The sequence below is a fragment of the Pseudonaja textilis genome, chromosome 1 (assembly GCF_049901715.1).
Source record: "Pseudonaja textilis isolate UNSWEBS1 chromosome 1, rPseTex1.2, whole genome shotgun sequence".
Lineage (NCBI taxonomy): Eukaryota > Metazoa > Chordata > Lepidosauria > Squamata > Elapidae > Pseudonaja > Pseudonaja textilis.
Window position 1 is genome coordinate 160,326,876 of NC_141990.1, and position 287,553 is coordinate 160,614,428.

General features: G+C 40.6%; 3 protein-coding genes across 6 annotated transcripts; 1 reads left to right on the forward strand and 2 right to left on the reverse strand.

The window, feature by feature from the left end:
- Positions 1-106,129: 106,129 nt before the first annotated feature.
- On the reverse strand, positions 106,130-123,812 carry ACKR3 (atypical chemokine receptor 3). 2 transcript variants are annotated; one of them, XM_026707744.2, is made up of 3 exons: positions 123,669-123,743; positions 123,053-123,171; positions 106,130-108,409 (listed from the first exon to the last, which is right to left on the reverse strand). In XM_026707744.2, exon 3 carries the CDS (start codon positions 108,381-108,383, stop codon positions 107,289-107,291), a length of 1,095 nt encoding a protein of 364 aa, XP_026563529.1. In that variant the 5' UTR covers positions 108,384-108,409; positions 123,053-123,171; positions 123,669-123,743; the 3' UTR covers positions 106,130-107,288. The 2 variants fall into 2 exon arrangements, with proteins under 2 accessions (XP_026563529.1, XP_026563528.1); XM_026707743.2 differs by lacking the exon at positions 123,053-123,171 and having other exon boundaries at positions 123,669-123,812.
- An 87-nt stretch (positions 123,813-123,899) lies between these two features.
- Positions 123,900-243,173, forward strand: DRC11 (dynein regulatory complex subunit 11). 3 transcript variants are annotated; one of them, XM_087919560.1, is made up of 19 exons: positions 123,900-124,222; positions 165,872-166,199; positions 169,153-169,272; positions 173,774-173,965; positions 178,402-178,473; positions 185,365-185,570; positions 191,682-191,766; positions 192,534-192,678; positions 195,394-195,465; positions 196,935-197,041; positions 199,675-199,767; positions 200,247-200,317; positions 201,627-201,709; positions 206,160-206,267; positions 209,338-209,537; positions 229,257-229,343; positions 230,821-230,998; positions 239,276-239,514; positions 242,432-243,173. In XM_087919560.1, the coding sequence occupies exons 2-19, from the start codon at positions 166,101-166,103 to the stop codon at positions 242,567-242,569; spliced, it is 2,295 nt and encodes a 764-aa protein (XP_087775686.1). In that variant the 5' UTR covers positions 123,900-124,222; positions 165,872-166,100; the 3' UTR covers positions 242,570-243,173. The 3 variants fall into 3 exon arrangements, with proteins under 3 accessions (XP_087775686.1, XP_087775685.1, XP_087775687.1); XM_087919559.1 differs by lacking the exon at positions 123,900-124,222 and adding an exon at positions 159,268-160,005; XM_087919561.1 differs by lacking the exons at positions 123,900-124,222; positions 230,821-230,998; positions 242,432-243,173 and adding an exon at positions 159,268-160,005 and having other exon boundaries at positions 239,276-239,490.
- LOC113441045 (nucleolar protein 56-like) lies at positions 221,081-224,483 on the reverse strand. The gene is given in 3 exon segments (XM_087923684.1): positions 221,081-221,140; positions 221,143-222,712; positions 224,478-224,483. Coding segments are annotated over 3 exon segments (1,635 nt in total). The 3' UTR covers position 221,081.
- Positions 243,174-287,553: the final 44,380 nt, after the last annotated feature.

Sequence of the window (287,553 nt, forward strand, 5' to 3'; positions counted from 1 at the left end):
TTCTAACTCCTATATTTCTGGATTGATTTTCTTTAGTATTATTGACCAATGGTCATGGTTCCATTGAAATTAATTTAATTTTTGTATTTGTTGAATTGTCCCATGGTGAGTTGTAGCCAACTTGTTTTGCAGCGAGTTGGACACAGCAAATTGGCCACAGAGAGTTGGCCATGGAGAGTTGGGCACAGTGAGTTATTCCATTCCATCTCTAAGAACATTAAATCTGAATTCATTTCATGCATTTATTTCCAGAAAGAATAATAAAAGAGAGCAGCCAGATTTCAGAGAGGTTAATGCTGTACTTTTGGGGTCATTCATAGTAAAAACAAACCTGGGTCTTCATAGATGATGTTACCACCTAAGATAGCAGAATTCCTACTGGCATCAATGGATAGGTGTCCATGAGGGTGAAGGTTTTCTCTTAAAATAACTTTCAGATATAATATCACCGGTCTACTAGAAGCAAATTTAAGGAAGGAGTTTTGAAAAATACTATGATTTTCCAGAGTTGCAAAATCTATAAGTACAACTCATAAAAGCTCATAAAAGTTGCAATTATCAGTTAATTTATTAAGCTGATTATACTGCTGATTATCAAAACCTTTCTTTGGTCTGAAGACTTACCCAGGGCTTCATCAGATGGGGTATTATTCTGCAGGTCTTACTTGAATTGTTCAATTTTAACTGTTTTGACTGAAAGTATCAGAAGAATAAAGTAATAATAATTATGAAAGTCCATAATTTTGGAATAATTTTGTAACTATATGTGGGAGGCAGTTGTCCATTAAGAGCTAGAAAAAAATACGCTGCGGTGTTAATGAGAGAAAAATTTACTTCACTTATACTCAATAATGTTTTATTCATTTTTCAAAGAATTAAATGGCATTAAAAAATGCAAGAATGATGACACAAGGATAAAAAGGCACACTGCAGATAAATTAATCTTTGCTAAGAGTTATTTTAGCAAAAAGTTATCATTTCATTTTGATTAAATATAGTCTGTCCTCTAAAGTCTTTGTCTAATACTAACATTAATTTCTGTGTGGTCTTATTCCCTAAAACGCTAAGTGTGAATGTAAAAAAACATTTCCTTTTAGATATTGCTGTATTTTGGTGAGAGAGCTTATAATAAGTAATCCAAAACTGTTGTTTCAGCTGTTTCTGCAATAAACAAAAGTTCTCCAAGTCATTTCTCTCTTGATAAAGTGACAGCAACCCCAACATTGGTATGGCTGTCTGAGGCCAAACTGATTAGATCAGGGGTCTCCAACCTTGGCAACTTTAAGCTTGGAGGATTTTAACTCCCGGAATTCCCCAGACAGCTTTGCTTCCAAGTTGCCAAGGTTGGAGATCCCTGGATTAGATCACAACTCAGCTATGGAGCACAACAGGTCAGGGAGATAACCTGGAATGCACAATACCCCATATTTCTTCCTGAGCATTTCTATTAAAAAATCAGAGTTAGATTGCAGGTGCTGAAAAAGTCCTCAGACTAAGAGTTAAGGAGCATCTCCTATTACTATAAATACTGTGTTTCATGTCTTATTATGCAGGGAGGGTTCTTTCTTAATGCACTTGCATGATTTATGCCTGTAATAAAGACTTCTTTTGATTGTAGGATTCTAAAGCTATAGAGCAAGGAATCCTAATGACCTGAGAGGTTTTCCATGCCAGACAACACACTGAGCTAGTCTGCTGTATCTACTATAAAGCAATTATCAAGATTGAGCTGCTTTGCTTCTTTCAAACCTAATGCTTTTCAACTTGCCAATGGGGTGGGTGGGAAATGGAATGTGGAGAATGTATGCAGAGATCATGAGAGCATAGAGCCAGTAAGGTCATCACTGCAGGTGCTTGAGAAAGAGGTGGACCATGCTCAAAAGACTATCTCATAATTGGACATGTGATCAACCAGAGGTGAGGAGAAGGAGAAAGTATTGCTTCACAGTGCAAACATTTGCGCGGGAAACCAGAGCTGATTTTGTTTCTTCAGTACCAACCTGGTGTATCCAATAAAGTTTTATTTTGGGTAATTCAATTCTCCCAAGAGTGTTTCCTTGTTTTGGGTTCTCTAATTGGACAGTTGACATTAAACCAGCTCTTATAACTCAACTCAGTCTATTCAGATAACCCTGAGAGAGCTGTGACCTAGCAATGCCCAGAATGAAGCAAAAAATTGGTTCCATAGTGAAGCCTGGATCCCTCCTTCCTCAGGAGACATGAGCGATCACTCAAGCAGATGTCAGGGTGCAGCCGATGGTAACCCAAGCCAAACTGAGAGCAGAGAAGACAGAGCATGAGGAAGGGATCATGGCCAGATCCATTTACCCTGATCTGAATGCATGATGACCAAGCGGAGTGGGGAAAGCAGCGGACTTGGAGTTCCCCTTGGTTCCGTCCGAAGTTGCCATGACTCAAGGGAGCAAATGGAAGGCCCAGAGGGCTGCAGACCAGGACGAACCAGAGGAATGGAAGTTCTTAACAGCGTGCTGTAGGCCATCTGTGGAGCAACTGTGTGAGAGATTTGTCAGAATGGAGATGCAGGGAGCAGCACTGGTGAATCCGTTTTGCTTTAGGAAAGAACTACTGGCTGCCCATTTCCAAGGGTTCTTCCTGAACTTGCCTTAGCTCTTAGTTTAGTGAATCCAGAGTTTGTGAGGCCAAATTGAGGTTAGCCAATGTGCAATCCAGCTTCTTTGAAATTGCACACAATGAGCCCTGCGACTCCTACTTATGAGACCCCCCTTGCAACATACTCAGCCTTACTGGGCAACTGGGCATCATCATTTGTAAGTCACAATCAGGACTTGGGGTTTGGAGATCTCTTTTCTGCTACCTCTTCCATGAGGGAATTGCCTTAGGCAGCATGCCCCGTCCCTCACGGAATCGATAGGGAGATATGATTGCTTGGGCCTTAGTGCCACAGAGCAAGCACAGCCTAGGAAAAGCTTTGTGTGGAGGCAGGTGAAGGGGATATCCTCTGTCTGATTCCAAGTGGTGTGTGTGTGTGTGTGTGTATGTGTTGTGTGTCTGTGTGCAGCTACTTATACAAGACAGACAATACAAACATCTTCTTCCTAGCATATTCCCACAGATGCAGGATCTGCTTTTCATATCATTGAATGCCACTTTGCATGGTCAGATGCATCTCCAGAGCACAGGCCTGTGGTTTGCATATCTTTGTTGATGGTGTCTTGCCATTTCTGTTTTGGATGCCCAGGAGGTCACTGGCCATTGACTTCTAGTTAGTAGCCATGGTGGTAGGTGCTGCTCTATGCACATGTCCATACCAGCAGAGTTGGCCTTCTCTCATCTCCTCTATAATTGGTGCCACACCAAAATGTTCTCAAATGTGTCATTTGTGATGTGGTCAAGAAGAGAGATGTCCAATAGCCAGTGAAGCATTTGCATTTCCATGGCATGGAGATAGCTTTATGTCCCTGTGGTTGCTGCCCAGCATCCATTGCCATACAGTGCAACAGGGAGGATGGTTGTCTTGTAAATCTTAGATTTAAGACAAGTTGGCATTCATTTGTCACATAACACACCGGTGAGTTCTCACCAATGCATCCAGGCTACATTCATCCTTGCTTGCACCTCACCATTGATGTTGCCATTGCCTTGGATATGGGATCCCAGATATTGAAAAATGTCCACCTTCTTTTCTCCATTGATTTGAAGCATTGTGGGGTGGTAACAGTCTCTAAATACTCAGTTTTCTTGATGTTGAGGCAGAGTCCGAAATGGTTGAGGCAATCATTTCATGTTTGAACTTGCTACTATAGTTTACCTCTGGTGGTGGAAGCAAGCATAACTTCATCCGCATAGAGCAAGGGTATCAAACTTCTGGCCCATGGGCCAGATGCATCATGGGCTGGCCCTGCCTCCCCCTGCTTTAGCAAAGGGAGGGGGAAGTCCCAATACATCACATGATGCCGCCGTGATGACATGAATTTGACACTCCTGGCATAGAGCATAGTCTAGGGTACATTCTGCTGCAGGTCATGCGTGATGGTGTCCATTAACAATATAAACAGAACTGGTGACAGTGCAGAGCCCTGGTGCACCCCAACCATCACTGGCAATCTGTTGGAGGGGCCAGCTAGGCATTGCACTTTGCTGCTGGTGTTCTTTTATAGCATTTTGACCCAGTCAATGAGTAGTTCAGGTACTCCATGATTCCAGAGGGCATACTAGGTCAGTTGGTTTGGAACACGATCAAATGCCTTCTCCAGGTCTAGGAATGCCATGTGTAGTGGTTGTCTCTTCTCATGGTGTTTCTCTATAAGCTGATGGGCTGCAAGGATGGCATCAGTTGTTCTACATCCTTTAACAAAGCCGCATTGGTTGATGGTGAGACAATACAAATATCCTGGACAAATTTCCCTCCCACTAGACAGAAGGCCAAGACAGAAGACTCTTTAATATCTTCATAAATGGTTTAGATGATGGAATAGAATAGGGCTGTCACACCTGCGGCCTATGGGCCAGATGTGTCACATGCTGGCCGTGCCCCTGCCCAGTTTAGCAGAAGAGGGGGAAGTCCTCATACATCATCTGACGCTGACGTGAGTTTGACACCCCTGGAGGAATAGAAGGAAAACTCATCAAATTTGGAGATGACACCAAACTAGCCGGAATAGCCAACACCACAAAAGATGGGCTCAGGAACCACATGGATCTTGATAGACTTGAACACTGGGCAAAATGAAACAAAATGAAATTCAGTGTAGAAAAAAGAAAATAAAACAGTTTTACACTTAGGAAAGCAAAACCAAATGTATAGGTATATAGGTGAAACATGGCTCAACAGCAGTAACTGTGAGAAGGCTCTTGGAATCACTGAAGTATGAGCAAGCAATATGCTGCAGCTGCCAAAAAAGCCAATGCGGTCCTGGGCTGCATTAACAGAGGGACAGAATCTAAATTTCTGAAGAGAAGTTTCCTGAGAGTTAGTACAATCAACCAGTGGAACAGCCTTCAGAAGTTATGGGTGTTCCACAGGGGTGGGATTCAAATTTTTTAACAACTGGTTCTGTGGGTGTGGCTTAGTTGGTGGTCGTGGCTTGGTGGTCATGTTATTGGCTGGGTGTGGCCAACTCAATATCACTCACATCGAAGCACGCATCTCCTTGCCTGGCCTCTCATGACTGTGGGGATGATGCAACAGTCGTAAGTGTGAAAAATGGTCATAAGTCATTTTTTTCAGTGCCATTGTAACTTTGAATGGTCACTCCACACAAGCAAAGTACCAGCAAACGAGGGGAAAAAAACTCCAGAGACTTTTCTGAGACAGGAAGTCTAGTCCTGCCAATAATGTAATAAGGGTTAACGGAGAGGCAGTTTCTGTAAGCAACACCAGAATGTTTCCTTCCTGCCTTCCTTACAGGATTAGGCCAGTAATTTCTTCTAACAACCAGTTCTCTGAACTGTTTAGAATGTTAACAACCAGTTCTAGCAAATAGGTGTGAACTGGTAGAATCCCACCCCTGGTGTTCCAACACTGGAGGCTTTTAAGAACGGAGAACCATTTGTCTAAAATGGTTTAGGGTCTCTTGCTTGAGCAGGTGGTTGGATTAGACCTCCAAAGTTCCTTCCAACTCTTCTGTACTCTATTCTGAGGCATAAGGAAGCTCTCAGGTAGCGCAGAGTGCTGCATTGGGGCACATCATGTTGCTTCTTTGCTTTGACAGAAGATTTTGGTGAGTCTAGGGGAGGTGAAATGAGCCCTCTCCGCAAGTCTTCTCAAAGTTTTGCAAAGCAGAGCCAAGTAAAAAACAATCTCATTTCACACTCTTAGAAGCAGGGTAACCGTGCTATTTCAGAAAGCAGCTTAAAGGTTGCTTAACATTTGCTAAGTGAAGAACTTGAATTCCAACCATTTGGAGCACTATAATTGGGCTGGGTTTGCTGTAGCTTTTAGGATTGTTTTTTTTTCCCCACTCATGTCCCTGCTGCTATTGATTTAATCTTTAACTGAATGATGTGAAGACAGAACAAGTCTGCTCAGAGCAGCCTGCCTAATGATTTAACATTTACTTTTAAAAAAGTATTTGCCCAGGGGAAGCTAGAGTTTGCAAGACTAAATGTGGAATATGTACAATAATTGTGTTATGATTTATTTTTCTGGCAGGTAATATCAAGAATCGGGTCTAATCATGCAGTGCTTTTACACCCAGTTGTTGGTAATAGGGCTATAAGACTATCTATCTCAAGTCCTAAACTTTTTTGAGATTGTCCGTTCCAAGTGAAATTGGTCTATTGAGTGAGTTTAGGAGGAAATCTTGACTTCAAATTCTGACCCCCTTGGAAGCATCACTACCCAGGAGCCTGGCAATTAGGCCTTCTTTGTAGAGTCTCTTCTGGTACATCAAACCATAGAGATAGTGAAGAGGCAGACCTTTTAGAACATAGATTAATAGGGTTGGAAGGAACTTTGGAGGTTGTCTAGTCCATCGGTCCCCAATTGTTGCGGCTTGGAAGGGGAGAGGGGAACTGGGCCGTGCAAGCAGTTGGCTGTCACATATGTGCACATGCAGCACTTGCTCAAGTAGTGCACCAGCATGAATAGTGGGCTGGCATGCACATGTGCGAATGCCCTCCAGCCCACTGCTTGCACAAGTTGAGCTGTGCATGCATGCTTCAGCCAGCCACTCAGATGGCCCAATTCCAAATAAGCTATGTCCCAGTAGTGGACTGTGACCAGAGATGGTATTCAGCAGGTTCTGACCAGTTCTGGAAAACCAATAGTGGAAATTTTGAGTAGTTCAGAGAACCGGCAACTACCACCTCTGACTGGAGATTTTACAGTATCCTTTCCCTGCCATGTCCACCAAGCCATGCCCACAGAATTGGTAGTAAAAAAATTTGAATCCCACCATTGACTGTAACCCAAGGGTAGGGGCCCCTGGTCTAGTCCAACCCTCTTCTTAAGCAGGGGACTGTGTACTATTCAAGACAGATGATTGTCCCAGTCTCTTCTTTAAAATCTCCAGTGATGGAGCACCACAACTTATGGAGGCAAGCCTTTCCAGTGATTAATTGTTCTCACTGACAGGAAATTTCTCCTTAATTCCAGGCTGGATCTCTCTTTAATGAACTTTTACACATTATTTCTTGTCCTATTTTCAATGCCTTGGACAATAGGTTGATCCATTCTATAATGAGGGTTGACCAGGTGAGATGTGATTTTTGTATGTTCCTCGTCACCTGATGATTGTTCAGGCTATTATATCTAACTAGATACTACTAAAACTCTTATGCCTGTTTGTATCCTTCAGTTGTGCAAAACAGTGTATCATGGGCAACTGTCAGACATGCCTCCATCTGATCCCTTAGGGAAGTAAAACTCTCAACTCCATTTGATTGAAGTGAAAAAGCACTTTTACTAAGAGATGCTGATTGCAATAAAAGCAAGTTGAATCTAAAATCCCCATGTGCCAATACAGAACTAAACCATTGATTTCCCCTGTGGTCCATCTGTGTGTAACCAATCTGGCATCACCAAGATGTTTTGGGAAGTGCTGAAGTGTTTTGGTTGGTGAAATTCCACTCTCAGGGCAAACGGCCTTAAAGATGCCAGCAGAGCAGCGCCAAACGGATTCCAGAATGCTCTGATTTTCCTCAACTGTCAATTCCCCCCTCCCAATTTCTCATAATAGAAGTATACACCTTTATTGCCCATTTGTCCCCTCCTCCCATGCCTGATTGATGGCAGAACACTGACAAGGCATCAAACCAAAGCTGGTGGATCTGACAAGCAACCTTTTTTTTATCAACATACCTTAAATAGGTAAACTTACGGAATGCATCCAAAATCCAGGCCGCATAACTCACATGAGATTGAAATTTGGCAAATTGTGGCCACTTTAGTGATGCCACACAGTCACCATGCAAGAGTTAGCCATGGTCACAGAATCATAATCAGCTCCCTGACAGCTTTTCTACAAGCGAAGATTCACACACTCCTGTGCACCCTTCCTAACTCACATCACAATCCCCACACACCACCCCTGAGCCATAGGGCACATCCATACAATCCTAGCACATCCATGCACCTTTCCAACCCATGCCACACTCCCTCGTTCCCACCCTGCCTGCATAACACTTCCCATGAATCCCTGAACTGCTCCCCCTCCCCAGCCCATGTGTCATGGCATTTCAGAGGAGGAGGAGGAGGAATAACTGGATCATTCAGTGGAGATGGCACTAGATGGATTTAACAGATAAAGATAATAGATAACAGATTAAGAGAGTTGGGAGTCATTTATGAAGATATTGAAGAGTCCTGGGCCTAAGACGGAACCTTGTGGCACCCCACTACTTACTTCCCTCGATGTAGACGTAGACCCATTAAGGACTACTCATTGAATATGGTTTTTCAACCAGTTACGAATCCATCTGATGGTGATGCTATCTATCCCACTTTTTTCTAGCTTGCCAAGAAGTAGCTTGTGGTCTACTTTGTCGAATGCCTTGCTGAAGTCTAAGTACTGTATATTATGCCCATAGTGTTTCACTGGTCTACTAATTTAGTTACTATGTTGAAAAATGAAATAAGATTGGTTTGGCATGATTTGTTTTTAACAAACCTATGCTAGCTATTACTTTACTCATTTCTAGATGTTGGCAGATCTGTTTTTTTTAATTATCTTTTCCAATAATTTCCTGGGTATTGATGTTAGACTGATTGGACTGTAGTTTCCTGGGTCTGTTTTATTAAAGGATTTATTAAATCATATTAAAGGATTATGGTTTAAATTGCAGTACTTATTAAAGTGAGATTTCTTGTGGGAATATGGGGGGGGGGTTGAGGATTTTTTTTTCATTCTATAATGAATTAAAAATCATATATCATGTCATATATCTTCCAAATTGTGAAAATGCTTTAAAGAAAGACAGAGCTAGTACTACATTAGATCACTAAGAATATTTATCCAGAAATAAATTGGTTGAGTGTATACAGCTGTGGGGTGTTATATCATCCACACACCCATGTAAACATACATGCAGAAACATCTTGCAATGATTTTGTGCAAGCCACCCATTTTGCCAGGGCCTGAATGGGAGCAATGGAATACCCAATGGATTACCCCGTGTCTTTTTTTTTTCCTATGCAATATGATTTATACAAATTGATTGGTTTGCATTATGATCAACTTACTCATCCTTGAATTATTTCATTCTCTGGGGCCAAAGAATGTGGGAAATGAGCAAAAATGTACAAATGCAATCAACACGTTTTAGATAAACATTTTCTATATTTATATAGCTATTTACCATATTTAAAACTCTTTGGGTACAAACACCGAGGATGTAAGAGGTGGATGCATAAGGTGTTATGCTATGTGGGAGCCCATTTTTATTTGATGTTCTATAATTCCTTTTTCTTTAATATGAAAATAATTTAAATGGTGCAGACACATCCAAGTCATCTGAAGAATCAGACTGGAAACAATCCAAGATCATTGCCACCTCTTAACAGACAAATAATTAAATACACGTTTAATTTTTTCCCCTAACTTTTTCCTATATATCCAGAATCTGTTGGTAGTGCTACATTTTTCATTTGTGAGAACCAGCCAGACAAGATCCTAAGCAGTGCCATGGTTTTTGTCTTTGGCTGAGAAGGTTTCAGTTCTTTAGGAAATGGAAGGGATTTCAGGGTCTATTTCAGTAAAAATTTTAAAAAATTACTACCAGTTCTATGGACATGGCTTGGTGGGTGTGGCAGGGAAAGGTTAGTGCAAAATCCCATTCCCTCCCCACCCCCCCAACCTGCTTTCCAGCTCCGTTCTCCTGTGCAGGGCAACAAAAGAAGACCCAGACGATCAGCTGGGACTCGGGATGCAGAGAATAGATGGGGGCAGGGCCAGTCAGAGGTGGTATTTGCCAGTTCTCCAAACTATTCAAAATGTCTGCTACCGGTTATCCAGAACTGCTCAGAACCTGCTGAATACCACCTCTGGTCTACTTCTAGCAAGCTGCCTTTGAATCTTCTAGAAGTGAATGGGAAGGTTTAGAAAGGACCTACTTGCCTTGATCCTGGAAGGCTAAAATATTGAAAGGAGGCAGGGGGAAGGCTGTGGGTGCAGTTCTAGGAAGCTTCCTAACTAGATGAATCTCAAAGCTATCTTTGACCTGCTCACCTTTAGTTGAAAGCACAGATGGGATTAAGTTAAAAGCCTTAACTTTTAAAGTGTGCTTTACTGTTTTTTTCTAATTAACTCATTTTGTAAATTGCCTCCAGGGAAAAGTGCCACAAAAGCTCAAAATCAATAGACAGTAATCAAATCAGTGCACAGGGAGGAAAGTTGATGACTTTTTACGCCTGAGGAACATGGAAAGGACAATTTGATATATCACAGTCCAAAGCTCCGCCTCAGGGAAGACAGATTCACTACTTTCTTGAATCTGGGTTTCAAAGGCGACTTGTGCTGATTAATAGAAGAGAGTGGGAGGGAGCAGGGAGTGCCCTGTAAAATTTAAATCAAGGAACTGCTGAGTGATGAGCATAGAGTACACCATGCAAGCTGTAATCCACAATGAATAAAGAGAGGTGTCTCTGGCAGGACATGAATGGCACAGGAAAAAGTCTGAGGGAAGAACACATGTGCGAAATTGGATCCACCATGTCCAAAATAATGGGAATTGGCTGGGTCTTGGAGCCCTGTCTCATATAGGATTTCCTTTCCTGACCAACATGACCAACATTGCCTTCCACACAGGTTCTTCCAATTTTTCTGCAACCTTATGAAAATGTGACATCCAGAAATTGTCTCAGTGCTTTCAGACATGTCCAATCTTGGGCAGAATTATGTAGAAGGTATTCCTTCCTGCTGTGAATTGGAAAAGATTATTGGATTAAGCCAGACTACAGTTAAATGAACTGCGTGGTAACTTGGACCTTGAAGATCTCCTAGTTTAAACCCCCTGCCCAAGGCAGGAGTCCTTATATCATTCCAGACAAAGGGCTAGCCAATCTTTTCTTGAAAACCTCCAGCAAAGGAGCTGCTGTGGCACAGTGGATAGAATTCAATACTGCAGGCTAATTCTGCTGATAGCCAGGAGGTTGATTCTGACTGGCTCAAGGTTGACTCAGCTTTTCATCCTTCTGAGGTTGGTAAAATGAGGACCCAGGTTGTTGGAGGAATATGTAGATTCTGTAAACACCTTAGAGAGGGCTGTAAAGCACTATGAAGTTGTATATAAGTCTGCTAGTGCTGTTCACAATTTCTAGAGGTAAGCCATTCCCATTGATTAATTTTTTCTGTCAGGAAGTTTATCCTCAGTTCCAGCTTCCATCCGTTGCTTCTTGTCCTGACCTCAGATGCTTTGGAGAACAAATTGACCCCACTCTACCCTGTGACAGTCCTTCAAATATTGAAAGACAGCTAACATATCACCCCTAAGTCTTCTCTTCTTTAGACTAGACATACATAATTCTGTGGGGTTAACAACTGATTAACAACCTGGCGGTTTTCCAGTGTGTCTTTTCACTTACGTGCACATAGGACAAGTAGCCACATACCTTTCTGCGTCTTTATGCTTGGCCACCAAAATTGGTGTCTAACAAGATGCAGGATTTTGACAATGCCAAAGTGCCCTGCAGGTTTGGAGTTGTGGCTCCATTGTAAGATTAGAGGCCTTTGACTTGTGAGCACATAGAGTTTGGTTATGACCAGGGATGGGATTCAAAAATTCCAGCAACCAGTTCTCTGCCTGGTTGCTGGGTAGGTGTTGTTGAGGTAATTCCCTGTTAGGAGAATGAGTGCATACAGGGAGACGTATAGAGAGTAGTGTTGGAATAATACACACAGAGCACACAGATACACTGTACAGTAAATGTAGGTTTTTACTTCCAGAAAGGTTTAAGCAAAGTCCAAAATAAGCAATCCAAAGTCATTCACAAGTAAATCAGTCAGTTTTCAATCCAGGGATAATCCAAATATCAAAGTCCAGTGTCAAAAAAACAGTTCAGCAACAGACTTACATTAAATCCAGTAATATCAGTCAATTAGAAGAAATGGAAGAACGGCAATACTTTCCAACAGAAGGAAACAGAGATACACTCTCTTCTGAGATTAAGACTAAGACCAACCAGGTTTCTGGCTCCATCTTATGGCCATTTGAGAAACCACACCTAATTACAGTTTTGCATTTTCTTAAAGATACAGTTTTAAAATGTTTATCCTGGTTTATATATTTCTAACCCAAATAGCTGTTAGGTGACTCATATTCCTAACAGGTGTGGCCTACCAGAACTTCTGGGAGGCTCATTTTTCACCCTTCCCAGAATCTGTAGGCTTCCCTCTAGCCTCTGGGTGGGTGAAAAAGGCCTCCCCCGGGCTCTGTAGGTCCGGAAAACTCCTCCTTATTTCTAGGTTGAATCTCTCCTTGATCAGTTTCCATTTATTATTCCTTGTTTGGCCTACAGGTGCTTTGGAAAACAGGTTCAGCCCTCCTCTCTGTGACAGCCCCTCAAATATTGGAACACTGCTATCACATCTCCCCTGGTTCTTCTTTTCATTAGACTAGCCTTGCCCACTTCCTGTAACTAGCCTCCAGTATCTTCATCATCTTTGTCGCTCTTCTCTGCACTCTTATTAGAGTCTCAATATGTTTTTTAATAATGTGGTGTCCAAAACTGGATACAATATTCTAGGTGTGGTCTTACTAAGGCTTTATAGAGTGGTATTAGTATTTCACATGATCTTGATTGAATCCCTCTATTAATGCAACTTAGGATTGCATTGGCTTTTTTGGCTGCTGCTGTACATGGTTTGGCTCATATTTAATTGGTTGTCCACTAAAATTCCAAGATCCCTTTGACAGTTATTGCTATTAAGCCTGGTATCACCCCGTCTATATGCGTACTTTTGGTTTTCCTTGCTTAAGTGTAAGACTTTACTTTTCTCTACATTGAATTTCTATTTGTTAGCTAGAGCCCAGTGCTCAAGTCTGTCAAGATCCATCTGCCCGCCCATCCCACCCTCTCCCTCCCAGGAGTCTCCACGCGACCCGTTTTGGGTGAACACTGCCCGCTAGAGCCGGAAACGACTAGCACGTATGTGCAAGAGGAACCTTTACCTTTACCTTAAATGCAGGGTCTGCACAGAGGCTCTGGGAGGGTGAAAAATGGGCCAAACTGGAAGTTCTGAAGTCCGGAAACGGGTCTACTTTATCAAATGCCTTACTGAAGTCTAAGTGTACAGATCATCCTCAGCTTACAACAACCATTGAACCCAAAATGTCTGTTGCTAAGTGAAATATTTGTTAAGTGAGTTTTGCTCCATTTTGACACCTTTTGTGCCACAATTGTTAAGTGAATCAATGTGCTTGTTTTCCCAAGTATTGATGTCAAGCTGATTGGTCTGTAGTTTCCTGGACGCATTTTTCTCTTTTTGTAGATTAGAACGTATCAGATCTTTTCTAGTCCTCTTGCAGTTTCCCTCTGCTCCAGGAGCACTGAAAGATTCTGTTCAGTGGCTCCAAGTTCACACCTGCCAGCTCTTTTAGAACCCTGGGATGTAATCCATCTGGCTTCAGCCATTTGAACTCATCCAAGATAGATAGGTGCTCTCGTACCAATTTTTTGCCTGGTTTGACTTGCATTCCTGCTCTGTCTGCCATGGTGCTTGTATTGATAAGTTGTGCTTTTTCTTTCTTTTTGTATAAGGACAAGTGCAAAGAAAGAATTAAGCAGTTCTGCTTTTCCCTGCTGCCTGTCACCTTCTTGCCATCTTCTCCCATTGATGGGCCTAACATCCTTAACTTTCTTCTTGCTCCTTATATTTTGAAAGAAACTTTTTTTTTTGCTACTTTTGGAATTTTTGGGCAGTTCTAGTTCATTCTGAGCTACATTCCAAGCAACAGAACCACAACTTTTAGATCTCTACAGGTATTCCAATTGTATTTGGTGTACTACAACAACAGTAAGGGGAGATGGGTGGCATAGAAATTTAACAAACAAATATTTTATGTGCGCACCATAGAAAACATGTATTGAAGGATGTACTTTGTGATTGTATAAGAAGACAGCCCTGAGGCTTAATGCTGATAAATCAATAGAGAGACTCCATTCTGTTGAGTATTAGTAATTAATGATCTTAAAATTAATAAACTTTGTAAAGTTAAAAAAAAATATATGTACACTGCTCAAAAAAATAGAGGGAACACAAAAATAAGACACCCTAGATCTGAATGAATGAAATATTCTTATTAAATACTTTGTTCATTACATAGTTGAATGTGCTAACAACAAAATCACACAAAAATTATCAATGGAAATCAAATTTAGCAACCCATGGAGGTCTGGATTTGGAGTTACACTCAAAATTAAAGTGGAAAAAAACACTACCGGCTGATCCAACTTCGATGTAATGTCCTTAAAACAAGTCAAAATGAGGCTCAGTAGTGTGTGTGGCCTCCACGTGCCTGTATGACCTCCCTACAATGCCTGGGCGTGCTCCTGGTGAGGTGGCGGATGGTCTCCTGAGGGATCTCCTCCCACACCTGGACTAAAGCATCCCCCAACTCTTGGACAGTCTGTGGTGCAACGTGGCATTGGTGGATGGAGCAAGACATGATGTGCTCAATTGGATTCAGGTCTGGGGAACGGGTGGCCCAGTCCATAGCATCAATGCCTTCGTCTTCCAAGTTGTGCTCAGTTGGATTCAGGTCTGGGGAACGGGTGGCCCAGTCCATAGCATCAATGCCTTCGTCTTGCAGGAACTGCTGACACACTCCAGCCACATGAGGTCTAGCATTGTCTTGCATTAGGAGGAACCCAGGGCCAACCGCACCAGCATATGGTCTCACAAAGGGTCTGAGGATCTCATCTCAGTACCTAATGGCAGTCAGGCTACCTCTGGTGAGCACATGGAGGGCTGTGTGGCCCCCTAAAGAAATGCCACCCCACACCATTACTGACCCACTGCCAAACCAGTCACACTGGAGGATGTTGCAGGCAGCAGAACATTCTCCACGGCATCTCCAGACCCTGTCACGTCTGTCACATGTGCTCAGGGTGAACCTGCTTTCATCTGTGAATAGCACAAGGCGCCAGTGGCAAATTTGCCAATCTTGGTGTTCTCTGGCAAATGCCAAACGTCCTGCACGGTGTTGGGCTGTAAGCATAACCACCACCTGTGGATGTTGGGCTCTCATATCACCCTCATGGAGTCTGTTTCTGACTGTTTGAGCAGCCACATGCACATTTGTGGCCCGCTGGAGGTTATTTTGCAGGGCTCTGGCTCCTCCTGTCCCTCCTTGCACAAAGGCGGAGGTAGCGGTCCTGATGCTGGGTTGTTGCCCTCCTACGGCCTCCTCCACATCTCCTGATGTACTGGCCTGTCTCCTGGTAGCACCTCCATGCTCTGGCCACTACGGTGACAGACACAGCAAACCTTCTTGCCACAGCTCACATTAATATGCCATCCTGGATGAGCTGCACCACCTGAGCCACTTGTGTGGGTTGTAGACTCCATCTCATGCTACCACTAGCACTACCATCATTCAAAAGTGACCAAACCATCAGCCAGAAAGCATAGGAACTGAGTTTATGGTCACCACCTGCAGAACCACTCCTTTATTGGGGATGTCTTGCTAACTGCCTATGCTTTCCACCTGTTGTCTATTCCATTTGCACAACAGCATGTGAAATTGATTGTCAATCAGTATTGCTACCTAAGTGGACCGTTTGATATCACAGAAGTGTGATTGACTTGGAGTTACATTGTGTTGTTTAAGTGTCCCCTTTATTTTTTTGAGCAGTGTACATATAAGAAATTGCAAAAATAGAAGATTTCTATAAAATGGTATGCGATAGGTTAAATTACAGGTTATTTTCATGATTAGCAGCTACAAATCTATAAGATATACCCAAAAGTGTTCAGAAAGCAAAAATTTCTTGTTTGTTGTTTAGTACTGTATCAATAGACAGACAACAGCAGACAGACAGACAGATCATAGGTAAGAATTTTGGCGATACTCTGAAATTTATTTAATGCATTTATTTGTTTAAGATAATAGCCTCTAATGCAGGGGTATCAAACTTGAGTTCATTGAGGGCCGCATCAGGCTTATGGTTGATCTAGGGGTGGGTATGGCTGGGGTGGACATGGCCAGCTCGATATCACTTGTGGCCAGGGGTGATCTGGGTGGGGGCTGGGGGGATCCATTGTCTCCAGCAGAGGAAGGCAAGACCAGAGTGCGCAGCAAACCCTTGTTCACCAGAGAAACCTTGCCATCCCTCTCAGGCCATGCGGAGGATTTCATCATCTTTTCGGGGTCTATCGTTATCCCCTCATGCATGCAGACCTCCTGAGCTCAGTTTTCACTGACAGAGGCACTGCAGGCTGGCCCTTTCCAGGATGGCCCTGTGAGTCAGATATAAGTACCATATGGGCCAAATCCGGCCTGCAGGCCTTGGCACAATATAGCTCAGAATTCACAATTCAGTTATATGGAATAAATTGCAGCAGACAGCACTATCTATATTGACTCAAGCTGCTTAAGGAAAGATGGGATATAAAATAAATAAAAGAAAGAAAGAAACTATAGTGTTTTGGCTGTAAGTATTATCTGACGTCTGCTGTTGTGAATTAGCATTTACCTTTTTAATCTTGTTTTCTACACCTAGGTTGACTGAATAGAGAAATAAAGATGCATTTTTAAAATCAGTTAAATGAAAAATCTTAATCTTAGAAGGATTCTTTACTTATGAAGACACTTATGTTTTGTGTTAAGCAAATCCAGTCAGTTTTGCCCCATTATATATAAATGCTGAATCATGTATCTTCAAATTTGTTTCACTGAGAATGGCATAGTTTCCAACATTTGAAAAAACGTTCCTTCTGAAACCTCACACACACACACACACATTTTTATTAAATATTTAGTGGTTTGTTTTAAAGTAGTATATATTGACAATTAATATATTGTGTTGTGGTTTTGTTCTATAGTCTTCCCCAAGAAGAGACTGGACTGCCACCTGTCAGAAATGGGGTAGGGTCTCCTTTGTGCAGAGGGTTGGACTAGATCAGTGGTCGCCAATCGGTGGGCCATGGCAAGAAAAATTTGGTGATTCACAGAGAAATGTCATGCCCAGAGCACCCCCCAAAGCAATTAATCCAGGCTGCGTGGAAACACAAGGCTGCGCTGCACAAATGACCCGCAGGAACCCTCCCCGCCCACGCACTCCTTACCTGGCAAACTTGCCTACTAAGTTGCTATTTTCCTTTTTTTTTCCTGACCATCAGCTATTCAGCTGTGCTGGGAGATTTAGATTAGCTAGAAAGCAGGAAATCGTTGGATTTCTTGCTTTCTAGTTAATCTTTAGATAGAACCTCCCTTTTCTGTATCTTGTACAGGTGGATTCATAAACTGTACAGATGCAGAGAGATAACAAGATGTCCATAACAAAGAACATTTATTGGTTCATCAGGTATCCTCATAACTCATGTTTGTGACAAAGTTCTTCTTTAATGACCAATCCTTTGTATATCAACCTTGCAGGTAAAAGATGGTTATCTCCTAACCCATCTCATAGCGAAAGAAGGAAGCTACTATAAGTTCATGAGTCCAGGCAAGAATGAGGAAACCTCCCCTAACCCCTCGAGGGTCAATTTAGTGACCAATCAGGATTGCAGATGTGGCCACATGACATGAACTACATTTCCCAGGATACCTTTAACTACATTTACCATGATGCATTCCCTTAAGGGGACAGCTCATAATTCCTAAGTAACTATCCAATTCCCATAGACTGGCTGGGACAGCAGACTCCCCGCCTGGAATTGTAAATTCCACTATTAAGAGAAAGGGAAAAAAAATAACTATAAACTAAGATAAGCAGTAAACAGTAATACTATGAATAGCATATAACTATATAACTGAGAAAAACAGTAAACATTAATAAAACATCAAACAAAGCAAAGCATGCAAAGCTTGAGGTCCAGTCTTCAAGTTCGGCCTCCTGGTGCAAGTCTGCTGGTCAACTCCGATGGCCTTTTAGGGTGTACAGGTACTTTTGTTGGCAAAGGTGAAAGTCTGGTGGTTGCTTCTGGTGGCCTTTTAGGGTTGACAGGTACTCTTGGTAGCAAAGGTGAAAGTGTGGAGGTCGCATCTGGCAGCCTTTTAGGGTTGACAGGTATTCTAGGTACCAATCGTGAAAGTCTGGATGTCGCTTCTGATGGCCTTCTAGGGTTGGAACGGTACTCTTGCTTCCACGGTGTCTAAGGCCATCGGGAAGCTGTTGGAAAGGGTGTTATGGAGGCATATGCCCGTGTAGAGCATCTTAGTGGACGTCTGGTGGTTGTTGGCAGTTGTTTAGGGTGTCCTAGCGAAAGTGTGCTGATTAGCGGCGGCCTTTTAGGCTGGAACGTCATTCTTGTTTTCGATGGTGCTAAAGGGTGTCGGAAGGCAGTTGAAATGGATGGTGCTAAGGCATGTGTCTGGGTTGAAGCCTGCATCTGGGCGTCACTGACAATTCCTACTATCCCCCATCCAAGTGAAGATTTGATGGACACTGGGCTGTCTACAGGACCGCCGACTGACTTGGAGAAGAGAAAGGCGCGTGGGGCATTATTTCCCAGCAAGAGTAGGATATTAGCCTCTGGATCTAGAGCAGGGAAGTGATGAGCAAGGTGCTGTAGGTGAGGCATGCTACTTATGACCTCAGGTGTTGTGATCTGACTGCGGTCATTTGCTATCCCATCGCATTCAAATACGGGCAGTAGTGGGAATTGGGTACTTCCATCTAATTACTCTATGCAAAGTCCAGTAGCTCTCCTCCCCGCCATGCTTCTTGGTCTGTGGCATGTTGATACAGTGAAGGGAAGTTTGGCCTGTTGCACCTCAAAGAGGTCAAAGAATGTGGGTCTGGCCAGGGTTCAAGTGCTTTGAGTGTCTATCCACACGTACATTTTCCTGGCATCTTCAGGGCGTCCTTCAGGGTACACTTTGGCTAAACAGATGGGAAGACATGAACGAGGGCATGGTGAGTCAGTGCACAGTGCTTTGTAGTTGACACTCATCCTCAGTTTTGGTTGTGGTTTGTCAGTCTGCCGAGGAGCCCTCCATGCTTCTGTGTTATGTTATGGCTCCTTGTCCAAAGGAGGGTTACATGGTGGCTTGGCATCTGGATGCAGTGCGGTCGGGTGCTGGTCACTTTTGCAGATGTGACATTGCACTTTGGTTGTGCAGTATTTGGGTGAATGTTTGGATTTGCAACACTTGTAGCAGTATTGGTACTCTCTTCACAATTCTTTTCGTTGGGTCAGTGATTTCGCTGCAAACTCAGTGCAGCTGTTCAGCGAGTGACGAGTGTTGTGCATAGGACAGAACTGTATTCTTCTTGTGTTCAGAGATCTAAGTTGGGTTGTATCTGAGGAGTTCTCTCCTCAACTGTGCGTGGATGAGGAGTCGATCTCGGTGTCATGGACAACCATGAAGGGTCTTTCCCTGGTAAATGTGCATAGGGCCAGCCATGAAGGGTTTTTCCCTGGTGGTGTGCATAGGGCCTGAGGGCGATATATGGTTGCTGTTGTATCTTCTGTTATTAGGAGGACTAACAGCTCTGAGTCCACAGGTTCAGTGTGTGTTGCACACTGTCGCCTGGTGGGAGACGAATTCTTCAAGAAGTGTGAAGGGTACAAAGCAGTGGTGACCCTTGGCCATGAAGGGGTCAGTCAACTGGAGCCACTTTTCAATTAGCACCTGCAGAAGTTTTTGAACAATTTTGTTCTGTGTGTTGATGTGATCGAGACAGGCGAGTCCTGGTAAATTGGGATCCCATTGTGCCGTTCTCAGCTGGACAAGTATGTTAGCAAGGTCTATGATTTGGTGAGGCTTGTCGATAGGAATTTTAGGAAAACTGTTGAGGCTATCCAGGAGTGTTGCTTCTACATCCTCGGAAGCGCCATGCAGTTCGTCAAGCCTTTTCCATGATAACCGTAGGGCAGCGGCTGGGTTGTTTAAGTGGGATGTCAAAAGTGCCCTCGGTATGTCAGCAGACTGTGGCCCTAGCCATGCTATCAAGTGTCCGATTATTTCATCAGGGTTCAGGCGTGCTGCCTGAATGGGGCGCAGGAAAAGTTTCTTCCATACTAGATATTCAGCACCTGGCTTGTCAGAGAATCTGAGGACTCTGTTGGCATGCAGATAGGTAAACTGTATACTTCGTGAGGGAAAGTAAATTGCTTTTGTTCACATAGCTTACTTGCTGAAGCTGTGATTTATAGCCCCAATAAAACTGGCCAGAAGAGGTTTTACAGCCTGAATTGTAAATGGCAGGAGGCCTCATGGAAAAAGCTGGCTAAGATAGAGGAAAACACGTCTTTTGTCTTTACTGCAGGGCACAAACTAGTTTGATAAATTAGTTTTCATAGAGTTAGCTCAGGGAGAGATGAAATAAAGGAAGCTGCTTGTCTGTCCCTTGAAAGATGGGAAGTTTGCTTTCTCTCTTGTTATTTAAAATGAGTCTTTGAAATAGCAGGAAGAGAAGTTGAGCAGAGAAGAGCGGGGGTGGCATGTGGGGAACTCCAGCCCCTCCCACCATGTAAACAGCATGTAAAGAGTTCTGATGCTCACAAAGAGAGACTATGGGAATGCAGATTTAGATTAACATGCATATTCACTCCTGGCTTCAATATTATGTTGCTTTATCACAAATCCAAAATTAACAAATTTATTCTGATGGGTTAGGATTCATCTTTTACTTTTCTGTATCTTGTACAGAGGTGGATTCATAAACTGTACAGATGCAGAGAGATAACTCAACAAGACATCCATAACAATGAACATTTATTGGTTCATCAGGTATCCTCATAACTCATGTTTGTGATGAAGTTCTTCTTTAATGACCAATCCTTTGTATATCAGCCTTGCAGGTAAAAGATGGTTATCTCCTAACCCATCTTGTAGTGAAAGAAGGAAGCTACTATTAGTTCATGAGTCCAGGCAAGAATGAGGGAACCTCCCCTAACCCCTCGAGGGTCAATTTAGTGACCAATCAGGATTGCAGATGTGGCCACATGACATGAACTACATTTCCCAGGATACCTTTAACTACATTTACCATGATGCATTCCCTTAAGGGGACAGCTCATAATTCCTAAGTAACTATCCAATTCCCATAGACTGGCTGGGACAGCACACTCCCTTAGGACTGAAGGTTCTATTATTCAGTTGCAGATTCAGATAGCTGATGGCAGAAACACAGATCTCTAAGTGAATATGTGATTCTGTGAGCAACTCAATCTGCCTGCCTGCTTTGCCTGATTTTGGGTAAAAGTTGCTCTTTTTTATAAAAAAAATGCAATATTTACATACATGGTGTGTTGTGAGTTAATTTTGTGAGCTTGCTTGCTAGCAAATTTTATGAGTTTGCTTGCAAGCAAATTATATGTGACAGACTCAGGTAGTCAATGGCAGAAAGATAGATCTTTGAATCTGTGATTCTGTGAGCAACTCAATCTGCCTGCCTGCTTTGCCTGATTTTGGGTAAAAGTTGCTCTTTTTTTATAAAAAATTCAATATTTACATAAATATTTATAATATTTACATACAACCCATGCCCACCCAGTCACATGACCACCAAGTCACATGACCACCCAGTCACATGACCACCCACAAATTAGGCCACGCCCAAGAACCAGTTGTTAAGAAATTTGAATCCCACCCCTGTCTCTGTGTGTTTGTGTGGGGGGGTATGGGGGGGAGGGAGAGAGAGAGAGAGATTAGATCACTCTCTCTCTCCCACCAACATCAGCAAGCCACCGTCAGTCAAAATTCATATTAGTGGTCCCCGGGATTTAAAATTATGAGTTTGGTGGTCCCTGAGGTCCAAAAGATTGGCGACCCCTGGACTAGATGACCTACAAGGTCCCTTCCAATTCTGTTAATCATGTACTTTCCCTATCCTGGCATATTTGGAAGAACTGTTAAAATTTACACTAAATGAACTACTTACCATGTATTGAACATTAGCTTGAAAGACTAATCCTTTTCCTTATAACGCTGAATATTACTCTTTGAAAGCCTAATATTTGAGACATACTTGGGTGTATCAACCTCCCCCACACAAAAAAGTGTGTATGTGTGTGTGTGTGTGTGTGTGTGTGTGTGTGTGTAAAATCTCCTCTGCACTGATCCAATTAAGACTGCTGTGACAACAGGGAATGAAATTAGTTTTCTTATCATAAATACTTTCTGAAATTTGAGAAAGTTGTAGTTCACGCTATGAGTCCAGGACCAGGTCATCCCATTTTACCTTTCCAGAAAAAACTTATGAAAGATTATAATTTAATCAGGGTAGAAAAGATAAGGTGAAAGGGAGTCAGCTTCAGTGAATATGCCACATGAATGAACCGAGTTTACGTTTATCCTCTTTGATACAGAAATACAGTTGCATTTCTTCATAAATAAAACCTCTTGTTGGACATTATTTAATATTGGCTAGACAGCAGACCCAGGCCCTTTTTCCAGTCACATAACCCCTTGCCTATTTCTCCATCTTAAGAGGACATTTTCTAAGATTTGGTAGAAACTGTCAAGTCTGAACATTAGTAGCTCAGGGAGGGCCAGCCTCTGATCTTTATTGCAATCCATTGGTCCTTCATTCTTCTGGGTTAGTTTGTGTATTGCTATTGTATTCTCTTCAGAAGGGACCCTTCCTCCATGGAAATGATTAGATTGTTTTATTCACAAGTTACATATTATAAAGTAGACAGTTAAAGTGGCAAATACTATTTAGTGTTTGGAAAAAGAAGAGATTTTTGTTGGGACAAAAGAGCAAAACGGAGGGCATCTTGTCAATCATGTTAAGGTATAATAAGTGTTTTGCAGCAGATCCTAAGTAATCAGAAAAACATTAACGATGTCATGAACAACAGAATGATGCACTGAGTGGGAGGAGAAAGACATTGCTAGCAGCCTCTCTTTATCTCTCTGGGAATGAAAGCAAAAACAGTTTATATGAAGGTTGTTTGACTTTCAGTATTCATTCTACAAACATTTAATGTAATATATTCTCAGCATGGACTACCCTCCACTACCATCTGTGCTACTGAATCTAGCAAAATTGAATCCTTCAGATTCACTTTCTTTCTGCTTCTAGAAAGCAGAGTTAGGCACGATGGGTTTTTCTTCTGCTGTGAGAAAGCAAAATGGTTCAGAGTGAAGATAGATATGTTTTAAATATATGGTGGAAGATATTTTAGGATCACACCTTCAGTACTTCCTTAGCAGTTCTCTTCAGCAAATTTTCCTCCAATTTAAAATCTGCCTTAATCTTGGACTTACAAATGAAACATCTTTCAGACTGTTCTGCTACAAACAGGATTTCTCCTCTTTATGAATTGAAGCTTCCGACACTGCCAATTTTATCCGGATTTTAATGCAATGTGTTGTTAAACAGATTCATGCATTACAGAAATCCAAAAATAGATTATAATTAATCAATCAGTATAATTGATTAAATAATATTTAAGATGAATAGTGGGCAGGGAAATCAAATAATAATCTGCTGATAATTTATGGGGAATTCAACCCAAAGACTGTTTGAAGCTAATGTGCAAAGTAATCAAATATGTAGTTATGAATAATCTATTCATTTCAATGACAGAAGAATAAGAATGAAGTGGGAAAGCAAGGAAATTTGAAAAGTGATTTGCTTCAATGGAACATACACAACTTCTACTGTAATTGAACAAAGTAATACAAGTTTGCCATAGCTTTAAGATAAAGAAACATCAGTTTTAATAATATGAAAGGAAGATGTTCATGCTAGGAGGAAGATGTTAGTACTGATAGAGCAAAAATATTTTAATAAGCTGACATTTCATTTTAGTAATAATGATTAGGTATATTTTAAACTAAAGGACCTATAAAAAGGGGGTGGAAAGGCTGCCTCAGTACAACCACCCATCCAAAGTAATTTGCCAACTTTGGGTGAATAAACATATTTTGAATCTCCACTGATTATCTGGTAATTTCTGATAATTTGGGGGGGAGGGTTGAGAATGAATGGAGAAAAGGAGAGTGTTTCATGTTTCTGACAATGGAAATAGCTTTAGATAAAATTAGGCTATAGCCAAAATGTATATTTCGTCAAAAAGGATGTAGGTATTTCTGCTTAAGTTGAAATAGGTTTTAATAGTGCCTCAATTCCTAATTAATAGCATTTCAACATTTGCAACATTTCAGTAGCTTGTTGTAAGGTAGCATAAGAAGGAAGGTTTTTAAGAGAAGCCAAGGAATGATCCCAAAGACATCAAATAGCCCTCTGTTAAAATTTACTTCCTTATTTTCAATCCTTCAATCCCATTCCACATAAATGGGAGAGAATGGTGGGCAGGTTTTTGTTTCTGTTGGCTAGCAGGAGGACAGGGACTCAAAGAGAGAGAAATCTATCAGTCCCTTATCTTAAACAGCCCTGCACATTATAAATATTTAGGAATTGTTTTAAATATAAGTCAAAAATCTCAAATATTCAAAGACACTGCTCAACAAAAAAATCGCCTGTGAGTTTTCTTTTGGAAGGAAAAATCTCTACAATTTTATTCTGCAGAAAAACTATGACTGTTAGATGTGGGACAAAAAGTGAGAAGAGCTAAGCTCTGACAGAAAGAATTTCTTCTCTGTGCCCAAGTGTTTCCATTCTGTGAGGACTTTAGCCTTCACAGAAAGACCAATTTTTCACGCCCAATTTCAAGCACTGATTGAAGGTTACACCATATGAGAGATAATCCAAAGTATCATTTGTTACCACCGGAATTTTAGGTTAGATACCAGTAACAGATTCATTTTCCTGTTCCTTCAGGATAATTAAATCTCCCCAGGGTAAAAGAGGAGTGCTTAATCTGCTTTATCTATCAGTGACTCCAATGGCAACCAGTTTCACTGAGACTTCTGTGAAGGAGTTCTCAAAGGGAAAGGATGGTAGTGCATGTTCATGGCTAAAGAGTTTCTGCTCTTCCTCTGCAACTTCGGAAGAAACGCTTCTAATAGCATTTTAGAAGTCTACAGCTGCTATCTTACCAGGACGTTCCTAGTAGTCAGGAGAACTAACATTTATCTCAAAGAAACCTTCAATTCTGTTAAATCTAATGCATTGCCTTTCTCAAGACTTATATACCTTGCAATGTATAATGTTGATCCTGTGCCCATTTATATTTACTCTTAAATAATGAATCTCCTTTAATTAAAAAGTGTAGTACCTCCTTAATTATATTATGCTATTGGTTAATTAAAACCTGGTTAATCTAATTGTAGAATGGCAAACTAGAAGAAATAGGAGCAAAACTTGTTTTCTCAAATTAACAGTTATACAGGTAGTCCAGAGGTGGTATTCAGCAGGTTCTGACCAGTTCTGGAGAACTGGTAGCGGAAATTTTGAGTAGTTCAGAGAACTGGCAAATACCACCTCTGACTGGCCCTGCAAAACGTAGTCACCAAACCAGTAGTAACACCGGTTGAATCCCACCCCTGGTTACATGTAAGAAATAGAGATTACTTCTATAGAGACTGAAGAAATATTCCCACTATTTTTTAAAAGGTTCCGGATACAAACACAGTGATATAAGGGTTTTCTAGTAATAAAAAGAAAACAAACAGTCACTTTTTCTATATCTAGAAATATTTTTGACATTTCTAATAGTTCGACCACAATGAGCAATGGTCTCATTTCAAGGTGATTAGTTTCAGGACATCTAGTTTCATCTAGAATTCAGTTTCTTCGAAAGCCTTTAAGTCTATGATACATTATCCTTTTGTGTTCTTCACAGAAACGCCCAAGCAGGTTCTTTAGGTATAGAGGAGAAATTTCCCATTAAAACCTGGGTCCCTTTTCAGTCAGAAGCATTAGGCTGAAAGAAATCCCAATTAACCCTTCCATCGTATTAGTGGGTATGTAGACATTGGTCACAAGCTACAATTTTATCGGGAATATTCAATGTAGGTTTGATGACTTTTAAACTATAAAAACTATTTTAATAATCCTCTGAAGACACAGTAAACCAGCCATTTAAGCTAGCATAATCTGCACTACCTGTAAAGCCTGAAATGTGAACTTCTCTATCAGAAGCAAGCCTGAAGAAATCTAATTCAGACTCATATTGGATAATATTCATCTGCTATGGCCTCTAGAAGCTCATAAAATGCAGATGATAATTTCTCAGGATTGTATCTTTCTCATCTCTTGGCTGTAACAGAACACTTGAGTGCGAAGAGAGTATATTTCTTTTAGAATAAGCAATTGCAGGTATACTAAGATACTATTCCAAAAGCCCACTGAATTCCTAACATGCTAATCACAAAAAATATATTCCGAAGAACATACAGTACTGTTCACATATGGATTTGGTTCATTTAATTATCCAGTAATAACTGCTGCCTTTCTGAACACAAAGATCAATGTTTGTTGGTTTGAATATTGACTTGCAGTTTGACAAATATGAGTACTATTGACAGCCAGTAGTAGCTGTACAAGGAACTCAAAGCCCAGTGCCAATTAGGTCATGCGATTTCTCACCCTTTCTACCTGCCCAGCAACCTGCTTCCTTCCAGCAGAAGCAGAAAGGCTATGTCAATTGGGAATTGGGGGAGATGAAATCTAGCACTTCTTAGTAGTGGTGAGAAGTTTTTTTAAAAAAGGACTATGATGGCATCTGCTTTCATATTGGTCCAGTACTATGTTTAATAGTCAGTTGCAGTTGGGAGATACTTTTGTCTGCACTTTCATAGCAGAGGCCAAGCAAAATTCTTAGGAGGCTACTCTTGTGCAGTCTGTCCAATTCATCATGTGTTTCAAGATAGAAACTCCAAAAATTTCAGAGATTACCTTATCTTTTTTCAAAATGAGTAGTCTGTAAAATGTATCCCAGTGGTGTATCTTTTACATCAGCATATTCATCCTTTCTGGGCAGCTCCATTGTCAGAAAATAAGCATTTGCAGAAAGCAGCAGCTTGTCAGACCTCTGAACTTTCACATTCATAGCCCAACATTTTTTTCTTATTTTTGGTTATGGAACTAGTTCCTAGTATTTAAAATTGGTGCCTTAGTTGTAGTAGTTTCTTCTGTGTATCTTTCTGAGAAGCTAGCTACAAAGCCATGTTTTGTCTATTTCAGTAATATTTTTCTTATAGTCTTTTAACTAAGCAGGAATCCTTTGTTTGCTGACTTGAAAAGTTTTAAATTTTTGAGTAAATCTACATGAACAAACCGATAAAAGCACAGTTCTATTCATCATCATCAGAGTGTATCTTCATAAAACTGCAGACCATCGATCTTGCAATCTTCTGTGAATGTGAAATGTCTTTAAATACACTTTAAATACAAATTACATGTTCTGTTTATTGAAGTATAAGCACCATATTGCATGGAAACTTGTTGTTTAGCATAAGATAGTATCTGCATTGAGCAACCTTTTCGGACCACAGGCTGGGCTTCATTATTTTTCTTTCTTTTTTTCTTTTGCCTCCCCAAATTGTAGGGGGTTTTATTAACAAATAGACTAAAATATGTTTGCACATTTACAATATCTTCTTTGAGAGGCAGAATTTAAAGTGAAAAATGGATCTGCTTAGTGTCACAGAAATTTAATTTACTTTACCTAATTTGAATCATTTAGGAACACCCCCTCCTCCCTCCAAAAAACTACAGAAAATCAGATATTTCTGTTCTAGGGAACCACTAAATGGAAATGGGGGGGGGGGGCTATGTTTATGCCATGGGCTGCAGGTTGTCTATATGTGCACTTTCTTTTTAGCAGTAACAGAGATTGAGAAACAGTTATTTTTCTGTGTATAGATTTCAGACACAAAGAGAGTTTAACCCCCTCAAAGCTCTATCTCTGATAAGAACTTTTGCCAAATACACAAAAGGAGCTTTCTTCTATCCAAACTCTTGAAGATGCTTGTTCTCATCAGTTAACTTGGTGAGAATGAGGAGAGAGAAGGCACAGAAGCACTGCATACAGTGGCGTTCTAAGACAGAGCGATCCTGTTGAATAGATTTGTGTCAGTTGTGCAATTGCAGCATCATATAGTTGGATGGAGTGGTGAGAATGAGTGAGAAAAATCCATTGTTTAATCACTGCTTCTCATCTCTGAAGGAAGCAGAAGCTTTATCTACTTACCTATTTTTTCCTTCACATAACATAAAAATATAAATATACAAAGTATACAAATTCAAAGTTTAAAGCTTTCATTATACGAGTGAGAAAACATCAATTCTAAATTCTCCTTCTCACTTAAAAAAGATGAAAGGGGCAGGCTCCCCTGATTCCCTGTGGTTTTGCTTACAGGGGGTTTTGTCAGTGAATTGTGAATCAATGATTATTGAATAATCATGAATCAGTGATTATTACAATGGAGACTAACAATTCAAACATCATTTCTTAACAAGAGATAAGGAAAAGGGTGGGATGATATCAAGGGTGTCATGACTGCATCTCGGTTCTCCAAGGTGGAAACCATAAAGGGAATCCCCTGGCATCAATAGAGCATACTCCCAAGGAACATGTATAGGGCTAGCTACAAAGACAATACAGATAGACCTTGACTTACAACTGTTTGTTTAGCAATCGTTCCAAGTTATGACGGTGACCACACCCATGTTCATATGATTCCAATGTAGTGCTGGGCAACCAGCTCATGTTTACAACTGATTGTAGCATCCTGCAACCTTGTGACCATGAATTTCAATCTTTTTTGTCAGTCTCCAAAAGAATGGGTTCACATAACCATGATGTTTTGCTTAATGACCATTGTAAAAATAGTCATAAAATCAGATCTGACTCAACTTATGACCGTAACAACTTATGCTGAAAATTTCTGACCCAACGGTGGTTGTAAATTGAGGACTATTTGTATGTATGTTAGTGTATATGGCTGCAATTACCAGGGAAGTATATGAGCCAAGATGCTTGTTATCTCTTGACAGCACACTTCTAGCAGAAATAAAACCATAATAGCATCCTGTTTATTCATTGCTTCATTAGCACATGTTTAAGTTTGCATTCTTTCTTATATACAAACCTATATAAACTTTCCATTTTCCCTGCTATCTAATAATAATGAGTTTCCTTCCTTGCAAGGGGCTTCAACCATTTCTCTTTTCAGAAACTGATTTTATTAAGGCTGCCAAGTAGTACTTCTTCAAACCTTTGAAAACTGAAAGCTGCAACAATTGTTTATAGAAAAATAATCCTTTCATTCAAACATCAATCAATCGCTTTGGTTTTCCTTTTTGTAATGGTGTTATCCTACAATCAAATTGCTATCAGTTTGACAGGAATTATAAACATTCCTCATATTTTCACTACAAGTATCCTATGTGCCCAGAAAACAATCTGGTTATATATCACCATGTGAAGTGAAATTGTTGTGATATATTCAGAAAGGAATTTTAGTTGGTAAGCCTTATGTAAAGAATTAAGGTCAAGGAGTTTTTTTTTTTTCATAGCTGTTACTCTAAAAAAAATACGCTTTTCTTACATGAGCAAAACATTCCAAGTTCTTACAGTCACACTCCTCTTAGGTCATTCACAGGACAACCTTTTCCCTATGGAATCAGAATCTAAGGAATCTTGGCCATGGCATGAACTTACCAACAGCCTTAAGAAAGTCACGTCCTCTCAGTTCCAGGGCCTCTTTGGAATATTTCTCCCGTGTCTTAGGAGGAAAGAATTATCAACCTTTTTTTGGTGGTGCCAACACTTAATAGTGTATAATGTAAACCACAACTCCAGCAGTACCTGCACACTAGCATGTTGTTGACTGCGACTCCTCCTGCTTCATCATCAGCATTTCTAGATTATGAGGGTAAATTTTTCCTTGCTTCCTGCATGAGAGTAACCATTGCTTTCTTTTTTTCTTGCTCCTACACCATCTCTTTACAGTTTTTCCCAAACAATGGTACGAAAAATGCCTTAATACAAAGCTGAGACTGACCAAATTATTTATGACATTTGACAATAAAGTCTGCAGTATCAAGTTACTCCTGTCTGTAACTTTGGGCAAGATATATGAAATATATCCACTGTGTAAAAGAAAACCATATTTTTTTTGTTTTCCTCCAAACAATGCCTTCCTGATTCTCCAAAAAGGCAAACAAATTAGCAAATGGAAAGTAACACAGAGTCAAGTTACATGTGTAATTAAGTGCAAAACCTTGCATCTTCTGAAATGTTTGGGTGTATTCCCTTAGTCACTTGACACCATTATTTGAGAGATAAAATTGTAGTGGGAACAGTGGTTACTTGGAAGCCCATACATAGTGGAATGGGGTATTAATAGAGGTCAGAAGAAAGTGGCACTCAGCCACTAATAGGAGAGAATGTGTGATGATTTGATAATGATAATAAGGTGATCATACCTCCCTTGTTTTTTGTTTTGAAAAAAAAAACACCCCTGCCTACTTGATTTTTTCCCCAGGAAGGCAAATAGTATGCATTGAACTCTGGCTCCAACCTATCTGGGCTCAAGCAAGCTGTTGCCTATTCTCCATCTTCCCTCCTGGAAGCTCTGATTTATAGAGTGCAATAGTACCCAAACTGATCGGGCTTTTCCATATCACAGCTTTTCTTCCCTGACACACAATCAAATGCACAGAAGATATATGGAAAAATATGAATATATTTGGTGGGTTTTTGCATGCCAACAATTAATTTTCTTTGTCTTCTGTTTGGAGTGCAGGTTAGAGGATTTTTTTTTTCCCCTCCAGGATCGGAGGCAGCTCAAGGACAGGATCCTTTTTGAGGCCAGGTTCTTCCTTTGATCAGCAGAACCAACTAGGTAGTCCTGCCTATCAAAGGTGCTGAGGGTGGAAGGAATGAAAACAAGTGTCGGGAAAACCTGTGCCATTGGGATGGATTCTCAGTCTAAGCCTAAGGAATTTCTCTATCTTCTGACGAAGAAGGTTCTAGCTTGTGAAATTAGGCTGAGGCCACTCAACTGTTTACACAATGCCGATATCCAGCCCTAACTTAACAGCCTAAACAAGCACAACTGACCATTTATTTCCCCCATCCTTCCCCCTCTCTCCCAGCCATCATTGAAAGGAAATGAGTATAAATAAATCATACTCCACCACTTGGTGTGCTCTCCATCAAAGGATTTGCTGCCTTGCTTCAGCATGGGATACATCATTAACCAGTTCTCACCTTCATAAAAGGTGGTACATTTTTAATCATTGCCTGGCTTAATGTCAATATAATGTGTCCTATGTACAATCCCAGGTTCCCCTCTTTATCTTTTTCCCTCCCCCCCCCTTTTTTTTTTTTTTTGATACAAGTTATATTTTGGCTGGAACAAAAAAAGTATTGCTTCACTGAAAGGATTCAGAGAAACCTGCAGGAGAATATTTGTTAAAGAAGAAACTGCCTGTTGGAGATTAGAGTCTAATGAAATTTGTCTTTGTTGCATTTGGTCCGTTTCTTTTTAACTATTTGTACAAAGTCGGGCTTATTAAAATTCACGGTGAGCCCAATATAAAAGCTCTATCTTAGGGTCTGTAGGCCTGCTTATTAATGCAGAATGTTTGATTCAAAATTGACCAGGGCAGGACAGTTTTAGAAGACTTCCCTTTTTGTTTGGGGTAAAAGAAAAAGAAAACATGCTGATCATAGTCTTTTTCAATTGTTTAAGCAGCAACTGAAGCTAGTATATATAGTGACTCAGCAGAGGCTGGGCTAGAAGAGACTCTGACTGGGAAGGAATACCACAAGCAAGAAGTCACCAGCATTGCCGTGCAGTGATCCGTCTGAGGCTGCTTCAAGGCAATGGAAGCCCAGTGTCCATGGTTAAGACGGTCCAGCATCTGGGACCTGTCAGTGTTCTCAAAGTTCAACTCTGTAGGGGATACTCAAGAAAGTATTTTATCTTGGACACCTTTTCTGTGCTTACTGTATATGAGTGATGTTCAGAGCAGCAGGAACTGCAGAACCCAATTCTGATTTGGAAAAGTAACCAGTCCAGTTCTGAAACTGTTATATGTCAGGACAAAGAGAAGTACGTACAAAGCCTAGAAATTGAGTACCTTACGGAAAGAGATCTCATCCTTTATCCAAGATAATTGTACTCTCAAATTTATATCACCCCAATAGCTTGCACTGCTACTTTAACACTGAAACTAAAATTGTTGCTGCTACTTTTGGTTCTGTAATTTCATGAAGATAAATTGATGACTGAGTTGCAGTTGAAAAAGTAAACAATAGATCTAAGATTACCAAGGGGTGGCAGTTTATAAAACACAAATCAACCATCTTGCAAAAAACTCTTTAGTGCATAACTTCAAATTCTAAATGGGCTAAAGTGAACATGCTTCATCATTAATAGCAGGCATCTAGCAGATTACAATAATCCATTCTCCTGCTTGTATGTAACAAAATAGCCTTAGATAGTTTTTGGCATAATTTATACCCACCTATGACGAATCTGCTGTATTCTAGAACTGCTGCTGCATATCAGATCTGAACTTTCAGTTATTGGCTCATGACTCAGTTACAAACTGTAGCAAAAGCTGAAGGGATCAACTCTTCCCTGGTCTATTTAGTATGTTTTTAGTATTTATTTGATTTGTCAATTGCTTACAGGATACAGGTATAAGAATAAATATAGTTTTGAATACATGAGATACTTATAACAAAAATAAAAAAACAATAGGACAGGGACAGAAGGCACCATTGGTGTGCTTATGCACGCCCCCTACAGGCCTCTTAGGAAGGGGGTGAAGTCAATAGTAGACAGTCTAAGGTTAAAGTTTTTGGGGTTTGGGGAAGAAACCACAGAGTCAGGTAGAGTATTCCAAACATTGACCACTCTGTTGCTGAAGTCATATTTTCTGCAGTCAAGTTTGGTGGGGTTAACCTTGAGTTTGTATCTATTGTGTGATCTTGTATTGTTATGATTGAAGCTGAAGTATTCATTTGCAGGTAGGACATTGCAATGTATGATTTTATATACTATATTTAGATCAGACCGGCGTAGTTCTAGATTTTCTAGGTCTAGAGTTTCAAGTCTGGTGGCATAAGGTATTCTGCAATGAGTAGAGGAGCGGAGAACTCTTCTTGTGAAATATTTCTGGACTTTTTCAATTGTGTTAATATCAGATACATGATATGGGTTCCAGACTGATGAGCTGTATTCAAGTATAGGTCTAGCAAATGTTTTGTATGCTCTAGTTAGTAGTGTGATATTACCAGAGAAGAAGCTACATAGGATTAGATTAACAACTCTTAATGCCTTTTTGGCTATGTAGTTACAGTGGGCTCTAGCACTTAAATCATTTGAGATGAGTATTCCAAGGTCCTTGACAAAGTTTGGATCCTCAACAAGGTCTTGACTATTTAGCTTGTATTTTATTTTCTGATTTTTTTCTCCCAATATATAAGACAGAGCATTTATTTGTTGAGATTTGAAGATGCCATTTGATTGACCGTTCTGATTGTCTAATTGGAGCAGATCAGATAGTTCCATTGGGTTCCAAATTACAATAGACTTCATCAGAGCAATGTGGAATGTGGAACTAAAGAAGCTTCTTGGATGAGAAGTGATACGTTTTCAAGGAACGCCCCCCCCCACACACACACACACAAAGTCCAGTTGCCTATTGAAAAGCACCTTTGAGACAACCATGACCTGGATTATTGAGATTCTCCATCGACAATATGGAAGTAACAATTCTTCTCTGAAGCAGATTTTTATCTGTGGAGTTAAAAATAGAAATGATATATTTTAACTACAGAAGATATAGATTTCAATAATACACATTCTTATTATTCCAGTAGATGGTGCTCTCTGTATTAGCTATGGAGATTAGATACAAGCAAAAGGGAATTTATGACTGTATGGAAATAACAAGATTTGAGGAAGGTGCATGTCAGGAGGACACACTACCAGAGCATAGTTTCTTTGGTTCTATTAAGAGTCTCAGGTTAATTATTGCATGGCCTAATTTACTCATGATCCAAAAATGGTTTTGTCCATTGTTACTGAATTATATATTTAGAAAGTTGCATTTTCAAAATGTCAAAATTTTGATTTATTGATTTTGTTTAGTGTGGATCAAAGTAATATTATTAAATTTTTGATTGTCTTAATAAAATTTTGGTAATAGTAAAAATTAATTTTCTTGTTTGCCTTTTTTGTATTGGGGGGTGAGTAATCTGTTACTGCAATGCTATAACAGTGCACCAGCAGTAACTTCACACTTAGTTCAGTTATTCCAAAGCAGGGGGAAGTAATAGTGTATGAAAATAAATAAGTTAACATCATGAGCAGATTCAGTAAAATGATAAACCACTCATTCAGTATTTTTTTTTCCACACATTCTTTTCTGAACATTTGACCTTAAGAAAATATGTGCAAAAAATAAAATAAAAGGCTTTTCCTAAAGACTTTAACTTTAGAAAACTCGGCACAGAAGATATCTTTATTTACAGTGTTTTCAGAAAGTATTCAGACCCTCTTTAATTTTGTCAATTTTGTTACGCTGTAGCCTGATTCTACAGTTGTTGAAATTCATTTTCCCCCTCATTAATCTACATTCAATACCCCATAAAGACAAAGTGAAAACAGAATTTGAAGAATGTTATTAGATCTGTTTCTTTTGAATAGTTTGTATCATTCCATCAGTACATTCCAGTCATGAGTGTCATCCCAGAAAGTTTCAGTTATTCAGTTAACTATATAGAATAACAGAGTTGGAAGGGACCTTGGAGCTCTTCTAGTCCAACCTTAAAAACATAAAAAATTGTTAGAACATTCATAACTTCTGGAAGCAAGTTGTTCCGCTGATTAATTATTCTCACTGTCAGGAAATTTCTTCTTAGTTCTAGGTTGCTTCTCTCCTTGATTAGTTTCCACCCATTGCATCTTGTCCTGTCCTCAGGTGCTTTGGAGAATAGCTTGACTCCCTCTTTTTTGTGGCAATCCTTCAGATACCAACCCACTGCTATCATGTCACCCCATTCCTTCTTTTCATTAAACTAGACATACCCAATTCCAGCAACTGTTCTTTGTTTTAGCCTCCAGTCTCCTAATCATCTTTGCTGCTCTTCTTTGCACTCTTCCTAGAGTCTCAACATCTATTTACATCATGGCGATTAAATTGGATGTAATATTCCAAGTGTGGTCTTACCAAGGCATTATAGAGTGGTATTAACACTTCACGTGAACTTGTTTCTTTACTCGCTACCTCCTTATATGTTTGGTTATCTAGTTGTCTTTGCTTGGAATTAAGTTCTAAAAGTTGTGAAGTTTGGACCCCCTCCCCCCTCAATTTTAGTTTAAAGCCCTTATGATAAGATGAGCTAGTTGTTTTTGAATATACTCTTTCCAGTACTTGTGAGATGGAATCCTCACAAGAACTGCACAACTCACAACTTACAAGATTGGCTAAGTTTCAAATTAAAAGACTTATTTAAAAGGTGTGGGAAATGAGCCCCTGCGCATCTTGACAACTTTGGATGAATAAATATATTTTGACTCATCCTTCTAACAGCATAAAACAAAGTAGAAAGGAATGTTGATGTTGTCATACAATGTGATACTGCTCTATAGTAATGCAGAGATCCCCAATCCCCAGACCATGGACCGACACCGGACTGTGGCCCATCACGCAAGCAAGTGAAGCCCTATCCGTGCACGTGTGGGATCCAGGTAGCACATGAAACCACATTCTCTCAGTCCACAGAAGAACTGCCCTCCACAGAACCAGTCCCTGGTACCCAAAAGGTTTGGGGGCACTATTGTAATGTACAAAATTTATCTACAAACAACGTATATTGAACTACTAGTTTACTACAAGTAGTCCTCACGTAATGACTGGTTGTTTTACAAGTGTTCAGAGTTTCGATGTTTGATGCCATGTATCATGTGCTTTATGGCCCATAAAGAACACCTATGTAAATGATAATGTTACCCTTCCCCCATTACTGCATGTTGGGCATGTAAGCTTTACAACCTGTTGCAGCATTATGTGGTTACATGACAGTGATTTCTGATGCCTTTTGCTATCTTTCTAGCAAAAAAATGTTCATTCAGGTGAATGGTTTCACTTAGGAATTGCTGCAAAAAAAGCTGGGAGATTACTTTTGGTAACATAGATGCCTTGACTTACAACTGTAATGATTTATGGCCATAATTTCAGGCTCAACTCAGTCATTAGCCGAGGATTACCTTTATTCCCTTAAGAGGAGTAATTTTGGGTACAAAATCAGAACTAGATTGATCTGCTTGAAAATGCATAAATTGTAGCTTTTGTAGAAGACTTCATTCTGAAATGAATTCCAGATTATGAGTTTCTGGATGGTAGAAGCCAATCCTTCTGGAGTCACACATTCTTATAATGGTAGGATTTGCTTTCTTTCCTTTTTTTTGTAGCACTTAACATTCTTCTCAGCTGCAAACATGACATAACAGAAATGGAAATAATTGCTTTGAGAAGCATACTGAACACATAAATGTTTATAAACTTATAAACATATATCCGGCTGGTGACTTCCAAAGCAGTTGTGCATAGATAGAAAGGATCTTGATGGAGCTCTTGATAATTTATGGGAATAATGCTATACTGCTCACATATCAAATGATAATAACCAAACTCATGCAAAGAATATACCAGCCAACCAATAAAACACACCGAACAAAAATACATATTTCAGGGTAAAATATAAGGAAAATAACTTCACATCTTTTAGTATTTCTGAAGGCCCCAGATAGATCCCATCTCTGGTTGTATTTCTTTTCTTGCCCAAATTACTTTTTCTTTTGGTCAACTGCTCCATTCAAACAAACAGCAAAGAAACCAATCCCTCGCCAAATGCAAATCCAACTAGCCTGCCCAAAAGGTGACCCTGGGTCCCACAAAGAAGCCTGCCAAGCTGCCACCATGAATTCGCAAGATGGCCCTGGAAGGAATAGAGATCATACAGTTCACCCCATTCCTCCAGGATGGCAAGAGAACTCTGACTGATCAGCGGAGGATCCTGGACAGAGTGATACTAACTCTGATGATGACTCCCTGGTAAGTGGCCAGTCACTCTGGTGACAGTCCCCATAGAACTGGTAGTCCAATCCTCAGGATGATAAGCCAATCCACCGGCCCTTCTGGACTCAGAGTGCACTCTGCCCTGGTTGAAAAGCTAAGAATGGGGCTTAGACCACTCAAGGTGCTGGTGGAATTTTGCCAGCTATATGGCTCTGTAGCAGGGGGATCCCAGCAACATTCATCACAGAGTTGATAGAAATGCAGATGGGAGTGAACACAGAGACTCTGCGTTTTATTGTAGCACTGGGCATGGAAAGACCCCTGGTGCTAGGATTAACATGGCTATAGAAATGGAACACCTATGTGAACTGGAGGAGGGAGGTGGGGATGCAACTTAGGAAAGAAAGAAAGCCGACCCTCAAATTCTCCAGGAGTACAAGAACTTGTGGGATGCGTTTAGTGAAAAGGGCTCAGATGAGCTCCCACGCCACTGGCCAACTGACTGCTCCATAGAAATCCTACCCAGAGCTAAAGTGTCTAAGCTCAAGCTATATTCAATGATTCCTAGGGAACTGGAAACTTTAAAATAGGAGGTTGTGTTTATCTAGCCACTAAATACCAGTACTTGCAGTCCAAACAACCCTCCAAAATGCTGGGACCCAAATATGTTGGTCCCTTCCCTATTACTAACCCAGTGACTATTGAACGGAAACTATCAAAATCCCTTCGAAAGATTCATCCAATCTTTCATTGCAGCTTCCTTAAACCTGAAATCTCCCCATTACAGCTACCACCACCACCACCACCACACCACCTGAAACTCTCATGATTAAGGTTTAACAGCATTTTGAAGTCAAAGACATATTAAACTCATGTAGACACCGAGGAAAATTTCAGTACTTGGTTGCATGGAAACCTTCCCCTCCTCCAAAACCGAATGGGTGGACACCAAGCATATTAAAGTGGCCAAAGTCACAAAACATTTCTACAATCAATATCCTGATGCTCATTTCCTATGTGTATATTTCCCCGTTTCCCCACCCTCTTCTTTTTTCTCTCCTCTGTAGACTAATGTCCCTATTAAGAAAATGCTGTGTTGTGGTGAATGGGGAGTCTTGGGGAGGGGAGGCACTTGAAGGTCTAGTACAGGACCAGGCCCACCTGCCCTTGCCCTCTCAAGGCCTCCCCCACCCAAGACAAGACACCGTGTGCAATGCTTTCCCCACCCCTTGGGTCCCCACAAGCCTTTTCCCACTCCTTCCAGTCCCCCCAGGCCTTAGGCCTGATTCCCACCCTACTAAGCCAAACCCACTTCTCCTCACTTACCTTTTGAAGACCTCCAAGACCTTCCAGAGCACTGGAATGGATTAGTTCTTTGTGAGGCTGCACAGTGCATTTCTAGAAATGGATGCCATTTTGTCCTACCTATAAAATGGCAGCCACGTTCAGGTCGCTGCTGTGTGGTCAGTGTTAGATTGGGTACAAAGGAGACGCGAGACCAGTGTACTTCAAGCTCTTTATTTTATGTTAAGAATTGTACAAGATCTTGGAGCCGCGGCAGTCCTTTATATAGGGATTGCTCGCGGCTTGCTGGCCAATGACAGGTCCTTGAATCTCCCGCGATCGGCTCAGCCGATCGCGGTTGATTCGTAGCGGACCAATCACTGCCGCTCAGTGGACCAATCACAATACAGTTTGTGTGGACCAATCAGAAGTTAGTATTTGAAGTATGTTAATACAGAACAGTCAGAGATAAACTGCTTCATTTTGCTGCCTTAACAGTGTCTCCACAGCATTATTGAAACTTTCTGCTGAGTTCAAAACATTCTGCATCACTGTGCAGACCTCATTAAGGCAACACAATAAAACAGTTTTTCTAGCAGCTGCCATTTTGTGCTGCCCACAAGTGAGCAGCAAAAAATGGCGGCCATGTAAGGGTTGCTGTTGCATATCCAGCAGACAATCTGCTTTGTTTTGCTACGTTAACAAAGTCTGCATTGCACTACAAAAGCTTTCTGCAGCATTCAGAAGCTTCTGCAGCAATGTGCAGACCTTGTTAAGGCAGCAAAATGGAGAGATTTGTCTGACTGTCACCATTTTATCCTTGTCCACCAACAGGTAGGACAAAATGACAGTCACCACCATGCAGCCTCAAGGCACATGACCTGCTCTTCTTCCCCAACAGGAGGTTCAGAGAGCTTCACAAGGTTAAGTGTGATGGTGGTGGGCATATGAGGAGCAGACCCAAACACGGTGCAGTCACTTCAGGGTGGGATGGGGTGAGGGAGGCGGGGGCGCTGCAGCATTCCTGCGGTCAATCATAAGGGCAAATGACCATGGGAGCTGAAGCCATTGTAACTTTGAGACAGGGCCATATGTAATTTTGGGGTGTCTGTTGAACTTAGTTAAGTGACCTATTGTATCTCGAGTACTCCCTGTAATCTTTTTTTTTTCAAAAAAGGACAAAGGACTAAAATAGAAAAAAAATGTAAAGTAAATTAAAATACTTTGAAATGTGATGCTACCTTATTCCTAAACTTTTGCATGGCATTTTGAATTGAATTTTCATTATATAGTTTGGACATTCTAATGAAATTCTAATGAGCCATAGAGAAAAATGTCTGAAACAATATTTTGCCTTGTGTTAAAAACTACATTTCTTTAGAAGAGGGAGATTATTACAAAATGGAATGAATTGTCCAAATGAAATATTTCACATCTGAAATAAGCAACATTCACATGGTTTGATCAGTTGATGAAAGAGGTGAATCTGTCACTGCCATGCAGCGATGCAAACCTTTCACAGGCATTTGGGTTGGAATTTGATTATATCTCTCAAATGATGTTCGATTAATTTCACACCCTTTTTTCTATTACTTCAAATTGATGACTGATCCTTTCTGATAAAGTACAAGCCCATTATTAAGTAATGGGTTAACAACAATTTGCTAATGGATAGAGATAAGTCTGCAAAAATGGAATGATTTTCTTTCTGTAACAGATTAACTGAGTTATTTGAAAGATGGATCCTCAAATGGATTACTGCAATACGATAACTGTATGCATATAGCAATATTATGCCAGAAGAACAAGAAAACCTCCATCTTTCACTAAATAAAATAAGTAAGCTATAAATAATGCACACAGCCAAATTCAGTGCTCCCAATAAATAAAGCAAATTAATAGAAAATATATATACATTGCATAAGGGTGATCGCTTGATATTGCTAGATTGAGTTCACTTTTGTTTTTCCTACTCATGTTTGTATTTGTGAAGGATTCTGCAGTTTTGAAAGAAAGAAAAGATTTATAAAAATATTAAAAAGATGTCATGCACCCAACCCATCCTAAAAAAATAATTTTTAACATTGTACAGATACTGACTAAGTCTCTCCTCCGGGATCTGTCAGAACAAGCAATTTTACTTTTTAAGAAAAAATCCTTTGATGATCAAACTTTATATTTAGCAGAATTTGTTTTTCACAAACTCTGCAGTGATTCTTTACACAATTGTTTGTTTCTCAGCTCATATCCCCCAACCAACAGGAAAGTAGATTCTTAGAAAAGGTTTCCTAGCAAGAAAAAACAATTATGCCAATTGCAGGTGGTATCGCTTTTACCTATATTCAAGAAAAAGTTTAATAGATTTAATTTGCACCCCTGCACTGAGGAAGCAGGGATTCAGCAGTAGCTGGGAAGAGGACATGAAAATAAGAAACATGTTAATTACAGTATTGTGCTTGAAATCTTACCCCTTTGTGCATGTCTGCAATGTCCACACATATAGAAAAGTGGTGGGGCTTGTATAGTAATGCTATGACTGCCATCTGACCTGTTTCAACCCTCACCTGCAAATGCCATTGACTGGACTCAACACTCTGAATAGCCCCTTCACACTCTAGGATTCAACATTTTTTCCACTTGTGGGAAGAAAGCAAGGAGAAGAAAGAGGCATCACATACTTTTAGTTGGTAGGTAAAAAAAGCAGCTTGATGAACATGCCACTTGCACACAGACAAACTTATTTACTATACAGGTAGTCCTTGACATGATCATTTGTTTCACAATAATTCACATTTACAACAGCTACAGGACAGGAGCATTACTGCTTATAAAGCACTCCCCTACCATTGTAAATGGTCACACAAGCACTGTCCCAGTGATTGCATAACCATATGTTGTGTGCTTGGCAACCATCATCTGTAGAAGCCTTATAAACAGTATAAGTTTTGGGCCACCATACCATATTTGCGCACTGTAGTTGTTTAGTTTATTCAGCTTCTTGGAATAATAAAGGTCTAATACAGGTTTGGAATTATTACCCTAATGGCCAGCTTTATTTCAAACAGAAAATAGGATTGCCAGGGTTAATTGTTTTGTGTGCACCTGGCCACACTCACCAATCCTCTGCATTGACTTGGCCATGCTCACCCAGCCACACACATCCAGTGACACTCAAATGGCCATGCCCATCAAGTCACACTCATCTGACTGATATGAGTTACCCCCTTCCACTGCACACATGCCTGAAATTCACCTGAAAATATTGATATTTCCATAAACAGAATATTTAGGGGCAGTAAAGTAAACCCAGCTCTCAATAACGTACATGAACACCTACATTCAATTTTCTTGATATAGTACCAAAATAGTTTGCCACTGGTTTTTTTGAGAATGCTTAAAAAAACTTTATAGTCAGTCTGTCAGTCAGTCAGTCAAAGTTCTGTCAAAGACCAAACAAAGACAATTAACAAAATGTTTTAAAATAAAAAGAGGGCCAAAATAGAAAACACAAGCTAAAAGAATAATACAGACTTATTATTCAGTGTAAACTTGAATTATCATTAACAGTTTAAAACAGGGGTGCCAAAGTCACATCGTCACGGTGGCATCATGTGACCTATCAGGACTTTTTTTCCCCTTTGTTAAACTGTGCTTGGGTGTGGCCAACATGTAATGCATCTGGTCCACGGGCCAGGAGTTTGACAGCCCTGGTGTAAACTGTGTCTCTAGAACTAAGAAACAGAGTGTTATCTAAAACTAAGACATAGAGCTAAAAATTTTACAGTCTAGCAAATAACTCTGAACTTCTTAGATAGCTCCCTAGTTCAAGCATTTTTAGATTAGCCAAGAATTATTCTGAGTTACTACCTCACCTCTTAATTTACTTAATTGTTGAAACAGTGTGCTGTTACTGAATGAATAAACTATGTATTTTTTTTAGTGCTGTTTTATTGATGTGGTTTTCTTCCCTTGTTTTTAATTGTACTGAAAGACCTCAGAAGGGCAAGAAATTAACCATTCTTTTAGAGCCTAAGAAGTGGAGTCTGAAAGTGCAGTTATCACAGGTAATTCAATAAGTAGTAAATTTATGGTCTGATTCAAGGTTTGAAGATACAAAAATATTTAAGTTACTGTTTGTTACAAATCCTATTACTAGCAGGAGATTACCAAGACTATTTCAGCAGTGAAAAACTGAATATTAATTCCAAATAGCCATTGTAGCTAATGATAGTTGAAACACTTTGTTGCTACAGCACCCTATTTCTATGATTTTTTTGACATCTGGTAAGAATTTCTACACTTGTCTTCACAGGGACTACATGATTTGTAGTACACTTCTATACTAGCAACTTCGATCTCATATTTTATATCCTTAAATGGACTCTTTCAATATGGCTACATTCTCAAAATAATGGAGTTCCATGTTTATGTAAACGTTCCTTACCTATAGTATGCACACATTCACTCTCTCTTTCTCTCACACACAAAATCCAGACTACCATGTATTTTTGTATAGTCCACATGCTAAGAAAAGACTGGCAGGTGGCAGAGTTTCAAGTCAAATTCCCAGGGCAAGGATGTGGCTAATGGTCAAAAGCAGGTTTCCCGGATGATAGCAGCCTTGCTGGAGGGGCGGCCCCATTCAATGGCTGTCATATTCCTTGGGTTGCAGACCTGCCAGTTAGCCTGGTATGTTGCAGGAAACATTTGCCAACCCTCTGCCAGACAAACGTGGGTATCATTTGAGAGCTCTAAAAGATATTAGAGTAAAATTCTAGAGTGACAAGAAAATGTAAGAGTTGCAGGAGAGATAAACTATTACTTTTGTAAGAGTTAACACTGGTAGGAATTTATTATCATCTGTAATATGTTTTATCCTATGTGGAAAGATGGGGAATCATATCAGAATTTGCAGAGAGAGAACAAGATAGTCTGAAACAGCATGACATGCTTTGGCAGCACATTAGCCTGCAGGCAGTTTCCTAATCACAGTAACCATTTGCATAATGTAGCTGCACTTAATCCAGTACTGAGTAATTGTAACCATAGATCATGGAACTCATTCCACTGGCACAGCTTGAGAAGAAATAAAGAAATCATTTTAGGTTTGCAAATTGAAACTTCCCGTATTGATATTGAATGTAATGGTGGTGAAAAATATGTTTATGAACATCCAAATGTACTGGAGATAGATACAGTGGGAGCATAATTTCACCACAGTATATTATAGGAAGATGGAAAATACCTTTTTGCAACTGGGAACGTTTTTAATGTTGCTGCTTTAGATAATTCTGTGAAATAAGATCTACACCCTGGTTCCTGTGGCTGAATCAATAACAAATATAAAAAGACATTTATTCATTCAGATTAATCTAGTTCTGAAGTTAATTTAATTTCCTTTATTAAATAATTGCATTGATCATATACAATAGGCACACTTGGCAAAGTAAATCAGAGAAGAAAATAACTGCTGCTTTAAAACATCAAGCCCCCTCCACTAAATGAATCTTTGAGCAGATTATCATGTATTTCCCTTTCTGTTAGCAAATAAAGGAAAACACTCTGTCCTCCTATTCACAGAGGTCAACTATGTATACAAATGTGTACCTTTGTATAGGATGACCCACATTCTTGCCGGGGGAGGAGGGAGGCAGTGCGCTGGATACAGCTTTAGAATGTTGCCAGCCAGGCTCCAGACTGAACAGATTGTGCCGTATTTCTTTTATCCAGTCTGAACCAATGTTGTTTTGCCAAGAGCTATTTGGTAGGGAGCCTTCATTCCTCAGCTATCTTTTGGGAGGTGGATCACAGCGCTGAGTGGGGATGGCAACTCCAAGAGGTCATTGTTCCCCATAGAGTCATCAGCATATAAGACGGTGGTGTAAAATTTACAAACTAATTAGATTTGGCTGGGATATCATTGCACTGAAAGATGATGAGTGCAAATAACCTAAAATGGTTAAAATAATGAGTTTCTAAATAATCAGTAATTTTGATATTGAACTTCATGGGAAAAAAAGAGGCAGTTTCCAGGACAAACTCTTCAAATGGTTTTATTTTGGAACAAAATCTCAGGTGATCCATGGGTCTTTGGAGACTAGTTATTTCTGGTGTAATATTAGAGTTACGCCATATTCCTTATGCACAATATTGTGCAAAATGAAAAATGAACTTACAAACAATGGCAAATTGAGGGAAGGAAAATCGCAGTGCATACTCCATATATCCATATATAGATGAACTTTCTTATTAACTTAACATTTTATAGATAGAAGACTAAAAGGACTTCAAATTTCAATTACATGGCTTGGATTTTTTTAAAATTACATTCACCTTTCAAAATTCTAGAATACCTTTTTTTTTTTTTTGCTATACCAGTAAAAATACCATTTTTTTTACCAGATGTACCCTGATGTGCTTAGTTACTCATTTTTACTTAGAAAATCAAGTTGCACCACCATCATGTTCAGATTAAAGCACCAAAGCAGCCTGAAGCATTTCAGTGGGAAAGGGTCCTTGACACATTGCACATGGTTGCTTCACTCTGGCACGCTGTAGAGAGCACCATTGGGGGTTTTGGTCTGGCTTCCAAAGGCCACTTCAACTGAAGGTCTTCTCTGAAGTTCTGCATAGCCCTAATCTTTATACTTTCTTCCCCCCCCAAAAAAAAAAAATTTTTAATCCCACCTTTATTATTTTTATAAATAACTCAAAATGGTGAATATAATACTAACACTCCTTCCTTCTCCTATTTTCTGCACAGCAATGGAGTGGTGTGAGGTGAATTGAGCTGAGAGAGAAGACTGGCCTAAAGCTACCCAATTAGGTTGCATGCCTAAAGTGGGACTAGAATTCACACTCTCCTGGTTTTCACCCTGGCATCTTAAGTATAACACATACAATCATAAAAGGAACAAATACAGCAGATACTAAAGAGCAGAAATATATTACCAGTGGAACATGGCTTTTTTTGCCTTTTGGCTAATATTAGTTTTGACTCATAAAGTTAGAATTTAAAGTGGCAAAAATATTCAGAATGTAAAACTGTAAGCAGCATCACAAACCCCTGTAAAATACCTATGTTTTAAATTAAAAGAACTGGTACTTCACCCAATTATACAAATGGGCCACCTTAGTTTTTCTGGATTGAAATGCAGACAGCAATTATATTCAGGACAGATGTTCAAGAATATCAATTATCTTGAACCAACAGAGAGAAGAAATAGAGAAAAGACAGCCAAGGCAATTGCTGTTGGTGTTGGCACTTAAGGCTACATATCAGCATGGAAGGAAGTCTTCTCAGAATTAAGCCGGTCCATCTTTCCACAGAAGCAACATTGACATGATCTGAATATCATTAGGACTACATTATAGCCTTAGAGAGACTACTGCTCCTTCTGGGAGATAAATCTCAGCTGACTAGCGTATCTGGGACCCCGGGAATGCTGGCATAATAGCTGCTATCTCCAGACTCCAGTAGTGCAGTTTATCTTTAAAGGAAGTTTCCGTTTATGCATTGGTTTCCTGTGTAAAAAGAGCAGAAATCATTTCTATCATAGAAAATGTGTCTAATATTTGTATAGCAATCGATTCTTTCTTACATTTTATGAATGTAATCTTTCCAGAGAATTGGATAGGGATCTGGCAGTGATCCTAAGAGGTACCTTTCCTTTCCCCTGGATCATTGAAATTCTACACTATGCCCAGGCACCCTTACATTGTTACAATGGGTCTTTTGTTAGCTTTACCCATAACAACTAAAGTAATTTACTCTGTGTGTGTGTGTGTGTGTGTGTGTGTGTGTGTGTGTGTTTGCATGCGCATGCACATATGTAAGTATCTGTGCAGAAGCTATTTTCCGTTGCAGACATGTCTGGCTTTGATCAATAATCCACAGATCACTTTTTCAAAGTTGGGCATTTGACATTTGACATTTTTAAACTTTCGTTTAAAGCTCATCCACAGAATTTCTCAGTTATGAAAAACAAAAATATATCAAACAAAAATAGTTTTTTTTAACATAAAGGCAATTTAAACAATTGCTTTCACGTATTGCTTTCTAAATCTTTGAAGTATCATCTTCTACAATTCTGTTAGCTACAAAGTTTGGATTAAGAGTTAGAGTTAGGGTTAGGAAAGCTCAATTACTGTTACTGCTACAGAAAACCCTATGGATATACAGTTACAGCTATGATCCTCCTGCCAGTAGTTTTCAAAAACTGTGAAGCGCACAGGGTGCACAGTGGTGGGATTCAAAATATTTTACTACTGGTTCTGTGGGCATGGCTTGTTGAGTGTGGCTTCTTGGGCATGGCAGGGGAAGGTTACTGCAAAATCCCATTCCCTCCCCACCTCACTAACCTGCTTTCCAGCTCTGTTCTCCTGTGCAGGGCAACAAAAGAAGACCCAGCCAATCAGCTGGGACTCAGGAGGTGGAGAATAGATGGGGGAGGGGCCAGTCAGAGGTGGTATTTGCCAGTTCTCCGAACTACTCAAAATTTCTGCTACCAGTTCTCCAGAACTGGTCAGAACCTGCTGAATACCACCTCTGAGGATGCATAAAGACTCATCATTCCCCAGTTAAGAACCAGGAGGTCATTCCTCACAGAGATATCCCCATTTAGATTTCCTCTAACTGCAGTCAATGAGATGAAATACGGATGGAAAACCCTCTTTCATTATGCAGCCTGAGAGGACAAGCAGAGGCCAGGATGGATCTCTTCATGCTCTTTCTTACATGTTTGGGTGCTCCTTACCTAAACTGTTTTTTAAAATCAACTTCATTCCAATTGTCAAACAATAATAATGAGAAATATTGCTAAGATTTAAGTTCTATTTTCATTCATCATTCTTTAAAAATGGATGCCAATAAGCTATGAGGCCAATTGATGCAAATCCTTTGCAATAATTTCTCCTAAGTACAGTATCTAAATCATCTGAACAAATGTAAAGTACAATAAATTCATCAAGCTATTTTCAGTTTTAAACAGATATCATTTCCTCACATCAATTCATTTATTCAAGGGCTTACTAGATCTGGATTCCTCAGAAAAATAAGAAAATCATCAGCAAAAGACTCATCACATGATTTTTTTTTTCTATATTTAAGATCTTAAATGATCTTAAACAAAATAAATGAGAATGAGCATCCCTATTTGGTATTATTTATTTATTAGATTTATGTGCCACCAATCTCATCTAGAAAAGACTCTGGGAATCTTACAAACTTGAAAATTGGTGGGCATTAAAATGATAAAACAATATCAACAAGGCGTGAAATGACTAGGGCTTAAAGGACTGAGCTCAGGGGCTCCCAATCTAAGAAAGGTATCCCTACTTGTTTGGAAATATTTCACTGTCCACTGATCCACTGATTTGTAGGTTTTTGTTAATTTATTACAATTATGCTAAATACAGGAATAAGTGAGAAAACATTTCTCAGACTGGAATTTAGGATACACTTTCCTAGAATTGTTTATTAAAGAGGTGCCTCTGTTGGAAAGGGTTACTGTTAGAATAAAGGGCCTTTTCTCTTTCTTCCCTTCCTCCCATCCATAAAGAAACCTGTGGAATGGGGGGATAGTAACTAGTGTAACTAAAGTAACTGATGGCAATTATAAATCCAACATTCATTTACTTCATGCCAACATTCTCTCCAATGCAATGTGAAATTAAGGTTCTCTAATCAAAACCAGACTTGTGTGTGTGCACACACACATGTACATATGTAAGTGTGTGTGCAATAGCATTTTTTAAAATGGTGAAATTGGTTGAGATTAGAGAAGAAATATAGAATATTATATGAGAAAGTTAAAATAGGTGGCATTATAGGTAGTCATCAACATACTGTACAACCATTCATTTAGCAACCATTCAAAGTTATAACAGCACTGAAAAAAGTGACTTATGTCCACTCCTCAAACTTAGGATTCTCACAGCATCCTCACAGTCACATGATCAAAAATCAGGTGCTGGCAACTAGCATGTATTTTTGATAGTGGTGACATTCTAGAGTCATGTGATCATCATTTGTGACCTTCCCAGCCAACTTCCCACAAGCAAAGTCAATGGGGAAGCTGGATTTGCTTAATGATCAACTGTAGCAATTCATTTAACAAACATGGCAACAAAAGATGATAAAATCAGGTGCAACTCATTCAAAAACGATCTTGCTTAGCAATGGAAATTCTGATCTGCGTTGTGGGGGTAAGTTGAAAACTACCTTAATACAGATAAAATATCTGCCAAAAAGATACAAGTTTACTTAATAAATAAACAAGAAAAAATCAATCTCAAAGAGAAATGAAGGCAGAGCACGATCTCTATTGTATGGGCAATAATATATGTTCAGCTCTGGGAAAGTGAGCCTGAAATGGAACAGATTTGAACAGGGTGAAAGTAAAGCTCAGGGGACCATTTTTCCAAAATGAGTATTTCATTAGGCTTCATTTGTGTTTTACATTTTCTACCCAACAGAGATCTTATTATCAGTAACTTCCCCATATAATTACTTTGTTTTAGTGTTACCCATCAAGATAATTTAGATGACCAGGCCAAATATGAAGAGGATTCTTGTAAATTTAATGGATGTCAAAAAGGTTTTTTATTTAACAAGTATTACTAGAAAGGCAAAGTAAAAATAAATTCTGCTGGATGGGGCTGAATTTCCTTCTTTCTCAAAAGTGAGGGTGATTGTGTTTTGCATCACAACAAAGCTGCTACTGCTATCCTAATCTTTACACATTTGAATATTCCTCTAGTTTATACTGACAGTCTTATGAATGCAACGTGATATTAAGGTTATCCAGTCAAAGTTGGCATCAGCCCAAATTCACTCGTATTTTGTTTACAAGTACCCTATTATTTGATGGCCTCATTTTTCACTAGTAGGGCTCCACTTCTGTTTCATTGTGCAGCAGCACATGATATTAGGACACATTTTATTTTTCTAATCATCTGGTATTCTAACTTTTCTTTCCCTCAGATTTCTCTGTGAACATGCAATTAGCATAATGGAGTAAATACTGGGCTGGACTTATCTCTGAATGGGCATTCTTGGGAGAGGAGATATTTAAAGGACAGAAATGTCATCACATGTAAACTCGCAAATCTCAGATCTGGTTGCTTGTCTTTGTAGCAGAGTTATACGACATATACTATGAATCCAGTTGGGATGTCTGCCTGATGACAGAAAAGGATAAGCATTGGAGAAGGTCAGTGCTGAGAAGATCTCTAAGCCTCTGAGTCCCACTGAAGCCCCTCTTTCTCTTCTGCAACTGCTTTTTCCTCAGTTGCCCTGCCAGGTGTGGGAATAAGGGAACTGTGCCAGTTGACCTCTCTGTAGAACTGCCGCTTGGGTTAAAAATTAAGAGAGTTGGGAAAATTATCAAGAGAAAGATTTGCCAAAGTTCGGGGTGGGAGAGCAAAAGCATTGCAGTGCAGAGTTTCCTTGAGAACCTGGCAAGTCTCTAGCCTTCCGGTGTGCTCCTAGGCCATTTCGGAAGCAGAAACCCATTTGCTTCGGGGTGAAATTCAAAAATTTTCCCTACCGGCTCCCCTGGGCATGGCTGTGGGCGTGGCTTGGTATATTAGTAATAGCAACCGGGGAGATTGGGGTGGTTTTTTACCGATTCAAATCGTCCCTACTACCTCTCCCGAGGTGGGCTGAGGTGGTTGAATTTCACCCAATTTTCTTATTGGGTTATTATATTTCTGAAATAGCCTGACTCTGTTACAGCATATTTTTTTAAAAAATGTTTATGTCATCTAATTGGGGAAGGGGGCTTTTAAAAGTGATCTTCTAACAAGTATTCAAATAAGCTTCTAGGGTTTTTTGCATTTCATTGAATTTGATGTCAGCAAAATGGAGTCAATCTCTTGAAGTTAATTTGAATAATGCCATGAAGCAGATGTGTTCTGTGGAGCGCGGACAACTTTTAATTTCAATTCCAAAGGCACTGGTGCTGCAACAGATCAGATCTTATTAATTACAGAGTAAGAGCTGACATGGCAGAATAAGGCATAACACAATCATACATCATGAGAGCCATAGTAAAGATTTGTTTCATGAGAAGAAGGGCAAGAGTGCCATGATCATATTGGATCCAATTTGATAGAGAAAGCAAGCCATATTAAGTATTTTTGAGAAACACAAGTGAACATTGTAGCACAGAAAACTACACTAAAACTACGATCTGTGCTAAAAAAATCCAGATGACAACCAGTTGGAAAGAGAATTTTCTTTGTCTTATTCACCTACTATCTAGTGCAGGGGTCTCCAACCTTTTGGATATCAGGAACTACCAAATTCATAATTTTAAATCCTGCAGATCACTAATATGAATCCAGAATGCCACTCACTGATGTGCCTGGACTCCCACTGACGGGATGGGGTCCTTCAGGCACTTAGCTTGCCAACCTTAAATACTCAAAGAGTCATTTGGACCCATTTCCCACCGAAAACAAAACACCAGGATCTCTCATCTCTCTCTCTCTCATCTCTTTCTCTGACATTCCCCTGTAAGTGTCTGAATCCAAGGAAGAAGCCGGACAGCTGACGGAATGGGAGTATGGCTCTGTGGACTGTGGAGGAGGCTGGGGAAGGGCAAAGTCTGGCTGGGCAGAGCAGGAGAGAGATAGACAAGGGTGAGGGAATTCAGAGGAAGAACCAGGCCCACCCCCTCTTCATCCTAGGGCACACAGGGAGGAATGGAGAAGAGAGCAACATGGGTTGAGTGGCTTACAGAGGAGGAAAGGGCCCTGATTCCCTTCATTAGCCACAGCTGGGAAGACAGTTGGTAAGAAAGGCAGGTTGTGTGCGGCAGGCTGCTGGGAGCAAATGTGACTTTATCCTGTGTTGTCATGGCTTATCTGTGTTTCTGGCGTCTCCCCAAACATGTGAGTTTTGCTGTGCCTTCAAGTCTGAAATTCTTGCTCCCGCCCTGCCAAACTAATGACTTCCGTTTGTCTTGTTTGGACTTTAAGTTACAGTTTGTGTTGTTCATGTTTTGGACTTAATTTTCTGCAGTCAAAGGCTGTTCCTGGGAGAGTTCTTCTCCAGTCAGAAGGTAACCTGGACATTGGGGGCAAAGTTGGAGATAATCAAGGGATTCTTATTGCTTATCTGACTGTGTTGTCTTTGTGCCATGCCTTGGATCATCACACTCTCTCTTTCCCTCCCTTCCTCCCTCTCTTTCTCCCTCTTTCTTTTTCTCTCTCTCTGTCTCTCTTTCTCTCTTCCTCTCTTCTCTTTGTCCCCGGGGGGGGGGAACCTCTGAACTGGTGCTGGGTAGTGGGAATCTGATGTCCAGAGGCCAATGAGCCATGTGTTGAAGACCAGATGGCTGGCAGGGAGCTGGGGCAACAGGGGTGATATTTGCAGTGATGGACTGATGTGCATGGGAGATTGCAGCATTGGAATCTTCCCAGGTGTTCTCTGGCCTGTATGTGGGGGTGGGGGTGGGGGAAAGGAACCTCTGAACTGGTATTGCCTCCTGCTTCCACACATTGAGGAGGCCGAGCAGCTGCCAGTGATGCCCTCAGGTGAAGAGGTTATAAGGGGGAGGCTCTACCCCTCCCCACAGGAACTGCAAAGCGCTCACCATCCCTCTGACAGCCACCAAGCCTCCTCCTTCCTGCTGGGCATGTGAGTGCTTCTGGCAAGGAGGAAGATAAGCACAGTAGGAGTCTTGGTGGCTGCCAGAGGGGCGGTGAGCGCTTTGCAGTTCCTGAGGGGAGGGGTAGAGCCTCCCCCTTACAACATCTTCACCTGAGGGCATCACTGGCAGCCACTCGATGTACTGAGGCAGGAGGCAACACCAGTTCAGAGGTTCCTTCCCCCCCCCCCCACAGGCTAGACAACACCCAGGAAGGGCTCTGATGCCGTGATCTCCTGCGCGCTCCCCTCGCTCCCCTCCCCACGCACATCAGTCCATCCACCACCGGTTTCACCCCTGGTGCAGACACAGGTACGCTGCAGACCACCAACATTTTCTCATGGACCACCAGTGGTCCACGGGCCACTGGTTGGTGACCTCTGTTCTGGAGGAAAGTTTGGGAATAAATATTTGCTAAAGTGCACTTTAGGACCTAAACATTATTGTATGATGGTATCTTCCTTTGGTTATTTCATTAATATTTTTATTTTGTTTGGGTACTTTGTTACTAAATGCCAAGAACCCTGCTTTAATTCACTGATGTAGAAATAAAATTCCCACCAGTATAGAAAGTTGAGATTGAGAACTCTTCATCAGCTACATCAAAAACAAGAGTTTTAGGCATCAGATGAAGGGATCCTATTCAAGACATCACTGTTTCTCACTTCTACCAGGGGTGGGATTCTATCAGTTCTGTACACTTCTGTAGAACCAGTTGGTAAGCTTAAAATATACTTCAAAAATGTTTTCTAAATTAAAGTTCCTATCACCATCATTCAATAATACAGCAACAATGGAGAGGACCTATACAATACCAAACAAAACGTAGGATGTTTACTGCTTTCAGTTCTCCATATAAGCTACTTCTGCTTTGCTAACTGTTGGAAAGCCTTTCATGTACTCACTTTAATCAAGTCATGTATTCCAAGAACTGATCCAAGTCAGAAGAGTTAAGACATTTAAGGCAAGCAAGTTATAGAAAAGGAATATCATGTTCCATCTAGCTGTTATTTCTCCATGTTAGTTGATCTGGAGCAAATTCTACAATGGAATAACAATCAAAGCAAATCAGACTGAATCCACATCTCTAGTAATGTAGATGAGGTCTAACATTGTTTATTATGTTCCCTGTATGGTTGAGTTATATTTATGAAAAGTAATCTTACATCTTTTATTACTAATTGTGTAACTACAACAAATTTTGAAGTTCAAAGTGGAATTGTTAAAGGATATATAAGTTAAAAAAAAAGCAGAGTATGAATTAACCCTAGAGGCAAAATAATGGGTGTGTTTTTACAGTGATTGGGTTCACAAAAATAGAACCTAAAGCCAAGCATTTACAAGAATGAGTATCATTCATACAAAAATATTTAAAGAAAAAAACAAAGAATTCATGGTTTTAATTAAAATTGATCTTCCCCATTTTCTTTATTCCTTCTACATTAAAAACTTTTCTCTTCAACTATTAAAAAGTAAGTGTCAAAGATATAGCTATCACTTTTATATGCATAGACCTTTAGATTGGAATGGTTGAACAAATGTGTACAAACAGAAATTATCATAAACATCTGGCAAACAGCTAATCCTCCAGTTTTTGTTACATAATATGGAAAGATTCTAAATTCCTGTCAGCACAGAAATTCTTGAGAAGAATTGAGTTGAACAATTTGCATTTGTAGAATACTGAGCACACCGGGAATGATATACCTTGTTTCTGTCCAATGATTTCCCTTCAGCTCAGTATTTGTTTACATATAGTTGAATCATGGCAAGCAAGAGTGTCTGAAGGTTTAATCACACCCATATGAAGAGCAGGTTTTGGTTCTGGCTAGTCTAAACAAAATAATTAGGAGTGACATGATAGCAGCATTCCAGTATTTGAAGGGCTGCCGCAAAGAAGAGGGGGTCAAATTATTCTCTAAAGCACCAGAGGGCAGGACAAGAAATAATGGTTGGAAACCAATCAAAAAGAGAATCAACCTGGAATTAAAAAGAAACTTCCTAACAATGAGGACAATTAACCAGTGGAACAGCTTGCCTTCAGAATTCATGGGCTCTCTATCATTGAATGTTTTTAAGAGGAGTCACTTGTCTGAAATGGTATATGTTCTTCTGCTTGAGTAGAGGCTGGACTAGAAGACCTCCAAGGTCCCTTCCAGCTCTATTCTATTCCATTCCATTCTATTCAGTGTTGGCTTTAACATAAATTATTGTGAGGTGGAAAAAGATCCAAGAATACTGCTGGTATATGACTGCATCATGCAGAGCAAACTTGTTCCAGTGTATGGTTCATACAGCATTGATGCTTCAAAGTTCAATGCAATGCTGCCTTTCTGCTTCTAAAAATAAGAGCTAGAAAGTTTAGAGCCCCAAGCTATGAAAAGAGAGATTTCCATTGTTGTTATTGGGCCCCTCATTTGAAGAGCATCACCTCTGCAGCAAGAAACACCTCACGAAAGCAGAGTGTCAAGCTGAATTGGCACCTAAGTTCTGGAGGCTTAAAACATACTCTGTTTTTGAACACTGAATTTTAGTTTCCTCATTTGAGTGAGTTATTGTAAAATGTATTAAAATACTTTTTTCCATTGGATGTAGCCCTAATTTATTCATTCTAAATGTAATTATCCATTTAACAAAGCTCGAAAGAATCTTGTGGTGTCTTCTTAAGTGACATAAACTAGGCCTTGCTAGTTTATGTGCCCCTTCATTTTTTTTTCCTCTTCATTTTCTTATCCCAATTTTCTCTGTATATTTTTACTTCTTTTCCTGTTAAAATAAAACAGTTTTTAATTTCTATTATTGAAAGAGACATCACCTTCCTCATAACTAAATACCCATCAATTATCTATCTGAAAGAAAACTGTATCACCATAAAATGTCCTGTCCAGGACAGAAGAAGGGACAGTCTGAACCTTTGGTTCCAAGCCAAAAAATCCAATTACCTTTGGACAGGAAAGTCAAAACAAGAAAGCGGAGAAGGCAAAGCTATTGGTACATGGGCTGCATCTTGCCAGAAAAGACAAGGTTAGGAATGCTTTGAATCCACTGTATGGGGACCAGATAGCATTTTTTGTTCTGTTTCTTTATCTGATGAGTGGTTCCAATAAAGAAATATGCTTATTCGCCCCCCAAAAAAAAATACCTTTCTCCCAAGGACTCTGCAAATACTATGATTGTCTAGGGCTGGAAAGTACAACATGGTTAGTTACCAATTTATACTCTTTGCTTCTCTGCCCTACGCTCCACCACTGCCACCACTGTGGCTTCTGTTTGTTTAGTGGGGGTAGCCTTGGCTATAGCAGGTGGCTTTATTGTTTGTTTGTCCACAGTGATCCATGAGGGAAAGAAAGGCAGAGGAAAGGCCATGTAGGGCTGGCCACGTTTGGTGGCAGGAGGCAGTGCAATGGGGCTGTTTGGTTCACTGTCAGAGCCACCAACCGACTGACTGATCCGACCAAAGCTGAGCCCAATGTAGGGGAGACTGCAGGGTTAGTTTGGCCAGGCAAATTATTCTCCCCGCCCCCCATGCTATCAAAGTGGATCCTGGGCGCTGCACTGCAATATAGAAACAGGAAATGGACCAGCCAGCATGAGGAAATGAGAAGCAGGGAGAAGAGAGGGAAAGCACCCTCCTCCTTACCTCATACCAGCCACTCCGTTGCCCATTTCGCCATTGCAACGCCATGCCACAGAGCTTTCCTCACCCACCACCACTGCCCAGATGCCCTTGCTTCCCCCAAACAAGAGGAGCAGCAGGGAGGAGAGAGGGCCGCTCCGTTGCTCATTTTGCCATTGAAGCACCGCACCAACCACCATCACCCAGGACCTCACTTCCTCCGATCATTTCTTTGCCTACCTGATTTCCAGCTCTGTCGCGTTTCTCACCATTGTGTTCAGGGAAACAAATGTTTGTGGGACTAAAAAACAAGTTTACTCAATCAATTCCAACTTCGCAAGATCTTTTTCTTTCATGAGAAGTTGGAATTGATTGAGTGAACTTTTATTTTAGTCCCACAAACTTTTGTTTCCCTGCAAATGATGGTGAGAAACGCAACAGAGAAACGTAACAGAGCTGGACTGGGGTGATGGTGCATCAGTGGTGGGATTCAAATTTTTTTTACTACCGGTTCTGTGGGGGTGGTTTGGTAGGTGTGGCAGGGGAAGGATACTGTAAAATCTTCAGTCAGAGGTGGCATTTGCCGGTTCTCTGAACTACTCAAAATTTCCTCTACCGGTTCTCCAGAACTGGTCAGAACCTGCTGAATGTCACCTCTGCGGTGCATGTGCCCACAGAGAGGGATTCTATGTGCCACCTCTGGCACATGAGCCATAGGTTCGCCACCATGGCCCTATACCATTTCAGACAAATGGCTGTCCAATTTCTTCTTAAAATCCTCCAGTGATGGACCACCCACAACTTTTAGAGACAAGCCATTTCACTGATTGGTTGTTCTAACTGTCAGTAAATTTCTTATTAATTAATTCACATTATTTGACCCTTAATTATACAGAAAATTTAGCTCAATAGTTTAGCTATTATACACAAGGCTGCTCTTCTGGTTAATTTTTTAACTAAAAAAACATATAGGAATTATATTTTAGAAATATATTAAAGCTGGCTTTTTATTCAGTTTTAAGGCTGAGAAAGGAAAGATCTATTACTTCTTATAGCTGAGAGTCATGATGTTAACAGGAGAAAACTTTAGAAAACTGATCAGAGGCTCAGTCCAAAAGCTGAATTTGCAGGATGAGTTCAGCCATCTTCTAAAATTCAGTAAGGCACTTCTTCCGTCTGTAAAAAAAGCTCTGTTTAGGCCTCTATTACAGGACCCAACAATAATTAATTCATGCCTTAACCTGTAAGCCAGAAGGAAGCTTAACAAGCCCTAAGAGCATGATTTCTATGTATCCATATCACTTCTAAGCTACAAATAGACCTTTTAGCCCATAATTTTTATTTTGAATGCGTAGTTTTCCTTGCAAGTGAATATTCGTGGATCGGTTTGAATTGAAATTCTTTTCCCTTATCATCATGAAATAAAATTAATCTGCTATGTATTTCAACGTAGAATTACAGAGTTGAAAGGGGCCATTTTGGCTGTTAAGCTCAACCTACTGTATTCTTCAAACCCATAGCAAAGGCTTTTTAGCCTCCATCTGAAGGGGGAACCCATTACTGTGCTGGGTAATTGGTGCCACAGTCAAAGTGCACTTGCTGCCAATATTTTTTTCTAACATTCAATCAGGACTTGCCTTCTTGTAACTTGCCACCTAAATCAGTGGTTGCCAACCAGTGGGCCGGGGACCACTGGTGGTCCGTGAGAAAATTTTGGTTGTCTGTAGAGAAATGTCACCCCCAAAGCAATTAATGTGGAGTGTGAAGGATGTGTGTCTGTGTTTATTTTCATGGTCATGATGTGCATTGAAGATGGTGTTTGATTTCGTTGTACAAGATGCAATGACAATAAAGTAAACTAACTAACTAATCCAGGCTGTGTGGGAACACAAGGCTGCACCGCCCACATGCATTGCTTGCATTGCGAACAACACGAGGTAATGGGGGGAGGGGGGAAAGGGCGGAGGGGGAGGAATTTGCTCCACTAGCCCTATGCGCCTCACCTGACCACCGGGCTGCTTCTTTCTGTTTCTTTCTTCTTCTACTTTTGGCTGCACACAAGGAAAGCAGCAAAAGTTTTTCTTTCTTTCCACCAAACTCCACCAGAAATGAGTCTTTGGGACCCTGCAAAGCATCCTGCTCCAAGAGGCTGCGTCGGCAAAGACTCATTTCTGGCAGAGTTTGGGGAGCTGCTTCTGCTGCTTTCCTTGCATGAAGCCAAAAGTCTCTCTCTCCCCCCCCCACCGCCGAGAATGGAGCTGGAGACGGTATCCTGTGATCCCAAATAAAGAATGATTGATTGGTAGGAAAATGGGATGGGGAATTTTCCTGCAGACTTTTTTGGGGGATTTTCCCAGGGTCTCTGGTCCACGGGATTTAAAATTATGAGTTTGGTGATCCCTGAGGTCCAAAAGGTTGGTGACCCCTGACCTAAATTATATGTCCTGCTTTCAGGGATGATGCAAAGCCAATCTTGGCTTTCTTGTCAAATATAATTTCAAGTACTTATATAATGGTATCATAATTCCCTCTTTTTTAAGGCTCAACATTCCCAATCCTTTGCTACTCTTTTCTGAATCTCTTCTAAGTTTCAGCAGTCCTTCTTAAAATATGATGTCCATTACTGAGCAGAATACTTGAGATAGAACTTTAAAAATGTACTAGGTCTGCCTAAATTGTATTTTCTTTTTAAGCAGTCTTGTTAATTTAATGACAGATATTCAGTTTGTAATCAATGGTTCTTCCAAGTTCTATCATTGATATACCATTGTATATGTGATTTCTGTTTCCTAATTTGTCCCTATTAAATTTTACTGTATTATTTTCAGCTTGTTTCTCTAACTTATCAAGATAATTTTGCATTTTATTTCTAACTTCTAGAATATTAATCAAACAGTACTGTGTCATCTGAAAATTTCACAAGCATTCTCCCAATCTCTTCATCCAACTCATTAGTAAAAATGCTGAAGAATATAAAGCTCAGGACTGTGGCAATTCATATAACTCTACTTTTCAGTTTGATGGGAAATTGTTGATGAACATGGAATTATTTCTGAGCCAGTTATTTATCCACTTGGTTGTCATCCAATCCAGCTTTTACTTTAACTGCTAATCAGAATATCATATGGTACTTTATCAGATGATTTTGTGGAAATTAAGACATTGTACACACAGTATTCCCACCTCTTAACAAATCAAAGAATAAGATCCAAGTAATTTGGTAATCACTGCATTGTTTTCTTGATGCTCACCAATCAGTCACTTTGTTCCTGTCATTTCTTTAGCCATTTTTTAATTAAGCAAAAATCAAGAAGGGAGCAAGTATGGGGACAGTATCAATCACATGCTTATTCTAAAATTTGGTGGTTTAGTTCAAGACATATTTCAACATCCTAAATAACATTTTTCAAGCTCTTCTTTTATTTGTTCATAGGTAATCAGAGAGTGATTTTAAAAGTTATAGTATCTATAAGAATATAAGTAGTAGAAATCCCATACTATAAATATGGAATAGATACAAACCAAGGCTATGTATGTCTGAAAATATTTTTGTTGACCTCAGCTCTAGAAGCATTTTACAGAAAAAGAAAGTGGGTGAAGAAAAATGATTAACATATAAAGATTTGCTAGTTCATGAAAATGGGAAACTGAAAAAGAAATCAAGAGACAACTGATACAGAAGGATTTAGTTTTCAATGGTTGCCATATGCACAAATAAGAGAAAGAATAAATATAGATTTAAAAAGTACCAGCAATAGAACACGATAAAATGCAATTTGAAAATGAATGACATATAGTCCTAATGGTAATGGAGCTTGCCAATTATGGTTGCAAGGAATGCTGTTAAGTGAGACATCCTTGCTTATGACTCTCACTCCCTGGTCTCCCTGATGCCACCATTAAATGATGGCCCTTAAGTGAGCACAAATTACCTCATAAGAGGGAGAGGCTCTGGAAAGTCTGCCACCCAGCTGCATCCATTAAGGTGGCAGACAAGCAGCAAAAAGTTTACAAAATCAAAAACAGCCAATCATGGGGGAGGACCCAGCAAGATTAGGGCCCAGCACCATGTTTCAATGCCAGACAGACCTCCAAACAAGCCTCCTAGCTTGGCTGATGAAGCCATGTTTGTGGGTTGGGCCTCTGTCCTGTTCAGCTGGCCATCAGGAGACTGCAAACTTCTAGGCTTTGGAGAAATCAACCGTCTACCTCAAGGTGTCAAACTCATGTCACAGCAGCATCACGTGACATATCAGGACTTTTTTCCCCTTCGCTAAACCAGGCAGTAGGTGCAGCCAGTGCATGACTCATCTAGCCCGTGGGCCAGGAGTTTGATAGCCCAGGTCTACATGCAAAGGCAGAAGCTTCAGGAGGAGCTTTTAAAAAATTTCCCTTGCTTAACACCCTCCCTCCCCAAGAAACCCACAGAAAAAAACTGGAGGGGGGGGATATATTTTCCATCTTTCTCTCCCCCATCACCCAATCAGGTGCTAACTAAACTCTCTACTTCTGTCTTCAGAACTTTGAGTTGAATATTTTTTTCAGTTCCTCAATGCAAAAAGAGAATGTTGTTAAAAGGCGTGAAATTCACATTGTCTTACAATTTAAAAGATTTTTTTAAAATAATGATATATTGTATCATTAGTATTTGACATCAGAAAAATTGACTAAGATATATAGTTATATATAATTGTAATCACTGTTGGAAATGTGAAAAATAGAAAGGGACATTTTATTATGGATGGTGAAAAAATGAAAATAGAATATAGAATAGAAGATGAACAGACCTATGGAACAGCTGTCTTGCCCTACATAAGAGGTACTACAGACAAAATCAGTAAGATACTACACAGGTATCACATCAAGACTGCCTTCAAAACAGAAAGAAAAATAGCAGCCATCCTAAGAAACCCCAAAGATAAAATTGACCTGGAAAACCAAGGCATATATGAAGTCCTCTGCACATCATGCCCTGCCACATACATTGGACAGACCAATAGAAGAATAAGTACCCATCTGGATGAACACAAAAATGCAGTAAAAAAGCTGGGACACACTTCCTCACTAGTCCAACACATGAAAGCTACATGTCATAGCATTAACTTCAATGGCACCAAAACCCTAGCCACTATAGAAAACCCCATCTACAGAATTATCAGAGAAGCCATAAAGATTGAAAAAAGACCTGAAAGCATGAATAGAAGAGATGACTCCACCAGATTGTCAATTATCTGGAAGCTTGCACTCACAAACAAAAAAATCTCCATACCACAAGCCAAGCAAACACCTGGGCACAAACAGACCTCCAGCTCAAACACACCACAACCAGCCACCCAGATGAAACCTAGCTTCCTAATAAACAATCGCTGTCCATTTACTCAGAGCCAAGCTGCACTAAAAGCCTCCAATACAGGAAACACTATGTTGCCAGCCAATCAAGACAAAAAAATGCTACAAAACAGACAGAAGATATTAGAAACACCAATCAAGCAGAACACAGCAAACTCCAAGACCAATAAACACAGACCAAGACTCCCAACCAATCAGGATGAAGAAAAAACTATTGTAACACAGCAGGAGTCTAGCACCAAATTTAAAACAAAAATGGCTGTGAAAGCCTGACACACAGACAAACCCAGTACACAAGTCTGATGATGGCAGATGAGATTCTGCCAAAACGTCATTACAACTTTAAAAGCACAAATATAATGATGTGGGAAAATACCCAAACAAAGCTGAATACCATACATACATACATACATACATACATACATACATACATGTGTGTGTGTGTGTGTGTGTGGTATTCAGCTTTGTTCGAGTATTTTCCCACGTCATTATAGTTGTGCTTTTAAAGTTGTAGCAACATTTCGGCAGAATCTCATCTGCCATAATCAGGCTTTAATAGATCTGAGATAGATCTAATAGATCTAAAAGCACAACTATAATGACGTGGGAAAATACCCGAACAAAGCTGAATACCATACATACAACATACATACATACATACGTGTGTGTGTGTGTGTGTGTGTGTGTGTGTGTGTATGTGTGTGGTATTCAGCTTTGTTCGAGTATTTTCCCACGTCATTATAGTTGTGCTTTTAAAGTTGTAGCAACATTTCGGCAGAATCTCATCTGCCATAATCAGGCTTTAATAGATCTGAGATAGATCTAATAGATCTAAAAGCACAACTATAATGACGTGGGAAAATACCCGAACAAAGCTGAATGCCATATATACATATATGTATATGTATATGTATATGTATATGTATATTTATATGTATATAGATAGATAGAGAGAGAGAGAGAGAGAGAGAGAGAGAGAGAGAGAGAGAGAGAGAGAGAGATTTAAAACGTTCAGATAAAACTGGAATGTTTCTTACTAGAACATATGGACAATCAACTAGACATGGACAATTAGTGCTATTATATGCACAAAGATGGAAGACACCAGATTGTGAAGACAGTTGTGTTTGCAGAAAATTGATTTGTTTGATTAAGGATGAGAGTAGAGTAGAGTAGAGTAGAGTAGAGTAGAGTAGAGTAGAACAGAACAGAATAGAATAGAATAGAATAGAATAGAAATATCTTGGAGGTCTTCTAGTTCAGCCCTCTGCCCAAGCAGGAGAACCTTTTATACCATTTTAGATAAGTGACTTCTAGACCATGGGTGTCAAACTCATGTTGTCACGGTGGTGTCACGTGACATATTGGGACCTTTTCCCCCTTTTCTAAACCGGGCGTGGATGTGGCCAGTGTGTGATGCATCCAGCCCGCGGGCTGGGAGTTTGACAGCCCTGGTCTAGCCTCTTCTTAAAAATAGCCAGTGATGGATCCCATGATTTCTGAAGGCAAGTTGTTCCACTGGTTAATTGTCTGTTAGGAAGTTTCTCCTTAATTCCAGGTTGCTTCTTTCTTTGATTAATTTCCAACCATTATTTCTTATCGTGCCCTCTGATGCTTTGGAGAATAATTTGCCCCCCTCTTCTTTGTGGCAGCCCCTCAAATACTGAAATGCTGCTATCATGTCACCCCTAATTCTACTTTTCTTTAGCCTAACCAGACCCAAATCCTGTACTAATAGATCTCAGAAATTCTTCCTATTCTCTTCTCTTCTACCCTGTAATTCTTGTATTAGAAATACAAAATGGAGGAGCCATGGAAGATAAAACTCCAGCATGTACAGATTAGGTTTTATTATCCAAGCCATACATTCTTTTTTCTACCAAGATTGGAACAATTAGCATTAATATTGCTATACTTAATCTCAGTGGTATTCTTAGGTGGCCTAACACTATCTTGTAACCTAGATGTTTTCATCCACTATTAATGTTGAAGTTTTTGAGAGGGGGGGGAGGGAGAGAAGGAGGGGGGAGAGATCAAACTATTTTCTTACTATAAAGGTAAAGATTCCCCTCGCACATACATGCTAGTCGTTTCTGGCTCTAGGGGGCGGTGCTCATCTCTGTTACAAACTGAAGAGTCAGTGTTGTCCGAAGACGTCTCCGTGGTCATGTGGCCGGCATGACTAAATGCCGAAGGCACACGGAACGCTGTTACCTTCTCACCAAAGTGGTCCCTATTTTTCTATTTGACTTTTACATGCTTTTGAACTGCTAGGTTGGCAGAAACTGAGGCAAGTAATGGGAGCTTACTCCATTACACGGTGCTAGGGATTCCAACCACCAAACTGCCTACCTTTCTGATCAACAAGTTCAGCATCTTAGCCCCTGAGCCACCGCATCCCATTTCTTACCATAGAGGAAAGTAAAAAATTATGATCCAAGATTTGTCTGTATAAGGGCTTCATAAGGGCTCAAATTGATGTGCAAATTTTCTCACTGTACATAAAGAATCTCACATTATTCTTTCCAAACCATTTACTTTGTATTTCTGGGGGAAAGGGCATTCTTCACTAGTTAAAATCAATAGCGATCACTAGACTAAATTCACTGAGATTTTATGTACTTGCCTTATTTCTGAAAGATTAATCATGGATCCAATTTAAAAAATGATCACTCAGGTGCTTTCTGTCAGCTGTCAAAAGAACCCCAGGCTCTCATAATGCCAGACATTCTTACAATGAGCAATGAAATGATTTTGAAGCGTGAATGAAGGTATATAACCAAATGCTGGAAAGATTAGAAATGCATGTGAGGAAAACACCAAATCTCCATACCAATGGTGCATGAACAGAATAGTAAGAGAAGAAAAATTACCAGAAGGAAGATAAATCATCATGTATTGCTGGATTTTAAAAACTAGAAATTAACCTGCCACAAGTATGCTTCAGCCTCTGACTTTTGTGCAAAATGAGGTCCAAGGTCCCTTCCAGCTTCTATTCTATTCTATTCTATTCTATTCTATTCTATTCTATTCTATTCTATTCTATTCTATTCTGTGTTATCTTTAACATAAATCATTGTGAGATGGAAAAAGATCTAAGAATACTGCTGGTATGTGGCTGCATTAGGCAGAGCAAGACCTGTTCCAGTGTATGGTTCATACAGCTTCATTGATGCTTCAAAGTTCAAATCAGTCACCTGTGTGAAATGGTACAGGTTCTCCTGTTTCAGTAGGGGCTGGACTAGAAGACCTCCAAGGTCCTTTCCAGCTCTATTCTATTCAAAGCAATCAGTACTTTGTGCAGATCTTTCAGTTCAGACATTGTATGATTTCTGTATATTATATAAGTCTGCAGCAAAGCGGCTATGTTTGTGCCAAATGCAAGTTCATGACACCTCAGTGGGAGGCCCGTGTATTATAAATTGTTGTAGATGAGATAGATGATAGATGAGAATTCAACAAATCCCTTTTAACTGAAAACAGTATTAGGGAGAGTGCAATCCTGTGTAAAATCCACTGCACCATAATTCCTGATTGAATCTGACTCAAATTTTCTACTTTCCAACAGCATCTCTATATGGTTGTCCTTTATTCAGAGGTGGTATTCAGCAGGTTCTGACCAGTTCTGGAGAACCGGTAGAAGAAATTTTGAGTAGTTTGGAGAACCAGCAAATACCACCTCTGACTGGAGATTTTACAGTATCCTTCCCCTGCCAGGCCACCAAGCCACACCCACAGAACCGGTAATAAAAAAATTTGAATCTTACCACTGCCTTTATCCCATCTGATATTAAACTTAGGATAGGTTCAAGGATATCAAATGTTTCCTTGGAGTTGGATGGTAAAAATCATAGCTCTAAGTATCATCACCATACTAACATGGGCTCAGGTTAATTAGAATGAGAAAGCCTCAATTTTCAAATCTTTATTTTGATTGGAAGGAAACACTGATAGAAAGAGATAGTAAAACAGATTCCTTGCTACAGAAAATGGAGCTGAACCTTATTGTAGGCCGTATAGAATATTTACCCAGAATTTAATGGACAAGATTACATAAACATCAAAATTGGAATCTTTTATTGCTACTGATTCCCACTGGTATTAGTCAAACATTTCAAAAAGACGGTCAAAGTCTAACCATCTGACACTCATATCCCTCCCCAACCATTGGGGATCAGTAAAGACTCTGTGACAACCAAAGCAGTTACTCATGTAGAAAATTAATACTAGGACAGCGATGAATCAATTTTCATTTTTTGTGTGTGATTTAGTGAGTGGATGAAAGGACATCAAGAAAGAGGAACAGCATACAGTCATTTGCTGTCTCCAGATTTAGCGGCCTGGATATTCTACAGAACATAAGAAATGGGAACCCACAAGGTCATAATTTTGAAGCAACATTTGGCTTCCAAATAGATTTGTATACTTTTGTTGCCAGGTTTATGACTGGTTTTTTGTTTTTTGGTTAAGAGCCACTTTGCTGTTTCCAACTTTTCCAGCAGTGTGTCATATTACTTTGTCATGCCATTTTTTAAATTGCTTACCAATATTTTTCAGTTTTTGTCATTGAGCTTGCATTTTGAAGTTCAAATGATGGTCAAATGCATTCTCAAAGCATACCAGTGGATCTCTTATAGCAAATGAAACATACTGTTTAAAGCAATATATTTAAAAAATAGATGTCAAGGTTCTGACTAACGAACCCAAGCAAATCAGAACTCTGAAACTTGAATCCACCTCAAAGAGCTTCTTTATTGAATACATCATATTGGCACTGGTTAAAGCAGGGGTGTCCAACCTTGGCAACTTTAAGACTTGTGGACTTCAACTCCCAGAGTTGAAGCTGGCTGAGGAATTCTGGGAGTTGAAGTCCACAAGTCTTAAAGTTGCCAAGGTTGGACACCCCTGGGTTAAAGGAACACCAACTCTAAATAATCCCTGTGGTTTCAGTGTAATGAAAGTAGGAAATAACTCCATCCCCAAGTGTCACCGATCATACTGGCCAATAAGGTCAATTGCCCGGCTCTCCAGGTACTCCTTCCCTGACCTTGTCCACTACCAGTGGAAATTACCTTGGTTCCCAAAAGAAAGCTCTCTGTTGTGCTTAGTAAGGTATTCCAACCCCCTTCCTGCTCTGTATGGTAACTTAGGAACAGTAGAATGCCTTCTGCCAGGTCCGGTTTGAAGTTGACAGTCAGCTATTCCCCCTAGTGAGTGAGAAGTATCTGGAAAATACCAAGGACAGATAGATTAATTTTCTATATCCACTTCTCCAATCACCTGATTGCCCTTTTGGCTTTTGATGATTTTTGTCATGGAATTTTCTGATCAACCTATCTGGTCTTAGGTCCTGACTCTTCACCCAAGTGGCTTCAGAGAGGGGGTAACCCTGACTTCCGGTTCGGGCTTCTTTGGCAATGGACCAAAATCCATGATTGTGCGCTGTTTTGATCCGTGCTCGCCACTGGAGCGCCCCGAGCCACCCGGATTTGGGGCTGAAGCCACCCCATAGAGGTGGTGAAGAAGGGGGAGCCATCAGCAGGGTTGAGGAGAGCCACATCTCTGCTCCTTGGCTGGCCATTACTCCCTTGCCCAAAGGTGGTTGCAGCGGTGGTCAGAAATGGCCACCTGAAAGAAGAACCCGACTGGACAAGATTGTGCAGGAAGAAGTTTAAAGGAGAAAGTTCGACTGACCGGGTTGAATGGAGAACATCTATTTAAGGTATCTGGAACCTGAATTTTAAAGACTAATACTATTCCTAAAAAAGATCTTAATAGGTGAAAGAGAAAGGGAAAGGAAACGGAATTGGCTTTTTTCCTCTCGTATTGATAGTTTTAATTGACTTGGAACATTAAGAAGAAGAGATTTGGAATTTTAACAAGGCTTGCAAAAGATACATTGTAGCTAAAACTTTGTAACAAAATAACAAAGCCCCTGGAAAGAGAAAGTGAGAAAAGAAGCAAGAAACAGTTTTGGATTATTGGATGATTCCTGGAATTTTGGATGGTGGATCCTAATGAAACAAAATAAAATCAATTGGGGGTTGTTTAAAAAAATTTTAAATGGCATCACTCCTTGAAGAGTTAAAAGTGAGACTTAAAGAACAAAAAGAAGAAGCACAAGATGGAAGAGGATATTTTGGCTTCGTATTTCAATTTTTAGAAATGGAGATCTTGAACTAAGAAAAACAACAAGAAACGCGGGCAGAACAAGAAGGGCGGGATAAAGAAGAAGCCATCTTTAATGACCAAACAACTTTCAGTGGGGTAAAAAAGGGAAAGGGGGAAAAGGAGTTAAAAACTTAAGCATTGAAGCAACAATCAAAAAAAGATGAATTTGAAAAGCAATCATAATATCAGGAAGAAGCAGAAGGGAGGATCACAGAAGGGAGAATCAGATAGAAGGAATAAAAAGGGAAGGGAGAAGAAGAAAGGGAAGAGGGAAAGGAAAAGAAGCTACAAAGGACAGAAACAAGATATAGAGGTACAGGAAACGCATACAAGAATTAAAGGTATAAACCTATTTAAAAGACACAGAGACAATGGTTAAAATTTAACTTAAGGAGAGGATTCTGCAAAGATGCATGGGATAGCATTGTTATATTAGAAATAGAAAAGGTTTAGAAAATATGTTTAGATGATTAAAGTGATAGAAAAAATTTGTATTGATATGTAATGGAATATTTGTTTGTAAAGAGAATAAGGCTCTCAATGATTTAAAAAGAAAGTTTTAAAAAATCTGAAGAGGAACATGGAAGATTTTTATCAGTTGACAAGATGAATTTGAATAAGAATAATAATTTTATTGACTACTGTTAATAACTATTGTTTTGTTTTTTATTTAAAGACAGTAATAAGTAAAATATGAAATATAGATGATTAAAGTGAAAGACAACTGATATTACTTGGTAATGTTTGTTAAAAGAAATAGAAATGTAAAAGATTGTTATTAATATTATGGCAGAGCTGTACTTGAATAGAATAATTATTCCATTTACTATTGTTATACATATATACACAGATATATATATATATACATATGTACTTTTTTCTTTTAAGAATTTAGTGTGTATTTTTAAGGGAATGTACCAAGCAGAATTCGATTGAAAATAGGTATGTGTTATAAAATAGAGGTTTAAAAATGAATGTTATAACTGTAAAGGTGTAACTTAAATTTTTAAATAAGATTTGAAAAAAGATACAGTCTAGTAATTACAGGGGAAAATTTGTTTTATGAGAAAAGATAATATGAAATTGTAAACAGAACAGATGCAAGTATAAAAACATTGATTAGAAATATTTTAAAAATTAGAAAAAGATATGTAATTGAATTAAGAAAGGAATGAAATAATTTAAAATAAGGCTATAGGAAGTAAAGAAAGGGAAAACCTATTGAAAAAATTGTGAAAATAGTTATAAGATATGGATTAGAATGTCTAAGATAAATATGTATTGAGTTTATGTCTGTATGGAGAAGTGATAACCCAGGACCACGCTGTTCTCAAAAAAAGATATTTTATTTGTATGTTTTGTGAAAACTTAAATAAAACTTTTATTTAAAAAAGAGGGGGGTAGCCCTTCCACTGTACTAAATACTGTAGCCTCCCCTTATACAGTCTAGAGTCCGAATCTGTTTCATTTCATGATGGGTTTCTTATTGCACTACGATAGGATCCAGGGCTACCTGAGCTACTGGTCTTAGTCCTGATCCTATTGTCAGTTTCTATAAACTGCTGTGAAAGACCGGATGTACTATTTAGTTTCAGCTCTACTGTGACCGAGTTAATGATCTTTCTGATGGGGAATAGCAATCGTAGTAGCACTCAGACTTATATACCGCTTCACAGTGCTTTACAGCCCTCTCTAAACAGTTTACAGAGTCAACATATTGACCCCAACAATTTGGGTCCTCCTTTTACCCACCTCAGAAGGATGGAAGTCTGAGTCAACCTTGAGCCTAGTGAGATTCAAACTGCCAAATTGCAGGCAGCCGGCAGGCAGCAGAAGTAGCCTGCGTTCTAACCACTGTGCTGTCCCATTGATACTCAGATAAAAAGCTGAACTAAGCCCCTGGGATGAGCTGATTAGCTTTACAAATCCCTTCAGAATTTGGCCGTAAACTGAACCCACTGATCAGATATGATTTTCTTTGGGACTCTGTGCAGTCGGTAAATATGCTTCAGGAACAGCTTTGCCAGTTTGTGGGTTGATGGGAGGTTGGAATAGGCTATGAAGTGAGCCTGCTTGGAAGTAAGATCAATCACTGTCCAAATTATGGTGTTTCCCTCGCTATCTGAGAGTTCCATTAGAAAGTCCATTGCTATTTCCTCCCACAATTGTAATGGCTTGGCTACTTGTTGTAAATAGTCCAGGTGGCTTTCCAGTCCCTTTTTTCATTGCAGCACATAACACACAGCTCTTTGCAATGTCTTTTCTCATTCCTGGACACCAAAATTGCCTTTATACCTGATGCCATAACTTTAGAAATCCAAAGTGGCTGGCTTGTTTGATATCATGGCTTCTTTCAGAACCTGGACCCAGAGGGCACTGGGGACATATAGTTTGGGACCTTTCCATGCTAACCTGTCATGGAAGCTTAGGAGTTGTTCATTGTCCCTGAACCAGGGCTCAGTTTGCAACTTGTTTCTGAGCTTCTGGGTTAGCTCCCTCGCCAGCTTGCCCAATCATCTTTGAGCCTACCGCATCATAGCGACTGGCATTGCCTTCTGAGAGAGGAGATTGATAGCATTAATCACTTCTTCACAACTGCTTTTGTACTGGGGCATTTGGGATAAGGCATCCGCTAGGAAGTTCTTCCCCCAGGGAATGTATTTTAGTGTGAAGTCAAATCAGTTAAAGTACTGCACCCACCAGGGTGTCACAGTTCCAAACCAAGCCAGTAAAAGAAGAGGCCACACTGTGAGCAGAATGGGTCTCTTTACTGGAGTCTCAGCTTGGCACGTGGTGAACAATAAAAGTAAAAGGGTTTCTAGCCAGCATTACTGGCTTCTGCTAACCAGCTGGCTATATGGACTCAGCATGATTCATCCTCCTGTTCTTGGTTGCTCCCATCTGATTCCAGTAAGTACTCTTGCTGCAGCCTGATTGCTCCTTGGCTGGCTCCAGCAAGTACTTTTTTGGCCCGGCTCCAGCAAGCACTCTTCGAACCCGGTTGCTCTCTGGCTGGCTCCAACAAGTACGCTTCAGGCCTGGATGGCTTCTGAACCAACCACAGCTGGCTTGTCTTCCTGGATCCTCTTCCAGCATGAGTCCCATCACCTGACACCCATCTATGGCCCCATGCATCTTCCTCCCCCTGTGCATGTGTAGCAACTCCGAAACGATGTGTTATGGCCACTTTGAATGGCGCACTGTCTCGAACGTTGACGCCGGACTTGTTTGGGTGAGAGTTTCCAAGGGGTCCTGAGGTCCTCCAGATTCTTGTGATCAGTCCATACTTTAAACACCACTTGGCTTCCTTCTAGGAAGTGCCGCCAGGTTAATAGTGCCCACTGGACAGTGAAAGCCTCCTTCTCTCACAAAACCCCAAAGAACCCTCCCCCAAGACTGCGCCACACTTGAGATAAGGTGGAATGGCTGGAGGAGCAGGAGCTTGATGAGGAACCAGTCCAAGCCAGATGGTCACTAGGTATAGGATGACAGGAGGACTCTGAAGAGCATCCACCAGGGGTGACTTTTACCAGAAAGCATTAAGGATCCCTCAGAGCAGAGGGGCAAGAAGGAGATCATGGCAAGATTCCTCCCACCAAGCCTGACCATGAGCATCTCATGTTCAGCCATGCATTGTATCTGCTGCAAGAGGCAATCAAAAATCAGAGAGCCAGAGAAATGCTTTCCCAGATGTCTGCCTAACAACCTCATGGAGAGACCAGGCAGTCAGTGGGTGGAGCTGCCACCTCCACAACTGTGGCAGCAGTCTCCATTGCTCCACAGGGTGTGGCTCTGGTTGCAGTCTTAGACTGTTCATCGACTATAGGGGGTTGAAGAGCGGTGGGATTTCAATTACAACTGGTTCTCCAGCTGGGTAGGCACAGCTGGTTGGTCATGTGACTGGGTGGGTGATGTCACTCATCACACTCAGCCCCACCTCCCAGACACTTGCCTCAAAGGCTGAGGTAGGATGCAGCCAGTTGGGGCTAATCCCACCACTGGCTCCCCCCCCACCTGTTTTTCAGCCTGTTTTTTGGATGTTCTTTTTGGCCATTTTCAATCATTTTTCAAGCTATTTTCAAGCCATTTTCAGGTGGTTTTAAAGACCAAAAAAGGCCCCAAAATGACCTGAAAACAGCCAAACATGGCCTGAAAATCAGCCGAAAACAGCCACAAAATGGCCAAAAGTGCCCCACAAAATGGCCAAAAAAGCCCCACAAAATGCCTAAAAAATAGGTCATGTTTTGGGTGGTTTTCAGGAAGTTTTTTGGGCTGTTTTCAGGCCATTTCCTGGACCATTTCTCGGGCTGTTTTTCAGGTCATTTACAAGCTATTTTTCAGGCTATTTTCAGGCTGGTTTGGGGGCTGTTTTCAGGCTGGTTTTCAGCTTGTTTTTCAGCTGTTTCAGCTTGTTTCAGACTGCTTTTCGGGCCATTTTCAGGCCATTTTTTCTGGATGTCTTTGGCCCTTTGGGGAGCCTTTTTGGCTCAAAAATGGCTCAGAAAACAGGTTGAAAAACAAGCAGGGTGGGGCCAGCCAGTGTTGGGATTTGCCAGTTCTCCAAACTCTGCAGAATCTACTGGTTGTACTACTGGTTCGGCCGAATCAGTGTGAACCAGCAGCAGCCTTCCTCTGGGGTTGAACTGCATATATGTGGAAAACAGGTATCCTTTCACCCTGGTGAAGGACATGCTAGCCTATTTGGGGAAGGGAAAAATCTTCATAAAGATGGACTTGAGGGACGCATATTACCAAGTGAGGACGAAGGAGGGGGATGAGTGGAAAACAGTGTTTAATTGCCCCCTAGGCTGCTATCAGTTCCAATGCCATTCAGGCTGGCATTGGATTCAGGGTGGGCTAGCATCATATATTCAGGATGGACTAGCATTGGTAGGAACCAAGCTGTATGTGCCTGCCAGTTACAGACTGAAAATTTTGCAAGGGTGCTATGTCACCAAACAGGCAGGACACTTTGGATTTGTAAAGACACTACACCTAATAAAAAGGCAATTCTGGTGGCCTTCCCTCAAGATGGACATTGAAAGCTATGTATCCAGCTGCCCTATCTGTGTTTCACCTAAATGCAGGCAAGGGAAGACACCTCTCCAAAAGGTAGCCAAGCCTTCAGCATCCTGGACAGAAATATCTATGGACTTTAGTGTAGAACTTCCTGAAAACTCAGGGAACACAATCATTTGAGTCATGATGGATCTGTTCTCCAAGCAGGTCCATTTTATTCCTTGCCAAAAAAAAAAAAAATCCCTACAGCTAAACAGCTGGCGAAACTGTTCCTGCACCACATTTATCAGTTACATGGTGCCCCATAGTGAATAATTTCAGATATGGTGGTTCAATTTACTCCAAAAATTTGGAGGGCCTTTTTGGACCTATTTGGTACCAAACAAAGACTGGTTTAATCGCACCATCCTCAAACTAATGGGGGCTCAGAGAGAATGAACTCAGTCCTAGAACAGTACCTGCAATGTCTTATCAATTATCAGCAACATAATTGGACTGATCTGTTGCCATTTGCTGAACTGGCTTACAACTAAGCAGTGTACAGTAACACTGGTTTCACTCCATTCCAAGTAGCTACTGACCAACTATTTAATCCTATGCCTGAATTGCCAGTAAAGGATCCAGTAGTCCCTTCATTAAAAGAATGGATCTCACAGTTGCAAAACACTTGGCCAATTGTTTGTAAGGCCCTGGATGATACTAGGGCTGCTTACAAAATCCAAGCCAACAAGAAAAGAATTTAACCTAAGAAGTTTAAAATTGGGGGTCATGTTTATCTGTCCACACAGTTCCTCCAAACCCTCTAAAAATTGGGCCCTAAATTTGTACTTCCCTTCTCTATCAAACACATTATCAATCCAGTTACCCTGGAACTGGAGTTGCCCAAATTGCTGAGAGACCACCCAGTCTTCCACTGCAACTTATTAAAACCCAAGTCTATCTCGCCTATACAGCCAACCCCTCCTCCTGTCCCCGAACCTTTCATGATTGATGGTGAACAGCATTTTGAGATTAAGCAAATTCTGGACTCATGGGTCCATAGAGGGAAGGTTTAATACCTGGTGGCATGGAAGAATTTTCTGGGTTCTCAAAATGAGTGGGTTGATGAACCACATCAGAGTCCCTACATTGCTCAAATGCTCCCACATCTAATATCTTAACAAACCAAAATGATTGTATTTTTCTTGTTTTCTTGTCTTTTCCTTTTGCAGATGTGGATCTCCTTCTAGGGGGGAAGCATGTCAGGTCCCTGCCAGAATGCTGCCATTCTGGACAGGAGTGGGGAGGCATCAGACATAGTTTACACGCTTTTGCTTCTGCTGTAACTGCTTGGGAGCTTGAGGGATGAGAGGTTCACACCATTTCCATTGACTCCTCCTGACCAGTTCGCACCGGCTATTCTAGCCCTCAGTGCCCCAGAAATGGCATCTTTCTACTGTGCTACCTTGGCAAAGTCAAAACATCGTTGCAGCAAATGATTGGCTACCGATTGATATGGGGTATTGGGGGGTGGGATTGAAGGGAAAAATTAGCTTTATGCTTCATCCCTGGTTTTCAGACTCCACCTGATTTCTGCAATCACTGTCTCTTAGTAAACGTTCCTTTTGAAATATGACTGGTTTCAAGAGTTTTGCTTTCTTGGGAGTTGAGGCAGAGCCTTACTTGATTTATGACTGGTTGCTTAACAACTGAAGTTACAGTGCACCTCCACTCAACTTATGACCCAGTTCCAGCTATCCAATCACATGGCTGCTTTTCAGTGCTTGGCAACCAACCACATTTATAGTCATTTGTAGTATCCACCAATCACTTGACTATGTTTTATAATGTTTTGGCCTGAAACCAGCACTTACTTCTAGTTTTTGGCAAAACCAGCCCATAGTAAACCATTACTTTGGTTAATGATTATGACATTCACTTAATGAACATTGCAAAAAAGGACATAAAATCAGGTTGGTCATATGGGTGACCCACTTTACAACCCTCATGACTTGTGACCAGAATGGGCAGACTCCATTACAGTCATAAATCAAGAACTATCTGTACTATTTGCTAGTTAGCTATTATAAAATTGCCACTTGGGTGTATTAGTATACTCATGCAACTAAGTTGCGTGAGTATACTAATACACCCAAGTGGCAATTTGGGAACACTACAGTTCTTTTTCTAATGGGAAGCACTATAGTTCTTTTAACAGAGATCTACATATTTCTTTTTTCCCTTTAAGTCTGTAACCATAAGCCCACTTAACTGAGAAATGTGGCTTACTGAGGTTGGTAGGGCTTTCATCCAAGGGAAGAGACCTGCATTCTGCTGAAAGCCTTCTTTATATCATCAATCCAAGTACACTATCATTGATAGCAACCAAAAAAGCAAAATATAAATATAGAAAAATAAGATAATTCAGTTAGCATCCAACTAGTTTATGTTCAGGGCGCCAGAGGAAAGCAGAATATTGCATAGAAACACTTTCTAAGGCTGATTTCATCATGTCTTCCTTTCCAACTGATCTGACAGGCAAAAAATAGCCTGAGACAAAAAAGACTGCACAGCTTTCTTCTTGGGCCCTTTCTTTTTTTACAAAGGATCCTGTGAAGCTGAAGAGGCTGAAATGACTATCAATCAGCTCAATTCTCATCCCAAAGGAAACGGTGAAAAGATAGTTTTGCAGCATTCCCTCCATTTCAGGACAGGCAAGGACCCCCATCTTGTGAATTTCCTCCCTTCTCCTTTAAAGGTCCACAATTGCCTTTGCCTCCCCATCAGAGAGGCAGCTTGGCCCTCTCTAGGCAGTCATTTTCTCAAGAGGAAAGCAAACATAGCAGAGAATCACAGAGTGGGGTTGGAGGGGCAGTTTTCAGCTCCCCTCTTGGCTTCTTTCTCTTCCTTTCTTCATCTTATACCCTCCCCAGGAAGGACCCTGATGTGGTGGAATGAAGCTGCTGCTGTGATAAAATGGGTCCTTTTGAATATTTCAAAATGTCCAGCACCCACCCTATTCTGGGAAACTGTACATTTTGAGATTCTTTTAAATTGACCCATTAATTTTTCAGTGACTTGGAGTAGCAAAGCATTTAAGCAGATATCAAGGCTTTCTTTCTTTCTTGTCACAACTGTTGCCACGCTGAGTGTCTTACCAACAAACAAGATTTATTATACCTTCAGGTTATTTGGGACAGTTTTCTTATACTTTATTACCATTGTATCATGTTTCAAAGACCTGGATGCCATTCTGCTGATAGTTGACTTTTTTAAAATGAGTCTAGAGGATCATAGTATAAAGTAACTGAGACCACTTATGTCAAATTTCAAAAATTCCAACAGTTTTTGTGGAACCGCAGATTACCAGTCATCTCAGTTTGGAAAGAAGTCCACAGTTTACAATTCATTTCTGAAAATCTCCTTTTCATCCAAGGGGGAGAATTCTGGAAGAGCAGGAATAGGAAAGAAGATTTTTAAAGACAGAGTCCTCTGTAACTCCAGCTGAAAAAGAAATGAAAATTCTTTCTCTTCCCTTTCCAGTGAAAGGGAGAGACTGAGAATAATTATAAAGGAGAAGAACGTATCAACTCTAGTTGAGGCAACAATGTGGAAATGAGAGAAGGAGCATACCTTCCAGATTTTTATAAGCAAAGCTGGGCATGGAGAGAGGAGGTGAAGGTAAAGGAGGTGTTGGAAAGGTTGAACCTGGTGTGATAGTAAGCTATGGGACAGATAACAGGAAATTTCAAGTCTAGAAAATGAGTTACAACAGAGCTGTTACCCCCATAAGACAGGAGGAAGATACATCTTGCAGTTAATATATATAAAGGACAGGATTCCTGAGTGGTGTTAGATGGGGAAATTCTTGTATGTATGGTTTCTGAAATATATCTATGTAACGTTCTTAAGAATGCTTTGGAAATAAGGAAAAAGTCTACATTTTCTATCTGATTCAAAGCCTTGATATTGTAGAAACCTAGCACCCACCACTCTCCTAGAAGAATGAAATATTCTAGGAAATATTAAAAAGGCAGAATATTATATTTCCCTGGATGAGAAAAGGAGAAACATGTTTTTAAAGACAAAGCAGCTCCCTGCCCTCCCCCTTCAACTCCAGGGTGATGGGATGAAGACACGGCCCCCAGGACATGATAGGATTAGCTCTCTACCTATCTCACCATGTGGCACCTGGAAAGATTACATCACCCAGCAAGATTCAACCAAACCTGGGACTCAAAACAACCTACAACGTTACCTCTGCATGGCCCCATGGGAGTCTGATAGCCAATCCGAATACATTTCTTTCACATGAACAGGAAGCAAGTTCAAAGCCCAAGAGAGGATATAAATATTATCTCACTCTCCACTCCATGTAGTCGGCTACCTAGGACCAAACCATGTGGTCCTGTCCACCATTAAACCATGCTTCAAGCAGTCTCCATGTTTCCAGTGTCTTTCTTCCAGCTTGGGATTGAACCTAGATCGACATTTCCTCCATCAGTATATAAAGCACTTGAAGTTATATTTCAAGATTTCAAAATATTGAATGATTCTATTAATTTCAGATTTATCAGTCAAATATCTAAATAGCTTAATACCTATATTGTGCTTGATTGAATTGCTAAAAGCTTCAAGTAATAAAGACAGAAAAAAGAATAGAGGAAATTATATTAATCCTGACATGTGTTTTTGAAGATCAAGAACTATATATTTTTAAATATTCCTTTTCTAGTCATAGCTTGAAGAGCCCTCACAAGTTTGTGTTATGCACCAGCTGAACTGTTTTCTGGATCATAAGGCCCTGCACTCAGTCATCCATGATCTGGTCAGCTCCTGTTTGGATTATTGCAATGCACTCAACATAGGCTACTCTTGAAGAGTATTTTAAAGCTACAGTTGTTCCAAAATGCAGCAGTGCAGACAGTTCTGGAGCCCCCTGGGGTTGCCTCTTTGAACCAAGGCAGCAACTGCAAGGCCGTTCATGCCAGCAAAGAGGCAGTGGTTGCATGCTACTCACACCAGCAAAGAGTCAACAGCTGCTGCTTCAGTTCTGGCCAGCAAAGAGGAAGTGGCTGCAGAACGTTCACACTAGCAAAGAGGCAGGGGCTGTAGGCCACTCACACCAGCAAAGAGGCAGGGGCAGCGGGGGCAGGACAGTGTCTCGGGTTGGAGTCATTTCCAGCTGCAACAACAAAGACCGGAAGTAACTGACCAGCATTTCCTCCTGCAAAAATCCTTTTAAAGATTTGTTGGGCAGCAAGACCCATCAAGAGACGAGGCATTGGAGAATCACTGTTGCTATTGCTGCACAAAGGTAAGACTAAGTCTCTGGCCATTGCCACTTTGGCCTGCCTGAGCCACCCCACTTTGCTGTGAGTTACATCAAGTTGGCCACGCTTACTCAGTCACATGATACTCCCTGGTCATGCCCATCCAGTTGTTAAATTAGTTGAATCCCACCACTGGCTAAAAGGATTATGGAGAATTCTTTTTCTTGACAAAAGCTACACTTGTCTAGCAAAGCAAGCTATGAATGCTTTGATTTTATTTGCAAGTTAAAGTTCTCAATACTTATGGGTGAACAAGGACTGAGGTAGCTATGAATTTGAAAGATTTCTTGTAAAAACAAATAAAAAAATAATTGTAATTACCACTTGATGAGTTGCGGGTCCCAGTACCAGGATGAATCAGCTGACGACCTGCACCCAGGCAGACTGTCTGGGTGGGCTCCTCTTGATGGCAAAGATGACAGCGACACAAAGGTTTCTTTTGGTGAGAGGAAGCCCAGAGCAAACTTTGCCCCTCTCTTTATTGTGCAGCAAGCAGGGGGTGGGTTTAGGTTACATGAGGTTAGACAGGAACAGGAAACACTGCCATATATGGTTAATCCTTATGCTATAGCTGACTCAGGATTTTATACAGGAACAGGAATCATTGCCATATATGGCTAATCCTTAGTGACTCAGGTTTTACACGTAGCTGTTCCTATAGTGTCACCCTATATATGTATTGTATGTGTATTGGGTTGTCTGTGTACATGACTTCCTACTGATGTGTCATATCGCAACATCTCCTCTGTTTTTATCTTGTTTTTAGGGCTATTTACTCACTATCCTCACTGTTATGTCCAGTCTAGGTCCTCCGACTCATCCTGTCATAGGTTCATGAGAATTCGTGGTTCCCCTTTGGCAGCATCTTTGGTGAACTCGTTATCAGAGTTATCGGAATCCGAGGAGAATTGCAAGGGGGCCTTTTTCTCTATTAGCGCATTAATTTGTTTTTGTTTTGAGTATAAATCCAAATCAATTTGGCCAAATTTTCTTTTAAGGATTTCTAAGAATTTACCTATCACACATGGTCCAATGGTACATGCCAACAAGAGAAGGATAAGTGGACCAGCTATAGCAGATAACAATGTTGTTAACCATGGGGAAAGGTTAAATAGTCCTTGATACCAAGTATGTTGTGAAGCTCGTTCCCTTTCTCTTTCTTTTAATCTGGTGTCTAGTTCTTTCATGGAATCTAGGACAACTCCTGAGCTATCAGCATAGAAACAACACTCTTCTTTAAGAGCAGCACATAGTCCCCTTTGTTTCAAAAACAAGAGGTCTAGGCCTCTGCGGTTTTGTAAGACCACCTCAGATAAAGAGGTAAGAGAAGTTTGCAAGGCAAGAATGGATTTTTCGACCCTTCTAAGATCTTCATCTATGGTGGCACTTAACTGGCGAAGATGCTGATCAGAAGTAACAAGGCCAGCTATACCTGTGGCCGTCCCAGAAGCCCCCAATCCCAGCAGTACAGTTAGCATCAAAGCAGTTACTACTTCTCTTTTTGCCCTAAGGTTATATTGTCTAGGTTCTAGTAAAGAAACAAAATCTTCTGAGTTATATACATCAATTTTGGGAAACAATTGTACCTGAATACAGAATGATTTTTTTGCTAATAATACATCTCCGTGGACACATGCGGTTAAACCTGTTGAGCAAGCCCAAACAGAGTTATTTCCAGGAATAAAAATTTGGCCTTGGAGGCGTTTTGTGATATTGCCACCAGATGTGGTGAATACCTGGTTGTAACCTCCAATTGAAAGGCCGGTTCTTTCTTTGGGTAGATAAAGTTCACATTTGTGTCTGTGGGTGGCATTAAGGCAGTATTGTGAATAATTAGTAGGTATGTGGCCAAGACAGCAACCTTGGCCAGTGATGGCCGTGATAGTGAGAGAGCTATTCCTCCATCGGCAATTGTTATCAGAAGTGGAGTTGGAAATAGGTTGGGAGGAGCCGATGGCTTCATAAAAAGGGGGGTTTGAAGACAAGCAAAGCCAACAGTGCTGAGAAATGGAGGAATCTTGAGAGTGATTCAACAATGCGTAAGCAGAAGCAACGAGGGATATCAGTGGGTTCTGGGCATTTGTTAGGGGTTTCAAAAATTCAGATTGGATTTGGTTAGCATTGGGTCCTACAGATAGGGATGGGGAAACATGAACATGGCGTTGTATATAGAAGACATTCCCATAATGATATCCAGGCCAGTAGGCGTAAATCGACCTCCCCACTTTGCCCCAGTGTCCCAAATGTTACTTCGTTTTCCTTCGGTCGTAAAGGAGACAGTCACTGGATTACATCTGGACCATTTTTGTTACCTGCCGTGCATTGTATATCCTGGGTGGTTCTGGTAAGTGTGATGAGATCATTCTTCAAGGGAGGTGTCCAGGAAATGTAACCAGTTGAGACACAGGACCAGGATTTGCAATAGTAATCAGAAATTCCCCGCAGGTGTAGATATGGTCTGCATCAGTAATATGTCCCGGGCAGACATACAGGTAATGTCTTTTAACAATACTATGGCTTGGGAAAGGGGCATCAGTGGGATGAGAGTAGGCAGCCTTACCTAGAATCATTTCGGCAAAGTCAAAATGTAGTTTAGGAAATAGGAGAAAATCATGGTGTAGTTAGTTGTGGAGCTGAGTATTTGTCCATAAGCGTCCTTGATTGTCCATGTGATGTTGTAGGGGCGATGAGCGTTGTCATGAGATGATGAAAGTATGACTTCAGGAAGGAAGCAGCAGCAAAGAAGCAAGAGGATCTTCATCCTGGTCAGTGGGAGGCGCCTTTTGGAGAGGAAGTGGAGAGCGAGGGGTCACGGTGGTAGGGACGAACACACCTGGCAGGGATCCAGAGTACTCGTTCAGGGAGTTGGACAGCGGCGTAGCCTCGCCCCCAGGCGATCAGCTCAGCAGGTCCCTTCCACGCAGGATCAGGCAACTGTCTGTAATAAACAAGCGGTCTCGAGGTGGGAGCAGGTGGTTTAGTGAAATGTCGAGATGCAGCAGACAGGGGAGGGGTGCCAGTGAGATTAAGGAAGTTAAGCGTATACAGACAAACATTCAAAATATTTTGTAATGCTGGGAGGCTAGGGGGGCCCTTAAGGCCATTTGACCCCATGTATCGTTGCAATGCCAATTTTAAGGTTTGATGGGCCCTTTCAACAATAGCTTGCCCCTGGCTATTGTAGGCAATCCCAAACTTGTGGATAATGGACCAGTGATAGCAGAACTCAGAGAATTGAGAGCTGATATAGGCTGGTCCATTATCTGTTTTTAGAATTTTTGGCGATCCCAGCACTACGAAGGTCCGAATACAATGATTAATAACATGCTTTGACATTTCTCCCCTTTGAGGGGTGGCCATAATAAACCCTGAATAGGTGTCAACAGACACATGAAGGTATTTCCAGGGTGCAAAAGGCTGAAATTGTGTGACATCCATTTGCCATGTCTCACAAGCCTCTATGCCCCTGGGATTAATCCCTTGAGGAAAAGTTTTTGCTTGCAAACTGCAAGTGGGACATTGTTGGATGATTGCCTTTGCTTCTTCCAGAGAAATGCCAAATTGTTTTACCAGAGCCTTTTTGTTTTGATGAAAATAACTATGACTTTCCCCTGCAGTTAGAGGGGAAGGTTGGGGTGACTTAACAGTGATAGGAAGTAATTTACAAGCAGCATCAGCTACCTGGTTTCCTTCTGAAAGGAAACCCGGAAGCTGCTGGTGACTGCGTATGTGGGCCACGAATAGGGGGTGCGCTCTGGATTGAATGAGTGTTTGCAGTTGAAGTAACAGTGTCATTAATGATGGTTGTAGAGAAGGAGACAGATATGCCTCAAAAATATGCAAAACCAATTGAGAGACATATAAACTATCCGTTATGATATTAATTGGTTGTTCAGGAAATGTTTTCAAAGCCAAGTTAAAAGCAGCCAATTCAGCTTGTTGTGCTGAAGATTGGGGCTTTGTCAATTGCTTGTGCCAGTTGTCTTGATCATACCAGACACAGGCACCATGAGTTTTAGAGCCATCAGTGAAGATTGTGATGGCTTGAGTTAGTGGAAAAGCAACTACTGGAGAGGAAAAGGTAATAGGTACCGTTTTTATTAGCTGCAAACGGGGGTCAGAAGGGAGATGGCAAGAGATGGGACCAATCCAATTCTCCAGGGCGTCCTGTAAGACATCAGATGTCTGAAAAAGGGGTCCCATTGAGACAGTTTGAAAGGAACATGTATTGCCTGGAGATCATGGCCGAGTAGGGCCTTAGCTCGGTGACGCCCTTAGTACAGAGCAAGGCAAGCTGAAGGGCCCGAGAGGTAATAGTTGCCCTAGGAGTATGAGGAAGGTGAAGCCATTCAATGATGCACAGCTTCTTTGTTTTGGGGGCTGTTTGGAAGAGGATAGCTGTGAGAAGAGATGGTGTGGGCAAGATAGCCAAAGATAGCAGACAGTTGGGGATGATGCGATCCACCCACACTTGCTTTAAGGTATTGTTGACTTGGGCTAGTGCCTCCAAGTGCTGTCTTGTAAGATGGACCACATCTGAAGGATGTTTCAAGCCCGTGAGGGCATGGAATAGAGGGGAAAGGGTTGCAGTAGTGACAGAAAGATAAGGCCGTGCCCAATTGAGCGTGCCAAGATATTGTTGAAGTTGTACAAGGGTTGGAGAGGAAGCGAGAGTCAGAGAAGGTAAGGCAGGAGTGGCAGCAGAAGACAGGAGTTTGTGACCAAGATATTGAAAGGGATAGTGAGATTGTATTTTTCAGGGGCTATGTGGAGGCCTGCTGTGGTCAAGAGTTTTGTGAGAATGGGAAGGGTTTTTGCAACTGTGCCTTTAGGGCCTTCAGCTGCGACCAAGATGTCATCCATGTAATGGTATACAAGAAAGGAGGGATATAGGTTGCGATATGGTTGGAGAGCCATGTCAACATAGTGCTGACACATAGTGGGAGAGTTTAGCATCCCTTGAGGAAGGACTTTCCACTGATACCTTTTGGTGGGTCTGGAGTTATTCAGTTCTGGGACAGTGAAAGCAAATAGAAGCCTATCTTGGGGTTGAAGAGGGATGGAAAAGAAGCAATCCTTAAGGTCAATAACTAAAAGGTCAAAATGCTGTGGGATAAGGTTTGGATTGGGAAGTCCACATTGCAAAGCACCCATTGGTTGAATGATAAAGTTTACGGCCCTTAAATCTTGAAGGAGACGGTATTTCCCAGATTTCTTTTTTATAACAAAAACTGGAGTATTGTAGGGGCTGGTAGAAGGTTCAATATGACCAGCACTTAATTGTTCAGAGACAAGAGCAGTCAGAGCAAGCAGCTTCTCTTGGGGAGTGGCCACTGATCTACCCATACAGGAATGGATGATTTAAGGGTAAGAGGAGAGAAAACAGACATGATGACAATCAAGGAATGTGAAAGGTAGCTCCAAGCTGTTCTAAAAGATCCCGACCCCACAGATTGTAAGCAAGGGGAAGGATATAAGGTTTGATGAGAGCAGAAGCAGAAGCATTAGGGGTAATGGCCGTAAGCCAATTAGAGCTGACCTGAGCGCTTTGAACTCCACCAACACCTTGGACAGAAGGTGATTGTTCAAGGGGCCATTCTGGGGGCCATTCAGTGGTTGAAATAACCGAGGCGTCTGCTCCAGTGTCCACCAGTCCTGTAAAAGGACGACCATTAAGAGACACTGTTAGCAGAGGTTTTGAAGCTTCTATAGAGCAGTCAATAGCCATGAGGGAGGGGAAGAGGAGGTGGGGATGGAGGAGGGGAGAATAATAAGAGTGGCTACGATAGTGTTAGCAGGCAATGAGAAAGGTCTATCACCTACTGCTGTAAGAGAGAGGCAATTAAGAGCGGATGAGTCATAAAGAAAGGGGGCGGCGATCACCCCTTCCATGATCAAAGAGGAGTTTGGGATGAGCAAGATGGGTGTGTGAGGTGAGAGTGGGCGGGAAGTGTAACTGTGAGAGGGAGGGTAAAGACAGATCCAGGATCCTCATAGATGATAGCAGTTGAAAGCAGAAGAGGGAAAGCTGTCTGGGACGAAGTAGGTGCAACCTTGGAGGCGGGCTAGCTGCTGGCCCCGAAATTAGTTTCCGAGGGGGCATTTGGAGAAGGATGTGGATTAGAGCGACATTGGCTAGCCCAATGGAAACCTTTACGACAGCGAGGGCAAACTGTTTTTGGCTTAATAGAGGAAGGAGGAGGTCTCCTTCCTTGAGTGCACTGCCACCTCCTGGCGAACGGCACTGAGACTTAAAATGACCAGGTTTGCCACAGTTGAAACAATTCCCTGCATGGGGGTGGTCATGGCAAACGAGGAGGTAATGGCTGAGGCAAGGGCAGTGGCTTTATGCGCCTCAGTTCCCACGTTCTGGCATGCTTTAATATAGTCAGCAAGGGTCTGATGTGGAATGGACTGAAGAGGTTTCAGGATTTGTTGGCAATCATCATTAGCATTAGTCACTGCAAGCTTTGAGAGAAGCTCAGCTTGCGCATGGGGGTTTTCTATCTGCCGGTTAAGTGCATCTGATAGACGGTCAATGAAAGAGGTATAAGGTTCAGAAGGACCCTGAAGAATTTTATGAAAAGACAAAGAGGGTTGAGATGGGTCAGGAACCCTACGAAGGCATTAAGAGCAGCATTACGCATGATAGGATAGCCCTCAGTAGCCATTTGAATCTCATCTTGTGGGGTGATCACAGCTCCTTGGCACAAAAGGTGATCCAAGGTGACACCCTGGGGAAGCCCTGCTGCAGCAGCCATGGAGACGGCCAAGCGGTAATCGTTGTGCCACGCTGCAAGCTGGGAGGACGTCAGGAGCATTGAAGCCATTGTTTGCCATTCAGAAAAGAGAATATTATGGTTGTTAGAGATATTCTCCAGCATGGCACGCACATAGGGTGACTTTAGACCGTAGTTGGTGGTGGCAGATTTAAGATCTTTCATAAGATTCCATTCCATGGGGGCATACTGAGCAACTGGATTGCCTCCTGCCACTGGGGCTTGAAGGATCATGGGGAAGCAAGAAAGATCTTCTGCATTAATCTTCCCATTAGCTAAAGCTTCCTGAAAGGTGTTACGAAGCAAGGGGGGAGGGGTATTAGAGGGGAAGGAGTCAGGTTTTGTAAGGGAAGATTTTGAGGCTGAAAGGCTGTAGGGAGGGGAGGGGGAAGAGGGGGAAGAGGAATGCGAGGAATGTAAGGCTTTTGTTGAAGGGAGGAGGGAGGGGGAGGGGGGGCGTTTGGAGACAAAGAGTAGATGGGTGGACTTTCTGCTGGAAGAGGAGAGGGGGATTAAGGGGAGAGGAATGAGAGGAATGTAAGGTTTTGTTGAAGGGGAGGAGGGAGGGGGGAGCAGGGGGGTGTTTGAAGACAAAGAGGAGATGGGTGAAGTTTCTGCTGGAAGAGGAGAGGGGATTAAGCAAAGAAGCTGCTGAAAGAGCAGGGGGGATTAGACAAAGAAGCTGCCGAAAGAGCAGGGGGATTAGGCAAAGAAGCTGCCGAAAGAGCAGGGGGGATTAGGCAAAGGAGAAGGAGGGAGGGAATCTTGTTGATTCGGTTGAATCAGAAGAAGGATAAAAATATCAATCGCAGCCATGAGCGCTCTCCAGGTACAGAGAATATGTGGCGCTGCCCGAGGAGGTTGATGGATCCATTTCCCAATTTTCTCCCATGTGGAGCGTTAAGAGTGCCATCCTCGGAGTAAGCTGGGCAATGTTTTTGAAGATAGAGGAGGAAAGATATTATAGCTTTCCTTGAAAGAGGAAAGACTGTCATGCCATTAGTTCTTTGCAGAGCATTGGCCTTCCTGACTAAAAAATGAAGTTCATCCACATGCTTGGACAGAACTTTGGAAAGTGGGGAGCCCATACTTACGAATGCGCTTTACTGTTGCCCGGTGGCGTAGTACAGGAGTCAGGCGACGCCTCCCTAGAAAAGGAGCACGTTGTGAAGGGACGTGAAAGCGATCACGTCGGGGTCACCAGTTGATGAGTTGCTGGTCCCACTGCAGGGATGAGGAGTCAGCTGGTAGCCCACGCCCGGACCGACTGCCCGGACGGGCTTCTCTCGCAGAGGCAATGAAGACAAGGACACAAAGGCATGTTCTTGGGAGAGGAAGCCCAGAGCAAACTTTGCCCCTCTCTTTTATTGTGCAGCAAGCAGGGGGGTGGGTTTAGGTTACATGAGGTTAGACAGGAACAGGAAACACTGCCATATATGGTTAATCCTTATGCTATAGCTGACTCAGGATTTTATACAGGAACAGGAATCATTGCCATATATGGCTAATCCTTAGTGACTCAGGTTTTACACGTAGCTGTTCCTATAGTGTCACCCTATATATATATTGTATGTGTATTGGGTTGTCTGTGTACATGACTTCCTACTGATGTGTCATATCGCAACAACCACTCTATAGAACTCAGTCATAAACTTGGTATGGCTTGCAGGATTCTGAGAGAAAGTTTAAAGAAACAGGTTCCTGACAAACCTAGCAAATAGCTTTGTCTCCCCAAAAGAACTAGATGGTCAGCTGTATTGGATTTTATTCTTATTAACAGAGATGAAATGACAGAAAGGGTAACTTGGCCCTGGCTAAGATTTCAATGGAACAGTCTGTGGGGCGATGAGGTGGGAGTGCGTCCAAGGCCTTTTTGTTAAAAACGTCCTGTAAGTCCCAATATTCTAGGTATCTGGGGATCACCTTTCAGACGGTCCTGCATCACAGCTCTCACCTCCGTTCTTGGCTCTGCTCTCAGTGGCTTAGAGTCAGGGATATTAAGTCTCTCTTTGATTTCTCCAGGAAAAATCCTATTTTTCTGTTCCATAAGTTATCACATAAAGATAAATGTTTCCCCAGTCCAGTCGTATCCAATGATAAGGGGTGTGCTCACCTCCGTTTTTAGCTGAGGGAGCCAGTGTTGTCTAAAGACAATTCTGTGAGCATGTGGCGAGCATGACTATAGGCCGAAACACAGAGAATGTTGTTACCTTCCCAGCAAAGTGATACCTATATTTCTACTCACATTTGCATACTTTCGAACTGCTAGGTAGGGAGGAGTTAGGGCAAGTAACAGGAGCTCATCTGTTGTGCAATATTTGGGGCTCGAACCATGGCTGTCCACCTTCCAGCATCTTTCCAGCATCTTTAACCTATTGAACCAGCACACACCCAAGCTACCACATATTCTGGAGCAATTAAAATTACTTCCATTCCATACAAATGGGAAATAAAATTGCTAGAATCCTTCCCCATTGTTAGCATGTATGTGATCACTCCGTCCTTTCGCTCACGCGTTCGCTAATCAAATGTGCAGCTCATTAAGTGCACCTGAGGTATCCTGGGGTGGGGAAGACCATGGATGGCCTAGCAATAGAATAGGCCACCTGCTTCAGACTACCCAATGTGTCCCGTGACCACTGAGATACCTCATTCTCCCTCCCCTGGGTCCCCACAATCCCCCCCAACCTGCCATTCCAGGTCACTTACCTTACGAAGTGCTGTCTCCCCTCCAGCCTCTGTTTCTTTGCCTGCTCCCTCCTTTCTCATCAGCAAAGCGCTTGATGAATGCTTCAGTGACAAAAAAAACAAGGCTTGGAGGGCCGCATACACGCTTCCAGGCTTCCTTTCTTGCCACCAAACCGCTTGAAGATTGTGTCCTCAAGCTTTGGCAGCCCTTTGCAAAAAGCCTTTGCCAGTAGGAACAGAGCTTTGGAGGGGCGCACCGGCTTGTCCCAAGCTCCGCTGGTGCTGACAAAAATATTGCAAAGGGCTACCGAAGCCTACAGGAATGCAATTTCCCTGCTGGCTTCAGCAAGGAAATGGCAAACAGAGGGAAGGCCTGAAGGGCTGCAGCCTTCCCTCCATTTGCAAATGTCTAGGCCTCAATTCACAGAGAAAAGAGGCCTAAAGTGCGAGATCAGGCGAGATTAGTAGCATTAGATCTCATACCACTGATCTCGCATGATCTCACAGTATGTTAGGCCTCTGTTCTCTGCAAAGGCATCAAAAGCCTGAAGCAATGAAGCAGGCAAAGAAACCATGACAGAGAGATGTTCACAAGGTAAGTCTCCATAGGCTCAGTGCCTGTGAAGACACAGCTGGGCTTGCGGGGGGGGGGGGGGAGGCAGAGCAAATGTTGCAAAGTCTCATAAGGGCGAACTAACTGCTGTGGTGCTGCAACATTCGTGATTTCGGGACTTGTTCATAAACACTAGGGGACATTTATCATGTAACTTAAAACATTCACTAAGGCAATGTTCGTAACTTGGGGATTACCCATAATTTGTAAAAAGGAAAAGAGAGAAATCTATATGACAGCTTATGAGAAAAAGCTTTCTAATTGCTAAACTGCCTTTCTTCCTTATTTAAAATTCCATGGAAGTTGTGAAGGACAGCATGTTGACATTTTCCCAATGACACTTTCTTTGTTCTGTCTATGCATTCTTGATTACTCTTTTGTTTGATAGATTTTAAACCATGCCTAGAGATTGGCATTATGAACAGGTTTTGAGGGTCAGAATCAGGGGTCAAGATGAAATAAGAGTTCCCACAAAAGGAAAAAACAAATGGTTCATATTCTCTATGAAATTCAGAGTTGCAAAAGAAAAGACCATCTTTGTACTGGTTTAGAATAAGTTGACATAGAACCAGGAAAAAACCCCTCTGTATTATTAATACCTAATAATTAAGTATTGTTTGAAAATGTTATAATTTGTTCCTCAACCTTGGCAAATTTAAGACATTGAAATGTACTTGAATATTAGTAGCTAGGATTAGCACTTTGAATTGTCAAGTCAAGTCAAGTCAAAACGTATTGACAATTTCTCCTAGAATGGTGATGAAAAGTTTGCAACCAAATTGCCAAAACAACAGCCTAAATTTAGGACATTCAACTTCAGCTCCCAGAATTCCGCAGCAATCTTGTGGAGAGTTGAAGTCCACATATCTTAATGTTGTTAAGGTTGAGAAACACTGTCCTAAAAGCTTCCTCGGGAAATCATCAGGGCAGAATGGCAGGGAATGTAACCACAGGAGCAAAGAGTTGCTTTTTCTTCTCTGCTCAAATATCAAATGCTGCTGGACTGCCTGAGTATAGATTGTGTTGTCGACCATGAAACTGGCATAGGTGTAGCCACGTCTTAATGTAGCCATTTCTTATTCTTATTCTTTGCTTTTTCTAGGCATTTCTATTTTGGGGTTTAATACTGCTTCAGGCTCGCCACAATCTGGTAGTAGGAAGATAAGGGTGGGGAATGTTGTAGTCTAAATAACATTCTTTTCCGTGGGAACTGAGGATGTGACTGCAGGTGGTTGTAGGTTGTGTCTCAAGTCACCAGATCAGATGGACTGAGATTGGAAAATGTGACTTTGGAGGGCAGTTTTGAACATTTGCTTTTTACAGGGTGTAAATCCGGGGCATGGTCAGAGCCGGATTTACATCAAGACCTTGCCAATTTGATATATTCCTAATAAAATAATTTTTGGAGATTATGCCTGCATTGGACTTCTTGTTACTGGGGATGTATTACTTGGAAGCTTGACGTATGTGTTTATATGGCTTTGTGTACTTCTATGTTCTAATGTAATGAGCATTTGATCTAATGATAGGATGTACAGCTTCCAAATGTATACACAATAAATGCAGCTGAATAATTGAATTCAGTCAAGAAGAAATCCCCAGAACTTTCTGACAGAGTTTGATGCTGAAGGCTTCCAGGGAAGTTTGTGATTCTGATGCCATGGTTTTTTAAAAAACCTGTTTGCTACATAAACATGCAGTCTGATTAAACATGCAGTCTGATCCCTTAACCTGCCAGCATCACCACCATTTTTCCCAAATCAACCAATATGATTACATATTCATTAATGGAATACATTAGCCTTCATCTTTCAGTGAGTTACAGTTCTGTACATAGACACATGAAATATAAGCAAGAATCACAGGTTTTTGATACTTTACATTTCAAATGAAAGCATGTATCAGAAGTCACCTATCAGCACTACAGTTATGGAGAGGCAAGAGATCATGCTGTTTCTCATGTTCTATTTTTATAGCCACTTTGATTCCATTAGAGTTCCATGAATCTTTTTTTGAGGATGTTATCTAGTTTGGACAATGAAACATCTGCAAGAAAACAAGCAAGTTTAGAGAACACCAAGAACCCTGTATTTCAACCTTGAGCTACAAATATTCTCCTTCATTGAAACTTTTTTCCCAGGTTAAAAAAAAATGGTGTTAGACCAGGTCAAAGGAGAAAATGGGGAAAATACTGCAACCTTGTACTACAGCTTTAAAGGTTTTCCCACAGCTTTTCCCACAATAATAATTACAATGCCAGTGTGTTTGGGGGGGTGGGGGGAACAGGATGCAGCTGGGGTAATGACAGCAGGAAACTTAAAGAGAAACCCATAAGCTTGGAAAACATGCACTACTGCATGAGTTTGCAGTGCAATCTCCTTTTTTAAATCTAAGTTTGACTGATGAACTTCACATGCTTTCAGAGTTCAGAAATGCAGAACAAGCAGCTGACTTTTGCAAAATGGGACTTGATTGCTTTACTCATGCCTAGGGGTGGGGCTCCAGCCAGGGAATCTCCCCGTTGAGACAAAAGGCCAATGGAATGCCTAAGAGGAGGAGCAGCCACTCCTTTTAAACATAATGTTGCCTCCCAATGATTGGCTCGGCATTTCTTTTTCCTCCAGGGAACCTGTCGGAGAGGGTGGAGTTCCTTTAGTTTTTTTTTTCCCAGCATCTTTTTCAAGTAAGAAAATACTTGTTGGATGTTTTAACATAAAAGCTCTTACTCACAGGAAAAAGACCGTGTAGAGATGAAATAATATTTACTGTCCAAATGGAAACTACTTCAAACTGTTTGGAAAGATTTAGGTGTAAACAGGAAAGAAGGAAACAGTTACCAAACATTTTCCCATAATGCGACTTTCTGCATTAGACAATCTACTTATTGAGTGCAATTTTCTCCCATTCATACAAATGTCAGCATTCATACTAATAAGACAAGGTCTGAATTATTTCTGGGTCCCAATTATTTATCTATCCTTGCTCCACATAGGAGTAGATACTGAAGGGAAAACAAATCTGGAGATGAGCTTGCAACGGGTGACTATCTTTAGCAGATAGTATCCTGAAGAGCTGTCTTATAGCAGCTGAATTCATTTAGCATAGCCCACCTTGAGAAGTAGAGGCCCTGCAAGCGGTTTCCTTTGACCTTCTGGGGGCAAAGCATGGAGCCTCCTCAAGGAGCTGGCCAACTTTACAGCAACTCCTTTTTATCCCTATAGCTCAAGTTCACTTTCAATTGTGCCTTACTACCTTGAGATTTTTTTTTCCTTTTCACTCACTTGACTCTGAAATTGTTAAATGTTGTGTATTTTCTATCACCCAAATGCACTGTGAATGAAAAGTTCTCTCTTCTGCAACAAAGAATAAGATTAATCTTTATAACCAATTTTCAAATGGAAAAAAACATATAAATCCTAATGTTTCAACCAACCAAATTATTGAAGCAAAGATGCTGGACTCTCAATGCAGTTATTAGTGAATCTTAAGGGCAATGATAGTCCATGATCCTGAAAGTTTGCAGAATTATGGCTTTCAAATGACTACCTTCCCAACTTTACAGTTTTGCAGCTGAAAAAGAAATCTGTTTCACTAGACCCAAAGTCCAAAATGTCAGGCAATAGATAATAGAGTAACTCTCTCCTTTCTATTTTTTTTTTTAAAGAAAAAAATCTGAACAAGATAACAGCATTTACGGGCTCCAATGGCTAGCACAAAACTTCTGTGTCTTTCTCTGAGGTGAGCTTCCAATGGCTTCCAATGGGGCCTGCTTTGCATACTAGGGTGAAATAAGATTTCTCTCTCTTTGTCTGAAAATACTGAACATAAGCCCCACTTTCTATATTTTATATAATATCTTTTTCTATGAAAGCAAATTTGGCATCACACTGACAATCTTGTTCCAAAAATGCTGAGGGAAATTATATCTATATTTACATATCCAAGGGATTTTGATTCTTTGCACAAGTTTCCAGGTCCCTGTGGCAGAAAGGGCATTTGACCCAAGGGGACATGAATTCATGATCCAATAACCTATGAGAAGTTGATTTGGGTAAGGAAGGAGGAACATTTCATTTAGTTTATATTTTTAAGCAAGTGCTGAATTTGCAGAAGGGAAGAAGCTAGCCTAGCACCTCTCTCCATCTGCTGGCCAGGAAGACTCACAAGTATATCTATAGATTAAAAAGGAACAAACTGCTTAATAATCACTTTCAATTAAGTTAATTTCCTAGATGGGCATGTGTTGCAATATCATGACACATCAGTAGGAAGTCACGTACACAGAAAACCCAATACACATACAATACTCATATAGGGCAACACTGTGGAACAGCAACGTGTAAAACATGAATTGGCTATAGCATAAGGTGTAGCCATATATGGCAATATTCCCTATTCCTGTCTAACTTCCTCATGTGTAACATAACCCCCCCGCTTGCTGCACAATAAAAGAGAGATGCGTAGTACTATCTGTGCTTCCTCTCACCAAAAGAAACCTTTGTGTCGCTGTCATCTTTGCCACTAAGAGGAGCCCGCCCGGACAGTCTGCCTGGGTGCAGGTCGTCAGCTGACTGATTCATCCCGGTACTGGGACCCGCAACACATCAGGCATGAACTCTTCTCTATCAATTAAGGAAAGCAAAAAAGAACAGGAGAAAAGAGATGTCATCAATGCACATTTGTTTGAGTATCAGAATACGAATTGGCAAGGCTTGTTTTGAACAATAAACCTGTTATGTCAGTAGCTCTGTTAAAATATGAAAGAAAGGTTTCAATATATCACACCAATTTTACTTCTTTTCAGCCCTTCATGGTCAACTATTTGATCTTCATCTTTTCAGTGCTGCCATTGGTACAGTAACCACTGAAAAAAGCACAACATGTGCTGGCCCATTGGAGAAGCGGAGCGGCAGCTACAGAGTTCTCTCACCAAAAAAGGAGCGGCTGGAGGAGTCTTCTTGCACTGAAAAGGGGGCAGCTGGAAGCAACTCAGTCTCTAGCCCCCTCTTTCGGTGCAAGAAGCCTCCCCCAACCGGGTGGCTGTTCTCCTCCTTATCTGCTTGTTTGTTCTGTATGGCCGAGGAGGAGGAGAGCAGCCACCCAGTTGGGGGAGGCTTCTTGCGCCAAAAGAGGCATCTGGAGAATGAAAAAGACTCTCCTCCAGCCACCCCTTTTTTGGTGAGAGAACCCTGTAGCTGCCACTCTGCTTCTCCAATGGGCCGACACATGTTGTGCTTTCTTTGGTGGGGCTGGACTCCAGCCGCACTGAATAAAGCATGCAGCAGCTGTAGGCATCTCACAACAAGGTGGGTGAGAATCCCCGGGACATCCGCCCACCCACCTGCTAGCTGGCCAGGCTGGAAGAGGCACATCTGCCGGGAGAAGGAAGAAAGCGTGCTCCAGGAGGGTGGGCAGGCAGGCAGATGCCCTGGGGCTGCACACACAAGTGTGCATGTGCAGCAGCTGCGGGACATCTGCCCGAGCTGCGCCGCTGCTGCCACATGGTGTGGAAAGCTAGGAGAGCAACTGGTCAAGGGCGTGGCCAGCCAGGGGTCACCACTGGTTCAGCGACCCACACCAAATCACAGCTACCAGTTCATCCAAACCTGTGCAAACTGGTTGAATACCACCTCCAGGCAGTAGGCTACCACAATGTTCTGTCTTAGGCCCAGTACTCTTCAATGATTTTATAAATGACTTAGATGAGGGAACAGAAGGGGAACTCACCAATTTTGCAGATGACAAGTTCAGGGGTAGGCTTCAAAAAATTAGCAACCAGTTCTCTGCTCAGTTACTGGCTGGGTGTGGTCATAGTGGGCGTGGCCTAGTCAGCCTCCTGCACCATGGCAGGGGGGCCATTTTCACCCTCCCTGGGCTTTCTTTGAGCCTCCAGGAGGGCAAAAATGGCCTTCCCAGGCTCCAGAGGCTCTCTGGAGGCCAGAAATGGACCTGTTTCTGCCCATCCAGAGCCTTTGGGAGGCCCGTTTTTCACCCTCCCCTGAGCCTCCATGCAGGCCCTGCACTTACCTGGGATCCAAAACAGGCCGCGTGGAGACTCCTGGGAGGAGCTGGGTGGGGTAGGCAGGGCCAGCCAGTTGGTGCAACTACTGGTTTGGTGAACCAGATGTAAAATTAATATCTGGTTTGCCCGAACCAGTTCGAATCCCATACCTGACTAAGCTGGCAGGTATAGCCAACACCCTGGAAGACAAGCTCAGGGTCCAAAAAGATCTTGACAGACTTGAACAATGGGCCCTATCCAGAGACATGATATTTAATATGGAGAAAAGCAAGGTTCTACACCTGGGCAGGAAAAACCAAAGGTACAAGTACAGATTAGGTGAAACCTGGTTCAAAAACAGTAACTGTGAGAGGGACCTTGGAATCCTAGTGGACGATCACTGAAACATGAGTCAGCAATGTGTGGCAGCAACCAAAAAAAGCTAATAAAATCCTTGGTTATATAAACAGAAGCATAGAATCAAAATCACCTGAAGTAGTAGTAAGGCCACACCTGGAATACTGCATCCAAAACTGTGTCACCACATTACAAAAAAAGATGTTGAGACTTTGGAAAAAGTTCAGAAAAGAGCAACTAAGATGATCAAAGGTCTGGAAACTAAACCATATGAAGAGCGGGTGCAGGTTTTGGGTCTGGCTAGTCTAGAGAAAAGAAGAATCAGGGGTAACATGATAGCAGTATTCCAGTATTTGAGAGGCTGCCACAAAGAAGAGGGGGATCTTATTTTCCAAAAGATCAGAGGGCAGGACAAGAAACAATGGTTGGAAACTAATCAAGGAGTGAAGCAACCTGGAATTAAGGAGAAACTTACAAACAGTGAGGACAATTAATCAGTGGAACAGCTTGCCTTCAAACGTTGTGGGTGCATCATCACTGAAGATTTTGGACAGTCACTTGTCTGAAATGCTATAGCATCTCCTGCTTGAGCAGGAGCTAGATTGGAAGATCTCTAAGGTCCCTTCCAGCTCTATTCTAATAATTTTAATCACTGTACTTTTAATCCATTGTTTTAAATACCATTCCCCTGCTGTCTTATCGGAAGCCTCAATGCTGGAAAGAGCTGTAAAAGAATTGATAACATGGGAAAAAGGCAGAGATATCCTTCACAACCCAAGGCAGTTCCAAGCCCACAAAACAGCTGAGAATCAACAAGTTAACTAATGAGCAGACAGCCAACTCCTGTAAAGTTTCTCTCTCAGTCTTAACAATGTCATGCTACTAAAATATAATTTAATTGTTCTTCTTTGTTCAAAAACATACAGAATAATAACGATGTGTAAAAGAAAAGCCATTACTTATCATGTTGTACTTTAAACTACAGATAGAAGGTTGAATGGAAAAAATATGCAGCTCAAGGAGCAAATTCTCAGCTTTTCTGAGACTTCATAGGTCTGTGATAGACTGATTCTATAATTTTTAGCAAAATATACCAATCTTTACATTCAAGAAAATCTCTTAATCAGGGCAAGTTCAAACATTTACCAGCTGATGATTTCAACATCAAACAAAGAGAAATATCTATTAAATGTACCTGGACAATTATATAAAAATTAAATAATATGAACACAACATTTGAGGATTGGTCATCAAGTGATAACTTGAGAACGATGCCCATAGAGTTTCTGAATTAGTTGCATTAAATATTAAACCACAGAATCATAGCAAAGTAGCAAACTATTGCATTTAGACCAGCGGTGTCAAACTCGCATGGTCACAGCAGTGTCACATGACATATCATGACTTTTTTCCCCCTTTGCTAAACGGGGGGCATGGTCAGCAGGTGATGCATCCGACCCACAGGGTGCGAGTTTGACAGCCCTAATTTAGACTGATTACCCGAAAAACCACCAAAAGTTGCTCCTGGATATGAAGTAGTAGATAATTGTATTAAATAATAACCATCCACAAGACTAAGTTTTAGTTTGCTTCAACTATAAATATGAATGGATAATTATATGGGATTTGGCTATGCAGTCACAATGAAGGACATTGTTTTTTATAGGGCTATTATTCCCAACAAGGAAACACAAGCAGTTGGCATACATGCAGCAAATGGAAATAAACATAATTCTCATCTTTCCACTTTCCAGGTATTCTATAAGCATGTGAAAACAGGAATAGCAATAAAAGCAGCCAATCATCACCCACAAAACAGAGGGGAATGAATCATGTGTGGTCAATATCTGAAGACAGACAGCTGAAGAAGGAGTGCAGTGAAAAAGAACAAGGTTACAGAGAGCTAAATGCTTTTTGTATGATGTTAGGTCTTTGATGACCCCACTTCACCATTAAAATTTTATGTTCATGTGATAAAATAAGCTGGCTGAAAAAACAGAAACCTTTGTCAAAAGGACCACAGCACCCCATAATTAAGTGGGGCAAATGCTAAGAACAATGTTTTGTCATAATCTTGAAATAATAAGCAAGCATATATGTACTTAGAAAAGGACATTTGGCAAGAGACCCAGTTTGGTATAGTAGTGAAGGCATCAGACTAGAAATTCGGAGACTCTGAGTTCTAGTTCTGCCTTGGGCACAAAACCAGCTAGGTGGCCCTGGCACCTAAGTGGCACTTTTCTTAGCTAGGAAGGAGGCAATGGCAAAGCTTTTCTGAAAAGCCTTGCTAAGAAAAATGCAGGGATTTATCTAGGAAGTCTTTGAGGATAAGATATGATTAAATGAACACTGGGGAATTACCTGAGGACTGGAAAACAGCTGATGTGGTTCCCATCTTCAAGAGAGGGGAAAATCAGACCCAGGAAGCTATAAACAATCAGCCTAATATCAATACCTGGGAAGATACTGGAAGAAATAATAAAAAACAGATTGATTGATTGATTGAATGATTGAATGATTGATTGATAGAAAAATCGGCAAGGAAGGCCTATGTTAAATCCAAAGGCCCATTAAATCCAAGTTTATTATATTTGACCAATTTGCCTCAATTTCATAATGACATTACTATAGAATTGTGTAAGTTATTATTTGTTGTTAATTATTATGAATGATGTAAGTTGGGACAATATAGTTTGCATGACTCATCTAAGCCACAGGTCTCAAACTCACCATGTCATGTTGCCATCACGTGATGTATCATGATTTCCTTTGCGGAGCTGGGGTGTGGCCTGCAGGTGACACATCCAGCCCACAAGCAGCCAGTTTGACATTCCTAAAATAAAAATATGATACCCATGCGTTTCATTAACATGTCTTCTATCTAATATACTAACACTTCATGTGATCTTAGTACTATCCCTGTGTTGATGCAGCCCATTGGCTTTTTTGGCAGTTTCAATGCAGTACTGGCTCATATTGAATTGCATTTTATTGGAAAAGGTCCAGTATTCAAGTCTGTCAAGATCTTCTGTATTGGAACCTAACTTTTAAATTATTTGCTATTCCACCCAGGTTGGTGTCATCTGGAAATTTGATGAGTTCCCTTCTATTCTTTCTACAAATTGTTTATGAATATGTGGAAGAATACTGGGCCTAAGACAGAACTTTAGGGTACCCACTACATGCCAAAATCCCAGGAGCTGTATCAGCAAATAAATTCTAACTGATGAAATGGGGAATATATTTTTGTTAATGAATGAATAAAGTAAAACTGTACCTGCCCACAGTTCTATTGAAAAGGCAGGTGCATTTTCTATGAGCTAACAGCTCCTTATATAAACTGTTATGTCTGTGACATGTCCAGTTTGGTGAAAATGGTGCCAGGTTCGAATGTGTGTAACAGGTGCTGGATGACTGGGACTGGATATGCGCTAACCTGTAGATAACGGTTGATTGACGTCTTGTAGTCAGCACAAATTCTTAGATTACCGTCTTTTTTTAGCGGGGTGACTATTGGGGTCTCCCACTTAGCGAAATCTGTGGGTTCTATCACCCCTTGTTTTAGTAGTTTGTCTAGTTCCGCGTCCAATTTGGGGCGGATGGCGAAAGGTACTCTACGTGGTTTTAAGCGAACGGGGACTGCCTGTGGGTCTACTGAGAAGGAGATGGGAGTGCCCTTATAGCAGCCTAACTCGCTACTAAAAACGTCAGAGAAGTCTGTAAATAAGGAGTCAACATCAGAAGTTGAGACAGCATGGACTCCTTTTATACTAAGGCCGAGAGAGGGGAACCAATCCAACCCCAAAAGACTAGGGAGGGCACCATTAACAACCACTAAAGGCAAATGGCCTTTAAAGGTTTGGAATTTCACGAGAAACTTGCCTTTCCCGAGGACGGGGATGTTCTTTCCTTGGTAGTCTCTCAAGGTGAGATGGCACTTTTGAAGCTGGTTCTTTGTCAGTCTGGGCTGGATCTTCTTAAGCGTGTCCCAAGATATGATTGAGAGCGCTGACCCCGTGTCTACCTCCATGCGGCAGGGATTACCTTCTAGTAAGACAGAAAGTGTAATTTTATTGGGGGTGTAAAGTGTGTGGTTGGCTTGGTAACAAGTATGGCATTTTTCTACTTGCCTTCGGGGAACAGGAGAGGAAAGAGATCTTTGTGGAGAGGTGCGCGCTGCCTGGCAGACTCTTGCGAGGTGACCTTTCTTGTGGCAGTTGTGGCAGGTGGCGTTTCTGAACCTGCAAGATGCCCGGGAATGGGAACCTCCACAGGTCAGGCATAAAAGAGTTTGTTTTGGGCCACTGTTGTTTCTTGGCCTCGCTCCTACCTGCGGCTGTCTCGTTGGTTTGAGGCGATGCACATCAGTGTATTCTGCAGTCACCGGCAGCTTGAGTTCGTTTACATCAAAAATGGCATGCACAGGAGCTGGGTCCTCGACTGGGGCTGGCAAGGGGCAGCGGCTGAGGGCATCAGCGTGGTTTAGATTTTTACCGGGATGATAGACCAGTTTGTACGAGTAAGCCGCCAGGAATAAGGTCCATCTGGTCATTCTAGGCGACAATATCTGCGGGGCTTGCTTTTCCCCTGATAATAATCCTAAAAGCGGCTTGTGATCAGTAATAAGTTCGAATTGGTGTCCGAATAGAAATTGTGGAATTTTTGACTGCTGCTACTGCAGCCAAGGCCTCCTTATCAACCTGGCTGTAATTACGCTCAGTCGCTGAAAGGGTTCTTGAAAAGAAGGCAATTGGTGCCTCGGAGCCATTGGGGAGCCTGTGACTTAAGACAGCTCCTATCCCAAAAGGGGATGCGTCTGCGGCTAGGACCAAAGGAAGGCGTTGGTCAAATTGTATTAAGACAGCCTCAGAGGTGAGTAGAGATTTGACTGCCACAAATGCTTGGTTTTCTTTGGGTCCCCAGTGCCATGGTGTGTTTCTGTCTAAGAGTCTGTGCAATGGCTCAGCAACTGACGCCTTGTGTGGGAGAAATGAAGCGTAGAAGTTCAATAACCCCAGGAAGGCTTGTAACTCGGTTTTGTTGGTAGGCGTGGGCGCCTCGTGGATGGCCTTGACTTTCGATTCCACCGGGTGGATGCCTGAGGCGTCTAGCCTGTAGCCTAGAAAGTCCACCTGTCTAGTGGCGATGGTACACTTCTCCCGCTTTTAGTTTGAGGCCATGCTGCCTGAACTTCTCTAATACTGCCCTGACTCTCTGGATGAGTTGGGGTCTGTCCCTGGCTGTGACTAAGATGTCATCGAAATATGGCACTACGCCGGGGAGACCTTGGAGGATTCGCTCCATCAGTGATTGGAAAATACCTTTTTGTAACTCACGGACTCCCTGACACACTGGTATCCGATAATGGCCCCCAGTTCACCTCGAACGAATTTAGTAGGTATGTCACAAATCTCGGCATCAGACACGTCCTCACGGCCCCTTTTCACCCCGCCAGCAACGGGTTGGCTGAACGGGCAGTCAGATCAGCCAAGGAGGCGTTAGCCAGATTCGGCCCAGTGGATTGGCATTCTAAACTGTCTCAATTCCTCCTAAGCCAGCATACCACACCGTGCACAGTTACGAACAAATCCCCGGCTGAGCTGCTGATGGGGAGACGCCTGAGGACTGCCTTAGACAGGCTGCACCCCCACTACTGCCCAGACACCCCTTTGGGGTCTGACAGTCTGGCCAGGAATTTCGCAGTTCAGGACCTAGTGTTTGCTAGGAACTACGCGGGGGACCCACTGTGGGTGGCCGGAAAAGTCGTGGCTGTCCCGGGTCCGAGATCTTATCGGGTCCAACTCGAAGACGGTCATATGTGGCGAAGACACCTGGACCAGCTGCGGAGACGACGGAGCAGCCTGACCGGCCCAGACCCGTCTCCACCAGAAGAGCCGCGGGCGCCACTCCAAGGTCCAGCTAGGGGTTCCCAGAGTGACCAACCTTCACCAACGGAGCAGAGAGAGCAGGCAGTAGACCGGGACTGCCAGCCGGGAGCACCACCGTTTAACCCCAGTGAAGGCAGAGACTTTTCACTGACTCCAGTTCCTGCACCGAGCCCTGGTCGCCACACTACGTACCCTGATCTGGAGTCCGCGAACTCGTCTTCGCCAAATGAATCTCCTGAGTTACGTCGCTCGGGTCGCCAACACAGACCACCGGCGTATCTCAAAGATTATGTGTGTTCTCATCTGGGGGGGAAGGGGTGTTATGTCTTGGGAACCGGTTGGGGCTCCAACCGGGTCCACTCGTTAAGCAAGTTCAACAGCCGTTCCTATTGGCTGGCGTCGTTTGACAGCCGACTATAAAAAGCCGGCTGTCAAGCCAAGCCAGCCGTTGTTCGCAAGCTAGTCTACCCGTTTGGCTGGCAGACGCGACAACCACTGTTCCATCAATAAACGTGTTAATTGCATGCCCTGGTCTAAGCCTCTCCTTCCCTTTGAAATACAACATAAACTGTGCGATATTTAGATGCTGTAGAATTCTTCTGCAATAAAACACGAGGAAAAGTATTTTAATAATATTTCTTCATAAGTTTTCGGTTATACTGTTGTTGACTGATAAGAGTTGTTTTTATTTGATTTTCATGTAATCTAAAATGAACAATTATAACCTTCATTACAGTGGTGGGATTCATTTTTTTTTTACTCCTGGTTTTGTGGGCGTGGCTTGGCGGGCATGGCTTGGCAGAAGGATAATGCAAGATTTCCAGTCAGAGGTGGTATTTGACAGTTCTCTGAACTACTCAAAATTTCTGCTACCAGTTCTCCAGAACTGATCAGAACTTGCTGAATACCACCTCTGCTTCATTATAACCACCTTTTATTCTGTTTATTATTCTGTTTATCAAATAATTTCTGTTTAGATATTCAGCTATATCTAATTAGTGTATACAACATTTACAGGGACTGCTTTAATTAGTAAAGAAAATCTGCAGCTAGTGCTAACATTTACAGTATAATCATTTCCCAGAATGGTTATTTAAATGCCACTGCAGTCTAACTATGCAGAAGATTATAGCCCAATATAAGTAACATTATTCCCAACAATATGAGCCATCCAACAATAGAATTAACTTCTTAGAAGAATCATGGATTTAAATAGAGTCTACAAAGCTATCTGTCAGCGTCCATTTAAATGGATTCTTACACTGAACGTCCTACATACAGTAATCACACTCAACCTATGACTTTGTTAGCTTTTTTAAGTTCATTTCAGTGAGGTAGAACCTCTTCTTTAAAATATATAGTTCAAAATACTATTACATTTTGATTCCTGGAAATCCATGTCTGTCAATGTAATAGTTGAATGACTTTCCAGGATGGAGAATTTATCTCTGGAATAAGGAAGGGATAAAAGGTTGTAATGCACAGAGATGTTGGGACTGTGAGGGAGAGCTGGATATTTTTCTCTGATCTTTCCAAATATTCTGGGCAGTCAAGTGTGATAACCTTCAATTTTCTCAAACAAGAACAGAAGAAGGCCAGTATTCTTCAATATCTTCATTTATGAGGGGATCAGGGGATATAAGGAGAACTCATCAAATTTGCAGATGACACTAATCAGGGAGGTATAGCCAACACTTTAGAAGATAGATCTGAGGTACAGACTTGAACACTGGGCCCTGTCCAACAGAGTGCAATTCAGTGGTGAGATGGGAATGAGAAGGAGGCAGGGAAGGAAGAAGGGAGGGAGGGAGGGAGGGAGGGAGGAAGGAAGGAAGGAGATTGGAACAAGTGGGAGGGTCTGAGCTGAGGGAAGTCCTGCCTCAGCACTTGACCATCGGCAGCCCTGCTGCCCTTTCTCCATCCCCTTGCTCCCTTCTCCTGGGCTCTCGGTGGTCTCCCATTTGATTGCTGAGGATGCTTTACTTACAAATCTGGGTCTTCTCAAATGGAGAGGGCCCCACTCTGACCCATGCACTTTGCCTTCACACACCCACTATGAGCAACCTGGCTAAGGAGAGTGAGCACAGCAGTACCAGCCTCGAGGAGGAGGTAAGTGCAGATGGGCTCCCCTTTGAGAAGTGGGACTGCACTGCACTGCAGGGTCCAGGTGCCCTGGGAGCTTGAGAGTTGCCCTCTGCTGCCCAGGGCTCCGGCAGATTGTGCCACCACCCAGGAGGCCACGTGGCTTGAGAGAGATGGCAAGGCCCTCCTAGTGGATTAGGCTTGACTTTGTCTCACCTTCCTCTGCTGGAGACTGCCAGATCCCCACTTCCAGCCTTGCCTGGCCCCTTGCAGGAGGTGGAGGAGGCTGCTGCTGCGTGTGGAAGCGCAGGTCTTTGGAGAGGAGGGGGCAGCACAGGAGCTGCATGAGGGAAGGCAAGGCAGCATCTTTACCACACTCGATTGAAAATGGGGATTCCCTTTCAAGAACAGCCAGACTCCCTCGTGCAGGACCTGGGAATGCTGCTCCCCTGCCACCTCTTCTTGCTCTCCAGAGATTTGCCAAGGCAGAAGTTGGACTTGGAGGAAAGTGCTTCCAGCATAGTTTCTCTTCCGCACTTCCACACATAGCAGTGTCATCCTCCATCTCCTACTTTTCTGGGAGGGTGCAGGGAAATGCCAACAACAGGGAAACGTCAATGATGTCTGGGATTGGGAGAAGAATGTCTCCTTTGGCATGCTGTGCGCGCACGCGCATGTGCACACACACACACCATTCCAACCTTGGTGACGTTTATCCATATCTGAGCTTACAGTCAATCATACCTGGGCTAGGGGAGAAGAGCCTTTCCTTCCTCTGTGGATAAAAGTCCCCAAACTTGGAATGCGGTGCATGTGTGTGTGAGAAGGTGAGAAGCTTTGGGGGCACTGAATTGTCCCCATGTTGAATTAGCCAGTGCGACTTGTTGCATCCTGACCCAGCTGTCCTGTATCAGCTGCGCCCACTGAGTGACATTGAGCCAGCCACGCCTACCCAGCCATGCCCACCTAGTCGTGCTGACCCAGCTACTGGTCCTTTTGAGGGCGGACATAATGCTGAAGTGGCCCTCGCTGAAACTGAGTTTGACACACCCCTGCTCGCCATGAAATGTATGGGTTTCCTGTGGTCACTTACATCATGCTAGGACTCAATGCTAACAGTTCAAAGCAGGAATTTCACAAATGCATTTGAACTTCTGGGATATACTAGAATATGTGAAACACTGCAGATTGTGAACATCTCAAGTCATATTTGAGGAAATTCCAGAAGTAATTATTACTAAAAGGCACTACTATACTGCGCATTAGCTCATTTACATGAAAACTACATTAAAGTAAAAGCTACTGCAGCTCAAAAAAGTACAAATTAAATGATGCAGGTTTCAATGCATATACAGAATGAGTATTTGCAGCAAGTACAGTGATATTTTTTTTATTAAAGTAATCTCCTGTCATGGTTTGTGGAGCAGATATGACTTCATGGTTTAGTAGTGCAGAAAGAGGTCATAATGACCCTGCTTATATATAAAATGCATATATTTTGTGATTGTAAACTGGGGGGGGTCACTTTCTTGTTGTCAACTAAGGAGCCTTATCTTTTTTCACCACATTATTAGATTTTTATTTTATTATTTTTATTTTTATTAACTCATGATCGTGTATACACTTAATATTCAACTCTAGGAGGCACTGGAAGGCCAACTAAAGAATAATAATAAGTAATTGACTGAAGTGCAGTGCAACTGTTTGTATAGATTTTGCTGCTTTAAGGGCCTTTACTTCTGCCTTCAGAGAAGGCAGCTACATGTGTGAAAGAAGTCACTGCACTCTCTCCCAGAAAAGAACCCAGTATCTTGGCAATGGCTGTGATGAAATAGCTTTCCTAAAGTCAGACGCACAATCACGACCCTTCAAGGAGTGAAGTGAGAGAAGTAGAACTTCTCAGTCCAAGTTTCTTCCCTGGCAGGGCATGGACAGGTGGCAGGTAAACAAGGCGGCTTGTAAAAATCTCCTCTGAACAAACCTAATTTCTTGGTTACTTTGTTTATTACATTTACTTTAAATAATTGCTGTACGGTCTGTGGTTCCCTTTCTTAGACAAATGTTTGAGTATTGTTACTGAGAGGGCAAATAACTGATTTTTCTAGGAAGGCATTCTAGGGCTTACTGGATACCACTGCATGCTTAGCAATAAAATTAAAAAGGAACAGGCCAAATGTAATGCAATTGCAGTATCAGCCTGTAGCATGAAAAGCAAGAATCAGTTATCTGAGCTTCAATAAGACAGCTCCTTACAGTATACTATTTGGGATATAAAGTTAGGGTCTTTAACTGATATTTTTGTCTACTACCATGCTAACTAGAAGTGCTTGGGCATTTTCCAGAGGCAAATGGGAAAATGTCCATTCCACTAGGGTGCAAAGTCCTTTCCTTTTGTATGTGCACCATTTGTACTTTTTATAAAATCTCTAGATTCTGCAGATGCTATTACGCCGGTGAAGGGAGTTGTACTTTTAATGCATCAGAATACTCTCTTCTGGAAATCTGTGTTATGGGATATGTAATACTAAATCCTAATGACTGAAAACTTCACTTAACCAAACAGAACATTATGAAATCCCAAAGGAATGACATTTTTTAATCAGTTGCAGCAAAAACTGTATATTTAGTGGCAGATCAAGAAACAAAAAGAAAGTTGTAACTTTCAAAATGCACTGCAATCATGGAAAGAGAACAGGGCTGCCTGTGGCTGATTTGTTATGATACTCTGCCAACAAAGTAAATTGCTTTTTCCTGCTGTGGAGTAAAACAAGTCCCATGAAAGGAAACCTCAGCAGGACTTTCCTCTCTGTCAATCATAACTAGGAGGGATCACTTGGAGTAGGTTACTCAGCACTTGACGTCTGTCCTTTGTGCCCACAGAAGTAGCCCCAACTCCAGCAAGTGGAATCCATGGTTTGGGCCACTGGTCAGTCTTCAATGGTAGAGTATGGTTGAAAGGGAGAGAACAGGATTAGCTCCCTAAAAGGGGAGAGAGCTTGTGCAAACTGAAGGGTCAGTCAAGGAGCTGAGGCTTAGCAGAACTAGTCCAAAGAAGATTCAGGAGCAAGATATGATCAGCTGTGTTTATTCCCCTCAAGGCTTCCTATTCCACAAGCACACAAAATGTACAAAAGATCATACCTAGAGAAAAGTTCTCATTTTCTCTGACGATTGCTACTTCTTTTCCAAGTACTGTATTTTTTGGAGTATCAGATGCACTTTTTTCACCCCCAAAAGTGGGTGGAAATGTCTGTGCATCTTATACAGCGAATGTTGCCAAAGCCCCACCCATCCACCGGCCCCCACCCTTTGGCCTCTGCCTCCCAGCAATTTGTCTCCTGGCAGCAAACAGCAAATAGCCTGTTTCAGCTTCAGCACAGCCTGATTAGCACAAGCAGCTGATTGTTGGTTGGAATGGCCTCCTGACAATCAGCTGTTTTGGGCTGCAAGTATTGCCATTGCCTATTGCCACCTCCATGTGCCCATTTTCTGCCTGTTCTGATCCCCGCCACCTGGAAAGGCCAAAAATTGGGGCACACAGAGGCCAAAAGCGAGACATGGGGAGGCTGAAAACGGGGTGCGGAGGCTGAAAATGAGGCGCATGGAGACAGCAATAGGCAATGGCAATCCCTGCAGCCTGAAACAGCTGATCGAGAGGCTGATCCAACTGACGATCAGCTGCTTGTGCTAATCAGGCTGTGATGAAGCTGAAACAGGCTGTTTGCTGTTTGCTACAAGGAAGCAAGTTGCTGGAAGGCAGAGGCAGTTTTGTTTTTTTTCCCCAAAAGCTAGGTGCATCTTATGCTTCAGAGCATCTTATACTTTGAAAAATATGATAGTTTTTAATGTAAACAGATATACCAGTGGTGGGATTCAAATTTTTTACCTACCGGTTCTGTGGGCGTGGCTTGGTGGGTGTGGCAGGGGAAGGATAATGCAAAATCTCCAGTCAGAGGTAGGATTTGCCGGTTCCCCGAACTACTCAAACTTTCCGCTACCAGTTCTCCAGAACTGGTCAGAACTTGCTGAATACCACCTGATATACCGTAACACTCCTGACTTGTCCAAAAAGACCCAAAGTTTCCAAAACTTCTTAATTCCTCGGTGAAATCTAGATTCTGATTTCAAGGCATTCTTCAGTCACCACTCTCATATTTTGCTGTAAGTCTATGTGTAATTCAATATTATTTGCTGTTCACTTTTAAACATTTATGTAAAAAATCTTTTTAAAATATATATGCCATCTTCCAAACCCAGGTTATCCCAGAGTAGCTTACAACAGAATGACAACAAAAAGGTATCTTACTTAAGGAGACAAAACTTTCTTAACATGTTGTTTATTGGATATTTTTAGGATCAGAAAAAGAATACAAATGGACTACAGAGACCAATTATATTCAGAAGCATATACATGTGTGCACACTCACACACATGAACAATAAGTCTATATGATTGTGACAAGAAAATTGCTGATAAAAACTACTTTGAAGGCATCCTGTTCATCAATATTTTGAATCCATTCATAACTAGTTGATGCAGGTGCGTCACAAGCAGGACACTGTAAGCCAGCAGTCTTCAACCTTTCTGGCTTGGCAGACTGGTGGCGGCCACGAGGGGTAAGAGGGGATGGTATTGTATGCACACATGCACCACTTTCACAAAGGCAGCTTTGCACATGCATGCCCAATACTTCCATGGTCCCATTCCCCAATGGACTGCAGTCCAGCACTGGGCTGAGGAACTAGGGGTTGGGGACCCCTGCTATAAGCAAACCATTTTTTGGGGGGGGGGTGATTTGGCTCTGAATCTAGAATTCAGAACTCTATACTATTTTGGCTAAGTAGGAATCTGTTCTGATTGCTCCTGGAAGACTTCCAGGGAATATCAGGTTATAATCCCTTTAGAAAAGGAACTGAAGAAGAGAACCAATGCAAACCCTTCTGTAGTGTTGTCTATGAAACTACAGTGGAGTCACCAGGAATACTTTTTTTGATTCAAAAAAAATTAAAATTAAATATCAGGTACATCTGGGGGCCCCAATAGCATACTGTATTGCTTGCATCTTATCGTCCAAGATAGTATTTGAAAAATAATTTACAAATAGGAAGATGAGGCACTGAAAGAAACAAATAGACAAAGATCATGAAACCTATTAACATACAATAATGAATATTTTAAAACAAATTACAACTATGTTGTTACAAAAGTTGAAAACTTCAACATAAAATGCATATAATTTTCATTTGTTATGCAATCTATTCTTACAATAGAAAAGAAGATCCAATATTAAAACTACAGTATTTTATACTCTCACAATTTAACCAAATACATGGTTGAATATATTTATCTTTCCAATACAACTGCAAAATATCTGTTTTTTAATATATATATATATTAAAATGAATATCATGTAGTCAAGGTTCAGTAAACTAAGGAAGGAGTAATCTGCTTCCCCAGCAAAGTCTTTTGAAAAGCAATGATCATTTAGCATTTTGCTCCAAAGCAGAGTACTCTGTTTCTGAAACCTTGGAAGTATCAATCAGTTTTGTAAGGCCAGTTTTAGCTGAGTATTTAAAAATAAATGCCTTCATGAGTTCATACTTATAGTTTTGATTGATAAAGCTATAGAGGATGGGATTGATGCAACAATGAACCAGAGAGAAGCACTGAGTAACGTGAAGGGCTGCATAAAGGAAGTTCTCCATTTGGCAACTAAAGGGTATAAAATGGAAGGCCAACAAGAAGTCAAGCAGGACAACTATGTGGTAGGGCAGCCAACAGACAAGAAATACAAGGACATAGGAAAAAATAATTTTCACATTACGCTTCCTCTCTTGATCATTAGAGGCCAATACAGCTGTGGCTAAAAGACAATTGGAAATAGCAATGACAGGAAAAGGAATGACAAAACCTAAAATAACAGAGGTTAGCTCTATGCCAGCTAGCCACTCCTTTGCAGTCTCTTCTGGATAGGCAGGGCGACAATAGGTTTCATTGTTGGAGGAAACCGTCTTAAGGTAATAGGTATCAGGAAGGGCTGCAAAGAAGGCAAAGAGCCATACCAAAATGCAAGTGCAATAGCGGAGTCTCTTCTTTTTAACACTGCTGGCGGGTTTGAAGAAAGCAACTGAGAGGTACCGGTCCACACTCATACATGTCAGGAAGAAGATGCTGCCATATAGATTGATGGAGAACACCAGGTGAGCTATCTTGCATGAGATTTCCCCCATGTTCCACTGGCTGTGTTGAACAAAGGAGACTACCCAGATGGGAAGAGTGATGATCACACAAAGGTCAGCCACCGCAAGGTTGAAGATGTATAAGTGGGTTTCATAGCCGGTAAGTTTTGTTTGAAAATTCATCCAGACAACCACAAAATTGGCCACTAAGCCAATCATAAAAATAAAGATATACAAAAAGGAGAGGGTATAAAGCAGAGCAGTTTTGTTAAGCACATTTGGGCACAACAAGGTGTCCACGGTGATACACTCTCCATTGTTGCAGGTTACATTGGTTTCATTGAGATTCTCCACATCCACAAGACTGAATATTGGAGGCATGTCAATAGTATTCATTGCAGACGATTTTTGATGAAACGAGTCTGTAAAAAAAGAACAAAACAGACAACATGAGTAATTTAGTTGAAGAATAGACATTATTTGAAGTTGCCTTTATATCAAATAACTTATGACTTCCACAAATGTACTGCAGGTTTTAGGTAATGAAATATGTAGTTTCTTAGAAAATAATAAATATATAAAGAGGTATTCTTTCCTTATTATACCTACAAAATGATTGTAGGATAGATTTGAGATGATAATATGAACTGTCATAAAACAATTCAAGTTAAATATGATTATTTTGTAAAACATGAATGAATAAAAGTATAGTCAAATGATTAACAATGATATTAATGTATTTAATACTTGATTGAAAATATGAGAATATATACAATGTAATTGTAATTGAAGACTATGAAATGGAAGCACAAAACAATTTGTAAACCAACTGGCACACTGTATGTACCATGTTTCTCATATAATAAGGCCGGGTCTTATTTTTTTTGAGCCCCCCAAAAATGGCTAGGCCGTCTTTTCGGGGATGACTTAATTCCCCCCCCCTTGCATCTTTGGGTGGGCAGGCGGCGATGGCTTGGATGTTGACCTCGACGTTGGTGGGGCACTTCGTATCGGGGTCAACGCAGGCAGCACCATATCCAGGTATGCAACAAAAGTACTTCCTAATGACAACTCCCCCCATTTCGCATGTTTTAATATAGGCCTTAATTTGGGGGGGGGTGCTTAATTTCATTTCATGCCCATAAAACATGCTGGGACTTCCTATTGGGGGAGGCCGTATTGTTGGAGAAACAGGGCATATATATGGAAGATGGCTTGATGTTTTTATGTTTTGTTTGTCTATGTTCATTTTAAAAACCAATAAAAATTTTAAAAAAGTATTGCAGGTTTTGGCAAGGCAGAATTTTATACATGCCATTGTGTAAGTAATTTTAATTTCAAAAAACTGCGGATATAGAACAAGGAAGACCCAAAACTGTAAGCTGTATGAAAAAGAAACAACGCTAAGAGTCCTATTCTTATCAGGAAAAGTAAAGTTAAGAGACATTCTCATTCCTTGGACAAGAAGCGCTCTTTTAAACTGGACAGGGCAATCACTACTGATTTATGGTGCTAGCAGCTTTTTCTATTTTACTGGGGTAAAAATGAAGATTATGTGGGGAGGGCGGGGTGTTTCAGAACGAAATAGTACAACCATCCCTGAGTCAAGCTGAAATCCTAGTGATTATATGGACACACCCTTGTTGGCAAACAATACAGTAATTTGCAATTGTCTTCTGGAAAGTTTTTTTTTTTTTTTCAAATTTTCAGCCTCATCTAATAACCCTTGGACTTCCTTATTTGGAATTTTCATTTCTGAATTCTGAGCAAGCATAAACTTCTCTTTTGTTGTGCTTCTTCTGGTATCACTCTTACGTATACCTGATTTCACTCCAAAACCTCTTGTAAGCATTTACCCACAGGTTTTAGTATTCAAACTATTGAAATATAGGAGTCTTCTTTTTTTTTCTTTTTCTTTTTGAATTAGTTAGGTGATAGCGGGGCTTTCCTGAATAATCTAATTAAAAGCCAAAAAAAGAAAACCAACCTTAAACGTGCAGAGAATTACAACCACAGGGGAAAAAGTGAATGGAGGAAAAGACTGGACTTGGAGAGAAATCTTGGAAATCAAACATTTATTTGGAGCAGACCACCTGAGCAGTGGCATCCACAGCAGCAGCTGACAACAATGTGACAGACCAGCTAAGTGGAGCAGAGTGCCCACATCAATGGGCCTTATCCAACAACATGAAATTTAATGTGGAGGAAAGCAAGGTTTTATATTACTTATGACATTTATAATTAAGGTTTTACATTATTTATGATATATTTATGGAATTAGAATAGAATGAGTGGAAGGGAACTTGGAGGTCTTCTAGTCCAACCTCCTGCTAAAACAAGAGACCCTATACCATTTCAGATAAGCGACTGTCCAGCCTCTTCTTAAAAACCTCTAATGATGAAGCACCCACAACTTCTGAAGGCAAGCTGGTTAATTGTTCTCACTGTTAGGAAGTTTCTCCTTAATTCCCAGTCGCTTTTCTCCTTGATTAGTTTCCATCCATTGTTTCGTGTCCTGCCCTCTGGTGCTTTGGAAAATAAGTTGACTGCTTCCTCTTTGTGGCAAGAGGAAGTATCACAAATACTGGAATAATACTATCATGTTCCACCTAGTCCTTCTTTTATCTAGACCAGCCAAATCCAAATCCTGCAACCGTTCTTCTTATGTTTTAGGCTCCAAGCCTTTAATCATCTTAGATGCTCTTTTATACCAAGGAAGTATAAAAGAGCCACATTCCACAGAATGAGCTGTTCTGAGCTGCGTAAATCTAAAACACCACTAACTTGGCAGTCTTAACCGTTTTCCATACAGTAGCTTCTTGCTGCCATCACCCAAATTTTACAGCCCAGATTGGGTAGTCTTAATTGAGATTGCCAATCTCTTTGTTTTTAAAATGTATCTTACCTGGATATTGTTGCTGTAAATATATAGGAATAGAAAAATCTGAAACAGAGTCAGCCAGAAGGAGAAATCTCTAAAAGTTTTCAGAAGTAGTATTAACTGTTTTAATGAGGAATCTTTCTATGCATATCTGCAACAGGTTGTTCTATTCTCTTAAAAAGATCCCTGAGCAAAGCTCTTCAGCAAGCTGTTTCTGCAAGTCAGCTCTTATTGTGGCCTCCTATGCAGAAGATGACAACATTTCCAAAGTTGTGCAAAGGGATATACAGTTGGACTGTGGTTCACAGCCAGACCAGAGCTTCCTGCTTTATACCACAAGCTAAAATTACTTTCCATCTTTAGCTGATATTATTTCTCATTTCTCCTATTAAACTTCCATCCGGTAGCCAGAAAATTTCAAGACGTGTGTTATATTTGCAGAGGTGTTTTTACTGTCAGGTGTTGAATCATCAAATTGATGATTACATCAGGAAAGTTTAACGTTTATTTGAGAAAGAATCAGGAAACGTGCGATAGAGACAAGAAAATATCTGGTATGCATTCAGCATTACAGCTCCCTGGACAGGGATTTCTGGGAAGATATTTGAGCTGCAGAAATTCAGATGTCCACTAGGTGGTGTCAAAGAGTTGCAGAAAACTATTTCCTGCTGTCTGGTGGGTGTCCAGAGATATATAGTCCTCAATTTACAACCACAATTGAACCCCAAAATTTATGTTGTTAAGTGAGACATTTGTTAAGTGAGTTTTGCCCCATTTTATGAGCTTTCTTGCCACAGTTGTTAAGTGAATCACCACAGCTGATAAGTTAGTAACATGGTTGTTATGTGAATCTGGCTTCCCCATTGATTTTGCTTGTCAAAAGGTTGCAAAAAGTGATCACGCAACTTTGGGACACAGCAATGGCCTAAGTATGAGTCAGTTGCCAAGCATCTGAATTTTAATCACATAATCATAGAGGTGCTACGAAGGTCGTGTGAAAATGGTCATGTCACATTTTTCAGTGCCATTGTAACTTTGAATGGTCACTAAATGAACTGTTGTTAAGTCAAGGACTACCTGCCTTTGCAGCCCAAGTTTCCTATCCCCACCCTCAATAAAAGATAAAGAACTCCTGAAATTAAGCTGGCAATGGAGGTCAATGTTCTTGTCTATGTGGCACTTTTTATTTCCCTATTTGCACTACAATCTGGGATTTTCACTGTTCTCCAAAAGAACAGACCTCATTTTTATATCTTTAAATTACAAACGATTCTTGTTACAGGCAGCTTAGGTTTGACAATCTTATAGACCAAAACCAGGCAATTTAGTATCCAGATATTTATAGCACATTGTCCCTTTATCCACTCTCAACAATCCTTGCCAGCATGAATTTCAAATAATCTAAAGAGCCTTCCTTTGCATATAGAAAACACCTTTATTGTATACACTGGAATACTAGCAACTATTTTTTTTTCTCTTTAAATACATACCGTCAATGATGTTTAAACACAATGCCCAGATGTTTGCATCTCCAATGTGGCAAGCCCTGAGTAAACACACATTTCTAGCCCCAAAATTAACAATTTCTCAATTCCTACATAAATATTGATCTGTTATCATGGAAATTCAGCTTTGATTATTAACTATGTTTCTAACAAAAATCTAGAAAACGGAAGAAAATTACCTTCACTAATTTCACCAGTTGCAACATTCAATTTTTGGTATCAAAGCATTACAATTATGTGAATGCAAATCAGTATTATATATTGATAAACCTGAAGGCCTAATGGTGATTTTAAATATCCTATATTCTATAAAGACAGTGTCCTCGTCCAATGAGAAGTAGCATTGTGAGTCAGATTGCAAGAAGCAGCTAGAGGTCACTTTTTCTGCAATTAGTTGATGACTCTACATTCTGAATGTAAGAATGAGCCTGTGACTCAGGTCTTCTGCTCAGATGCCCAGGAGGAACTGAACCAGAAGATGAAAAACTGGCAGAGAGGGTACAAGTGGAAGAAGCATAAAAGGAGAGGGCGTTCCTTTTCAGAGGTGTCAATCTATGGTTACTGCAGTGTTGGGTTTGTACTGATACCACCAGATTCTAAAATAGCTTCCTCTTGTCACTTGATGAAAAAGGAAATTGTAACCATTTTAAAAGTCTTAGGTGAGAAGTGGCTAGGACAGGGGTCTACGAACCCTAAACACTCAAAAAGCTATTTGGATCCGTTTCCCACAGAAAACAAAACACCGGGAGCCACAAAACCTGGGTGGGCATGGCCAACTCGATGTTACTCATTCCCACCCAGTCACATGACCCCCAGCCACCCTTACCCAGGTTTTGAGGCTCCCTGTGTTTTCTTTTCTATGGGAAACAGGTTTGTGTGAGTGTGTAAGTGTGTGTCTCCCTCTCTCTTTCTACCTCGCTCTTTCTCCCTCTATTTCCCTCTCCCTCCCCATCTCTCATCTCTCTTCATCTCTCTCTCTTCCCCCCTCATCTTTCTCCCTCCCTATTTCTCCCTCTCTCTCCCTCCCCATCTCTTTCTCTCATCTTTCTCTCTCCCTCCCATCTCTCTTTCTCTCATCTCTCTCATCTTTCTCTCTCTGTGTCTGTTTTTCTTTCTTTCTCCCTCTTTTTCTTTCTCTCTCTCTCTTTCCTTTCCCCTTCCCTCACTCCCCACCCCCACCCTCAGGGAATAACTCTTAAGGAAATCTGGCCACATTCTCTCTGTCTCTGGAAAGATACAAAAATAAACCTTGCATTGCAAAAGGAGTGATTGTCAGGCTGTTACATCACAGTGCCACGAGGTTGCTGCCTTAGATTGCCACACGCACTTCAGAGCAGCATTATCCCAAGCAGCTGCACACTCACACAGGCACGCATGCACATCCTGCAACTTGGTCCAAAGTGGCCAGAAAATATAGTCCCTGGGTGCCCCCAAAGCCGCTTGGCAGGCAAATTACGGGATGAGACAACCCCCATCACCAAGGCAGCGTCCGCTGAATCTTTGCAAAACTGGGCAAAGGTGGAGAGAGGGGAGCAGACAGAGCCGAATCTCTCTCTCTCTCTCTGTCTCTCTCTTGCTGCCCGACTGCAGCAGGAAACGGCAGGCGGTTTCTTCCGACCTTGGTTGGTGCTGGACGCACAACTTGCTCTCCACCCTGAGAGGGTTGCCAGGGGCGACTGGGGCAGGGAATTGGCTCCAGTAGGGGGAGGGGACCCAGTCCTCCCCCACTGTGAAATGCACTTTCACTGTGCTGTGAAACGCTCTGCGAGAGCAGTGGCAGGCCATGGAGGTGGTATTGGGTCTTCTCCAGCCGCGCACGCAGAAAGGAAAGCCAGCTGGGCTTCTCCTCCTAGAAGCCCCCCTACCCTTCCCACTGCTTCCTGCTACCTTCCTCCTACCCCCACTCAATCCCACTTTGGGACAGAGGAGCATGCAGTGGAAACACATGTTGGGGCAACAACAGAGCATGCCATCTGACCCTCCGGCACTTGGCCTGCAACTCTCCATGTTCCTCCAAGCCCGGCTTGCTGAGGAGGGAAGGAGCAGCCCTGATGCCTCCATTACCCCCGCAACAGCCATCGCTACCTGACTTCCTCAAAGGCGCGGCACATTTCAAAGGTTGCAGTTCGTGTTGGAGATGCTGAATAGAAGTACAGCTATGAAACCCAGGCCAGCCCTCTCCATAGTCTGACTCGCCAATGGGGCACTTCTGCCCGGCCAGCCTCCCTCTTCCTGCTGGACTTTTGTGCTTGGTGCTCAGCCAGGGGAGGGGACTGCTTCCCCATGCTGCCCCCTTCTTTCTCTCAGCCCCACCGATGAGGGAGGAGGAAGGCCAGGCTTTGGGGATGGCCCCCACCCCACAAGATCCACCCCTGCCATTCTCTCCCAGCCCTCTTTGCTGGTGGCAACAGCAAATATACAACAAAAGCAGAATGCTGTTGCCACGCAAAGGCAAATACAGGGGCTCTTAGCTCCCACACTAAGGGTCTGCCTATCACCACTGCCATGACAGGGCAACAGCTCTTTCATCCCTGTGCCACAATAGGGCCAGAGGGATGAAAGAGCCACATGTGGCTCCAGAACCGCCGGTTGCTGACACTCGGGCTAGGAGATTCCAGATTCTAGAAAGAGTTCTGAATGACTGTGTTATGTTTTTGTAATATACACCCTGCTACAAATGTGTGTGTTGTGGGTAGGTGAATGGGAGTGGTGGTGTCTAAGCAATATTTAAACCAAGTAAGACTATTTTGACCCAAAAAGGGAAAAGTATAAACAAGTTGATGGATATTTAGTTGGAGGTGGTTAGTTAGGAGGAATAAACTCCAAACAAAACCAGCCATTTTCTTTTGCTCCCTATTATAATTCATAGAGTAACAGAATCAACCTTCTTATCTTCAAGTTAATTGAATCCTGTGAAATATCTATCCTCCTCTCTGACATCCTGCTCAAAAAACATGGAAATAATTATCCTTGTCTTAGTTCAAACTGGAGCACCATGATGCTCTTGGATGCTGATCAGCCTTCCAACAAGTTGAGAAAGTGCCAATATTCTAAATGACAAGGGCTTAATTGGTGTTTTTGCAGTACCAATATTTAAAGCAGTACTTTGGCAATGAAGGAAGTCTTAAGCTAAATGTAAAGTGATGGCTTTAATTGTTAACTGTCTTATGTAGTCAGGAAGGAACTCCTTATCAGGGAACTGTCCTACTAGGAATGTTACCTGGTAAAAAGGTTGCCAGACCAAGACTTCTTAGTGGCAGTAGCTTTTTCTAACTAAAGGAGACATATTCAGCCAGTTTCCTTTCTTCTACCAAGAAGTCTATCAAAACAACTCCTCTATAAAGCTTTGGACTGCTGAGTTGATTGCTGATTGAATCAATCTGTGAACTAGGATTAATTGCACATTTTATTTATTGGACATAAATACATGTTTATTTGTTCAATTTTTCTATAGCTGCCCATCTGAACCTAATTTACCCTATTTCAACTTTACTATAATGTGTCTTTAAACTGATTAGTCAATGAATATATTTTAAAATATACTTCCACCCAATTCAAATTTGAATATAAAAAGGTTGCATCTTGTAATTTTTAAAACCAGCACCCAACTGTAGCTCATCTGTTTTGTAAGATGAGTAGAGCTGCACCCAGTGCCCAAGGTCTTCAAATAAATATGTAAATAAAGTGTGGGGACTTCAAATATGCTTTTTGGTATTATTGGTTCTATCTGAGGAGCAAAGATAGAAATAGGAGAAGACTGTGTTTGGACCAAACCCTGCCACAATCTAATAGAAACTGTACATTTGCGCAGCTGTAGCAACTGGAACACTGTCGCCTTATTTCCTGAGGTTCAATTATCCTCAGATGGAAGTGTGCTCAGGAGAAAACCAAGGACAGGAACAATTAGAAAATAAGTGACCTGTGAGGAGAAGGCTCCAGAGTCTTGTCCCTCGTGCTTTTTTTTTTTTTTTTGCCCTTAAATTTGGAGAAAGGGTTGCTTGCTTTCATATGAATTTGGCCCTGAAACAATTCACTTGGTTTTCTGCCCTCTAGCCTTTTTTTGGTTATACTACAGGCTCAGGACCCTGGACAGAAGCAATAGTGCATATCAACAAGAATAACCGTACAAAAAAAAACCTCTCTCTCTCCCTCTCCCTCTCTCCCTCCATGCCCCCCCCATTCTGGCACAGCCTGTCCATCATTAGATTCAACTCAGGAGTCAACATCCTCTTTACTAAAATTAAATCTAGGATTACTCTAGTGGTAGTAGTCAAATTGAGGAGGCCTGAAACTCAAGACAATACAATTTAAAACAGCTAATATCTTTTGATTTGGACATTTAAATTGTATATCTATGTCTGATGGACAGAACAATATCATTATGCTTTCTATAAAAACTAATGTTGACACTAGAAAATCATATCTATTTAATATCAATTTGCATGACATCTTCTTTACTAAAATTAAATCTAGGATTACTCTAGTGGTAGTAGTTATGTCAAATTGAGGAGGCCTGAAACTCAAGACAGTACAATTTAAAACAGCTAATTTCTTTTGATTTGGACATTTAAATTGTATATCTATGTCTGGTGGACAGACATAGAATTCTAATAATTCTGGAGGCTTGGCAAAAAACAAACATATAATTTACAATCACAGAATCAGGGAGGCTATAATATTTCATAGCTATAATCCTAACCCTAACCCTTACTAAAAGAAACAATTTCTTTGCCACCAATCCCACCCTCTCAAATTTGTAATCCTATTAAAGTGAAAAAAGTCTGAAAAAAAAGAATGGTATTTATTTTTACTCTCTTCTTTTTCTGAGGAACTCTGAATGGCATAAAAACTGAGTAAATATATTGTTGGCTCAAAAATCATATCCAAAGAATGCTCATCAATAATTCCTCATGACACTAAAAGAAGGCATTGATCAGGCAACCACACTCTGGAGCCTCTCCTTATCAAATAATTTTATTAATTACTTAGGTTAGGAGAATGTTTATCTATCTTACACATAACAGAAAATTCCACAGACAGTCCATACCCTAGAAAAAAAGAAATAAAATTCAACATAATCTTGATAGGGTGGAGCAATAGGTTGAGAACAACAAAATGAACTTTAACAAAGATGGATGTAGGTTGTTCATTTAAGAAATAAATAAAACATACATGTAGTAAATAGGAGATATCTAGCTTTACTATAGCAATTGTTTAAAAAAAAGATAGGCCAATTAAAGATTATCAAATGATTAGAAATTAAGTTCCAGAAAGGAAGATTGAAGGAGCTGGGCATATTTAGCCTTGAAAAGATTATGGTAAAGATTATAGACATGTTATAATTTATAAAAGATTATAGGCATATTATAAACATAATAAAGAACAGGCCAAGGTCTGTTCTGTGTCATCCCAAAGGGCAAGACACTGAAGAATATATTTCAGCACATTCCAGTTGAATATTAGGAAAAACATGAATTCCTGCATTGAACCGGTGGTGGGTTTAGTTGACCTAAATTGACCCTTCCAATTCTGTTATTCTACTTGATTGTAAACAGCTTTAACATCTGGGGAAATGAAAGGCATAGGAGGGAAAAGTCAGTCAATTTTACTACACTAGACTAAAAATATTCTACATAGATGTTAATATTTTTGGTTATCTTAAAAATTACATCCCAAGATTTGATTTCCTCCTGTTCTTTGCTTTTAGTATTTGTAAGTTTTCTTTTTTCCCTTTGATATTCTATTTACTTTAAATTAAATTTAAACATATTTAAAATGGAATCTAAATGCATATTTGTTTGATTTATCATTTTTCCTTTGATTTGCACAAACTGATTTAGTGCAGCTGGAAGCACTAGGTTGTCACAAGTGAAATAAAAACCTTTAAAAAACCCATCCAATTTAGTCAAGCACTTTAACACTTAACTTGGTTTAATGTTGTGGACTCAACAAATCATTACACTTGAAGTGTTCTTTAAAAGCATTCCTATTAATGTAAGAGAACTGTAGAATGAATATTAACGAATGTGTTCAGAAAAGACCTCAGGCTGATCAATGGTGCCACCAGGAGCAACTCAGTGAAATCAATAATTAAATGAATATCTATGTTCTAGTAAACTACATGCCTCTCTTCTCATCACTGGAACAGAAGAGAAACCTTTGAAAGATGGGAATATAAACTGGTTTGGGCTCATCTCAAAAATAGCAAAAAAGCCTAGTTCAGATCCAGCTAAACAGAATCCAATGCAATTGTTAACTCCTGGGGGACTGGGTGGTTCACATTACCATTACATCTTCCTGTGTTGCGTAGCCTGCTTTAATTCTAGACATACTTGAACATTTAAATCTACAAATCAGGCTTGCATGTCAGCAAAAAATGTCCACAGCTAGAAAAATGATATTCTGATTGTCAGGGGGATTAGCTATCAACATGTAAGATCAGGGACAGCCATTACTGAAGTAGAATTCTAGTCTGGTTATTGTCCGGGATTATTCAAGTAATCAGAGCTGGGTATTTGGCTGGGAAATGAATGATCTGTTTCACTTTTCTGTGTCCAAATTCTCCCAAGAAAGTTGGAAGAAAATGGCAGAAAGAAGTGCTGGTGTATGAAGTGCTGGTGTATGGCTGCCTTTAAAGGAACAAAAGAGCTCAATAGCTGAAAGATCAGGTTGCGGAATTATCCTGTCAGGATGTTTAAGTTACATACCTATTTTTTCCATCTTCCTTGATTCCCTTCTCTTCTTTACACATCAGCCCTTGCTGGCTTATAATGTTATTTTCTACCTCACCTGCTTCTTTCCCTCTTCTTTTTCTATAGATAAGAGATTATACTATACTGATTTTGGCAGCAGTTTGCTCTCCAAACTTGTTTTAATTTATCACATTTTTCAGAGTATAAGACGCTCCAAAATATAAGACACCTAGCTGTTGGGGAGGAAAACAAGGGAAACAAATCTGCCTCTGCCTCCCGGCAATTTGCCTCCTTGCAGCAAACAGCAAGTTTCAGTTTCAGTTTCAGCACAGCCTGAGTAGCACAAGCAGCTGATTGTCGGTTGGATTGACCACACCAGCTGTTTCAGGCTGCAAGGATTGCCATAGCCTATTGCCACCTCCATGCCCCCCATTTTTGGCCTCTGCATCCGGTTTTCAGCCTCCACATGCCCCATTTGCTGCCTGTTCCAGGCGGCGAGGATCAGAATGGGTGGAAAATGGGGTGCACAGAGGCCGAAAACGGGGTGTGCAGAGGCCAAAAATGGGATGCGCGGGGGCAGCAATAGGCGATGGCAATCCCTGCAGCCTGAAACAGCTGATGGAAGCTGATCCAACCGAAAATCAGCTGCTTGTGCTAATCAGGCTATGCTGAAACCAAAACTGAAACAGGCTGTTTGCTGTAAGGAGGCAAATTGCTGGGAGGCAGAGGCCAAAGGGTGGGGGCCGGCAGGTGGATGGGGCTTTCGCTGTATAAGAGGCACAGACATTTCCACCTACTTTTGGGGGTGGAAAAAGTGTGTCTTATACTCCAAAAAATACGGTCTTTTCTGAACATTTTGTTACCAGACCAGGTAACATAATCAGCAGGATTTTGACCTATTTTCCTTAGTTTATAAATGTTTTGTATGCCAGTGCGGTCAGTTGGTCATTTGATTGGTTGTTCATTTGGAGCTATGTTTAAATTCTGAGCAGCTGACTGGTTCTCTTGTTGATTGATTGCTTGAATGGTCTGATTTCTTATAAATTCATTTGTTGGATCTAGATCAATGTGCATGTTAATTACTCCATTGGTAGAATACCAGGTTTCAATAAATTCACATGTGTGGCAGGTGTTAGCACGACCAGTGATTTTTGTTCCTTCCCAATTGAACTGGTGTGTTTATTATCAATATGGTTTGAGAACAGGGATTTTGGTCATGCCATTTAACTGCTACTTGATGTTCGTGAACCCTTGTTTTTAATTGCCTTCCTGTTTGTCCCACATAGAATTGGTTACAGTCGTTGCAATTGATTTTGTATTTTGTTGCTGTTGTCTTCCTTCTGTATTTTGTCTTTGACGTTAGATAGTTCTTTTCCGAGTGCAAATGGGGATTGTGAGCTATCATTACTTCTGGGGTTGCAGTATTCTGGCAGCCATTATACTACTGAGCCTAGAGGCTACTGCTCTCACCTAATTGTATACAGTAGTTAAATAACTCACTTTGTCCATCTTAACATGTTATTAAATAAAGGGTAGTGGGTGGCCTGATCTGATAATACCTGGCTAACAAATTTAAAATACTTCTGGAATATTCTTTTTAGATTACAAAACTTTATCCTGCCAACTTCAAATCTAAAGATTATGGATAATCATTTCCAATGTTAACCAAAATGCTGCATTTCAGAAAGGAATACACCATTTTTCTGCCTTCTTTACTAAATGCACAGATATATCTAGCTCAATTGACTGCACACACATATGGGACATTCTTCGTATGGGACATTCTTGACAAATGCCTCACAAAATATTTGGTGATGCAATAACAGTAATTAGATAGTCCAGTACTTGGCACATAAAATGAGCCTCAAATTGGTATTGGGACAGCTCCTAACTCAAAATGCAATTGGGCTAGCTTTTATAGGAATACAGAAGCTTTCAAATTGCTCAAAGTCCTTAACTGGTGGAAGGAGAAAAATATAAAGAGAACGCAGAACAAAAGAGGTGATGTAAATGATATAAGTTCTGTAAAGATAGACATTAAGTATCACTGGTTTTAAATATGCAAAATTAGGCACACTTTGTTCAATCCATGCCATATATGAATTTTAACTATTTAATTTTGACTGGATTTCAGTAATATTTTTAATATTTGAAACTTTGGAGTATATCATACGCAGAGCGGATCTGTTCAATCCACTATCACAAAATCATTTTTTTTTAAAGTAAGAACATAGTTTTGAAATATCTTGGTTTATCTGCTCTTTTTGTACCTTTGAATTAAAAGCAATCATATTTTAGCAGAGAAGCAGCACTGGATTTATTGTATGATAATTGTGGAGAAATCAAAAGTAATAATAGCATCATTTACTTGTGTGCCCAGAGTTTGCACTAATGAATCATCTTGGAAAAAAGTCTCACAAAGGAGATTACAAAATATAATCCAGCACACCCTGCATCATATTAAATCTCTTTGAGAATTCTACCATGCTGCAAACAAACACAATTTAGCTAAACAGCAAGCTAGAGAACTTCTCAGTATCTTCTAAATAAACAAGCATGCACAAAGCCAAAGTATCTATGAACCTCTGAAGTTAATTCCTTCAACACTTTTTGCTCTCAGAGTAATCAAACTAACTGCATCCAGATTTTGGTTCTGCTAATGAAAATAGGAATGACAAGAAAGCTGGGTCCCAAATGATACCATTAAGACAATATTATAAAATATTTATAGGCAGTGTTGCTGGCTATTAATAAATGGCATTAGATGTTTTAAAATAGTGGTGCTCCTCCATTCTTTATATGATGTCATTAACTATAATTAATATCCTGTTGGTTTAAAACTATATATTCACTTATAGAAAAAAAAACTATTATAAAAATCATGTGACATATTTTGCATGCATGCATTTCATTTATATAGCTTAGTAATAATTGTAGCTCAGAAGGCTGACAGAATCATTTGCACTATGTATGAATTAACTCCCTTTCTTTTTCCGCAGAAAAAAGGCTGTTCCAGAGATCAGTAACTCAGAATATCTGCTGACCGCAAGTTCAACAGAGAGGAACATTGCTCTGGATTTCTTGCACAAATCACTTGTTCTATAAACTCAGCGGCTGCATCCGTACTATTAAAGAAACTCAACATTCCCTTAACTAACCCTGTAATTTTGTAGAATAAAGTATTTTGGGGAATATCCCCAAATAGTTTCAAAATACCATAAATGCTTTAATGAGCTCCTCTATTCCCTTTAAAAACTATCATTATTCTGCTTTTAACAACTAACAGAATAACTTTACAACCCTCTATTGCTCCAGGTTGCATGGGAAATGTTTATTGCTCTTTCTACTGGTGATTGAACGCTTTGTCAGGAGGGGTGCCTGTCCCAAACAGATGACAGAGTAACTGGATCTTTTTTAGTAGATATTGGGGGTTTTCTTAAGCAATATTAAAAGGCATAGGCAGCTCACCACTTTGCAAATGTCTCCAATCTGATTTAAATGCATGTTTGGTTTGACAACAACTCCACCATTTTCAATAGTACCGTACTTCTCTTGGCAGTACTGCCTGGGATTTCAGGATTGGTGGGGCTGATTTCCTACAATTTGACTAAACTACTGGTCACTGACTTAACTGCTATTAAGAAAGCTCCTGGAAGTGGCCAAACTTGCACAGAGAACCCAAAGGTATTTGCTATAGCTACCCTCTCCATCAGATTTCCTTTATTTAAACATTCAGTGACGTTTCAAGAAAGTTTGGTCAAACGTTTCAGTATATTTAACGTGCACCCCCATTCCTCAATGTGTGGGCTTAGCAATGAAGTTGGGAAGCCTGGCCAAATGCAATTCTACTTAAATAAACCCTATTTTAACAAGAGTTATAGGAGCATTCTCATTTAGCAGTGCACCCCGCTGAAATCGTAACTCCAAAAGCACGCCTGCCTTCCACTGCACTATAAAGTCTGAATTAACGCAACTGCTGTAACTTACATGGGATCAGGCTTGCAGAACTGCGATCGGTCTGAGTAAGGAATAGCTGGTTTAAGATACTTAAAGTCAGCAGAAAGAGCTTGAAAAGCAATAAATGTACCCGTAAGTTGTTCGTAAATCTAAATGAAGAGCATTGCAAAAAAAAATGTAATAGTAAATAAAGTAAGATCTCTTGGAAAGAACGATTCAGACAAGTCTGGCCATATTTGAGCAAGGCATGGCATTCGCCCCGGGACAAATGAAGGCGCCGCTTCTACTGTCAGGGGAACCATACGGAAGAAAGGGGGCTCAGGAGCTAAAGTGGGGGGATTTCTCTCTCCCGACAGAGGTGACCAAGACTGGACTTGGAAATGGGCAGCGTCCAAAATTGACAAAGATCACGAAAGTGGATCCGCCGAAAAGTGGACCGCTCCTCCCCAGATACAAAAACAGCTAGGAAAGCTGGCCTCCTGGGAGGCTTTTGTTCGCTCGCTCCCTCGCTCGCCCGCCCAAAGCCTTAAGCCTCTGCTGCTCCCCGCCGCCGAGACGACTGGCGCAGCTTCGCCCCACTTCGCCGACCCGGCCCTTTGGCTGAGCCAGCACGCTCAGCCCCTGCAGGGCCGAGCAATTGTCTTACCGCGAGGTCGCCTTTTCCCTTCCTGTCGAGCGCAGGGAGCTGCTTCTCCTCCCGCGGGCGGCTTGGCAAGCGACTGCCTCCTTTGACCCGCTTCCTCCCCAATTATATAGGACTCGCTTCGAAGAGGCGCCTGTAGATGGCAGCTCGACTAATCGGCTCCTGCTGTTGCTGCTTGCTGCTGCTGCTGCCGCCCAGGAGCTTGCACCGAACAGCGCCGAAGCGGCGAATTGCGTTTTTCCCGATATCTACGTGCGGGGCACGACCGTCTACATCCTGTCCCCTGAGTGGGAAAATCCCAGATAAAACTCTCCCAAAGCTTCGAAGGATCCCGGATCACCACCCCGCAGGGCTCTTCGCTGGGCCAACGAATGAGCCCAACCGTACCTCCATGCGGCGGCCTGCCCGCTCTAAAGCGCGCGGCTTCAGAGCCCCACCATGGCCCGTGGCGTTGCGCCTCTAGGCCCGGGTGCCACTCGCTAGGGACTCTCGAGGATTCCATCCTGGGTCGATTGGCCTCGCAGAGGCAGCCATCACTGGAACCTACAAAAAAGTAGGTGAGGACCAAGTTTGCAGCCCCAGTTACTGTGCTCTTTCCCGCCACAGAATTGAGCCTGGTGACTGATGACATGCTGACTGTTTTCATACGGATCATTTAAGAAAAGCTATTGTGTATTTCTTCGGCTTATTCCCACCCCCCTTCCATCAAAGGCTTTTCTGGGCTGGAATCTTAAAGCACTTGACTTCCATGATAAATAGCCAGGAAACAATTTACCGCTTCTTCCACACAATCTTTCCATGAGTGGGTCTTGGAGGACCTGGTTTCCTCTCCTGACCTCCCCGAGACCTCCATTTTTCTACTTGCTCTTCACACCTATCTGGCTGGTGCATCCACCTAGGGACTAGTAATGAGCAGAAAGAACACTTTCGGCTGATTCAAAAAAGGAAGGAAAGGCTAACAAAAAATCCCTGCAGGATACATGTTTTAGAAAGATACTAAGAGCATGGACTGAGAGCAGACAGAGGGAATTCTATATATTGGTTGTCATACCAATTACCTCTCCTTTTCACCCAAACTCTTTAATCATTCTGTGCTTCACATGATACCTTGCCTTGCAAATAATTAACTACTTCATTCTTAATCTTGCACATCCTCCCTCAGTTTGGTTATCCAACTTTCTAGCCCTCTCTACCCATTCCCCCACTCCTTTTTCAAAGCATGCATTTTGTATTCCAATTTTGTTTTATTAACAGACAAAAAGTTTAGTTAGCCCTTCTCCAGTAGTTTTTCCCTGCTACAAATCACTAACTAGAGTTTTACTGTGTCAAATTATAAATAATACAGTTGGAATCTGTTGGATGGTTATATACTGTCAAATTAGTGTCAACTTTTAGCACTACAGATAGTCCTCAACCTACAACAGATTTACAGATTAACAGCGTTGGAAGGAACCTTGTAGGTCATCTAGTCCAACCCCTCACTGAAGTAGGAATCCAGTCTGTTCTTGAAAGTTTGCAGTAATGAAATCCCTACAACTTCCCAAGGCAAGCAGTTCCATTGGTTGATTGCTGTCACTGTCAGAAAAGTTTTCCTTATTTCCAGGTTGAATCTCTCCTTTTTCAGTTTCCATCCATTATTCCTTGTCTGGCCTTTGGGTACTTTGGAAAATAGCGTGACCCCTTCCTCTCTGTGGCAGCCCCTCAAATATCAGAATACTGTTATCATGTCACTCCTGGTCCTTCTCTTCACTAGACTACCCTGCAACCATTCATCAGTATGCTTTAGCCTCCAGTCCCCTCCAGGCAACCAAGCAATAATCTCCCACTCCCTCTCCTTCATCTTCTTCTCATCCTCATCCTTCTTCTCCTCCTCCTCCTCTGCACTCTTTCTAGAGTCTCAACATCTTTTTTATAGTGTGGTGACCAAAACTGGATGCACTATTCTAGGTGTGATCTTATTTAGTCTTTATAGAGTGGTATTAGTACCTTACTTGATCTTGATTGTATCCATCTGTTCATGCAATTTAGGATTCCATTGGCTTTTTTGGCTGCCACCACACTCCATTAGCTCATATTTAATTGGTTGTCCACTAAGACTTGAAGATCCCTCTTATAGTTACTGCTGTTAAGCCTCCTTTCACCCAGTTTGTATGTGTATTTTTGGTTTTTCCTGCCTAAGTGTAAGACTTAGTTTTTCTCTACATTGAATTTTATTTTGTTAGGGCCCGGTGTTCAAGTGTGTCAAGATCTATCTGGATCTTGAGCTGGGGTGTCAAACTCAAGGGCCACAGGCCATATGTGCCTGTGGGTGCTTAGATCTGGCCACGGGGCCGCCCTGGAAACAGTGAAAACTGACACACACACACCGGCTCCGCTTTCACTGGCAAAGGGTTGCAGGAGACCATCCGGGCTGAAAATGGGGCCAACACGCCACCCCCTGCCTGCATTTTTGTTGACAGAGGGCTAGCAAAAACTTATTTTTTCACAAGCATTTATTAAATATTTCACTTTTCTTATTTTTATAAATAATTCAAGGTTTAACATGTTTGTGTTTAGCACATTGGCAAATTCTGTTTATGTTCAGGAGGGAGCTGAAAACACTACTCCAGTTTCCAAAAGTGCAGTCCTGTTAATCTGATCTTGTAGCAATGTTTTTAAAGGCAGAATGCAGAATAAACAGAGTTGGAAGAGATCTTGAAGGTCTTCTAGTGCAAACCCTCTGCTCAAACAGAAGATGCTATACCAGTGATGGTTTTTGGCACCGACTGCCCAAAGTGTGTGCATGCACACACACCCAAAGTGCAATACACATGCATCCCTGTGCATGCACCCTGCCCCCCGTGCATGCATGGCAGAGACCTGAAAACCAGCTGGCCGGTGGGAGGCGCATGCACACATGCACCACACAGCTGAGCTGAGGAAACAGCTCACGTGCTCACAGAGAGGCCTCTGTGTGCCACCTCTGGCACATGTGCCATAGGTTTGCCATCATGGCCCTATACCATTCTGAAAAAATGGCTGTCCAATATCTTCTTTTAAAATTCTGGTGATGGAGCGCCCACAATTTCTGCAGGCAAGCTGTTCCATTGATTAGTTGTTCTCACTGTCAGGAAATCTCTCCTTAATTCTTGGTCGGATTTCTCTTTGTTAAGCTTCCATCTGTTACTTCTTGTCATAGAACATATTCAACTTCTATGGAATGTATCAATTCATTTAAAAATCCATAATTATTCAGGCCTTAGTTTCCAGAAAATGATGAAATTCTGATTTCCTGACAGTGAGAATAAGTCAGTGGAATGTATTGCCATCCAGAGTTGTGGGTGCTCCATCGCTGGAAGTCTTCAAGAAAAGCCATTTGTCTGCAATGAATTAGGTCTCCTGCCTTGGGCAGGGGATTAGATTAAATTTCCAATGTCTCCTCCAGTCCTATGATTCTAAGTAATGGATGAAAGGTTGATCCACCACAATAAAAGGGCAAACTTCTAACAGTGCAATATTTTTCAGAAGTGGTGGCAGAAACCAGAACAAAGAGGAAACTACTGTAAAACAAAATAAATTAAGTTAACATGATGCTTTTGATATGTTTTCTTTCTATCACATTCAAAATTTGTTTTGGGAAAAACTTGTAGGTTACACTCCAAGCTTTGTTATCCTACCAATTATATATCCCTGTTCTAGTAAATTAAGGCTCATGTTTGTGTAACACTAATATAGAATCAGTGCTAAGTGTAGCAAGCAACAATGGTGCTTAGCTTCCAGGTCTTTGGGTGGGACACAACAGAGGAATTGGAAGTTAGCAGAGTAGTCCTTGGATGCAACACCACCAGGAGATCCAGGACTGAAAAGCTAAGCCGATTAATCCTTGAATGGAACACCACCAGATCCAAGACCTGGAAGCTAAATAGATTAGTCCTTGGATGGGACCCCAGCAGGAGATTCAGGACTTGAAAGATAAGCAAATTAGTCTTCGGATGAGATTCCCCCTCCCCCAACAAGAAAGAACTTTTTAGAGGAGATGGGCAAGTTTAAAATTGAAGAACAAATCCAGTGGTTAAGGGGGAGGGGAGGAAAGGGTGTAGAGATCCCCTTCCCCTTAGAGAAGAATATTCTGTTTTTGTATACATCTGGGCAAGAAATAAGGGACAACAACACAGACACACACACACAGCCTCTTCCCCCTCTATCCTAATGAGAAAGGACCAGAGATAAACTTTGCAGAGGAGGATGTTCTCCCTTGCCTTTGGCATTTGGTGAGTTGTCTGCATGGCAAGTTGTCCCATGTGGCAAGTCGGCCAAGGCGAGTAATCCCAGGGCAAAGTGGGGGAGAGGCGACCAGGGAAGAGGGGGAGTGTGGGGGAAGGCAGCGGGGTAGACATGGTGAGGCAGCTGCGGTCAGTTGTCCTAGACTAGCCTACCACTAGGATCGTCACTGGAAAGAAAAATCCCATTCATTCCAGTTGCAGCTTTCTCCAAAGTAGATAGAAGATTTAACCTGGAAAAGGTCCCTCTGAGCATTCAGCCAGTAGTCATGATGCACAAAGGAAGATGCTACATCCGGAACCTTTTAGGGTTTCTCCAGTATTAAAAGGAAGAGAGCTTTGATGTGGGTTGAGTGACAATTTGCAAGCAAACCCTTACACTCCATAGATGTGAGAGAATATTTAGAATATTTCTGTTCCACAAATAGTAAAGCACATACTTTGCAGGTAAAAGCTATGAATTCTATACCTTGTAAAAGGCTCAAATTGAATTCTGAAAAGGAAACTAGATGATACTAGTGTTGCTACTACAAATAATTGGTTCTGAAGAAGAGATGATTTTTTTGAAAATAAGCTACAATTTATCCTCACATTTTAATTATCTTTGGGCAGGAGCCAAATCCTAATGATAATTCAGTCCCTTCTTTTAATTATCTTGATATTGCTGTAAGGCAAAGACAAGCAATCTTCGGCACCTCTTTCTGAAAGGACAAAAGAAAAAGAACAGGCAAATCATTTTTTAGAATTTCTTAATGTCTTCAACATAATTAGAAATCTTTCCTATGTAACTAATTATCATAGATGACCCTACTTTTTATACCTTCTCCCCATCACAGCCTTTGCCCTCTAAATAAAAGTGTGACCTATGGATGTCATTGCTACTTTCATAATCTGCTGTCACTGACATAATTTATCTGAAAAAGCAATGGACTATGACAGAACACCATAAAGGAGGATCCTGAGTGAGCATGAAATTCTGTCATCAGCAGTTACCGCACTTAGCTAAGACAATCTTTAGAGTAACCTATTTATAGTATAATTGTTTTATAAGATTTCATTGCCATTCAAAATTATTTAGGAAAGGGACCCCAACAGTCAACAGTTATATAGAGTCAGAAAATATCAGGATCAGAAAGGCCCAGCTAAATCCAATCATTTTAGATTATTGGGTCTTAAACTTCAGTTGTAGATTTTCTCAGAATTATAGCCATTCAAAAATAATCTAGAAGACCATTGTAATGCCTGGATATGGCTGGTAGTGAATGGAATAACAGTTCCTCACTGCAAGCAACTTTGCAAAATACACTGATGATACCCAATGATATATTTCAATTCCAGGTCCAGTTCTAGCCATCATATTTAAGAAAGACATTGGCAATCTGAAACATATCTAAAGGACAGTAACCACATTTATAAAGGTCTGGAAGGAAAAACTTATGAGGAATATTTGAAGGCTTTGAATATGATTAGTTTGAACACGACGGCTTTGCTGTGACACAATAGTTCTCTTCAAGCGACTGAAGGGCTGTCTTGTCGAAGACGAAGCAGAATTATTCAGAGTTGCTCCAGAAGACAAAGTAGTAAAATTCAGTTGGAGATGGGGGAATAACATCCCTAGCAATAGGAGTTGTTTAACAATGGAATAGATTTGCTTTTGCAGGGATAATTTTCCTTTGCTGCAAATGTTAAACAGAGGCTAATGGCCATCTCTTGGAGAATTCCTACATTGAACAGGGCATTCAACTCGTCGATCTCAAACATATCTTATATTCTGTGATTGAAAAAGGCTGATGTAATGGTTAACAGAAGTGACTAATGTCCCCTTATGGAAATAATGTGTACATAAAAAGGTAGTAATAAGGCCTCTAACTGAGGAAACTCCAGAAGATATGCACAATTGTAAATCAATCCCAACTGTTCCTTTTCTGGGATGGTGACCATGGAACATGGTGCTTCATAGCTCCAGCACATTTATATAATACTGATTTTCTGAATGCATTTCAACAAGGCTTTCAGACAGACTCTTATCCTCATTTTGTGGATCTAGAAAGAGACTAAAGCCAAAAAAAAACCCACACTTTTTAGTTAGTTAAAAATGACAATAATGTATGGCTTCCTGGTTCCTAGATGCTACGGGGGCATCTTTTTTTCAGATAGGATATAATTTTGACCTTATTTCATTATATTTTTGAAGCATATAGTAATAGACTTTGTCCAATCTTTTCAGTGCAAATAACTTGCAAGATAGACTATTTCTTACTATCTGCAAATATTTATAACAAGGAATTACATTCTGTGTGGGGAAGGTAATGTGAGGTATTGCTAGTTCATTGCATTATGAATACTGCATTACATTAGGTTACAAGGAATATAGTTGGTTCAGAATTCGGACAGAGAATTGAGGTGATCATTTGAGAAGAAATCCATGTAAATGTAGTGAGTGCCCCATTGATTACTGCTGGAAACATGATGAAATCAAATGTTAATGTTAGTTAAGGGTATCACAAATAAAAATTCAAAGAGAGGTTTTAAATCAGGAATGTACTTCAGTGATTTGCATTTAAGGTATAAGTCCAAACATAGATCAACAGCCCCTTGTTTTACTATGTCCAAAGAAAATGTGAAACATGTTTGTAGACATTCATTTTGACACAGAGCTTATAAAGTATGAATGCCTGAAAAGATTTAAACAAGTTATTCTGTGATCAGAAGAAATACTTGGGCATAGTGGACTGACTTATATTAGGCAAACTTCTAGTGAATCATCCAATAATGAAAAGAATTCTGTATCCCAAAGGCAGGACCTGATATTTTGTTCAGTGATTTTAGGCAGACAAATTAAATACTGATTTACTGGTGTTTCACAAATCACTGAAGGTCACACTCCACTTTGTTAATTAAAGTACTTAATATTCATATGCATATCAATCAAGAGCAAAACCTCAAAGGCCAGAATGTCATTATAATGTAGAACCGCCATTGGAAAACTAGGACTGAGGTATATTATTACCCATGTTCCTTCTAGAAAATCTTCATGGGTTTGTATCATTGGAGTTTCATTCTTACTCCCAAATTCAGAGAGCTAAAAAGCCCAGCTCAACCTTACTGCTGTCCATTTAGGGCCAGTGTACAACCCTCCCAGCTTCTTAGGCCAGAGTGTATGTGCAAAGTTTCACATACATGGAGGCTTAAACAAAGGGAGAGAAGGCAGCAGCAGTAATGCCCTTACTAGCTCCCCTCACCCTGCTTTTACAAGTCCACATGTCCTGAAGAGAAATCTCTCTAAACCAAAGCAGTTTTGGAAGGCTTGGTGAAACATCCTGGAGCTTGGAGTCCAAACAGCTGCCATGAAATCATTTACTTAACTTTATTTCTCTGATAGAATGTGAGCAACATATGATTAATGTATTAATCAAAATTATACACTGTCCATCTCACTGTATATAAGTGACTCTGGTTATGTTAACTATACAATGAAAACCAAAGGAAAAGAACCAGCTAAAGAGCAGAAGAAAATAAGGAAACTCCAGAGCCATTCCCTGAAATTAATAGTAATAGCACTTAGACTAATATACCACTTTACAGTGCTTTACAGTCACAACACTGGAAGAAATAATATTGGAGTCTAATCACTAACTTAGTGATGCATCTAAAATATCTAAACAGAATTAACGGAGAGGGAGGGAGGGAGAGAGTGCAGGGCAGAGGAGGCTGTATTCATTAGATTCGAACTAGTATTTTCAGCTATCTATTAATGTCACCATTAATCTTTTGGGAAACTACTAGCCAGGCAAGGAGATCAGTGCAATAAAATAATCAACTTCAACTCTTCATATTTGGACCTGATTGCTTGCACCTGACAAAGTCTGAAATATTCAAATCAACAAAGATATTACCCTATGAATGATTACCCCAAATATTTAACAGTATTGAAGTTAAAAATAAAACTACATTTTACCTTTATACTATACTGTTGTATATTTAATGTACAACAAAAGTTGTTGGAAATTTGGATTGTTGGATTGGATTTGGAAATTGGATTTGAAACTTTTAGTGATGATTGCAGCAGGCCTTATGCCATCAAGACACACTAGGAATTAACACAAAAAATTAAAAATGCTAAACAGAATTACTTTGAAGATGCAAATAAACCAGGCAGATGACTAGCTTATAAACTGAGAAAGGAAAGAGAAGCAAGAAGAATTAGTCAACTGATAAATAAAGAAGGACAGGTTTGCTATGGAAATGAGGAGAAGAAAAAAAATTATACAAGACTAGTACGGAAAACTAGTTTCAAGAGAATATTCAAGAAGAAAAAGTTAAACAATATCTTCAGAAAGTGAACCTACCTCAGATACCCAAAAACATTGAGACAATGTTAGAAGGAAGTATAACAATGATAGAATTAACAGAAGCCTTAAAAAAACAAAATACTGGGAAAGTACCAGGTTCAGATGGTTTGCCAGTGGAATTTTACAAGACTTTTCAGGAAGTAATGAATGAAGTTATGTTAAAAAAAATAATACCAAAAACATGGTCAGAAGCATACATTACACTTATACCAAAGGAAGGTACAGACCTATAGCAAGTTAAAAATTATAGACCTATATCTTTATTGAACTCAGACTATAAAATCTTTGCTTCAATTTTGGCAGAAAGACTAAAATGATACTTAAATAGTTTTATTCATACTGATCAAAATGGATTTCTGCCAAAGAGACAAATCAAAGACAATGAGAGAATCATTTTGGATACTCTGGAATATTATGAAGCACACCTTGAGAAGCAAATGGCCTTGATGTTTCTAGATGCTCAAAAAGTCTTTGACAATGTGAGTTGGCGATTTATTTTACTGTAATTGATACAAATGGGCTTTGGTAAGAAATTTATCCAAGCCATTGAAACAATATACCATGAACAAACTTCAAAGGTGATCGTGAATGGAGAATTAACAGAATCCATAGATATAAGAAAAGGGACAAGGCAAGGCTGTCCATTGTCACCTCTGCTGTATATGTTAACATTGGAAGTCTTGAATAGGAATATCAGAGAAAAAAAAGAAATAAAAGGAATGAAAATTAAAAAGGAGGAGTATAAATTGCAAGCTTTTGCAGATGATCTGGTATTTATATTAGAAGACCCATTGGAAACAGCACCCAAATTAATAGAAAAAAATAGAAGAATATGGAAAAGTATCAGGTTTGAGAATAAACAAAGACAAAACAAAGATATTAACAAAGAATATGTTAGCAAGACGAAAGAATGAGTTGGAAGAAATTTTAAAAATACACGTCACGAACAAGGTTAAATATTTAGGGATTCATATTACACCAAGATGTAGTACGTTGAAGGAAGATAACTATGTTAAACTCAAACAGCAGATTGCGACAGATTTAATGAAATGGGAAAAATTGCAACTATCATTGATTGGGAGAATATCCACAATTAAGATGAATATATTGCCTAGAGTTTTATATTTATTCCAGACAGTTCCTATTCGATTAGGGAAAGAGTTTTTTGAAGATTTAAATAGAATTGTGTTGAAATATATTTGGCAGGGTGAAAAAGCAAGAATAAAATTAAAACTGTTACAAGATGCAAGAATAAGAGGAGGGTTTGCCTTGCCCAATTGGGAGCTATATTACCAGGAGACAAGTTTGATGTGGTTTGATGTGGAATGGATAACACTAAGGAACAGTAGATTATTGACTTTAGAAGGCCATGACTTGCTGCTGAGATGGCATGCCTTTCTCTGGTATGAGGAAGCTAAAACACAGGGATATTTTAAAAGACATTATATTCATGAGGCATTGTTTTTGAACTGGGAGAAGATAAAAAGACAATATTACTTAAAAATTCCAACATGGATATCAACTATTGAAGCTTTTTCTTATCCAATAATATATAAAAAGGAACAAACAGTTAGATATGGGGAGATATTGAATGAAAAGGGTGAACTTAAATCTATGCAGGTCTTGGAAGAACAAGGTGTAAAAATGAATTGGTTTTCATATTTGCAAATACAAACTAGGTTTGATTAAGACTCTAAGGCAGAAGGTATTTATGACAAGTTGACTGATTTAGATATAATTTTGATGGGTACTGATGAAAAGTTAATTAAAAAACTTTATGGACATCTATTAGAATTTAAATTGGAGGAGGAACAAGTCAAAGAAATTATGATTGCTTGGGGCAAAAATTTTGGATATGGGATTGATTTAGAAAAATGGAAAAAAATGTGGTCTCAAAATTATAAAATGACAATGTCAACATAAAGAAAATTTGTATAAGATGTTTTACAGGTGGCACTTACCCCTGACGAGACTTGCAAGAATGTTCAAGAATAAATTGGATAAATGCTGGAAATGTCATCAGATACCTGGTTCATATTACCATATGTGGTGGACATGTTCGGACGCAAAGAAATATTGGACTAAAATCCACAGATGGTTGGAAAAAATGATAAAACAACATACAGACTTTAAACCAGAGATCTTTTTATTGGGAGTCATACCGGATATATACAATAAATTGAAATATTTGATTGTAAACGTTTTAACAGCGGCTAGAATTGTATTTGCGAAGATCTGGAAAAATGACAAAATACCTATGCAGGATGAAGTTATCAAAAAATTATGGACTACGCTGAAATGAGTAAACTGACTTTTGAAATTAAGAGGACAAGAAAACAAGCAATTTTATATGATATAGGATTTGTTTTATCAATGGTTGAATAAAAAGGCATGGTAATGTAATAGACTAGATAATTTTGTGACAGAAATTTAATAGACTGATATAAAACATAATATATATATATATATATTCACTGGTTGAAAGTATAACACAAATTTTAAGATAAAACTTGGAACAACTCGTATAAAACGATGGAATAAATAGTTTAATCATGGATGGTTAATAACTAATAAATATATAAGCATATGTTAGTTCGACAGTGTGAAGACTGATATAAGTAAGTGAGTAAATGACTACAAAAGGATAGCACAAAAGATATGTAACCAACTGATACACTGTATGTATGTAAAATGGAAGATGGTTTTATGTTTTTATGTTTTGTACGTGTATGTTTGTTTGTTTTTTAAAAAAAAATTAAAGACACAATAACAATTTTGGTTTGGTTCCTGTCCTCTATACCATATTAGGAAGTATTATGTGTAATAAGAAATGAATCCAAAAACAAATTAAATATGAGAGAAGGTAACATACAACTTTGATACATAATACATTCTATTAGAGAAAGAATAATTCTATTTATAATTACTCAAAGAGAAAAGCTAATAATAATATCAGAAACAACATATTTTCAAATCTATTTTTTTTTACTAAATTGCTTGAATATCATTGTGTCTTTGACAAAATAAGAAACAAATTCAAATGTTGATAAACAATATGTATTGATAATCACCTCAGCAGTTTTATATAGTAATTGTTTGGCCCATTTATATGAAGAATCTTGCTATATGGTTAGATTTAAATACTGAGAAGAAGAAGTGATATATATCCCTAATATTTAGCAGAAATCCAGGGTCATGCTAACAATATGAATTTCAGTCCCAAATAAGGCAACAGCAGGAGATATCTATTAGTATGACTCAGTTACTTCTTTTTTTAAATAAAAGTTTTATTTAAGTTTTCACAAAACATACAAATAAAATATCTTATTTTGAGAACAGCGTGGCCCCGGGTTATCACTTCTCCATACAGACATAAACTCAATACATATGTCTCACCTGTACAAACAAAGTAATAAGTCCAAATTTCCAACTGAAACACAAATAAGCAGGCAAGTCCGGTAATTACAGGGTTAAATTCCTTAAGCCGATAACATTCTTGGCAGTCTCACGCAAGCTGTCTGCCAAGTCCGATAAGGAAGCAGGAACATAAATCACAAGCTGTCGCCACACACAGGATAATTCTGAAGCTTCTCTCACTAAATAACACGTCCTGAACAAGAACCCAGAGCTAACACACCCACTTTTATTTCCTGTGGGGCGTGTCAGTCCCTCATCTCATTCTCTGATTTGTCCTTTCTTTCTGCGTTGCATCTCATGCTTTTGCCTGCGTCTTTGCCTCGCATCAAACCAACATTCCTCAGTCAGAGGCTCTGATACGCCCTCCTGGTTATCTGCCGACACCTGAGGCACAACCAGGGAGGAAGGTCTTGCCAAAGAGGAAAGTCCTGGGGAGGAAGGCAATTCCAAATTCTCTAACAAAGCAGGCTCAAACCTCAGAGCCAAATCCTCCTCTTTCTCATTGTCCAAGTCTGTGTCCTCTAACAGAGCAGGCTCAAACCTCCAAGTCACAACACATATTTATCTTAGACATTCTAATCCATATCTTATAACTATTTTTGCAATTTTTTCAATAGCTTTTCCCTTTCTTTACTTCCTATAGCCGTATTTTAAATTATCTCATTCCTTAATTCAATTACATATCTTTTTCTAATTTTTAAAATCTTTCTAATCAATGTTTTTATACTTTCATCTGTCCTGTTTACAATATTATATTATCTTTTCACATAAAACAAATTTTCCCCTGTAATTACTGGAGTGTAACACCTTTGTATCTTTTTTCAAATCTAAAAATTTAAGTTACACCTTTACAGTTATAATATTCATTTTTAAACCTCTATTTTATAACACATACCTATTTTCAATCGAATTCTGCTTGGTACATTCCCTTAAAATACACACTAAATTCTTAAAAGAAAAAAGTACATATGTATATATATATCTGTGTATATGTATAACAATAGTAAATGGAATAATTATTCTATTCAAGTACAGCTCTGCCATTAATATTAATAACAATCTTTTACATTTCTATTTCTTTTAACAAACATTACCAAGTAATATCAGTTGTCTTTCACTTTAATCATCTATATTTCATATTTTACTTATTACTGTCTTTAAATAAAAAACCAAACAATAGTTATTAACAGTAGTCAATAAAGTTATTATTCTTATTCAAGTTCATCTTGTCAGCTGATAAAAATCTTCCATGTTTCTTTTCAGTTTTTTTAAAACTTCCTTTTTAAATCATTGAGAGCCTTATTCTCTTTACAAACAAATATTCCACTACACATCAATAGAAATGTTTTCTATCACTTTAATCATCTAACATATTTTCTAACCCTTTTCTATTTCTAATATAAATGCTGTCCCATGTACCCTTGCAGAATCTTCTCCTTAAGTTAAATTTTAACCATTGTCTCTGTGTCTTTTAAATCTTTTATACCTTTAATTCTTGTACGTTTTTCCTGTACCTCTACATCTTGTTTCTGTCTTTTGTAGCTTCTTTTCCTTTCCCTCTCCCCTCTCTTCTTCTTCCTCCCCTTTTTATTCCCTTTTCTATCTGATTCTCCCTTCTGTGATCCTCCCTTCTGCTTCTTCCTGATATTATGATTACTTTTCAAATTACTCTTTTTTTTGGTTGTTGCTTCAGTGCTTAAGTTTTTAACTCCCTTTCCCCCCTTTCCCTTTTTTACCCGGCTTAAAATTGCTTGGTCATTAAAGATGGCTTCTTCATTGTCCCGCCCTTCTTGTTCTGCCAGCGTTTCTTGTTTTTCATAGTTCAAGATCTCCATTTCTAAAAATTGAAATACGAAGCCAAAAGATCCTCTTTCATCTTGTACTTCTTCTTTTTGTTCTTTAAGTCTCACTTTTAACTCTTCAAGGAGTGATGCCATTTTAAAAAATTTTAAACAACCCCCAATTGATTTTATTTTATTTCATTAGGATCCTCCATCCAAAGTTCCAGGAATCATCCAATTGTTCAAAACTGTTTCTTGCTTCTTTTCTCACTTTCTCTTTCCAGGGGCTTTGTTATCTAATAACAAAGTTTCAGCTACAATGTACCTTTTGCAAGCCTTGTTAAAATTCCATTATCAATTTTTTTTTAAGTTCCAGGTGGCCTCCTCCATTTTCCAGATTCTACCCTCTTATTTTCCTTTTTCCCTCTGCTGCTTTCTTTCTTTTTTTAAAGAAAAATTTTAAATTATCCAAGAATCTTTATCCCTTTGACACTTTATTTTCAGCTAGAAATAGCCTATTAATGTCAAAGTGGATTAGTATCAATTTCTTATTCGAATCTCTTCTTCTTAATGTTCCAAGTCAGTTAAAACTGTCGATGTTAGAGGAAAAAAAGCCAATTCTGTTTCCTATCCTTTTCTCTTTCGCAGCTTAAAATCTTTTTTAGGAATAGTATTTGTTAAGTTCAGAAGGTCGGGCTCATAAAGACGAGAGACTCAGGTTCAGTAACAACAGCTCTTTATTTTTCGGCTAGAACAAGCTCAAAAGAATAGCAGCCACGGTGGCTCTTTTATAGAGGTCGCCGGGGCTTGGCGGCCAATGACATTGCTTCAAGTCTCCCGCGCTTGGTTTTGACCAATCGTGGCAGACTCTTAGCGAACCAATCATAGCTGCCCCGGCTGTCCAATCAGGTAGCGGTTGAAACGGACCAATGGGAATGCATGGTTTCAAGTCTGCTAATATGGAACACCCCTCCCCTCTTGGTATTGTCCAAGGGGCGGGGTGACATAGTCGCATAGGTAGGCGGGTCTCAGCACCTGCCTACTTGACTTGCGCGCTTCATTTAGTCTCTGGTCGTCGGCTGGTTCGGACGGGCTCCGCGTCGCTCTCAAACCACCCGATGGAACCGCCTGGAAGGGTGAGCCAGGCCTATAGCTGCGACTCCCACCTGGTTCACCCGGGCTAGTCGAGTCGTTTGCTCCGCTGCTTCCGCCTGGATTTTCTGGGCTGGTCGAGCTTGTCCGGCTACTCCTTTCAGGTGAAGCACCCGTCTGCAACAGCTCTGTGTATTCAGTGAGTATGGTTGGTTTATTGTTTGACTTCTGCCTGGGGGGTGTTCTGCTTGTGTTGAATTTTTTTCTTTTTCCATGTTTGAGGTTCCCCCCCTCTAATTTCTTTGTTAAAGTCTGTGCTGGCTAGCCTTGACCGTAGCTGGTTGATGTGGCGCTTCCAGCTTCACCCATCGATTGTTTCTAGGCGGTATGACTGGGGGCCGGTTATTTGGGTGATTCGTGCGGGTACCCAGAGAGGGTCCCCGGTTAAACTTTTCGCGAAGACGGTGTCGCCGATGTTGAATGCACGATGTTGGCTAGTGGAGCCGGGGGGGTTCTCCGGATTATAAGTGAGATGCAATCGGCTAGTGGCAAGCGGAGTCTTCTGCCCATAAGTAGTTCTACTGGGCATTTGTTAGTGGTTGTGTTAGGTGTGATATGTTGTATCAGCAGCATTTTATTGATTTTTTCCTGGATATTGCCGTCTTCAATTTTTTATATGGTTTTTTCTGTAAATTGAACCATTCGTTCCGCCCGCCCATTCGCCACCGGGTGAGCAGGCGACGTTAATGCATATCTGATGCCTCGGGCTGCCAGGTATTGTTCAAATGCCAGTGCCGTGAACTGTGGCCTATTGTCGGTCACTATCACATCTGGCAAACCGTGTGTGGCAAAAAATTTGTTAAGTTTAGCAACGGCGGCCTCTGTGGTTGTTTTTTTCATAGTGCAAACTTTCAGCCAATTTGAATAGGCATCTACGATTATCAGAAATGTGTGTCCATGAGTGGGGCCGGCGAAATCAAGGTGGATTCACGACCAGGGGCCTCTGGGTGTTTCCCATTCCAGGGGTGGTGCTGTGGGGGGGGGTGGATCACGTTTGTTGGCAACTGTTGCATGCGGCTACCCATGTTTCGATCTGCCTGTCCATCCCTGGCCACCAAGCATAACTTCTTGCCAGCGCTTTCATCCGGACAATGCCCGGGTGCTCTTCATGCAGCATGTCCAGTACTGTGGTTTGTAATGTTTCTGGTATCACCACCCGATCTCCCCAAAGTATGCACCCTTTTTGAGCAAAGAGTTCAGTTTGCCGGTTTCTGAAGGCTTTAAAACGTTCGTCTTTGTCATTTTCCGGCCAACCCCGTTCTACCCAGCTCAAGACTCGCTCCAGCTGTCTGTCTTTTTTTGTTTTGCGGGCAATGTCTGACGTGGTGAGGAGTGGGCTGGGTAGGGTTTCTATTTGGAGGACTTGAGTGGTGGGTGCTGGGTCGTCTTGCACGTCCGGAAGGGGTGAACGGCTTAAGGCATCGGCGTGCAAAATGTCCTTGCCGGGGCGGTGTGTGAGCTGGTAATTATAGGCGGCCAAGAACTCAGACCACCTTGTCATGCGAGGTGACAGGATGTTTGGGGTGGCCTTGTTGTCCGCCAATATGCCTAGCAGAGGTTTATGATTAGTAATGATTGAAAAGGTCCTACCGTAGACGTATTCGTGGAACCTTTTCACTCCGGAAATGATCGCTAAGGCTTCCTTGTCCAGCTGGCTGTAGTTTCTTTCTGGCTTGGACAGGGTTCTTGAAAAGAAGGCAATGGGTGCCTCTTTTCCATCTGGTAAGGTATGACTGAGGATTGCCCCCACTCCAAAAGGTGATGCATCGCATGTAATTGTTAGTGGTAGAGTTTCACTATACTGGATGAGGACTGCGTCGGAAGTTAAGAGATTTTTTATCTGTTGAAAGGTGTTTTCCTCCCATTTTCCCCAAGTCCAGGAGGCGGTTTTGTCCAACAGTTTATGCAAAGGTTCCGCCACGGTCGCCTTTTGGGGTAGGAAAACATTATAAAAGTTAATGAGTCCTAAAAAAGCCTGAAGCTCCACTTTGTTTTTCAGTCTGGGGGCTTCCTTAATGGCTTTGAGTTTTTTCTTGGTGGGGTGAATTCCGTGTTTGTCTAGGAGGTACCCCAAAAACTCGACCCGCTCGGGGCATAGTTGGCATTTCTCTTTTTTAACTTTCAGGCCAGAGTCTTTAAATTTTTGGAGTACTGCCCTTAGGCATTTTTCTAGTTGTTTTTTATTAGCCTCTGCCACTAATACATCATCAAAGTACGGCACTACTCCCTTTATGCCTTGCAGCATCCTTTCCATGAGGCTTTGGAAAACCCCAGGCGCTATGCTGACACCGAATTGCAGGCGGTTGCATTTAAATGCCCCCCAGTGTGTTACGATCGTTTGTGCCTCGGCGGTTTCTGCACCGACTGGCAGCTGCTGATAGGCTTGTGCCAGGTCGAGCTTTGCAAATACCCGGCCTCCCCCCAGTGAGTGTAGGAGGTGCTGGACTACTGGCACGGGATAGGCACTTTGCTGCAAGGCATGGTTGAGGGGGGCCTTATAGTCCCCACAGATTCTTATGGAGCCATCTGGTTTGATTGGGGTGACTATAGGTGTTTCCCAACGGGCATGGTCAATAAGCTCCAATACCCCTTGGGCGATGAGCTTATTTAGTTGCTCGTCTATTTTAGGCTTGAGTGCAAATGGCACTCGCTGCGGTTTGAGGCGGATAGGGGCGATATCTGGGTTAAGATTGAAGGAGATTGGGGACCCCTTGTACTTGCCTAAGGTGTTGTCAAAGACCACTTGAAAGTTCCGGGCAAGTGCCGCTTCCCAATCTTCTTCGTTTGTGTGGTGGATACCAGCCATTTCTATCCCTAGCAGTTCGAACCACTGTAGTCCGAGCAAGCTGGGGCAGTCTTTGTCCATGATGGTGAGTGGCAGTATGTTGGTGCGGCCTTTGAATGTGATTTTGAAGTGCCCGATGCCGGTTACGGGGATGCGGTTTCCCTGGTAGTCTCTGAGAATCAGTTTTTGGTCGCTTAGTTCGTGTGCTTGATGGTGGGCTAGGAGACCATGGAGAGGAAGGATCCAGAATCCACCTCCATGGAGCATGGTTGGTTTTCGATGTTTACTGTTACGCGTACTTTTCGGGCGTCTATAGTTGAAGAGTGGCCAATGACAACTGTTTGATGGGTCTCTTCTTTCCACGGCGCCTCATTGAATCGTTTGGTCCGGCCGTCTTGGCTCCATCGACTGTCAGTCTGGCGATCCCAATGCTTTGGGGGGGTGCCGTCTCGTCGTCTAGGGCTGCTGCCTCGGCGCTGGGGGCTGTGGTTGCGTTTATTTTGGCATACTTTTGCGATGTGCCCCCACTTCTCGCAATGCCGACAAATGGCATCAAGAAAATGGCATTCAGAACGGGGGTGATCGCCTCCGCATCCGGCGCATTGGAATCCCGACTTACGACCCCACCGGTCTCATCGATCACGTTCCGACTGAAGCCAGTGGATCTCTTCCTCCTCGTAGTCACTGTCAGAGGGGGATTCTATGTTGCCGTGGTGGGTGGAGGTGGTGTGTTTCTCCGGTGTTGAAGCCGTCTCGCTGACAGGATGGCGGTAGGTTCCATTTGATCGCCGCATTCGAGCCACTGATTTGCGGGTGGCTTCTGCTGCTATTGCTTCAGCTATGGTGTCAGCGAGGGAGATACTGCCCTTTGCCATCAACTTGATTTGTAGTGTGGGGTCTTTTAGGCCGAGGACGACCCGGTCTCGCATGGCCTCTTCTAGGTCAGTGAATCCGCACAACCCTCCAAAGTCCCTTAGATCGGCCACAAATTTGCTGATGCTTTCACCCTTGCGCTGGTCTCTTTGGTAAAAGTCGTGCCAGCAAATGAGGGTGGGCACGGCCGGAGTGTAGTGGTTTCAGAGGATGGGTGCGAGGTCGTCCCAATCCATTGTTTTTACATCTGCAGGTTTCGCCAAACCCATGGCCATTTTAAACACGGCGGGCCCGCAGTGTGATAGGAATACATCCTGTTTCCGGTTGCCATTGGCGTCTTTCAGGTTGCTGCATTCCAAAAACATCTGAAACCGGTCGATGTAGGACTCCCAGTCCTCAGTGGCTGGATTAAAGGGAGCGGGTGGCATGGCGTTGCTGGCCATCTTGATGGTTGCTTCGCGCCATTTGCCACGTGCTGGATTGTCTCGTTGTCTTCTCTATCCCATCCTCGTCACCAGTGTTAAGTTCGGAAGATCGGGCTCATAAAGACGAGAGACTCCGGTTCAGTAGCAACAGCTCTTTATTTTTTGGCTAGAACAAGCTCAAAAGAATAGCAGCCACGGCAGCTCTTTTATAGAGCTCGCCGGGGCTTGGCGGCCAATGACATTGCTTCAAGTCTCCCGCGCTTGGTTTCGACCAATCGCAGCAGACTCTTAGTGAACCAATCATAACTGCCCTGGCTGTCCAATCAGGTAGCGGTTGAAACGGACCAATGGAAATGCATGGTTTCAAGTCTGCTAATATGGAACAGTATTAGTCTTTAAAATTCAGGTTCCAGGTACCTTAAATAGATGTTCTCCGTTCAACCCAGTCAGTCAAACTTTCTCCTTTAAACTTCCTCCTGCACAATCTTGTCCGGTCGGGTTCTTCTTTGAGGTGGCCATTTCTGACCACTGCTGCAACCGCCTTTGGGAAAGAGAGTAATGGCCAGATGAGGAGGAGAGATGCGGCTATCCTCAACCCTGCTGATGGCTCCCCCTTCTTCACCACCTCTATGGGGTGGCTTCAGCCCCAAATCCGGGCGGCTCGGGGTGCTCCAGTGGCGAGCATGGATCAAAACCGTGGACAATTGCGATTTCGGTCCGTCGCCGAAAAAGCCCAAACTGGAAGTCATGACTCAGTTACTTCTTGAATTGCATCTATCCAATTAGTGCAATTGGAACTAATATTGATTGAATGTTCTCTAAGAATTCCAGTATAAAACTAACTTTTTCTATTTTATTAATTCAATTTTAAGACAGAAATAAATTTTGTAATTTGAAATAAATTTTCTATTGACTTTCAAAACTAGGGCATTCAAACTTTTCATTCTGTAGGTTAAATAGTTAATATCAATTTAATCAAAATATTTTAAATTTTAAAAGTTTGAAAAATTGTTTTATCAGAATTGAATTTGTCCAAGGTGCAGATTTTGATTTCCTTTTTATTGAAGCACTCCAAGAAAAAGGGGTCCTGGCTAAAGTGCTAAGAACAAAGGATTAAGAAAGCTTTACACATTCTTGGGTGGCAAAAAAATGTATATAAAACTGGGTCTTATTTTTGGGAAAACACTGTATTCCTGCAAGCAAAAGCCTCAATCCATCCTGTAGTAGTACCAAAACATAATAAAACTTGCTTTCTAGATAATTCAGTGAAGTCTACCGTATTTCCCAAATGGCCACCGGTTAGTTGCCTTTAAGTTTGACTCCTGGGGTGGGCACATGGCAACTTCTGGATTATTTCTGGCACAGATCAGCTTGGGAAGCAGTGGAAAAGTGACCCTTGCTTACTGCATGGCATGTCACAAAGTCTACAAGGGTTTTTGCCCCCCAATGTGTACTAGTATGTATTTGTGATAAAAGAATCCTTAGGGGTATATTTGGTAGAATAAGTTTGCTCTCTCTACCCTCCTCCATCCATCATCCCCTTCCCTGCCTCCAATTGACTTGGCTCATGCCCAGTCCTTGGTGTATAAAAGGGCAAGGAATGAGGAATGAGGAAGGTATTAATTCTGAATGTCGTAGAGTGGCTTCCTTAGCAGCTCTATCTGCAGCCCAATTCCCTTTTGTGTAAAGGGGTGTCTTTGAATGCTTCTTGAAATATATGACTGCTATTTGTTTTAGTTGCCAAACTGCCTCCAATAGTTTTAAAATTTGTGGGCCATATTTAACAGTTGAGCCTTTTGCATTTAATAGCCCTCTTCCCTTCCATAAGGCTCCATGGGCATGGAAGACTCCAAAGGCTTATTTGCTACTTGTTTGATACCCCTACTTCACTACGAAACTATGTGGTCAGGCTTAGTTTGGGGGGAAGAAAATAAGGGGGAAAAATTCTGACTCTGTCTACCAGCATCCATTGGTATTCATCTCACTAGCGTCCTGTCAGTGTATGAGAGAATTGTTGTTTGGAAAGTGAAACAGTATTTGCTGTGTGAGCAAGGAGACAGCAAGGGTGTGGCTTAGCTTAACTTGTTCTGTACTAAAGCTGCTTGGTGCTGTGAAACTGAAACTGAAACTGAAACTCCTCTCTGCTTGTGTTTTCCATTTGGAACAGATGGGAAGGGGGAGTAGAACTCCTTAGCATCAGAGCTTGTTAATAATAATATAGGAAATACTAATGCTGTGATGGACATTTAGAAAAATCCTTTCTTAGTGAGCACCAAGAAGCCAAGAGGAACATACATGCCAAATTTCAAGTTTGTAGGCTGTATAATTCTATTATATTCATAATTAGAAACACAACTTGCCAACCTTTACGCACTTTTTGCAGGTCCCAGGTCACCCAGGTAGCTTTGTATCTAAATCGGGGCTAGAATTCAAAGTCTCCCTGTAAGGTGCCTTAGCCACTGCACTAAACTAGTTCTTTATCTATATGGATTATATTGGATCCAATAAATTGCACTGCTCATATAAAAAATACACAAACAGTGAATACAGGTAAGTGGTATATGGTTGCTTCTGTATGGATCAATATCTGACATGCCTTTTGTTAAAATATTTTTATGAAATGCTTTTTCATTAAAATAATTCATATTTATTGATAAATAGATAACATCCTGACAGTGGTATAGAAACACACAGTTGCTATTCTATTCTGAATTGCAAATTGCAAGTAAAGGTTAGTGTATTGGGAGACCAAACAATGTTCAATATTTAGACTAGTTACCATGATATCATTCTGAAGCAGCTGATTTGAGGAAATAACATCCTGATAATTATTATAGAGTTATATACTATTGTTTTGTTTCTCTAGAATTAGAAATTTATAACGCAACTCCAACCCCAGGCTTTAATTTCATTAGAAATCCAGTATTAAAATATGTATTGTAATCATTTTTTCTCAAACCTGGCCACCATTGGCATCAAAGCCATTGTTCTTTATAATTTTACTGGAGGAAATCTTTCCTGCTGTTTCCCCTCTTCCCAGTCCCAATAAAATGTAAGAAACAGGACAGGTGCTAGTTTCTCAATGGTTTTAGCAAATTAACCATAAGGATTGGCCTCTAGTCTAGATTCTTGGTCTGTATTGTGATAATAACATATGGAAATTATGTCCATTTTAAAGGCAGCAGGTGTTAGAACAATGAATGGCCTACCTCCTTTGTATCTGGACCAGAAAAGCTCTTTCAGTGTTTACAAGAAACAGGAACATAACAAACATCCTGACAGTGGTATAGAAACACACAGTTGCTATTCTTTTTTTTCCGTTTTTCTCACACGGAAAGTTTTATTTATATTGTATAAATAAAAGTAGACTTGTTTGGAAGAAGGAGGAAACTATATTCATTTCCATATGGAAGTAAAAGCAATTTAGAGAGAAGGCATTCTCTTGTCGGATTAATTTGTTTTTCCCTGCTTGGTTCACTCTGGATAATTCACCCTTTGACTATTCAATGGCACACTTTGGTGCAATTCAATCAAGCCAGTGGAAAGAAACCACATTTGAACCTAATATTACATTAATTCCCCCTCCCAAAATAAAAAAATACTGCATGCAACACATAAATTAAAAAAATATTCAGCACAAGCAAAGTGTAAAAGATAAAACCAAAGAACTGTTTACATACCATACCATACATGACATTGGAAAGGAAAAGATTGGGAGAGATAAACTGGATAGGAGCTTCTTGCAGCCTTCCACACTGCTGGAGGTTTAGAAAAGGAAACAAGCATTGCAAAAAAAAAAAACAGCTTTCGTTAGCTTGCAGTCTACCATCAGCAGAAGGTCTCTGTTGAGGGAGTGGGTCTGCAAGAGTGAGACACCTCCCCTGCTTCCCCCCCCCTCACCCCGCAAACAAATTTCTGTGATGGTAGGGTGCAAAGTGCAAACTAACAAAAACTCTTTCTCTGGTTTTTTTTTTTGCAATGCTTGTTTCTTTTTCTCAGCCCCCAGCCCCGTGGAAGGCTGCAAGAGGCTCCCATCTCAGATGATCTCTTCTGATCTTTTCTTCCCCAATGTCACAGCGCTCGGCTGCAAGGGGAGAGGCCTTACATGCATACTTGTCTCACACACACACACACACACACACACACACACACACACACACACACACACACGGATCAGAGAGGTGAGCTGAGAGTCATGCAGAAATCCATAAGACACAGAGGCAACAAGAGGGGAGGGGAGACAAAATGGGAAGCCTCTGCCCATTTTAAAAAAAAAACCCTGTGGAGCTTCCTTTTTTGTCCACCCTTCCCTCCATTGCCACCATGCCTGACGCTTCTGCCCTTCTTCCCCCACAATACCAGAAGCCGCATGCCACTGACATTCACCTTCTATGTTCCCCCCCAGAGCCCATGCACCACTCCTATCATCCATTGTGTGCTGGCAGGCAGAAGCTTCGTGGGTCCCATGCCCTCTCCTTCCCATCTCCTTCCACCACATTCAGGTAGAAACAAGGAAAGGGGGAGAGATTGGCAGTGGGGCTTTCCCATGTGGGGGTGGGGCGGTCCCAGTGAAAAGCTGGAGAGTGTGGCATGGAGGTAAGGGCGTGGTTCCTGATCTGCAACCTGGTGGTGGTCATCTGAGCCACATCACTGCCAGACTTAGATCTACGGCACTGCCTCAGCCCCGCCCCCTGGGCTTGCACACAAGAGGCACCGAGCATGCGAGGACTGACCTCCAGGGTGAAGGGAAATGCTGAGCATGCAGTCCCCAGGGACGTCAAGCTCTGCGTCCTGTGCACATGCTGAGGGGGCAGGGCTGAGACGAGCCACGGATCTAAGGCTAGTTGCAGTCCAGCCTGGATGGCCACCACTGAGTGGCAGATCAGCGCCCGGTCAGCCTGGGCACCGCAGGCCTGTCCTTTGATGTTTCCAGCACAGACCCTTCGGCCGGATCTAACCACCTTGTGGGCCACATCCGGCCCACAGGCCTTGAGTTTGACACCCCTGCATTACAGGATAAGGTTAATATCTCATGGGATAAGTAATGGGATTATCTAAGGAATCAATATTTGAAAACATACTAAAGAACAGCTAATAGTGTATTTTCAGAATGTGAAGAATTTCTCATTTATGTTACATAAACGCTGTCAGCTGGATCTCCTGCGTGTGGTTTAAGGCTTGCTTGCCCTTGGCTGCCATGGAAACAGGGAGGAGGGGTTTGGCATCTGGGGTGGGAAAGTGAGCTGGTGTGAAATGTTCCTGTGAGAATTGGAAGGGAGGTTTGCCACCCATCAAGTGGGTGGAATTATTTGGACTTTTTCAAGGCCAACTGTCCTGGGCCTTCAGAGACATACAACATCTGCTGAAGAGTTTTCCCATTATAACAGCATATATTGGACACTGATTGGTCTTCCTGGAGTGGACTCTGGGGGAAGGATTTGGGGTGACTTTCTTTTTTTTTCTTTTTCAAAGTTTTTTACTTATTTTGACAACGAACATTGGCAAATACAAACATAAAACATCAAAGAAAACCATTTTTCCATTATACAGTGTGTCAGTTGGTACATATCTTTTGTGCACAATATCAACAGTCTTTCCCTTCTAAATTTAAATTAAAGTTCATATTATATGGATCAACTATGCACATTCTATTATATTATTGTTAACTCCTTATTAGACTATAATTATAAACTGACATCATCCTTTACAAGCAAATCTCAACTTTACAAAACCCAGTTCATAATATCATTCATTTCATTGTAATCAGTTATAACATATCATTATATTGTCTTATCTTTACTATTATGTTGTATTTATATTATAATATATTTTATTTCCCTATTTTCTTATCTAGTCATTGATAAATCCCAAATTTTATAATATTCTTTATCTTCTTGCTCTCTAATTACTAATGTCAATTACTAATTTCTGCACATTCCATTATTTCTTAATCACCTCAATTTTTTCATTATTCCAATTTTTGGCAAATACAATTCTAGCTGCTGTTAAAACATTTATAATCAAATCTGTGAATTCTCTATTGTATCCTTCAGGTAGGATACCCAATAAAAAAATCTCTAGTTTCAAATCTATATGCTGTTTTGTCATTTTTTCCAACCATGTATGAATTTTAGTCCAGTATCTCTTGGATTCCACACACATGTGATAGTATGATCCAGGTATCTGATGACACTTCCAACATTTCTCCGATTTGTTCTTGAACATCCTTGCTATTCTTGCCAGGGTTAGATGCCACCTGTAAAACATCTTATACAAATTCTCTTTATATGCTGTTGACACTGTTATTTTATAGTTTTGAGACCATAATTTCTGCCATCTTTCTAAATCTATCCCATATCCAAAAATTTCCTCCCAAGCAATCGTTTCTTTTACTTGTTCTAATTTTACTCCAAGTAAATATCCATATAATTTTTTAATCACCTTCTCATCAGTACCTGTCAAAATTCCATCTAATTCAGTAAGTTCCTTATAAAATCTTTCTGTCTTACAATCTTTATCATATCTAGAATGTATTTGCACATATGAATACCAATTCATCTCTTTTTCTTATTTCTCTAGTTCTTGCTTAGATTTGAGTTCACTTTCTTCATTTAATATTTCACCATATCTTACTGTATGTTCCATTTTATAAACAATTGGATATGCAAATGCCTCTAAAGTTGACAACCAGACTGGTATTTTGATGTAATGTTGTTTCCTTATTTTCTCCCACATTAATAATAAAGCATCACAAATATAGTGTCTCCTAAAATAACTGTGTGTTTTACTTTCCTTATACCATAAAAAAGCGTGCCATCCCAATAATAGGTCATGGCCTTCTAATGTTAACAAGCATTCCTTAAAACTATCCATTTCACCCTCATCAGTGTTGCTGCCTGGTAATATAATTCCCAATTGGATAAACCAAAACCTCCGTTTATTCTGGCATCTTGTAACAATTTTAATTTGATTCTTGCCTTCTTTCCCTGCCATATATACTTCAGTAATATTTTATTTAAATCCTCAAAATATTCTTTCCCTAGTTTAATTGGAATTTTCTGAAACAAATATAAAATTTTTGGTAATGTATTCATCTTAATTGTAGATATTCTCCCTATTAGAGATTATTGTAAATTTTCCTGTTTTTTCCCACATCTTGCTGTTAATTGTATTCCTAAATATTTAACTTTTATTTGTGATTTGGATATTCAATCTCTCTATTAATTCTTTCCTTTGTTTTTCCACCATATTCTTAACCAAAATCTTAGTTTTGTCTTTATTTATTTTCAAACCTGACACCTGTCCATATTCTTGGGATGACTTTCCATGTGTAACTTTCACATGGATTTTCCCCAGACCTTGCCTTGCTTTTGCTGCTATCAGTTCATTCTTAGTAAAAGTACCTCTTCTCTAAATCTATGGAGTTGGGGATTTTCTTTCGTAGGATTTGAATGGAGGCAGACCTGACATTAGGCAAGATTTGCTTTATTGGCCAAGTCTACCAAGGGGGTTAAGTGCTCTATGTCAACCCACAGGAGTAACCGGGAGCAGTCCAGAGCCACAGGAGCAACCCCACACAGAGCCATACCACTCTCAAGATAAGGCAGAATGGGTGGAGGAACTGGAGCTTGATGAGGAGCCAGTTTGAGCCACATGGTTACTGGGCATAGGACGACTGGAGAGCCCTGAGGAGCATGTACTGGGGATGACTCTTACTGACCCTGACCACAAGGACCTCATGCTGAGCCATGCATTGTACCTGGCACAAAGGTGATCAAAAACTGGAGAGTCAGAGAAATGCTTGCTCATATGTCTACCTAGGAATCCAAGAGATGCCAGCAAGGCAGCGGGAAGGTAGGCCACCTTCATAGCAGCAGCAGCAACAACTGCCTCCATTGCCCCACAGGAGGTAATGCTGGCTGCAATCACACGGCCACCAGCAGCTGTGACTCCAGCACTCATGGCTGGGGGAGCTGTTCCCTGAAGACGAAGGGCTCCCAAAGTACCACTGCTGGGAGTGAAGTTTGGGGGAATCTAAAATTGCTGGAATTCTGTTTAATTCAAGTCTGGAATTATATGCAGGAGAATGGGGGAAATTGGGATCATAAACTGCCAAAGTGAGATGTGTAACCATGGCCCTGGAAGGAGCTGCAATAAAGTGGATGGTTTCTCTTCACAACAACAATGCCCCCAACTGTGAAACTACAACCAGTTTATGGCAGCCCTTCACCAGCAGTTTGAGGAACCTCTAGCAGAGCACAAAGCCAGATATAGAATGAAGATCATCTCACAGGGCTGGCAGTCAGTGGTAGAATACACCCAGAAGTTCCGTGGAGTGGCATGTTGGCTGGCCACATGGCCTTAGGAGATCCTGAATGAATGTTTCAAAGATGGGGTCAATGATGAAGTCTCTTGGGTGACCCCTGGGACCTCCAGTGCTGGTATGGGCTGATAATATGGAAATAGATCTGGCCAGAGATTGACACTGAGGCAGCCGCAGTTGGAGCAAGTTCTCACCCCCTGCTCACAAAGAATCCCTGTGAGTGAGCAAGGGAGGGCCAGTGTCTAAGCAGTGGTCCATAGCATGTTTCAAGTGTGGAAAAGAAGTGCATCAAGCAGCTGACTGCCGCTCCACCAAACCTAACCCCAAACCTGCAGCCACAGGGTAGGAATGTTGAGAAGCCACCACTGAGGGTCCATGAGACTACCCTGAAAGGGGTGAAAGTCATTGAGTTGCCCCACCTGGCAAGGAGGGTCTGGGAGCTCTTGACGCTACTGGAGGAGAATTAATCTGACTCCAATGATGACCTCTTGGTAAGTTGACATATGATCCCCATGACCATCCCAGAGTTGGTGGTGCCTTTGTTAGGCACCCAGGGGAGGATGTTGGCCCTATTGGACCCAGGTTACATGAAGTGTGTGGTTAGCCCAGAGGTCATAGAGAAACTGGGACTAAGGAGATTGAGGTACCCATAGCCTTCTGCCAATTGAATGGGTTGGTGGTGGGGCAGGGACTCACTTCATAACGGAACCCGTGGAAATGAGGATGGGGAGCCACAAAGATCTCCTGAGTTTTATAGTAGTACCCGGTATGCCTGGGGGGAGGGGGTGCCCTGGGAACATTGAAGGACTGGCTTGCGATGCCTCTGCCAGTGAAAACAGCTTAAGAGGGTCACATGCAGGTTCACCCGAGCTGTTTTCACTGGCAGAGGGCTGCAGGAGGCCATCGCAGCCAAAAACGAAACTCAGTAGCCCGTTTTCTCTGGCAGAGTGCTCGGGCTGCCAGAGGCGTCCCCAACACGAGTGATGTCGAGCTGGCCATGCCCACCCTGGCCACACCCACCTTGGTTCCCGAGGTCAAACACAACCCTGATGCGGCCTTCAATGAATCATCACACCCCTGTACTACAGTAGTAGAATTTATAGCAATCCAGCTAAGCCAATAAAGTGAACCACTGGTGGACTCAAATCTCTACCCCAGAAGTCCTCTAGGTCTTTCTTCCCTGCCTTGATATACACCTTGATAGTTCTCAGTGCCACTCTAACTTTTTGGGAATACTTCACTTGCTGCCTCCAACTGAACCTGCTGAGTGTGAGAGATTTGTACGACCTGTGTACAAATTCTGGCAATGTAAAAGGGGAAAGACCAGCAGCACCACCTCCTGGCTCTTAGTGTTGAAATTGTGTGGCTAAAGAAATCAGTTCTTTCCACACTCCTATTTAAAGAGATAAAGCAATAAATATATAAAACAAAATGGTATTTTATTTAACAATAAAAGAAAGAGTACATAAGACTTGTGGGGGCGGGGTAAGTAGGCAATGAAAAGAATCAATGGCATAAGGCATAGAGATAAGAAATATAGAGAATCATGGGGCTGGAAGGGACCTTGCAGGTCCTTATCATCTTAGTTGTTCGTCTCTGCACTCTTCCCACTCCTTGCTTCCTGTTCTACCCTCTGTAATTTCGGAGTCCAGGGAAGACAACTAAGATGATAATGAGTCTATAGAGTAAATTGTATGAGAAACGGAAAAGGGAACTAGACATGACTAGCCTAACAAAGTGTGATGGCTCCCTCAGACGCAGGCTTGGATGAGGATAAGGAACCAACTTTGGAGCTATCTGAGGGGGGGGCAAGGTCTCAGCATCTTTATTCCTTTTTTCCTTTAACTTTAAATATTTTATTTGATTATAGAATAAAATACAAAATACAAAAGCAAATAGGAAGACACAATAAGGGGAAGAAGGAGAAAGAGATAAGAGGGAGGATGGAGAAAAGAAAAAAAGCATTGATTTCTGACTCCGTCTCTGTTGCAGTAAAATAAAGCACTAACATTGAAGCTCAACTTTTTTTCCATAATAATATAAACTAGCCATTTGTATAAAAACTAATCAATCTAATCAGTAAAACCCAAAATCAAAGTTTCATTTTTTCCCATCTCAAGTACAAAATCCAGGAGTGATCTCCAAGTAGCAACAAAAGTACTTATATTCTTTTCTTTTATCAAAACAGTCAATTTAGCCATTTCTGCCAACTCATCAGCTTTTGTTGCCATCGTCCATGGTGGGAATCAAAATGTCCTTCCATTTTTGTGCATACAGTAGTCTTGTTGCTGTCAATATATATAAGATCAAAGTTGCAATTTTTCTCCAAGATTTTTTTCATTAAACCCAAAAGAAAAGTTTCTGCTTTCATCTTCATTTTAGGAATTTTCTGTATTAAAATATGAATCTTCCTCCAAAATTTCTTTGCTTTATCACACATCCACCATAAATGACAAAAAAATCCCTTCTTTATTTTTACACATCCAACACTCATTTGAAATACCTTTATACATTCTAGAATCTAGATGATGTATCGCTGGTATTTAACATTGGATAAGTTATTCTAGTTAAATTATCCAGTGTTAAATACCAGCAATACATCATCTTATAGAAATTTTCTTTTAAATTATACTTTAGTGTGAATTTTAAACCTTTTGTCCACATATTTTCCAAGCATCACATTATATCCAAAGTTTCTTGCCCACTGAATCTTACAATGTTTCACATGCTCCCTTTCCAAATTCAATTTGAGTAACATTTTATAAATCTTAGCAATAATATGTTCATCACTACCACAAGATTTCTAACATGATGACCAGAACTGGATGCAGTATTCCATGTGTGGCCTCACTAGTGCAGTATTAAGTGGTACTATCACTTCTTGTGATCTTGATACTTTTCCTCTGTTGATGGGCCTAGGATTGCATTGGCTTTTTTTGGCAGCTGCAACACTGCTGACTCATATTTAAACAGTGGACTACTAGGACACCTAGATTTTTCTCACAATTACTACTGTTGAGTCAGGTAATTTTTCTTTCCTAGTTGCAGGACCTTTTCTCACCATTAAACTGCATCTTGTGGGCTAGGATCCAATGCTCAAAAATGTCAAGATCCTTCTGAATCTTCAGTCCAAAGTGTTAGCAAATTCCCATCAGCTTAGTGGAGAGCTTTGAAGAGCACTTCTATCTCCTTATACAGATGATTTATGAAGATGCTCTGAGTGTAGTTCATCAGTTGTGAATCCATCTTGTGGTGATGCTTTCTAACCCTCATTTTTCCATCTCATCTAGACATAGGCTATGGTGTATTTTGTCAAATTACTTACTGAGGTCTAAGTATACTATATCCACACATTTCCTTGATGCATTAAGTTAGTTACTTTATCAAAGAAGGCAAGATCTGTCTAATTTTGGGGCAACATCTGTTTAATTTATACATATTTTAATCTAGTAGTTTATATTTTAAAGGTTATCATATAGTCAGTGATGGGCTGCAAATTTTTTAACAGCCAGTTCTCTGGCTTAGTAGGCGTGGCCAGTTGGTCATGTGACTGGGTGGGTGATGTCATTCATCACACCCAGCCCCGCTTCCCAGGCACTCACCTCAAAGGCAGAGGTAGGATCCCACCACTGGCTGGCCCTGCCTGTTTTTCGGCCTGTTTTTTGGCCATTTTCAGGGGGAAATTTTTGGGTCATTTTCAAACCGTTTTGGGGGCATTTTTCAGGTCCCCAAATGCCCTTAAAACATCCTGAAAATGGCCCGAAAAACTGCCTGAAAACAGCCTCAAAATGGCCCAAAATGCCCCCCAAATTGGCCATTTGGGGGGCTGTTTTCAGGCCGCTTTGGTCCCCAAAACAGCCCCCCCAAAACAGCCCCAAAACAGGCCAAAAATGAGCAGGGGCGGGGGCAACCAGTGGTGGGATTTGCTGGTTCACTGAACTGCACAGAATCTTAACTACTGGTTTGCCTAAATCAGGGCAAACTGGCATCAACCCACCTCTGCATATAGTTTGCCTTATTTTGATTGCTTCTGACACAAATGAACAAACAAAGAAAGCAATAAGATTTGTCTGGCATGATCTCTTTTTAACAAACTTATACTGGCTTCTGGTAATCACTTTGTTCATTTTGAGATGCTTACAAATTTACTGCTTCATTATCTTTTCCAGGATATTGCTATTGCCCATCAAATGGCTTGTGTGATCTGCTGTCGTTGGGGCGGGGATGGTGGGAGTTGGGGGGGTGATTTTTTTTCCAGATTTTGTTCTATTATACTTTATTCATTTATTTGATTCTTTTTGTTAGTTTTTATTGGGGTTCTTTTTGTTTTTTGTTTTGTTTTTTGTTTGTTTTTTAAATATTAAATATGGTTTTGCATTCTGTAAGCCTTCTCAAGTCACCACGGGCAAATAGGCGGAAATATAAATTCAATAAATAAAATAAATTAATAATAATAAATATTCCTGGCTAATGATGTCAAACTGCTTGATTTGTAGTTTCCTGGATCAATTTCCCCCCTTTTTGTAGACTGAAACTACCTCAGCTCTTTTCCAGGCCTCTGGCAGTTCCCCTCTACTCCAGGTCTTTTGCTCAGTTTGTTAGAGAGTTCTTTATCCAGCCATGCTGGGTTCATCTAGGGTCTCCTGTTTTTGTTTCTCTGTAGTAATGTGTTTGATTGGATGTTTATGATTTAATTTTCCAATGTTTCCCAAGCAACTTGAACTGTTTTTCCCTCTAGCATTTCCATCCATGGAACTTTTCGTAATCTCTCTCTTAGTTTGTTGAAGTCAGCTCTCTTAAAGTCTAAAACTTGGTTCAATTACCCGTGCCTGCATTATCTTTGTTCAATTATCTGTGCTTGCATTATGTTGAATACTAGTATGACATCGTCATTCTCCCGCAGGATTCCCACAACTTCTAACCCTTCTATCATTGAATCCCTATTGATAAGAATTAAGTCCAGTATAGTTGACTTTCTGGTTTCCTCCTCTAACTTTTTGGTTACAAAGTTGTCAGCTAGGCATGTCAGAAACCTGTTTCCCACTTGGTGCAGAGTTTGTTTCCCAGTTCAGGTCAGGGTAGTTTTAATGTCCCACATTATTATTGTGGTGTGTTTCCTGCACATCTTAGTTAACTGATTAACAAAGAGTCATCAATTTCCTCTACTTGGTTGGATAACCTGTAGTATACATCTATAGAAATGTCCTTTAATTTTCACCCAAATGCATTTGAGAAGGATTTCACTTGTGGTACTGTGTATTTCTATAGGAGTTTAATGATTTCATATGTACAATGCAACTCCCACTCTTTTTAGGTCTGGAGTTTTTTTTTAAAAAAAAACAATTTAAATCCTTCTAGTATTATTTCCAATCATGGGTTCCATCCTACCGAGTGGGAACGCTGGAAACTGGAAGAACAGCTCCCTGGAGCGCATCCATGCGCTGGCACCTGGTTTTCACGCGTGCATGTACGTTAGAAACTGAAAGACCAGGTGGCTGGCATGCATGCATGCACTGGGAAGCTAAATTTTGTTTCCGTTGCTCCCCCCCACGCGCATCAGGGAGCGGCTCTTCCTGTTTCCGGCATGCATGTTCCCATTTCGGTACTCTCTGCCAAAAAGGTTAGCCACTACTGGTATAGGCATTTGAGCTCTTTATGGCTGACCTTATGTTTGCTTCCTATTTCTTCTGTTTCATACCAAAGTTTCCCTTCCATCTCCCCACTCCCTTCTTTATTTTCTGGTTATCAGGGAGTTTATGTTTGGGGTTTACATTTCCTAAAGATTTGTCACCTTCCCCTTCCAGTTTTAGTTTAAAACCCTTTGGATAAGCTGAGCCAATTGTTTTCTAAACACATTCTTTAATATCTTGTGAGGAATAGTCCATCCCCCTACCATGTAGATAATATAAACCATGATCTGCGAATCCAAAGTTTTCTCAATGACACTGCCCTTTGAGTCAGGTGTTTTCTTCTAGAATCCTATGCTCCACCATTGGATGTTGACCTTCCATCAGAAGTACAGATAAGAATATTATATGTACTCCTAATTTTTTGGCTTTCTTGCCTAGATGCTCATAGTCCCTCAATACTGTTTTCAGGCTTTTTGTTGTGTCATTCATCATAATATGAAAGAGAAAAAAGGGATAATAATCAGTGGGTTTGATATTTGCACCTGGGAAAAAACATATCTCCCTTGATAGATTATCTGGTCTACAAATGGATGAATCTGTTCCTTTAAGAAATGTGTAACCTATCACCAACACTTTTTTTTCCTTTGGGGAAGCCTTAGCTAATTTCCATCTTGCTACTGGAACACTTGATGAAGTCTCTGCTTCAAATGTCTGCATATTTTCCTCCAGGAGGAAGATGTGACATCGATTGTTCAGCTCCAGTGAGGTGGGACTGGTCTGAACTGGATTAGACAGCAGTTTTCTTGATTTTTTTTTACCTTTGAGCAACAAGGTGCCATTGGTTTATCTTTGTGGGTTCATTGTTCCAGGTAGCTATTTGTTCTTTTTTGTGTTCAGTTTGGATACAAAAGTCTGCTTTTACTAAAAGTGAGTTTCAGTTAGATAACAGATAATCAGAGTTGGAAGGGACCTTATAGGTCAGTGGTGGCTAACCTTTTTGGGCTCCTGTGCCAAAAATTGTGTGCCCGCTGGCATGCTCGCTCTCGCATGCCAGCACCCAGAAGGCAATGCGCCCCATGTCCCCTACGCATGTGCGCACAATCCCCCCCCAACCGCCCAACTCCCCGCCGCCTCCTTACCTGCACTGAGCCTCACAGCTGATTTTTGGCCAGTTTGAGGCCTTTTTCGGCCTCCCAAAGGCTTGAGGAAGGCTTCTGCAGTCGTCTACAAGCTTTGTAGGCTGAAATCTAGCTTCGTTTTGTCACCTCCCCTGGTCCTTCTCTTCACCAGACTAGCCAAGCCCAGTTCCTGCAACTGTTCTTCATGTGCCTTAGTCTCCAGTCCCCTAATCATCCTGGTTGCTCTTCTTTTTCTAGAGTCTCAACATATTTTTTATAGTGTAGTGATCAAAACTGGATGCAGTATTCTAGGTGTGCTCTTATTAAGTCTTTATAGAGTGGTATTAGTACCTCACTTGATCTTGATTATATCCCTCTGTTAATACAGTTTAGGATTGCATTGGCTTTTTTGGCTGCTGCTGCACACTGCTGGCTCATATTTAGCTGGTGGTCCACTAAGACTCCAAGATCCCTCTTACAGTTACTGCTATTAAGCCTGGTTTCACCCAGTCTATATGTGTACTTTTTGTTTTTCTTGCCTAAGTGTAGGACTTTACTTTTCCCTACATTGAATTTAATTTTGTTAGATAGGGCCCAGTGTTCAAGTCTGGATATTGAGCCTATCTTCTTGGGTGTTAGCTATTCCTGCCAGCTTAGTATAATCTGCAAATTTGGTAAGTTCCCCTTCTATTCCCTCATATAAGTCATTTATGAAAATATTGAAGAGTACTGGGCCTAAGACGGAACCTTGTGGTACCCTACTGCTTGCTTCCCTCCATGTAGACTTAAAGACTACTTGTTAAGTACGGTTTGTCAGCCAGTTATGAATCCATCTGGTGGTGATGCTATCTATCCCACTTTTTTCTAGCTTACCAAGAAGTAGGTTGTGGTCTACTTTGCTGAATGCCTTGCTGAAGTCTAAGTACTGTATATTATGTCCATAGTATTTCGCTGGTCTACTAATTTAGTCACTACGTTGAAGAATGAAATAAGATTGGTTTGGCATAATCTGTTTTTAACAAACCCATGCTGACTGCTAGTTATTACTTTACTCATTTCTAAATGTTGGCAGATCTGGTTTTTTGTTAGGTTTTTCAGTATCTTTCCAGGTATTGATGTTAAGTTGATTGGTCTGTAGTTTCCTGGGTCTGTTTATTTTTTTTCCTTCCTTTTTTGAAGATGGGAACTACATCTGCTCTTTTCCAATCCTCTGGTAGTATCCCAGTACTCCAGGATTTTTTAAAGATGTGATACAATGGTTCTGAGATGACATCTACCAGCTCCTTTAGAACTCTTGGATGTAGTCCTTCAGGTTGGTGATTTTTATACGTTCCAGCTGCCAAGATGGTCCCTAATTTAGCCAGTTATCTAGACGACTGAAAAGTGAAGAGAATATACCTGAGAGGATAATATTGTTAGTGCTGCCAATTAAAATATATTGCTCAACATATTCTCTTCATATAGGAAAAAAAAACCGGGAAGCAGTAGCATAGTGTAAGTTGCAAACAAGGGCTGAGAAGCCACCTGCCTTGGCTTTTATTGGGGATTTATCTTTCGGTGATTTTTTTTCCTTTGATTTCGTTCTGATTTTTTTAAAAGTTTTGGAGGTAAATTTTAAGTACGGCAAAGGGAGTGACTATATAAATGTTAGGACCCCAATCAAATTCCACGAGGAAAGGCAATTTGCACAACGAAGATCCCATACAGAACCTTGCGGTCTTTCGCCGCGAGCACAGCAAAAGGTAATACTTTGTGAGGAAGGCAACAATCTCCCTTCCCCGGAGCTGGCGCTTCTATAGCAACCGCCCGGGCAGAAGAAAAAGGAGGGGAGCCGAAGCGTGGCTTTGGTGTCGGAAGCTAGTTGCTAAGGAGGCCGCGCGGGGAGAGGTCCGCTGTGCAACTGCAGGACAAGCAGCCTTCAGACGTGAAAGTGGGGGGTGATTCACGTGGTCCCGAGGCGGAGGCAAGAGTAGAAAGCTCGCCTCGCGGGACACGCGCCGCCGTCGTTAGGGGCTTCTGCTGCTGGGGCCTTGGATGCCCACTGCTGCAGCCCGAAGGCTCATTTCCTGGTCTCTTAACCCGGGAGCATTTTCCTCCTAGTTTAACGACGGATAGCTAGACAACTCTTCCTGACTCCTTTTCCAACAGGCTTTTTTAAAAGAAAACTGAAACAGGAACAAGAAAGCGAAACTCAAGGGAAGGTGACAAAAGACAATGTCGCATAAGTAAGTAAAAAAGAAAAAAGTACAATTTTGCAAAAAGCAATGACGAACATATAAATACAAAATAAAACAGTAAACTTTTAAAAAAATATATAGTGCCGCTATCAGGGGTGTCAACTTTGGTCAGTTCTGGTCCCTGTTAGAGCTTCTATGAAGTTAACGTTGAAGGGTGATGAATGGGAAGAAAACGATCGCGGAAAATAGGAGTAGGTTTGGCTTCACTTAGTATCTAGATTTAAATACCTTTAATATTATGTCGCTTGCCTATTTATGTCACTCTTATAACTGCAGTTTAATAAGGAATTTGTTCCTGGCGAGGGTTTATTTCAAACAAACATGGTGGAATGAACTCTCATTTTCCACGTTTTTATCCCATTTCGCCTCTGCCTAGCTGACCTCTTCTCACATTCACATTAATTCCTTAGATTGAAAAACGGGTGTTTCAGACCCATTCTCTATCCTTGTTTTGAAAAACAAAATACAGTTTTATAAATTTAAAATATTACAGCTGCATTATAGGCTAGTTCTATTTTGTTTGTTTTTTTAATGGTGAAATATGGTAATCATTTTGGGACAGTCTTTAATAATAGAAAGCCGATACTTTCCTCTTCAAGAGATAATGGCTGCAAGTTTATGAAATCTGACTAGGCTCCTAGCCAGTATGGTTTATAACTCATATTTTATTGGGAACATATGAAAGATTTTAAGAGAACTTTACCCTCTATTTTAATGAGGGATATATCATGATCCCTTATGATCATAGTTCATAAGGATCACAGTTCTCTGCGGTATTTTTTCCACAGGAACAAAACTGCAATATACAATGTGATTGCAATCTGCATGTATTGCGAATACTAGTAAGACATACATGTATTTTTTGTATGAATGACTTTTTTTATAAATTCTACAGTTTTACATGATTTGTAAGAAAAAAAGATTCCCATGCTCCAGAAAACAATCTCTGGATTTTAGTTCAGTATTGTCCAACTTTCATTTATGCACACTAGTTCCATGCAGGATAGCCCCATAAAATGTAAGAAATTTCTGTTGGACCTTTGATGACCAGGGCTAATAAATTGGCCCTTAATGATTTAAGGTATTAGGAAGTATAGAAATAATCTCACTTTCGTATGGTTTGGTCGCAGATCAAATTGAAATTGCCTAGCCTGACTTGCAACAACAAGTGTTGTTGGCTGGGGAAAAAAACACAGTATAAGGTAGGATACTGTGTGAGGGGCTCCAAATAATACACAAATTCAACTGAACTCATTTATTACTGAAGCAATAAAGGAGTATGCATTGAAGTATTTTTATTCAGGGAGTGTTCTCACTGCTTAATTCAATAATCTTTTATACAATAGTCAAACGAAGGGAAGGAATTAGTCAAAACTTTATAAATACATATGACATCTATCCCATAATATATAAGCGGGTGTGCAATTATAATAAATTATAATAGCATTGGAAGTGTGTTTTTAGGGACTTTTCACCACAACATAACAATAGTTCTAACTGCTCAACCAGTTTTGTCTGGTATTACCTTTAAAACCTCTGATTTCTGTACTTCCTAATTAGTTTCACAACCTTTTTTCTGGGGGAGGCCAGAAATTATAATTGGAGCTTTCTATAAGGAGATCTGCTTTTGCCCCTGAGCCACAATCTTTCATTTTGGAAATATTGTTGACCATCCTCTAGACAGCAGTAAAGCAAGGGTGTCAAATTTCATTGAGGACTACATCAGGGTTGTGTTGGATCTCATGGGGCTGGGTGTGTGGGTGCGGCTGGCTGGGTTTGGCTGGGGCGGGCATGGCCGGGATGTGGCCAGCTCAGTGTCACTTGTCAAGACACCGTTTTTAGCCATGACGGCCTCCTGCAGCCCTCTGCCAACGAAAATGGAGTTCCCCGAGCTCCATTTTCACTGGCAGACACCATGGGCTGGTCCTTCACTATTTCCAGGGTGGTCCTATGGGCGAGATCTAAACAGCCTGTCGACCGGATCTGGCCCATGGGCCTTGAGTTTTACACTCCTGCAGTACAGGGTGGAAAATACCTTCTTAACAGTAAGAATGAACAAAATGGATATATATGGCCAAATTTTAATTGGATCAAACTCTTTTTAACCCACTAATAGAATACTGCTAATTTTCACAAATGGTTTGGAAGTTACATTTGTTCCTGGAATTGCAGATCTTTTGCATAAGTACATGTTTAATTTTGCTATTTATGAAACAGATTTAATTTTTACTGGTTCTTCCTAAGAGTGAATTTGATTTAATCAGTGATCAAGAAAACTAAACCATGCTTTATTACCAGTCAGAGAAGCATTGTGTAATTATCATGTTCAGTAAAATTGCTTTCTTTTTTATGTAACCTGAATACACGTTCTTCAGTATTTACACAGAATGCAAGAGTTGGAAGTGGATGCAAGAAATACTATATATTATTATATATCAATCTCTGTTTAAACAGTTGAAGTGAACAGTTCTTACAATTTTTTTCTCCTAAGGTCCAATCAAAATCTGCTTCCTTGTAATTTCTTTGTTTCTTGTCCTGCCTTTTGGAAAAACTTTGAACAATCTTGCCCCATCTTTTGCATGACAGCCTTCCAGATATGTGAAGACAGTTAGCACTCTTTTATCAGCATATCAGTGTCACCAATCATTCTTTGTAATCTCTTTAGAGGTCTCCTGGTTGGTTTTCCCTAGATTTGATTTTCCCAAATCTAACAGTTTGATAGTACATTTTCTAAAATGTGCCCAGATATTTTAGATGTAGTCTGACCATCACAGAATAAACAGGAAGATATCTTCTCTTGAACTTGACATTGTATTCTGTTGATACAGTCTAGAGTTACTGCTTTGTATCACCAGCCGTTTTTAAAAATTTTAAATGTAATTAACATTTATATAGTAGCCCATCTTATTCCAAATTCTGGACAGCCCCAAATCATGAACAAAAACAATGTCAGTAATAAAATAACATAAAAACCATATTAAACCATTATAACTAATTTTGATTCATGTTTAGTTATAACCAACCCAGATACTTTTTAGATTGTCATAACTTGAATATGGTAATTGGGAACCTTACAGATGCTTTGTCAAAAGCTTTGCTGAAGTCAAAATATACTATGTTAACCACATTCAAATAAATTAATCACTATCAAAAAGAAAAAAAGAAATGTCCTTTGGCATGACAGAGATATTCTTGATAAAGCCATGATAACTCCTGCCAAACAATACATTCTTTTCTAAATGCTCACAGGTTGAATACTCAACAATTTATTCCAAATACTGTGTGTAGTTGACATAAATTATGTAATAAGACTATTTTCAACCAATATTTCATTTAGCTGACCTGATAGGGTGGTAGAATCTATTAGATCAGTCTGCCTTAGGTGACTAATTAGGCAACTCTGGGTTTTCACAGAGGGGAGGGGTATGCGCTTGGAATCTTTCTCAAGGATCTCATGGGTAGTTACACCTGGTAACCATGCACCTTGTGAAGCATTGGAGTCACAAGGGCATAGAATGGCATGCCCATCACTGTCCTTTTACTACATTCAACATCAACAATACTTCTGAGTGGTATTCAAAGGCAACTTTATGTAGAGCACATTGCACCACTTCATTCATGAGATGACTAGGCATAAGTGATTCTAAAAGACATGGATGCAAATAGTGCACTGGATTAACCTGTGCAATAGCTTTCTTAGCCATAGGTTCTACATGCTCTTTGAGCAGGAGCTGTGAATCTAAGATTACCACCAGGTTGTGCACCACTTAAATGAGAAAGTACAATTCCATCTAATACTGAAGATACACAGTCTCCAGAATATTCCTCCCCCTCAAAATGTCTCAGCTATTTATTTTCGACAGGATGGAGCCTGTCTGTTCCTCCCTGTTGAGGTAATTCCCCGTTAGGAGAATGAGCGCATACAGGGAGACGTATTTGAGAGAAGTGTTTGAATAATACACACACAGTACACAGATACACTGCACAGTAAATGTAGGTTTTTACTTCCAGAAAGGTTTAAGCAAAGTCCAAAATCAGCAATCCAAAAGTCATTCACAGTTAAATCAGTCAGTTTTCAATCCAGGGATAATTCAAATATCAAAGTCCAGTGTCAAAAAAGAGTTCAGTATCAGACTTACAATAAATCCAGTAATATCAGTCAATTAGAAGAAATGGAGCAACGGCAATACTTTCCAACAGAAGGAAACAGAGATAGAGTCATACTCTCTTCTGAGATTAAGACTCAAACAATCCAGGTTTCTGGCTCCATCTTATGGCCGTTTGAAAAACCACACCCAATTGCAATTTTTGCAATCTCTTAAAGACATAGTACTAAAATGTTTATCTTGGTTTATATATTTCTAACCCAAATACCTGTTAGGTGACTTATATTCCTAACACTCCCCCTTCACAACCACAAAGCTTCTAAACACTTAAGATAAGATTTCAACAATATTACTTGGTTGGCCTAAGGCCGTGATGATGAACCTAGAGGTGGGACGCAGAGCCCTCTCTGGACATGTGAGCCATCACTCAGCTCAGCTCTGCCACGCATACACATGCGCCTCTTGCTGGTCAGCTGATCTTTGGTTCTCTGTCCCACATGCATGGGGGCAGGGTGCACGCATGGGGGTTGTATGCACGGTGGGGCAAGTGCACTGGGTGTTGTGCGTGCATGCGGGGCAGGGTGCATGAGGGTGGGGCACACACATGGGGGTCATGTGCGTTTGCAAGGGGTCACGCACACATGCAAGGGGGATGGGGTGCATGCACAGGGCATGCGTGCATTGCATTTTGGGGTGTGCATGTGCCTGCTTTGGGCACTTGGTGCCGAAAATGTTACCCATCACTGGCCTAAGGTCAAGATACATACTTGTTATCAATAAGGAGGTGGCAATACAGGTAGTCCTCAACTTATTAAGACAATTAGCCCCAAATTTCTGCTGCTAAGTGAGACAAGTAAATTTTGCCCAATTTTATGACCTTTCTTGCCACAGTTGTTAAGTGAACCATGGCAGCTGTTAGGTTGGTAAGACAATTGTTAAATGAATCTGACTTCTCTTATTGACTTTGCTCATGAGAAAGTCGCAAAAAGGGGTCACATGACCCGGGACATGGCAACTGTCATAAATATGAATTAGTTACCAAGCATCTGAATTTTAATCGCATGAGCGTGGGAATTCTGCAACTGTTGTAAGTGAAAAATAATCATAAGTCACCTTTTTTCAGTGTGGTTTTAACTTCAGCAGTCACTAAACCAGTGGTTGTAAATCGAGGGCTACCTGATCCCAAACCGATCAATATTCCTACACAACAGTTTCTGTAGATATTAAACAAAAGGGGGAAGAAGATCAGCCCCCTCAGACATCCCACAAATAATGGGTTGTAGATGTTATCTCTCCTATCAACATTGATTGGAATTTATAGGATTGCTGCCAATTCCTATAACCAATCCAGACAAATACCATGTTTTGATAGCTGTTGAGAGTTAAAGATTCACTAAAATCAGTATACCATCCCCATCCTGGCTCTGCCAGATGTCTTTGACAAGCAGAAACATACTTCAACAAACGCAATAATCCATACAGTTCTTAATCTTGAAAGAAATTAAAATGGGTTCGGATAATCCTCCAGGATCCCCTTGAGTTGTTGACCACCTTCTTAATTCTTAAAAAAAAAAAAGAATTTTGGAGGCTGTACCATAATTTTATATAATCTGACAAGTGCATTTAATTGAATTCAACTGAATTAAAATGGGATTTACTTCAAGCTGAGGTCTGTAAGATTTTGTTGTCAATTGTGTATTATTTAATGTTTCCTTTAAGAACTAACACATTTTATCTGTTCCTATTAGCACTTACAATAAAATATGGGCAGAAGCCCAAGAATCTCTCAACTGCTTGTTGCAAAAGGAAATTGAAGAGAAGTCCCAAAAGCCACTGAAAGACCACCTGTTAGTTTTTCAGCTGCTTGCTACTTTCTACATCAAATATGTGCAGATATTTCACAACTTAGAATCAGCTTATGACCAAATTGTTCACCCACAAAAACGTTTAATTATTCGTCAAGTGCTGGATGGTGTAATGGGCCGTATCTTGGAATTGAAGAATGAAATGGTAGAATTGGAATTCTCAGAATATCATTACTTTGATGACATTTTACAGGATCTTAAATTATCCCCTGTAAGTATATTTCAGAAATATGTATTTTCTTGTGTGCATCCAATCTCAAGATAGTGTAGGGTTTTGTTTTACTTTTATATACTTAGGTGTATTTAAAAATCAGAGTTTTCTATAAATGTTCAATTTCACTTGAGAAGATAATACAGAAAAACACCAGAATCTCACAATCCTATAGTTGTTGGCGCTCCCAATTCTTGCATTGCAAAATATATGTGATATTCACCTCAGAAATAGAGACCTAGATCAATGTTTCTGCTATGATAAATGATAATTTCCAGAAGTTTTTTTTAGAAATTCAGATTATAGTATTCCTCTAAATATATGTACTTTGGTATATATTGTAGAATATATACTCTAGTATATAGAGTAAATATTCTAGTATATATTCTAGTATATAAACAGACATATTACCATATAGAAAAATAATTATCAGAGCAGGTATATGCTCTTTCCATCTTTTATATCACTTATCTTTACAATATAACAATTGTTGGCCTGTTTTGGTACAGCTGTTTTAAGCTACTTTCATTTTGAAGTAATTTGGAACATGTTTGTTTAGCCATTCAGAATCTAAATATGATTGTATCCTTGTTTGGGCAGAAGGATCACTAAAAAAGATTTGGGGAAATCAGAATGAAATAAAACTTTCATAGCTAGATAGCTGTGCAAGCATTACATATTATTTAAGAGCTAGACCCTCAGAATAGTTCTAACATCTCCCCAGTCAGCATCTTAGAGATGAAAATTGGATTTAGATTGTGGCTTCCTGCATGAGTCAGCCCAGAGATACTGGGTCAAATCCATGATATGCCTAGAGCTCATGAACTTTTGAATTCTCTCTTGCCGTGCAGTCAAGACGGGCATTCTTTTGTTCACACAACATAGTCACAGCTGTCATCAGTTCTCCACTCTTAGACCCTTAAATCCTACCAGGGCTTCTCACATCCCTTCCTTGTCATTGCAGTTCAGCTTTGACACTGCCTTCAATTTTTAACCACTCTTTTTTGTTTTCCACTTGCTTAATCATTATCTCAGCCTTTCTTTCCTAATTTTTCAGTATTTCAGTGTCTGCCCTCAGTCTCCATGGATCACCAAGACTCTGAATGAACCTATATACATAGAACATAGACATAGAAAAGGAGTGTCAAACTTGATTTCATTGAAGGCTGCATCAGGATTGTGGTTGACTTCAGGGAGTTGGGATAGGAGTGGCCGATTAGGTGGGCATGGCCAGGATGGGCGTGGCCACCTCAACATTGCTCGCATGACGGGGAGGGTGCCTGTAGTGGCCTGGGCAGGACTGGGGGGATCCATTGTCTCCAGTGGAGGAAAGCGAGATGGGGGGGGCGCCAAACCCTTGTCTGCCTGTCAGGTCCCATAGATTCCTATAGGGACACTGTTGTTCTGGTGGGATGGGGGAGGCATAGTGGGATCTCTGTATGGGGTTTCTATTTCTATTCCTTGCTTTGCCTTGCTGTAACTTTCGGGACCTTGGGAGGGGAGATAGGAATGTGCCTTGAGCTATCTGCCTTATCTCATCTCTGGAGAAGAGGGGCAGCATTGCCTTGGGAACCAGAGTTTATCACCTTTTCGGCCTGAGTTTCTCATAACATCTTTACACTTCGGGATTGGCTCGATGATGGACTGGGCTTTGGGAGGGGCTCTGTTTGCAATGGTTTGATCTAACATTTTGAGCGGGAAACCATAGTTTCTGCCTACATCTTGCTATGACAATCTTCCAATAAAAGTTCCTTTTGAAATGGCTTTTGTTTCAAGAGTTCTGCTTTCTTGAGAAGACTGGTAAGGCAGGATCTTACACCAACAGAGGAGCTTCGCCATCCCTCTCAGGTCATGTGGAGGACCCCTGTGGTGTGGGCTGCTGGAGCCCTGGGTAGCGGAGGGCAAACTCCCAGCGTGGCTTTCGAGCTCCCAGGCCACTAGGACCCCATAGCCCAGCCCAGCCCAAGGGGGTGCCTGGCTGCGCTTATCTTCCCCTCGAAGCTGCTGCTGCAGTGCTTGCTGTGGGTTAGTAGCCTACCGGACAGCATGGGTGTGCAGCCTCACTTCCTGGCCAGTGCAGACAACCACCTTCCCAACCAGCGTGGGCATGCAGGCCTTGTGTCCCAGCCAAAGTGCACAATTAGCCTCCCAGATACCGCAGGCGTGCACCCTCACCTACTGGCCAGCACTCACCTGGGCAGCCTAGGTGAGCAGCTTCCCGGATAGTGCAGGCATGCGACTGCCTCCCAGACAGCACAGGCAAGCAGCCTCCTGGACAGCGTGTATATGCGGCTTCACCTTCTGGCCCACAAGCATGGACAGCCTCCCAAATAGCGTGGGTGAGCTTCCTTCCTTCCTTCCTTCCTTCCTTCCTTCCTTCCTTCCTTCTTATTCCGATCTCCTTCCCTCCTCCTTTTTGTAGAGTTCTTGTTTCTTTGTTTTTTCACCTGTTGCTACTTCAGTGGTGTGTGCTCAAAGGACTGTTGACTGCACATCTCCCCCCAACCTGCCACCGATTGCATTGCGCCCTGCTCCCCCAGCCCTGTGGAAGGCTGCAAAAAGCTCCCATCCCAGCCTCTCTTATCTCTCCCGTTCTTTTCTTCCGCAGTATCACAGTGCAGGGCTGCAAAGGGGAGACACACACACATACATGTGCATGAGTGGGCAGAGGGTTTCCATTTTTCCTTCCTGTCGCTGCCTCTATCGTCTCCCCCCTTGCCGTCCCGTGCTTTGACATATTTTTTCCAGGGGCTATATATTATCATATACTCTCAACAATTACAGAATAAAAGGAATAATAGAATAATAATAGAATAATACAAAACTTTTGTCATTTAGCAATGACAAATTAGTATTAGCAACACTGAGCCCCTTGTTTATAAGCTAGAAAGGAAGGAAGATACCATATGTATAACCAACACAGTTTGTAAAAATATATGTTTCTCTTCAACAGGATAACATTGAAATCCCTATCCCAAGGTACTTTATCAAGGAGAAAATTAAAGCATTAAAAGAGAGAGAGAGAATCCTTGCTCAGATTATGTTGGATGCCGGAATGTATGAAGATGAACCCGTAAGTATATCTATATAATAAACAGGGATACAGGTAACCCTCATTTGGCAACCACTTGTTCAGTGACCATTCAGACTCACAGTGATGTTGAACACGGGGACTCAATGAGCGATCCTCAAAGTTGCAACCATCACGGTATTTTGATAGTCACATAATTGCAATTTTGGCACTATGCAACTGTCTTGCACTTACAACAATTGCAGAAACTTCCTTGCCAGTTTTCCTTAAGCAAAGTCAGTGGGGGAAGTCAGTAGAGCAGGTCATAAATTGCTTCTCTGCTTTTTCTCCCAGGGAGCCCCCAGGCAGCAGAGCAAGTGCAGATCCCAAAAGGCAGGCAGCTGCCTTCTTGGCCACACTTGGGCCACAGTGCCCACCACTCCACAGCACCTGCCCACCCATAATGTAGGCTCCATCCCTGCTCACTCATGCCATTCACTCTGCATTCACTCTGCAGCCCCCAGCCGCATTGCAGCTCCTACTCCCCACAAAGCTGATTCTCACTTAACAATTGCAATGAGAACTACTGGAATTGACTGCTAAGCAAAGCAGTTATGTGACATCATACTTTATAATCACTTTGATTAGCAAGGGAAGTCTGAATATCATAATGACTTACTTAAAAATATGTCATGATGTTGATCATAATTATGGGACTAGGCAGAAATTCTTTCCTTAATGAATATTTGTAACACCCTTAAACCGTATGTATGTACATATCCCTACCTATATAAATCTTTAAATAGTGTCTTTTGCTTTTTAAACTTCTCAACTTTTTCTTTGATGGGAGCTCCATTCAATCATAAATTGGTTGGTCTCGGGTGGGGTTCTACTGGTTCAGACAGGTTCTATAGAACCGGTTGTTATGATTCAGTTCAGAGAAACGGCAAATCGTGCCCCTGGCTGGCCCTGCTCCTCTCCGCCTCCCCTTCCTACCTACCACTCCCCTCCCCGCCCAGTCAGTCCTTATCGTGCATGCATGACATTGCGCGCATGCAGACATCGCTGACTGCATTCTCTCCACCCAGTCATTCCTTAAGGTATTTCTTTTTTCCTCCCAACGATCAGCTGTTCTGACAATCAGCTGTGCTGGGATCCCCCTCACTGTCTTACTCCTTTGCTCAGGAGGCTTCCCTGAGTCCCAGGAGGCAAAAAAGCAGAGCGCGGAGGGGTGATACACCCCCCGCTGCACTCCGTTTTTAGCCTTCCTGGGCCTCAGGGAAGCCTCCTGGGAGCAAAAACGCCCCCCAGGAGGCTTCCCTGAGGCCCAGGAGGCTAAAAAATGGAGCACAGAGGGGGGTGCTGCAAAAAAAGAGAAGAAGCCACACCCACCCAGTCACATGGCCACACCCACCTAGCCACGCCCACAGAACTGGTAGTAAAAATATTTGCATCCCACCCCTGGTTGGTCTTACTGTGAACCTGCTCGTTCCACTTTCATCTTTATTTACAGTCCTCATTTCTATTTAACCAAATCCCTTCAGCATACTTTGTTCATACCAATCACTCACTTCTGTGTTCAGTAACTATACATTCTTGATCCTTTCACTTCTTTTACTACTTGCACTCCAGGTAAAGCATTCTCACTCCATACAACTTTTATGTTTCTCTTGACAGGTATCATCCCATGTGAAAAGTGGGGCTTATGCAGATATTTTTGTTTCTTTGAAAATAACATAGTATATTTCTCATACCAGTCCACATACAGCCCACTATCTTTGCATCAGTGTTTGTACATTTTAGGATTTCTTCATGCATTTTTCCATCTTAAGAAAACATTCTTCCAAGGTGTACAAATTCATCTACATGTTGTTCGGCAGTCGCCAACCGGTGGGCCGCGGCCCACTGGTGGTCCGTGAGAAAATTTTGGTGGGCCGCAGAGAAATGTCCGCCCGAAAGCAATTAATCCAGGCTGCGTAGGAACACAAGGCTGTGCCGCCCACATGGCCCGCCCACCCCCTGTCCCCCATCCTTCAGCCAAGTGCAAACCTGCAAAAAGCAGCACAGCCCTCACCAGCCAGGACGAGGTGATGGTGCTATTGCAGCAAGAGGGGGCTAGTGGCACAGGCAGGCTGAAGTGGTGATGGAGATGGCCAGAAGGTCCAGGAACACCACGCTACTCTCATTTGCGCGGCACTCCCACACCTTCCAGCTCGCCTCTTCTGGCCTGGGCTCTTCCTCAATGGCTGCGGGCTGTAGGGACAGCCCAGGGCAAGAAAAGTACCGGCTGGTGGTGGTGGGAGGGGGCGGGGTGAGCAAGTCTGCGCTCACTATCCAGTTCAGAGGTCCAGAATGGGGCGGCATCAGCGCTGTCAGTTTTCTCGTCTGTCTTGGCTCTCTGCTGCCTCCCCCCCGACAGTCCCAGCCATCGCTGCCTGGGGAAAGCACAGGAAAAGTGAGCATAAACACAGCTCTCGCTGGGGTGAAAGAGTGGAGATTGAGGAAGGCACAGGCAAGAGAAGACGGAAGCTGCCACCTTTGAAAAACGTTGCTTTCTGTTGCCTGTGCCTTCCGATCCCTGCTCTTTCGCCCAAGCAAAAGCTATATTTCTGTTCGCTTTCTTTTCCTGTGCCTTCCTCAGGCAGCGATGGATGAGGCTGGAGGCAGGGGGGGCAGCAGAGACATCAGGGCTGCTCTCCCTCTCAGCAAGCCAGGCCTGGAGGAACGTGAAGAATTTATATTTAACATAACAAATGAAAATTATATTAAATATATTATCTTTTTTAAAAAAATTGTATTCGTGGTCCTCAGGATTTAAAAGTATGAGTTTGGTGGTCCCTGAGGTCCTAAAGTTGGCGACCCCTGTTCTAGTTATTACCAGGGTCTTGATGAAAAAAAAATCTTGTTTTGCACACATGGATATTACACATGGATTTCCCAGATGTTGTTCAGGTTTCCCTGTTGACCCTATCTCTTTGTTTTTACATTCACTAACTTTACTTTTGTATAGGAGAACAGTAACAGCATTCTTCCGATCAGCAGGCAGTTTTCACATACATATTGCATGAATCACACAGCCATTTCCTAAGCAAGCCAGACTTATTTTTCCTGTTTTCATCATCCATGCCTTATGTCCTTATCACAGAATTTATGCCATCATTTTTATCTTTTGTCTCTTGGGCATTAACATTTATTAGTTTCAGTTTTATTCTCATCATATCACTGTCATTTCCATACAGTCTCGAAAATACTCCTTTCATCATTTCTTCACTTATTCCAAATCATTCCATTCAGTCTGCACAGGCTCTTTGTTTATCCTTCTTCTTTCACTTGCAAAGCAGCCTTTTATTTCCATCTAAATTACTCTGCACTTTCTCTGCATCTTTCAGAATTAACTGTTTGTTGTTCTCTTTAACTATATTCTTGGCAACAATCTTTTTTTCTCCATACAAATTATTAAGGATGTGCAGCTATTTGGATCGGTAGTGGGAAAGGTGCTTCATAGGGATATGGGCACACTTTGCTAAATCTGTTAGCAGCTCCTTAAATAAGTCTTGGCTTTCCACGGACTTTTCCTTAATAGAGAGGAGTAGGGGATGAGTGGCTATGCTGTAATGTAGGAAAAGTCGTGTGTGTTTAAGGAAGCACCAACATGAGCAGCAAGTATGCCCAGGTGCCCTTTGAAGCATTTTCTACTTTACATCCATATAGCTGTGCATCATTATACACTATACAGTATCTAGAACGGGACATCCTGTTCATGGTTACTCATGTCTCAGTTTTCTATGGACTCTCTTTGAAGACCTTCCAGAAACTACAAGTAATCCACAATGTAACTGAGCCAGTAGCTTGGGGCATTCCTGGGCATGGCCATATGACACATTATTCTTTGACTGTTCTGGCTTCCTACAAGGTTCTGAATATAATTCAAGGTATTGATTGTCACCTACTTATTTGGTACAGAGTCAGATTATTTCCAGGAATGCCTTGTTCAGTGTTGTTTGTCCATCCCACATGCTCTAATAAGATGGGCATACTCTAGATTCCTCCTTAAAACAATGTAATTTTACTGGACTTTGGAGGAGTGGTCTTTGCTGTGATAGCATCTACCCTTTGGAACAATCTCCTGATTTGGCCCCATGCAGGCCTTTAAAAAAAGTAGTGAAAATATGCCTTTTTTCCTTTGGTATTCAGATCAGGATGATAAATACCTCTATCTGCAAAGGACTGAATACATTTTAGTACCCAGTTGCCAAATAATTGCTATATTTATATTTTAGCTGGTATTATGTACTTTAGTTTTGGTTTCTTTGTTCTTTTGTCCACTATATACCATTTAGAATAGCCATACAAGACCTCAGTTAATGCATTCCTTCGAGAACAGAAGATTGAGAGTATAAAGAAGCATTCTAGATGCATTTTTTTCACCACAAAGTAGGAAGAAGCAAATAATATATTTGGGATTATCCAGGAGTCAAAATGATACCTGTCAACAGAACTGATGTTGTGCGCTTACTTGAAATAACTATTGAGTTTGCTCTTAAACTTCATTTTTATATTGCAGAAAAAAACTGTGAAGGTCATGCTTTTAGAAGAAGCTGTTAGAATAATTCAAGTAGCTGAGCGAGCTCGACAGGGCCGACTCAGGGCTACATTCATGAAGCAAATCTTTCTTGAAGAAAAGAGAGAACGATTAGCCAGGCTTCAGGGTTCAAAAGGTCCAGATGTTGAAACTGCTGCAATGTGCATTCAAAGGGTAAAACATACATACTTCTTAGAAATATGTTCCATTGAAAAGTGGCTTTTTATTCCATTTTTTAATGTGCTATCTGTGGAGAATGTTCATATCTGTTTTTATATTATTGTTCACCTTCATTTAATTAAACAAAGAAAAAACAAAACAACAAATACATATGTACTTCTCATACATATGTGCATAAAATATAATACAATGGTTTCAAGAAAGGATGGTTGTACTTCATTGTAATAATTGATACATATTTTAAGCAGTTTGTTATTAAGTTGTAATGTCAGGTCTTTAATTCTCAGTGGTCCCCAACCCTTTTGGCTACACAGACCAGTGGTGGCAGGATGGGGGGAGGGGACGATTCATTCTCTCAATCTAATCCCGTGCATGCACAAATGAAGCTTCATGGGCTCACCCATCACTTGCTCAGATCTTGTCCCAACGGGCCATGGACCGGGAGTTGGGGATCCTTACTATAAGTAATTGGAAATTTTAACTTAGCTTTTCCAAACTGAAGGATTATTAGCAATAAAAAGGGTACTGAGCATCCATTTCAATTGTCTAAGTGTCATTTTCCATATAACAGGTAATAAGTTCAAAAAACTAAACTACTTACTGTGTTTCCCCCAAAATAAGACCTATCCCAAATATAAGCTCTAGTCTGATTTTTAAGTGCTCCTAACACTAATTTGGGATAGGGCTTAATAATAAGTCCTAACCCAAAAATAAGCCCTAGTGAAGAGGGTTGGGGTGGTCAGCACAGGAGGTGGCAAGCACATGCGGGCTACACACCACAGGTGGGTTGATTACCTGTCCAAGCAGCAGGAGGAGGCAAAGGCAGGGTGCAAGCACACAATCTGAACCTGCTGTGAGGGCTGTGGGAAAGCCAAGGATTGGTGGGCCAGGCAGCGGGTGGCAACAGGAGGCTCATCTTCATGTGGAGGCACTGACAGCTGATGGAGGCAGAGGTATGGGGGGGATCCAGGCAATCCGGATGTGCCGCATGGGCTGCAGGAAAGCCAAGAGTTGGGCCAGAGCAGGCGGGCAGCCAAGTGAGGCTTATCTTTGCATTTCTCGGGTTGCCTGTGGCCCATGCGGCATGGTGGGATCAGCTTCCTTCTGCCTTGCACTTCTGCCTCTGTCTGCTGCTGGTGCCACTGCGTAAAGATGAGCCTGCCATGACCTCTTGCCCACTCTGGCCCACTGATTTGGCCCATACAGCACGTCCAGATTGGCTGCCTCCCCCCGCATCTGTGAGTGTGCTGACCAAGAGTACAGCAGGCTGTAGCTGCTGCTGGATACCATCATCCCCACTCACTTGCTGCGTCTTGTGCATGCACGAGAGGTGGGACACCCAGCCAGGGTGGTCACCCTGAAATCAGTTTCCCCCCCCAAAAAGCCCTAGTGTTTATTTTTGGGCCCCAAAATTATAAGACCGGGTCTTATTTGGGGGAAAACAGTGTACCTATTATACCGGGGGGGGGGGGGGGGGGGGAATTAAACAATCGTTTTAATGAAGCATTATTCTCACTGCACTTGCAGCAACACAGGGAATTATATATTCCTTTAATACTTCTTGAATATGCACCCAAAATCTAGTACCTCAAAATATATGCATAACTCAACATTCAGGAAACCAAAATTGACAAATGTATAATTGTGTTGTTTTCATACCTGTTTTCAGAATTGAAGAACCACATAAAAATTAATAAAAATATTTATGAGAATTCCACACAAAATTTGAACTAACTTGGAAATTACACTAATTTTAGAGTGTTTACTGTACTTCTGAAAAAGAAATCTATTATTACTGGTTCGTTTCACAGTCAGCCAGATGTTTAAACTGAATTTGACATTTTTATCAACCTATCGACCTTCCCAAGGACCTGGGATAGACAGATGTTGATGTTTGGTAGTGTTAAAGGTATCATTGCAGGATATAAACTGTTTTAGGTAAAGTTGCCATTTGCAATTGACTGATGGTAATTTTGTCAATGCCAATAGTGTTCAAATGGTGCTCCATTTGTTTTGGGCCAAGGGGTACTATTATTATTGGTACTACCTTTGCTTCCTCTTGCCATAGACATTCTATTTCTATTTGCAGTTCTTTGTATTTTGTTATTTTCTCTAGTTGTGTTTCTTACGTTCTCTTGTCTTTATGTCCACTATCCAGACTTGCTGTCTGTTGCTATCTTTTCAGTTCTGGCTTTGTATGCATTTGTTCTTATGGCCTGGTGTACAACCAGAATTAGCCGCTTTGTCTCTTCCTTCAACTTTCCTGCTTTTAATCATTGCCCGGTCTTGTTATTTATTTTCCCAGCCTAGTAAGCCTGACTCTGGTGGGGAAGCTGGGGATCTGCCCGAAGAAACTAACGAGCCTGTTTGCCTTTTGCCAGATGGATGACTCTATCATGGGCCGTGAGCTTTTGCCACTGAGCCCCTGGAATTAATTATGGGAAGCTACAATGAGACGTTAATATTTATAGTGGCACCTGGGATGGAATGGCCCATGGTTCTAGGACTTACCAGGCTGAAGTGAGGGAACCCTCAAATAGACTGGAGAAAGGGAACCCTAAGATCACCATGGGGCCTGACAGCGCCAGGCAAGAGTGACAAAGACCAGGAAGGTGAACTGAAAGGGGAAGCAGTGGCTGTGGTGAAAGATGAACCGCCTGAAGGCATTGCCTGAGTATACAGGGACCTGGCCAAGGTTTTCAGTGAAGAGTGGTCGGATGAGCTGCCCCCTCAGTGATCCTTAGACTGTGCCATTGAAATCCTCCACAGAGCTAAGCTACCAAAGCCAAAACTACTCCATAACCCCTAGGGAGCTAGAGGAGTTACACGTGTTCATAGACAAAAACGTAGCCCCGGGCTTCATTCAACCAGCTCAACCCATAGTGGCTGCCCCAGTACTGTACTGGATCTCTTCACTTCTGTGTTGATTATAGGGGTCTGAACGCAGTGTGCGTGGAGAATGTGTACCCGCTTCCCCTCATGAAAGGCATGCTGGCCCCCGTCTCTTAAGGGGAAGATTTTCTCCAAACAAGATCTGCGTGAAGCCTATTACAGAGTTAGAATAAGGGAAGGGGACGAGTGGAAAATGACTTTTAAGTGCCCTTTGGAGTGCTTCGAGTTTAACATGCTTCCCTTCAGGTTACAAGGGATTGTATTCATGCAGTTGATCAATGAAGTGCTAGCTGTATAAGGGGGTTTTGGTCTACCTTGATGACATATTAATCTACACCGAAACCAAAGCAGAGCATGTGAGACTTGTCAGAGCAGTCCTAAAGAAAAACTCCATGTCACAAAGCTTTACACTAAGTTATCAAAGTTCAAATTCCACAAAGAAAAAAATAGACTATATAGGCTACCACATCTCCCTCGACGGAGTGGAGATGGACCCAGAAAAGATGTGAGCAGTTATTGACTGGGCCCCACAAGGCAATTACAGAGCTTCCTAGGTTTTGCCAACTTCTATAGGCAGTTTATTCTGGTGTTTGCTCACATTGCTCTCCCCATCACCAACTTGCAAAAAAAACAAAGCAGGAAACAAACGAAAACATGGGCAATTCTAAAAGTGGACCGTATAGAGTGCCAAGCGGCATTCGAAAAGCTAAAGAAACTTTTTTCTGCGGAGCTGGTGTTAAAACACCCAGACTTGGAAAAGCCTTTCGTAATCCAGGCAGACACCAGCAATGTGGCTGTCACGGCCATCCTGCTTTGGGGAAATGAGCAGAGGAAATTGCAGCCCTGCGTTTACACCTCAAAAAAAATCAACGGCCACAAAGCAGAGATGGGCTGTCTGGGAGAAGGAGGCTTATGCCATCTGCTGGGCCTTCTTCATTTGGTGCCATTTTCTGGAAGGGGGAAAGATCCCTTTCTAGGTAAGGACTAACCATAAAAATCTGGAAGTCCTTAAAACACTTCCTATTGCAGGAATGTTAGCTTGTGCTTCTTTTTTAGAAACCATGGATCAAATGCTCTTTTGTAAGTGTCTGTATATTTTCTTCCAGTGGGAGGCTATGAAAGCGATAGTTCAGGGCTAGAGTAAATAGTAGGAACTTTGGTCGTGGTTGTTTTCTTATAAGTGTGACATATTTCCATCAGTCTTGCTTTTTAGGTACATATGTAGGCTCATTTTTTGCGGAAGCAGTTCTCTGTTGTGTTCAATTTGGGTATATTATGTCTATAAAATTGTATGAAAGGAAATAGAAATGCTATAATATTAATTGAATAATAAGTCTGCAAATAAGTCAAAAGATCCAACTTAGAATATTCTCCAAATTATTTTATACCATATACTGAGAAGAAAAGAGGGAAATTAGTCTTATTCTGTTTACATAATTTATACAATTTACTTTCAATTTCTTGTTTATTTTTTCCCTTGTTGCAGTAAAAGAAACTGTAAATAGGGCAATTAAATACCTTTTGATTTTACAATACAGATTTGGCGTGGACACACCCAGTGGAAGAAAACTTTGAAAATTAGAGAAGAAGAAATGGTATTTCTAGGCATGGTAAATCTTTAAATGTCTTTTTATTTGAATAATAATTAAATTTAACTCTTGATTAATATAAAATGAGAGTTGAAAAAGTATACTATGCAAGACAGTTGTTAAGAGCAAATCTTTATGCAAAAAAGACAACATGTTGATACTGCAAATTTCTGTATCTGAATCAACTAAGATTGGGAGCCAGAAAACAGAGTGGCAGTAATGGATCTGGCAAGGTTCTTGGCTCATCTGGCTTTTTAAAAAAAGAAAAAAAAACCCTGACATATCAAGTGTCCTTATTTATATAATAAATCATCTCTATATGAATCCACATCAGCTTCCTAAAACTCCATAAATGTTGGCTGACTTAATGCTTTATTTCAAATGTACCCAGCCGCTTAGGAAGAAAGACAGTATGGGCGTATGGTGAAAGTGCTGGACTAGAAGTAGGAAGACCCAAACTCTTGTATATTCTTACCTTCAGGGATTAACTTCGTGACAGCCAATTATGCTTTCTCAGCCAAAATCTACTCTGCAGGGATATTGTTGTGAGGGAAACTGGGACGAGAAAGTATAATGTAGGCTACCTTAAACAAAACATAGAATATTAACCAAATAAATACACAGACAAATGTGGTAGGGCATTTATATCAAAATTAGAAAGGGTAAGAAGAAGTAACATTACCTATTTGCCTTCTGCTAAGCAGATGTTGCAACTTCCAAAAGGCAGCCTTTTTATGAAAAGCCCATTGTTGATCAGGAATCTGATGAATTTCATGATTGCTCATATGTTAAGATGTGAGGCTAATGTTCAGGCCTCAGTAGTACTTTGAGGTCATGGAAAGTCCCTAAAGAAACCACAGGTATGTGATCAGAACCACAAAAGGCGTGCTTGACTGTTTTTATAATTTCTATATTTCTATACCTTACCTGTTGTGTGTCAGCTTCCTCTTATGTAACTAAGTGAAAGCAAAGAAATATATAAATATCTGCCTCACACTGTATTCAAAGTTCCTTCTTAGGAAGGACCTATCTTTATTCAGCTGAGTAAACGCATTGGCTTACCAATACACCTGGACTCTGTCTTTTATTTTACTGAGGCACACTTGTCAATCTGCATAACATGGCATGTTGTCAAAATTTTAAATAATGCCTCCTAATAAAATAAAATACAGGAGGATGACAAGAGATGGATTTAAAAGACATATTGCTTCTACTACTAAAAGTAGAAGGTAGCTGAAGGGAGAGGAGAAGATGGTCAACTGTATATAAATATCTTCTGTCAACATGCAGGAGTAGTTTTTGTGCATGATGTTTGATTTTTTTTCATCCTCAACCCTAAAAAGTGTGATGATCTTAAATAAAGGAATATAATAATCAGCATTGCTTTGTTAAGTCTTTGTTAGTTACCTAATGTTAGACACTGTACAACTATCAATAAAAGAGTAGTGTTATATATAAGAAATAACTACACCTCTATAGAATGCAGAAATGAAAATCTTCAATGTATTTTGGTTAATATAAAAGGAAAAAATAATCATATTGCCATAGGTGTATACTACAGACCACCAAATCAGAGTAAATAGAGAATTTTTTTCTAATCAGCTGGCTAAGATGTGCAGGAAGAGCACTATGATAGTAATAGGGACTTTTAACTAACCTGCCATCAACTGGGAGACAAACTGCACCAAGTGGGAGATCAAACAGGTTCCTGATGAATTTAGCAGACACTTTATCATCCAAAAAATAGAGGAGTGGATTAGAGAGTCAGCTGCACTTCATTTAATTCTTACTAATATGGATGAAATGATAAAAGGTGTTCAAGTTGCAGGAACTTTGGGACACAGTGACCATATTATATTGGAATTCAACATAATGGAGACATAAGCAATAGAACGAAGTCAAACTAGTATCTTAGACTATAAGAGAGTTGATTCCAACAAACTTAAGAGAGTGCTTGGGAAGGATTCCATGGATGAAATTCTTAAAAGGGAAAGCAACTCAAGAAGCTTGGGAAACTCTGAAAAATGAAATGATGAATGTCTAGCACCATACCACCCAGTCTAGCACAATACCACTGACAGAAAAAAAACTGTCAAAAATAATTTTAAAATTTTCTTTCAAGTTTCTTTCAATATATAAAAAACAAGATAAAAGTCAAGGAAACAATCAGTTTACTAAAAGGAGAAGGTGGCGTAGAGGTTACGGGTCGCAGAAAGGGGGACTGCTTTCTGTTGCCTGTCACCTCCATGTCACCTTTCAATGTATAAAAAACAAGATAAAAGTCAAGGAAATTATCAGTCTACTAAAGGAAGAAGATGGCATAGAGGTAATGGGCAACAAAAATGGGAACTGCTTAATCCATTCTTTGCATCTGTCTTTACACAAAACTAAAATATAGTCCAACCTAACAAAAACAGTACTGTAAAAGACATGACTCCGTTGGATGCTTCCCCAGATAGCACTCCACATGTCAGCTCAAAGGAAGATGAAACAGTTCCAGGCACATCAAGAGGGGAGTTGGTCAGTGGCTCCAAGCAGCTGTCTGAGAGTGATTTGGCTGAAGCACAGCTGCAGCAGGACAGCCCTGAGGCTCCAGGTGGGGAAAGCATGCAGCTGTAGCCCATCAGCAATGAGGAAGAGGAATTGCCTTCTGCACTGATCCAAGAACACATAGGGCAGAAAAAAGGCAGGAGCAACGAAGGTCAACCAGATTACTTGTGAGAAGGCAGCCTCTTGATGGGCTGCACCAGAAGTTGGCTATTTAGCACAGCAGACAGATGGAGACTATGTTGGGAAAATGCGTTCTTGCCTTGAACTTTGGATCGTGTCTCTTCAACTGTTTCCCTTGCATTGCCTTTGCCTGTAGAGATTTGCCTTTGCCTTGAGGACTAATTAGGCTTCATTTGAGTAGCCTGTGGAATTCATTGGGGTTGAGCTGGTGCTGGCTGGGAAATACCAATTCAGCTCGGAAGCCTTAATACAGATGCCTTGCACCCATGGTGTGTGAGGGAAGGACAGCACAAGTTTAGGAATGCAAGTCAAAATAAGCAAAAAAAATAGTAAGAAAACATCTAACCCCATTTCTCTTCTGCTTTTCTTAATGCTGTGATTGCAATGTTTCCTGGCTTTTTTTGAACAGGGTCTGGATGCAGCTGCTTTTGTGTGCAATGGGGAGGTTGCTTATGAAGCTGAGGATCTGGTTTGTGTGGATAAGTTTATGGTAGATGCATGTTTCCAGTCCTCTGTTGTCTAGTCTCTTCATGTCAATGTTGCAGAATGGAAATCTTGTCCATTTCCTCTTCACATATGTATTTGATGCCAGGGAGTATATTGTTGAGTAAATAGTGTGTTTCTTTAACTAGTTAATGTAGCACTACAACATTAAAAAAAGCAGAAGAGAAAAGGCTGTTTGATGTCTTTCTATGCAATGGCTATCCAAAAAACTTTGTATTCAGACAAAGCACCTAAACCACAGTGCAACACACAGCCAACCACCTCACAAAAACTAACCCTATCATACACAAAAAGGATGTTGGAAATGACAGCCAGAATTCTCCAACCTCTATGAATAGTAATATCCCACAAATCCACAGCCACATTCTTCTAGGAATTATCCAGAACCAAAGACAAGATACAGAAGGATGAAAGAAGCAATGTAATTTACAAAATTAACTGTAACAATTGCAACCAATTATATGTGGGACAAATATCACATCAACTAACAACCAGAATAAATGAATACCAGCTGGCAATCAAATGCCAGGTTCCCAAATCCCTAATCTCTACCCACACTGACATTGAACAGCACTAATTTGATTGGAACAATACTAGAATCATTAGCCATGCTATCACCCGCTACACGCATGAGTTCATCGAAGCCTGGCATTTCACAGGCAATTCCATCAACAGATACATAGACCTATAACCAACCTACAAACTCCTCAGAATTTAGCTGTACAATCAACCAGCAACAGCACCGACCCTCAATCAATTCATGCAACCAGCACTTCACCTCCCAGTGACCCTCACCTGACATGATGTTGTGGTTCGCCGGCAGCAGGTGCGAACGGCTGAGGCCTTGGAGAGTAAAGACTCAGATGAGGGGCCTGTGTGTGATGCAGGGATGGGCCCAGGACCATCAGGGAGTGGAATGCTGCCTTCGGAGATTGTGGAGGCTGGCAGCAGTGATGCAGAGGACCCTGAGGAGCCTGTGCCAAGTGCCGTATGTGGAAGGCTGCTCTAAGGAAAGAGCAGCTGCAGCAGCACGGGCGATTTGGGAATAAGGCTGCAAGGTGATGGCCCCTCCCTTAAGAGATAAAAGCCAACCTAAGAGACCGGGATTCTTTGCAGGAAGCAAAGATGTTCTTGCACTTCAAGCCTTGTGGACGTTTGGTCTATCCTGGTTTGTGTTTGGAGACTTTTTGTTTTTGAATATTTCTTGGCAACTTAATCTAGTGTTCTTGTCAGCCTTGCACAACCTTGGCACGGCTCATTCTTATCAGAGACAAATTGTTTTCATAGCCTTTTAACTGTGAATGAACAGAATTCTCAGAGAAGCATTAAAAGGTTTTGATTTTACCTCTGTTTGGTGTTGTTTCCTTGGAACAAGGTTTGGGTCAGAACACTGGACCTCCCCATCATCATTACAAGACACTCACCTGATGTAACCCACACCTGACCCAGCACAAGACCCAGCATAAGACCCTCATCTGATGTGACCTCCCCATCACAAGACTTACCATACAAGCAGAAAATTATAAGCAGAAGAATACTGACACGAACATCCCCTAAACTCCCCTGAAGATGTTACCTAGCCTGGTAATGAAATGTTCAGAAACCACCCCACAAGCTTGGAGAACCAACCTCCACCCTCAACTCTATAGTATACATTTGGAAGACTTAGATGGTATGGGCACATGGTATGCAGTAAAGAAGACTTGGTGGCAAGAACATCCATGCATCTGGACCCTGATGGTCAGTGACCCCATGGCATGTCCAAGAAAAAGTGGATGGATCGCATCAAGGAGAACATGAAATATGTGGCCGTTGCCCCTGATGGAGACGGCTTTGCTAACAAGCGGCCCCTGCCATAATGTGGGAATAATTCTAGGAAGAAGAAGCCTCTATAGCAGGAGTGTCAAACACGATTTCATTGAGGGCCACATCGGGGTTGTGTTTGACCTTGGGGGCAGGGGTGGGCATGGCCAAGGTGGGCATGGCCAGCTTGATATCACTCGTGTTGACGGTGCCTGTGGTGGCCCAAGCGCTCTACCAACGAAAATGAAAGCTCCATTTCCGATTGCGATGGCCTCCTGCAACCCTCTGCCAGCGAAAACGGAGCTTGGGAGGGCCATGTGCAGCCCTCCTGTGCTCTGCTTTTGCAGGCAGAGACAACGTGGGCTGATCCTTCACTGTTTCCACGGCAGCCCCATGGGCCAGATCTAAGCAGCCCACAGGTCTTGATTTGACACCCCTGCTCTGTAGTATACATTAAAATAGTACTGTGTAATTTGAATAGTTTATTATCACTTAACATCTCCCAAATGTTCTCCCAGAGCTACATTTTTACCTCTTCATGGAAACTACTAGAAAAGAGGAAGACAAGTTCTTCCATAAGAGAAGACCCTGGTGTAGGATCTCTGTAAATGGAACTCTCTTGGAAATGAGACTTTCACTAGGGTCTCTCTTCCAGATCTTGCTTGGATGGGCAGATTATTAAATATAATCTAATCTCTTAGATATTTTCAATATAAGAAATACAGCTTTTTATAAGAAATATCAGAAATTTTGTATTAGAGGTGGCAGATGTATATCCCCAAAACAAAATTAGAAAATAAGAAGCTTTGATTGAAATAAACCCAAATTTACCACAGTGACATTGAAATTATGAGAAAGGGAAAGAATACTGCACCTGATTTATAAATCAGCATTGTAGTTTCAACCATCCTGGTGGGATCAGTTATAAAATACCAGCATGATTCAAGGATTTAGATAAAATGGACTGGTAGTTAAATCCTCATTTTTGTATGAGAATTGCCTATTAATTGACTTAATATGGAAAATAAATTACTTGGTTTATGTCTGCTGAGCAAATGAAGCTGTTTTACACAGAATCAGCTATATGAGGCTGTCTGCATTAACTGACAACAGTTAAAAGTCTCAGATAAAGGTATTTCCAAGCCTTGAAGTAGATACTACTTATTGAACATATGATTCTTTGTGTGCAAACAAATCGTCTACTATTGATCTATGAATGCCATATGAATAGAAAGACAGTTCTAAATCAAAATAATGTATAAGGAGCTATGATGGGGCAGTGATTATAATGTAGTATTGCAGGCTAACACTGCTGACTGCCAGGAGTTCAATTCAGACCGGTTCAAGGTTGACTCAGCCTTCCATCATTCCGTGGGCGGTAAAATGAGGTCCCAGATTGTTTAGGGGCACTATGCTGACTCTGTAAATCCCTTAGAGGGCGCTGTAAAGCACTATGAAGTGGTGTATAAGTCTAAATGTTATTGTTATAATAATAATACATGAATCTGCTACATATCATAGTAACTATCTTTTATTTGAGTTAAATGAGGTGTGTGAGCTCTCGGTATCATTTACAGAATCTTTAAGAGTTCCCAAGTAAGAAACTAATGTAGAATATGAAATCGTTCCTAATTGAAACACTGAAGGTAAAATAAGAATTGGAATAGGAGAAATAAAAACAACAATCTTCTAAGTATTTGTCATCTATTATCCTGATCAAGGCATATAAATGGTCAAATAAAAGTCAGTTGCTATATCCACTTCAGGCTGGATAATAATAGCATCAACAAAGCTGAATTAGTTTCCTCTGAAGTTAATAATAGAATAACTGTTTATAAAACTGGAAATACAACATATGCAATATCTGTTTTTCAGATCCCACCTCCCCATTTCCAGAGACCTAGTGCTTCATTATTACGTGCCCAGAAAGTTGATACTTTAAGGTGTGAAATTCAAGAGAAATATGAATCAGACTTCCAGAAAGCTCTAGTAAGCATCAAAGAACGAGTGAAAGAAATTGAAGGACCAGACATCAAAGAAACCCTCCAAGACCAGATTCGCCAGTGGTTTATTGAATGCCGGTGAGATACCATTCTTTCTTTCCCTAACCTCTCCCTATCTGTAACACAGTTACCATAAGAGTCTGTAAACATTTCTTTTAAGACAGATGGAATCAAAGCTGCTTCCGTACAGAGAACAGTTTTAAACACCACCACCACCACCCAAAAAATATGGAACGTTGAATCATCATTACTGGTATCACAAATTCAGGGATTTGGAGTACAATATCATACATTGTTGGAGTTCTGATGCAGAAATGTGTAACAGCTTATCTTTACTTATACATAGAGTTGTCTTGCACAAAACTCATTGTAATGAGATCAATACAGTAATCTGTTTCTTCAGTATATTGATATTGTCATTGATATTGATATTTACCAACAAATATTAATTTGTAGATTAACATCATAGCAAGAACTGACTAAACAATAATTTCAGAATATTTTCAGGGAATTGTGTCTAATGAAAAAGGGGAAAAACAGACCAATCAGCCTAACATCAATACCTGGTTAGATATTGGAAAAAATAATCAAAAAACAGATATGTAAACATCTAGAAACAAATAAAGTTATAACTAGAAGTTATAGCTTGAAGCCAGCACGGGTTTTGTTAAAAACAGATCATGCCAATTTCATTCTTTGACAAAGTGACCAGCGAAATGTTGTGGACATAGTACATTTAGCGTTCAGCAAGGCATTTTACAAAGTAGATGATTAAAAAGGGATCTTGTATTAAAATTTTAAGGGTGGGAAAATTAACAGTCAAAAAGGGGAAATATGGGATAATACAAATTAAAATGGATTTATGAATGATTATTTGAAGAATATAACTTGATAAAATGAGCAAATATGGCAATTACAATGAATATGTACTAAAATGATATTAAGAATGTAGTAATTGATATAAAGTAATGTATGAGAAATTGAAAAAAGCTAATAGTAGGAATGTGTAAATATGGTCATGTTTGCTTTGAAATGTTAAAAGACCTAGATCCACACTGTTCACATAAATATGTATTTAAAAAAATAAAAATAAAAAATTTGGGGGAAAAAGAGAATAGGGACCCTCCTAGACCTCCTTACTATAACGGAAGAGACAACTATGAACATGCTTCGTTGGAAACTCAGACCCTGGCTCCTTCAGCAGATGATATATCTATATATATCTGCAACAGAAGCAGGAAAAGCACACCAGCCCTTTCAGAGCCTGGACATCACCCTGCAACTCTCTGCACACGCACAGGAGTGCTCTCTTCCTTTCCCACTAAACCACCCAGGGTTGCTTTCCCAGGCTCCTTCGTCCTTTCTCTTCCACCCTCCTCTGGCTGGCCACCAACGGGTGGGAAAGGCGGGAGAAGTAGCAAAGGTGACAATGGTACTGCTCTTCCCTACCCTCCACATGCTGCTGGGCCTTTTCATCAGTGGGTGCTCAAGCTCACTGGCTGGATTGCTGGTGACACCCACCGGCAGTTGATGAGCAGGACGCCTCCAAGGCAGGAAGGGAAGCCCACCCGGGCCACCACTTGACGATGCAACCCGCAAGTGGGGATGGCTGCAACCCTCCGGGAGGCCGCGCATTTGCACCCACCCCAGCCTCCAACTCAACCCTGATCTAGCAATAGCATGAGATCCCTTGCCGAGCGGATCTGCAGGAGATCCTCTCTAAGGAAAGGCCTGGCAGGCTGGCTCGTAAGCAATCTTTAAAGAAGCTGCGTAGGATACTTTGGCGCTACTTGGCTACTACTCACATTTAGGATGCTAAATAACTCACTTGCAAAGGAAAAGGTGCGCCGCTTCCCTGGTGCATCAGCATGCACTGCCTCCTGCTTGGAAAGGACTTTTTTGCTTTCTTGGGAGGACACTCCCTTTTCAGAGCAAGGATTCTTTTTCTTTCCTTGCTTCTGCCCTGGGATTTCTTTGGCACAATGTTATCTTTTTCCGTCCTCTGGACTTTTGAAAAAACAAAAGTCCCCCCCCCCCCAAACGCGCACACACACACACACACACACGTTGGATCTTTCTTCCCTCCCCCCTCCCACCCTACCAACCGGAGACCCCAGGATTCCCTCCCCAACTCCTGCCTTGCCCATACAGACTTCCTCTTCCGCCCTCTGGCTGGCCACCAACGGGCGGGAAAGGCGGGAGAAGTAGCAAAGGTGACAATGGTACTGCTCTTCCCCACCCTCCACATGCTGCTGGGCCCATACATGAGTGATGTAGTATTGGCCATGCCCACTCAGCTGGTCATTTGGAAGAACCAGTTGTTAAATTGTTTGAATCCCACCACTGCTCCTAAGCTGACAGAGGCCAATTTAGTACTTAGATGAGAAGAGTATCAGGAAATCTCAACTTTAGCCAAACTAAAAAAATGAAAATATCAGCATAAGGCAGTGGCAAAAACTTCTCTATATGAAGTCACCATGGTCTAGAACAGAACAGGAAACATTTTTTAAAACTAATTGACTTGCTTCTCATGATATTTTAAACAGCTTAATTTAAGACACACTGGTCATTTCTGGCTCAGGATCCACTTAATACAAATTTATCCCATGTTAGTTTTGCTTACAGGTAGACCTTGACTTACAACTATTTGTTTAGTGAACGTTTGAAGTCCAGGAAAATGGAAATCCATACAAGAAGAACTCAGCAGCAGAAAATATTAACTGTTTGCCATTAACTCAGTCTTTTTCCTTTAATCTGCATGACTGATCTATTACACTAGTAACTCTATAAAAAGAAGATAAAATTAATTTAGCATGATACGTTTGTAACAAACCCATGCTGTCTCCTATTAATTGCATGTTGCCTATGCAAGAGCTCACAAACATGCCGCTTAATTAGACCTTGTCCAGTATGGACTTCAAGCTGATAGGCCTGTTATTTCCCCAATTCTGCTTCTTCCCCTTTTCAAAAAGGGATGGCATTTGCTCTCCTCTAATCTCTCAGGGCCCTACCAGTCTTCCAGGAGTTCTCGGAGATAATCAAGAGCGATTCTAGTATTATCTCTGCTAGCTCATTCAGAATCGCAGGATGTGATCCAGCTCACCCTAAAAAATTGAATTCATTTAAATTAGCTTAATTCTCTCGTATCCTTGCCTATTTGAAGCTTTAATTCCCCCCTTTCCTTAGGATCATAGCTATGTCACAAAACAGGAGTTAAATGTTTTTCCTTCACATTATCATTGATTACTAGTTCACCACTTTCTCTTCCTTATACTCTGTGGCTTTTCTTTTATTTTTAAGGAAAATGCAAACCTCAGCATATTCTGAGCTTTAGTCTTTGTGAAAGTGTCCCTATTCTTTCTTATAGACGAGACTGTCTTATATTCTTGTTTGCTTAAGTTGCCTTCTTCCCATTTTTTGTATATATCTGCCTTTCTCTTCAGCATGTTAGAGAGCTCTGCATGTATCCCCACTACCTACTGGGATTTCCCCATTTTTTAAACCTTGTAAGAACTATTGCTCTTTCAGTATCTTATTTTATTTTATTTTTAAATCATTTCTTCCTGAATATAGTTCTTCTTCACAATTTTACATCTTTGGATCCAAACCTTCTTCTTTTGGACATTAAATCATACAATATTCATTTTTCTGCATTGTCTATTTCTTCCTGTTTCTTCTCCTTATCCAGTGCATATTTTGAGACTGTTATTTTTGGATTACTTAATCCAGCCGATTACTTTGGCATTTACATGTTTATTGGATGCTTCCACATACTTCATGTTCCTCTCAGACACAGCAGCAGGCATTGCACTATTTCCTGGGCTTCAGCCTCCCTTATAAGATGCAATATATAGCTTTCTGGATCAGATTCTCAAGATACCATTCAAATAAGTTTTTCTTAGTTCTTGTAGATGTAGCTTTTCTCTTACCAGCAATTCCTTGCCTCAGAAATGCATTCAATTAACATAGAACTCAGACTATTCCCATTGGCACCATTTGTGTAATAAGTTGTTTTTCATTATTTTCACCCATTACGCTGCCTGATATTTAGCCTTTCCACCCTCCCTTTTTTAATTAAAGGAGCATGAATTTTAAAAGGAACATGAATTCTGTCCAGTGCCAGGAACAATCTCTACAGGCACATTGGTACATGCTGCCACCACATTGGGAACTGCAGAAATAAATATTGGTTTAGGTAACAAATTCTAAGTCAAGAGAAAGGGAGCAGGATAAGCTCTGTAAAAAAGAGTAATAGGAGGAAAGAAGAAATATATAAAATCATTTTAGTTTATTATTAAATTTGAAACTAATCAGTCCCACATATACAAATCTCAACTGAACCATTTTGCTTCAGTACCGTGCTGTGTTAAATGTTATTTTCAGATTCTGGCCATACATAAGTATACATACATATTTCAATATGGGGGGCCCAATGGATCATTAATTTGGCATATAGACCGAGGTACCTGTCTCACCCTCTTATACAGGCAACAATCAAATAGGATGTGAGCCAGGTCTTCTACCTCTGCTGCTCTAAATGCAGAGGTGTTCATTGTAAGGTATAGAATGGAATCTCCCATATCTAACCATTGTGTCAAGCTGTTCGAATCTCGCTTGCATAAATATCTCCCTAAGAGTTTTGGCAGTTGTCGCTTCAAATAGCTGTCTTTTTGAAAAGTATCTTTGTATTTGCTCAGCCATTTCACGTTACCCACCTTACCAAGGATAGCTATGTCATTTTGCGTTTCTATATCCTTGATTCTTTCGGTAGCTCTTTTTTTAAATCGTTCTCCTGCTACGCAAGAGACAGGAAGGCCAAAGCTTCTTACAAAATTGGTTAGTTTAGTGATCCAGAAGATTTGTGACTGTGATTTTATTTGCTCTAGTAGACATAATTTGGGGAGTCTATGAGTCTTCATTTCATTGACTTTGTGCCAGTAATTAATTATATGCTCTATAATTTTGGATAGTGCATGAATTGTATGAATTCCCAATTCAGCTCTAACTGCAGCAGCAGATATTCTTGAATGTACACCCAAAATACGTCTCAAATGCTGGGACTGTGTTTGTTCTAGGACTCTGGTTGAGTATAGACCCTAAATCTCTGCTCCATACAAGAGCACAGGCGTAACCTTAACTTTGTATACTTTAATGGAGCTAGGGACCCTGGGAAACTATGAATCTTTAGTTTAAGCAGTAAATTCAAATGAGCTTTTGCTCCAAATATACTCCACTGATGAGGGCAAGTCCAAGATTCAGTCTTTGAAAAAGTTACGCTTAAATATACAAAGATGTTAATATGTTCAATTAGTTCACCATCTAATTGCCATCTATATCTTTGATGATGTTTTCCAAACACCATGATTTTTTTATTTAGATTTACTAATGGTTAGGGAGTTATCCTGGCAAAAAGAGCTGAATCTTCTTAATAGTCTACGTAATCCTACTTGTGAATATGTTAATAAAATCATATCATCAGCATGGAGCAAGCTGTTACAGTATGTATTTAGGATCATCAGCATGTGTACCATGGGATCCTTCATCAATCCTGACAAGTTATTGATATATAAACTAAATAATAACAGGGCCAGGATATACCCTTGTCTTACCCCTTTATTTACGTGAATCCTGTTATCAGCAGCCCATAAACTCCATACCGCACCTTCAAACACATACTTGTGTAAAGGGCTTTAATCAAAGACAGCACTCTAGCTTCTATTTTAAGAGATGTCAGTTTTAAGAGATGTCAGTTAAATCAGACACCAACAGACACATTAACAACATCTACATACCAATCAAAAGAGACAATCATAATGCCAAGGTGGAAAACTTCCTCACCAGCAATCAGCACCCAGATGACCAGATTAACACCAAGATTAACATTAGATCAACAATCAAGAAGCAAACAATACCCCAATCAAGGAATTGCCAAACAAGCTAACAGTAAATAACATCCCAGTCAAGGAACCCACTAATACCATACCCAGCAATACTGACAAAGCAAGCCACTAGTATTTAAAATGAGATCAAACCCCACACCATACTGATGATATTACTTAGTTTCGTGATGAAATGTCTGCAAGAAAACAACCAGCACTAAAGACCCCACAGTTCAACCCTGAGCTACAAATATCCTCTTCTATTAGTTATCAAGTATATTTAATGTTATATTTTATCCTATTCAAACAGGCATATTACAGGAAAATTTCCTGATTATCCTGATGAAGAACAAGGTGGCTCAGCAGTTCTTTTCTCAGAAAAAACTCCAGAAGAGGTAGAGTTTATATCAGTATAAATGTATATGGTTCTTACTGTCCTTTTAAAAAACAAATAAACAAGTGATTCATGACATAGGCATCCTGAAGCAAAATGCTACTGCTGATTTCCTTTAGTTCAGTGTTACTTGTTCGTTATATGTTGAATGTTATAATAATGAATTCTACCTATAGCAGAGAATCACAAAATGGGCAGCAAATAAATTTGATAAATAAATTGATATTTAACAAATAAAAAAGACAGTGACCTGATATAATTAGTTCATTGATTATAGCAATTTCTGTCACTCTAAAAGGTGACAGCGGGCTTTGTGTACATTTTGAATACATCCTACAAGGCCGCAATGTGGGCATCAAGCAAAGTGAAATGGTGTGCTTTGTCTCTGTCAAGAGTATATAAAATGTTGATTGCAATTATTTACTCATTAGACTTGCTGCTATCTACCCATCCTCAAAAGTTTTATTATATAGTATAGCAAACAACAACAATAAAAACTGTAAGATATCTCTCCAAATTTGTTTTTAAAAGCTCATTGAATCTAACTTCCAGCAGGAGGGAAGAGAAATTGACACATAGGTCCCCACTGCGAATAAGTGCTCACAGGCCTTCCCCCCTCTTCCCTTCATGAAAAGCAGCACATTTAAAGTCGAATAGGGAACAATTATTAATAGAATGACCCCTAAGATCAGCTCATTTGTCTTCTTATATACAGTACCATCTTTAAGGTGTTTTTAAAATGTAAACAGATATGATTCTTTCTGTCAGGTTGCTGCTGAGCTGGCTGCTAAAGCAGAAGAAGAACTGAAAAAGAAAGGGAAAAAGGGGAAAAAGGAAAAAAAAGAAAAGGACAAATCGAAGAAGAAAGGAAATGAGGTAGAAGAAAAGAAACCAAAGAAGAAAGATGAGGCAAGTCATTCTGAGTCAGAACTCATAACATGTATATAAATCCAGAAAAAAAGATGGTAAAAACAATATTCTCTAATAGAGTTTTGATATTATTTTATTTTGTTTTGATATATTGTAATTTTATCGATACATGTATCTCTCTGGTCAGCCTGAAAGAGGAGAATTGTGAAGAGCTATTTGAAGGTTAGGCGTTCTTTATCACCCTTCTGAAACTTTCTGTGCTATACTATATGGTGCAAAAGGGTTCAAACTCAGTGTAGCTTGTCTTCTCCAATCCTGAGGAGACATAAATGGATGCAGGTTTATCATCATAATAAATATTTGATTTGATAAAACAAGTCTGCATAATTTGGGATAGATTAGGAAAAAAAGAAATCAACATAGGATGCCAAAAGACTCAGCTGAGGGACTTATTTTCTGCTTTAATGGTTAGGGAAGTTACAGGAGCAGCTGCCTAATCTCAGTTCTCTCTCACTTGGCCAGTTAGATCACATTAAAATTAAGAAAAAACTTTGCATATTTTTCTTACCTGAGACTCAGGAGTACTAAACAAATTCATCCAGTGTAGAAGTGAGAACCATCTTATATCATTCTCTTATTCCTTTTACCAGATTGGCAGAATCCCTGAAAATTTATATAGATACATGTTTTCTGCATTTAAATTCTACTAATAATGTTAGGATTTAATTTAATAAAATCAAATTTTTAATTTTATTATAATGATTATAATTATTATTAATTTAGTTTAATTATTACATTTAATTTAATAATTTAAATGGCTCAGTGGTTAAGGACACTAATCTTGTCAGCTGGAAATCTGACAGCCCGGGTTCGAGACCCAAATACCACGCAACGGGATGAGCTCCAATTCCCTTTCTGCCCAGCTCCTGCCCATCTAGCAGTTCAAAAGCATGCAAATACAAGTAGATTAGGTACCACTTTGGTGGGAAGGTAACAGAGATCTACACTCCTTTGGCATATAGCCATGCTGGCCACATGACCATGGAAAATGTCTTTGGTTAATGCTGGCTCCCTCAGGCAAGAATTGGAGATGAGCCCTAGAGTCAGACACAGTTGGACTGAGAAACTTTATTTGTAGTATGATTTAGAAGCAGTATCATATCTATTTATAAATACAACATAATAAATAACTTTTTAAATGCTACTAATAAAAATGTTATAGAGACGTTTCATTAAGCCAGCTAATATAAATATGTAATGAGATGAATAAGCATCAGGATTCCTTCCTAACTTTTTAGAAATTCTGGGGTGGAATTATTAGGGACAGTGGTTCTATCAGTCACTCTAACTTGTAACCTTCATCTACTCAGTTGTGGTTACTAGAAGCAGGACATGCTAGACATTGCTATATCATTTCAAACAATAGGACGTCTGACGCTTTTCACTTAGCAAAATCTACTGGCCATGTGAATTTTCTAATACTCCAGTAACAGTGGGATCCCTAATTGCAGTTTCCTGCACACATTTAAACACAGAAAGACAGGGGAAAGAGAGAGAGTTCAGGAAGAAACCAGTTTGCTTACAACCATACACATAAAGACTTTTCCCTGTACCCAAATATTATACCCAATATGTATGTATGTATGTATGTATGTATGTATGTATGTATGTATGTATGTATGGTATTCAAGTTTGTTCGGGTATTTTCCCACGTCATTATAGTTGTGCTTTTAAAGTTGTAGTGACGTTTTGGCAGAATCTCATCTGCCATCATCAGGCTTGTGTATTGTGTTCGTCTGTGAGTCAGGCTTTCACAGCTGTTTCAGTCTGACTCACACACAGTACAGAAGCCTGATGATGGCAGATGAGACTCTGCTGAAACATTGCTACAACTTTAAAAGCACAACTATAATGACATGGGAAAATACCCAAACAAAGCTGAATACCATACATATAAATACCCGTGAAAACGTAAGAAATATATGTATGTATGTGTGTGTGCGTATGTGTGTGTGTATATATATATATATATATATATCTCCACATCATTATAATTGTGCGTTTAAAGTTGTAGCAAAGTTTCGGCAGAATCTCATCTGCCATCATCAAGCTTCTGTATAGTGTTTGTCAAAAAAAAAAAGCTACAAAACAGACAGAAGATATTAGAAACACCAATCAAGTAGAACACAGCAAACTCCAAGACCAATAAACACAGACCATGACTCCCAACCAATCAGGATGAAGAAAAAATCATTCTGGCACAGCAGTAGGCTAGCACCAAATTTAAAACAGAAACAGCTGTGAAAGTCTGACTCACAGACGAACACAATACAGAAGCCTGATGATGGCAGATGAGATTCTGCCAAAACGTTGCTACAACTTTAAAAGCACAACTATAATGACATGGGAAGATACCCGAACAAAGCTGAATACCATACATATAAATACCAGTGAAAACTTAAGAAAACATATATACATATACACATATACATATACATATACACATACATATACATACACACACACCCAAATATTCAGAATGAGCTTAATGAAATACAGAATAAAGAGAATGAGAGATTAAAACATATCAGAAGACTTGGAATTAAAGAAGTAAAATCTCATTCATGCCAGTAAATGTAAGGATCAATAATAACAACTGTTCTTTAAAACCAAGTTTTTCAGCTTGAATCTGAAAATTTATTTATAACTGTGTTCCAAAATCAATTCTAGCAAGATTTTATATTATTCATTAAGGAAGAAGAGGAAGGTTGGAAAATGTCCCCAAGTAATTTTCTCCCAATCATGGAAGAAGGAAATAACAAATACAAAGGCAAGTAGAGAGAAACTGAAATAGCTTTGTTTATATGGTAAATAGTTAGACAGTTTATGTTTTTGTGTGCTTTTTGTTAAATATTTATATGTGGGTGCCTAAGACTAAAAACATTCTTCTCCTGCTTGGCTGAATCAAAAAGAAATTGTAAGGTCAATGTCAACTTTAAGAGATGACATAAAACAAATTTCCCTGGTCCATTTTTAATCAGATATGTAAACAATAATCCCCAAATATAGATAGTAGAAATTGAAAATTAGTTTCCAAGGGTGAGACACATGCTTTGCTATAATGTTTAAAATAGCGTTTCAAAAGTTTACATTTCAAATGTATGTCTGGGGATTTCATAGATTTTTATAGGATGGGACATAGTATTGCTTCATCAAAATATTCAGTTTATCTGTAGGCTTCGTGGTAAAGAAGGACCTAACTTTGTGCGATTTAAATGGAAGCTGCTGCTAATAATGGTATAATCATGGTTTTATTAAATACTTGGAGAGCAATACTGTGGAAATTTCCAGTTGATAGATATAACTCTTAGAGGAGGGATGTCAAACTCAATTTCATTGAGAGTCACATCTCGGGGGCTGGGTGGGCGTGGCTAGAGTGGGTGTGGCCAGCTCGACATCACTCGTGTCAGGGGTGTCTGTGTTGGCCTGAGCGTTCTGCCAGTGAAAATGGGGTCCCGAGCTCCGTTTTCAGCTGCAATGGCCTCCTCCAACCCTCTGCTTGCGAAAACGGAGCTCCATTTTCAGGGGCAGAGGCACCACAGACCAGTCCTTTGCTGTTTCCAGGGCAGCCCTATGGGCCAGATCTATGTCCCCTGCAGGCACACCCCTGTTTTAAAAGTTATGTGCAGCTATAAAAGCCCATAAAATTTCATGGGATACTTGTATTATCAATTAAAAGAATGCCAGTGTAGTTTGTTTTTTAATTTAGATAGGAATATCAAAAGATGCTTTCACATATCTCTGTTGTAATAGAAAGGGAGATAGAGACATGGGAAATATCACTTTTCTCAATAGGCCTTATAGGAGAATGCTTGTTTTTTACCTGCTAGTCAAAGAATCCATTAGTAAATTCAATTACCTATTGTCTATGGCAGGGGTGTCAAACTCACAATGATACGTTGTTGTCATATGATGTATTGTAACTTTTCCCCCTTCTCTAAAATGGGGATGGGCGTGGCCAGCACATGATGCATCCAGCCCGTTTGACACCCCTGGTCTATGGAGAATAATATCACAAAGAAACACTCCAGTTATCATCAACAACATCAACAGGTTATTTTGAATATAGAATTAACTTCATTAGTTAGAGTTAATTTTTCATTTCAAAAAATCATTAAAACTTGATAAATATAATGAATTCAGTTATCAGAACCAGAAATACAATTTTTAATGCTATAAGACATATTTTTTAAAAAGCACCGATTCCCTTCTCATTCTTGTTCTTTTCTTGGGTGACAGATATTTGGAAGAACAGAGATGAGAAATGGAACTTTTCGCAAGAGTATGATCCAGAGCTAATCAAAGAAGAAAAAAGGAAAGAAGTGGAAGAAGAGATCAGAGTTCAGGTGACTTCATCCTAGTAGGCCATTTAAAAGAGAAAAAAATGGCGGTAGTCAAAGAGGATTTCTATACAAAAGTCAAACTTATCAGGAATATGTATTTTGTAATTTAATGTCAGCCTGCCTTTATCTTTGAAGCCTGTGCTACAAATGATTGGAATGATGCTGTCTGGAAGTTCCTTGTTTTACAGAAAAAAGCAGGTGGCCTCTATATACATACATACACATACACATACACATACACATACACATACACATACATACATACACACACACACATACATTTCTTTAATGAATAAATAAATAAAATAAGCAGGAAACGAGTTGCTGACATCATGAAAATGTTTCATTCTTTCCAATTCCTTCTGATAATCATGTTACTTATCTAAAGTAGTACTGTAAAAGAATATTTCAGTTCTAGCTTTTTAAAGACCCTGAATAGACTTTAATATTTAGTAGCATAATTTGTTGTATATGCGTAATTTCTGGTCTGCTCTGCCATGAGAATGAGTTCATAGAATCCTTGATTGGTAGGGTGAAATACAGTATACTGTTTAGGCTACAGATTTGTGGTCTTATGTATATATTGTAACCCTCTAACAAGTTTCTGGGAAATGCAGCATTTTTGCCATTTAGCATAACTGATCTTAGCTGATCACATGAAAGCTAGTGAGGGTCAGGCCTGGTCAATTCCTGGATGAGAAGCCACCAGGAAATTCCAGGACTGTAAAGTTGAAAAAAACATTCAAGCCACCTAGTATGTTTCTGGCAGAAGATTCAAAGCAGATTTCCCAATGTGTGAATCAGTTTCTGAATTATTGTAGCACAACAGCTTTCTTACATGTGTTTTGTAATCCAGTTTAATGTCTACTCTAGGATTATGAATTCCATCTTTCCTGCTGGATCAATATTTTCGGCTCACCTGCAGAAAAGGAATTGCGGAACACTGATCTCTCCCTCTCTCCCCCCCTTCTCTCTCATAGGCAGTAGTTTAAGGAAGTATATTTTATTGTGTGCAAAAGCGTACATAGAAGATCACATATGTACAGTATATTACTTATTTGGAACCTGATATGGCCTTCAAGCCAAAAGCTACATGTGATTTACACCATCAAGGTGCTAGAAACTCCTTAAGAGCCTAGGCTTCAGTCCTGGATGGTGTACATTTCATGCTGCAATCGTAAGATTCACATCAAGCATGATATGTACAGCATTTATTCCATATCTGGCTCACCACTAGCCAAGCAACTCTTGATGCTTTCCATAGTATAAGAAACATTAAGTGGTCTATGATAAGTCTTCAAATACAGTAAACAAATAAAAACAAAAAAGAACCATAAGATACAAATAAACTAAGATAAATATGAGAAATAACAATAATATAAAAATAAAGGTTAAAAACTCCCTAGCTAGTTAAAATGCTCTACAGAACAGTTCTGTCAAGGTATCCTTCTGAATACCAAAAGAGATGGGGCCACCTGATTTCTACTGGGAGACTCTTGCAGACAATTGCCCCAATTTCCTGGAAGTGGGGACTTAGAATAGAAGAGAAGAGAATAGAATAGAATTTTTTATTGTCCAAGTGTGGTTGGACACACAAGGAATTTATCTTGGTGAAAATATTCTCAGATATTAACTTCTCTTAAGGTGACCAGATGGATCAAGCCAGTTCTACAAATACCCATCTGCCTTTATAAGCATGGGTCAGTTATGGCTTTATGAGTCAAATATACACTTTAAATTGTACATAGAAACTAACTAGTTATCAATGCAGTACCCCCAGCATAGAGGTAACCTGCACTCAGCATCAGGGGACCAGTTGTCATGGGGTCTGCTGCACTATGAGCTAACTACACTTTCCCAATATTATTAAAAGGCAGTCCTATATAGAATACCTTGTACTGACATTGAATTATTATAGCCAAATGAGTAGCAGTAGAATAGTGATGAATTACCTTGCACCAGATCATCATTGTTCCTCTAGTCACAGCTTCCATCTGCTTGAGCAGCAGCCAGGAGTCCAAAAAGCCTTCCAAATGGCAAAACTGCTCCTTCAGAGGTAGTGCTTGTCCATCCAGAGTTTTGTTTAATTGTTTGCTTGTTTGTTTAAAAGACTTATATGGCTGCCTATCTAAAAACTTAACTCTGGACAGCTTACAACAAGAATAAAACCCAGAACCATAAAAACTGTAAAAACAAAACAAACCCACCACTTCAGTTATCCCTTTGGGATGCTCTGTAATTAACCCCAGACATCCTCATTCAGCCCCCAGTGCCTAGGTAATAATCCAGGTCTTGATGGCCTTCTAAAAGAATAAAAGGAGAGTGGCCCACCAAATCCATAGGACAGGTGTTCCAGAAGTAGGTGTAGCCACAGCAGAGGTGCACTAGATCCCACTAGATGGCAAGATTTAAGAACAGGGACTTGAAGCATGTCTACTCTATCCAATTTAGTATTTTATTTTGATAATAATGCTTTATTTTGGAGGGAAGGTTATTACAGGTATAATTCTCCCTAAAAATGCTATTAAAATTGGATAATTTTAGTGTTTACCCTTAGCATAACATTTATATTTTCTAGTTGCAGATTTTTTTTTAGCACAGTATTTCTTATTACCTCTATGTATGTGCTCATACAGGTTGATGAGTTAATGCGCCAAGAACTGAAGAATCTAAAATTAGCTGTGGATAGAGAGACAGAGAAAACTGGGAAAAAAGGGAAAAAAGGAAAGGTAACTATTTAGTATGGATTTAGTATAATACTGTATCGGAAGTTGGAGAACATGAAATAAATGTAAACAAAATAACAGCACTTCTTATTATTTATATGAAGACGTAGTTCATCAAAGAGAGCTGTATTCAAATGAATACTTTTGCCATATGTGGAAGTACTACCTTTGCAAAGTATTTTTGCAAAGTATACTTTGCCAAGTGTAAAGCAGGACAAGAAGCAATGGATGGAAACAAATCAAGGAGAGTACCAACTTAGAAATAAGAAGAAATTTCCTCACTTAGAACAGTTAATCAGTGGAACGGCTTGCCTTCAGAAGCTCTGGATGCTCTTATGACTGGAGGTTTTTTTAAGAAGAGATTGGATAATCACTTTTTTAAAATGGTACGGGGTCTCCTTCTTAAGCAAGGAGTTGTACTAGAGAACCTCCAAGGTCTCTTCCAACTATGTTAATCTCTTATTTCTGTTTGTGATCTTCAGAAAAAGAAAAAAGGGAAAAAGGGTGGAGGAAAGAAAAAGTCAAAGAAGGATAAAGATCTGACAGCTGATCGGTAAAGTTGCAGTTTCTCTTCTGAGATTCACACTTAAGTTTTTAAATGCATTAACTCAAATTTGTTGACTATTATGGAGGATCTAACATGGATTATTTTTAAACGTCTAATAATGCAGAAATAAATTTAGATAAAGTCCTATTTGCATAAAGTTTATTTTAGGTTAAATGTACACCAGTTTGTGAGTTTTCTTCATATGTATTAAATATGCATTAAATTTATTCCCTATAGTATATGTGGAACATTTAGTAGTTTTAGATGTGCACCTGAGTTTTCCATCTACATTTAGGATGTGATATATCTATAAGATATATCCTATATCTGATAAATATCTTTCTATAAGAACTATACATTTTCTCTTTTATTCCCATGGTCTAACTGCAGACTAGAATTTAGAATGGATAATTTTAGGTCAGCCTCCTTCATTTGTTGTCTTGCTTGATCTTTGTGCCAAATGGGATATTGGATAGCTGCATAAGAATTATCACCCCAAAGCATCACTGTTATTTCCCTTTGAATTTTCCAAATCTAAATAGTAGGGCCAAATGTTAAATTCAATTTTCTACCAAAAAGCCCTGCTGATATGTAAAATGTGAGTAAAATCTTAACCCTTGCCCATTGCATCAGTATTTCCAACGTTACCTTTAAGTACATAAAAATACTCTTATAGATCACTTTCACGAATAATTCAGTGCTATATGTTTATATTTTATTCCAAGAAAAAATATTATATCAGAGTTGCTTCCAGAAGTCTGTAATTCACAAAGTCTTTCTAAAAAGCAAAATACACAATTCAGAAACTTATTGGCACTGAAATGCAGTAGTATATTAAGAATAGCCCTAAAATAATATGAAAATGTGCATGTGGCAGTGGCTTGAATCACATATGTACTTAAAAACTTCATTCCGTGTGTAAGAAATAATTAGTGATTCTGAATTATAATTTGACCCACCATTTTGAATTAACATTTATAGGATTGCACTATATATAAGACTGTAGTGCTTCATTTTTCAATGCAGATAATCCTCAAGTTACAATTATGACCGTTTTCACACAACTATTGCAGCATCCCATTGTCGCATGACCAAAATTCAGACACATAGCAATTTTTGTTCTAATATATGTAGTTCAGGGTTGAAATGTGGAGTTCTTGATGTTCTCTGAGCTTGTTGTTTGCTAATAGATATTTCATTACTTGACTAGGCAACATCATCAGTGCTAATCCGGTTGAAATATCTGCAGAGACTACTAAGAATATGTGTTTGTCTACAGATATATTTGTGTAACTTATTCTTTATTTCTGTATAGGACTATTGATTCTCTTTACCAAGAGCTGGTAGAAGAAGGAATATTAATAAGAAGTAAAAAAATAAAACTCAGTGATTATGTTGGTAAAGTATAACCTTTATATCTTACTACAGACTATGTGTGATGACCAGGGGCAAGGAACAGAGGCAACACAGTCAGATGATAGTTCAAATCACCCCTTTATTGCTCCAACTTTCCCCCCAAAGCTCGTGTGTTATGCATGTCCTAAAGCAAAGTGATCACACACACACACACACACACTTTCAGCAGCCTTTGGCTGCAAGTAGTCCAGCAAATTCTGTGAGCACAACAGCTGCAAAGTAAGAAATCCAGTGAGGCAAGGGAATAAGTCAATGAGTCCGGGAAGCAAAGGAACATGGCAATGGTTTCAAGAAGAAAAGGAACAAAGCAATTAATCTAGGAAGCAGGAAATAAAGCAAGAAGCCCAGGAAACACCAAACGTCAGCCACGCACATCAAATTCCATGAATTCAGCTTTCATTCCTGACAAACACCCTTCCCCACAGCGTCTCTTTAAGTCTCAATTCCCAGGTGTGCCTCGTGAAAAGGGGTAGGATACTCTCTTCCTGAGTTGGGTCGGCCTGTGCTGTTTCCGCCTCTTCTCCGCTCTCCGTGCTCAGGGATTGGGAGGGGGCAGTTCTTGCTCATTGCCTGAGCTCTGTTGCTCCTCATTTCCAGTGCCTGCCCTCTCTTGGTTGTCCCTACCCCACTCCTCCCTGCTAGCAAGCTGTCCCATTCCTGAGCGGCCCTGGCCTGCCTCCCCACATTCCTTTGAAGCCAACGAAGCCATCCCCTCAATGTCCCATAGCTCCAGCTCCGTCTCCTCTTTCTCTAGATTCAGGCTCCAACAGGGGCCTGACACTGTGTATTTATTTTGGAATTGTATTTATGCAATGTATTATATTGGACTTAAAACATTTGTGACAGAATTGATACTGAATAAATGAACTACAACACCAGTCATTTTAATTTCAGATAAAAGTTACCGAAAATCAGCATCTTGGTGACACAGATTAAAATGTAGATTAAAACAAATTCAGATGACCATCTCTTCAGGGTTTCTGCTACAGTTGACACATTTTAGTAAATTGTTCTTCCTGATAGTAGCAGCAGATCCAAAACAGAATTAATAGACTGATACACTATTTATGGTCTAACTTAAATATTTGATAATCTGTAATAATAATACAAAATTCCAAAGGGAAGTTTTTAAAATCTTACCAGTAACTCGGCCACCCCACTTCCACAGCTGTTCATTAAATAGAAGTAGAAAAACTTGAAAAGCCCAGGGGAGGAGTAGCACAAGGACAAAGAGAATGTTCCTCACAGTTTGGTGGGTGATCTTTAAACTTGTCTAGAATCTAACCTACCACATAGGTTATGTTTTATTCAGTTCTCTTGTATTGATGCAGTAACAATTGAATATTTCAATAGAGTATATTTCTGAGTGAATATAGGATAGATGATACGATTGTAGTGGCATTCTGACAATGCTGTAAGTTTAGATGGCATTCCTGTCTCCAAATTTTAAATACAAAAGTCTAAAAATTAATGCTCACAAAAAATTTCCACACTTTGGAGGATAATTACAATTGTAAATTTATTATTTAGGGTATGTTGGGTGCCTTCTGATTCTATAATTCATCAGTATTGGTTAACACCTCAGTACTGAGCTCTTTCTCAAGTGAATAAGCAATTTATGCTGCATTTGGTTGTGTGTCTGTGTTTTACCATTTTATTTACATATGTACAGTATTAATGCACTGTTTTAGATTTTTAAATTAGCATTCCATAATAAAATAGGGCCCTCAAATTTAATTCAAAAAATGTAGTACGTTCAATCTTTTAAAGCAATAGTGCATTTCCACAAAATGCAGCAGTTATGTAATCCTATGTAAGAACATAGCTCCTTTAAACAGTTGAAAGCAGAGGTGGTATTCAGCAGGTTCTGATCAGTTCTGGAGAACCAGTAGCGGAAATTTTGAGTAGTTCGGAGAACCAGCAAATGCCACCTCTGACTGGACATTTTACAGTATCCTTCACCTGCCATGCCCACCAACCTATGTCCACAGAACTGGTAGTAAAAAAATTTGAATCTCACCACTGGTTGAAAGGATATACCATGCTGGTGCTCCCATGTGCACCAAAATATTTCTTCAGAATCACAGATGAAACACAGCAATCCCAACTGACAGTTTAAATTTATTGGTTATACTTATGGTTGCCTTTGACAAGTCTCTGAATTTTATAGAAGGTCTCACATTTCATCAGAGATAAGAGTAGTTTATACTTTAGATAGTCCTCATTTAACAACAGTAATTGGGACTGAGACTCCATTGCTATGTGATGTCAGGTAGGACATAGAATAGTAGGGTTGGAAGTCTTCTAGTCCAAACCCTGCTTGAGCAGGAAACCTTATAATGTTCTGGATAAATGGCTGCCCAATCTCTTCTTAAAAACTTGCAGTGATGGAGCACCCACAGCTTCTGGAGGCAAGCTGTTCTACTGATTGATTGCTCACCATCTCAGGAAATTTCTTCTTAGATCTAGGTTGGAACCAGAAGATAGGTTCAAGACTCAGAAGGATCTCGACACACTTGAACATTGGGCCCTATCTAACAAAATAAAATTCAATGCAGAGAAAAGAAAGGTTTTACACTTAGGCAAGAAATACCAAATGGACAGGTATAGAATAGGTGTAACCTGGTTCTATAGCAGTAACTGTGAGAGGGATCTTGGAGTCCTAGTTGGCAATCAGTTAAATATAAGCCAGTGATATGCTGCTGCTACCAAAAAACCCTCAAGGCAATCCTAGGCTGCATTAACAGAGATAGAATCAAGATCACATGAAATGTTAGTTTTGCTTATAAGACCTTAGTAAGAACACACTTGAAATATTGCATCCAGTTTTGGTTGCCACAATATAAAAAAGATATTGACTCTGGAAAGAGTGCAGAAAAGAGCCACAAAGATTATTAGGAGGTTAGAAGTTAAAATATATGAAGAACAGAAATATTGGGAATTGGGTATGGCTAGTCTAGTGAAAACAAGGACCAGGGATAAAATGATAGCAGTATTCCCATATTTGAGGGACTGCCAAAATAAGAAGGGTTCACCTATTTACCAAAAAACCAGAAGGTAGGACAAGAAGCAATGGATGGAAACTAATCTAGGAGAAAGCCAACCTAGAACTAAGAGAAATTTCCTGACTGTGAGTATTATTAACCAATAGAACAGCTTGCCTTTAGAATTTGTGGGTGCTCCATCACTGGAGGTTTTTAAGAACAGATTGGAAAGTTGTTTGTCTAGAATGGTATAGGGCAGGGATCCCCAGCCTCTGCCATGGCTCACAACCAGGCCATGGCCTATTCAGAATTGGGCCGTGTGAACGCCTGGCCGCAGTACACACATGCAGCTCAGCTTGCACAAGTGGTGGGCTGGTGGGCAATCATGCGTGTATGTGCTAGAAAGTTGAGCTGCACATGTGCCAGCCTACCATTTGTGTGTCTCAATTCCCCTCCCCCCCACCCCTAACCGGGCCACCAAGCCGCAAAGGTTGGGGACCATTGATATAGGGTTTCCTGTTTATGCAGTGGATTGGATTAGAAGATCTCCAAGATCTTCCAACTCTGTTATTTTGTTGTATCTATTAAGTATCCCTCATTCAGTGCCGTCATAATCTTAAATGGTTGCTGAATAAGTGGACCTTAAGCAAAAACTAGCTATATTATTTACAGTTCATCATGGAAGTTTAGAATCTATGTCTATTTCTCATTCGTGTTAAGAATGCATCAACTAAGAAACTGTTCAAAATGTTTTATTTATGCTCCCTAACAATTTTTACTTGTTTCTACTTAAATGGACCACTGCTTAAGTATGAGCCAGCAGTGTGTCAAAACTGTCAAGGCTGCATTAACAGAGGGACAGCATCAATATCATAAGAACTGATAATACACTCTTGTACTGCAAAAGTGAAGCCACATTTGGAATACTGCATCCAGTTTTGATCACCATGATACAAAAAAGATGCTGAGCCACTAGAAAGAGTACAGAGAAGGGCATCAAAGATTATAAGAGCACTGGAGGTTAAATTGTATGATGAATAGTTGCAGGAGTTAGGTATGTCTAGCCTATCGAAGAGAAGGACTTTGGGTGACATGATAGCTGTCTTCCAATACTTGGGAGACTATCACAAGAGAAGATTATTCCCCAAAGCACCAGAGGGCAGGACAAGAAGTATGGGTGGAGGCTTGTCAAAAACTGTGCGAAACTAAAACCAAGGGGACTGAGAACAATTAATTAGCGGAACAACTTGCCTCGTGGAGTTGTGGGTGCTTCATTACTATTGGCTTTCAAAAATGGACTGGACAGTTATTTGACTGGGAATAATATAAGGTCTCCTTCCTTGAGCAGTGGTTTGGACTAGGTTCCTTCCAAACCTATGATCCAGTGTTCTATATTCTACTTTTTAAAACTAAGCTTTTTGTATGGCACATTTGTTTCCTCCTTGTAGGTGAATACAGCTATCTGGGGACTACACTTCGACAGATAGATGTAGAACCAATGCCTTCTCTTACAGATGTGAAGCAACTTATAGTTCTGTATGGAATATTGCCATTAGGTAAGTTCAGAGGAGAACTGGCCAAAGGGCAGAACACCATGCTTGGGTTCCTGACAGTTTCATATTTTTATTAACTACGACAGTGTTCGATTTGTTTCTTTTGAAATAATTTTATATGGTTCTTATCTCTTAAAAGTATTTTCAGCTAAGGTAAAATAATTGTCCAATTTAAAAAGTTTTAACTGCAGCACCACTCTTTTTATAATTTTATTTCCATCATGCCAGTTTGGCGGCTGCAGTAGATACAAAAATGCCATTTGGGGAATATAACAAATCAAGTCTCCAGTGTTTAAATGAAGTTTGAAGGAAGGGTGAGATTGAATTTTTGAAAAATTAGCTAACTTTTCCCTCTTTATTTATTTAGTTAAAAGAAAGATACACTTCTAAGTGTAACTTTCTTTTAATTAAGAGATAATATCAATAAATAGACAAAAAAATTCTCAAGTTATACAATTATGTTCAATATACATTAATAAATTGTAAAACATATCAAGCAAAATACATTGAATTCTACTTATGACAGATATAAAAAAAATATAAACTGTTGAGCTTAGGGCCATATGTTCAATGTATTATTATTTATAAATACCAAGCCATTATTTGTAAGAAGGCTTGGAGAAGGCTTTAATGCTGGGAAAGGTGGAAGGAAAAAAGAAGAAGAGGAAAACCAGCTTCGAGATGGGTAGACTGAATTACAATGGTGATGGGGGTGCTGTTGGAATTGCTGAAGGACAAAATAGGGACTGATCATCATGGAAAAAATCTATATGGTCTCTAAGAATCAATTTGATGGGATGTAACCAATCAATCAGAAAATCAATCAGAAAAATTAATCAGAAAAAAAGAGAAGGGAAAAAAAGAAAAGGGTAAAACTAAATTAATATATGTAATTTCTGACATCTCTTCTTTGTGCTTTGACTGGTTTACAGTACTTATTAATGTAAACTTCAGAAACCATACTCTAAATGTATATATTTTCCTTGCTGCATGATATGTAATATATTGGGAAACTATTTGTTCTTCAGTTTAGTTAAACTACTAGTCCTTGAAGTTCTGGCCATTGCACCATTCCTGTAGCCATGTGATTATGATTCAGGTGCTTGGCAACCAATTCACCCGTAGTTGCAACCCAACCCACGCTGCAGTCATGTAATTGCCAATTTGCAATTTTCTCTCCAGCTTTCTCACAAGCAAAGTCAAATGGGAAGCTGGCAGGGAAGGTTGCATGTCACTTCAGTAAGTCCCCTCAGCCTCCCTGCAGTCACATGGCATAGCACTGTTTCCCCCAGCCTCTTTCCACTTGTCTGGCACCCTGCTCCCCTCAGCCTGCATTCTCACATCCTTTACTGGGCCTCTCCCACCCCCTGCGGGTTCCTTCATAGCACCCTCATGTTGCTTACCTAGGATTCTCATGGCTTCCTTCTTAGTGATCTGCACATCTTGTAATTGCAATTTAATTTAATTTATTTGATTTGTCAATCGCTTACAAGATAATAGGTATAAGTAAAAATATAGTTATGAATGCATGGATACATATAAGAAAAATAAAAGAAACAATAGGACAGGGACGGTAGGCACGTTTGGTGCGCTTATGCATGCCCCCTACAGATCTCTTAGGAAACGGATGAGGTCAATAGTAGAAAGTCTAAGGTTAAAGTTTTTGGGGTTTGTTGAAGAAACCACAGAGTCAGGTAGAGTGTTCCAGACATTGACCACTCTGTTGCTGAAGTCGTATTTCCTGCAATCAATTTGATGTAGTTAACCTTGAGTTTGTATCTATTGTGTGCTCTTGTATTGTTATGGTTGAAGCTGAATTATTCATTGACCAGTAGGACATTGCAATGTATGATTTTATATACTATACTTAGATCGGACTAGAGGTGGAATAGTTCTAGGTTTTCTAGCTGTAGAATTTCAAGCCTGGTGGTATAAGGTATTCTGCAACGAGTTAGAGGAGTGGAGAACTCTTCTTGTGAAATATTTCTGGACTTTCTCAACTGTGTTAATATCAGATACATAATGTGGGTTCCAGACTGATGAGCTGTATTCAATTATTGGTCTAGCAAATATTCTTGCTAAGTGATGCAGTCATATGATATTTCATTACAACTGAATCAGTTAGTGACAGCAATCCCAATCTCCAGGGCTGTTGTAACTTAGGTACTGCTGTAAATATATAATACGTTATTTTTGCAATTGCTGCATAGTCTCCAAGTTTAAGTTACCAATCAGATATTTTCCAATGCTCAACAAAGTTTGTCAGGAAATCCAACACCCTGCACAAGCAGGAGACTCTATATCATTCTGGACAAATGACTGTCCAAACTCTTCTTAAAAACCTCCAGTGTTGGAACACCCACAAATTCTGAAGGTAAGCTGTTTGACTGGTTAATTGTTCTCGCAGTCAGGAAATTTCTCCTTAGTTCTAGGTTGGTTCTCTCCTTCATAGGTCGCCATCCATTGCTTCCTGTTCTGCCTTCTGGTGCTTTTGAGAATAAGTTGATTTCCTTTTCTTTGTGGCATCCACAGATATTGGAACACTGTTATCGTGTCACCCCCTGGTCCTTCTTTTCACCAGACTAGACATACCCAACAACTGCAACTGTTCCTGCAACTGTTTTAGCCCCAGCTCCCTGATCATCATTGTTGCTCTTCTCTCCACTCTTTCCAGAGTGTCAATCACTTTTTATATTCCAAGTGTAAAACCTTCTTAAGTACTATCTCATTCCACACCCTGATTAGATTTTAAACAGGTGGCTTGAACAAAATTTGTTTAGAATTCACTTAATTTAAACCAAAAAAATACTAGTTTTTGCTAGGTCATTGTAAAAGAAAGGTTCGATTTTAATTGTTTAGAAAATATTTTTTTTTACAAAAAAGTTTGCTTCATCTCCAGCCTGGAAATGAAAGTTCTCTTTTGATCCATTCTGTTGCCAAGCCTTTGTCAGTCCCATTAGTTGGTTTTTCCCATGTCTAGCACTTAGACATTACAGTTTAGGCTATTAGAATGAAACTTTCTTTAAACATACATTTCGAATAATTGTGTCATTGTACTAATTTTATTCTATAGGTTCTCAGTCTGTCCATGAAAAGGCTCCTCTGGTGAAAACCTTGCTCTTGGTTGGCCCTGTAGGAGTAGGGAAAAAAATGCTTATTCATGCCCTGTGCACAGAAACAGGAGCCAATCTGTTCAATTTATCTGCAGCAAATATTTCTGGTAAATATCCTGGCAAGGCTGGTCTTCAATTGATGCTACACATGGTTTTTAAGGTAGGGTCCAAAAATGTTTCATTAATATTCACTTACAATATTAATGTTCAAGATTTTAGTAGACAATAGATAATGTATTATGCTCCACTTCTATTTAATTGTGACAGTGAATAATTATAACAATGAAAATTCAGACCGTTAAAATAATTTGTTAGCGCTCAATGTTTCCTGTCTTTCCAAAATCTTTTTACATTCGTGTATACATTTTGAAATCTTCTTTTCTTTGACTGATTTAATCTTCAATCGTACAGATCTTGGGCAATAAAGATTAGTGGTTTTCCAGATGTGAGAACATTTTGACCTCAGAAACCTTGTTTTGGCTCCTGTGGAAAACTGAGAATAAGTTGCTTTTGTGCTGCTAACCAAAAAAAAAAAATGAACTGCAAGATAGCCTCCAGCACTCCTGCAAAACAGTTAATAATCTATGCCAGTTTAAGAGCTAGGCTCAGTTAATTGCACTCATTGGTTTCAGTGGAAGTAACTTGTATAGGAAAAATGGGGAGGGCAGAATGTCTGGGAAAATAAAAAATTTGAGGAAGAGAATACTTACTTGCTTTTGTCTTGTTGGTTAAAACCTTGTAGAATTTAAAGAAAACTCTAACATCAAAAGACTTAGAAACAAGAGGATTAGCTATACAGATAGTCCTTATTTAACAACCACAAATATGACTGGCAACTTGGTTGTTAGCAAAGCACTTGCTAAGTGAAACTGTAATGTTGCTTATGATTTTATCTTCCTTCGCTATACAGACCTGCAAAGGTTGTAAATTAGACAATTTGTCACAAAATTATTTTTCATCATTGTTTTTTATTTGTGAATGGTCATTAAATAAAACAGTCACTAAATGACAGGTACCTATGTTACTTTTGTGATCTTTCATATTCTTATGATAAAATACATTGTATTAATACACATGGATTTTCATGTTTGATTTTAAAATGTCCTTTGAGGGGATCACATTTTCATTGTGAAATCAGTGGACAAAAAAAACCTTAAGAATTTAAAATTAATCTTTTTTAAGTAATATTCCCCTCACAAGATTACACAATATTTTTCCAGCCAGGGATAGATGGAATTTTAGAGTTTTTGCTCACCAATCATTTTTCAAAATTGGTCAGTGCCTAAATTAATATTAAGCAGAAAATATGAGGGTGGATAACACTGCTTAATGACACAAACTACAGTTCTATTATCAGCTGATGTAAATTACTCAGAAACTTTGTAATGAATCATTAAAAAGTACTTGATGAAATTATTAATTATCAATTCGTCTATTAGGTTTTTAAAGCCATACCAACAAGATTATTATGGAAATTATCAATATGTCTGCTAATATTTTCATCTTTCTTTTAACTTGTCATTAAACTTCCTTTTGCAAAGAGGTAACTGTGGCAAAGAGCTGCCTCAGATTTTAACCATTTTCTGACATTCGTTGTAGACTGGCACTCAAATAGTTCTAAATTGATGTGTACAGAATTATTAATTAAGAATTCTAATTTTCAGTGGAAAAGATTTATACATAGCAGGAGTGTTATACCTACATATAATCATTTCATTTCAGAGGGTTATATTATGCTACTCCATTTCTAACCAAAAGGTAAAAAGTTTTGCTAACAAACGTTAAAGCCTAATGGGAACCATCACCAAAATACAACCTAAATAGTTGAAGAAAATGTTTTTCAATTATTTTGAAATACCTTAACTAACAACTTAAAGTGGTATTAGGTAGGCTAAGGAGCCATCTGCTGGTGACTTTAAAAAATGAAGAACATAACTCTGCTAAAAAAATCAGTTATAAATTGATTATATAGTTTGTTTATTCATAGATACTACCTATTCATGGTTCATTCAAATGAAGTATTCATAGCATAGCAATATATGGTCTGTTATGTGTCCCCTAGCAATGTCAATTAATTATGTGTGTCTTTGTTGGTTAATAAAAAAATAGCAGACTTCTGACCACATTTAGATATGCTGCACTAAATAATATTATTTGCTGTATAGATAATAATAATAATAATAATAATAATAATAATAATAATAATAATAATAATAATAGCTGTATAGATATAGTTCCTTCACAGATATTCATATTAAAATATTACCAGAAAGTTAGTATCAATAAGTTGGGATTTGTCCCTGTTTTCTTCATAATACCAATTGCTAATTTAACTGCAAACCAGAACTTTTTTCCTTCTGTTCCAAAAAAAAAAACATAAAATGATACTAATATTCTGGTGTCTTCAATTAACTATCTTGCTAGTATTGTACAGCAGATGGTTTCTTGCAGAGAAAAATGTATATACTTCAGAAGCTCCTCAGAAGTCATATAATTTATTAAAAAAGAAATGTCTCCCAAGGAGTATGTTTATAGCGTTCAATTGATTCCAGCTGGAGGTATTAAATAATTGAAGTATTAACAACTTAATTTATTCTATACAGTTAAAATTTTGCACTGTCTGTATATTAATCTTTTGGTAATAGTGCTATCGAAATCCCTAATTATATAGGATTATTTTTTAAACACTGTCTTGATATATCTTAAAGTTGATATTTATGCAGTCTATTATATCATTTCCATGTGGGCAATAAGAATCATGCAGAAAAATAACTGACAACAGTTTCTTGTGTCATTCCCTGTGTCTTTCGTTTGCTTATATTCCTTTGTTTAAATTGGCATATTATCAGAATAAGATTTATTTTAGGATGTAATATATTATTGTTTGCCGCTTTTATATCCAATCCCACTTTTTCTGTAGGACTCTAGTGATTTTCATTCAGATCAGTCATACTATATGACATAACATATAAAATACAAGATTAAAATATGTACAAATTAATCAGATCTTACCTAGGAACTAGCAACATTAATTGTGTTCTGTCATGCTGTCATGAGGTCCTCAAGTATACACTATTAGGGTCGCAAAGGGCAGATATACATATGTGCTGTTGTTCTACATGTCACACCAATCACAAATAGTAGAAGCCACCAGATAACCCCATTTGTTGAGAGTATCTCTGGATCTTGGACCCATGCACAATCTAATCAATAATTTCCATACTTCCCAGTTTTCATCAGACACAGGTGCTACCTATTCTATTGGTTCCATCCGGTGTTGGTTCTTTGTAGTTTTCCATAGGTCCACTCTGCTTTCAAAGTCTTCCATTGATGTAAGGAAGCTTTTCCTGGATTTTAATCGTTGATAAGCTGGTTGTAGGCCATATAGAGGGTGTTACGTAAATATAGAAGATTTAAGCCTCTCTCTGTATGCTGTTGCTTCTCTGCGAATAGCAGGCAGGGCAATGTCAGCTTGGTGGTAGATCTTCTCAAGAGGGGTAGGTTTAAGGCATCTGGTAATAATTCTGCTAGCTTCATTCAGAGCAACATCTACTTTCCCAGCATGTGCTGATTTATACCAGACTGGGGAAGCATATTCACCTGAGGAATAGCAAATTAAGGACTTTTGGTTTAGCACTCCAGGTAGAGCTCATTGTTTCCTGAGAACATTATTTCATCCACTGACTTCAGTTTAGTGTTGGTACAAGGTTGCTTATATGTTAGGGAATCTAGAGTGAGCCCCAAATATTTAGTGTTGTGGCAATGCTCTAATAACATCCCTTTCCCTATAATATGTAGCTTCGTAGCAGCCTGCTTATTGCTATCCTTATTGCAAAGATGGAAGGTGCATACCTGAGTTTTGTTGGATTTGGTCTTAACTGGTTTTGATACTTTTGATTCAGCTCTACCAGGGCTTTGTTAAACATTGTTCAACTTCCCCAAATGATTTTCCCTGTACAGCTATTGCTTGATTGTCAGCATACAGAATTGTTAGTACTTTCGGGGAGCAGCTGATCATTGGTGTAAATATTAAAAAGAATTGGAGCCAATACACTACCCTATAGTAAGCCATTCCTTTGGACCTCCATCTGCTTGGTCTTCCCTGGAACTCCACAAAAATCATGCAGTTCTCAAGCAGATTCCTGATGTTATTTGTAAGTTTAAAATCTTTGGTCATATCATAAGCTTTCTGCTTTAGTCTTCTAAGATTGATAGTATCATATGTGGCAATGAGATCTATAAATACAGTTCCTGTTACACTGCTCTTTTGGAATCCGTCTGCAATATACTGGGTTAGATTCAGGATCTGTGCGGTGCAACTTTTTTCCAGGTGGAATCCAGTCTGCTGCAGGATGACGAGTTCTACAGCTACAGTGAGGCGATGTTGTATCGTTCTTTCTAAGATTTTATAGGAATGTCACAAGAAAAAATTGGACAGTAGTTCTTAGGTTTTTGGATTCTTTAAGGGCTTTTAAACAGAGGTGGTATTCAACCGGTTCACACCAACTCGGGCGAACTGGTACCGGTTATTTGCCATGGGTCGCCAAACCGATGGTGACCCCTGGCTGGCCACGCCCCCAACCTGCCCAGTCACTCACTTGCGATCGCTCTCCTAGCTTTCCATTCCCCATGTCCTCTTTTCTCCCCGGGAGAAAGGAAAAAAGGCATGGACGCTGCAAGTATCGCTTTCCCCATGTGAGTAAAGTGCCTGGAGTGAGAAGGAGTGTGGTCTGACAGAGGGGATGGGGGTGAGTTGAGCCTTGGAACACTTTTGCAATGTAAAAGAAATGCATTTTGGAAGCAGGTCCTTTAAAAACTTCTCCAAGGATTCCCCATGGTTGCTGCAGGTATCGTTTTTCCCTTGTGAGTTAAAGTGCTGGAGTGAGAAGGAGTGCGGTCTGACGGGGTGGGGGAATCCACTCCAGCCTTGGAGAAATTTAAAGGAGCTGCTTCCAAAATGCTTGTCTGTTAAGTGCGCTCTCTCTCTCTCTCTCTCTCTCTGAGAGAGAGAGAGAGAGAAAGAAAGAAAGAAAAGAAAGAGAAAGAAAGAAAGAAAGAAAGAAAGAAAGAAAGAAAGAAAGAAAGAAAGAAAGAGAGATAAAACTCTGAGCTATTATTTTTAATTGTTCCATTATTTATCATGTGTTAATATTTTACACTGTCCCTACACCTAGAATGATTTTTTGCCTTTCTTTTGCCCAGGGCTACCACATATTTTTCAGGGTTTACATGCGTTCAATGTTAATAGTCCAGAGCATAAAATACACGTGTTTAACGAGAGTTGAAAGGGACCTTGGAGGTCTTCTAGTCCAACCCCCAGACAAGAAAACTAAGGATGCCAAACTCTGGGTAGATCCAATCCACCATCACCCAAAACTAGGCATGCACGCCCCTAACTACCTCAATTCCAACTACAGCTGGCCTTAAATGCAAGCTACTCAATGCAAGAAGCCTTGTGGATAAAATACCTGAATTTCTCCTCTTACTAAATATGGATAAATTCAACATCATATTTGTCTGTGAAACATGGCTCAACGCATCTCTCCCTGACTCCATTACCACAGTAAGAGACTATCATGTTTACCGATCAAATCATGAAATTCGTAGAGGAGGTGGTGTTGCTATCTTCTATAAAAAGTCCTTACATCTAAAAAACATCCAAGTTACCCAGGAGCTTGCTCTTCCTGAGACCATCATCTGTGAACTATCCTTAAATATCACATTTCGATTCTTACTATGTTACAGAGCACCTGATTATGACATCGAACATGTAAAGAAGCTAAATTCACTACTAACATGGACAACATCCTGCCCACACACTTTTATCTTTCTTGGTAACTTCAATCTACCTCATATTAACTGGACCCTAAATGAATGAACCCATACATGCAACCTTCTACAATGCTGTTACAAATCTGGGACTGGAACAACTAGTAAGCAACAATGCTAGACTTAACAACTGTTCAATCTCATCTTCTGCAATAGTTTGAATTTAATTTACAGAATACAAACTAAAGAACCCTTTTCCAACAGTGACCACAATATGATTGACTTTTGTCTCAACATACGCCCACACAAAAATCATCACAATGACGTAATCCCCAGTTATAATTTCAAAAAAGGCAACTATGATCTTATAGACAACAATCTCTCATCCTCTGATTGGCAGTCTCTATTCCCTGGATGCAATACTGTTGAAGACCATTACAACATATTTTTACTTAAAGTCAAAAGAGTCATCAAACTAAATGTACCAATAACAACTCCCCCCAAAAAAAACAGATTACCCATAACAATAAGGAAACTTCAATCCAAAAAGATACCACTCTGACGGAAAAACAAATCTGGTCACGTTGCCAACTTCAAAAGCCGATACAAAAATTTATGCCACCAGATAAAGACTGAATGCACCAATTATCACATTAAACAAGAGGAAAACCTTCTATGCACCAATTCCACCTGCGCTTTTTACAATTTTGTAAACAATAAACTAAAAGACTCAAGGTCCATTCCACCCCTGATAGGACCTAATGGTAAAGACTGCAACAACGACACCATTAAAGCCAACCTCTTTAATACATTCTTTGGTTCAGTATTTGTAAACAGCAATGGATGCCCAGTATTTCCTAGCCGAACCACAGAAAACTACAGTGATCTAATACATACCAATTTTACAGAAGACAATGTTGAAAAAGCACTACGCAATCTAAAACCATCTCTATCTATTGGACCAGATGGAATATGTGCCTACTTCTTAAAAAAGCTATCCACTGCCATAGCAGAACCTCTGAGCGTAACCTTTGAAAAATCTTTCAGGACCAGCTCCTTACCTAACCTATGGTCACAAGCCACGGTCATCCCCATCTTCAAAAAGGGAGACCCCAGCCTAGTTGAAAATTACAGACAAATCGCCTTATGCTGCATCACCTGTAAAGTCATGGAATCAGTTATTAACCAATCCATTATCCTCCACTTAGAGACGAACAGCCTACTCTCTAATAAACAATTTGGTTTCAGAAAAAAACTATCCTGTAATCTGCAACTCTTACACTGCAGAAACATATGGACTACACAACTCGATCAGGGCAAAACAATAGACGCAATCTACATAGACTTCTGTCAAGCCTTTGATTCAGTGGTACACGACAAACTACTCCTAAAACTAAAATCTTATGGTATCTCTGGACAACTGCAGAACTGGATAGAAGCATTCCTGTCAAACAGACAACAAATGGTCAAAATTGGGAATGTCCTATCAAATTCTGTACCTGTCAATAGTGGTGTCCCTCAAGGCAGTATTTTAGGACCAGCTCTTTTCATACTCTACATAAATGACCTCTGTGATCACTTTAAGAGCAACTGCGTTATCTTCGCTGATGATGTAAAGCTGTTTAATAACACAGACAATACTGCTACCCTTCAAAAAGATCTTGACTATATATCAGAATGGTCATACAAATGGCAACTTCAAATCTCAACAAATAAATGCTCTGTCTTACATATTGGCAAAAAAAATAAGAAAATAAAATACAAGCTGAATAGTCAAGATCTTGTTGATGATCCAAGCTCTGTAAAGGACCTTGGAATATTCATCTCTAATGATCTAAGTGCTAGAGCCCACTGTAACTACATAGCCAAAAAGGCATTAAAAGTTGTTAACCTAATCCTACATAGCTTTTTCTCTGGTAATATCACACTACTAACTAGAGCATACAAAACATTTGCTAGACCAATACTCGAATATAGCTCATCAGTCTGGAACCCACATTACGTATCTGATATTAGCACAGTTGAGAAAGTCCAGAAATATTTCACAAGAAGAGTTCTCCACTCTTCTACTCATTAGAAGAGGTAGAATACCTTATGCCACCAGACTTGAAATTCTAGACCTAGAAAACCTTGAATTACGCCGTCTTCGGTCTGATCTAAGTATGGTATATAAAATCATACATTGTAATGACTTATCTGTCAATGAATATTTCAGCTTCAACCATAACAACACAAGAGTAAACAATAGATACAAACTCAAGGTAAACCGCACCAAACTTGATTGCAGGAAATACGACTTCAGCAATAGAGTGGTCAATGTCTGGAATACTCCACCTGATTCTGTGGTTTCTTCCCCAAACCTCCAAAACTTTAACCTTAGACTGTCTACTAATGACCTCACCCCTTTCCTAAGAGGTTTGTCGGCGTGCATAAGCGCACCAATGTGCCTACCGTCCCTGTCCTATTGTTTCTTTTATTTTTTCTTACATGTACCCATTTCATGTATTCATAAGTATGTATATACTTATACCTATTATCTTGTAAGCAATTGACAAATCAAAATAAATAAAATAAATAGAAATCCTGGGAAAGGTGTCAGAATAATACTTAGAAGGGTCCTTGAGGTGAACCCTATACCATTTCAGAGAAATGGCTGTCCAGTCTTTTCTGAAAAACTTCCAGTGATTGAGCACCCAGAACTTCTGGAGACAGGCAGTTCCACTGGTTAATTGTTCTCACTGTCAGGAATTTCTCCTTAGTTATAGGTTGCTTCTCTCTGTTCAGTTTCCATCCATTGCTTCTTGTTTGTTTTCTGCTTCTTTGGAAAATTCATTGTCCCCCTTTCTTTGTGGCAGCCCCTTAAAAGCCTGTTGCCTATCACACTCTTGGGTAAAGCATGTGAGCCATTTTCTCCTTTCAGTGGTCCATGAAAGTACATCTATAATATGCAGATAATAAAGTAAAAAAAAGGTGAACAACATTTTTACAGAACTATAGATAAGTTGAGGCTGGGTGACAAGGAATGGCTGGGAGGGGAGGGGCCAGGTGAGGCACCCCTTGATGTGAGTGACATTGAGTTGGCCACGCCCACCAAGTCACATGATCACCAAGCCACGCCCACCAAATAAGCCACGCCCACAGAACCGGTAGTAAAAAAAATTGAATTCCACCACTGCTTTTAAACCTGCTACAACCTTAGCCTGTCACCAGATGCTAGGAATCTCACTTTGTTCCAAGCATTCATTAAACATTTCTACTAGCCACTGTCTTGCTTTTGGTCCAATTGCTTTATCTGTTCAAATAATGATGTTATCCAAATCAACAGCTCTCCATGGCCTATTCTCCCTTATAAGTCTCAGTTCTTCTATAATAAAGGGGGACAATAGATTAGTCCTTTCCTCCTCCTCATTTGTATTGATCTTAATCTTGTGTTTTGATGACCTTTTATCTGGGTTGCTCTTCTTAAGAAGCTGACTGGCTATTTGGTCTGCAATCACGTTGGCATGATCTCTACTGTAAGTTGGATCATTATTTAGGTGACTCACTTAGTGGTTACTTGTGCTCATGTCCAGTTCCTCTATTGTTTTAATTCAGATTTCTCTCTTCACTTCAGCTATAGAAATAATTAGCTGCTGTCCTGCATTTACTGCGTCTTCTGCCATAGGATCAGTCTCAAAAGAGTAAGATACTTCTGCAATTTGTCCTTTGTTTCTGCTGTAAAGCCTTAGATATAGTGGGCTTTGCAGCCCCTTGGGACTGATAGCCAGGAACATTTTTTAATGACTTCCACAAATTCGTTGTAATTGCTCAATTCAGCTATTAATTGGGTAGCAGCATTGTCTAATAGTCTCTGAAATTTAGGCCAGTCGGCTGCTTTTGAAGTTATATCTACATCTAAAGGGGATGTTGTGAGGTCGAATTACAGCAGTAACCTGGCATATAATTTGGTCAATGCTGGGAATTTGGGATAATTTATACAAGGTTTTTATATTCTTTTATGCCGCCTTGAGTCACCATATGCGAATAGGCGGCAATATAAAGTTCCCAAATAAATTTCCTAAATAATAAATTAAACAAATAGGTGGGCAGATTACTTTGATACATTGCTGAATTATGGTCACTCACAAATATCAAATCCAGGTTTTATTCCCTGCACCATCTTCCACTGTTAAATGAAGCTGGTAATTTGTTGTCATGTAAAAGAGTCAAGTTATTCAAATCCACCCACTGTGTCACAGCCTCCCAATTTCTATTCTCATCAGGGTGTCCCAGGGGTGGGATTCTACTGGTTCGGACCGGTTCTATAGAACCGCTTGTTACGATTCTGCACAGTTTGGAAAACTGGCAAATCATGCCTCTGGCTGGCCCTGCCCCTCCCCACCCACCCCTCCCCTCCCCTCCCGCCCAGTCAGTCCTTATCATGCATGTGCGGCATCACAAGCATGCCTGACATCACTGACTGCATTCTCCCCCACCTAGTCATTCCTTAAGATATTTCTTTTTTTTTTTTCCTCCTGACAATCAGCTGTTCCAACAATCAGTTGTGCCGGGATCCCCCTCACTGTCTTGCTGCTTTGCCAAGGAGGCTTCCCTGAGACCCAGGAGGCAGGGTGTGGGTGAATGTGCTGCGCCCCCCACCACACTTCATTTTTTGCCTTCCTGGACCTCAGGGGAACCTTCTGGGAGCAAAAACGCCCCCCCTCCAGAAGGCTTCCCTAAGGCCCAGGAGGCAAAAAACATGGAGCACGGGAGGGGGGGTGCTGAAAGAAGAAGAAGAAAAGGAGGGAGGAGGAGGAGGAGGAGGAGAAGAAGAAGAAGAAGAAGAAGAAGAAGAAGAAGAAGAAGAAGAAGAAGAAGAAGAAGAAGAAGAAGAAGAAGAAGAAGAAGAAGAAGAAGAAGAAGAAGAAGAATGATGTCCACCCAATTAAATGGCCACGCCCACAGAACTGATTGTTAAAAAATTTGAATCCCACCCCAGGGATGCCCCCAGATATTGCTGTGACTGTTAAAGTCTCCAATAACAAAATTTATTTTATCCTTATTGAATGTTTTAAATTCATCACCCTTGATCTCAGTTAGTGGTGGTTTATGCACTGAAGTGACCATGCAGTTGCTCAGCTCTACAGTAATTATTTCTATGTTATTTATCTCTGATATTGTCATGGACAGAACCTGGATACCAGGCTTCGCAAAAACTGCACTGCCATACGGTTGGTGGAGCCTCTCTGCAGCAAGCTGCATGCTCTGTATTTTAGGTCTTTTCTGATAGTTGTCTCTGTGGGTCTCCTGTATATACACGACATTGCAGTTTTATTTTTGGCACAAGTCCTGCAACAGTTCTTTCTTACATTCAGATAAACCCTGAATGTTTACTGAAATATTAATCATCTGTGGACCTGAAAACATCCTTTTTAGTATACAGGTACTTTTACAGGTGGGAATGAGCACCTCAACTATACTTTGGATGCTTTTGGATTGAAAGGATTAACCAGCTATAAACTGTTGTCCAGGGGATGCCTGAATGTGTTAACAGCACATGTTCTTCAGGGAGGCTCCTTTCATGTCCCCTGTTAGTACATTTTTATTATTATGTGGTGTGAGCTAAAGACCATTTGGGTTCACAGTCCTGGAGCAGGCACTCCTGCTAGCCCCCATATCCCCACTGATGGGCTGGCACAGGGACCTTGTGGGCGGTCTCAGCCTGACCCGCTTCTCCTCCTCTCCCTCTGCCGGAAGCCCAGAGCATTCCCTTTGCCTTTGGGGAGAAGCCCGGCCGTCCATGCCTTGTCTGGTCCCCCTTTGAGCAGCCTTCCTTCTGCGCCAGAGCTGCCGGCTGGGCTGCTGTCTCATTGCCTTGAAAGTTCTGGGTTGTGGGGAAAAATACCCCAAAGCTTTGTCTGAAGAAGCGAAATTGGATGGACTTCTCATCCGTGCTCTAGTCGTTGTCCTCTTCCGCCCTGGCCTTCTTCTTCTTTGTCTTCTTCCCCTGGGGGCTGGGGGCTCCTCTGCCACCACCACCACCGGAGGCTGCCGGTGCTTCTTCTTCTTGGGCAAAGGCGCTTCTTCGTCTGCCAGGCCATTGTTGGTTGGCTCTGGCTCTACCTCTTGGGACTTCCTTTTCTTCCTCTTGGCCTTCACCTCGTTCTCCTGTTCAGGAGACTCCAGGAGCGAGGAGTTCTGCGTCTCCACTGCTTCTGCAGCTGCTGCCAAAGCCTCCAGGTGCTTCTTCTCTTGCTTCAGCTTCTCCTTTTGCTTCTTCTTCAGCTTTCTTTTGATTGCAGCTGCTACTTCCAAAGCCTCCTCCACAGCTTCCTTCATGACCCCCAGGTTCTTGCGAGGGACCTCCCCAGTTTCATAGAAGGCCAGGCGCTCCTTCACCTGTTCCCGCAGCTTGTCTCCAAAGAAAGAGGTTGGCACTTCTGAGAAGCAGTCGATGTGAGAGGCGATGGTGCATTTGTTGGCCAGGTAGCGAGAGATGCGCCCCTTGTTCTTGGCCGCTGCTCGCCCAATGAAGGTGGAGTGAAATATCAGGCCGTACTTGGGGGTGTTTCCCCGGGTCTTCAGGGCCCTGAAGAGGGCCTTCTCTGCCCCCAGGATCTGAACTGTCGAGGCTGGGTACTTGGCCAGATTGGTCAAGCTGCTTGCATGGGAGATGAGAAGAGCCCCCACCACTTCTCCAATTAAGGCCGAGAGGCTGGGAGCCACCTGGTTCATTTTGGAGCGGAGATACTCCTGCAAACCTTTGCGATACTCGGAGAGGGAGATGACTCGGTTGGAGAAGCTCTCGATGTTTATGAGGTCAGTGGGTGAGATATTCATTCCCATGGAGGAGCGGGAGGCATTCAGAATGGCTTGAGCCTTGGCACTGTCCATGACAACTTCCTCCAAGGCCTCCAGGCTCTTTTTGTTCAGTTCCTTGAGATTCCCGATTAGCTTGGCCAAGCAGCAGTAGGTGTAGTTGTCGCTCATGATCTTGATCAGCTTTAGGAAATGATAGCCGTACCACTCTCTGACCCGCATGGAGAAGGTGTTGATGTCCTTGTCCAGCTGGTCCAGGAGGCTGATGGACTGGATGATCATGTTCACCCGGTTGACGTTGAACTTCACCTTGGCATGGGAGTAGCAGTGTCTGAGCCCCAGCTGGGCCTTGGAGGCGGCCTGAGCGGTCAGACCCTTGATCAGGCTGTGGAAGTGCAGGCGGATCCCTCGTAAGAGCTCAGCCACCACGCCGCCCATCTGGCACAGGTAGCCCAACTCCTCCTGGATTTCGGCGCCGATCTTGGGGTCGCCCACGCCCAGCAGGACCTTCTTGGCTGGCAGGCTCGTCTCCAGCAGCAGCCCCAGGTCCTCGTGCAGCAGCCCCTCCAAGATGGCGTTCATGTTCTCCAGTGCAGCCTGGGCAGAGGGCAAGGGCGAGAAGGCCTTGAGGCACACCAGGGCCAGGAAGCGGCCCAGGCTCAGCACATTCTCCTCCACCTGCGGCTGCAGCAGCTGCTCCTCCTCCGTTGGCTGCACTGCCAGCAGCATGTAGCCCGCCGTGTGCTCGAACAGCACATGCAGCTGCACCTGCAGGACACCGGGGGGAGGGAGTCAGGAGTTGGGGGGAAGGGAAGGATTGGGGAGAGACCTCGCTAGGCCTGGCCACGCCGCCTGCCCGCCCTACGACCCTCATCCCCTGTTAGTTACATTTATGTATGTTAGTTACATAAATATGTTATATAAATTTTTCAGATTAGTAATATACATTGCCCTTTTCTAAAACTGTAAATTAAAGAGAGTCAAGGAATTTTTTAAGTCTAGTAATTGGTAAAATTAAAATGAAAGCTTTTATGACCCACACGTATAATCAATGTGCATTTGAAGTGACCACTAAAAATATTTTCAAGGCCACTAAAATGAATGAACTTGACATGTATTTCATTTGGGATGTGCAGTACACCCTAAGGACTTAGTCACACATGACACACATTTATGGTGAAGGTTAATTATCATGATTATCTCTAAACTTTCCTCATGTGTGAACACATCCTAAGGATACAGATTATTCCCCTGTAAAACTAATGACATATACATTAATTTTAAATGATTTAAAATATACCTGTAACATCACATGAAAGTTGCATTTTGAATGATGGTGATGATGACAAAAACAACATAGTATCTGCATAGCTTATTTAACAATGATATGCCAAGCTGACAATTTTCTTATTCAAAAGTTACAGGAGGGAACTAGAGGGTCTCCTATAGTGGAGTTAATTTCTACTAATAATGATTGAAAGAGTGGAAGTTGTAGGAACTTTGCAGGAGAATGATCATGTCATACTAGAATACAGAATAACAGTGTTAGGAGGGACCTTGGACAAATGGCTATCCAGTCTTTTTTTTTGTCATTTACATTTTTATTGAGTTATAAAGTGTTATAAAACACAAAATATAAAGTAAATAGAAAAGCAGTGGGGCAGAAGGAAAAAAAGAAGTGAGGAAAGACAAGAAAGAAAAAGAAGCATTGACTTCCAACCGTCTCTGTTACAGTAAAATAAGGCATTAACATCAAACCACAGCCTTTTGTTTTTTCATAATAATATGAAGAAGTCATTTTTATAAAGATCTATCAATCTAATCAGTAAAACCCAAAGTCAGAGTTGCATTCTTTTCCACATCAAGCACGAAGTTCAAAAGCGGTCTCCATGTGGAAACAAAAGTGCTTATATTCTTTAATCAGAGTGGTCAGTTTTGCCATTTCAGCCATCTCCATCAACTTTTGCAACCATTCATCTATAGCAGGAATCGAAGTGTCCTTCCATTTTTGTGCATACAATAGTCAAAATAAAAAATGAAATAATGTGGACATAGTACACTTAGACTTCGGCTAGGCATTCAACAAAGTAGACTGCAAACTACTTCTTGGTAAGCTAGAAAAAAGTGGGATAGATAGCATCACCACCAGATGGATTAGCAACTGGCTGACAAACCATACTCAAAAAGTAGTCCCTAATGGGTCTAAGTCTACAGGGAGGGAAGTAAGCAGTAGGGTACCCCGAGGTTCCGTCTTAGGCCCAGTACTCTTCAATATCTTCATAAACAACTTAGGTGAGGGAATAGAAGAAGAACTTCCCTCTCACCAGTTTGCCTTTTCCTTCTCTGCCAGTTGTTTTGCCCTCAGTCGGCTCTCTTTTCTGCCCTACAGATGATTTTCCTCCCTGCTCCACAGCTGGGCCCTACTCGCCCATTGGCTGACCTCGTTGTTCTCCACCGGTTCGTTTTGCCTCTCCACTCACCTCGCTTCAAAGGGCCTTTTAACTCTCTGAAATGTAACTGCTTCCTCCATTGCCGCCATCTTGGAATTCTGGGCCAAAGCCACGCTGGCTTGATCTTTCCTCTTAAGCTGGGTAGACTGGGCCAGAGGTAATAGTCAGCAGGTTCTGACCAGTTCTGGACAACCGGTAGCAGAAATTTTGAGCAGTTTGGAGAACTGGCAAATACCACCTCTGACAGGCCCTGCCCCCATCTATTCTCTGCCTCCCGAGTCCCAGCTGATCGGCTGAGTCTTCTTTTGTTGCCCTGCACAGGAGAACAGAGCTGGAAAGCAGGTTAGTGGGGTGGGGAGGGAATGGAGATTTTGCAGTATCCTTCCCCTGCCACTCCCATCAAGCCACGCTCACAGAACCAGTAGTAAAAAATTTGAATCCCACCATTGGACTGGGCCGATCTTTCCTGTTCACATTGGGTAGACCAAGATGGCCCTGTGGACTAGATCCAACCATATCACGGGCCAGATCTGGCCCCGGGCCTTGAGTTTGACACTCCTGGTCTAATTGCATCCAATATTTTTTGAATCTTTTCCTGGGATTTTTTCTTCTCTAAGCGATTATACTGTTTAAAATAGCCCCTCATAACCACTTTACTAGCATCCCATATTGTCAGTAAACTTGTCCCTTTCCCTAAATTATTCTCAAAGTATTCCTGCAGTTTCTTTTTACAGTCTTTTCCTTTTTGTAAAATAGATTAATTTCCATCTAAAACTCAAGCTCTTTCCTCTTAAAACCAAAAGCACAGGATTATGGTCAGAGAAAGATTTAGGCAGGATATCCAGTCTCTTTTTGAAAACCTCCAGTAATGGAGCATCCACGACTTCAGGAGGCAAACTGTTCCATTGATTAATTGTTTTCACTGACAGGAAGGTTTCCTTAATTCTAGGTTGAATCTCTGTCAAGTTTCCATCCATTATTTTTTGTTTACCCTCAGTTGACACTTCTCTGTGACAGCCCCTCAAAAATACCACCCCTACCCCCTCTCTTCATTAGACTCGACGTACTCAGTTCCCACAACTGTTAATCCTATGCTTTAGCCTCCAGTTCTCTAATCATTGTTTTGTTCTTCTCTGAGATTCTTTCTGGAATCTCAGTATCTTTTTTTTGTATCATGCAGTATTTCAAGTGTGTTCTTACCAGTGTATTATGAAGTGTGAAGCGGTATTAACACTTTACATGATCTTGATACTATTCTTCTATTGATGCAGACTAGGATTTCATTGGCTATTTTGATAGCTGCAGCACAATGCTGGCTCATACTTAAGTGGTTGTCCAGTAGGACTCCTAGTTCCCTCTCACAGCTACTGCAATTGAGGTAGGTACCACCTGTTCCATACATGTACATTTGTTTTTTCTTACCTAAGTGTAAGTCCTTATTTTTCCCACAACTAAATTGAATTTTGTTGGATAGGGCCCAGTGTTCAAATCTGTCAAGATCCTTCTGGATCTTGAGCGTATCTTCTAAACTGTTGGCTTTTCCCCCAGCTTCATATCGTCTGCAGATCTGATGTATTCCCCTCTATCCCCTCATCAAAATTGTTTATGAAGATGTTGAAGAATAGTAGCTTAAATCAGAACCTTGAGGTTTCTAACTGCATGTGTCACACACAGATACAGACATACACACAGACACACACACCATGTAGGTAGCAATAACAATAATACTTAAGACTTATATACCACTTTACGGTGCTTCAGCCCTCTTTAAGTGGTTTACAGAGTCAGCACATTTCCCACAACAAACACCAAGTAAGAGACATAGGAAGCATACCCAGTATCAGACATAAAGATCTCAAGTGCCTATATACAAATGCACAAAATCTGGGGAACAAGCAGGGTGAATTTGAACTACTAATACATGAAGGTAGATATGATATAGTTGGAATAACATAAACCTGGTGAACTCAATGTCAGCGTTCCAATCAAACTCTCCATCCCAATTCAGCACTCAGAGACAAACTCTATCCAAGTAAGAATTTATTAGAGAAGTCATATTGGCACATCTGAGGAAACCCCTAATCTGAATTCTCACGTTTTCCTCCTGCTATACTAAACTCACACCCAGTCCCCTTACTGATGACCCTCAAGTCACCCTCTCCAATCCACCTCCATTCTGAACTCCCGTCAAGTCCAGTCAGTCCCCTCCAAACTCCAGCAACTCAACCTTGAACTAGAATGTTGCTGTGACTATCCTCCCTTCTCACTTAACTCTCATTTCCACAGTTACCCATCCTCCCTTGTGGCAGCCCCAAATCTGATTAAAGATGGATCCGGGGCTGACAGGATGATTTCCCTCAAGTGATGATAACATGCTGACATGAAACAAGTGGCGGGTTAGAATCCACAGCAACTAACCACCTCTCCCCTTCCCAAGGGGCCTCTTTGGCTTATCAGGGAATTTTTCATGAAACTGCTTTACTAATCTATCTGCTTTTACATCTCAGCTTTTACCCAAGTGGCTTCAGACAAAGGGTACCCCTTCCACTGAATTAAATATTGTAATCGGTCTCTATGCAACCTAGAATCAAGAATCTTCTTTCTTTCAAAATGCTCTTCCCCTTGGAACAGTATTGGCTTAGGTGCTGGTCGATCGCTGGGTCTTACTTGGGCAGTAACAGCTGATTTCAGTAAACTACTATGGAAACCCGGATGCACTTTCCCCAACAAGCGAGGGGGACTCAGCTGCACAGTTACCAGGTTTATAACTTTCACTATAGAGAAAGGACCTAGAACTTGGGACCCAGTTTCTTAGTAGGCAGTCTCAGCCTAATATGTTTAGTAGACAGGTACACTCTGTCACCCACTTTGAAAGGGACTTGTGGCGACTGATGCTTATCTGCTTTACCTTTGTACTTCTCAGCTGCTTGGGTCAGAGCATGCTTGGTATCCTCCCACCCTTTTTTGGGAGTCCATCCATTTGGCGAAGGATATCGAGTGGGAGGTTCCCTAAACAGTTCGGGTGTAGGCACAAAGTCCATTCCTCTAGTAACATGGAACGGGGTTAAACTGGTGCTACTATGGACTGCTTTGTTATAAGCCATCCCAGCAAATGGCAGCAGCTCGGCCCAATTGTCCTGTTGGTAGTCCACATAACACCTCAGGTATTGTTCCACCATTGCGTTTTTCTGTTCGGCGGCCCCAGTCATACTTGGATGAAAAGCCGAACTCAACCCTTGCGAGGATCCTACGGACCGCAGGAACTCCCTACAGAATTTAGCGGTAAACAGCACTCCTCAATCCAAGATTATTTGTCGAGGCACTCCGTGAAGTCTGTAAATCTGTTTGATGAACATTTTTGTTAACTTCTTGGCTGACAGTAATCCAGGACAAGCGATGAAATGTGCTTGCTTAGAAAATAGGTCAACTATTGTCCAAATAACTGTATTCCCCCCCACTTTCTGGAAGTTCTACAATAAAGTCCATTGCTATTTCCTCCCAGGAACGGCTGGGATCAGCTACCGTTTGGAGTAGAGCCGGTGGCTTTCCTGGTCACATTTTCATATAGAGATACTTCATTTATCAGTTGCATAAATACTGTGGGGACTCCCTGATGTCCAAAAGGCATTATTTTGAACTGAAAACTACCAAGCGAGCAATTGAATGCAGTCTTCCATTCACCCTCTCTTATTCGGACCTGGTAGTATGCTTCCCACAGGTCTAGCTTGGTAAATATTTTGCCTTTTGTCCAATGGTTTAGTAGGTTCTTCATTTGAGGGAAGGGTTAGGTGTTTTGACAACGTTTTCTGCGAAAATCAATGCAAAGTCTCATCCCCCCCCATCTTTCTTTTCTTTAAATAGCATGGGGATGGCGACCTGTGAATTAGCTGGCTGGATGAACCCTCTGGCTAAATTGGAGTCGATGTATTTTCTTAGTTCTTCCATCTCTCTTGGGGACATTGAGTACATTTTTGGTGTGGGTAGTTTCGCCCCAGGGATGAATTCTATGGTGAAGTCAGTGGGAAGGTGAGAAGGAAGTATGTTGCATTCCTCCACTGAAAACCTCTGCCAGATCTTGATATTCTTTGGATATGTGGGCAACCTGGTGGTGTCTCTTTCATGGAAGCCACTCTCTCACAATCTTCAATTAGGATGGCCCCTGGGTCCCAAAGGCTGTTTGTTCTCGGATTGGAGAAGGGGAGGCTCGGGTCCTATGCCAATTCTTATTTTGCGGTAGCCATTGTCCCAGGTGGCATCCTTCTTCGTGGCAGCCCCAAATCTGATTGAGGATGGATTGGGGGCTGACACCCACTTTGCAACCATTTCTTACAGCTGAGGGATTCCTATTAATTTATGTGATCAAAATGGATCTATGCATGCAAAGAGTATCTTTTTTTCCCCATTTGTCGAGAAGATGTATTATAGATGGAGGAGGTCAACTTTTCATGATGTTTGGAAACAGAGTAAAAGATAGAGGTGAAGATGAATAAGATTTCTCTTCTAAATTTTCTGATCTATGCTTAAGACCTTGATGATCACAGCAAGTGACAGCATCTAGCAAGTCTTGAAAAAAAATAAGCAACATCAGAACTCGAGTTCTCAGTGCTCTTGGTTGTTTGCCTGCAGGCATGTCAAGCTCATGATGTTGCTTAGTTGGGTAGTGAAATGTAACGAAATGTCTGCAAGCAAAGAGCACCAAGATCTTATATTAACCCTGAGTTACAGACATTCCTTTCTATTGGGAGGTCAGAACTGGTTAGTAGTTGGCTGGGAGACCATCAGAAGATTAGGTTGGAAAATTAAAAAATAAGCAAACCACTTCCTTATTTGAACAAAAAAAATCTTTTTTTTTAATCTCCTAGGTTGCCAGACAGTTACAGCCTTCAGTTATATGGATTGGAGATACAGAAAAAACATTCTACAGAAGGGTACCTAAAACTGAAAAAGAGGTAAATCCATTTTTATATATGATACAAGCAAACAGGCTTTAATTGGTAATCACATTAATTGGTAATTTTTCATTCATTTACTTATTTATTTGTTTATGGTTTTGGAATACACAACATCAATTAGTCATCAATCTATTGCATGGTAATTATATAATAATAAAGGCAAATTGAATTGTGTTTATTGTTACAAATATATATCCTTGTTGAAGAAATGTAAGTAATTTTTGATTAACACAGAATTTTTCACTAAGCACAATAGAAACAAGACCAGATCAGTTTTAACAGCAAATAAGCAGTAAAAGCAAATTTAAATTTGTCACATGTTTAAAGAGAATTATAACTACTGAAAAGGCTAGCATTATTAATTTTATAACAATGTGCTGTGATCAGATTTTAAAATTAATCATTGAATCATAATGAGTTTTAAAAATTTTTAAACTAGATGATTCATTTTTGTAAAAATATCTGAATTCCCTATTATGCAACTATGTTTTTATTATTTCTTAATTCTCTTAATCTATTTTTAATTCATGTTTGTGATAAAGTACCAACCAGTAATCTATTAGTTAAAAAGCAGTCTTGATCCAAAGTGTTACCATTTGCTCTATATTTAATAAATTATTTTAAAAATAGTTCCAAGAATCATACTTTGAAAAATGATAAGAAATATTTAAATTGACTCTGATACTATTGCTGCCCTCTGCTGGCTAAAATGTTTGCCACACTGATAAAAAGTTGCTTGTTAAGTTTCTTCATAATCTGTGTTTTTGTAGCAGTATATATTGATGCTTTGATATATTTTGTAAATCTTATATCCAAAACTGCAAAAGAAACTTAAACTTAGATTATGGCAGATGCTACACTTAAATGCTACACTTACATTTTTTATTATTTATCTGCAGATTCATAAAATTCATAGGTATCTGAAGGTTTTGTTTAAAGTTCTTCTGCAGTTTTACATACCAAGGTTATAAAAGAAGAATACAGAAAAGATTACCATTAATACTTTTGGGTCCAACAGATATTAATATATGACAATTTTGAACATATATATGCAGTTGAATATATGTATATAAAATTTAAATGCAAATACAATTTATGTATACATATATCGTAGAAGTTAAATCTAGAAGTTAAGCTCTTCTTTGGTTGTAATGTGGTTTGCTTCTTTCCACAACTGTGCCATCATTTTCTGAAGTGGTTGAAGAGGTTGATCCTCAAAACATTTATAATATGAACCTGGCAATCAATCCTATAATACACACATCCATGTGTGTGTATTATTAATTATATTGCTTAGCTTGATTTAAACAAATGACATTGATTCAAAAGTTAATTTGAGTGAAATCTACCACTGCATATTTCCTTTGTTACTGTGAAATCAAGTTTGTTTTGAAATGGATAGCTGCAAATAAAAATCCTAGACATCTTGCTTGATCAAATTTAAGACTGCATATATTTGTGTTTGTTCTGGAAGATGGATCCTAAACGTTTGAAAAAACAACTTCCCAAAATTTTGAAAACTCTAAAAATTGAAGATCGAATTTTAATCATTGGAACCACTAACCGGCCATTTGATGCAGACATCAAACCCTTCTGCAAAGTTTATAAGAAAATAATTTTGGTGCCGCGGCCAGATTATGCTTCAAGATTTGGCAAGTATATGAAAACAGAACTAGTTTATGCAAAGATACATCAAAATTTTCTAAAGTACTTATGCATTAAGTTTGCTACTTGAAAATTAATTGCTGAATCTCAGAAACACACATATATACATATACATAAAATGTACACATACATATACATAAAACAAACAAAATATTAAAAAGTTACAATATTTACCAAGCATATCTAAATTATATTGAAGTAGCCAAAATATCTTTACAATCCCCAAGGCATGTCATAACTTTTGAGCACCCTTAATGTTTGGAAACTGAAAGTTGAAAAACTTGACACACCCTAATATATATACATACGTGCGCGCGCGCACACGCACACACACACACACACACACACACACACACACACACACACAGAGAAAGAAATAAACTGGTATGGCTCTTATTACAAAATAACATTTAGAGGTCTTCTGGTCCAACCCCCTGCTCAAGCAAGTGCCGAAATGGGAGCATGTGTGTGTGTGAATGGCAGAAACCGGACAAGCAGCTCCCCAGCACGCATGCACGCGCCAGGAAGCTAATGTTCTAGTTTCCAGCATGTGCATGCATACCAGCCACCTAATCTTCCGGTTTCTGGAAGCCATGTGCACATAAAGACCAGCTGGCTGGTGCGCATACGCATGCCAGAAACCAGAAGATCAGCTTCTCAGCAAGCGCATGTGCGCCGGGGAGCTGCTCTTCCAGTTTTTGGCACTCCCATGCGCACAAACACCAACTGGCCGGTGCAAGTGCCAGAACATGCAAGAGCAACAGGCGACAGCTGGCATGCCATAGGTTCGCCATCACGGCCCTATAGTATGTACCCTATAGCAGAGTACACCATTCCAAACAAATGTTGTCCAATCTTTTCTTTAAAAATCTCCTGTGTTAGGGCACTCACAACTTATGCAGGCAAGTTTTTCCACTGATTAATTGTAACTATCAGGAAATTTCTTCTTTTTCTTCACCATATGTTTGTTTTAATAGTTTTGAATTTATACTGCAAATAGTTTCAAAACTAGACCAAAAATGCTAAACTATAATAAAAAGCATTTTATTTGCTACTTATTAGAGAAATGAATGTTTTTAGTTTAAACAAATGCTTTTCCAGAAATTAAAGAGTGCTACACATTTTCCGGTAGTCTTAGTTCATTAAAGACTGTAATTTAATTTCCCATAAAAAGTGTTTACTCAAAATGTGATATAATAACTCATATTCTATTGTTCTGAATTTTCACTTGCCATTTAGTTCTCAGTCTAAATTTAGAAATTGTAAGATGTAGAATTCAATGAGAGAGCCAAGCTGCGTGTGATGTTGACAACTACATTTGTTAACAACTATTCTGTCTTATATGAAGTGTGTTTGTGCATGTGCGTGCACATGTGTGTTTCAGTGAGTGTGGGATTGCTTTAGGACCAGAGATTTCCAGCTTGTTTTAAAATTGAGGGCTACTGAGAAAGAGAAGAAATAAAATGTTATTCTCTAATAGTGCATTGTAAATAGCGCTATAATAATATACAATCAATGAGAAATCACAGTCTATAAAGCTTAAGTGTTCTTTTAATTGTGAAAGCTTAGGAGAGAAAATTGATGATGACTTTGATATGAATCAGGCTTGATATGAATATCCACTTTTAGGGAGCAGGTTTTCATGTTAGGAATATGGTAGATGCACTATGATTGCAGAGAACAGTTTGTAGGAATAAGCCATTAGCACATTTCAGCTTTCTTAGAAGGGATTAAAAGATGAACAAATGTCCAGTATATCATATCAGATAAAACCACAGTGAATAGGATAGAATTCTAGGCATTGTGTAGGAAAGGTACAAGAAAAAAACAGACTAATAGGTTTCTATCCATGTTGGAATGTTTAATTTAGATATAAACCCATCTCCACTTCCATCACTCATCCCAGGTCTGCCTCTTATCTCAGTGAGGCAGATCTGGGATTATGTAAACAAAAATATTTCATTGTAGCTCCTACAAATGTAAACTGTAATCAAGAGGTAATAAGGATAGCTGGATACTTTTGCCTAGGATGTAATCTACATTATATACATTATATAATATAATATACATTATATACAGCTTATCCCATTGCCCCACTTCTTGTAGGTAGGAATGTGCAATGACCTTTTCCAAGAACCAGGAAGACAATATCCACTCCTCTTTCTACTATGCATCAGAACACTGTTTTGTGCTGTCCAGTTTGCCTGCTCCTGTAAAAAAAAATATCCTTCATCCAATTAGCTATTGTGTACTGTGTAGGAATGCCCCTCTCCTTCATTCATTGGTTGTTTTTCCCCTCACTGATTGTTTGCTTTTTAACAAGTCCAAAAATGGAACAGTAGACCTACCTTTTTAGTGTTCATTGATGAAACAGTAAAAATGTGGACTATTTTTACCAGATGTAATTGACAGAAATTCTGCCACTTTCTCCTTCTAGCTGAAGTGACAGGAAAACTGTGTTTTTTGCTTGTAAAGAAGCAGGGTAATCTACCAGTCAGGGTCTCTGGCTCATGCACTTAACATACCACAACATTGCTCCTTAACCTTACCTTAATAGATATTGGTTTGATCCAGCATAGAACTGTACAACCAGAGGCTCCAGGAAACCCACTTATAAAACCCACTTATAAAAGTGAGACTACATTAAGCTTTTCCTGCAAAGTAGTCCCAGTAATTCATGTGAATTCATATACTATCATGTTGTGACTCCGGAGTTGGAATCTGTTCCGTTGGCAGATGTGAGCTCAAGCGAAGAGGAAATGGCAGTAAATTATGAGCCGGCACTGTTGAGCGATTTGGATTGTAGTCAGGATGAGGAAATGGATTTAACTAGGAGAGACGAACCTGATTTAATAGAGCTGTCAGGACCTTCGACCTCCTCTGATTCTTCCCCTCTGGCTGAGCAACAGCCAGGAATAGCTAACCAGGAACACTTGCGAGAGTTTTCTAGTGGGGAGGAGTCTTTGGAAAGATCCTGGGTAGATGTGAGAAACAGATGAAGGATGAGGCGTCAATCTCAATTAGGAAGGAGGCGTCGAGCCAGTGACTAATTAAGGAGATTAACACGCCCTCATGGAGGATAAAAGGAAACGGCTTGGCTGGCGAGCTTTGCCAGAAGCAAAGTGATTTGTGGGAGTGAACACACGGAGAGAACTCTTGAGGCTTTGGGATTTATAGCCACGTCAGGTTTGCCGGACAGAGTTTGGATTTATTGCTGAGGACTGAAATCACTTCCGCAGTCCTCTTGGGAGAGTTTGCTTTTTGGTTTGTGATATTTTGGAACTGCTTGTTTCGTTTTGCCCTCCTGCATTTAAAGGGGAGACATAACATTTTTGCTTCTGGCCAAACAAACCATCTTTCAACCAAGATGGATTCAACTCAACTGCAGTGTTCGGTGGAGCAGCAACAGCAACAAATAAACCAACTGCTACAAAGTAACCAGACCCTCCAAAACCAGGTAACTCAGTTGGTGAATCATATTTCAAGTTTGCAAATTCCTGCTGCTCCTTCAGCCCCTCCCTTGAGGAAAAGCCCGGTATCCATGCCAGAGAAATTTTCAGGACAAATGGACGTGTTTCCGGCATTTTGGGGGCAGTGTCAGTTATTTATGTCCTTGAGGCCTGAAGACTTTCCAAATGACCGGGCTAAGGTAGGATTTATTATTAGCCTTTTGTCTGGGCAGGCTGCCAAATGGGCTACTCCCTTGTTAACTCAAGATAGTCCTTTTTTAGATAATTTTCAGGGTTTTCAGCAACAAATGAGGGTTATGTTTGAAAACCCAATTAAAACTCAAACTGTGGCAAGACAGTTACGGGACATTTCTCAGGGGAAACGTCCCTGCAGGAATATATTGCAGAATTTCGTTTACTTTGTATGGATTCCACCTGGAGCAATCGGCTCACATGGATGCGTTTCAGGAGGACTTGTCAGATAACATCAAAGATGAGTTAGTGCATGCGGAGCGGGCTGCAACTTTGGATGCACTAGTAACACAGTGTTTGCGAATTGAAGCCCGCTTACAACAGCGTGGAAGCAAACGGCCCGTTGTGGAACCATCTACTCTTCCTCGTTTACAAACCACGCCACCGAAAGTTTCTCAAACTATGGTTAAGATCGAGGAGCCGATGGAGTTGGGTGCACTCCGCCCTCGTTTAACGGTGCGAGAACATTCTAGAAGGTTTTGGGAAGGCTTGTGCCTTTATTGCGGGGGTTCGGGACATTTTGCTAATTCCTGCAAACGGAGAGGGACCCGCAAAACTGCCTGAATCCATTCCTGACCCGTTGGGAAATGGGGTAGGCCCGACCTCGGGGAAACCCTAGGTCGGACACATTCCACACCCCCACCCCAAATTGCTGAAGTGAATCCAGGGCCTCCTCGGCATTTACTTTTGGACACTAAAATTTTTTCACAGTCTCAGAAGGAGGGAATCCCTGCGGTTGCGTTGGTGGACTCAGGGGCTACAACCAGTTTTATGGACCGGGCTTTTGCTGCGCACTATGAGATCCCATTGATTGCTGTGGAACCACCCATTAAGGTGGAAACCATGGATGGGCGTGAGCTCAAGTCTAGGCCCATTCGTTTCGCCACCCAGCCAGTGCGTATGGTCATTGGGGATCACGAGGAGGCGATAAGTTTTTATATCACCTCGAACCTTCATCTTCCCTTGGTACTTGGCGTGTCTTGGCTGCGTTTGCACGATCCGTTGGTGGCCTGGGCACAGAATGCCATTTCCTTTCCAAGTCTCCAATGTGTGGACCATCTGAGACATATCTGCGCTGGCCAGGATATCACCGCCGCTCCTGCTGTTTCCATACCTCCGGAGCTATCGGACTTCTCCAATGTTTTCAGCGAGAAGGAGGCGGATCAGTTACCACCGCATCGTGCTTATGATTGTCCTGTAGACCTGATAACCAGATGCTCCACTGCCCAAGGGTCGGTTATACTCCATGTCGGAGCCTGAGTTGGCTGCGCTTCGAGAGTTTCTAGATAAAAACTTGGCTCGGGGGTTTATTTGACCGTCGTCTTTTTCGGCTCCCGTTCTTTTTGTTAAAAAGAAGTCGGGAGAATTACGCTTATGTTGTGATTATCGCCGTCTAAACTCTATCACAGTGAGGAATAGTTATCCTTTGCCGCTCATTCCGGAATTAATGGAGCGGTTGCGGGAGGCTACTATCTTCACTAAACTCGATCTGCGTGGGGCCTACAACCTGGTTCGGATGTGTAAGGGGGACGAGTGGAAGACGGCGTTTGGCACTCGTTATGGTCATTTTGAGTACACCATCATGCCATTTGGTCTGACCAACGCTCCCGTGGTATTCCAGCATTTGATGAACGACATTTTTCGGGATATGCTGGATAGGTTTGTCATGGTGTATCTGGACATTTTGATCTACTCCCGGTCCAGGGATCACCACCTTCATCAGGTCCGTCAAGTGCTGCAGCGTCTTCGGGAGCATAAGCTCTATGCGAAACTGGAGAAGTGTTTCTTTTTTCAGTCTTCAATAGAGTTTTTGGGGCATTTTGGTTTCTACAAAACCCTGCACTTAGTCACCCGGACTTTTTGGTAGCCTCGGGTTCGTCATGATGTGTTTTCTTACGTTGCTTCTTGCGTACAATGTCGGCAAGCGAAAGCAGCGTCGGATGCGCCTCCAGGACTCCTGCAACCATTGCCGACTCCGGACAGACCATGGGGGGCGATCTCCATGGACTTTCTCACGCATTTGCCATCCTCGTCGGGTTTCACGACGGTGCTCATGGTGGTCGATATGCTGACTAAAATGGCGCATTGCATTCCCTGTCGAAACAACCATCGGCCCGCACTACAGCTCAGTTATTCTTACAGCATGTTTTTCATTTACATGGTTTGCCGGATAGGGTGGTTTTGGATCGTGGGGTCCAGTTCACTGCGTAGTTCTGGAAATGTTTAATGTCGGTGTTACAAGTTCAGGTGTGTCTAGCGTCAGCGCACCATCTGGAAACTGATGGCGGGACTGAGAAGGTTATTGGCATTCTCAATATTTGAGATGTTTTGTCAATTATCGGCAAAACGATTGGGCGAAATACCTCCCTTTGGCAGAATTTGCCTTTAATAACTCTCAACATACCTCCACTCGTGTAACGCCGTTTTATGCGAATGTGGGCTATCATCCCCGATTCTTTCCGTTAACTATGATGGACTCCCCGGTTCCCGAGACACAAGACTTTCTTGAGGAATTACAAGCAGTTCACCGTTTAGTGGTGCAACAACTGGAACGGGCGAAGGAAGATTACAAATGGTTTGCGGACCGTTCTCGTAGAGCAACGCCTCTGTTAGCTGTGGGTGACAAGGTGTGGTTATCTACAAGGCACCTTCGGGTCGATCGTCCAATTAGGAAGCTGGACCATCGTTTCATCGGTCCATTCCCGATTGAGGCAGTCATCAACCCTGTAGCGTATCGACTCACCTTGCCGCGCTCCATGCGCATTCATCCCGTCTTCCATCGTTCCCTCCTAGTTCCTGACACCCCGGAATGTCATCTCTGTGCTCCCGCTGGTGCGGTTTCTCCATCACCATCCAGTGAGGAGGCTGATATTGACGACTCAGTAGTCAGCGTTACTGATTCTCATTGGCTAAAGGGTCGCTTTCAGTATTTAGTCAGAAGGAGAGTGAATGGTTCGGAAGCTTTTTCATGGACGGATGATTCCACGGTTCATGCCCCAGACATTGTTCGGAGATTCCATGACCGTTTCCCTTCAAAACCGCACCCAGATCGTCAGATTCAGGGGAAGGGCCCTGCGGTGAGGGATAGTGTTGTGACTCCGGAGTTGGAATCTGTTCCGTTGGCAGATGTGAGCTCAAGCGAAGAGGAAATGGCAGTAAATTATGAGCCGGCACTGTTGAGCGATTTGGATTGTAGTCAGGATGAGGAAATGGATTTAACTAGGAGAGACGAACCTGATTTAATAGAGCTGTCAGGACCTTCGACCTCCTCTGATTCTTCCCCTCTGGCTGAGCAACAGCCGGGAATAGCTAACCAGGAACACTTGCGAGAGTTTTCTAGTGGGGAGGAGTCTTTGGAAAGATCCTGGGTAGATGTGAGAAACAGACGAAGGATGAGGCGTCAATCTCAATTAGGAAGGAGGCGTTGAGCCAGTGACTAATTAAGGAGATTAACACGCCCTCATGGAGGATAAAAGGAAACGGCTTGGCTGGCGAGCTTTGCCAGAAGCAAAGTGATTTATGGGAGTGAACACACGGAGAGAACTCTTGAGGCTTTGGGATTTATAGCCACGTCAGGTTTGCCGGACAGAGTTTGGATTTATTGCTGAGGACTGAAATCACTTCTGCAGTCCTCTTGGGAGAGTTTGCTTTTTGGTTTGTGATATTTTGGAACTGCTTGTTTCGTTTGCCCTCCTGCATTTAAAGGGGAGACATAACACTATCATATATAATCTGGCCGGCCCCTACCCGAGTGCAATCCATAGATCTTGTTCAGAGGTTGCAATCAAATTGCAAGTTGTTTTACGTTAGAAAGGGAACACTGTTGAATATATATGGAGTAATCATGTTAATTTTAACAATGTAACTTAAATATGAAATTAAATGTTTTGCAGTGACATTGCCCTCTTCTTGGAGAGAGAGCCTTGGAATGCTATGCAAAGATAAATAAAAATTCTTTAGGTTCAATAAAAAAATATCTCCTTCATGAAGAAAATGTATCTTGGAAAAGGAAGTGTCTTAGTCATATTAATTTTCACATCACATATATTTTAGTTGCAGAAACTATTTTAAAAGTGATGCCATATGATCCCAAATGAGAATGGCTACAGTCAGACCAGACCTAAAGGATGAGATTTTGGAAGTTGTGGAAGCTTCATCACTTGAGACTTTCAAGAAGAGATTAGCTGTCATTTGTCAGAAATGGTGTACAGTCTCCTGCTTGGGCGGGAGCAGTTGGACTAGATGACCTACAAGGTCCCTTCCAACTCTGTTAATCTGTTGAAGAGATGAATTAGTGGGATTGTTTTACAGGGAAAGGAGCTTAACATATCCTCTTTTTTAGGTGGGTTTTAAAAGTGGCTTGATTCTGTATGAACTGCAGTTGACTTAACAAATCACACTGACCTTCCTGAAAAATATGCAGATATCAAAAATTTTAATAGCTTTAAAATGAGAAGACCACTGTAAAATCAAATAGTTAAAAGTAATTAATCTGTTTTGCTTATCACCTACTACGATTATTTCTAACTGTTGATTTCCTTGCTTTTGTAACCATTTTAACAGTTTTATGGAAACACTTCATTCAGCAAAATGGAGGGCTTCTCTCCAAACAACTAAATATCAGTTGCCTGGCACAGGTCTCTGATGGTTATGCTCAGGGAACCATTCTCCGAGCAGTTCAAGCAGTCCTAACTGAAAGACGTCTAATGCAGCTGAATAAGAAGCCACTGACTGCTGTTGAATTCCTAATTTGCCTAGCAAGACAGGATCCAGTGTACAAAGAAGAGGAAGAAACCTTTAAGGTTAAGTAGCTTTCCTTTTCAGAAATTCTCCTATGAGTCTCACCCTCAAATACTTTATGGACTTCATCTATTCAGACATAGATGAGCCTTTAATAGTACAATAACTACCCAACCATTTTAGGCTATCTAAGGCTATCTTTAGGCTTCAGGGTGACACCCAGGCTCCAAAAGAGATTGTGCTGACCCAGGGCGTGACACAAAAATAACCAAGTCACAAAAAGAAAGTCCCATTAATACCTCTAACTTGGTCCCAATGTCCAATTATCCTCTGCAGGATATCAAACTGTTAAAGAAAACAGTTTATGGAGGGAGTAAATGCAGTCCACACCCAAAGTAAATTTAATTTGAAATAAAAAATCCAACACAAACCACACTGAAGGAATTACTACAACAGGCAAGGATAATTAATTGCAGACTTCTACCAGATAATGCACCAACCACAGTTGGGAGGAAGCCAAAACACAGATAAGCTCTGACAAGAATGCACACTTTGTTTCCAGCACCTTTGCCATGCACATTTTGTCCTTTTAACCTGTCCTCCCAGCTGCAGCCCATGAAGGGGATCAGGGCCCCTTCCTCCCCTGTAGACCATGCCACTCATGTTTCTCCCTTATCCGCTCCTCCCTGTGTGCCCTAGGATGATGGGCCTGGGTCTTCTTCTCAATGCCCATCCGGTCTGTGCCCTTCCCCAGTTTCCTCCACAACCACTGGAGCCACACTCCCACTCCCTGTCAGCTGTTCCATCTCTCCCTCAGAGTCAGACTCCAAGAGGGGCATGACAGAGATATTGGAGTTGGTGCACTTTTCCTGCTTCTGTTGCAGCTGTCTTGAGCAAGACAAGTTTGGCGTCAATCAAACAAAATGTCTTCCAGCTCTTTGAGATTGAGTTTTAAGAGTACCCCATGGAAGTAGCCAAGAACAAGGCAGTGGCGTGTCCCTCCACAAGGAGTGTGAAGGGAGACACACTGTGCCTCTGAGGAAAAGAGGAGGTAAAGCCCTGGCTGTCACCCGGGAGGGGACCACGGAGGGACATGTCACATGCCCCTGTCGCCCTTGCAGCTGCTACTTTTGCTCTCAGCTTCTTCCATGGGGCACTCTTAAACTCAATCTTGAAAAGCTTGCAAGTCCCCATTCCATCGGGAAACAGGCTCCGGCCAGCAGCAGAGAAGCAGCCAAGTTGAATCCTGTTTCTGGTGCCAGAGCCCATTTCCCGATGGGAGGAGGACTTGCAGGCTTTTTGTTGTGCCGGGAAAGACACTCTCGCTCTCTCAGCTGGAGCAGCAGGGGAGAGAAGCAGCCGCTGACCCAGCCTGAGCAGACACAAGCCTCTTGTGTTCCTAACTTCTTAACTTCCTTGTTTATCTGCTCATAATTGCTCAATAGTGTTTTCAGGCTCATTGTCATGTCATTCATCCCTATCTTAAGGAGAAAAAAGGGGTGATATTCTGTGGGCTTGATTATTTTAGTAAGTTGTCAGAACTTCTTGTGTGTGTTTTTTGCTGCCTTTTCCAATTTCAAAGAGAAATCTCCAATCTTGGAAATGAGGTTGATCACAAAGATAGCAACAGGATCAGATATAACAGCTTCAGTATTACAGCTAAGTACTAATGGTAATGAGCCACTTCAAGCAAATGATTGTTCCCATCCTTTAATAACATTCTTGGGGGAATTCAGAGAATGATAAGGTATCTCGAATCAAGGAGAAATGTACTAAACAGTGAGAACAATTAACCAGTGGAACAGTTTGCCTTCAGAACTTGTGGGTGCTTCATCACTGGAGGTTTTTCAGAAGAGACTGGACAGCCACTTGTCTGAATTGGTATAGGGCAGGGGCGTCAAACTCAATTTCATTGAGGCCCGCATCAGGGTTGTGTTTGACCTCGGAGGGCCGGGGGAGGGGGCAGGGGGGGCGTGCTCATGGGAGGGGTATGGCCAGGGAGGGTGTTTAACATGGGCTCAAGATGCATTTTTCCCATTGCATTCAAAACAGCTATTCCAGACAAAGGGAGATTTACTTTCTGGCACAAATAGTCTCAATTCCATAATGCAGACAGCAAAGACATGTAGAGTCCCCAGCTGCTAGGGAGATTGACTCTTCTGTATAGGAGCAGAGCATAAATGAACTGACAATTTCTCCAGATGTCTCTAAAAACTGTCTGTCCAATAGTCCATCAATCTTTGTAACTACCTCTGACACACCTTAGAGGAGGACTTAATATTAGTAATAATTTACAAAATTGATACACCACCCACTTCCCAATGGCCCTGGGTGGCTCACAACAATCAAAAAATTTTCAATTAAAACAATCAGAGGTAAAAGATTAAGATAAAAGATGACAAACTCGGTGATACGAAGGGGCTCACTTTCTCTCATCAAAGACCTGGGTGAAGAGCCAGATGTTTTTGGCTCTTCTGAACATCAGCCATCCAGATCTTGGAGAGTACCTAGTTCTTGTTGCTAAACAGAAGATGAAGAAGGTTCTGCCTTCTGTAGCACTCTGCCAGTCAAAATTTGAGCGGGGGACCTCATGCGCTCCCCTGTGCCCCATTTTTTGGCCTGGATAGCCTGCAGCACCCTGCCAGCCAAAATGGGGCGCAGAGAACCTTACACCCCCCACCCCAGCACCCTGTTTTGGCTGGCAGAGGCATCACCAGCTGGTCCTTAGTTATTTCCAGGCCGGCCAAGATCTAAGCACACTGTGGGCTGAATCCGGCCCGTGGGCCTTGAGCTTGACACCACTGGTATGTGGTCTCCTGCTTGAGCATGGGATTGGAAGATTAGATTAGAAGATTTCCAATACCCCTTCCAGCTCTATTCTGATTGATTGGCCTAATATTCTAGAAATGAGCTGCTCTCAAAGTAATGTTGTGCATGTATTTTCAGGCTTTGTAAAAATATTTCTATCTAATTTTCTAGGTTTGGTATGCCAAGACTCCCCTAGGAAAAGCACGAATCAAGTCACTGATGGAGAAGGAAGATACTGGAAAGGGGAAAGGAAAAGACAAAGGAAAAGGAAAGGATAAAAAGAAAGAAGGCAAAAAGACAAAAAAATAACAACCGTCTTAATAGTTCTAATAGTTACATAGTTAGTAGTAGTTATAATATTCTAATTTAAAGGAGAACCTTTTCTTGGATTGCAAGTTTTCTACTTGATTCCAGTAAACAAATCATATGAAAAAGTACTCTGAAAAACATAGGACAAAACTTCTGTGTGACGTTTAGTTCCTTCAAACCACAGCATTTTTCTTTTATTTTTTAACCTATATTAAAGTTACTTAGATTTAGGTAGGATTTATCAGTTTTTAAAATACAGTAATTGAATATCTGTCTACAAATGTTAAGTCACACGTTTTACAGTATTTGTGCTTATGAGCTTTGCCCAGTGAGAATGTGATATACCTATTCAAATTAATCAAATTAATAGCTCAGAAGTGGTTTATTTCTTCTTTTCCTGCTTGGCCATGAGAACTATGCTCCACTGGTAATCTGCATGTGTCCTCTGTTCAGGTAGTTCAGAAGGAATGGGATAGGTCTTTCCTTAGCCTTACAGGGAGCTGCAGGCTTGTGCATACCTAGAAGACGACCATATCTTTATAACTCACAAAACTTGTAAAACATATTAAATTACTGTTTCCAATAAATTTTTTAGAATTCAAAAGTTGTATTTTGCATAGTTTATTTTAAAATAGTTAGCTGCTGAGTGCCATTGGCCTTTGGGTGATTTTTTGTGTGAATATATTTTCAGGTGTATATGTCCTGCCCAGGACTGGTGCATAACACAGAGACTCTCCTGGACTCTCCATTCCTGCTTAGAAGAGCTAGTGACAGCTATGGCCATGAAAGCTTTGCACAGGTTCAGTTTGTGTACCAGTTGCACACATTTCTGGACCCGCCTCACAATCACTTATGGTTCGGTCATCTTCAAGTTGGATTATTACAATGTGGTCCAAATGAGACAGCCCTTAAAGATCACCCAGAAATTACAGCTGATCCCAAATGTGAAGGGCAAGCAGTGATGAACATGCCCTGCTTTGTGAACTACATTGGTTGCCATTTGGGTTTGAACACATTTCAAGATGCTGATTATGATCTATAAAGTCCTATATTGCGTAGGGCCCACTATCTGAGGGACCACCTGTCTATTTGCTCTAACACATTTCACTTGCTTCAGATCCTATCAATTAAATCCAGTCCTCAACCCTTGGACCAGGGCAAGCATCTTCCATTCAAGTGCTCTCTGCTCGCACCAGTGGAACTTCGAGCACAAGTGCCCTCCACGTGCAAAGCTCCATTTCTGTGAGTGGAGTGTGTGAGCGCTTGCCCTCACACCAGTGGATCTGTGCACATGTGCACCTGCCATTCACACGTGCCGTTCTGTGCTGGACCAGGCTACCAAGGTGGAAAGGTTGGGCACTGCTGAATTAAATGATGCTCTCTAATGGGATGCAGGAAGCAGACCTTCTCTTCTCCCACCTTTGGAACAACATCTCCCCTCATATATTGCTTGTGTTCTATACCATGCTGTACATTGTTTTCAAATTTGTGAAGCTGCCCAGGGTTGTTTGGAATTGGACAGCTTAAAAAATTGACAAACAAATGAATATTACACTTGGCCTTAGACAAAAAGCAATAAATGATTTCATGTATTAGTGGTAATAGTATTAAAACTGCTTGAATTATGCTATTAGTTAGGAAAGAGGTTAATATGGTAGCAGCACAAGAATATATTGATCCTTATGGACATTTATTATTAATCTAGGATATTAGACTTTGATTTAATTCTTGTTAATTTTATTAGCCTATAAAATGATTCTGATTTATTTCATAGATGTTTGGCAAAATTGTATAATTAATGTATAACTTAATTCTAGGAAATGACATCGATCTATCAGAGTATGTATCAGAGTAAGGATAAGAAGACCTCTCCTAAAAATATAGTTATAATAAAAATTAGAAGTTGTTCTAGGCTTATACACAAAAGTTTAATTTGATAGATGTGTAGTGTAAACTTCATATTAGGATTTATTTCTTAAGCTCACAGAATGTGTTCTATACTAGATTATCTTAATTTCCTTTTTATTAATTAGGATACGTTTTTGATTCTTCTGTTCATCCTATTGTTCTATCTGATTAATGCTCCTCTCACCTGAACCCGTAAAAAGTTTAAACCTTGCCCAAGGTGAGTGGTATTTTAACACCTGTTACAAAAGAAGGGATTTTTGAGTTAAAGAAGATTTTTTGGTTAAAGAAAGATACAGAAGATCCTACAGAGCTGGCCTATCATACAGTTGTATTAGTCAAGTTGCAGGTGGGAATTTTTATGATGACCAGGTAGTTTTTTCATTGAATAGACTAAAGCATTGGAAGTCTGATGAAAAAGCTTGTATGTTGTTTAATCATTATTAATTGTTGTTGTTAGTTGCAAAGTCGTGTCTGACCCATCACAACCCCATGGACAACGTTCCCCCAGGCCTTCTAGTCCTCTACCATTCCCCGGAGTTCATTTAAGCTCACTCCAACTGCTTCAGTGACTCCATCAAGCCACCTCATTCTCTGTAGTCCCCTTCTTCTTTTGCCCTCAATTGTACCCAGCATTTGGCTCTTCTCCTTCCTTCTTATTCCTTCCTTCCTTCTTATTAGGTGGCCAAAGTATTTGAGTTTCATCTTCAGGATCTGGCCTTCTAAAGAGCAGTCAGGGTTGATCTTCTCTAGGACTGACCGGTTTGATCGCCTTGCAGTCCAAGGAATTCACAGCAGTGGTGGTATTCTACCAGTTCTGCCCGGTTCTGCCAAGCCGGTAACTGCAATTAGCGGAGACCGAACCAGTTTTCTCTGCCGCTCTGCTGTTGGGCCCACCCACCTGCCCAGGCTCCTGTACTCACCTTTATCCTCTGTTTTGAAGTGCAGCTATTTTGCGCAGCACAGCAGAGTGCTGCATGGCAGCTGCTGAAGCGACAGAGTGCAGGCTTGAAGGTGAATTGGAAGGCTTCTGCACCTGCGCAAAGTGTGCACGCACACAAAGCGCACCCACCAAGCCACGCCCATCAAACTGGTGGTAAAACTTTCTGAATCATACCACTGACTTGCAGGAGTCTTCTCCAGCACCATAGTTCAAAGGCCTCAATTCTTTGGTGCTCAGCCTTCCTTATGGTCCAACTTTCACAGCCATACATTGCAACTGGGAAAACCATAGCCTTGACTATGTGCACTTTTGTTGGCAGGGTGATTCTCTGCTTTTTAGTATGCTGTATTATTAATTACTAATTATTAATCATTAGCAATTAACTTTTTAAAAGTCATCTTATAGTTATATATGGGGGGATAATATAAAGCCAATTCTTGAATCATGTAGATATTCAATTTTTATTATAGGATAATATTGATGTTATTTGATTCTAACAGTTTGTGCAAATTGATTAATCTCCTGGTCCTAGAATGGTATGAAGTATTTGCAGATTTCCTGGACTCTGTACTATTGGAAGTTTATAATTAATCTTTTAAAAGGCTAGTAAACAGCCTCTTTCATTTTATGAGGCTTGTATAAAATTGATTTTAAAACCAGATAAAAATCCTAAATTCTGGGCAAGCTACAGGTTTACTTCATTAATTAATGTGAATACGGCTCCGATTCTTTTACTTTATTGGCTAAATGGTTGCAGAAATTTTATTATATTAAATCCAACCATCCTAGTCAGGGTTTAGTAAATGTGGCAAAGCATTAGTCGATTTACATTTATTAATAATTATGCTGTGAATAGCTAAAGACAGTGTCATGCCCCGGTGGAGTCTGACTGTGAGGAAGAGGAGGAACAGCCAACAGGGAGTGGGAGTGTGGCTCCAGAGGTGGGGAGGAGGCTGGGGAAGGGCAGAGGCCGGCTGAGCAGTCAGAGGAGGATCCAGGCCCATCCCCTATCCATCCTAGGTCACACAGGGTGGAGAGGATCAGGGAAAAGCAAGGTCTACTCAAGAGGAGATTACCATGATCCTCCTCGTGGCTTGCAGGTGGGAGCTATGTATAAAAGTTTGCAACTGTGCAGTTAGAATTGCTGAAGTCAATTAGTGTTCACCTTGAAAGAGGCTTATCTTTGTTGGCATTCTTCCCATGGATTTTTCTCAGTTATTTTCCTGGAGTTTATAATTAGTTATCCCGGCTTGCTTCAGAACTCTCATCAATGCGGTTTGTTTTGATTTTCTGTTTATGTCTCATTATTTACTTTTGTGACTTTAAACTGTGCCTAATAAAACAGTGAAGTTAAGTTGAAGGCTTTCCTGGACTTTAATATATGTTTTGGGTTTGGGGTTATTTTGAGAGACTACAGGTCATCACAGACAGATTGGACTCTGTACTCTTTAAATGGAAAAAAAAGGCTTTGTTTTGGTCCAGATTGTTTAAAGCAACTGATGATTAGATACAGTTTTTCCAGAGTTCATTGGATTGAGACATATTATTTGCAACCTTGTATGAGAGCCATGACAAATCAAACTATTTCAAGTTCCTTTGTACCATGTAGTACTTGGCAGGTATGTCCATTTTTGTCCTTGTTTTATAATTTGATCCTTGAACCTTTAACAACCTTTAAATTAAAGGGTATTACCTCAACAGGGAGCTAATGCAGATTATTTTTCTATGTCAAATATATATTAACAATTTTGGATAAGCACTTTTCTGTCTAATTTCATACACATAGTATAGTATTTTGGAAAGTACTTCACACTGAACAAACAGTTTAAAATGAACTGGGCTAAACACTGTTTATGGGCTTTGGGCCCAAATCCTTTTGACAAATGTGATCAACAGAATCGTATCACAGGATTCCTGTGGGGCTCATATCAAGCTTTGCTCTTTGCTACCTTTGAGAAACCTTTAGTGAAAGGGAATTTTAGGGGGAAAATGAAGTCTAATTATTTTTCTGTAGGAATTCTAAAAGATAAAGCTATTTTTAATAAGGGGTGTGATGACTCAGTGGTTTAAAATGTTGATCTTGTCAGCTGGAAAACTTGGGTTTGACAGCTGCGCCACGGGTGAGCTCCCCTTACTTGCCTTAGCCCACCTAGCAGTTTGAAAACATGCAAATACAAGTAGGTAAGTAGGTAACACTTCAGTGGGAAGGTAACAGCATTCTGTGCACCTCAGCATATCGTCATGCTGGCCACCTGACCAAGGAAATGTCCTTGGAAAACATTGGATCCCTTGGCTAAGAAATGGAGTTGAGCACCATTCCCTAAAGTCAGACATGACTGGAGAGGGAAAACCTTTAATTATTTTAATATGCATGAATTTACTTACATTTCCTTTATTCATTTTCTATCTGTTATTCATGTATTCATTTTTATCTTTATAAAAAAATGTGTAGCAGCAGTTTATGTTAGTAGTTGTCATTTACATGTAACACATTTTCATATATAGAATTGTTTTATGTATGAAAAACAAGTATCATATGTTCAAATGAAAGAGCTCCAATACAAAATTTTGTGTGATTTGCATTGAAGTAAAGAATACAAAATAACAGAGTTGAAAGGGACTTGGACGTCTTCTAGTCCAACCCTAACCATTCTAAGGTTAAAACTGCAGCACTCTGATTGCATTGTTTAATTTTTTTTCACCTTTATACAATCTGACATCTAAACATCCACTCAAGGTAGTCCCAATTTTAGTGGCCGGTTGTTCCCAAATAATAGAAAGAAAATTTAGATTTAAGACAGCAAATTTGGCATGATGTCTGTCAAGGGAATCAGCATCAGGATGAGAAAATCATAAAACCCTGAAATTGTATTATAAGCCAGATTTTAAAATGACCAATATGACTTCTAATCTGCATATCAAAAATTATGTGCTCCAAGAATAAACCCATAATAAATTACTTCATGTCTAAATAGAAATTCCAATATCCAAAAGATATTTTGTACACAGAAATTATAGTGAGGATTGCAGCCAGGCTAAAATTATTGATGATAATATATAATTATTTTCATAATTGCAGAATCAAATTCATTTTACTGTTTCTTCTGTTTTAAATTTGTAAGTCTGTCTGTGCATGTGTAAAAAAAAGCTGACCTGATTTTCTAAGTATATTCAACATCCATTGAAATCAGTTCATATATTTACTAAAGACAATGATATTTGAACTCTTAATATTCCTCTTAGTTAAATGCCTGCACAAAGCACGCCATGGGCATGGTGGGAGAGGAGAGAGAACTGTAGCCAATCAAACCTGTACCTGGAATTAAATCAGAATAAAGAATGAATACATACATACATATATACATACATAATCACAGAATAAATAAATCATCAGGACCAGATAATTTACATTTTAGGGTTCTAAACAAGATGGCAGATGTGAACTTGAAACTACAGAACGATATCACTCAAAGATCCTGGAGCAATGGGGAATTATCAGAGGACCAGAAAAGAGTCAATGTGGTTCCCATCTTCAAAAAGGGGAAAAAGTACACCCAAGAAACTTCAGACCAATCAGCTTGATATCAATATCTGGGAAGATCCTGGAAAAGATAATCAAGCAGCACATTGTGGATAAGGGAAATGCCACTGACATAGTTTACTTTGACTTCAGTAAGGCAATTGATAAAGTAGACCATAACCGCTTGGTAATATAGAATAACGTGTGATAGACCACCACCAGATGGATTCACAACTGGTTGACCAACTACACTTATTAAGCAATTCTCGATGGAACTACATCTACATTGATCAAAGCATGCTATGGGGTATTCAAAGTTCTGTCTTAGGTCCAGTACTCTTCAATATCTTCATAAATAATTTAGATGAGGGGGCAGAAGGGGAACTAATTCTTTAGACAATACACTCAAGATTCAGAAGGACCTTGACAGACTTGAACACTAGGCTCTATCCAACAAAATGCAATTTAGTGGTGACAAAAGTGAGGTCCTACACATAGGCAAAAAACCCCAAATGCAATAGAATAGATAGTACCTGGGTCAACAGTAGCAATTGTGAGAGGAATCTAGGTGTCCTAATAGACTACTACTTAAGTATGACCCAGCAGTGTATTGCAGCTGCCAAAAAGCTAATGTGGGTTGCATCAACAGAGAGATTGTTTCAAGATTACTTGAAGTGATAGTACTGCTTTATACTTTACCGATGAAGCCACACTTGGAACACTGCATCCAATTTTGGTCACCAAAATACAAAAAAGATGTTAAGACTATAAAAACTGCAGAGAAGACCAAAGATGATAAGGGATCTGGAGGCTAAAACATATGATGAACAATTTCAGAAAGGTATGTCTAGTATAACAAAGAGAAGGACTAGGAATGATATGTTGCCAGTCTTCCAATACTTGTCATAGAGAAGGGAGAGTTGACCTATTCTTCAAAGAACCTGAGGGCAGGACAAGTAATGGGTAGAAGAGCATTAAAGAGAGATCCAACCTAAAACTAAGGAGAAAGTTATTGACAGAACAATCAGTAGCATGACTTAACTTGAAAAGTTGTGGTGCTTCATTCATTCAAGAAGAGACTGGAGAGACTTTTGTTTGGAATATGTAGAGTCTCAGAGGGTTGGACTAGAAGACCTCTTAAGATCTCTTCCAACCCTATTATTCTATGTTCTGAAATAACATAGAATATGGGGGCAGCGGGCACAGGGGGCATCTGCTCTGATCTGTTTAAGGACTATTCTGGTTGAAAAACAGTTTTGAATTCAAACTGAAAAATATGGATGTGGTGTATTTGCAATGGGGGGGGGGGAGGTTTTAAGAAAATGTCATTTGTTCATGGCCTAAGGAACTGGTGGATGACCTCTGCTAGTAATAGGCCAAGCAGATATATCCTTGCTCTGGGATACTCTATACTTACTGACCGGATGGAGAAGTATGAGTATTGCATTTGCAGCTGTAGTTGTTTTGTGGCTGCGTGAAATTTGTTTCCGTCTACTTGTATAAGAGTGGTTGCCTTATTACAGTAGAGGAATGAAGTTTTAATGCATGTCCCATTGCTTTTGTTCCTTGGATCAAAGTTAAGAATAAGGATACATTATAGCTCACAGCTTTTCAAAGCAGCTTTTGAGTTCTGTATGCAGATAAATTCCATCTTGGCTTTTTATTTTATTTTTAATGTAAACTCTCTTGAACAAGACAGAGAAGCCCTGCATCAATAAGCAGGACACAGTCTTGTCCTCTTTCCCAACAGTCGTCCTTTGTGAGCCACTCAAGACTTTAGTTGAGCATCTCAAAGCCCAATGAATCGCAGACTTGCGCATTCCCTTAACAGACTCCTGAGTGGGCTCATTGTTTAAATGCCCATTAAGAACACCGAATATGCCTTTTTTCTCAAACAAATACAAAATTCTCTAATACAAAGTGAAACTGACTGTTCTATTAATGTCCATCTTGCATCAGGAAGTTTATAAAAGGGTGGAAATTTTATAATTGACTTTTCTGCTAGTAGCAAATGTCATTTTTCCTTAATCCTTCATAATTCACTTAGGTGTTTCAAACGCCTCCAAGGCTCCCACCACAATAGTACTTACAAATTAGCACATGTTTTCTTTTCATTTAACACAATACAGAAATCTTCTCATATTAGGGTTTCTCGCCTCATTATTGAAAGTACTAGTACTTTGGAACTTCTGGTAGCAAATTATAATGTGCTCAGCCAGTGTCTATTGTAAAATATGCACTTCAAAAACTATCACATACTTGTTCCTCTTTAAGCACTAGAAAAATTGAAGTGTATTCTGAAAAGCTTTGTGGAGTCTGTCTAGCTTTGCAAATCATCCCTATGCTATGCTGAGCTCCTTTTCATTTTCCACAGGCACTGTGCCATTATTGTTCTTTAAAAATCAAAATGGATTGTTTCTTGCTGTGATGAAAAATTACTTAAGATAACAGGCCATATGAAAACCCCAAATCATTTTGGGCTCTTTTCTTTACAGTATTATTTGCCTCATACATTTCTGGCACTATGCTATCTCTTGAATTGACCACCTTGCCTAGTGAGCAGGTGATATTTCAGAAACTTCCCATATATTCTACTTTGATCTTCACCTGGAGAAAGGAAGGATGCAGATGATCCTGCAAAGATAGCATCCACATAGCAGCCATAAGTCTGTCAGAAAAATTGCAGCAGACGTATCAAAGAGAAAAACATTAAGTGAGGCTCTAGATAAATGCTCAGCTGGTATTTCCTTTAAACATAACGTGTTGTTAGAGTTCACATGGGAAATAAACCTTGCTAGCAGTATATTCCTATAAAGAAATATACTCTAGAAAGGTTTTTTTTTAAACCAAAAGAACAAGCAAACTCTGGTGATATTCCAATGTTTGTCAAATGAAAGAAAATAGCATGTACTTCCACCACCTTGTCACAGTTTCAATAACCCTCTTCCTGGATTCCATTTTCTCTCACTCAACGAATGATTTCTAAAGGAGACCCACTAGCACAAGCCTTCCACCCTGAGAGGCTAGCTGAAGTGTTTGCAAATTTCTCCAGTGCTTGATTCACAAAACTTCATTAGGGATGATGGGGAAAGGCCTCTGATAGACAAGTTGCAACAGATTTTGAGAAGTAAACGTGCTTTAAGCCTTCTCTCAGGATCTGGTAACATCACTACCAAAAGCCACTTTCTGTTTTTTTATTTAGTTACTAATTTGCTGGCTACTGAATCTCTCAGCTAATTAGAGTAACACATTCTAATTAAAATAATTCAAAGCAACATTAAAAATAATTGAAAGCTGACTTTAAAAGGTATCTCTTAAAGGCAAATTTTTAAAAGCAAATAAGTTGGCTCCCTCAATTAGAGCAGGAGTGTATTCCAAAGATCTAAAGCAGGGCTGTCAAAATTCACGGCCCGCAGTCTGGATGTGTCATGCGCTGGCCATGCACACACCTGGTTTAGTTTGACCCCAAATTGCCACAAAGTACAGGCAAATCTTAGATGATTCCAGCAGTGGGGTGGGGGAGGAGATTGTATCACAAAATTACACACTACCTTTGGTGCAACAAGGACTCTTCCAAGAGCTGGTCTCCTGGTCAAACAGAGCAATCGGGGAAGAGAAGGGCCTTAGTAAGAGACGTGACCAAGCACTAAATAAAACTAGGGAAAGCCAAAAAAGGCAAGCAGATTGGAAAGGAGCCCTCCCAAAGGGAATTTAGAGTGGGAGATGAAGTGCACTTATCCGTCAAATATCTAAACCTGAGACAGCCTTGTAAAAAGTTAGGTCCCAAATACATAGGGCCTTTCCAAATCGTCTGGATCATGAGTCCAGTGACAGCGGAGCTGAAGTTACTAAGAAGCCTATGGTAAGTTCATCCGGTATTTTATTGCAGTCTTTTAAAACCCTTTCAGGGATCTGGCTTGAGGCCAGTAAAAGAACCATCTCCTCCTACTATCCTAGTTAAGGGAGAGGAGCAGTATGAGATCCAAAGAATTGGAGGTAAGGTAAGAGATTTCATACTAGGTACCCTCAACGTCCCCAATAAGGAGTGTGGCAATAATTAGGTGGTAAGTAATAATGTGTATGTATGTTTATTGTTTCAGGTCTACCGTTCTTCAAGGGGGGAGGGTCAGCATGTCAAGACGGACTCAAATTTTCACTTATATTCCCCTTTGCTAGCAGCTTGACAAAGAATCGGGGGAGGGAGGAGGTGGATTGGAATGCAAGAGTGGGGGAAATGGCATCCAAGCATTGCTGATTACAAGATAACCATCATTTACTTAGTTTATTTTATAACAGTTCATATTATCATCCCAAATCTATCCTAAAATCATTTTGTAGATATAATAAGAAAGAAGTACATCTTTATATATTTATTATTTTCTAAAAGTCTACATATTTCATTACTGTACTTTATTGTCTAACCATTGATAGAAAAGATCCCAAATTTTATAAAATTGTTTATCCTCTTGTTCTCTAATTTCAAATGTCAATCTACTCATTTCAGCACATTCCAATATTTTCTTAATGATTTCCTCCTGTGATGGTATTTTCTCATTTTTCCAGTTTTTAGCAAATACAATCCTAGCCGCTGTTAATACATTTACAATCAGGTATTTCAAGTCTTTACTATATATTTCAGGTAAAATTCCCAATAAAAATATTTCTGGTTTCAAATCTGTATGCTTTTTTGTCATTTTTTCCAACCACATGTGGACTTTAGTCCAGTATTTTTTAGCATCCGCACAAGTCCACCACATATGGTAATATGAGCCAGGTGTCTGATGACATTTCCAACATTTTTTGGATTTATTCTTGAACATTCTTGCTATTCTTGTCGGGGGAAAATGCCACCTGTAAAACATCTTAAACAAATTTTCTTTATATGCTGTTGACATTGTCATTTTATAATTTTGAGACCACAATTTTTGCCATTTTTCTAAATCAATCCCATATCCAAAATTCTTCCCCCAAGCAATCATAGTTTGCTTAACTTGTTCTTCTAGTTTAATTTCTAATAAATATCCATACAATTTTTTAATCACCTTTTCATCAGTACCTGTCAAAATCTTATCTAAGTCAGTCAGTTTATCATAGAAACCTTCTGTTTTAGAATCTTTGTCATACCTTGAATGTATTTGCGCATATGAAAACCAATTTATCTTTATACCTTGTTCCTCTAGTTTTTGTATAGATTTAAATTCACCCTTTTCATTCAGTATTTCACCATATCTAACTGTTTGTTCCTTTTTATATATTATAGGATACGAAAATGCTTCAATAGTTGATAACCAGACTGGAATTTTCAAATAACATTGTCTTTTAATCTTCCTTTATACCATAAAAAAGCATGCCACCCCAACAACAAATCATGTCCTTCTAATGTCAACAATCTAGTATTTCTTAGTGTTATCCATTCCTTAACCCACATCAGATTTGTAGCTTGGTAGTCGACTTCCGGTTTGAACGGCTTTGGTGACAGACAGAAATCCGCAATCGTGTGTGGTTTGTGTCTGGGTTCGCCACTGGAATGCCCCGAGCCGGCTGGTTTCGGGGCTAAGCCACCCCATAGAAGTGGTGAAGAGGGGGGAGACCACCAGCAGGGGTGAGGAGAGCCGCATCTCTTCTCCTCAGCTGGCCATTACTCCCTTTCCCGAAGGCGGTTGTAGCAGTGGTCAGAAATGGCCACCACAAAGGAGAACTTGACTGGAAAAGAATGTGCAGGAGGAAGATAAGAAGTGAAAGTTTTGGCTGACTGGGTTAAATTGTAAAAGCAACAACTAAGGTACCCAGGAATTTAAACTTACCAAAAATAACATCGCTCCCAAAGAAGAGTCGGAAGCAGTGAAGGAAAGTAAAGGGAAAGGTTTGGCTTTTTTTTCCTTCTCTCTCCTTCCCTATACTGACAACTAAGACACCTAAATAAGAAATCAGAAAAATCCATTTTGACATCAATAGGCAATTAAGCTGAAAATAAAACAAAATGCCAAAAGGATAATAAAGATTTCTGGACATTAAAATTTTTCTTTTTCATAAGTAGGAAGGGAGAGAAAAAGAATAAGGGTAGGATCTGGAAGAGGGAGGAGACTGCCTGGAATTAAAAAGAATCTACAGTAAAACTTCAACAAGACTTCTAAAAGATACGTTTTAACTGAAACTTTGCAACTAAATAGTAACCCCAGGAAGAGAAAGTGGGAAAAAAGAGCAAAAAAGAAACAGCTTGCGTGTATTTGGATTATTTGGTGATCTTTGGATTCTTGGTTATTATAGTTTAATGACTAAAATCAATCAGGTGGTTGTTTAAAAATTTATACAATGGCACCACTTCTGGATGCATTGAAAATGGAACTTAAAAAGTACAAAGAACAAGGTACAAAGTACAAAGAAGATGCACAAGAAGGGAAGGGTTCTTTTGGCTTCGTTTTTCAATTCTTAGAAATGGAGATTTGGAACAATGAGAAACAACAAGACTGCAAAACAAGAAGATTGGAACAAAGAAGAAGCCATCTTTAATGAACAAGCAATTTTATGTGGGGAAGAAAAAGGAAAGGGGGGAAAGAGAATGGAGAATTTAAGACTTAAAAAACAACCAAAGAAAAGAAAAATAATTCGAAAAATAAGTATAATACTGGAAAGCAACAGAAAAGGGGAATACAGAAGAGAGAAATAGACGTAAAGAGACAAGGGGGTAAAATGGGGAGAGAGAAGAAGAGAGGGAAGAAGGAAAGGAAAAGAAGTTACAAAGGACTGGAGCAAGATAGGAAAAATAGGACTGGACCTATTTAGAGATAATGGGTGAAAATCTAACTGAAAAAGGGATTCTGTAAAGGTACATAAGATTGTATTGTTATATTAGTAATAGAAATAACTTTAGAAAATTGGAAACAACATATGATTAAAATGAGGGATAAAATAGTGTAATTTAGTGAAATGTTTGTGAATAAAATAAGTGAAATAAAATAAATGAGAAAATTGAATTAGGAAGGAACGGGAACATTTTACTTAGTTAATGTTTTATAAAATATAAGTGAAGAGGGGCGGGAATTAACTATGTAAAGCTTATAATTGTTCCCATAGAAATATGATATTTAATTGAAAAGTAATGTTAAAGATGTTAAGACTTCAATGAATATTAATATTAATGATAGAATTGAATTGGAATGGAATGTTGTTTTAATTATATACATTTATATATTTTTTCTTTTTTTTAAGAATACAGTGTGTATTTTAAGAATGTACCAAGCAGAATCCAAATGGAAGTTATGTATTATATTGAATGTTACAACTTTAGGGAAAAGATATAAAGGCGTCATAATCCAATCAGTAACTACAGGAGAAATTTTGTTTAATGAGAAAAGATAATAGATAAGTGAAACAGGACAGACAAAAAATATAAATACAATGATTTGAATTGAGATGAGATAATTAAAATAAAATTGAGAAAATTAAAAGAGGGGAGAAGCTATGCAGAAAATGTAAAATAGTAATAAGATATGGAATAAAATATAAAAATGAGCATGAACCTGAATTTGTGTCTGTACGAAGAAATGTAACCCGGGATTATGCTATTTTCAAAAAAGATGTTTTATTTGTATTTTTTTTCTCTTTGTGAAAACTCAAATAAAATTTATATATAAAAAAAAGATTTGTAGCTTGGTAGTACAACTCCCAATTAGGCAAACCAAATCCTCCTCTAATTCTAGCATCTTGCAAAAGTTTTAACTTTATTCTCGCTTTCTTACCTTGCCACATATATTTCAACACAATTTTATTTAAATCTTCAAAGTAGTCTTTTCCAAGCCAATTGGAATTGTTTGAAACAAATATAAAATTCTGGGTAATATATTCATCTTGATTGTTGAAATTCTCCCTATTAGTGACAGTTGTAAGTTTTCCCATTTCGCCAAATCTAGCACTATCTGCTGTTTAAGTTTAATATGCTCATCCTCTAGGGCCTTAGCGGCTAGCCTTTTCATAATATTCCTTTTCCTTGTATAGTCTATTATCAAGCCTCTGACATATGCCTTCACTGTATCCCATACATTCTGAATTGATGTATCTTCTTTTTTGTTTTCTCTAAAGAAAAAAGCCAATTCTTTCTCCATCCACTGTGTGAAGTCTTTTTCCTTTAAAATAGTATTATTTAATGTCCATCTAGATCTTCTTTTTTGTCCTTTCCATTTAATTGTCATTGGATTGTGATCTGCCCAAATACTTGTTTCAATATTTATTTCTTGAATGTTAGATATTAATTCTGTTGACATCCATATCATATCTATTCTGGACCATGATAAGTATCTATTTGAATAGAAGGTGTATTGTTTAGTTTTAGCATTTCTTTCTCTCCATGTATCTTTTAAGTTTATTTCATCTACCATTTTAAAAAAAGATTTAGGGAGAGTCTTTTTGTTTTGCTTTATTGTTTTCTGTGCTGTATAGTCCAATTTATGGTCTACAATTCCATTAAAATCTCCCATCATAACTATATTAGCATAGTCCAGTTCTATTATTCTCATATGTAATTTTTTGTAGAATTCTTCTTGTTTGTCATTCGGAGCATAAATTGCAATCAGGAGTGTTTTCATATTATTGTCCATTATTTCCACCATTAGTATTCTTCCATCATCATCAGTATAGATCAATTTTGCTGGGGTGGTCTCTTTAATATATAAAACCACTCCTCTTTTCTTACATTGGGTCAAGGAAGTAAATATTTTCCTTAATTTTGGCTTTACCAACAATTGTTCGTGTTGTTTTTAATATGTACTTCTTGTAGACAAATTATATCAAATTTTAATTTCTCTAATTTATGAAAGGTTTTCCTTCTTTTAACGGCTGAGTTAAGTCCATTTATATTAATTGTAATCAATTTTTTCTCTTCCATGGTTTTATTTTATAGTTAAGTTTAGCAGCTCTCGTAGATCTTAGTTCACGTTGTTCTTTGGCTTCCACCTTTCCACCTACTGCACCTTCTTTTTCAGTCATCATTTAGCAGTCCTCTTGGAATTCGATTAGTGAGATCTCTTTTTTTGCCTCTTCCTTTTTCCTTCCAAAAAATTCTGTATAAAATAATTCCACTTTCTCAATTGAGTCAATTCTATGTCTCTGTTCTTGCCATGTGAACATTAAACCTTCTGGAATCAGCCATCTATAATTCACCTCTTTTTTAAGTAGCATTTTAGTCAGGAATCGGTATTCTCTTCTCATCTCTCTCACTCTTCTGGGTATTTGTTTCAAGACCACAATCTCCTTATCTTTGTATTTCAATGTTTTCTCTTTTGCCACTTACAATATTTGTGTTTTAATGGCTTTCTTTGTAAATCTAATGTGAACTTCTCTTGGTAAGCTATTTCTCATCGCATATCTTGTGAAAACTCGATAAACCTCATCTATTCCATCCATCATCTTCTCTTGAGTTATTTCCAAAGCTTCAGCCAGTATTTCTATCATTATCTCAGCTAAGTTTTGTCCTTTTTCTTCCTCTACGTTTTGGAATCTAAGATAGAATTCTGATCTATCCATTTCCCATCTCAACATACCACTCTTATCTTGTTCAGCCACCGTTAATCTATTATCAATATCTCCAATCTTCTTGTCTCTTTGTTTATCTTCTTCAATTTTTGGGAATCTCTCCTCATACTTCAACATCATTTGTTGGATGTTCTCCACTTGTTCTCTGTTCTTTGTTCAATGTTCTCTGTTCTTTGTTCGATGTTTTCTATTCTTTTTTCAATATTCTCTGATCTTGCTTGAATATTTTGAATTCCTTGCATAATCATCTGCGGAGTCACTTTTTCTTGTTCTTTTTCTTGCTTTAAAATTGTCTGTATTGAACGTTGTCCTCCAGATGGTGGAGAGGAAGAAGTAGAAGTTGAAGAACCAGGAGCTGTAAATTTCCTACTCATTTTAAACAATTGAAAATCTTCAGGTTCTTCTAAACCTTAATCCAGTTGTGAAGTAACCAATTATAGTTCAAAATAAAAATAGTAGAAAAAAGCAGCCCAATAATAATAATTAAAAAAAAGAAAGAAAGAAAAAGCAGGACAAAATTTCTTCAAGTTCTTGTATACCTTAATCCAATCAATAGTTAAATAAAGAAAAAGACAAGAAAAAAAAAGGAAAAGGAAAAAATTCTTCAGGTTCTTCAACACCTTAATCCAATTGAAAGGTCTCAAATAGAAAAAAAAGTGCATAAAAATAAACCAGAGAGGTAGATGAAAAAAACAAAAATACCAGGAAGGGGGAAAAAAGGCTTTTAAGGCTTTCCCTTTAAAATAAAAAGCAAACGTAGAGATTGGACTTCCCAAAAAAAAGAAAGAAAGAAAAGCAAAGACAAGCTCCAACAAAGCCAAAAACCCAAATAGTTATTACAAAAAACAAAAGATAAAAAAAATACAATAAAGCTAGTGGGGAGGAAAAGCACAACTTAGGAAAAGTAAAAAGGGCACACTGCACTTAGTTTGATTATCCAAGGCTCTTATTATAACTCTTTTCTCCAAAAACTTATCACCTTTTTTCCCCCTCCGTTTCAACACCAGACTCCAGCTGTTGACAGAAACCCAGAAGAGCACCTGCAATAATACTCTCCCATGTTCTTCCCTCTATCTTATCAAATAGCAATGACCTTGGAAAAGAGTCTCAGTTCTTTCTTTCTCAGCTTTGTCTGGTCACAGGGAAATAGAATATTTTCAAGCCTCTTGTTGGCAGTGTTACAAAGTTTCTTTGCTCTCACTTTCCCCCTCCTTTTCCAAGCAGGATATAATAAGAATTAATTAAAAAAGAAAAAGATATTTTTTAAAAATGAAATAACTAAAGGGAGCCTCTAGCCTAAAATATTACAAAATCAAAAAGGAGAAGAAAAAAATAATTATAAATGAAAAAACCAGTCCAGTTTCAAAATACAAGATCATATATAGAAAATCCAGCAATGAGAAAAAACAAAACAAAACATTACTTTGACATTCCTGTTTCAAATCGCTGCTTAATCACTTCTGTCAAAACTTTTACGATTCTTTCTTTTCCTTAAGGTGTCCTTTCAGATCTTAGAATAAAAAAAAGTTCTCACCAAACCGGCACACTTTCTCTTTCTGTTCTCTTTCATTTCGGAGCTGTCCCAATTTCAGCAGCTTTAATGGCTGCCTCTTTGCCGCTGGCAAGAAGAGCTTCTCCTGGATCTACCAGGGACTTTGTGGTATCCCTGGGATCGACAGGATGCACTCTTCACTTTCACCATCTCTTTGGGATGGTTTAGATCCGATAGAACTGTCCAGGAGCAAAGATATAGGCAGCAATCTCAGACCTCCAAGATCACATACCGTATCGTCGCGACTCCAGCTCCACCCTCTCATTATACTTTGGAATTTCTGGTAGCAAATTATAATGTGCTCAGCCAGTGTCTATTGTAAAAGAACCATCTCCTCCTACCATCCTAGTTAAGGGAGAGGAGCAGTATGAGATCAAAAGAATTCTCAACTCAGGTATCATAAGGGAAAATTACATGCCTAGTACTGTTGAAATGCTACCTGTTATCAGACGCTGTGTGGGTGCTCCAGATGGTAGAACATCTGGAAGTTAGGTAAGAGATTTCATACTAGGTACCCTCAACGTCCCCAATAAGGAGTGTGGCAGTAATTAGGTGGTAAGTAATAATGTGTATGTATGTTTATTGTTTCAGGTCTACCGTTCTTCAAGGGGGGAGGGTCAGCATGTCAAGACGGACTCAAATTTTCACTTATATTCCACTTTGCTAGCAGCTTGACAAAGAATTGGGGGAGGGGGAGGTGGATTGGAATGCAAGAGTGGGGGAAATGGCATCCAAGCATTGCTGATTCCCGCTTATAAAGAAAAGTCTCCATAAAATCACTGTGTGCTTGTATGCAGAAGTTTTTCTTTCTTCTACCAAATCTTCAGACTGTAAAGCATGGTTAATGAAAATCTTCACTCCAGATCAGATAATGATAATTTGTACACTTGCTTCCAACCCCATGATTCTATGGTACTTATGGTACAGACCAAAATCTGGTCCATTAGCCCATCCTACTCTCTTCCATTCTGTTTTATCACTGCCTGCATCAAAACTATGGCTCCTAGAATACAAAAGGGATTTGACCAATCTTCTCAGCAAACACACTGCATGGATAGAGATATGTCTGCAAATTTCATAATCATATTTTCTAACCCCTCATCCAAGTCATTTAAACAAAGCAAAATTGAGTCCTTACATAATGTGTTCTAACAGCAACATTGTTAGATCTTTATTCACATCGCTTCAGCCCTGTTTCACTTTGATGGCATCCTGCCATAAAGAAGAAGCAGGGGTGAAAGAGGGGGCAATTGAACCACTTCCACATGACCTACCTTAGCAGACCTCTGAGGATCCGGTGGCAGGACAAGGTGCCAGACACAGAAGTCCTTTCCAGAGCAGGCCTGCCAGCAGTTCACACGCTGCTGATGAAAGCCCAGACATGCTGGGCAGGCCATGTTGCAAGGATGCCAGATTATCGCATTCCTTAACAGCTTTTCTATGGTGAGCTGTCTCAAGGAAAGCAATCACAAATATATGTGGTAGGCAAATACAAGTAAGCAAACTTCTTAACACAGAGAACTCTGCAATGAATACTGGACACAAGAAGAGAGAACATACCCTCTAATGGTTACATTTATATAAATACTTCTTAAAGGGATAGAACCCATCCCCAGTCTTAAAGGGAAATACCCACGCTATGCTGATTCATTCTTAATGCATCAGCCACATCTGGTCAGCTTCACTGCTGGTCTGCTCTTAAATCCCAAGACCTTCCAACTTCTCACAAAAAAAAAAATCTCACAAAGTTCAAAGGTCTGAACTTTTTACCCAAGTCCCATAGACTACTTTTCTTGCTCTGCATGCGGTGGCAGAGAACGGAGCTGGAAAGCAGGTTAGTGAAGGGATGTGGCTGCCTTGGGGGTGGGGTGGAGTAAGCATTTGGCATGGATGGCCTGGCTGAAAGGCACTCAGGTAAGCTGGTGTGGGGTTTGTGGGGCAGCTCTGCCCCCCCCTTTTTTTTCTGGGTCAAGTTTTTTTAAAATTTACATATGTAAACATTTTGAACACAGTGTATTGTCCGGGCATACCATTTTACAAAAGAAAAGAGAGAGGGGGAAGAAATAGTAACATATATGCTAATAACAATAGTAATGGTACAACAGAATGATTTTAACCATAGTGTTTAATGTTCCCTTTTATTTGTATCTATTTCATGTATTAATAATCATGTTTATATTTCTATATATTATCAAATGCATGCTTGACTAAATAAAATAAATATTTATAATTATGCTAGCTTATTTGTAATCTGATTGATTATATTAGCATATCTATAGTATAGTCATATTTAATTTATATATAGCAATATTCTTTCTTCATCTAATTTCTGCCTCTTATCTTTAACCATTCATAAAATCTATTCCATGTTAAGTAATATTCTGTTATCTCCTTTATCTTTTATTTTCAATGTCAATCTATCCATCTCTGCATAATCCAATATTTTCTGCATTATATTTTCATCAGATGGGGTGTTCTCATTTTTCCAATATTGTACAAATACAATTCTTGCTCTGACAATACATGTAAAACTAAATATATAGTCCCTTTATCATAGTTTTCTGGTATTATACCTAACAAAGATATTTCTGGTTTCAAATCTATATGCTGCTTGATCATCTTTTCCAACCATGTGTGTATTTTCTTCCTATATTTTCTTGCTTTCATACACATCCACCACATATGATAATAAGTACCTGGGGTCTGGTTACACTTCCAACATTTGGTAGATGTGTTGTTAAACATTTTTGCTAGTCTTGCCAGTGGCAAGTGGCACCTATAAAACATTTTATAGAGATTTTCCTTATATGCAGTAGCCATTGTCAGTTTGTAATTCCTATCCCAAAGTTTTTGCCATATTTCTAGTTCTATAGTATTGCCAAAGTTTTTTGCTCATACTATCATTGTTTCTTTAACTTGTTCATCTTCCATTTTAAAATTTAATAAATAATTATATTTTTTATCAGTCTTTCATCTGTCCCTAACAGCATCTTATCAAGTATTGTTGGTTCTTTATTAAAAAAACCCGTTTTCTCATTTTTCTCATATCCCGATTGTATTTGCAAGTGTGGCCACCAAGCTAAGCCCACCCCTTGACTTTGTAATTCCTATCTAATTTTAAGTTCACCATTCTCATTTAGAATATCTTTATAAAGTACAATTTTTCCAAGTTAATATTTAGATGTATCAATGCTTCCATTGTAGAAAGCCAGACTGATATTTTCCTACAATTTTGTAATTTGATTTTTTTCCTATACCAAGAATAAAGCATTCCTCACATAATGTCTTTGAAAATATCTATGTACAGTACTCCTTCCGTACCATAGAAAAGAATGGCATCCTAATTGAAGATCGTGTCCCTCCAGTAATAATAGTCTTCAATGCCTCAAATTTATCCATTCTTTTACTCATTAAGTACAGATACCTGATAATATAGCTCCCAATCTGGTAGCCCAAAACTCCCATTGCCTTTAGGCTCCTGTAACATTTTCAATTTCATTCTTGCTTTTTTCCCTTGCCAGTTATACTTCAAAAATGTTTTAAGTCTTCAAAATACTTTTTCTCTAGTTTTAATGATATTGTTTGAAATAAGAAAAGTAACTTTGGTAATATATTCATTTTTATGGTAGCTTTTCTCCCCATCATTGATAGTTGTAAATTCTTCCATTTCTCCAAATCCAACTTAATTTGTTGCATTAATTTTGTGTAATTATCATCTTTAATTGTTGCACATCTTGCTGTTAAATAGATACCTAAATATTTCACTTTCTTTACTATTTGAAGGTCTGTTTTCTCTGTCAGTTCCTTTCTCTGTTTATCTGTAAGGTTTTTTTTACTATTATTTTAGTTTTTTCTTTGTTTATTTTCAATCCTGCAATTTCTCCATATTCTTCGATTTTCTCTATCGATCTAGAACCAGTTTCTAATGGTTCTTCTAGTATAAAAACTAGATCATCTGCAAATGCTTGTAGTTTCTATTTTTCTTTATTTCCATTCCTTTTATTTCTGGATCCTGTCTAATATTTCTAGTTAAAACTTCCAGTGTTAATACAAATAATAGTGGGGATAATGGACATTCTATGGGCATAGTTATGAGGGCAATGGGGCCACTTACCAAGGGATCATCATCATCTGAGTTGTGGTCAGTCAACCCCTGGTCTTCCTTTGGTGGGGTTAGAGTTCTTGGTTGGGGGACAGAGTGAACTTCACGACCTCTGAATCTTTTAGAGCCGTCTCCTTCACCCAGAATTGTGTTCTTGCTGCTTTTCCTCCTGAAATTGTTTCCCCTTTCTTGATGGGATGGTTGTCTCAGCATTCTGCTGCCCGATGGCCCTTTTTTCCACAGTTGAAGCAGATGAAGGAACATTGTGGCTGGGCTTGGCTTCTAATTATCTTTCTCTTTCTCTCAGAGAGGATCTCTTCCACACCTTGACACCACAATACTTGTTTTGGTCAATCTCCACCTCCTCAACCAGCACACACCAGTCATGGAGACGAACGGTGGGGGGGCTCAGAATTCACGCATTGTACAGGTCATCATTCAGGCCATCCTTGAAGCAACAGATGAGGATTTCCTCTGGCTAGTCGAGGCAGCAGGCCAGGTCTCAGAATTCCTCAGTGTATTCTGCTCCTGGTCTGTCTCATGGTTCTGATGAGATCTCTGGTTCTGATCAGCTAAAGGGTCTTCAATTCGCTGTCTCAAGACAGTCATGAATTGGTTGAAATTCCTCAGCTCGGGGGTATTAGCATTGTGGAGAGTCACTGTGGAGAGCATTGTGCAGCCTCCTCCAGGGCCAGAGTAACGACTCGGACCTTAGTCCCCTCTGTAGGGATTTTGTTTTCCTGCATGTAGGTGAGAACCTGGGCTAGGAAAAAAACCAGATGCTGGGGATCTCTGTCAAATTTCACACCAAGGAATTCTAGACCTGGCCTGCCTTTCTTGGGAAGGTAGTGAAGAGAGGAGCAGAGGAGACACGATAGTGTTTCAATACTTGAGGGGCTTTCACAGAGAGGGGTGTGGGTCAACCTATTTTCCAAAGTGCCTGAAGGCCAGACAAGGAATGATGGATGGAGACTGATCAAGGACAGATTCAATCTAGAAATAAGGAGACATTTTCTGACAGTGAAAACAATCAACGAATGGAGCAGCTTGCTTTAAGAAGTTGTGGGAAGCTTTCAAGAAGAGACTGGACTGCTATCCATCAGAAATGGTGTAGGGTGTCCTGCTTTGGTGCGAGGTTGGACTAGATGACCTGAAAGGTCTCTTTTAACACTATTATTCTGTTCTCTTCCTATGGACCTATATCCTCTTAGTCTTCCTTTTATTTGTAACATAACTAAATAGTCCTTTATTATGGTTTTGGGATTTCTTGCAAGTTACACTCTGGCTCACTGAAGTTACTTCAGTGAATTTTTGTTCAGTTATGTTCCCATTTTTTTATATATGTCCCTGAGGTGCATAGTGGCTCACGAGGTTAGGACACTGGGTTGATGATGGGTAGGTTTGTGTCTGAAATGTGGTTTCTGATGTAGGATGGGGTGAGCTCCATCTCCTGCCAACCCAGCAGTTTGAAAGCAGGCAACCATGAGTAGATACATGGTTACCACTTTGGTGAGCAACTTAACAGGGATATGAAGGGAGCCTCCAACTGGGCATCCTCCTGGCAATGGTGATATCACCATTCAATCCTTTCAACCTGAAAGTGCTTCGGTGCTCCCGGCAAGAATGTAGTAGTATCTATATCCCCTTTTCTCCTCAACATTACAAAGCAGGGGTGTCAAACTCAAAGCCCAGGGGCTGAATCTGGCCTGCAGAGTGCTTAGATCTGACCCATGGGGTTGCCCTGGAAACAACAAATGACTGGCCTGTGGTGCCTCTGGCAGCAAAAATGGAGCTTGCAAGGGCCACAGGCGGCCCTCCCAAGCTCTGTTTTCCCTGGGAGAGGATTGCTGGAGGCCATCACAGCTGAAAACTGAGCTCGGGAGCTCATTTTTGTTGGCAGAGCCCTCAGGCCAGCACAGGTACCCTGACACGATGACGTTGATCTGGCCATGCCCACCCTAGCCACACCCACCCCCTGAGGTTGAACACAACCCTGATGCGGCCCTCACTGAAATTGAGTTTGACACCCCTGTTTTAAAGAGTTATCTGGGAATCTATACTGGCTGTTTTAGATTTTTTTTTTCACCCCATTTGTCCTTCTGTAGATTTTGTATGTCTGTACCTTAAATATCCTACTACATATAATGAATATTTTCTCTTTAAAGCATTTCAAACCATTGCATCTGACCTATCTTCCCTCAGAGTTCATCAAAGTCCACTGTTCTGAAGTCCAGGATGCAAATTTACTCTTCACAATTTTTCCTTCTCCAGATATTAGAAGTCCAAGGATTACTTAATATGTTTCCCAAAGGTTCTAATGACCTTCAACTTGTTCCTGGCAGTTAATTAGGATCACGACTACAGTATCAGACTCCTTTGTTCTTTCTTTCACCTTCTGAAAAGTGAAGCTACAATTGAAAGAGATCAGAATTTTTTGGACTTCTGATTGTTGGCAGTTACAGTTCTAGCAGATGTCAGAAGAACTGAAATGTCCCTTTCTTTGCTGTTGCACACCACTTTAAAAGACTGGTCACCTGATACAGAAAGGTCTTGTGTATATCCTCTGCCTCCAGTAGCCTGTAATAAGCTTTATCTCCTTTTATTCTTCCTGAATACTTTCAACAGGATTTCTGCTCTGCACTGTGACTCCTGGATTTCTGTTCAGATATATCTTTCCTTTTTCACATAATACAATCCCCTCACCCTTTTTATTGAATAAATTGTTCCTTTTGAATAAATCGTAGGCTTCCAGTACTAGCTGGCAACCATGAGAAACACCCCCCCCCCAGGTTTCAGTGATGCCTATCACATCCTGTTTGTTTCCTATGTTAGGGTTGCTAATTCTCCCTGTTTATTTCTCACACCTAGTGAATTGTTGTAGAAACATTTGGCATCTCTATTCAGCTTTATCTGAAAAGTCATTAATACAGATTTTCTCACTTCTTTTCTGGCTAAAAAATAATATGAACAAAACTCAAGCATTTAGAAATTTGCCATGATTAAGTTTTTTTTTAAAGATAGCATGTTATTTTGCTTATATGTGCCATCCAACATTATTTCATTCAGTGCCTGAATAAAGTCTTGCTTCTTAGCTTGTACCCCCTCCAATGCAATGCAATTAAATTAAATTAAATATAAACATTCTGAGTCATAGTGAGGAAAAAGAATACTGTGCAGCAGCATCTTTGGTTACCTATGCTACCAACTCACATTATACCTATTGGAAGATTTGACCTTGCTCTATATATGTCAACCATCTCATCAGCTGCAACATCAACATTTCAGTGCAAAGCAGCAGTCGTTTTGATTTATTTAGACAAGCTTATCACATTAAGTTACTTACGCTAAAACATTGTTGTAGCCTGTCTAAGCCTCTTTCGTTTGCCAGAAGATATTTTAAGCAATGAATGGAGAATAATACTGTAAGATAGGAAGCGTCTTATTTGCTATTCAGATTTTGTCCACTTTTGTTCTCAGGAGATGCTCCAAATTCTCTGTGCTCAGAAGTAAATTCTTAGTTATATTTGCTGATGAAGACTTGATAGAAATCAGGCTTCCATAATTTGGAGAAGATGCCAATATGCAATCTATTTATTAGCCAATGGAAAGGACAAGAGAAAGAAAGTGTTCTACATTCAGAGAAAGTTGTAGCTAGGTTCTTATGACGTAGGATTAAAAAAATCTTACACAAGAACATTATCTATAATAGTGCTAATAATATTCCATTCCGCCTATTATCAACTCTGATTTTGAAACTTAGTGCATGATTTGATAATATGGGATCTTTCAGATTATAATGCATATTACCAAATGTACGCAGTAGCATACATGCAGAAGGAGAGGTAAATGTGTAAATTATTATGGAATTCAAGAACATCGATAATTGCACAAACCTAGTTTAGAATTATTTTACAGACCACATAATCATGGGACTGGGAGGGACTTTTGGAGATCTTCTAGTTCAATTCCCTGCCCAAGCTAGGAGACCTTACTACATTCCAGATAAATGGGTATCCAATCTCTTTTAAAGACTTCCAGCAATGGAGCAACTCCAGCTGTGGGAGGCAAATTGTTCCATTGATTAATTGTTCTCACTGCAGAGAACACACTCAACAGGCAAATATTCTAATAAATGGGGAACAAACTGGCCCGATAAAAATAGAAAAAGGGGTAAGACAGGGTTGCCCTCTCTCCCCTCTGCTTTTCATATTCGCCCTAGAATCTCTTCTGACGTACATTAGGCAAAATTTGAGAATTAGAGGACTGAGGATCAAATCAGAAGAGTATAAAGTACAAGCTTTCGCTGATGATTTGGTTTTTTTTTCTGGAGGAGCCCATAGAAAAAGGACACAACTTATTAGAAGAACTAGAACGATTTGGAGAAGTCACAGGATTTAAAATAAACAGGGGGAAAACGAAATTAATGACTAAAAATTTAACAGGAGATTATTAATTGTTCTCACTGTCGGAAATTTTCATCTTCATTCCAGATTCGATCTCTTTTTAACATGCTTCCATCCATTGCTTCTTGTCCTGCCCTCAGGTGCTTTGGAGAATGTCAACGCCTTCCTCCCTTTGACAGCTCCTCAAGTGCCAGAAGACAGCTACCATGTCACCCCCTAATCCTTTTCTTCAATAGGTTAGACACACCTGCTTCCCTTATCATCTTTGCTGCTCTTTTCTGTACTCTTTCTAGGGTGTCAGAATTTTTTTTATTATTATGACAACCAGAAAGGGATGCATATTCCAACGGTGACCTCACTAGTGCAATGTAGTATACTAATATCACTTCCCATGATCTTACATGAGTGATGTTGTCATGGCCTCATCAGATCCCGGTTCAGAGGAGGACGAGGAGTTGGAACTGGGATTGTCCGACAGAGATGGCATGTCTCCCTTGGGATATTTGGAGAGGTCAGGGGCTGAGGACAATGCTGTCCCAGACCCTTCAGGCATTGGGGGAGGTGGTCAGCTGGAGAGAGAGCTGCCTGCCCTCACAGACACAGGGGAGGATCGTCTGCAGATAGACAGTGCTGCTGAGAGGCAGCAGATCCTCTCTGATGAGGAACAGCTGCCTCCCCCACTCAATCAAAGGGCATGGAGAATAAAATGGAGGCATGCTCAAAGGAGGCCTGTGAGGCTGCTCAGGAGAAGGACACCCCCCCCCCTCCTCACAAGGACCACCTGGCATGGGTTGACATAAGGAGAAACCAGGGGAAATTTCTTTCAGGAACAATGGTTTTCTTTGGCTTATGCTCCCCCGGCTTTGGAAAAACTCAGCCTTGACTCTTGTTTCTGCCGGTGCCTTGCCTTTGTCTTGTGGACTGCCTTTACTTGTGGACTTGCTTTGCCTTGTTGGACTTGCCTTTTGCCTTAAGGACTGGCCTTTGGCCTCATGAACTTGCTGATGCTGTGAAATTGCCTTCCATTTGGATCTTGATTCTGGACCTTGCCCCATGAGCTTGCACCTTCTCTTTGGATTTCCTCTCTGTCTTTACCAATTGGTTTTGTTTGTTGACTAGCTTTTATTTGTGGGAGGGTGTCTGCTTTCAGGGAGTGTGGGGTGGAGCCTTACCAGCCGTTGTAGGGCTGTTTGTTGTGGCAGCTAACAGGGCAAAAAAGCTCTCTATTGATGCCTTGGATTATGAGTTCAGCACAAGAATCACTAGGTAAACTGAGTGCAAGAACATACACAAGGTTCAGGGAAACAATCCATGAGTCAAACAGGTCAGGATACATGGCACGAGAACACAAGAGAAAGAACTGGGCACATTGCTCCAGAAGCATTCAAGTTCTCAGGGTGGGATTAAGTAGGAAACAGCATTCATACATTCTGTGCCTTCATCCATCTCCAGATAGGGTGAGAATGAGAGGCACACCTGCACCTGCAGGAGTTCCAGAAGCATGCACCAAAACCAGGCTGTGAATTGGGTACTTCAGTCCAATACAATGTGCTTGGAAAACCCAGGCAGCTGGAAAACGTGGCACACATACTGCACTGTCCCCTGTGCCATGGTGGACTTGCATAAAATGGACCATCTTGGTAAGCATATCCACCTCCCACAACTTTGGGAGGTCAGTGATGAAGTCCATGGACACACTTCCCCAGTCTTTCTGGCATGTGCAATGTCAATGTTCCAAGTAATGCACCCATTGAAAGCAGAACTCCGAAACAGATATATTCCTCAAAGAACAATTTATTGGATACCTCATATTGGCACAATTGGTGAAAACCAACTCTGAATGTTCCCATAGTTTTCATCTAATTAAAAAGTGAAAGTTCCCCCTTCCCCACACATCATCAGTCACATTGGAATGGCCTTGGTTCCCACAGGAATTTTGTTTGTTTTGACTACAAACCCCAATTATCTATGTCCTCCCCCTTCCTGACTGCCTTGTGGCAACCCTGAAGCCTTAAAGATGGCCTCAGCCAGATTCTGGAACTGTTGAAAGGACTGTGTTGTAAATTCGAGATAGATGATGTCATATTGCTGTTCAGCTTTGACATAGATGGCCTCTTTAACCCCTCTTTCAAACAAACGGTGGATTTTGTTATCTTCAAAAGCGTGGTATTTGTTTTTTAAATGCAGATGGACTACTGAATCTTGTCTTGATAGGTTTGTTCTCCTATGTTGTACCATGCATTTATGAAGTAGTTGTTTTGTTTCCCCAATGTACAGATCTGCCAATGGCTCACTTCATTGTACTGCATATACCACATTGCTCAATTTCTGTCTGGATGTTTTATCCTTGGGGTGAACAAGCTTCTACCTTAGCGTATTCTTGGGTATGAAGTGTGCACATATGTTGGGTTGGCTGAAGATCCTCCTGAGCTTTTCTGATATTCCTGCAATGTATGGAATGGCAGCATTGCTTTGTTTATTATTCTCTTCATTGTCTGTTATGGAGGAGCTCCTGTTGGATCTTTTTTGAGATTTGATGAAGGCCCACTTGGGGTAGACACACATTGTGAGGGCTTCCTTGTAAGACTACATTTAGAATACTACATCCAGTTTTGGTCAACAAATAAAAAAAATATTGAGATTTTGGAAAGAGTTAAGAGAAGAGCAACAAAAATTATTAGGGTTCTAGAAGTCAAAACACAGAGTAGTCTAGTGAAAAGAAGGACCAGAGGTGACATGATAGCAGTCGTCAAATACTTGAAGGGCTGCCATAAGGCAGAGGGGCCAACTTATTTACCAAAGCACTTGTAGGCAGGACAAGAAACAATGGATGGAAAATAACCAAGGAGAGAAGCAACCTAGAATTAAGGAGAACATCCCTAACAGTGAGTCGAACAATTGCCTTCGGAAAATGTGGGTGCCCCAGCACTGGAGGGTTTTAAGAAGAGACATCTATCAGAAATAGTATAGGTCTTCTGTGAGAGCAGTGGGTTGGACTAGATGATCTCCAAGGTCCCTTTCAACTCTATTATTGTTACTAGATGTTCGCAGAACTGTTGCTTATCTTTTTCAGGATCTTCCCAGAGATTGATGTCAGGCTGATTGGTCTATAGCTGTGATGGCGAACCTATGGCACAGGTGGCATGTGGAGCCATTTGTGTGGGCACTCGAATCCCAGCCAAACTTACTTGCACTGTGCATGCGCATGCTTCCCAGCTGATTTTCAGCCCGTTTGCAGCCTTTTTCAGCCTTCCTAAGGCTTGACGGAAGCCTCTGCAGCTTTTGGAGGCTGAAAAACGGGCTTGTTTCGGCACTTCTGGTATTTCTGGAAATACCAGAAGTGCCAAAACCGGAAGTGCCAAAACAGGCCCGATTTTCGGTCTCCCAGGGCTGCAATGGCTTCCCTCGAGGCCGCAAACAGGCTGAAAATCAGCTGGAAGGTGCACGCATGCACAGTGCAAGTAAGGGGGTGGGAGATGTTGCACATGCATGCACAGGGGGACGGGGCGTGTTGCCTTCTGGGTGCTGGCACGCAACGCGAGCATGAGCATAATTTTCAGTACGGGAGCCTAAAAAAGTTAGCCACCACTGGTCTATCATTTCCTGGATCTCTTTTTCCTCCCTTGTTGAAGATGGGAACTACAACAGTTCTTTTCCAGTCCTCTGGTAGTTCCCTGGTGCTCCAGGACCTTGAAAGGTATGGTTCAATGGTTCTGAAAAACTCTGCCAGGGCCTTCAGCTCTCTGGAATGCAATACATTTTGTCCTGGTGATTTGAACTCATCTGTAGTGGACAGACGTTTTTACCATTTTGTTGCCTATTTTAATTATTTCTAGCCTGTCTTTTATGTTCTGTTTTTGGTAGGTTGGGCGATTTTTTTCTTTAGCATGAAGACAGATGCAAAGAAGGAATTAAGCAGCTCTGATTTCTCCTGCTGCCCATTACTTCCTTGCCATTATCTCTCATTAGTGGACTGATTGTTTCCTTGATTTTTCCCTATTTTATAATGTTGAAAAAAACTTTTAAAATTATTATTGATATTTGCTGCCTTAATTCATTCTGAGCCTTAGTTATATACCAGTATTCTGGCTTAGTTATGTGTCCCACTTGCCATTTTTTATACTTAACCTTTTTGTCTTTCAGTTTATCAGAAAGTTCTTTATGCAAACCATGCTGATTTCTTCTTTAATTTCTTATTTTTCTTTTTCAGTGGCATTGTAATGGACTGGGCTTTTTTAATAACTTTTTTCAGTGTTTCTCAAACTTCTTGAATTGTTTTCTCCTTTAAAAAATTTATCTATGGAATCCTTCCCAAGATCTCTCTAAATTTGGTGAAATCAGCTCTTTTAAAGTATAAGACACTAGTTTGATTTTGTTCTATTGCTTGTATCTGCATTATATTGAATTCCAATATGACCTGGCCACTCCCCCCTCCTAAAACCCTCCAGTGCTAAAACCCACAATTTCCGAAGGCAATTGTTCCACTGATTAATTATTCTCACTGTTAGGAAGTTTCTCCTTAATTCTAGGTTGCTTCTCTCGTTGGTTATTTTCCATCCATTGTTTCTTGTCCTGCCTACAAGTGCTTTGGTAAATAAGTTGGCCCCTCTGCCTTGTGTCAGCCCTTCAAGTATTTGAATACATCTCCTGCTTTATATCTGAGGTTTTCTTCCTTCCCATCACTCTCCATCTCCTTGTTTGATTGGTTTTCTTGGGGTTTATGCTTGGGATAAGGTCCTAAAGATCCTAAAGATTGGTCACCCTCAGTTTTAGTTTAGGGCTCTTTAGATAAGCTGAGCAAGTTGTTTTCCAAATACAGTCTTCCTGGTTATTGTGAGGCGCGGTCCAACTCTTGCCAGGAGCCCTTCTTGTAGGTAATGCAGACCATGATTTAGGAATCCAAATTTTTCTTAGTGGCACCACCCCTTAAACCAGGGGTCCCCAAACTTGGCAACTTTAAGACTTGTGGACTTCAAACACAGCTGGCTGGAGAATTCTGGGAGTTGAAGTCCACAAATCTTAAAGTTACCAAGTTTGAAGACCTCTGCCTTAAGCCAATGGTTTATTTCTAAAATCCTTTGTTCCCTTATTAGATGTTGATTTTTTGTTGGAAGTACAGATGAAAACACCACCTGAGTTCCTAACATCTTAACTTGCTCATAGTCTCTTGGTATTTTTTTTCAAGTTCATTGTCATGTCATTCATCCCCAAGAAAAGGATAGATCTGTGGATTTATTTCAGTAAGGCTCCCAGCCATATCTTTGATTTTGCTCCAGGGAGACAACATACTTCCCTAGATTGACTGTCCAGACTACAAACTGCTGATTCTGTTTTCCTGATATGTGAATCTCCTATCACCAACAGTTGCCTTAAGTCTGCACTACTTTTCTTCCTATCACAGGAGTGCCTCTGCTAGCAAAAACAGTGTGGGGGGAGGCCGCGCATGCCCCCCATGGCCCATTTCATCTAGATACAGAATGTTAACTTCCTTGGGAAACAGTGGCTCAAGACTTCCCCACTGCCGGGTTAAAGTGCTACCCGTCCATCCTTGAATTGGCAGAAAGCTATACCAGTATGAAATTTGTTGCCACCATTACTGATCTCTGTCCTGGCTCTATTGCATCTGTTCCAGCTCACTTTCCTGATTATGTAAGGGCACGGCAGATCAAAAGTCACAACAGTAAGAATTAAAGTGAGGTTGGAGATTCATTCTCTGAGCTTGTGAGTTGGTTTCTGAACATTTCGTTACCAGGCTAGGCAAAATCTTCAGTGGAATTAAGGGGATGTCAGTGTTGTTCCTCTGTTTATATTTGTAAGGGCTTTGTGTCTTATGATATATGTAGGTCATGTGATGGTGAGGTCACCCTTAGAATTCAATTTGACCACACAACCAGAGACAGCACTGACCTTCAACCAACCCATGCAAGCAGCACTTCACAGCCCAATGACCCTCACCTGACATGACCTCTCCATCACAAGACCCATCCCAAGACCCCCCCACTTGACACAACCCACACCTGACCCATCCCAAGACCTATCCGAAGTTGTTGACCCAATGTGACTCTCATCTGACATGACCTCTTCATCACAAGACCTACTGACCAAACAAAGCCCTTGTAAACAGAGGAACACTGACACTGACATCCCCTAAACTTGCTGAAGGTGTTACCTAGCCTGGTAGCTAAATGTTTGGAAATCAACCCACAAGTTCTGAGAACAAACTTCCACCCCCATCTTGTACCCTACACAACATCTTTGAAAATCTTTCACTCCTTATCCAAGAAGCTTCTTTGTTGCCTATGTTCAACAGTAATAGGACACAGGGCAGAAAACATCCTGCAGAAAGCACAGCTCCAACTTCTCAATAAAAGAATAAGACTGGTTAATTTTATAATTAAGGCAGCATTGAGGAAGCTTCTTGAATGAGAAGTGAAATGTCTTCAGAGAAAAAACAGAAAGTCCAGTTGCCTCTTGAAAAGGCACCTTTTGAGACAATCATGACCTGGATGACTGAGAATCTCCATAAACAAAGACAGGGTTGGGTTTTTCCAGCCAGTCCACTTTCATTTTTTGTACTAAATCAAGAATGTCCATAAGGTACTTATAGGACTCTGCCTGCTGAAATGTCTAGGGCTATTAGGAAATCCAGCTTTGCACAGATGTGTACATTCCTTTAGGGAGACAGCAAGAGAATAGCAGCAGATGATGCTGACAAGGGACTCTGGAAGGAATATCTCTGCATCAGCTTGGAAAGGTTCATAAGTGCTTCTCTGCTCCACTCGTGATCAGTTACTAATAGAACAGATTTTGCACACTTTTGCAGTTGTTGTCTTAAGAAGGGAAATATTACAGTATTGTAATATCAATAGAGCCAAGGATGAATTAAGCCTTTATCTCTCATGCACTAGGTGCTGTTGAAGGCAATGTAAAAAAATGTTGCTAGGCCATGTTGCACTAGGATTGAGTATAAATGCCATTTACTCATCCCTTTACTGCCAATGCTTCATACTGCTGGAAGCTAATAGAGTACTCTTTTGAAAATCCAGCACCAATTCTCTCCCTTCTCTGTTGGCCTGGTAGAGCTATCTTGCATGACAACTGAGTTGCCATTTTGGTTATCAGTATGTATTGTAAATGATTTCAAAAGAATATTTAACATGAGCATAATTTTTATAGCAAGCTGCTGTTTGTAAACTTCTTAGCATATAAACTTAATATTTCTATAAGATTCATTTTGCAAATCTTTTGTATGCTTTCCTATTTATTGCTTTATAGCTTTCTTCTTGCAGATCAGAAAAATATAAATAATACTAATAATACATCATATAGAAAGTTAGAAATCTTTGCATAAAAGCATTTCCAATGAAAAACCAAACTTAGATAAAAGGTCAGTGATGATGGAATGAATAAACTGGCTAGAATTCGATTTTACATGGATTACAATGTGTGGAAATACTTTAAAAATAAAATGCAATGCTTTAAGTAAAACCACTTAATACTGAACATATATTGTACAATATGTGTATTAGTTTAATAAAAGAAGCCTCTATTTCCCAGTCCTGCAGGGTTTTGAGATCCTGGAAGACCCTCAAATGATATTTTATGCTTAAATATTATGCCAGAGAGCTAGTCCAGGATGAATTTTATGCAGTAAGATACAATGTATTTTCCTTAGCCCAGCAGAACCCACTCACTCACTAGCAGGGAGAGTATTGGAAGAGGAAGCGATAATGTATTACACTTGAACACATATACAATTCAACATGAGGAACAAGCAGAGGTAACCAGGAGTTGGATTGTGAATGATGATGAAAAGTTGTCAGGCAAGGAATGGATGGTAAAGGCCAGGTAAATCAGAAAGTCAGCTTCGGGCCATGATGGCGAATCAATGTCAGATGTGCCAGAGGTGGCACGCAGGCCCTGTCGGCATGCGCACTGTCGCTAACTGTTCTTCTGATTTCTGGCATGCACATGCACACCAGCCAGCTGGTCTTTGTGGGGGCCGGAGTGCTAGAAAACGGCCCAAAAAATGGCCAAAAACCAGGCTATTTTGGGACTGTTTTCAGGCTGTTTTCCAGGCTGTTTCTGGCTGTTTTTCAGGTGGTTTTCATGCTGAAAACGGTCACAAAAAACGCCCCAAAAACAGGCATGCATGCACCAGCCAGATGGTCTTCGGATTTCCATCCTATTTGTCATCTCCTAAGTTAAAATAATGTAAAGTATACATAGAAAAAGAACCGAGATAGAAATAACTTAGATAGGAAAGATACAGATCCCACCATAGTTGCACATATGCAGTAGTCCTACAGCCCTTGAGAAGTCAGAGTGAGCAGGTGCTGCAAACACCCCTGTCTTGCTTCAGGATTGCAGTGGGGCAAAAACTAGTGAATGAACTAAATTCCCCCAAATGAAATAGTAGAGACCTTTTCTGTCTCCTCTTGCTTAGACAAAACCTGGAGAGAAGTTGGTATGGAAAGAGCAGGTAGAAGATGCAGTGACAGGCATCCAAGGAACCAACATGCTCCTGGAGAGGACAAAAATTGAGACAGGAGACTGGCTAGCAACCAAAGGGAGGGATATTTTATTTATTTATATTATACCTTGGTTTTTCATTCAGGGGCTTAAAGTGCCACAAGTACCACTCGTTCCACCTGATTTTCTCTATTCCTCTGGTGTCTGTTCAATGGCCCCTCATTCGCGCTGCAGTCATGTCACTCTCGCAAGGCAATCGCCATTGCCCCTCGTTTTACCGAGGGGTGGCTGCCCGGGCGCAGCAAAATTAGAGAGTGTCATGTTCATTTTCTCGACATCTACGTCCAAAAAAGCCTGCCAGGGAAGGGTTTTGATGAGCCATTCTGTCGGGCTTCTAGGAACCCAGTTAGAAAAATCGTCTACCTGGGTAACTGGGAATTCTACCGCGTCTTGGTTTCGGAGGGTCTTCCAGTTAAGGGTATGCCGAGAGTGAGGCCACGAGGCAGGGGCATATAAAAGGATCGGCCCTTTATACAGGCTCCGCCTCGGTATCCTCTGCAGATCGGACGGAAAGGGGTACTTTCAAGAGGGCTGCCTTGACTGGCTTTGGCTGAAAGGGGGTGGGGGTGGGGGGAGAATCCGAAACGCAATTATTTTGCTTCGTGTTCTTTCATTGGCTCAGAATCTCCATCTTTGGATGGCGCAAATCTCCAAGGAAGGGCTCCCCCCCGCCGCCGCCCATTGGCGCAAGTGTCACCAACTTGCAGCGAGACAGCGTAAAACTCGGGCAGTGGCTCTACGGGAAGGGATGCAGACAAGAGGGCAGCAACTAAGCAGGAAACCGGTCCCCGCTGTCTGCCCATTGCGCGTTGTTCTGATCCTCTTCCAATTAGCGAGACAACGCTGTCGAGAGCACACGAAGCAGTGGGGCAACAAGAGCAGAGGTTTCAAACCTCACTTCGCGGCGATGTTTTGCGAAATATGGCTGCAATTAACTCGTTTTCACCGAGAAGTTGACGGTTTCGCGACAACGCTTTGCTCCCCACTAGGCTAGCCAATCTGCTAGGGGTTGCCAGCAAAATTTAAGCCATTCTCTCCAGGAAAATCATGTTAGGAAGGTGCTGCAATCCACCGTGCGAACAGGCAGAAAAACCTCTGCCGGCTGAAATGGGACGAGTGGCTCTTGCAACCTCTGCTCGAGCAGCAAGCCTATTAGAGTTGACAATAGTTGCAGGCCAGGGAAGAGCCCGTTTTACCCCCAAGGGAGGCGGAATAAAATGGAAGGGGTTCCTTTTTTTTTCTTTTTCATCTTCCCAAAGGAGGAAAAGAGGACGAACGAACCGCGGGCTCATTCCCAAAAGCGGACAGCCCGCACTTCCTGCCCCCCCCCTTTTTTTCGCAAGTAACCGAAAAAACGCAGTGCAACCTAGCAACAGCTTGGGTCCGTTCGGCCGCAGATCCTTGCCGCTGTGAATTCCACGCCATCTTTGGCGGCCCTTTTCATCCCCAGCCTCCTCAGTTCGTGGTCTCGAAGCCTTTTGGAATGTGATCCACGCAAGAAATCTAAATCTCGGCAACTCCAGCTATCTTGCACCCATTTCTCCTGGGGAGGGGGTTTCATCTCTGGGGGTGGGTGGGCCGCGCCTGCTTTCTCTCCCAGAAAACCGCAAACGGTGACCGCTGAGGTAATCTTTGGTACCCGAGCCCCGGTGGCTCGGGTGCCAAAGCGTTTGGCGCTCAGCATCTGGCCAGCCCCGAAACTCCCAAAACCTTTCCCCACCCTCATATAAAGCCCGCTGGGCCGGCGGCTGAAACGAGCGCTTCCGAAGTCAAGAGGGCTGTGTGGTTAACGAGCGTCGCTGCTCAGGGCCCTTCCGAGCAAACGGAGCCTGTAAAACAACCCAAGGCGGGCGGCGGCGTTTTTTTTTTTTCTTTTTCTTTCCCTTTTCAAGTCCTAATGAAGCTGCTGCATGAACGTTTCCAATCCCCCATGGCTTTAAATAAAATCAAGATAATCAGTAGCTGTGGAAAGAGCGAGTAAAGGGAGTATTTACGGGCGGAAGCTGCGCAAAGAGGTAGTGGCTGCGGCTGCTATTGATGTCTAAAATGATGGATAACGCGAGAATGGCAAATATACTATTTGTCTAATGGCTCTGCAATTAAATTCCCCTGTAAATGACCCATGCCTCATTTCATCCTAATCTATGGAATTTTGATTGAATTCGTCAGCTCTAATTGAAAAATACGGCACGTTAATGTGTGCTTTGCAAATTCCTAACTGGAGCGGTTTTAACGATCCCTCAGTCCTCTGCCCCGCAAAGCCTGGAGACTTTCAAGAGGAAAAAAAAAATGTGGAAAACTGGGCGCCTCCCCTGGCTGTGGTCGCGACACAGACAGACAGACAGACAAAAACTGCGCTCGGCCGCCTCATCCACCTTTCCAACCAGGAAAAAGATGCAAAGCCCACCTCGTTTTCATGCAAGCCTTGGGTCTGCAGAGCATGGTGTTTTACTTACCTCTTCCTTCAACTCGAAACTCTCAGACTAGTGATCTAAAAGGAGTTTCTTCCCAACTCGGGGCCCACCAAGCTCCGAAAACAACGTCCCTACAGAGGCTCAATTTCTACCCCAGCGGACTCCAAACTTTGCAACTTTAAGGCTTGTGGACTTCAACTCCCAGAATTCTCCAGCCAACTATGCTGGCTGAGGAATTCTGGGAGTTGAAGTCCACAAGTCTTAAAGTTGCCAGGTTTGGGGACTCCTCTATCCAGTCCGTTTCCCCGTGCTTACTTCTATGTAACCCCTTTTTCTGTAACGAGATTCTGCCCATCAGTGATGGACAGACTCTTAACACTAGGTTTTTAATTACCAGTAAATACACATAGTCTCTCTGCCTCACCCTGTTTTATTGGCTTCAATGCAACAGGGATGTTTTCGGAAGCAAATAGTACGTTTTTGTGCTCGCCCTTCTACCGCCCTGAGGTGGTGTTTGTTTGCTCTTTTAAATAATACCACTTCTTCAGCGTCCTGGCCTCTTACACCTTGAGTTTTGAAAGGCTTTCTGAGGCAAAGTCTATCTTGCAAAGAAAATTCCCGCCCCTGGAGGAGTGGGCGGGAATCCGACAAGACTCCTTCCTCCAGAATGAACTTTGTTCGGATTCGGGTCATTTAGGGCAGGGAACGCCAACCTTTTGGACCTCAGAGAACCACCAAACTCGTAATTTTAAATCCCAGGAACCACTAACCGGTTTTATGGGTGTGGCCTAATTTGTGGGTGTGGCTTAGTGGTCATGTGACTGGCTGGACACGGCTTGTATGTAAATATGATAAATATTGATATAAATATTGATTTTTTTATAAAAAAGAGCAACTTTTACCCAAGATCAGGCAAAGCAGGCAGACAGATTGAGTTGCTCACAGAATCACAGATTTTTTCAGATATTTATCTATCTGCCATTGGCTAGCTCAGTCTTTCACATAAAATTTGCTTGCAAGCAAACTCACAAAATTAACTCACAAAATACCATGTATGTAAATATTGATTTTTTTATTTTAAAAAAGAGCAAATTTTACCCAAAATCAGGCAAAGCAGGCAGGCAGATTGAGTTGCTCACATAATTATTTAGTGATCTCTCTATCTGCCATTGGCTACCTCAGTCTGTCACATAAAATTTGATTGCCTTGAGTCTGCACTGAATAGTAGAACCTTCAGTCCTAAGGGAGGTTCGGCTGTACTTAAAAGCAGAGCTGAAGATCTAAAGACTAACTAAAAAGCAAGAAATCCAACCATTTCCTGCTTCCTAGCTAATCTAAATCTCCTGACACAGCAGAACAGCTGATGGTCGGGAAAAAAGCAATTTAGCAGGCAAGTTTGCCAGTGGGCAGGGAGGGTTCCCGCCGGCCATGTGGGTGGCGCAGCCTTGTGTTTCTGCGCAGCCTGGATTAATTGCTTTGTGGGGATGCTCTGGGGGTAAGATTTCTCTGTGGCCCACCAATATTTGCTCACAGCCCATCAGTGGGCCGTGGCCCACCAGTTGGCGACCTCTGATTTAGAGCATGTGAAATAGCTTCCCATTTTGGATTTAATGATTTAAAATTGTGTGTATCAAGTTTTCTGCCAAATAAATGCTCCCATCACACCTCCCAAAATGAAAATAATGGCTAGTTCTCCCATCTCTCCCCCATTGATAAGAATTTATTTGACCTACAGAGATATGTATGTATACATCTTCATGGTATATATTGGTGTCTATTGGTACTTGCTACGATGAACTTTGCAGTTCAACAATAGGACTTCAGGAAAGTCATAGATATGATATTGTATTCATAAGTTTTAGGATCAATTTATGATATCATAAATTGGTCCTAAAACTTATTAATACAATCATGAGCGTAGATATCAAAAACAGTTATGGCAGATACTACACAACATACATTTAAAAGTCTGTGCAGATCAGAAAAAATGCTAATTGAAGAATGTATATATTTACCCAGCTAGACTCCCTACCACCTAGTACAGAGTGCTGAATCCTGGAGCAGATTTTCGCCTCAGGAGCCTAGCCCAACCCTTCATTCTCTCTAAGATCATCATCCTTTATGTAAAACCTGGCTGGTGTTTTTAGAAGCCAAAAGGCAAACATCTTGTTGAATACCAAGGAAAGCTGAACATCAAAAAATGTATACTATTGTCATGAGTCCTGCACTGCTGAAGGAAGAAGCCAATATGGTATAGTAGTTACGGGGTAAGTTAAATAGTTCAGGGCAGTTTTCTGCCTTCTGCACAGAAGTGGATTTGAAGCTGTACAGATGCAGATAGATAACTCAACAAGATGTCCATGACAAAGAACATTTATTGGTTCATCAGGTATCCTCATAACTCACGTTTGTGATGAAGTTCTTCTTTAATGACCAATCCTTTGTATACTTCTATCTATCTATCTATCTATCTATCTATCTATCTATCTATTTATCTATCCATTGCCTTGTAGTAAAAGATAGTTATCTCCTAACCCATCTCGTAGCGATAGAAAGAAGCTGCCATGAGTTAGAGAGTTCAGACAAAGAAAGAGGAAAACCTCCCCCAATCCACCAAGAGTCAATTCAGTGACCAATCAGGATTACAGATGCGGCCACGTGACATGAACTAGATTTCCCAGGATACCTTTAACTACATTTCCCATGATGCATTCCCTTAAGGGGACAGCTCATAATTCCTAAGTAACTATCCAATTCCCAAAGACTGGCTGGGACAGCACCGGCAGTTCAGTTAGTGACTGTTCAAAGTTACAACTTCACTGAAAAAAATGACTTATGACTGTTTTTCACTCTTACGACCAATTGCAGCATCCCCATGGTCATGTGGTCAGAATTCAGGTGCTTGGCAAGTGACTCATTTTAAGATGGTTGCGGTGTCATGGGGTCATGGGATCACCTTTTGCAACCTTCTGACAAGCAAAGTAAAGGAGGAAGCCAGATTGACTTTAGAACCATGTTACTAAGTTTGCAACTACAGTGATTCACTTAACAATTGTGGCAAGAAAGGTTATAAAATGGGGCAAAACTCATGTAACAATCTCTTAGCAACAGAAATTTTGGCCTCCCTTGTGTTGTAAGTTGAGGAGTACCAAATCAAGTGACTAAATTAGTGTACGAGTGAAATGCTATGGACATAGTATACTTAAACTTCAGCAAGGCATTTGACAAAGTACACTATAACCCAGTGGTCCCCAACCATTTTTGTGCCACGGCCCGGTACCGGCATCACAAAATCATCCACGGCCCGGTACCGGCATCAGCACGCATGGCAAGGCGAGCCGAGCGACTGGCCAGCCAGCCGTCCCCTGCTTCTCCCCGCCACCTTCAACTCCTCCTTTGTACCTGTGTCGATGGGCTTCGGGACGGCTTCGGGACGGTCACTCGGCTCGCCTTGGCATGCATGCTGAAAGAATCCTCGCGCCTTAGTTTTGTTCGAAGCCGCCCCCCCTCGATGAAACTAAGGCGCGAGGATTCTTTCAGCACCCAAACGCCGCTTTCTACCTGGAAAAGCTCACCGGAAGCACTTTTTCATCAAAACAAGATGGCGGTGCCCAGCAAACCGGCGGCCCGGTAGAAATTGTTCCATGGACCAGTACCGGTCCAGGGACCAGTGGTTGGGGACCCCTGCTATAACCTACTTCTTGTTAAACTAGAAAAATGTGAGATAGATAGCATCACCACCAGATGGATTCGTAACTGGCTGACAAACTGTACTCAGTGAGTAGTCCTTAATGGGTCTATGTCTACAAGGAGGGAAGTAAGCAGTGGGGTACTATAAGGTTACATCTTAGGCCCAGTACTCTTCATAAATGACTTAGATGAGGGAATAGAAGGAAAACTCATTAAATTTACAGATGACACTAATCTGGCAGGAATAGCCAATCCCCCAGAAGGCAAGCTCAGGATCCAAAAAGATGTTGACAGACAGACTTGAACAATGGGCCATTTCCAACAACATGAAATTTAATGTGGAGAAAAGCAAGCTTTTACACTGAGACAGGAAAAACCAAAGATACAAGTACAGATTAAATGAAACATGGCTCAAAAACAATAACTGTGTGAGAGGAACCTTGAAGTCCTAGTGGATCACTTAAACATGAGCCAGCAGTGTGTGACAGCAGCCCCAAAAGCTAATATAATCCTTAGTTGTATAAACAGAGGCATATAAACAAAATCATGTGAATTATTAATACCACTTTATAAAGCCTTAGTAAGACCACACCTGGAATACTGCATTCAGTTTTGGTCACCACATTACAAAAAAGATGTTGAGACTTTGGAAAAAGTGCAAAGAAGAGTAACTAAGATGAGTAAGGATCGGGGTATCAAAATATATGAAAAATGGTTGCAGGAATTGGGTATAGCCAGTCTAGAGGAAAGGACTAGGGGTGACATGATCAGGGGTGGGATTCTACCTGGTCGGACCAGTTCTATAAAACTGGTTGTTATGATTCTGCTAAGTTTGGAGAACTGGCAAATCGCACCACTGGTTGGCCCCTTCCCACCCCACCCACTCACTCCTTACCTGGCATGCGCACCATCCAACTTGCCTGCATTAGCTCAATTTTGGTAAGTTGCTATTTTTCCTGTTCCAACTATCAGCTGTGCTGGAGATTTAGATTAGCTAGAAAGCAGGAAATTGTTGGATTTCTTGCTTTCTAGCAGAGCTTAACCTTCCTAGATTCTATTTTTCAGTGCAGACTCAAGTAGCAGATTGCAGAATGGTAGATCTCTGAATGAATCTGTGATTCTGTGAGCAACTCAATCTGCCTGCCTGCTTTGCCTGATTTTGGGTACAAGTTGCTCTTTTTTAATAAAAAAATTCAATATTTACATAAATATTTACAATATTTACATACAAGCCACATCCAGCCAGTCACATGACTACCAAGTCACACCCACAAAATAGGCCACACCCACAGAACCAGTTGTTAAAAAAATTGAATCCCACCCCTGGACATGACTGTATGCATGATTCCAGTATTTGAGGGGGTCCACAAAGAAGAGGGAGTCATTTTACTTTCCAAAGCACCAGAAGGCAAAACAAGGAACAATGGATGAAAACTACTCTAGGAGAGAAGCAACCTGGAATTAAGAAGAAACTTCCTAAAGTGAGGACAGTTAACCAGTAGATCAGTTTGCCTTCAGAACTTATGAGTGTTTCATCATTGGAGTTTTTTAAAAGAAACTGAAGAGAGTCACCTATCTAACATGGTATAGGGCCTCCTGCTTGAGCAGGAAGTTGGACTAGAGGACCTCCAAAGTCCCTTCCAGATTTATACCTGTAAATCTAATAAATAGAAAAATATAAGGGGCACATTGGAAAAAAATACAGGAGATCTAACAGGTTTTCTCCAGATATACATTCAGGAGACTGCAGGTTCAACCATTTTGGCTGTTAAAGAATCCCAATTACTTAAACAGTGAAATATCTATTGCAATGGGACTTTGAAAATCTTGAAAATTTGGCCCTCTATGATATAAGAAATCATAATGGTTGTGGTAACTGAACTGGAATGGTAGTGTTACAGTGAACTTCCTATGTCAGCCCTTCATGGGAAATCCATTTTCAGAGTTAAAAGCAGCTCTGAAAGAGATCTTGCTTCTCCAGCTGAACTTGTCTGGAGCCTTGGGGTGTGGCTGAGTTGTTCTAGATTTATGCTCCTCGTCAGGGGTGGGATTCAATTTTTTAACAACCGGTTCTGTGGGCGTGGCTTAGTTGGTGGGTGGGCTTGGTGGTCATGTGACTGGCTGGGTGTGGCCAACTTAACATCATTCGCATCGAGGCACGCATCTCCTCATCTGGCCTCTTGTGACTGTGGGGATGCTGCAGCAGTCGTAAGTGTGAAAAACAGTCTTAAGTCACTTTTTTCAGTGCCATTGTAACTTTGAATGGTCAGTCCACACAAGCAAAGTACCAGCAAAGTAGGGGAAAAAAACTCCAGAGAAGTTCCTAAGACAGGAAGTCTAGTCCTGCCATGAATGTAATAAGGGTTAACGAAGAGGCAGTTTCTGGAAGGAACACCAGAATGTTTCCTTCCTGCCTTCCTTACAGGATTAGGCCAGTAATTTCTTCTAACAACTGGTTCTCCGAACTGCTTAGAATGTTAACAGGTTCTAGCAAATAGGTGCAAACCTGTAGAATCCTACCCCTGATCCTTGTGAAATAGCTAAAACACGCTGCAATAGGAACATCTACCTTCTCTTACTGCTCATAATCTGAACATGGGATTAGAAGACTCCGAGATCCTTTCCAGCTCTATTCTATTCTACTCTACTCTACTCTACATCATTCCATTCCATTCTTGGAGTCTAGTGAGGATCTAACAGATTAACAGAGTTGGAAGGAACCTTATAGGTCATCTAGTCCAAACCCCTGCCCAAGCCGGAGACCCTACACCATTTCTGACAAATGGGAGTCCAATCTCTTCTTGAAAGCCTTCAGTGATGAAGCTCCCACAACTTCAGAAGGCAAGCTGTTCTGTTGATTGATTGTTCTCATTGTCAGAAAATTTCTCCTTATTTCCAGGTTAAATCTCTCCTTGTTCAGTTTCCTTGTCTAGCCTTCAGATGCCTTGGAAAATAGCTTGACTTCTTCCTCTCTGTGGCAACCCCTCAAATATTGGAACACTGCTATCATGTCTTCCCTGGTCCTTCTCTTCACTAGACTAGCCAAGCCCAGTTCCTGTAACTGTTCTTTATATGTTTTAGTCTCCGGTCCCCTAATCATCTTAGTTGCACTTCTCTGCACTTTTTCTAGGGTCTCAACATCATTTTTATAATGTGGTGACCAAAATGGGATGCAGTACTCTAGATCAGGGATGATATTCTATCAGTTTGGCTCCATTCGGCCATCCAATAGCTCCGAGGATCATCTGTGAGCAAACCAGTTCTCTCTGACAATCAGCTGCTGGGCCCACCCACCAGCCCAGGCTCTATTCTGACCTTTATTTCCTGGTTTTCAAACTCAGCTGCTTCGTGCGGCATAACGGATTGCTGCGCATCAGCTGTTGAACACACAGGGAGAGTGCAGGATTGTAGAAGAAGGTCAGTATCAAACCATCTGCACGCGCACAAAACATGCCCACCAAGCCACACCCACAGAACCAGTGGTAAAAAAATTTGAATCCCACCACTGCTCTAGGTGTAACTAAGGCTTCATAGAGTGGTATTAGTACCTCACTTGATCTTGATTGTATCCCTCTGTTAATGCAACTTAGGATTGCATTGGCTTTTTTGGCTGCCGCCACACACTGTTGGCTTATATTAAACTGGTTGTCCACTAAGACTCCATGATCCCTCTCACAGTTACTGCTATTGTGCCTGGTTTAACCCAGTCTATATGTGTACTTTTGGGGGTTTTTTTGTCTAAGTGTAGGACTTTACTTTTGTCTACATTGAATTTCCAGGGGATGTCAAGTAGGAAAACGACTTTTCAGAGAACCTAAGCAGCTACAATTTACTCAAGCTTTTCTCCAAGATCATGAAGGGCAAGACTGATCATGAAGGGGTGGTTTAATATAGGGGTAGCTCTGATGAAATGTAGGTGAGATACAGATGGAAAACCAAGTCTAGAGATTGCAGGGGGTAAGGATGGGGAGTGTTGTGGAAGAAAGCAAACAGCTGTGGTCCTTCCTCTTGTGTTGAATTATTTGTCTTCTTCAAGAGCATCTTTTCCAGAAATTTGGGTGGGAGATATAGTAATTGCTTTGCTTTTCAGTTCCCCAAAAATGGACCATGAAACATACTGTACAAAGTGACTGATGTAAAATGTGTTCTGAAATTAACTGAATTTTGTTTAATTAATTTATAATTAATATAATGTATATTATTTCATTTATAATTAATGTATAGTTCATCTTTCCTTTAGGAGCAAAAGTGTCAGGATAAACAATGCTCCTACTTTTCCTACAACAACCCTATGAGGTACAATGGATTGGGAGAGCGGGGGACTGGCCCAAGGTTCCTTAAGGAGGTTCTGTGAGTTTCAGTGAGGATGGACTAGAATTTTGGTTTCCCTGCTCC

Excerpts from the sequence above, each read along its gene's own strand:
- ACKR3 (XM_026707743.2), bottom strand. The coding sequence starts at position 108,383 with ATGAATACTATTGACATGCCTCCAATATTCAGTCTTGTGGATGTGGAG.
- DRC11 (XM_087919559.1), top strand. Across the intron at positions 178,474-185,364 it reads AAATGGTATTTCTAGGCATG|ATCCCACCTCCCCATTTCCA; the intron begins GTAAATCTTTAA and ends TCTGTTTTTCAG. Across the intron at positions 185,571-191,681 it reads CAGTGGTTTATTGAATGCCG|GCATATTACAGGAAAATTTC; the intron begins GTGAGATACCAT and ends CTATTCAAACAG.